At 38.8% G+C, this 202,592-nt stretch overlaps 4 protein-coding genes and 2 pseudogenes across 9 annotated transcripts; 3 read left to right on the top strand and 3 right to left on the bottom strand.

The window, feature by feature from the left end:
* Positions 1-686: 686 nt before the first annotated feature.
* Positions 687-1,726, bottom strand: LOC123801672 (2-acylglycerol O-acyltransferase 1 pseudogene; annotated as a pseudogene).
* Positions 1,727-10,880: 9,154 nt separating this feature from the next.
* Positions 10,881-39,014, bottom strand: INTS13 (integrator complex subunit 13). Its single transcript, XM_045811853.2, has 17 exons — positions 38,476-39,014; positions 37,276-37,510; positions 35,233-35,307; positions 31,136-31,338; positions 30,685-30,765; positions 29,504-29,594; positions 27,821-27,949; positions 26,214-26,298; positions 22,715-22,804; positions 22,395-22,484; positions 20,732-20,910; positions 19,282-19,452; positions 18,877-19,031; positions 18,339-18,569; positions 16,443-16,582; positions 11,990-12,125; positions 10,881-11,230 (listed from the first exon to the last, which is right to left on the bottom strand). Exons 2-17 carry the CDS (start codon positions 37,498-37,500, stop codon positions 11,191-11,193), a joined length of 2,121 nt encoding a protein of 706 aa, XP_045667809.1. The 5' UTR covers positions 37,501-37,510; positions 38,476-39,014; the 3' UTR covers positions 10,881-11,190.
* Positions 39,015-39,174: 160 nt separating this feature from the next.
* On the top strand, positions 39,175-70,644 carry FGFR1OP2 (FGFR1 oncogene partner 2). Of its 3 annotated transcripts, XM_045811818.2 has the most exons (8): positions 39,175-39,425; positions 56,067-56,215; positions 60,012-60,129; positions 61,482-61,624; positions 63,978-64,091; positions 66,791-66,904; positions 68,348-68,492; positions 70,510-70,644. In XM_045811818.2, exons 2-7 carry the CDS (start codon positions 56,081-56,083, stop codon positions 68,483-68,485), a joined length of 762 nt encoding a protein of 253 aa, XP_045667774.1. In that variant the 5' UTR covers positions 39,175-39,425; positions 56,067-56,080; the 3' UTR covers positions 68,486-68,492; positions 70,510-70,644. The 3 variants fall into 3 exon arrangements, with proteins under 3 accessions (XP_045667774.1, XP_045667773.1, XP_045667776.1); XM_045811817.2 differs by lacking the exon at positions 70,510-70,644 and having other exon boundaries at positions 68,348-70,384; XM_045811820.2 differs by lacking the exons at positions 63,978-64,091; positions 70,510-70,644 and having other exon boundaries at positions 39,177-39,425; positions 68,348-70,384.
* A 6,397-nt stretch (positions 70,645-77,041) lies between these two features.
* Positions 77,042-113,721, bottom strand: TM7SF3 (transmembrane 7 superfamily member 3). 2 transcript variants are annotated; one of them, XM_087855711.1, is made up of 12 exons: positions 113,459-113,721; positions 103,020-103,174; positions 100,001-100,092; positions 97,356-97,476; positions 96,443-96,614; positions 92,113-92,290; positions 87,168-87,254; positions 84,855-84,935; positions 84,080-84,232; positions 81,113-81,210; positions 80,383-80,545; positions 77,042-78,675 (listed from the first exon to the last, which is right to left on the bottom strand). In XM_087855711.1, exons 2-12 carry the CDS (start codon positions 103,082-103,084, stop codon positions 78,413-78,415), a joined length of 1,473 nt encoding a protein of 490 aa, XP_087711837.1. In that variant the 5' UTR covers positions 103,085-103,174; positions 113,459-113,721; the 3' UTR covers positions 77,042-78,412. The 2 variants fall into 2 exon arrangements, with proteins under 2 accessions (XP_087711837.1, XP_045667727.1); XM_045811771.2 differs by having other exon boundaries at positions 100,001-100,151.
* A 7,478-nt stretch (positions 113,722-121,199) lies between these two features.
* On the top strand, positions 121,200-127,156 carry MED21 (mediator complex subunit 21). 2 transcript variants are annotated; one of them, XM_045811885.2, is made up of 4 exons: positions 121,200-121,277; positions 125,085-125,199; positions 125,751-125,851; positions 126,676-127,156. In XM_045811885.2, the coding sequence occupies exons 1-4, from the start codon at positions 121,236-121,238 to the stop codon at positions 126,850-126,852; spliced, it is 435 nt and encodes a 144-aa protein (XP_045667841.1). In that variant the 5' UTR covers positions 121,200-121,235; the 3' UTR covers positions 126,853-127,156. The 2 variants fall into 2 exon arrangements, with proteins under 2 accessions (XP_045667841.1, XP_045667842.1); XM_045811886.2 differs by lacking the exon at positions 126,676-127,156 and having other exon boundaries at positions 125,735-125,849.
* Positions 127,157-130,429: 3,273 nt separating this feature from the next.
* LOC148107796 (small integral membrane protein 8 pseudogene) lies at positions 130,430-146,535 on the top strand (annotated as a pseudogene). Its single transcript, XR_015721660.1, has 2 exons — positions 130,430-138,475; positions 145,820-146,535. The product of XR_015721660.1 is annotated as a small integral membrane protein 8 pseudogene (transcript).
* Positions 146,536-202,592: the final 56,057 nt, after the last annotated feature.

The raw sequence follows: 202,592 nt of genomic DNA on the forward strand, positions 1-202,592 counted from the left end.
GATTTACAAGAGAGAGCATGTGCCGGGGGGTGCAAGGCAGAGAGGGAGAGAATCTCAAACAGACTCCCTGCTGAGTGCCCGACTTGGGGCACCACTCAGGGCTCAACATGGGAGGCTCCACACGAGCTCCACAAGGGCTGAATCCTAAGGCCCATGAGATCATGACCTGTGGTGAAACCATAAGCCTGGCACGTAACTGACTGAGCCACCCAGGCCCCCCTTTTTTACCCCTTTAAACATGACTCCCAATGACCATCCTTGAAGGTGTTAAGTACATAAATATAATGTGACATCAGTTTTGAAATAGAACAATATTTTCTCTCTCCCTTTAATATTCTAATCTAAATAGGTATGTTATTACCCTCATTTCTTACTAAGAACAAAATTACAGGGGCATTTTAACTCAATATCACTTTTTCTCCTTTAGAGCTTTTCATTTTCAATTGATTCAGAGCAACCATGGAATTAATTTAAAATGCTACAAATGGAACACTTTTTTTTTTTTTTACAAAAAACAAACCTGCTGTATTTTTATTTCCTATGCATACATATCAATGTCTGTCACCATAAATAATACTTTACAGTTGCAAATTTGATTCCAGAGTCAAAGAAAAAAAATCCTTATTTAAAATATGTATCCTCCAGTGGGATATTCTCTTATCCTCTCGTGTCTTCTAAGAGTATAGTTATTTAAAAATGAGAGTTTTGTGCTCGGGAATACCGTACTCCCTTTCGTGTGCCTCCAGTAATTTCCTTGGCTCTTTCATATAGGTCTGATGCTCCGGGCTTGGTGCAGAGTCTGATGGACAGGGATTGGGCAGCCAACAACAGTGTGGATAAGATTCCTATAGGGCATCAGGCCAAAATTGTATTGAAAAATTCCTCCGGCATGGAACAGCAGCAAAGCAAACCCCATGATTTTCTGTAGCTTCTCCTGCACAGTTCGAAGCCATGAGCCTTCAGGTTGTTAACTTGTTTAAACAGTTCATTTTCTCCAAAAGAAAACACTGGGACCAAGGAGGCACCATGAGTCAAAGCAATTTTAACAAATCCTTTCTGCTGGCAGATGAACAGAGTGAATTTTCCAGGATAGGCATCCAGTGATTCTTCTGCACTCCCAAGAATAATGATTGAAATGTTTCCACCTCCTTCCTTGCTCAGCACACGGGACACACTTTTCTTAGAAACTGAGACCGACTCACTAGTCATCAGATATTCTCGAAAGAGAGGACAGTGGATCCCAAAATGGGTGCACATGAAGATTTGTGGTGAAGCCAGGCAACAGCTCAAAGTCCGAATAATTTGTACAAAAATTTCCAAAGGCTCCAGCCACAAGCACTCCATGGGGGTGAAACCCAAATATATAGTTGTGACTTGGATCCAAGTTCCAAGTTTTGATGAGGTGAACTGGAAAATAGTCCTTAAAATACCTCCAAACGGCCCAGCTTCTGACCCAGTTGGATCTCCAGCCTCCTTGCTCCGGGGTATGCCAAAATAAAGCCATCTTATAGAGAGGAACCAATAGTTGTGTGTCACGGTGATTCCAATGCATATCTCTGCGAGCCCCGGGAAGGACCCTTTGCAGCACCGCGGCCATCAGCAGCCGCTCCGCCAGCGGGATGTTGAGAGGCGCAAACACGACCTTTAGGGTCCGGCCAGGGAGAAGACTGCGCCAACTGCCAGCGTCTGGAACCTGGTTGCTCCGCGGCGCCTGGGAGGAGCGCATGGCCGGATCCCGGCCCTGTGCTGGACGCCCTCGGTCAGCCACAAATGGAACACTTCTAAGCAGACACTAAATTAAGTTCGCACCTTTCACTAGGAAGAACTTGTTTCAGTATACACAACTTTCTACATTTATAGTTTCTACTGAATATTCAGACAGGATAGACATATATACTGAACCATATGAAATTGCCAATATTCAATTATGTTTTGCACATAAAAATGTCAATTTCATATGGTTCAGTCAAATGTGTTCATTTTAATTATGGAAATAGAGATCTCAATGAAATCAAATTTGACAAGTATAAATTCAGATCCCAGAGTTTCCAAATCTCTACAATAATATGGAAATTTCAAGATTTGCTCACATTAGCAGCATGTCCATAACAAAATTAGCATCTGGACACTTTTGTCCTTTACATAGGTGTAATTGTACTGCTGACTAATTGAAATATGCCCGTGTGAGGTGCATCGGGGTGGCTCAGATGGTTAAGCAGACGCTTAACGACTGAGCCACCCAGGTGCCCCTAAATTTATTTATTTTATTAACATATAATTATTATTTGTTTCAGGAGTACAGGTCTGTGGTTCATCAGTCTTACACAATTCACAGCACTCACCGTAGCACATACCCTCCCCAATGTCCATCATGCAGCTACCCCATCCATCTCTCCTACCCCTCTCCACAACCCTGTTTGTTTCCTGAGATTAGGAGTCTCTTATGGTTTGTGTCCCTCTCTAGTTTCATCTTGTTGCATTTTTTCCTCTCTTCCCCTATGATCCTCTGTCTTGTTTCTCAAATTCCACATATCAGTGAGATCACATGGTAATTTTCTTTCTCTGATGGACTTATTTTGCTTACCATAACACCCTCTAGTTCCAATCACGTCCATCATTGCAAATGGCAAGATTTCATTTTTGATGGCTGCATAATATTCCATTGTAAATATATACCACATCTTCTTTATCCATTTATCTGTCGATGGACATCTGGGCTCTTTCCATAGTTTGGCTATTGTGGACATTGCTGCTATAAACATGGGTACAGGTGCCCCTTTGGATTACTACATTTGTATCTTTGGGGTAAATACCCAGGGGTGCAATTGCTGGGTCATAGGGTAGCTCCATTTTCAACTTTTTGAGGAACCTCCATACTGTTTTTCCAGAGTGGCTGCACCAGCTTGCATTCCCACCCACAGTGTAGGAGGGTTCCCCTTTCTCACCATCCTCACCAACATCTGCTGTTTCCTGACTTGTTAATTTTAGCTATTCTGACTGGTGTCAGGTAGCATCTCATTGTGGTTTTGATTTGTATTTCCCTGATGCCGAGTGATGTTGAGCACATTTTCGTGTGTCTGTTGGCCATTTGGATGTCTTCTTTGCAGAAATGTCTGTTCACGTCTTCTGCCCATTTCTTGATTGGATTATTTGTTCTTTGGGTGTTGAGTTTGATAAGTTCTTTATAGATTTTGGATACTAGCCCTTTATGTGATATGTCACTTGCAGGTATCTTCTCCCATTCTGTAAGTTGTCTTTTGGTTTTGTTGACTGTTTCCTTTGCTGTGCAAAAGCTTTTTATCTTGATGAAGTCCCAATAGTTCATTTTTGCCCTTGCTCCCCTTGTTTTTGGCAATGTGTCTAGGAAAAAGTTTCTGTGGCCGAGGTCGAAGACGTTGCTGCCTGTGTTCTCCTCTAGGATTTCGACGGATTCCTGTCTCACATTTAGGTCTTTCGTCCAGTTTCATTCTTCTGCATGTGCTTGTCCAATTTTCCCAACACCATTTATTGGAGAGACTGTCTTTTTTCCATTGGATATTCTTTCCTGTTTTGTCTAAGATCAGTTGACTATATCGTTGAGGGTCCATTTCTGGGTTCTCTATTCTGTTCCATTGATCTATGTGTCTGTTGTTGTGCCAGTACCATACTGTCTGGATGATTACATCTTTGTAGTAGAGCTTGAAGTCTGGAATTGTGATGCACCAACTTTGCTTTTCTTTTTCAACATTCCTCTGGCTATTTGGGGTCTTTTCTGGTTCCATACAAATTTTAGGATTATCCGTTCCATTTCTGTGAAAAAAGTTGATGGTATTTTGATAGGGATTGCATTAAATATATAGATTGCTCCAGGTAGCATAGTCATTTTCATAATATTTGTTCTTCCAATCCATGAGTATGGAACATTTTTCCATTTCTTTGTGTCTTCCTCAATTTCTTTCATGAGTATTCTATAGTTTTCTAAGTACAGATTCTTTGCCTCTTTGGTTAGATTTATTACTAGGTATCTTCTGGTTTTGGGTGCAATTTAAATGGAATAGACTGCTTAATTTCTCTTTCTTCTGTCTTATTGTTGTATAGAAATACAACTGATTTCTGTGCATTGATTTTATATCCTGCCACTTTACTGAATTCCTGTATGTTCCATGTGCACTAGAGAAGAATGAGTGTTCTGTTGCTTTGGGATGGAATGTTCTGAAAATATTTGTGAAGTCCATCTGGTCCAGTGTGTCATTTAAAGCCCTTATTTCCTTGTTGATCTTTTGGTTAGATGATCTGTCCATTTCAGTGAGGGTTGTGTTAAAGTCGCCTACTATTACTGTATTATTGTCAATGTGTTTCTTTGATTTTGTTATTAATTGGCTTATATAACTGGCTGCTCCCACGTTAGGGGCATAAATATTTACAACTGTTAGATCTTCTTGTTAGAGCCTTTAAGTATGTTATAGTGTCCTTCCTCATCTCTAATCAGAGTCTTTGGTTTAAAATCTAATTTGCCTGATATAGTGATTGCCACCCAGCTTTCTTTTGATGTCCATTAGCATGGTAAATGGTTTTCCACCCCCTCACTCTCAATCTGGAGGTGTCTTTGGGTCTAAAATGAGTCTCTTACAGACAGCATGTAGATAGGCCTTGTTTTTTTTTTTAATTTTTTTTATCCAATCTGATACCCTGTGTCTTTTGATTGGGGCATTTAGCCCATTTACATTCAGGGTAACTATTGAAAGATATGAATTTAGTGCCACTGTATTGCCTGTAAGGTTACTGTTACTGTATATTTTCTCTGTTCCTTTCTGGTCTATGTTACTTTTAGGCTCTCTCTGCTTAGAGGACCCCTTTCAATATTTCTTGTAGGGCTGGTTTGGTGATCACAAATTCTTTTAGTTTTTGTTTGGCCTTGAAGCTTTTTATCTCTCCTTCTATATTCAATGACAGCCTAGCTGGATATAGTATTTTCAGCTGCATATTTTTCTCATTTAGTGCCCTGAATATATCATGCCAGTCCTTTCTGGCCCGCCAGGTCTCTGTGGATAGGTCTGCTGCCAATCTAATGTTTCTACCATTGTAGGTTACAGATCTCTTGTACCCCGCTGCTTTCAGGATTTTCTCTTTGTCTCTGAGATTTGTAAGTTTTACTATTAGATGTTGGAGTGTTGACCTATTTTATTGATTTTGAGGAGGGTTCTCTGTGCCTCCTGGATTTTGATGCCTATTTCCTTCCCCAAATTAGGGAAATTCTCCGCTATAATTTGGTCCAATATACCTTCTGCCCCTCTCTCTCCTTCTTCTGGGATCCCAATTATTCTAATATTGTTTCACCTTATGGCATCACTTATCTCTCAAATTCTCCCCTTGCGATCCAGTAGTTGTTTATCTCTCTTTTTCTCAGCTTCTTTATTCTCCATCATTTGGTCTTCTGTATCATCTGCTCTTCTGCCTCGTTTATCCTAGCAGTTAGGGTGGCCATTTTTTATTGCACCTCATTAATAGCCTTTTTGATTTTGACTTGGTTAGATTTTATTTCTCCGGAAAGGGATCCTCTAATATCTTCTATGCTTTTTTCAAGCCCAGCTAGTATCTTTATAATCATCATTCTGAACTCTAGTTCTGACATCTTACTAATGTCCGTGTTGATTAGGTCCCTGGCAGTTGGTACTGCCTCTTGCTCTTTTTTTTTTTTTTTTGAGGTGAGTTTTTCCGTTTTGTCATTTTGTCTAGAGAAGAATAGATGAATGAGAGAACAAAATGCTAAAAGGGTAACAACGACCCTAGAAAAATATACACTAAGGAAATTAGAATAGACCCAAAACCCGGGGTGGGGGAGAAAAAAAAAAAAAAAGAATATGGTCAGGCTGGTGAATAGAACAGAGCCACACACTAGATTTTCGGTGTATTTTGGTTTGTTATTAGAAACTGCCTCCCAAAATTTTAAAGAAAGAAGAGTTTATATATATATATATACACACACAAAAAAATATATATATATACACACACAAAAAAATATATATATATACACACACAAAAATAAGGGTAAATACAATGAAGGGATGGTATATGACTGTAAAAATGAAAATTAAAAAAGATTTTTAAAAAGTAATGATATATAAGAAGTTGGTTGAAAACAGAAAGAAGAAAATTAAAAAAAAAAGGAGGGAATGTGATCGATCAGGCGGGTGAATAAAACAAAGTCATACAAAATTTTAAAAATTAACTTTGAAAGACTAAAGAATCACGGGAAAATGCTATGTGCTGTATTCCCCTAATGCTGGAATTTTGCAGTTCTCATTGATTAGTAATCTTGTTCTTGGCTGGATGGTCTTGCTGATCTTCTGTAGGAGGAGCCTGTTGCAGTGTTCTCAAGCGTCTTTGCCCCAGGTGGAATTGCACTGCCCCTGCCAGGGACAGGCTAAATCAACGGCTTGGGTTTGCTCTCAGTAGCTTTTGTTCCCTGAAGGCTTTCCGTACAGCTTTAGAGGACGAGAATAAAAATGGCGGCCTCCCAATCTCTGGCCCCAAAGGAGGCAAGATCTCAGGACCCCACTCCTCAGTGCGTCCTCAGAGAAAAGCAGTCAATCACTCCTGTCTCCCTGGTCTCTGGCCGCACTCTGTGCTCACCTGGCCTGTGTCCGAGCATTTCTATCTCTGGCACACAACCCTGTTTAGAGTCTCCAAACCCAGTAGATTCCTGCAGCACGCTCAGTGCTGCTTCTCCCCCGGGGGAGGAAGAGGGTTCTCCCCAGATCTGCCGCTTTTTGGGCCCTAGCTCGAAGAGCAGGGGCCCAACTGTGCCACGGATCCCGGTTTATGACCATCCCGAGCTGAGAGCCCACTCCTCGGCTCACTCTTTGCAGCGGCTTCCCCGGTCCGATACCTGGGAGCTCTGCCACGCTCAGGCACCCCCAGTCTTTCTGTGACCCTGATGGTCGTAAGACCACACTGTCCCAGCGAGGGTCCCACCCCCTGGCTTATACTGGAGCAACATCCCTCACCAGAGCAGGTTTCTAAAAGGTTTGATTTTGTGCTCCGCATTTCTATCACTTTCCCGTAGTGGGCTAACGCAGCTCCCTCCCCACCGCGGTCTATCTTCCCATATATCACCTGATTGACTTCTCCGCACCTCCTACCTTCCAGAAAGTGGTAGCTTTTCTGTTCATAGAGTTGCTGCTATTCTTTTCTTCGATCTCCTGTTGAGTTCGTAGGTGTTCAGAATGCTTTGGTAGCTATCTAGCTGAATTCCTGGGACCAGACAAAATTTAGGTCTCCTACTCCTCCGCCATCTTGCTAGCCCCCTTCCTCAGCATTTCTCGTAAGGCAACTCTAGTGGTGATGAATTCCCTCAGCTTTTGTCTGAGAAAATTCTTTACCTCTCCTTCATTTCTGAAGGGCAGCTTAGCCACAAAGTGTTCCCATTTGTCAGGGTTTTTTTGGTTTTGTTTTGTTTTCTTTTCTTTTAGCACTCCTGCTAGATCTCACTCTCTTCTGGCCTGTAGGGTTTCTTCTGAGAAATCTGCTAATAGCTTTATGGGGATTAACTTGAAAATTAGAAGCTTTTTCTTCTCTTGCTGCTTTTAAGTTTCTTTCTTTCTTTCTTTTTTTTTTTTTTTAGAGTTTTAGTATAATGTATCTTGAAGAAGATCTCTTTAATTTTGCTTGGTCACTTATGAGCTTCATAAATTTAGATATCCAGATTTGGGAAGTTCTCATCCATTATTTCTTTAAATAAGCTTTCTGCTCCTTTCTGCTCCTTCTGCTCTTGTCTTTCTGAAATTCCAATAATTCACAAATTGGTTCTTTAGATGGCATTTCATAGAACACCTAGGCTTTCTTCACTCTTTCATTCTTTTTCTTTGCTCTCCTCTGACTGGATAATTTCAAATCCCGGTCTTCTATCTCACAGATTCTTTCGATTGATCTCCTATTGTTGATGCTCTCTATTGCATTTTCCTTTTCACTTCATCCATTTCTCCAGAATTTTTCATTCTTTATGGTTTTTCTGTTCTACTTTTCATTTTGTTCATGTATTGCTTTTCTGATATTGTTGAATTGTCTTCTTGTGTTATAGCTCATGGAGTTTTCTTATAACAGCTATTTTGAATTCTTCATTGGGTAAGTCATAGGTCTCCACGTCTTTGGGTTCAGTTACAGAAAGACTGGGATCCCTTGGTGAGGTCATTATTTTGATTTTTCTTGGCCTTGAAGTTTGCATAGTTGACTTCGCTCTTCAAGTAGCAGTCAACTCTTCCAATACTAACTGCCTTTGGGAGCGATAGATACTATCAGCTCTCCTAGGTTCTGAGACTATCTCAGACAATCTTTGGGTACATCTGTTCCACACTTCTTGCTCCCCCTTGTGGCAACATTTTTAGCTTTGTATGCCTTCTCTGGATCCTGCAATGCACCAGGCAGAGTGCTGTCAGCCTCTCTCATTTTCCCAAAGGTGGTACTGAAGTTTGTGATCTCACTTGGCCTGCAGATTTGAGCCAGCTTTCTGCATGTGTTCACTAGCTATCTATCTGATTTCTCACCACTGCCTTCAGGAATGTGCACAGCAAGGTGGCCAGAGTGGTGGGGGTGTGATTGAGTCATGTGGAGTGCTGGAGGTTGCCCATGGGCCAGGTGGAGAAAGCCATGGGTAAGACATTCCCAACAGGTTGTAAGTGTTTCTTCCAAGCATCTGAATGCAGTCAGTAGGATCCACATTCCTTCAATGCCTTCCAAGAGTCCTATCTGTTGTTCTCCCAGCCTTTTCCCGCCTCCCATTCATGTAGCTCAAGATTCAGTACTCTGGATGGGTAGAGAAAGGAGACCTGTTGGCAGTGTCCTGCACAGCTGGGGAAGCCAGGTACACACACATTCTCCCTTTCACCCATGGGACAAATAATGGGCTGAGGTCTCTCTTGGCCTTAGGCTGTGCTGCCTTGGAGGAAGTGTGATGCAGGTAAAGTCAAGCTGTTTCTTGTACCCACTTCAGTGTGTCCAGACTTGTATTTTTTGTTTTGTTTTTTGTTCCAGTGGTGTGTTGAAACTTCTCTAGAAATCTGGACTTCCACAAAGGCTCTTTTGTCCATGGGTAATTGTCTCAGGTAGTATATTCTAGGGGCTCCTGGAACATGGCTGAAGAGGGACTGGATCCAGTTCACAAACTAGTGCATGGTCCATAGATGGAACGAAGATTTGTCTCCCTATTACCTGACACACAGGTAGGTGAGACTCCTCCCAGGTTCTTTGGCATATGATAGATGCTGGATCCTGCAGTTCCCTCAAAGGCACTTTTGTCTTAGGTGAATGCCAAATTTTTGTTTTGGAGGGTGGGAAGAGACAAAAACATGGGACATCTTTTGCTACCATGATGCTTTGTCAGAATCTTTTAAAGTGCACCTGTTCTCTCTAGGGTAACTTTGATTCCTGCAATCATTATGTCTGGACTTAAGCTTAGATTCCAGTTTTGAATGGGTAACTTTTTAAAATTTAAATTCTACTTCTCTTGACTAGTAAGTCCTTAATATGGTTCCTGTTTCAAAAGAACCAACAACTAATAGTCATTCTTCTATGTTCATCCTAAAATGGTTGCTTTCATCAAAAGGCTGGAATGTATCTCAAGATAAGGCCAAGTAAAGCCTGATCCTCTGTGGGGGTGGTGAACTGGGAGATGCTCAAAAGACATCTAGTTAAGCAAGCTGAATGAGTCAGCTAGATGTTGACAACCAAAAGGGAATAATACAGAAGGCTACTGGCACAGTAGTTCTGAATGAAGCCATAAAAATATCTCCTCTCCCCCTTGGTAGAGCACAGTAACAACAGTTCATAAATAGTACCTAAAAGTACAGACTGTGATGTAGATAAGACAAGACTGTAAACAGGCAGCATGGTCCTAGCACACTGGAAAGGGAGAAGCATAAGTCAAGAGTACAAAGGGATCCCAGTCTTTGAAGATGCATTGTGCAAGAAACATTTTGGATGAAGAAATAAACCAGGAACCCCAAGTGGGCACAAGTTGAAAACTGGGTATCTAGAATAAGACACAAACATCAGAACCCAAACAGAATTATATATAATGCAATAATTCAGGACTGGATTATAGCTCCCTAAATCTTCAAGGCACTAACCAGGCCTGGTCATTCTTGTGCGTAGGTGAATATTTACACACGGTGGTAAGGAATAAAATGGCTCTAGCTTAGGGGAGAGGACAGATGCAAGGGCTGGGACCAAGATAGGAGTTGATAAAAGAGCAATATTAATTTCACTGGCTTGACAAGGGAGCCCAGCAAACCCTTGTTGAAACACCAGTTTTAATAGAAAATACTGACTCTATGTTTAAACAAAGCTTTTGTCCTCCTCTATGAACACTCAAGGAAAAATGACAAGCCTAGAATTCGCATTTAACACTGAAACAGCATGTTTCTTGTAGCATGTTATGAGCCTCCAGATGAAGAAGTCTCACCAAATACACGGCATACAACCATGACATTTCTGAGAGGTAAAGAGACCAAGATTCTGTTCTGGGCTAAAAACAAACCACCTAGTAACTTCCTTTCTTCTAAGTCTATGAAGTAAACTTCACGCTTCTTTTCAATATGAAAAGTGAATGGACAGTACAGTTTTAGCAGGAAAAAAAATGCAACATTATTCAAATGGGTAAATATAAATTCTGCTTTTAAATGGCCAACATGTACACAAAATAATTTAAAGTAAGATATAAAATAAACAAAACAACATTCTTATTTGGAAAAGCACTGTATATGATGTGGACTAATAGAAAAGATTTTATATTAAATATTACAAATCTCACCTAAATCCTGATAGTTTTTTTTAATGCTTAAAAATTGTTAGTCAACAAATGAATTATCTTTCTTCTAAAAGAACACTCTAATATTTTGCATTCAGAAATTTTAATAGTTTTATTTGGCAAAGAGAAGCCTAAGAATTTTTTAAAAAACATTTCCAGAGGGAACATCCTTTTACCATAAAATAAATTTGTGTGATTTGGAAGGACAAATTTCAAATGTATATTTTTTGATATATGTGCCAATTTTACAATTAATACAAAAAAGATAAAGTTAGTTGAAATATTTTAAAAATGTAAAAACCAGTCCAGGCAACATAACTGTACAATCTTGCTGTAAAAGTACTTATAACAAATTCTGCCCAAAATACGTATGCAATATAGTAAATTTTAGTTCCTCAAGTCATTGCTCACTGCCGGCTGGCTTTGCCATTTTCTGTTGTCTCCATTCTGAAAAACAGAAGGAAAAGATGAGTGGTAAAATAAATCATTCAGTAACTACCCAGATTTTTTCTTCAACTTTCACACGAAATTAAACTCTATATATTCATAAGACAAAAGAACATCAGTCCTTTAGAAAAGGACTACAGTTAGGGTCCCTCAGGTTACTCTACCTTCCTTTTTTCACAGATAAGAGTGAAAACTGAAGCGCAGAGAAATAGTCACTTTCCCAAGGTTTCATTTCAAAAGTCACTTTTTTCATGTTACCTGCTCAAGCTTGAAAACTAAGGAAAAAAATCTCTACCATTTAGTCAAAAATTTATTTCCTTTTCCACTAAAGAAACTCCTTTACCAATACATTTTCAAGAGGTCTTCCAAAAAGGATATTAAAATAACCAGACCTGAGACTTAATTCAATTAAAATCAACATTGCTAATACTGTATTGCTTAATAGAAAAGTATTTCTCCCCCATTTTTTATAAGATTCAGTATTGTATATTAAGTTGTTCCCCGATTTTTCCCTCTGTGATGTTTACTGAGCAATGACACCCTCTAAGGATTACTTTCAGGGTTATGATCAATATAATCAAATCTTTTATAAGTACCAAGAATCAAAGCAGTTAATTCTTTCTCTTTATAGGTAACATGTATCAGCTCATTATATTAGTAATAAAAAAATTGCTGAACACAACAAACAAGCAGTGTTTATTACTTTAACTTATAATAAAGCAATTAGGAAAACCAATTTCTACAATAAATAATACAGACCCATTTTCCTCTTTAAGATGTTGATATAATTCAGCTCTGTTATTAACAGAGTTCAAACGTCCAGCAAACTCCTGATGTTTTCTGGAATTGGCAGTATTGATTCTATTACTCCACAGGGATAATAAGGACACCGGCCCTGGTGTTACATGTGAAAGAAGAGGAAAAGGTAGAACAATTTATTACTTCAAATTTTTCAAATTTAAAAAATTCACCTTTAATTCCATTGTTAATTTTATATAATTAAAGAATATCATCTTTCCTTATTCCAAATGTTCAGGGGTCCCCAAGACCAGCTACTAGTTTGGTGATTTGTTGGATGGATTCAAGTAACTAAACATAAAGTTATAATCTGAGCTAAGAATCACTGCAGCAACAGAGTAAGGATACACAGCCAGATCAGTAAGAGCAAAAGATACACTAAGCAAAGGATGGAAGAATCCACCTGTAGGCTTTCCATGCTCTCTCCCTGCAGTGAGGGGGTCACACCAAGTGCATAGTCCCTCCAGCAGCAAAAATGTAGCCATGTGTGTACAAAATTTCTGCCAGGAAGCCTGTGTAAGACTCAGAATCCTGGATTATTAAGAGCTGGACACAAAGGCATTCTCTGCCAAACTACAATTACCAAAAGTCCAGACTCTAAGGTGGAAGGCAAGTGTTCAGTTCAGATGTAAGACAAAATAACTTCATCATATAGGGAATGTTTTAAAAGCCAAGTTCCCAGATGCCAACCATGGGCCAAACTTGTAAGGAGGCTTTCTTAATGATAATAGTTTCAAGCTTACTATGTTCTCTCTTTCCTGCACAATATAAAAAAAGGCAAAGCACTAGCACAGCCAAAACAATTCTGAAAAGTAGAAAAAAGAAGACTCACTACCTGATTTTAAAACTCTGCTTATAGTGATCATGACAGTATTGTACTGGCAAAAGGACAGATACGTGGACCAATGGAACAGAAGAGAAAATCCAGAAATAGACTCCCACATATAAAATCAACTGATATCTGATAAAGGTACAAAGGCAATTCAATGAAGAAAAAAATAGTCTTTTCAACAAATGCTGCTGGAACAATTAGGATATTACATTAAAAAAAAAAAAAAAGAACACTGACTCATATCTTACACCATATGGAAAAAATAAAAAAACCAAACTCAAAATGGATCATGGCCTGAATGTAAAATCTAAAACTACAGAACTCCTAAAAAAACATGTAGGTTAGAATAAACCTCTGTGACTTTGGGCAATGCAAAGATTTCTTATAGATAACACCAAAAGGATAACCATAAAAAATTTTCTGATATACTGGACTTCATCAAAATTAGAAATTTCAGCTCTGCAAAAGTCACCTAATGTTAGGAGAAAGACAAACCAGACTGGGAGAAAATATTTGCAAATCACATATCCAACAAAGCATGTGTATCCAGAATAAATAAAGAATTCTCAAAATCCAACAAAAAACTCTCAGACAACCCAATTTAAATATAACCACAATATCTGAATAAGCCCTTTATTAAAGAAATATATACGGATGGAAAATAAGCAAATGAAAAAAGGCTCACCATCATCAGTCATGAGGGAAATAGAAAATGAAAACCATCATGAAATACTACTACATACCTAGCAGAGGAGGAAAAAGAAAGAAATCTAACAAGTGCTCTTGAGGATGCAGAACCACCTGAACTCTCATTAACTGCTGGTGGGAATGCACAATGATACACCCAGTTTGGAAAAATGAGTTGGCGGATTCTAATAAAGCTAGTTATATACAATAGGTTAAAAAAAAAAACCTGACAAACACACAACACAGATGAATCTCAGATGCATTATGCTATATCAAGTCGGCCAACCTCAAAAGGCACTATACTTTAGGATTTCATTTATATAGTATTCTGAAAAAGGCACAATTATAGGAGAAGAAAACATATAAATGGTTATACACGACCGGGAGTAAGAACAGTGTAGGATGATTACAAAGGGGCAGTCCTAGAGAATCTTTTGGGTGATGGAACTGTTTAACTCACAGAATTGCACACCAAAACAAGTTAAAATTACTGCATATACCTTTTCCAAAACTAAATTAACAAAAGTCTTTTCTTTTTCTTATTATAAAACTAATACATGTTCATTAGATAAAATTTAGAAAACAACATACAAAGGAAGAAATGAAATCATCCATAATACCCCTGGCTCTAACAGCTATAAATATTCTGGTCTTTCTTCAATGCCAAGAAAATGACATTTTGGCTTTTCTGTTATTTCATCATACAAAGAGAGCTGAAGAGATTTTCACCAAATCTAGAGGGCCTATTTGGAATAGCCCAACCTCATAGGCAGAGTATATCTCAGGCACAAAATTCACTTTGGAGAGTCTTGGGAAGTCATTTCCCAAAACAGATGAAACTACAGTCTATAATAAAAGGTCCATATAAGTTGCTGATTAGAAGAGACATGTGACTTAGGTTGTAATGGAAGAAGAAACAAATTTCAAGTACTAGCCTTGAAAGGAAAGTTATAAGAGTTGAAGACAGCGATTTGCAACTAAGCTGCTTCTCATATGGGCCACTACATTTAGTGCTTCCAATGTGTGAAGCATCAGGGATCTATTTAATTTAAAGTGACAAAAAAAAAAAAAATAAAGTGACAAGCGGGTTTATGTGTGTATACAAACTTCTTTTTAAAAATAAAATGGAGATCATGGTGTATATGGTTTTGTAGCCTGCTTTTTTTCTCTTTACCTTATATATTCATTCATTCACTCATTCAACAAGTAATAGCTGAACTTCTACTATGGGCCAGGAAATTGAGTGGTAGTGATATAAGAGTAAATTTTATTTTATTATTTTTTCTTCTTATTAATACTTTCTAAAGATTTTATTTATTTAGCAGCAGGAGTGACCGGCTGAGGAAGAAGCAGGCAGAGGTAGATGCAGGCTCCCCACTGAGCAGGGAGCCTGATGTGGGACTTGACCCCAGAACCCTGGGATCACGACCTGAGCCAAAGGCAGACACTTAACTGACTGAGCCACTTAGGCGTCCCATAACAATAAATTCTTAAAAGTCCCAGCATTTTGGGTACCCGGCTGGCTCAGCAGGTAGAACATGAGACTCTTAGTCACCAGGCCGCGAGTTCAAGCCCCACATTGGGCATGGAGCCTACTTAAAAAAATAAAAAGCCCAATATTTTAAAATGTTTCAGATTAGTAGTAGAGTCATGAAGTCAATAAGCAGTATCAATGCAGGACTCTAAGTGCTACCCCAGTGTAATCCTGGGGTGTAATGGAAGCACCTAACTTAATTAGGAATGGAGGTCAGGAAGTCATTCCTGAAAAAGGACTTAAAGTTGAGATCTGAATGACACACATTAGCAAGAGGGAACAGTAATCATTATTCTTGGGCTTATTATATAAATTCCACCCTACCGACACACTGTTATTTAATTATTTTCTTACTAATAGGGTTTGGTTGCTTGTAATTCTGTCACTAACAAATAATTTTTGGAGTTCTATTTTCCAAGCAACATCGAAGCATTGTTTAGATTAAGCCTAAATTTCTCATCCTAATCAATCGGCATATTTTGGCCTGTAAGAACTAGAATAATTTATCAGACATTTATTTATTTTCCAGGCACTCTGGTTAATGCCTGAAAGGCAAATATTGTAAGATCACCTTTATCTCTGACTTCAAAGAAATCAGTGAATGGAGAATATTTACAGGTATCACATTATATATACACTAAGGAGAAGTATATAAGAACACAAACAAGGCTTCTCCCTAGGATGAGCTCCCAAAAATCATAATATGGCCAGCCCCCAGGTCTTATTACCTTGCCATTTATCCCAAAAGGACTAAATCTAATTTATCTTCAAGACAACTAAAGCCTACAATTTCAGGAGCCCCCAAACCCAACTCATATCTCTGATACCCAGAATTCCTTCAAGAAGGAATTAAGCATTTCAGTCTATAAATAAGAGATAAAATGAAATTAAAACATTGTGGCTTTTTTTTTTACAATGAAAACATTACTTATAATTCCTTTACTGAAACTCATTCACACCACACTGTAGATGGGTAATATTAGATCTATTCCTAAGTTCAGTAGGAGTTTAAGGAAAAGAGTTTGTCTTCAATAAACTTAGCATACTTAGTACAGAATCAGGAATGTAAAAGAAGTCAAGTTTACATAATTAAAATTTCTTAAAACACAGACTTTATAATAAAAGTGCTTATTTTCCAAAGGCTTCATTAATGAAGGTATGACACTACTTTTTCTTTAGTGCCAACAAATACATTTTCCACCTGTATTTTCCAAGGCTGTAAAAAGAATCTCCCAAAGGATATCCAGGAACAGTTAGTAGCTCTTCCTCATATATACAACAATATTAAATGACACTGCAGAAAACGAACTAAATTAGAAAACTTTTAACAAACATAGTTACCAACACAATTCTTACCCTACCTTTTGATTTTTCTACTGGTGGAGTTTCATCCATCTCAACAAGGGGCTTTTTGTTTGGAGGTTCTGGGGAATCAGGTGAATCTTTTATAATCTCAGCTTCAGCCAACTCCTCTTTTCCACGTTCTAAGATTCCTTTCAATCTTTTAGAGGGACAAACAATAAAATTTAAAGTTTAAATTTTGAAAAATCTAACTGGTTCAATAATTAAACTAAACTTTGCAAACTGGTTTTAATAAAAGCTGCTCTCACGGAGGAAACCCAGAAACTAATCAAAAGATAAACTTCAACCTAGAATCGGGTAAGAAAACTTAATGAATTAAACATATTTCCCTTTTCCTCCCACAATAATGTAATAATTCAGTAATATAGTTCGCTGTAAAATAAGAAAACATGGGAGGAAAATTTAAGAAGTTAAAAATGTCAGAAATGTAATCTTTAGAAGAAATGTCACAATTTTAATTTTTACAAATGTGGACAAAACACTATTTCAAATTACAAATAAGATTAAGAAATCTATCATCATTTGTGTCCTAGTTTATGTGCTGTAGAAATGTATTTACAGTCCGCAAATTAAGAACTAACCTCTAAGCTCATTTTGAGTTTCATCAGAGAACAGAAACACCTCAAAATATATAAAGATCAGTGTGTCTGAACGAGAATACGTTTCTTCCCCCTCTTCTTAAAGTGAGCTAATTCTGTTTCAGAAGTTCAATAGGCCTAAGAAAGAAATGAACTTCTATGGTCAAAGAGAATAAAATGTTATACTTATTTTTGGATGAAATGATATGATTTCTAGAATTAGTTTCAAAATATTCCCATGTGGGAGGAATAGTGGTGGTGGTGGTGGTGAGGTGAGTGACTGTGGATATATATGAAATGAGATCTGCCATGAATTGTTAAAAATAAATGAGTAACTATTTGTTCTATTGTTGTAGATGTTTGAAATTTTCCATAGTAGGTTCCGTTTTGTTTTTAAGGGCCTTAACTAACATCGCCATTATAGTATTTACCTGATTCTTTGCCTGATTTCTGGCAAGGAGGCAGAAGACAAAGCCAGCTGAAATGTTATGATACTTTTATTTAGAAGCCTTTATTACTTTCTATGTTTTTTTTTTAAATTTAACCTTGATGTTATCATATAAATCACAAACTAAGGAAAAAGAGTGCATTATTGCAGAAGGTTTTCAGAAATAAGACTGCTCTTCCTCTATGCTCCCAAGGACATCCTGTGCCTACTTTTATAACTGCATTTTCCATACTTTGCTATAATCAGTGACTTACATGCCTCTCTCTACCACAACACTGTATGTTCTTCCAGGGCAAGAAATCTGACACCAAATGCCTGACATATCCAAGGCATTTAGTATTTACCGAACAAAGAAATAAAACCACATCTTTGATATTCATAATGCATAAAGCAAAGACTGATACCAAACACGGTATATTATGATTTTCAGAAGTTCATTAGGAAAAAATTAAACACTACCTTTGCCCCAACAGTAAAAAAAAATTACATTTTTTTTTTTTTTTGGAGAGAGGAGAGAGAGAGAGAACATGCGCAAATGCTTATACACACAGGGGTAGCATGGTAGGGGCAGAGGGAGAGGGAGAGAATCTTAAGCAGGCTCCATGCCTAGCAAGGAGCCAGACTTGGGGCTCCATCTCACAACGCTGAGATCACATGACCTGAGCTGAAACCAAATCAGACGCTTAACCAACTGAGCCACCCAGGTGTCCCTACAACTCTTAACCCCAACAAGACATCCTAGATTTTAAAAATGATAAAATTATAGTTATAAAGTGAAATAAATACATATTGAATGAATGTACGAATGTGCTATACACAGAATGTGATACGCCAAAAGGCACCATGGCACTACATTATCAACAAGTCACCTCTCTGAATCTTGCCAAGATTTCTCCTGTTCATAATCTTTCACTGCTTTCTCTGATTTGTCCTCTTTGTCCTCCCTCTTTCTTCCTCGTTTCTTTCGTTCTTCTTCTTCTGGGGGTTTGCTCCTACATGCCATCAGACATTCCAAGACTCTCTGATGTTTCTCCGAGTTGTTGATATGAGCTCTGACAAGGGTTTCTAATTCATTCCACATGATACGGTATTGTTCATCTCTGAAGTAAAGATTTAAAATAAGGTTCTTAGAAATACTCTTTAAATAATATTGAAGTGTCACTTGCTACTGGTAAAATAAAATAAAAGGAATCATTAAACATGGACTTTTTCTTCCTAGCTAGTTCATGGTGTAATTCTAAGTTATAATATACATTTCTGCTATTCTGTATTTTATATCATTTCATCTCAATCATATATATGTACCTATATACACCTCCAACCATATAATTTACATATGAAATGCGTTAGCTTAAAAAACAGTATGTATCAAGTAATGTGATATAGAGAGAAAGTAAGAAAAACTACCTCTTAGGGCCTTTTCCTCTTGTACCAACTGTGGAAATAGGCAGAGGATCATTCTTCCTTTCCATATCAACTAAGTTGTATATTGTTTTTTGACAGTTTAACACATCTTCTTCTGTCAAAGATTCTTTCACAATAACACTGGCTAATGGAACTACCTGTTAGAATTTTTTTAAGAAATAAAAAGAAAATCTGTCTTGAAAAACAAATATCAAAGCATCTAGGGAGAACTTCAATTGATTTTAAACATCACCATGGTGAGATAACCCATAACCACCATTTCAATTTTCTATTAGTAATTCTTTATCTGTAGCAAACTCATATATTTGATTCTTTGCTCACGAAATGATATCTGTAAAGAACATATAACTAATCTAGAAGAAAGGTTGAAAACTATTTAATACTTACCGCTTGCATGTTAAAAATGGTGGTTTGTGAAATAATCATAGGCCAGTAACGGGTGTGTTTTTCTAACTGATCTTTTGCTCGCTCCAAAGGGATCTCAAGACTTCCATCGATTTTATATCTGGGGTCTAGAAAAGGAGTTAATCTGTTTTCCCTCATAAATTCACCAAAATCCTAATGATAACCAAATAAAATAAAATTAGAAACTATTTTCTAATGTTTCAGTATGGATTACATGTAATAGTCTGTTTCCCTGATGTCTTCTGTCCTGTGATATGCAACAAAGTATTTCCTCTAACAGTCCCCTTACTAATTTTTTCCCTTCTTTTTGAACATGAAGCCTATCAGCCTTTATTACAGTGGAGATGAAGAAAGGCTCAAACATAAATGCATTCATGGTTCTTTCTACTTTTTAAAAACCAAGGAACACTCATATTTCTTCACTTCTATAATTTAACTCTTTTATATCATACACAGATAAAGGAAGGGATTAATCATATTAGAATACCAATGCTTACTTAAAAATTCCTTGACATAACATCAAAAAAATGTTAACAGTGGTGATCTTTGAATGATGGAATTATAGGTGATTTAGTCCTTGTTTTTGATTTAAAAAGATATCTATATTCCCTAAATTTTCTACAACAAATATTTTGTTTTCTCCTTATTAAAAAAAAGATATAAAAATAAAAAAGAAAACTCTGATCAAAAAGATATCTATATTCCCTAAATTTTCTACAACAAATACTTTGTTTTCTCCTTATTAAAAAAAAGATATAAAAATAATAAAGAAAATTCTGATCAAAAAGATATCTATATTCCCTAAATTTTCTACAACAAATACTTTGTTTTCTCCTTATTAAAAAAAAGATATAAAAATAATAAAGAAAATTCTGATCAGTATGTAACATTTCATGATTTACAAAGTACATTCCTACACATTAATCACATTTAATTTTCACAACCACCTCAAAGTAAACAACCATGAAGTACCGAACATAAAAGAGGGGAGGGGGACTGAAAAATTAAAATCAGAACAGAATTTCTACCAAAAACAGACACAACTTCTTTGTATATACCTTTAAATAACAAAATTTAGTATCATTTCAAAGTAGCAGCAGCCAAATATTGAAATGTTTTTATTTGTCATTAAGTTACTAGAAAATAAACTTCCACTTGAAATACTAGTTTAAATCAATTTCCATTGTTTCCTTATAGGTGTCATTGCTATCCATATACTTCTAGATATACACTGAATACATAAGGAAGACTATATAGTGATAAATAGCTCTTGTAAGTATTATAGAAAAGTCACCTAATCAAAATAATAATATATCATCAACTTCTCCAAACCCCATTTTGTCACAGGTCTCAACATGTAATAGGCATTCAATAACTACTTGCTGAATGTGACATAGTCAAAACACACAATTTATAAATATTAGAATCTTACTGTGATCCGGTAGTCTGTAACTCTGCCTCCACATCCTTCACTAATTGAAGGCGGATCTTCTAGAATGGATCGAGAACTGCTAAGGACATGCAAAAAAATCTCTCCTCCGTGGCTACTAAGCATATGACTAATGACTTTGGAACCTGACTTTCGTGGTTGTTCCAACAAAACAGAACGACCTGTCAAAAGCAAGATTATGCTATCAGTGATAAAGTTAAAATAGCCTCTTATTTTTTCCCTTAAAATTTATGTCTAGATTTTTCATTTCATTAAACCTCATATTTTAATTTTTTTTTAAAGATTTTATTTATTTATTCGACATAGATAGAGACAGCCAGCGAGAGAGGGAACACAAGCAGGGGGAGTGGGAGAGGAAGAAGCAGGCTCATAGAGGAAGAGCCTGATGCGGGGCTCGATCCCATAATGCCGGGATCACACCGTGAGCCGAAGGCAGTCGCTTAACCGCTGTGCCACCCAGGCGCCCCTTAAACCTCATATTTTAAGCAGCATTGGCTAATTCAGTATATCTGCATTTCCAGTCCTAAAAGTCTGAATTCTAGTCTTAGCTTTCTCTTGGTCACTCCAAGCTTACATTTTCAAAATAAGGATAGTGGTTTCTGGTATAATGTTTGGTTACATTCTTCATACATTACAAGTACATAAAATTTTTCTCCTGGACATCAAAAAGAAAAGTGAGATAACTGTTAGCTAACTCTCTAGTTAACAAAGCTACACAATATTTGGGGGAGAAAGCCAAGTCTCTATTCACTTCCACAATACCTCCTATATATCAGCATGGCTATGATAACTACTTTCTATTTCACATGACCAAAGGTTATTTAATCTGGACTTTATACAGTCTGATAATCAAATTTTGCTTAATTTTGACCTGCCACATCAGTGGTTTCGAACCTAGTTGATCACAAGAATCACTGGAGAAGCTATTAAGAATTTAAATCTAGTAAACTGGGGCGCCTGAATGGCTCAGTCGTTAAGCATCTGCCTTGGGTTCAGGTCACGGTCCCAGGGTCCTGGGATCGAGCCCCGCATCGGGCTCCCTGCTTGGCGGGAAGCCTGCTTCTCCCTCTCCCACTCCCCCTACTTGTGTTCCCTCTCTCACTGCCTCTCTCTCTAATAAATAAATAAAATCTTTAAAATAAATAAATAAATCTAGTAAATGGACTCTAATTTTTTTTTTTAAATTTTCACACAAGGAAACCATGGATTTAAAGTCATATGTGTTAAGAATCATATGGCATAATATTGAAAATATGTTTACTTATGATTAAGGTAAACTGTGCAAAAAAGAAGTCAATGTATACTTTGCAATTTAAAATACAACAGGCCAAAATAAATGGTCTGTATTATTCTACCAAAAAAATCAACTTAGACTCTAACAACCAAATCTTTAAATTAAAAATACTTTAAAAATATATTACGCAACATTTTTAGATATAACAATCTGAAAAGCATAAAGTCATCTTATTTTTAAACATCAGTAAAACTGCTAAAAGGGTACTTACGATCACATAACTTTTGGGAGGTAAAATATGTTTAGACTATCTTAAAGAAAAGAGCTTTCTAGAGTTCAGATTTTCACATTTCTTACTAATAATTTCACTTGTAATATTCTCAGACAAAACAACTAAATGTTGAAAATTACCATTTAGAAGAAAATTAGTAAGGCAGGAGGAAGGTCTACTATTTACGTCTACAGGTGAAATTCGGTAAGCGCCAGTGCAATAGTGTAATTCTGAAATGGAAGAAAACACTGATTTGAAAGAATATAATGGAATATGTCCATAATTAAAAGAGGAAAAAAAGTGTTCACTGAGCCCCTAAAACAATGAAAAACAAAAATTCAAAAAGAAAGACTAATTATCCATATATATATATATATATATATATATATATATATATATATATATATATAAAGAACTTTTGATATATTCTCTTCTCTTCCAATTTCTTTAAAATACCTACCAATGTTATTTGTCCTGGGTGTGCACCACTTTAATGTTATCGTTTCTTTAAATGAGCCTTCTCTACTGCTGCCACCTATGTGGGTATCACCTTTAAGAATAAGCCAGAAAAACATTATTAAATAGGTCACAAACTTAAAATTGTTTACCCAAGTCTTCCAAAAACAGTTTAAACTCTAGAAGAGAAAATACCTCTGGGAGAACATCATTTTTATACAAGTCTCCTAGAAAAATACCAAGTGGATTTGGATATTAGCTCTGATTAAAATATTATCCTCCAAATTTCCCATTAATTAATCATTTCAGTCACTGCAATGAAAATCAAGAGCAAAAATTCTTTAAAAATTTAAGAATCTACAACTGCTCCCCTCTGACAACATTAAATAAGTATTAATATGGTTAAATACTGAAAGAAAGGTTCAGGAATCTAAAATTCACAACTGATCATACTGAATCCTAATGAATTTGTAAGAAACATAAAATGAGAGGTCTAGAAAATAAATATATAAAAAGATGGAACAGTGAACATGTTTTGCCTTAAGGGGGTCTACAGTAAAATAGAGTGCACAGATGCTAATAAAATAATAATGAACATATACATTACAAATATTGTTCAATTTCCTCTTTTCCTTTTAATTTTGTTTGTTCTATTTTTTAAATTCAGGAACTTAAAATTTCGTGGGGTCAAAATTGATCAGTATTTTATTCCGTTGTTTCTTTTCCTACATTTTATACCTAGAAAACCCTTTCCTATCTTCAGTGTGTTTAAACAGTCACCATTATATTCTTCTAGTTCCTGTTAATGCTTTCACTTTAAATTCTTTAATGCATTTGGGATTTATTTTGCTGTTTAAGAGGTAAGGAGGATTTCCCCCCAAATAATTAGTCATTTTTCTTAAACACTATTTGTCACACACTCCATCCCTTCCTCATTGATCTGTGATTTAAAAAACAAACGTAAAAAAATAAGAAGTAAATATGATACCCAAATGTCTTAAATATTCGAAGGCTCATTTTATAATCATTTTTTTCTATTCCATTGATCTGTTTATTTATTCTCATGTCAGTACCGTGTGTTTTAATTAACATGTCTTTAAATTGGTTTTGGTATCTGGTAAGGCAAATCCTCCTTAAATCATCTTTTCTGTCAAAATGTCCTAACTATTCTCAACTGTCTATTATTTCGGAGAAATGCTGAGATAATTTTGTCCAGCTTTAAAGGATGGTATTTTTAATTTCCTAAGCCAATATATTAATTGAAATAAAGTATTCCTCCATGAAAAAAAACAGTAATATTGAACAAACACAAACTATAAAGCTGACAAAGCTTTGAAGACGATGTATACAGTACCATGAGCATCTATACAGAGATCTGACCTAATCTAAGAGATTAGGAGAAGGTTTCTTTGAGAAGTGAAAACTAGTTTCAGTCTAAAAGGATAAGTAGAAATTAACTAAAGAAATAAAGTGAAGGAAATGAGGAATATTTGAGCAAGAAAGAAAAACAGCAGATGCCAAGATACTGTGAAAGGAAGGAGCATGAAAAGTTTAGGTCCGTGTGGCTGAAACAGAGGAGAGGAGTACATTGTGAGAAGAATGGAAAGGAGGACGGACCAGGCAATGCAAGGCCTGGTAAGACATTTAAACAGTTGAGTCTTTATCCTAAGGGTAACAGAAAAGCAATAAAGGATTGTAAACTAAGGGGAACATGGTCAGGATTAGCATTCTGAAAGCTATTCTAGCTAGCAGGTCAAGAGTAGACAAACCATTTAGCAGGCTACTATGGGATACTAGGTAAGAAAATAATGGGCTAGATCAGAGAGATGGTAATGGTAGTAGAGATGCAGTTGTATGGATGTATTTTAGAGATACTTAGTAGATAAAATCAAGAAAATATGATGATGGACTAGATATGAAGAATGTCAGAAAGCTGTCTCAAAGATGACTGAGGTTTCTGCCTTAAATAGCTGGACAGACAATAGGGTCATTCACTTAGAGAGGGAACATTGGAAGACCAAGGGGCACCTGGGTGGCTCAGTTGGTTAAGCATGTGCCTTCGACTCAGGACATGATCTCAGAGTCCCGGGACTGCTTCTCCCTCTTCGTTAGCCCCTCCCCCCACTCATGCTCATTCTCTCTCTTTCTCTCTCTAGTAAATAAATAAATCTTTAAAAATGATTTACCTAAAAAAGAAATCTTAAAAAAGAAGAAGAAGAAGACCTGAACAATTCAGGGAGCTCCTCAGTTGTTTTGGGAATGTTGAGTTTTAGGTGCCTGAGAGACATTTAATAGCTATTACTAGCCAGCAGAATCTTGTAGATCTGGAGTTCAGGTAAGGCATGTGGGCTAAAGTGTAAGCTTACTCATCAAAATCCAGCTCTGATATCATCTCTGTAAAGCTTGCCTAACTCATGGAGGCATAATCACACGCAACCCGTGTTCCCACAGCACCCTGTTTCTATGGCCACTCTAGCATTTACACATGGGCACCATGTGTCACGCATACAACCACAGGTCAAGCAATAACTCTTAGAGAAATATTTTGTATCACAAAGAACACTCTTAACATTTTTTGTTTTAAAAATAAATATTTTAAAAGTTGATATTACCTCACAGATTCTTAATAATTTCCACATACTATAAAAACAAGTTCTCTACATTCCTTTGTTAAACATTAATATATCCATTTATCTTAGGTTTTCTCATGTTAGAAATTTGTATTAGGTTAATTTCAAGATTCCTTATACACGTAACAACTGTTATGACTGGTTGAAGGTATTAACTTCAGAAAAGATGCATACAACGTGATCGAAGTCAACCATTTAATTTTCTGATAGCATCAAATTACACAGAAAACATTCTAAAGGGTTTAACCAAATGTCAAAACTTAAAGGCAATGTCACTGAATTTCAGGAATGGATGGAATACTACAGTTCATCTAATCAGCATCTTTAATTCAGTAAAGTGTGCAACATGAAGTCCAGAAACATGGGTCTTGCTAGCTGGTGGCAAAGATTTAGCTAAGACTTTTATCTATTATCTCCAGAGTCTTTCCCCCCAAAACCATGCTGATACAGTTACAGAAATCATGATTTTGGCAACGAGACCTACTGATTCAAATAATTTTTAGAGGAAAGAAAACAAATTTAAATTTCAAAACAACTGGTTTTTATGCAGGCAAGCTGGAAGTCTATCACTTTTTCAAGTCAGTTCTTGCTGTCTTTGCTTTCCCAAAGTAGTTTGCTTGCAAAAGAGAAACTATGACATGACTGTTATGGCTGTCTTTCTCAGTATTTATTCCAGTAGCCTAGTGTTTCCCAGAGGAAAATTTTACAGAACGCCAGTTCCATGGTCATTCATAGACAATACTGTGGAACAAGTCTGGAAAGAAATGAATTACTGTCCGTTAGGTTTGTTTACTGACAAACTTCTCAAAGTTGTTAGTATGCTTTCATATGTTAGATCTTAGAAAATGCTAGTTTCCAGCATCTCTTACTTACCACTTTTCAGGAAATCCACATGTGCATCTTTGTGATGAAGCAGCTCCACATCGTAATTGGCAGACGTGTTAGCATGCTGTTCTTCCTTAAAGCAAAATTTAAAATAACTTGGTTTTATTTTCAAAATAATTAAGTTATTATTCATTTTGCTTTTTGCTTAAATTGAGGTAAAATACACCCAACAATAATTAGCTGTAATGGGACAGTTTGCTCAGTAATTGATCTATTTAAAGATGCAATAGTTTTCCAAGGTAATATGAACTCTATTTAAAAACTACTAGCTATATGTAAGTAATAAAGTATTTAATGATTTTTCTTACATTATATCAGAATTAACATAAATGACTCCTCAAAAACTTTAGATTTTTTACTCCAAGTGCATTGTCTTGCCAATACATTTTATACATAAATATAATGTAATTGAAATAGTTCATACAAATTAAAAGTGAAACAGTTGTTAAAAGGAGGAAACAGCATCTTTAAATACCTATAGGAAATTAGCAAACACCAGTTATATAAAATAGCAAATACAGACTAATAAACAAGTTTAGTAACTTGTTTGCACTAAGTATTAAATAAGACCTTCAATACTATCTATTTATAAGAAAAAGACAAAGATTGAAGAGTCACACCAGTTGCACACAAATGTGGTCAAATTTAAAAAGCAAGGTATCTGTCACCTTCAGAGTATTTTTCTTGTACTTCATGAAATTACAAATATTAAAATATATTACACTAATTTACTTGATAATTGCTTCTGCATCCAAATCATTCTATTGGATAAGGCTACAATTTCTACTAAAGAGCCAGACATTGGTATAGGAGGAAATTAATAATGAACAGATCATATTTCTCATGAAATTTAGTGTTGATCATGTGGTGGCAAAACAATGAAACTGAATTTAAAGCCAATTTGAATTTTTAGAGATGGTGATCACTTTATATTTGCAAACATAACTGATAAAAAATTCAACGCCACTCAATAAAAATTCACGTGAAGCTTATTATAGGCCAGGCATTGTGCTGGTCCTAGGCAACTTAATGATAAAATAATGGAAATGAACAGATACCAATAGATTCCTAAGAAAATCCATTAGTAAAATCATATGGCTTATATCTTTGGTTTCTCAGCTAGGATATAATAAACTTTTTAAAACTAGGAGCTATTTTTCCTTGTCAGACCTATTAGTTACAAACACCTTCATACTAGATGAGCAAGAACAAAAATATAGGAAATAAAAGATCCACTAGGATGCACAAAGTAAAATCTAATAATTGTCAGAAAAAGAATCACAGAAAAAGTCATCATTTAAGATACAGATTATATTTTGATGAAAATAATGAGAATATAGTTAAAAACAAAAAAGTTGATATACAGTGCTCCTACTAAAAAAAAAAAAAAATACAGAATTTTGTTCTGTGATCCTTTCTTGTTGCTTTTCACTATGTACTGACCTGGTCAAAGACACTGAATGTGGGCTAGCAAAATAGAAAATATGATATGGGGAGAAAAAGTTAAGGTTCAATTAAAATAAATAATACATGTCAAACAAATATTTAAAAAGCAAAGCAGAGCTCTCAAAATAGCAAGAAAAAGAGCTGCCTACCTTCATTGGAATATTTGTAATAGTAGTTGAAGCCAAGTCAAAATGTTGCTGCACTAAAATATTTAATTTGGTAGCAAGATGCCGTCCTGCACGAACACTATGAACTTCACTGGTTAAAACAGGAGATAACTACAAAAAAGTATTAAAAAAAAAACCCATAAAACATTAATATAGTGTGACCTAGTGCCAAAATATTTATAGATTGAAGTAAAATATAAGTACTTTTACTTTTTAGAATTTAGAAAAATAAAAAGGCCCATAAATTAACTATGATTGTTATTTTATTTTATTTATTTATTTTTTAAAGATTTTATTTATTTATTTGACAGAGAGAGAGACAGCCAGCGAGAGAGGGAACACAAGCAGGGGGAGTGGGAGAGGAAGAAGCAGGCTCTCAGCGGAGGAGCCTGATGTGGGGCTCGATCCCAGGACTCTGGGACCATGCCCTGAGCCAAAGGCAGACACTTAACGACTGAGCCACCCAGGCGCCTTTATGATCGTTATTTTAGCAAAAAATTTTCATACACCCATTCATTCATATTATGTGCCAGAAACGTGAGCTATTAGAAGATATAGCAGTAAATAGGCAAAGTCTTTGTCCTCTTCAAACTCACAGTGGAATAGTCTTTGATTTAAATATTTTTTAATTTATAATTTTTACTTCTATTTATCTATATGCAAAGTGGATTTGAAATGGCCCACAGAAATACTGTAGAAAATAACTAATTTTGTGGAGAGGAAAAACCCCCGTAGATAAAACAATTTATTATAATAAAGAATGTGGAAATTGCCACAACACCATATTTCTTCACCAATAAATGAGACTAAGCAGCCAAAAGTTACTTACAACAAGATAACATAAACCTTCACTCAGTCCAAGGTATACTATTTAGTGTAAATAAATTTTTAGTTATCATAAAATAGAGCCAACATGCAGCCACATTATCAAAAGAGGCAGAAAAAAGTTAACAAAAAAAAAAGGCTTACACTGGAAACTACCTAAAAACACAGTGATAGAGCTAATGACCTAGAAATACCACTTAACTATAAAACACTCAGACTAAGACATGTTTATATGAACTAAGGCTAAATGAAAAACCAGAACATAACAACATACACATTTAATATAATTATATAAATACATACATCTGTATTTCTAAACACACTGATGGAGAATATTATGTGATGCAAATCCATTTAAAAATCAACAGACTCATCTTTTCCTTTAAATTGTTTGAATTTATATTTAAAAAGTAAAACCAAGATTAGAAATTAGGTTTAGCCTTTCGTCCTCTGGACAGGTAAAATTAATTGTTACTGGAGTCTATTTTTGTTATAAAGTGTGTTGTCCTTCTAATAATGAAAAAAAGATTTTTATACAATAAAAAGTCATTAAAGCAACTGAAACCATTACAGTAATTGAAATTTTAGGAACAATACAGACTATGTATGGTTTTGCAACACATTTAGTTAAACTTCACCCGGCAAGTAAAACAGAAAACATTTTAACATCTACAATTATAAAGAATCATCCTAGGTGTTTTGCCATAGAGATTGCTTTGAAAACTCTAAACACGTTCTTGTCAGAAAAATGTCAGCAATATGATCATTGTTATGCTAACCCTTCTCAGCACTTATTCTTTATATATAAGTGATCTTTCCTTCTATTACTTCTGCACTTACTTCCTTTTTAGGACGATCAGATACAAGGCTGTCTTCACCAACTGCATAAGTATGGATCAAGACCAGTTCACACTTCTGAATCTGCATGAGACTTAAAGAGAAACTTTTTACTTAGCATATAAGAATACATAGTTTGTAAAGAATCCAGATAGGTAAACTATTAAAAGTTTACTATACCAAAACAGTGTATCTCTATTATCAGATGTTACTGTTAACACAAAAGCTAAATATTCAGAAAAACTGTATAACTGCTATACTAGTATGAACATTTAATGAATATAAGAATTTAGTTCAAATGCAAAAATGATACTTTGTGTGTCTGAAAAATAAAGGAAAATGTCTTGTAATCAGGAATAATTTTCAATAGATAAATACCACAGAGAAAATAAATATATTGTATATTGGTTTCCCTTTTACTAATGATTTTTAAGGACAAAATCAGGAAATAATAATTGAAAATAATCCTACTCATTAACAGTAATACCAGTACTCCACTTAAGAAAATCAGTAATAGCTCAGTCTAGTACAAACTCCACATTGCAACTGCCCTAAACCTGTCTTTAATAGCTTTATTTATTTATTTATTTATTTATTTATTTATTTATTTATTTATGAGAGCAGATGGGGGGGTGGAGAAAGGGGCAGAGGGAGAGAGAGAACCCAGAATCCCAAGCAGGCTCCACGCTCAGCACCAAGCCCAACACGAGGCTTGATCTCATGACCCTGAGATTATGACCAGAGCCAAAATCCAGAATCGGACACTCAACCAACTGAGCTTGAGCCACCCAGGCACCCCAGCTTTATTCTTTTAAAAAAATTCATACAATGCAATTAGTTGTTGTGTTTTGATTTGGTACATATTAAATAACGCTAGCAACAATCTGTTCATTTTACAAATTTGTAACACAGAGTATGAGACCAAGCCATCAAAACAAATGTTTTATAAATGTATGTATTATTTTATCCTTCTGATCACCTTTCCTATCAAAAAAAAAGTAAAATTTTAAAGTGAAAGAGAAAATGGAAAAATTTTCTGATCAAGCATACATTTTCTGGTTAATCTGTAGAGTCAGTGGAGAATTCAAGGGAATGCCATCAATTACTATTACTATACTGGAATAATTATAATGAAATACATGACTATAAAATGGAATATTTATTTCACTTATGATTATACTCACTGATCTGAATTTGCAGCAAGCTTGTTATGCTCATGAATTGTTTCCTGGACACAGTCCTCAAGCATTCGCACATGGCTATCACTACGGCATTAAAAACAATGTGAATAAACGGTAAAAAAAACCAAACATGCTATTCAGCTGTAGTATCCTGTTATAGGCAGTTAAAATTACTTCAATAAGAACTGTCTTAAGCATGTTCACTCATAATATCAAAGAATCAGCTGAAAACCTAATGAGAAAAAAGTCAAATTAACCTATATGATGACAATCTAAACAGCTTTCACTGAAGTGAGTCTTTATTTTAGAATTGGATAAATACGGCTTCAATATTAAAAAGGCTACTTGAGATATACTTTAAATGCTAACATGCTGCCCCTGTTTTTTAAAATAAAAACTGTAATAAGACATTAAAATTCCCTCAGAGAAAGAATTACTGTGATTAATGTCTCACCTTTTTGCATTAGTAATGCAAATTATTCGGCCTCTATTACCAACACGTTCTGCATTTTCCATTAGGAGAGTTCGAGCCTCATGTTGGTATTCTGTAATTTTACACAGGGTTTCCACTGCTGCAACGAGACCATGCAAAATGCTGCAGCATTCTGGATCTGCTCGTGGATTAGGAGGCCCAACAGCAGCTAATGCTGCCATTAGCTAAAGTAAATGAGAAAATAATTATGTTGACAAGAGTATGTACAAGTCAGACAAAGACATCACAAGAAAACTACAGCCACTATACCTTACAAATATGGACACAAATATCCTCAACAAAATACTAGCAAACTGAATCCAGCAACATACAAAAAGAATTATACACCATGACAAATGGGACTTATATCCCAGGAACGTGAAGTTGATTTAACATCTGAAAATCAATTAACGTAAATACCAATAGAATATTTCAAAAATCACATGATCATCTTCATAAACACAGAAAAAGGATTTCATGAAATCCAGGACCTTTCATGATAAAAACACTCAACAAACTAGATGCAGAATGGAACTTCCTCAAGCAGAACATAGTACCTACGAAAAACCTACAGATGACATTATGCTTAATAGTGAAGACTGGACATGTTCCCACTAAAATCAGGAACAGAAGAAGGATGTCTTGTCTCATCACTTCTATTCCACACTGTACTGAAGGTCCTGGCCAGGGTAATTAAGAAAAAGAAATAAAAGGAATCCAGATTGGAAAGGAAGAAGTAAAATTACCTCTATGTTGGAGATGATGCGATTTTTTTTTTTTTAATTTTCTTGGAGCTTTTTTTTTTTTTAAGATTTTTATTTATTTGAAAAAGAGAGCACAAACGGGCAGCTGCAGAGGGAGATGGAGAAGCAGACTCCTTGTAGAGCAGGGAGCCCGATGCAGGGCTCAATCCCAGGACCCCAGGGTCATGACCCAAGATGAAGGCAGATGCTTAACCAACTGAGCTACCCAGGTGCCCCTACGTGATCTTGTATGTAGAAAATCATAAGGAATCCACTAAGTAACTATTAAAAATGATAAGCAAGTTCAGCAATTTGCCGGATACATAATCAATACCAAAAAAACCAAATTGTACTGCTACACACTTGCAATGAACAATCTGAAAATGGAGAAAACAATTCCATTTATAATAGCACCAAAAAGAATAAAATCTTTGGAATAAAATCAACAAAAGAAATGCAAATGTTATACTCTGAGAACTATGAAACATTGTTGAAAGAAATTAAAGATCTAAATGAATGTAAATCATCCCATATTCATGGGTTGGAAGACTTAATATTGTTAAAATGAACTACAGAGTAAACTTAATCCATGCAGAATTACAGCTGATTTCTTTGTAGAAACTGACAAAGTGATTCTAAAATTCATATTGAATTACAAGGGTCAGAGAATAGCTGAAACAATCTTGAAAGAGAACAAACTGGAAGGACTTTGCTTTGTATATGCATAAAGACACCCTGGAATGAGCCACAAAAAATTAACAGTGGTGGGGATAAACAGTGATTTGCTGGTAAATCAGCTCTCCAAAGTCGGAGGCTGGGGGGGGGGGGGCGGGGAGGGGAGCCCTAATTTGTGTTTGCCAATATCTATGGTTAAATAAAATACTCCCACCACGGCAGGTTTCAAGCTTCACTGAACACTAAGTTGGTAGGACTTGAACACACTCACCTCTCCGAAACTGGTATAAGCAGGGCCTAGCACACCACTAACTAGGTCAGGGGATGAACTGTAAAGTTCTTAAGGTTTACCTTTTACTACACATATGCATAAGTGTACATATGTACATGTGTATGTATATATGTAAATTTAATTTCTAAACTACATAGGTATTACCTATTAATAAAAAGTAATCAGAAAACAAAGAAAAAAAAGACTGTGCATAAATGATCATACGAAGTCCCTGGTACATAGGAGAAACTTAATAAAAAGTAGCTTTTTAGGGATGTTGTGGTCCTGGGGAAAGTAGCAGAAAGCAAGCTTAACTTTCGGAGTCAGAAAGAGATGGAATGAAATTCTGGCTAGGCCTTTTAATACTATGTAACCCTGGTCAATCTCTCCTAACCTGAAAGTGAAAATAATATAACCTGCCCCACATTAGTGCAATACTTTCAAACTTTACTTAATTAAGCCTACAAAAACCAGAACGAAACTTCTGAACTCCAACAATTTTTGGTGACAAAATTTAAGATGTATAGGATAGAGTTATGTGCTATAACAGAAAGAACCCAGGACCCAGGTATAAGTCAAACAACCTCTGGCCCCAGCAGGCCTCCATTCCTTCATCTGCACATTGAAGGAGTCAAAGGAAAGGATGTCTACAATCCTTCTAGCCCAAAAATTCGTCTTCAATCTACTTCACTTGTTACTCATGATTGTTCACAGTAACTAGGGAAAGGTGTGACATGGATAACCAAAGCTAAACATTAAATGTGTTAACCCAAACAAGATCACACATAATTTATACAAAATGCCAATTATTTTTTATAATCTTAAAAACCAGTGATCTGCTATATAGTTGCCTTCCAAATAGAGTTTCTCCTCTGTTCACAATTTAAAAGCAATAAGCCTGATAGGATGTGCCTTCACATTCAGAAAGCAGAGGGAAATAGCAATTCTCTTATCATTAGTGCATGTACCATTATCAAATGCACAACTTTTACTGCACTGCAGAGGTGAAGTAAGGACAATCTATATAAATTTGTACTGATTTTTATTTATACACAACTAGACAGGCTTCAAGCTTCCTTCACAGCACCTCATAAAAGACGTAGAGCAAAATACATGCCCTTTCAAAAAGACAATGCAGAGAGAATGTACAGAATCCTTAACATTATTTTTTAAAGTAAAGAAAGAATAAAGAACACTCTGGAGTAATATTAATGCAAAGCTAAACCAATAAAAGCCTACTGCTCAAGTTACCTCAAAAGAATAAAAGATTAGATATGTTTACACATTAAAACGCTAATCACAACATTTTAAGACCAAACACTATGATAAACACATTTTCTTTAAAAATGTTCCATTTAAAACACATTTAGATGAAATTATTTCCACTGAAGGATATCCACCAACAAAAAAAATTTTAACATGAAATCATTCAAAAAATGTATTCAAATACTTCACTAATGCCTGTCTCTCATATTCATATTCATCAGTAAATAACCCAGTGAATTGAAGTCTTCCATCCAACTCAACAGCAAAGAACATAATCTATCACAAATCTCAATATCCTTAGATAGATAATGTTTAAAAAGCACCAGACCTAGAAAGCAGCTAGTTCACTGAAAGCAACTAGTGCAGAAGACTCTGCTCCAAGAAGTTTCTCAAGGAAAAAAAAAAAAAAAACAAGCTGCTAAATTTCTCACACATTTATGATAAAATATTGGCAAGTTTTATGGAGACATGAGGAAAAGCAGCAACAGATACACACAAAATTAAGCAAATTAACAAAAAAAGTAATGATAAATTGCAGGAATGAACAAAAAGTTACACAAAAAAGGAAAGACTATGTAAGTCAAATCATTATGTTGTACACCTTAAACTTATACAGGGCTGTATGTCAATGATATCTCAATAAAACCTAAAAAAAAAGAGAAAGGAAATAACCACATATACTACTTAGCTTAGCAATGAACAACACTTTATATAGATATCATAATGCAAATATGCGATTTTAAATTAATAAAATTCTGATATAACAACACCGAGAAAATGAGGGAAGGTAAGAGGGTAGGCATAAGGGCATGGGTGACAGAAAGAAGTTAAATCTTCATTAATAAAGATAAAAAATAAAGATTAACTGAGAACTCTATCAATAGCAGTAAAAACTGTTACTTAGAAATATGGAAATACAGACTAGATGAGCTAGAGTTGAAAGTCTGCTTCTAAGAAGTGGGAAAAGACTGTAATGAAGATAGCCGTTTTTCATTTAGTATTAGTTGTTTTAAAACTATGTGCAAATACTATACTGATAAAAAATCTTTAAATCATTTTTCAAGAAAGTATTACCACATTCAGATAATTTTCAGAAAGGGCCACAGCTCAAAACCTAACCATACCTCCTGCAAATTTTGGTCTTCTTGAGTCCAAGAATTTAAAACATGTGCTCCAGAGTCACTCACAATGAAATTCACCTGATAGATTTCAAAGACATAATTAGTATTCACATCCAATTCCACTTAATCACATCATATTTAAAATAATATGCAGTCTCTAGCACTGGCTTGCTGATTCATTCATTCACTTTATAGTTAAAGAATGCTAGTATGTGCCAGGTGCTATCCTTGGCACTGGGGATTTGGAAATACAGCAATGAATAAAAGTTATATTACTCACAATGCGGGGAAAGTCAAGGGTTTGGGGGTAGTGGTAAGATAACGGGCAGTATAGGAAGAATACAAACAAATGCACAAGATAATTTCAGTGAGTGATAAATGCCATGAAAACGAAATTGGTTAGCTGCTTTAGGTTGGGTGGTCAGGGAAGGGCTCTCTATAGAACTGGCAACTGATTGGAATCCAAATGACCAAGAGACCAGCCATAAATGGAGCTGGGGATAGGGAATTCCTGGTACAACAAACAGCAAATGCGAAGGCCTCTAAATGTGTACCCTCAAAAGGGTGAAAAGGTCAAAGCAGGCAAAGGGGTGGGAGATAAGCTCAGAGAAATAGGTAGTAGCCATATCACAAAAAGCACTGAAAGTCAAAATAGTGCATTTGGACTTTATTCTAAAGTAATATGCAAACAAAAAAATACTATCGAGAAAGATGATAATGCTAGGAAAGATATATTAGAAAATACATAAAATGATGATCACTCCCTTTTGAAGGAGGGTGAGATTCTTTCTTTCCCCTGGACTATATGATCTAACCCATGATCTTTTTTCCTACTGTTCATGAAATATGAGTTTTGCATTCCTAAAAAATCTGATAAGTAGTTTTCTCTCCTAAGGCTTCTCTGACAGGGACATAGTCTACTAGACACTTCAGTTATATTATCTTATTGAAATCTTACATCATAGAAAGAGACGTTATGCTTACATGGGAGGAAACTGAGGCCTGAAGAAATTAAGCAATATGATCAAGGTCACACTGTGGTCCCTAATGATGCCAGAATTTGAACCAAAGCCTGCATCCCAAATTACTACTTATCCTCCCCTTCATGTTCTTTTACCCCACATAATGCACAATTCACGGAGGGACTAAAAACAACTTACATTTTAATTTGGAATATATCTAAATGTATTAGATTCTCTATGTTCAGCCTTACTATTACTGCCCTGCCTGTGCTAGTCTAAGAACTGGCTAGGTCCCAGCCTAGGCTGCTCCAAATGAGACAAAGCAAATCATCCACTTGTGGCTAACCAAATGACTCTCAAAATAAAACAGCTGAGATAATGAAACCTGAAGATAATTTTCATATTTGGAATCTATAAATCTTCAATCTCTCTTCTTGTGAAAAAAAAAAAATTCCACTTAGCATTCTTAAGAGCTTTTCTTTCTAATAAGGCCAAATCCTGCAGCAGTTTAGTGTGCATTCACTAAATCTATAAGCAGCCACGCTGCTTAGGTTCAAATGCTGGCTCTGCCTCTAACTAGCTGTGTGACTCAGGACAAGTTTCTTCTCTTTGCCTCAATTTCTAGATCTCCAACATGGCAATAATAAGCAAAGCTGATATTCAGAGGATACAGACCAACATAATCTGACATTGCTTACACCCAACATCTCTTCTGTTTAGGCCAGTAACAGTTCTCCATGGTCAGTGCCTATTCTATTCTGGTTATTATATACTTTGAATATTCTCCCAGTAATTACAGTAGCTACCTTATAGAATTGTTGTGAGAATTAAAGAAGTTAATATATATGAAGCACTTTGGAAATGACTGGCATGTGTAAATGCTCCATAACTGTTAGCTGTTATTATTGTTGTTGGCCCCAATTAAATATACACAGCATGTTAATTCTGAAAAAGAGTTCTACATACCACATTTTTAAAGTAGTAAACAGTTGTAAGTCAAATCTATAGTAAATTCTTATGTAAAAACTGTACCAGGCACTTAAGTTCATCCCCCAAAGTCATTTTGCTTGTACTTCACACTCACCAGCTTTTTGAAAGGAAATATATCATACATTATTCTACAATATTCCATGGAAGATTCTACTGAGCAAGTCCACAATGATTTAGATATGGGGGCCAAAGGGATGATTCCTTGGGTCCTATTCTTCACCAGCATATCAAATTCGACATGCTGTCTGCATGATTCTGCCATGTAAGGGCAGTGATCTACAACAAATACTGTTTTATGAGATTCAGAAAAAATCTTCATTTTTTTTAACCTGTAAGGGATAAAATATATTAGCCAAATGTCTCATACATGATATTTAATATCTTTAAATTGTCCCTAATTAATGTCTTTTCCTCAAAAAGATTTGGTAGGGAACATGAATAATCAGCATTCAAAGAAATTTATCCAACAAAGGATAAGATTTAATGAGATCATGACCAGAAAGTAACTATCAATTGGAGGGATAAGCCACACCATATTAAGCTGTCACTCTATCAGTCACAGGCAAAATTACAGTCCATATATATTTTTTGCTTTTTTAATGAACTTAAAATTGTCAGAAAAAAATGTTTACAAATAATTGTACTTGATTCCCTTACATAATACCAAACACAATAAATGACAAATATTCTTAAAATACACTTCTGATGATTCTTGCTAACTGACATTAATCACATATAAACCCCCACACTAACCCAAGTAAGCAATTTGGACTTCCCTCCAAAGTCTCAAGACTTCTGAGAAAGGTTAAGGTGGGCCAGAATTAACAGGAAAAGAGGAGTGACAGCAAAAGGAAAGCCCCAAATATAATAAACATCTCCTAACACATATCGGGTCTTCGCATTAGGATAACGACCCCAAATCCACACTCTCCCCCTTAGCTTTTGTAACGCCAAAGTAATTTATCATGTAGAATAGAAAAACTTAGTTGCTACCATTCACATTGCTGGGGAGGAGAAACTTTTAAACTTTTTCTTATAAAAACTCCCTGCTTCGCTAATAAAACCTATACTGAATAGACAATCCACATTCAAAAAGCACATGGTAAGCAGAGCAAAAGTGTTCATCAAAACGAACTGACTTTTTACGATCTAGCTATTTTCTTCTGCTTTCAAACGCATTTCCCCTTCATGCAAACTCTTCTTTGAGAAACCTAAACACACTCTGCTGGAGGGTGGGGGGTGGAAAGTACAAGGTGAGTGGATAGGGAAGACCTCAGGATCGAGGTTCGCTTACTTTCGTGCCTGGTCCTGCAGTGAAAACGAACAGAGGCTATGGACCACAGCCTCTCTGGAAAAGGCTGCTGGCTGGGTGGGGAGGGTCAGCACACAGTCAGGAGTGTCTGGTACCAAAGACAGGGAACTATGCTTTCCCCGCTCATCTCCTAGCACACCGGTCCTTCCCAGGCTTCCTAAATGCAGGAGCGCGCGCGCGTGCGCGTGAACACAAACACTCACACACTCTGACTCGCGCGTGCGCAAAGCCCTCTTCCTCAGCCCCGCCAAGCGGCCCTTCCCCCTCGGTGGGCCAGACGCCCAGCTCGCAGAACAGGAAGAGGGCGGAGCCAAGAAATAATGCCTCCGACCCTCAAGACTTTCTACCCGCTAATTTTCCCAATAACCCATTGGGAAGATTGATCCGGGCGACCTCAGAGCCTCCCCAACAGCGAAGTACCAACCACAGCACCAACTAAACCAGCCACGGCCCCTTAAGTGCAAGACCCTCCCACCCGGCCTCCCCTTCTTGGTCTCTCCACCCAGGTCGGCTTCCCCCGGCAAAACTCGCGACACTTTGCGAGAAGCCAAGCAAAAACCTGAGTAGATCGATGGGGAGGGACGTAGAATGGAACGCCCCCACCTCTCGCGCATGTCTGCGAGAAGCCGCCAATACCTCTCGGCTCTGCCCCCCACGGTAACGTGAGGCAGGAAATCTCGCGAGGTTTGAGCGTTCTGCGAGCTCTGGTCCGAGTCGACCAGTGGAGGTTTTCCTCGGGCCAGTGATGGGGCTGAGCTCCGCTGACCTCTGCAGCAGCCCCACCGCTGACTGTCTCTGCTGGGTTCTGCGTCTGCTAGCTGAAGAAGCTGAACAGGCGAGAGGAGTCTCTTCCCTTGGGTGTGTAGGTCCCTGTTAGCAGAGGCTTTGAGTCCTAACGCCACATCAGACGGCTGCGAGGGATTGAGACCAGAGTAAGTGGAAATAAATCGAGGGACAAGAGCGGGCGTAGGGAGTTGGAAGTTTCCTTTCCCTGGGCTGCTGTGGTGCTTTGCATCTCTCGAACTGGCACTAGCCGTTTCCCTGTGCTGCTTACCCGCTCCTTGGAGCGGTATCCTTTTCCACGGCCCCAGCTGTGTGCTCCTCTTTCCGGGTCTGAGGTGCGGAAAGTTTCTTGAAGCCTTGGCCGTAACCTTGTCTGGACGCATCTTCCGTTTCTCTTCTCTTCCTGCCTAAACCCACTTGGGAGCTTACCACTGAGAGGAGGAAAGAGGGACCCTTCAGTTTTCAGTTTTCAGCTTTGCAGCATATTACATGTATATAACTATTCCCTCTGTCTTGAAACTGCCCTCCAAGGAATACTACTCTTACTGGTTTTTTTCCTGCCTTTCTTCTGTATCCCATATCTGATAATGGTACCAGTATCCATCCTGTTGTCCAAGTGGAAACCTTTATCCTTGATTCTGCATTTCCACTTCCTCTGCTCTAAATTATTCCTTCTTCTTTAACCAGAATTATTGCAGTTGCCCAACCCGGCCCCACACACTAGTTTCTCCACCATCATCCTTCCATAGAGTTATCATCCTAAAATCTGTTTATATCACTCCTTTCCTTAAACTTTTTCAGTAACCCTATTCCTAATGGAATTAAGTCTTAATTGTTAAGCATATCATTCAGGACCTTTAACTATCTTGTTCCAGGCCATTTTATATTTTAGTCCCCTCTTGCTTTTCCTCCAGATACCTTAATATCCAGCCATACCAGAATTGGCTGCCCAAACATGTCGTTCACTTTCACAACTCTGTGCCTTTATATGTGCTTTACCCTCTGTCTAGAATACTTACTCTTTCTCTCTACCCCACTTCCCACCTATCAAGACCCAGTTCATAGAGCCTTGTCTTCTCAGACCCCCCCCCCCAGGTGATATTAATAACGTTGTGCTCCCAGAGCACTTATTTGTTCATGTATCTGTCTCTTATGTCAATTTGAGGTTAAGTCTGGAATTCTGGCTTGTTCATCTTTGTAACAAAAGCTAGTCCAGTGCTTGGGGGCATAGTAGGCATTATTTGTATAAACATAGTAGGCATCATTTGTATATACATTTGTAAATGTGTATACATATTTATAATGTAATAGTTCTAAAGATTCATAGTAAGAGTCCTTAGTGCTCTTAAAATCACAGAATTTTAGAGCCAAAAGGAACCTTGTATGTTAGCTAAAGGCCCTGACCTGTTTTGAATATGAGAAACTCTGTACCCCAACACACAAGTAATTGTATTTTTAGTATTCATTGATTGAGTTTATGCATAATGGAAAAAACTGCTGTGCTTTTAAATGATTTTATATTTTATTATACTAGTATCTGTATTTGAAAAGTAGAGAAATATTTAAATGTGTAAGAAAAATATTTTAGACTAAAGATCATACTTGGTGTGTGTACATCCATGTAACTCTTCCAATGACTCCTTGGCCCATAGGTTATAAATAACTGGTTTAGATTAGGTTAATTCCTTGACCTGTCATACCCGTTTGAATCTATATGTATATGCAACTTATATTTAGCTACAATTCTAAGGTAAAAAAAAAATTCTCCTGTGTCCTTTTAAATTCTGTTCCTTCCAACTTTAAAAATGTATCTTCTTCATAAAGCCTCTTCATAAAGCTCCAAACGTGTTGTTTCCATCATTTTCAAAGATCGTGAAAATTTTCTGTGCTTTCAAATACAGTAATATATTGTCTGTATAAGATGCTTATATATGTAATTTACATACATTCTTGATTTCTTTAGATTAAAAGTTTCTAAGAAAGCCATAACTATGCCTTTTTATTTTTCTGTTTCCATATGTATCTCTTTTTTTTTTTTTGAGATGTTATTTATTTATTTATTTATTAGAGTGAGAGAGGGAGAGTGAGAAGGAGAAGCGGACTCCCCACTGAGCAGAGAGCCCGATGCCAGGCTCCATTCCAGGACCTCAGGATCACAACCTGAGCTGAAGGCAGATGCTTAACTGACTGAGCTACCCAGGCGCCCCTCCATATATATCTGTTAATATTATCCACTAATTAATATTTGTGGCACCTGCCTGAACAATCCAATAAAAATTTTTAACTAAACTAGGTTGTTGATACTTAAAGACAGACTCATGGTGTATCAATAGTCACAGTGTTTCTGTGTATGTCCAGTTATGGGATAGTGGATTTGTGGATAAAAGAGAAAGAAGAGTGACTTGAATGTCTTTAAATTTTTCTTGACCAAAATGTAAAACTAAACAGCTGGCAGTTGCTATCTTGAGTGGGTAGTGGTTTCTCTTTTATGAGCAGCAGAATGTTCTGAATCCTCTGCCAGGAGTCTGCAGATATCTTTGGGTGGCAAAGTGGGCAGAATGTGGCTAATGCAGGCCGGGGAAAACCTTTAGAAAAATTTCACCTATAATTTGGGCCTACCTATAGAAAATAATGTAAGTGCACCGTGACCAGTTACGACAGGCACTGTAAAAATAGGCAGATAATGGAAAATACTCCCTTTTTTTACAGGAGTCTATTTTTAAATACTTAAAAATTGTTAGAGAGTTAGGAAAACAGTCTTCTTCCCACTCCACTTACTAGCCAAAAAAGGGGGAGAAAACAATGATTTTCAAAAAAGGTGGCAAAGTAAATGCATGTTATAAAATATTTTAAACTTTTCTGTTGTTTCACATATAGGAAATGAACATGCAGATTCTTAGAAACTGTGTCACTATCTTTCTGAAGTGTTAACAAAATTATGCTTTCAATTACCTGATGTTTATTCTTTTTTCTGAATAGGTATATTTTTATAGTTACAAAGCAAATTTTAAATATAGTTCATTTTGACAGTATTTCATTATGCCATCTAGAGAAGGTTTTTTAAAGTGGATGTTAATTGTAATTTCAAAAAACCTGTCAGTAAACATTAATAACATTAATTGGTTTTATAATTAACTGTGATGCCTAATTAAAGTGGATGGGTAGGTTTTTATTATAAGGGAAAATATTTGGAATTTGGGTTTTTTTAATTTTTTCTTCATTTACACCTCCATTCATGTTCTGTTGCTGGATTGATATACAGTTTTTCTAATATCTTGGAAATCCCATTGGTTCAGGGAATTTGCTTTGTTCTTTCACTCAAGGAGACAGACGGTTTTTACATTGCTAAAAGCAAATGGTCCTGAGGATCCACCTTGGCTTCTCAGTAGAGCACTAGACTCAGGATCAGAAATTCTATTTCTGGTACTAGCTTGGCTCCTTCCTTACTGCATGGTACTGTCATTCAGCTCCTTACATTTGGGAACCCTGAGTCTATTTCCTTATGGATAAAATGGGAATAACACTTGTCCTATTGACCAAGAGAATATAAGGTAGTATTCCTTGGGTTCAGAAGTCTACTAACATTTGAATTAATTAAAATTAATACCTAGCAGTTTGATCTAGAGTGCTTTGGAGGTCCATTTGTTTTTTTGTTGTTGTTTTTAAATTATTTTTTAGAGGAGGGGAGGGGCAGAGGATGAAGGAGAGAAAGACTCTTAAGCAGACTTCACTCCAAGCCTGACGCAGGGCTCAGTCTCAAAACCCTGAGATCATGATCTGAGCCAAAACTCCAGGTGCCCCTGGAGTTCCATTTGGATTGCATTAGGTTGAAGAGAAAACTAAGAATAAGTAAACAATTTTTAAAGAGAAAAGGGTTACTTGCCATACCAGATAGTAAGGGTGTATTTTACAACTATAACAGTTGAAGCAGCATAGTGTTGATGTAGATAAAAAGACCCAGAGGTAGAATAGAGAGCTCAAAAACATACCCATACATAAATTTATTGAAAAAACAGGTGTGGCATTAAAATGAGGGGGGTATTCCAACCATAAGAAAGAAATAATGTGACATGATAGAGATGCCAATTATCATTACAATGGCAGTCATATTACAGTATATAAATACTAAATCAGTATGCTGTCCACCTTAAACTTACATAATGTTATATGTCAAATATATTTCAATAGAAAAAAATTCAGTGCTGGAAAAATGTACTGTGCAATAAATGAGACTGGGGAAACTAGCTGTCCCCATAAGACAAGGGAAATACAAGTAGATAGCTTCCTTATACCATACGTGCAAATAACAAGCAGATGAATTAATGACAAAGGCAAAACCTTGGGGACAGGAAGTGCACTGTAGTTTTGTCTTTTTGGCAATGCCAAAAACTATCTTCTTTCACTTAGCATTAATGCCCTTGAGATTCATCTATATTGTTGTATCAGTACTTCATTCCATATTATTGCTGTACTACAGTTTGCTCATCCACTTGTTTCTCTACAGTAAATGCCCAGAAGTAGTATTGCGAGGTCATACGGTAGCTAGATGTTTAACTTGGTAAGAAGCTGCCAAACCATTTTCTGAAATAGCCATATCATTTTGCATTGTCACCAGCGTTGTATGACAGTTCCAGTCACACTGTATCCTTGCAGCACTTGGAATGTCAGTACTTTCTTTTTTTTAGCCATCTTGATAGGGCTATAGTGGATCTCATTGTTCTAACTGCATTTCTCTAATAGCTAATAGTTTTGAACATACTTTCGTGTGCTTATTTGCCATCTTTATATCTTTTTGGTTAAGTGTTAAAGTCTTTTGCTTATTTTAAAAATTGGATGATTTTCTTACTGTTATTTCTGAGAGTTTTTTATATATTCTAAATAAAGTTCTTTGTCAGATCTGCGTTTTGCATATTTTGCCTTCCAGTCTGTAGCTTTTCTTTTCAAATTGTCTTAAAGTACCTTTCCCAGAGCAAAAGTTTCTAGTTTTGATGAAGTCTAGTTTATTAATATTTTTTAGTGAATCAAGCTTCTGATATCATGTCTAAAAAATTTTTTGCCTAATCCCAAGTCACAAGGATTTTCTTCACTTTTCGTTTTACATTTAGATCTATGGTCTACTTTGAATTAATTTTTGTATAAAGTGTAAGAATTATGTTGGGGTTAATTTTTTGGCATGTAACCAATTGTTGACAAGACTGTCCTTGCTGGGGCGCCTGGGTTGGCTCAGATGGTTAAGCTTCTGCCTTGGGATCAGGTCATGATCTCTGGGTCCTAGGATGGAGCCCCGAGTCGAACTGGGCTCCTGGCTCAGCAAGGAGTCTGCTTCTCCCTTTCCCTCTGCCTCTCTCTCTCTCTCTCTGTCTCAAATGAATAAATAAAAAATCTTAAAAAAAAAAAAAAAGACTGCCTTTTCCGCTGTGAAGTGTCTGTGCACCTTTTTCAAAAAACAGTTGACCATGTTTCTGTGGGCTTATTTCTGACCTCTATTGTCTTCTGTCTCTGCCAATACCATGCTGTCTTGATTGCTGTAACTTTGTAGTAAGTCCTAAAATTTGGTGGTGTGATTTCTCCAACTTTGTTTTCAAAATTCTTTTGGCTATTCTAGTCTCTTTGCATTTTCATAGAAATCTTAGAATTGGCTGGTCAATTTCTATAACAAGGCCTGTGATTTTGATTGGAAGTTGCATTAAGTCTATAGATGAGTTGTAGATGTTTGACATCCCTACTATGTTGAGTCTTCCAATTTATGAACACGGTGTGTCTCCATTTATTTAAACCCTCTTTGGTTTCTTTCATTAGCACTTTGTAGTTATCAGTGTGCATATCCTACATATGTTTTGTTAGATTTATACCCCAAAATTTCATTTTTTTTTAATACAGTCTTTCACTTAAGTATGATATTGGCTATATTGAAGATGCCCTTTCTCGTTTTGAGGCAATTGCCTGCTATTTGCAGAGAATTGTTATTATGAAAGGATTTTTTTTTCAAATGCACCAATTAGTATGATGAGGTGTTTGTTGTTGTTGTTTTTATGGTGGGTTACATTGATTGATATTTAAAAATAGAAACAGCCTTGAGTTCTGGGATAAACCCTACTTGGTCATGGTGTATTATTCTTTCTATATGTTGCTGAATTTGAGTTGCTAATATTTTCTTGAGGATTTTTACATTTATGTTAATGAGGGATATTGGATTGTGGTTCTCTCTGTCTCTCTGGAATGTGTCTGGTTTTGGTTTTAGAGTAATGCTTGTATCATTTTATGAGTTTGGAAGTATTTTCTTCTATTTTCTTAAAGAGATTGTACAAGATTGGTATTCTGTATGTATTCGGTAGAATTTGCCATTGAAATCATCCAAATAGAGATTTTTTGTGGAAGATTTTTAACTACAAATTTAATTTCTTTAATAGTTAATAGGACTATTATGGAATAGTTATAGGATATTAGTAGTTATAACTATAATTACTATACCTAGTGATTATAGGTCTATTATTAATTATTTCCTCTTGTGTGACTATGTAGTTTATGATTTTTAGAGAATTAGTCCATTTCATCTAAATTATCCAATTACTGTGTATGAAATTTATTACTGTATTCACTTATTCTTTTAATGAATTAGGAGTCTGAAGTGATGTCCCATCTTTCATTCCTGACATTGGTAATTTATATCTTCTCTCTCTTTTTTTTCCCCCTTGATCAGTTTTGCTGGAGGTTTATCCACTTCTTTTGCTTTTTCAAAGAATTAGGTTTTGGTTTCACTTGTTTTCCTCTGTTGTTTTCCTGTTCTCAGTTTCATTGATTTCTGCTCTTTTATTATTTCCTTCTTTCTATTTACATTGGAGTTTGTTTGCTCTTTTCCTCATTTCATAAGTTTGAGGCTTAGGTAATTGATTTAAGATCTTTTTAATTTTCTAATAAAAGAATTTAATGCTACAAATTTTCTTCAAAGTACTGCTATATATGCATATCAAAATTTTGATATCTTGTATTTTCATGTTTGTTTAGATGAAAATATTTTCTGATTTCCAAAAAGACTTTTTTTTTTACTTCCGGATTACTTGTGTGTTTTTTACTTTCCAAATGTTTGGAGATTTTCTTATCTGTTACCTATTTTAGTTTAATATCATTACAGGACATAATTTGTATGATTGCAATTCTTTTAAATGTGTTAAGGTTTATTTTGTTGTCTAGGATAAGATCTATCCTAGTGAATGTCCTATCCACACTTAATGTGTATTCTGTTGTTGATATTCAGTCCATCTAGATGTTTGTTCATGCCACCTGTATCCTTGTTGATTTTCTGGGTACAAATTCTATCAATTCCTGAGAAAGAAATTCTCTGCATTCTAATCAGTTCTTATTATCTGTCTTCTCTGTTATAGCCATACTAGTGGGTGTGAAGCATCTCATTGTGGTTTTGATAGCTAATCATGTTGAGTATCTTTTCCCATGCTTATTAACACTCCGACTTTATTTTGATTAGTGTCTGTATACTATATCTTTTTCCATCCTTTTACTTTTAACCTACCTATGTCATATTTGAAGGGAGTTTCACATAGATTATTTATAGATGGATCTTGTTTTATTTTTTTAATTTTTATTTTTAAAGATTTTACTTATTTATTTGACAGAGAGAGAGGCAGCAAGAGAGGGAACACAAGCAGGGGGAGTGAGAGAGGGAGAAGCAGGCTTCCCGCTGAGCGGGGAGCCCGATGCGGGGCTCGATCCCAGAACGCTGAGATCATGACCTGAGCCAAAGGCAGATGCGTAACGACTGAGCCACCCAGGCGCCCCTATTTTTTAAATTTCTATTCTATGCTTTTTCTTTTCCCTTTTTCTTTTTATTGAATTATAATTAACTTACAATATTAGTAGTTTCAGGTATACAGCAGATTGGTTCAGCAATTCCAACATTACTTATTGCTTACCATGAAAAGTATAGTCACCATCTGTCACCATATATTATTACAGCATTATTGACTGTATTCCCTATTCTGTACTTTTCATCTTCATGACTTACTTATTTTATAACTGGGAGCTTGTACCTCATAATCCCCTTTATCTATTTACCCATCCCCCACCCAACCCACCATCCCTCTGGCACCGTACCAGTTTGTTCTCTGTATTTAAAATCTGGTTTTGGGTTTGTTTTGTTTTGCTTGTGTCTTTCTTTCTTTCTTTTTTTTTTTTTTTTTGGATTCCACATGTAAGTGAAATCATATGGTATTTGTCATTCTCTGTCTGACTTATTTCACTTAGCATAATATTCTGTATGTCCACCGATGTTGTTCACAAATGGCAAGATCTCATTCTTATGGCTGAGTAATATTCCATTCTATGTATATACCACATCTTTACCCATTCCTGTATTGATGGACACTTAGGTTCCTCCATATCCTGGCTATTAAAAACAATACTACTATAAACATAGGGGTGCATATATCTTTTTGAATTAGTGTTTTTGTTTTCTTTGGGTAAATACCCAGTAGTGAGATTAATGGATCATGTGGTAGTTCTATTTTTAATTTTTTGAGGAACCTCTAAACTATTTTCCACAGTGGCTACACCAATTTACAGTCCCACCAACAGTGCCTGATGGTTCCTTTTCCTCCATATTCTTGCCAACATTTGTTATTTCTTGTCTTTTTTTATTCTAGTCATTGTGGCACGTGGCACGTGATACCTCATTGTGGCTTTGATTTGCATTGTCCTGATGATTGGTGGTGTTGAGCACTTTTTCATGGGTCTGTTGGCCATCTGTATATGTTCTTTGGAGAAGTGTCTATTCGGATCCTCTGCCATTTTTTGGTGTTGAGTTGTGTTAGTTCTTTATATAGTGGATATATTAACCCCCTATCAGGTGTATCATTTACAGATATCTTCTCCCATTTAGTAGGTTGGGTTTTTGTTTCATTAATGGTTTCCTTCAGTGTGCAAAAGCTTTTTAGTTTGGTGTAATCCTAATAGCTTTTGCTTTTGTTTACCTTGTCTGAAGAGACCAATCTAGAAAAATGTTGCTGTGGCTGATGTGAAAGAGATTACTGCCTATGTTTTCTTCTAGGAGTTTTATGGTTTCAGGTCTCATGTTTAAGACACTAATCCATATTATTTTTATGTATGGTGTAAGAAAATGGTCCAGTTTCATTCTTTTGCATGTAGCTATCCAGTTTTCCCAGCACCATTTACAGAAGAGACTTTCTTTTCCGCATTCTGTATTCTTGCCTCCTTTGCCATAGATTAATTGATCATATAAATAATGGGTTTGTTTCTGGGCTCTCTATTTTGTTCTGTTGATCTCTGTGTCTTGTGTGTGTGTGTGTGCGTGCCATACCATACTGTTTTGGTTAGTACAGCTCTCTACTACATCTTGAAATCTGGGATTTTGATACCTCCTACTTTGTTCTTCTTTTTCACAATTGCTTTGGCTATTCAGTGTCTTTTGTGGTTCCATTCAAATTGTGGATTTATTCTAGTTCTGTGACAAATGCTGTTAGTATTTTGATAGGGATTGCATTGAATCTGTATATTGCTTTAGTAGTATGGACATTTTAATGATATTAATTCTTCCAATCCATAAGCATGGAATATCTTTTCATTTGTTTGTGTCATCTTAAATTTCTTTCACCATGTTTTATAGGTTAGAGAGTATATCTTTCACCTCCTTGGTTAACTTTATTCCTAGGTATTTTATTATTTTTAGTGCAATTGTAAATGTGATTATTTTAATTTCTCTTTCTGCTACCCCATTATCAATGTATAGTAATGCAACAGATTTCTACATATTAATTTTGTGTCCTGCAACTTTTACTGAATTCATTTATTCTAATGGTTTTTTGGTGGCATCATTAGGGTTTTCTATGTATAGTGTCATGTCATCTGTGCATAGTGATGGTTTTACTTCTTCCTTAGCAGTTTGGATGCCTTTTATTTTTCTCATCTAATTGTTGTATCTAGAGCTTCTTGTACTGTGTTGAATAAAAGTGGTGAGAGTGGATATCCTACTACTTTTATTATAGATTTGATTTTACCTGTGAATTTTTTTCCTTTCATAAGGGCCTTTTCTTTCTACTCAAAGAATTCCCTTTAGCATACCTTGTAAGGCTAGTTTAGTGGTGATGAATTCCTTGAACTTTTTTTGTCTGGGAAACTTTACCTTTCTTTTTATTCTCAATGATAACTTGCTAGTTTCTCCTTTCAGCACTTTGAATATATCATGTCACTCTCTTCTGGTCTGCAAAGTCTCTGCTGAAAAATCAGCTCATAGCCTTGTAGGGTTTCCCTTGTATGAATTGCTTTCTTTTCTTTTGCTCCTTTTAAAATTCTCTGTCATTACTTTTAGCTATTTTAATCATTATGTGTCTTCGTGTACACCTCCTTGAGCTAATCTTGTGGGGGCTCCTCAGTGCTTCCTGGATCCAGATGTCTGTTTCCTTCTCTAGATTAGAGAAGTGTTCAGCTATTAGTTCTTCAAACAGGTTTTCTGTCCTTTTTTTCCCCTCCTTTTGGGATCTCTGTATTGCAGAGGTTATTATGCTTGATGATATCACTGAGTTCCCTTAATCAATAATCTCATTTTTAATTCTTTTTTCTTTTTGATGTTCAGCTTGGTTGCTTTCCATTACCCTGGCTTCCAGACCGCTGACCAATTCTTCTGCTTCCCCTAATCCTCTGTTGATTCCCTCTAGTGTGTTTTTTGTTTCAGTTATTGAGTTCTTCATTTCTTGCTGGTTCTGTTTTATATTTTCTCTTTGTTGAAGTTCTCATGAGTTCATTCACTTTTTTCTCAAGTTCAGTGAGTATCTTCATGACTTTATGCAGAAGAGTTCTATGGTGCCCTATAGCACAGTGTTTCCTGGTCACCAGGCTCAGGTATTCAAGCAATATCCCCTGTGTGGGCTGTATGTGCCCTCCTGTTGTGGCTGAGCCATGTTTGCCTTCAGCCCACATGTGGCTGCATAACCTGCCTTGCCTCCTGTGGGTGCACTGGCAGGGTTTAGTCCCTGAGTTGTTGAGGAACCTATATGAGATCTCGGTTGGCTGAGAGGTGGGCAGGGTCAGCAGTCAGGCTAGCTGTCTGCAATTAGCCTCTCTCTTGGTACATCGAAAGGAAGGGCTTTCTCCCTGCAGAGCCCACAGAGGCTTTTGTTGAGGGCCAGTACTGGCAGTCAGACTACATATTTATAGTCCGCCTCTGGCTGCAGCTGCAGGCACACCCTATGGTAGAGCTTTCTTCCTGTACAGTCTGCTAAAAGACTTGACTCCTGGAACCGTGGGCAAGCTGGTGTGTAGAATTATCTGCCTCCTCCCCAAGGCAGGAGTTCCTTTGGAATAGCACCATTCCCTGCCAGGGCTGCTTGCAGGATGTGGAGGAGCAGGAGCCTCTTTAGAAGGATGCCTACCAAGGTGGGCAAGCAGGGTTGGAACAGGCATGTGGCAGGGGAATGTGGGGGCAGGGCATGCAGTGCTAAGTGTGGAGAATTTTAGTGCTAGTTCCTGCAGCTGTCCGGCTATCCAGGCTAGGGGAGGGGAAGAGAAATGGCCCCCACCATCACTTTTTTCTTAGAGAAATCTTCTGAAGATCCCTGCTCCTCCAGCATATGTTCTGAGACTAGGAAATAAATCTGCTTCACATACACCCCAGGCACTTTTCAAACTGCTGTTTCTGTGCCCGAATTATTTGTTATCCTGGCTCTTTAAGGTCAGGATCTCAGTTTCCTATTACCTCCCCCCTCTTTTGTTAAGTCCACTGATTTTTAAAGCTCCAGAAGTTAAGCCCCATTGGTTTCCATAGCCAATGTTACAAGGATTTGTCTTCATAGTGAAAGTCCCTAGGGCTTGAGGTACCTGGGGTGTCTGGGGTGGGGCCTGATACTCTTGATTCTCTGTGCTTATGGTATCCCTCCCCTTTGTGGTTTGTCTCACCAGGGGTTTGGTTCCCAAGGAGTCTCTACCTCTCCTTTTCTAATGTGGCCTCATCTCTGCCATTAACTGTGGAAGGTGTGTTCTGCCAGTCTTTGGGTCGTTTTTAGAGTTATTTGTACAGATGTAACTGTTGTCTTTTTGTGTGTCTGTGGGACAGGGTAAGCTGAAGATCCTCCTACTCCACCATCTTAGCCCCTCCCTGGGTCCTGTTTTTTAATTCATTCTGATAATATATCTTTTAATTAGTGTGTTTAGAACATTTACATTTAGTGTAATTATTAATCTATTTGGATTTAGGTCCAACATCTCGTAATTTGTTCCTTCAACATTTTGTTCCTTTATTTCCCCCTTTTCGTTCTTTTGGGTTATTGAACACTTTTCACTTTATTTTAATTCATCTATTGTGGTTTTGACTATTATCTCTGTACAGGCTCTTTAGGAGTTTCTTTAGGAATTTGTGTGTGTGTGTGTGTGTGTGTGTGTATACATATATATACACTTATATAAAACTTTTACTTACAGTTGACATTTAATAGTTTCAGGGGACATGTTGAAACCTTATCACTATATAGGTCCATTTATCCTCCCACCTTTATGTCATAGTTATATATTACATATACATAAACTGAAAATTCTGTCAGACGGAAGTTATAGTTCTTGTTTTCAAATGTCAGACATTTTAAAGCATTCAAGAATAGTTTATGGTATATGCCTACTTATTTATGTCATGCTTCCTTTATTCCTAATGCTCTAAGTTTCCTTCTGATACCTTTAGAAAACATCTGTTAGAAATGAATTCTTGGGGCGCCTGGGTGGCACAGCAGTTAAGCATCTGACTTCGGCTCAGGGTGTGATCCCGGCGTTCTGGGATCGAGCCCCACATCAGGCTCCTCCGCTATGAGCCTGCTTCTTCCTCTCCCACTCCCCCTGCTTGTGTTCCCTCTCTCTCTGGCTGTCTCTATCTCTGTCGAATAAATACATAAAATCTTTAAAAAAAAAATGAATTCTTTTTCTTCTGGGAGTGATTTTTATTTCACCTTCATATATAAAGAGTAATTTTGCTGGATATAGAATTCTGGTGTGACAGTTCTGTTCTTTCTGCATTTTAAGTGTTCTACTTTCTATTTCAATCAGTTTGGCTTCTGGCTGTCCTTCAAATTGTTGGTTCTTCATAAGTGTCATTTGTGTCTTTCTGTTTTTAAGAATTTTTCTCTGTGTTTAGTTTTCAGAAATTTGATTATGGTGTGTATGAGTTTAGACCTTCTTGGGTTTATTCTGTTTGAGTTTTGCTGAGGACTGAGAATGATGAAGACAGGAAGATTTCTGAGGAAGAGACAGTGTTTCATAATTTAAATTCATAAATAATTGTGCCAGTTAAGTATGTTTCCATATTACTTGATTGAGAAGTTAGAATGTCATTGGTAGGAAATACAAACTACAGTAGTATTTTAACTACTGCAATTATTATGGCTTTTCAACAGGGGACTTTTTCAGCCTGTCCATATTATAAACATACTAGTATATTAAGGAATGTTACCTATTGCTAGAGCATAGAGAGACAGCCCTATAAAATCCACTGGGAGATGTTAAAAACATCTTTAGGAATGGTTTTAGTCCTCACTTCATCTTTTAAATTTTTCCAGATTAATTTATATACAAATAAAGCTTGCACTGGGCCATCCAAAAAATTTTCCCATCAGTGTTTCTAATATTGTGGCCAATTTTTTTTTCCTACTGGAATGAGATGTTTCCTGGAGTTTCTAGTGTCCCATTTGAGGTTTCATCTGGTGCTGTGAAGACACCATTCTGATTGTGGCAGCTCTTATCCTTGTGGATTTTACAACTTGATCATCTCATGTTTCTTTTTGGAATTTGTCAGGCCAGATTTTGCGTGTCTATGATGGAATCTTTAACTTCTCCATAGATTTATGATTTTATTGTTTTATGTGAGGTCCTTGCATAAGGACTTTGAGTCAAAGAAATCTGTTTGTAGCAAGGGTAGTTCCTTAATTATACTATGTATGCTAGTACATACTTAGCATCCTAGCTTGTATGGTATTTTTTTTTTATTATTGTTTGTCTCTGTTATTTTAGGTAGTATCAAGCCATCAAATAGTTAATGTAGTCATTGTTTATTAAGGGATATCTGAGAAACTTTTTTTTTTTGCAGTATTTCAAAGAAGTGAATTATCCCAAAAATGATCCAGCTATTACTATATAAGTTTACTTTTTTTTTTTTTTTTTTTTTTTTTAAGCAAGTTGCTCTATCTTAAACAGCCACAGTTAAGTCATTTGATCAGTTTGGCTCCCAGTAAGAAAATTAATTTTATCAGAATAGGTATCAAATATACCTACTGTATATCATGCCTGGTATTGTCACTTTTTGTGCTTACTATAAAGCCCATTAACAAGCAGTAAAGTCAAGATTTGTTCCTAGAGAATTCAAAAGTTTTATTTGGGTCTTGGACACTTCTTGATTTATGGAATGGAGACACAATCATGAGATTTTCGTTCAGTTGGTTGGTTGTTGGGGTAAGAATGTCACTAGTGGATGGTAATATGAAAAGGAGAAAGTAACAATATTTCATAATTACTCAATTAGTAGAAAATGTAGAGTGATTTCCTTTAGCAATAGGGATTTGCGACATGGCAACATTAGGTTTAAAGACCTAGTTTAAGTCCGGAAGATGCTTTAACCAATTTAGTTAGGCCTGTGATTGCTCTGAGGGAAGAAGGATATCTTAGCTACTCAATTAAGGCATAGGATTTAATAATCAGTGGCTCTTTGGTGCCATGTTGTGAAGTTAATATCCCCAGAATATAGCATAACTTTTTCATATTTTAAAAAGAAAGACTCGTTTAGATTCAGGGCTGTCTTCCAGTTAATCTGTCAGTCTCTGTGGATTCTTTTGCCTAGAGGAACCTAAGAGCTTAGTTTGTTTTTTTTTTCTTCTCCCCCTTTTATTTGGGGTGGGGGGGGGAACTTACTGAATTATATACACAGTATAGTTTTTTTAATGTCTACATCACCTATCATCTAATCGTATGTAGGAGCCTTAGTGTATTCTGTTTGGAAACAGATCCCGTGTATTATATTTGTAGATGTTGTGTTACAGACCATACAGAAGTATTCTTCAAATAGTGGTCCCAATAATATTATTTACAGGTTGGGACCTGGGATTGTTAGAGGTTCTTAGTACTTGAGTTGTTCTATTAAGCCAAGATAAATTTCATGTCTCTAAAGTCTTTTACAATTTTCTCTAGACTTTCAAAAAAATTTTTTTTATTATTTTCTTTGACTATCTGGTACAACCAATTATCTAGTAAGACATATATGTCTTATTTTTAATTTTTTTTCTTTTTTACTCATTACAAGTCAGTTTGCCCCCTCTTCCCCCTCCCAGTTTTGTTTTTTTGTTTTTGTTTTTGTTTCCTTTTGGTGAGAGGGCTTTAAATAACTTTAAAATTTTACTCTGAAGGATCTGGTGTTTCATACTAGTGGGGTTAATGAGAGATACGGTGGCTATATTATTCATCTATCATTTTAGATAATTCTCCTTGGAAGTTTAGAAAAAGGACAGGGCATTGTTGGATGCCAATGTCTTCCTTGGAGCAGCATCTTGGACAGATATTAGATAATCGTCCTTTTGTGTTTTAGCCAGTACGGGACAGTTGTAACTTTAATGACCCCTTTGCTTATCGTTTTTTCAAGTACCTTTTTCTAAGTCTCTCAAATCTTGGAAGACAAATCTCTTTATTGTTTTATCTGGAGAGCCAGAAATTGTATTAATTTCCAGCTTGTTTAATTTTTAAAGCTCTCTGGAAATGTCGTATATTGAGTATTTTCTAAATTGGCAGTTTTAATTTATTCTGATTAAATCCTCTTATGCAGGTTTAAACTAGCACAGTAGAATCTGTCTTGCATTCTGTAGCAAATTTCTGTCTTCCTAAAGTTGATGAAATCCTTAATGATAGCCCTTAGCTTGAATCTATACCAGAGTTTTAATTTAACTTCTATAGAAGTTCTGGCCTCGTAATTTTACAGTGTGACTTTACTTTTTGAGAAAGCCCTGAAGAAAGGATGGCTCATATAGAAGGTAAAGTAAAACTTAGTATAAAGAGAAAAATTCAAAGATAGTAAATTTCAGAAGGTTAAAGTGTTTGAGAGAGATTATTTTAAAATTACGATTTTGTTTTGAGGTCTCTGCATACTAAGTGAAGAAAGAAGCTAACTTGTTTCATATTTTGTCTGCTAATTTTTTGAGCTCCTCTTAAACATATTATTTATTGATTTTAACATATCAAAAATTTCCCATAATGGCTGGTGTTCTAAGTCATATTTTTTTTAACCATTTACTAAGGAAGCACAGGCGTTAGGATTATAGTACTTCATATAAGAAGCAGTTCCTCCAAAAGAAGGACACTTTGACATAGCATGACACAGAGACCACTCTGGCTGGTCAATAAGTGTGTGTTGTGAATGGTGTCTCAGGTCACCTGACCAAGCAGAGGCTAGGAAGGATCTCATAGTTAGCAGCTCACAGTCATGGACCACAGAGTACAGACTTAGTAAAGTGACCTTTTTCACAAATAACAAGATAAGGGAATGCTCTCATGAAGAGTATAATTTCTATATAATATAAAATGTATTCACTTGATTTGTATTTTTTTTCCCATCATAAATTCAGGGTGTTTTAAATACACTCTGATTATGTCTGCAAATCATTTATATATGCTCTAATTTTTCTTTTAATATTATAAATTCACTCTCAAGCTTTTGCCATCCTAACAGAAGCAAAACCGCAAGTGTCTTACATGTTTTTCTGTGTAGTGAACAATCCTGTAACAAATGTACCTTAATTTTACAGGCATTCCTTTAGAAATGAGTTGCACAATTGAGAAGGCACTTGCTGATGCTAAAGCTCTTGTTGAAAGATTGAGAGATCATGACGATGCAGCAGAATCTCTGATTGAGCAAACCACAGCTCTCAATAAGCGAGTAGAAGCGATGAAGCAGGTTTGATTTTTCTTTCTTGTTGATTCCATTTTGAAAAAAGCAGTCAGACATTTATGTATTGCTTGAGTCATAAACTTCTTAATTAGTCATTTTTTAATGTTCTGTAAAACTTGAAAAGTAGTTTGATCTGTAGGTTTTAATTTTACTTTAGATTATCATATCATTTTGTCATGTCCAGGTGATATATATATGTATGTATATTCTGAAAACTGTTTATTTGATTACTTGTTTTTCTGACAAAGTTGTATATTGTTTAGAAATTATATGAATATATTATGTTCAGAGATATTTGACAAAGATCAAATAATATCTTTTACTAATAGTGACATATTTTGCTCTGTCTCAAATTTTATAATGTAGAAATGTTTATGTTTTTCTTTATAAAAGTACTTAGGTGATGTTATTTAACAACAAAGTAGTTTTCAAAAGCGATGTAAGGCGATATCTGGTTTATACATTATACAGTTGTTGAATTTGTACTTCCTACCTTAATTTTCATTTAATGCTACCAGTTAAAAAATGAAAAGGGCTTCACTTCTAATTATCCTTATAATATATATAAGAACTTTCTCATATAAGACCTTGTATTTAAGAACTTTCCAGTGGTCCATGGAGTTTAGCTACCATTTTAAAAACCTTCTTAGGATAAAAATTTTCAACTCAAAGAGAATTATACAATTTCTTATATTATGATGGAAATCAGTTGGGGGAAATGTATATTCATAGCCTACTCTTGTGAAATTCATCCATTTTGTAAAAGGAAGCAACCCTGGGATATCGCTTTTAACAAAGCTGCTGGAAATAATGGAGCAAGTTTACTTGTTTTGTTGCCCTAAACAGATTATATATCTCCCTAACTCTCCAGCTTGACTCATGCATTCCAAGGAACATATATATGGTATTGAGTTGTAAAACCAAAGGTGTTTGACAACTAAAGAACAAGAAATGTTATAATGAATACATTACTAAATGGCACATCAAAATGCCTTGAAAATGAAGGAGTACAATTTTAAAGTTAGATTCACATTTATTTATAGTTTTTTTTCCATTTCTCTTGCACATGTTCTTTTACTATTGTTATTGAGATATAATTCACAATACCGATAAAATTAGCCCTTTTGAAGGGCATAGTTCATTGGATTTTAGTACATTCACAGGTTGTGCAACCATACGCACTATCTAATTCCGGAACAGTCTTATCACTCCAAATGCTCACCTCCAATTAGCAGCTGTTCCCTAGCTCTCCCTTCCCTCAGCCCCTGGCAACTAATCTTTCTATCTCTGTGGATGTATCTCTTTGGAACATTTCATATGAATGGAATCATACAGTATGTGGCTTTTTGTAACTATTTTTTTAACGTAATGTTTTTGAGGTTCATCCATGTTGTAGCATGTTAATAGGTTTTTTATTCCTTTTTATTGCTGAATAATATTCCATCATAAGGATATAGTGCATTGTGTCTCTCCATCAGTTGATAGACATTTGGATTGTCTCTATTTGGGAGCGATTATAAATAATACTGCTATGAATATTTGTGTACAAGTTTCTGTGTAGACATATTTTCAGTTATCTTGGGTGTGTGTGTGTGTGTGTGTATATATATACATACATACATACATACACATACTTGGGAGTAGAATGAATGGGTCATCGGCTCTGTGTGTAACTTTTTGAGGATCTGCCAGACTGTTTTCCAAAGCAGCTACACCATTTTACATTCCAGTCAACAGTACAATTTCTCCACATTCTGTCCAACACTTACTATTTGACTTTTTGATTAAGGTCATCCTAGTGGGGCACAAAAAGAGACACATAGACCAATGGAACAGAATAGAGAACTCAGAAAATGGACTCTCAACTCCATGATCAGCTAATCTTCGACAAAGCAGAAAGGAATATCCAATGGAAAAAGACAGTCTCTTCAACAAATGGTGTTGGGAAAATTGGACAGCCACATGCAGAAGAATGAAACTGGACCATTTCCTTACACCACACACAAAAATAGACTCAAAATGGATGAAAGACCTAAATGTGAGACAGGAATCCATCAAAATCCTTGAGGAGAACACAGGCAGCAACCCCTTCGACCTTGGCCACAGCAACTTCTAGACATATCACCAAAGGCAAGGGAAGCAAGGGCAAAAACGAATTATTGGGAACTTCATCAGGATAAAAAGCTTTTGCACAGCAAAGGAAACAGTCAACAAAACCAAAAGACAACTGACAGAACGGGAGAAGATATTTGCAAATGTCTTATCAGTTAAAGGGCTAGTATCCAGAATCTATAAAGAACTTATCAAACTCAACACCCAAGGAACAAATAATGCATTCAAGAAATGGGCAGAAGACATGAACAGACATTTCTGCAAAGAAGACATCCAAATGGCCAACAGACACATGAAAAAGTGCTCTACATTGCTTGGCATCAGGGAAATACAAATCAAAACCACAATGAGATATCACCTCACACCAGTCAGAATGGCTAAAATTAACAAGTCAGGAAATGACAGATGTTGGCGAGGATACAGAGAAAGGGGAACCCGTTTACACTGCTGGTGGGAATGCAAGTCGGTGCAGCCACTCTGAAAAATAGTATGGAGGTTCCTCAAAAAGTTATAAACAGATCTACCCTACAATCCAGCAATTGCACTACTAGGGATTTACACCAAAGATACAAGTGTTGTGATCTGAAGGGGCACCTGCACCCCAATGTTCAAAGGAACAATGTCCACAATAGCCAAACTATGGAAAGAGCCCAGATGTCCATTGACAGATGAATGGATAAAGATGATGTGTGTATATATATACACACATATACAATGAAATTATTATGCAGCCATCAAAAATGAAATCTTGCCATTTGCAATGACGTGGGTATTATGCTAAGTGAAATAAGTCAATCAGAGAAAGACAGTTATCATATAATCTCGCTGAGTAATGTGGAATTTGAGAAACGAGGCAGAGGATCATAGGGGAAGGGAGGAAAAAAAATGAACAAGATGAAACTAGAGAGGGAGACAAACCATAAGAAACTCTCAATCTCAGGGTTGCTGGAGTGGAGGAAGGTAGGAGGGATGGGGTGGCTGGGTGATGGACACTGGGGAGGGTATGTGTTGTAGGGAGCGCTGTGTATTGTGCAAGAGTGATGAATCATAGACCTGTACACCTGAAACAATATATTATGTATTAATTTTTTAAAAAGCCAAAAAATAAATAAATAAAATAAAATACATTCTGGATTCTAGTGGTTGTGAAGTGGTATCTTACTACTGTATTGAATTGCATTTCCCTAATGACTAGTAATATTAAACATCTTTTTATGTGCTTACTGGCCATTTGTATACCTTCTCTAGAGAAGAAATGTCTCTTCAAAACCCTTGCCCACTTTTTTCCAGCTCTATTGAGATAGAATTGATATATAACATTGTGTAAGCTTAAGGTGTGCAAGATGATTTGATACATATATATATATTGCAAAGTGATTACCACAGTAGTTAACACCTGTATCACCTCACATAATTACTGTGATGAAAACATTTAAAATCTCTTACTAACTTATAAGCATATAATACAATCTTGTTAACTATAGTCACCATGCTGTACATTAGATTCCCCAGAACTTACCCATCGTGTGTACCCATTTTTTAATGTATTAAATGTATTATTATTAAGTTAGGATTATTATTATTAGAGTTGTAAGAATTCTTTATATATTCTGGATATTAGACCGTTATCAGATATATATCTGAGATATATACTTTCAAGTATTTTCTCCCCCCATGTTCTTTCTATTAGTATCAGGAAGAAATTCAAGAACTTAATGAAGTTGCAAGGCATCGACCACGGGCCACATTAGTTATGGGAATCCAGCAAGAAAACAGGCAAATCCGAGAACTGCAACAAGAGAACAAAGGTAAGACATATAATCTTAAGATTATATGTAAGAACATGTCATTGTAAAAAACAAAGGAGTTTGACAACTAAAATTAAGAACCAGAAATGTTATAATGAATTATGTTACTCAGTGGCTCAACAGAATGCCTTGGGAATAAAGGAGTGGGCTTTAAAGTTAGATTCGCATTTATTTAAAAACATTTTTCATTTCTTTTGCCCGTGATCTTTTATTACCGTTATTGAGATATAATTCACATACCATAAAGTATACCCTTTTGAAGGACATAGTTCATTGGATTTTAATTAAAATTGAATTTAGTTAAAATTAAAAGACCTGTAATACACAATTGGACTCTTAACTTAGGACCAATTAGTATTTTCAAAAATGGGGAAATGGCCAACTAAATTTCCTTTTTGGTATTCTCATTTCTGATCCATATGCCCAAATCATATGCACTAGTCGTTATCCTTTCCTACTTATGAATGTCTGCCTTGCTTGGAGTCATCTTAGATTCTTACCCTCAATATCCAGTTTGTGCCATTGTTGTTACCTGTGAAGTAACACTTTCCTTCTCTGCAGAACCAGGGCTTTGGTCCCTTGCTTTGGTTTTCATAGTCTCTTGCCTGATCTGTCCTAATTGGCTTCTGTGATTTTAGTCTCTTTTCCCCCTTCAGTCTGTCTCCAACACAGGCATCAGATTCCTTTTTCCTAGACATATCTGGCCGTGTTACTCTTTTGCTTTAGAACCTTCATTGTGTACTTAACTTCCTTATCCAGTCTTTCAAAATCAACTCGAGGCCTTTTACTCTGTCTTCTTCCCGTATCTCTCTTCATGAAACCTTTGTTCTTGCCCTCCTGAACCAGTTCCTGAACACAGCATCTGCTTTCATGCCTCCCTGTGTAGAATGCCCTTTCCTTTATTTTTCAGCTTGAGTGCAAGTTCATCTCAATAATGTGAAACTTGCACCAGTTTCTCCTCACAGACTTTGTTTATATATATATTTAGGTAGAGCTCTGTACTTTACATATTGTAATATAATTAGAGTGTATTTGCTTTCTCCACTAGACTCTGAGCTTCTTGGCCTTTTGGGTATTCCTAATATAGAGCATTATCTGGTACTTAATTATTCAGTAAATGTTTGTTGAAATGATTTTTTTTAAAATGAGCTTTAAATGGTCATTTAAAAAACTTAAAAAGACTCCATTTGGTGTGCTTTCTTTCTTTATGGCAAGAGATTTACACATTTTCTTTTCAAAACACCCTCTTTGTAAGTTGCTTTTTTGGTAAATACAATAGGGAAGAGAATATTTTGTACATCTTTAACTCAAGTTTGAGTAAAATATACTGTTATCCTTGTGATTCTTGATAGAATTGCGTACATCCCTGGAAGAACATCAGTCTGCCTTGGAACTTATCATGAGCAAGTATCGAGAGCAAATGTTTAGACTACTAATGGCTAGCAAAAAAGATGATCCGGGTATAATAACGAAGTTAAAAGAGCAGCACTCCAAGGTAATCCATTTTATAAATATAATTTAAAATGAAAAAGAAGCACAATTGGTTAACTTGTGTTGAGGGTTTTTTTTAAATCACAGGTATCTAACATGATACTGAATATTTCATCTTTCTGGCATTTTCTGCTTTTCCTTATTTTTGTCATTTCTTGTTACATATTTTGTTTGATTTACTCTCTTAACTCCTGTTGTTCCCTAGTAGCTTTAACATATTTTCAAAAATAAACTTTATTTGGGAAGTAAAGGTAAGTATATTCAATTCAAAATCATTTTATAAGGTTATCTGCTTTTAAGAAATATTTCTTCTAATAAATTTGTGTGTTGACATTTGTTGCAAAAACAAAAATTGAAATGCTGAAAAATGTTTTCAGAAATCTGAAACCAGCTAAAGGTAGATTTATTTTTCTTAAGACTGTTTTCTGAATGAGGCTAATTAATCCAGACTGTAAATAATACTGATTATGATGGAAAAACCATGAGGGGCGGGAAGGAAAAGAACCAACATATTAAGATTTGACCCCACCCCACTCTCCGATCACATATCACTTAACACCATTTTTAGAGACAGAGCTGAACTGGGTAGAAATTAGTGTTTTTTCCTCTGTTCATTTTACTTATTGCCATCGCTGTGTCTGTTTGCTTTTTGTTTGTCCCCGTGTTCGTTAGCAACTGCTATGAAGACAAGTAGAATAATCCTTTCCTATTTACATTTTAAGCTGAATTTTAACTGCTGGTGTGAAATAAAAATATTAGAATATTGTGATTTCTAGCTATTACTTGCATTGGATAATGGGGAGCTATTATTGGTTAAAACTAACATTATTTAAGAAATACTGTTTTAAGACAAGTTTTTATCATTCTCAATTACTGAAACACATCTTAGAGTCCTTAAAATAATTCTTCCATCTTGGTGCTTGTAAGTATTTTTAAGGTATTAATTATTCTATTAAAATTAAATATCTAGTAAATAGGTCTTTGTGTGACAAGTTTACATATTAAGAGAATTATTAATAGATACCTCTTGTGTCGGTTATATAATAAATTAATAAATATGGGTTTAATGTTATCTAATTATACTATTCATCTTCTAACCGAAAGGAATAACCTTGGATGTTTAAGTAGCGGCCTTTTGAATATAAATTTATCTATCATTAATGAGATATCATTATAAAAACATAAATTTAAATGTATAACTTGAGTGTTTCTTTTAAAGATACAAAGATGAATTGACTTAAATTATTGGTAAAATAAATATAATCTTGAGAAATTTCAAAAGGCCTTTATGTTTAAAACCTAAGAAATAAATTTGTTAAGATCTAAAGAGATTGCTCTACCAAAAAATGTTTAGTGTAAGATACTGTGGGTTGCTAGTTCCACTGGGTAGCAGCTATGCCAAAAGCAAGTATTTTCTAGAACACATCAGATTTTACCATTCACTAGAGCAGTTTCATTAATTAGCAAAGTTAAACGTTTCTTAAGGTAGCTGTAAACCATCCTTTATTATGTAGACTGAATTCATCTAAGTGCTGATCCTTCCATAAAATGACTGTTCAGTTACTTGTTGTTAATTCCAACTAATACATATTAATGTTTGTGATTTTGATTTTTCCCAAAAAGGAGACACTTCAACTCAGTTAAACAAACATTTATTAACACTTGCACTGGCTTAGTTTATTAATAATAAGATGAAGAAATAATAAGTTCCATTACTCTGCCATAAGAGCTTATAGTATAAAGGGAAATAGGAACATAATATATAGGGTAAAATGTAATGAATCCTTAAAATAGAGATATGATTTAATACGGGAATACTAGTGGAAGCAAGATGAGTTCTCATGAGGAGAATCTGGGCAAGTATCAGGAAAGAAAGACAAGGTCATCTAAATCTAGCCTTGAATTAATTATGGGGGGGGAGGGTCAATAAGCAGAAGTGGGTGAGCAGAGAAACTAGTATGCTAAAGGTGCAGAAATATGAGATTCCAGGACGTGTTTAGTATTGACACTCTGATGAGCCTGAACACAAAAAAATCTAATAACACATTTAAGGGTAACAAGCAGTTACACATAACAGCATTTTGGCATAAGAGATCATTTTGAGACCACTGTAGTACAGAATTTCACCCTCACTTAGAAGGTTTTGAGCACAGATTGAAAAATCAATAGAAAGTTTGAGAAGAACTCATTTTTGTCCAAGTACTCATTTTTACATTATTTTTGACCAGATGCCTTTTTGGAAATCTTAAAAAAACAAACATTTCAAACAGTTGGCTAACACGCATGAACTAACACTCATTCAGTTTTTAAATTACGGATAATATCCGTATTAACATTATAATGACTCTGTACTACAGATTGACTTGGTACATCGTAACAGCTCCGAAGGATTCTTCCTTGATGCATCTCGACACATCTTTGAAGCATCTCAACATGGACTGGAGAGGAGGCACTTGGAAGCAAATCAGAATGTACACTAAATAAGACAGTCAACTTTTGGGGTGTGGATGGAAGGGGGGGGAGGTCCATTTAAAACATTTTTTGACATTGAATTTTCCTGCCAGTTTAAATCAGCAAATAAATGAAATTGCTTTTAAAAAATATACTGTGCTTTTGATAGCCATGCAGAAATAATTCAGTGTAGAAACTTTAAATCTGTCATTAATTCTCTGTGTATTGTATCACACACAGCCTGTTAGATAATTGCAGGCTTTAAAGGTTGTTCAAGCCAGATTTTCATTTTGTTGCTGCAGAATTTTATGAACAGCTATCCTCTTTGTGGACATCAAAGTGTTCTCTTGGAAGCGATTTTAATCTGATTTCATAAAAACTTTGTTTGAACTATTAAAGGAACAGTTTTTGGTTTTGTTTTTGTTTTTTAAAGATTTTATGTATCTGTCAGAGAGCAGGGGAGACAGCACAAGCAGGGGGAACAGCAGGCAGAGGGAGAAACAGGCTCCCCACTGAGCAAGGAGCGCAATGCGGGACTCTATCCCAGGACCCTGGGATCCTGACCTGAGCCAAAGGCAGACGCTTCACCAACTGAACCATCCAGGCATCTCTAAAGGAACAATTTTAATTCAGATTTTTGATAGTTTGTAGTTCTTCAGTTTGAGTTCTCTATAACTTAAAATACCTTTGTTTAGGTTTTATACTATATGTATATGTTAGTAATATATGCTATATTTTCTTTTTTTTGTTATTATTATTGCAGCAGGTCTTTATCGAGCAAATTTGAAATAACCCTAAACAAAATTTACAAATGAAAGGCACTTAAAGAAAGTTCAAGGATTGTATTACTGACAGTTCAAGGATTATGTTACTGACACTTCTTGCCTTTCAAACAGTTTTTCTTGAAAGCACAGCTCTTGGCCTCTTGTGTTCATTAAAAGACCTAGGATACTTCCCTAAAGATTTTATTGTAATAAATGAACCATCCATGAACTGGGCCATAAAAATACTATTCTGTGTTGAAGTCTTGGGATATTTTTTTCTTATGATTTAATTAGAACAGACTCTGTCCTGAAAAAGTTAGTGGAATCTCGTTTTCTTCTGTTTTAAAGGCAAAGAATTATTTGCTTCTTGTACAGCCTTTTACCCTAAGAGGACACTAAATGATAAACTGAAGAAAATGTTGGTATTCAGAATTTTTACTCATCATCCTCAGTCTGTTGCTGCAGTTGTCTGTACTTGTTTTTAGACATTTGCTCCCTTTCCAGGGGGAGGAATTTTAATTATTTTTAAAGAACTATTTCAGAATATGACAGATGTTTGTCTTGATGTTATTCTTGCTACCATAATCTAATCCAGGACTGTCCAATAGCACTTCCTGAAATGATGGAAATGTTCTTTATCTGTGCTGTTCAACATAGAAGCCACCAGCCCCACGTGGCTACTGAGCGCTTGAAGTGTCACTAGTGCAACTCAGGGACTGAATTCACTTTTTAAGAAGTGTTTAATTTTATTTAGTTGACATTTATATAGCATCATATTGGATGGTGTAGATTAGTCCTTCTGTTTTGCCTTCTTTCTGCATACTGGCATTGTATAGGTGTCCCCATTAAAATAATATAGGGACCTGCATTTTTGTTGGTTAGAACGTACTAAATGTGTGGTTTGCTAAAGATACTATTTGTTCTACATATTTCTTCCACAGTTTACTAGTTTTGAAGGTTTTGGAGGTCCTCTGATTTTTACAAATCAGATAAATGCAATTACTTAAGAGACAAGTTTATTGGGGGAGTTTTTAGCTTTTGAGTTTTGACCTTAATAAAATCACCCTCAACTGCCAGTGAACAATGGTCTTAGAAGCTGTTTGTTGAAAAAATGATTATTCTCAAGTTTCTGTTGGTTTTTATACCTCCTATCTGTCTCTTTCACTTGACTCTAAGCTCCTTGAAATCAGGGAACATGTCTTGATAGGTTTCATATTCCCGTTTGCCTGGCATGGTGCCTGACATATCATAGGTGTGCAAAAAAGGATAATAGCATGAGATTGGAAGAAATGTATGCTACCTGCTGCACCAAATAAATATGGCTATTTTATACGTAAGTGATATTTTGAACAGTTTGCAAAGAAGGCCATTTAATATTTTAATACTCAAAAGCAGGCTTCTGTTCATTTTATTCAATATTTATTATCCATTATGTATCAGACACAGGCAAATATAAAGATACAGTTCCTGCTCTCAAGGAAGATTATAATCTGGAAAAGTTTCTAGGTTGGTTTGAGATCAATTTTTAGGCATGGATAATACAGAAAAGATTTGTAAATCATGAAGATGTTAGGGGTAAAAAGATCAAATGTGTCAATAATTTTTGTCCTCCCCATTACTTTGATTAGTATATGTAGGTATAAAAAAGGAAAAAGTGTTGATCATTTGTGGTGAGAAGAATGTGAAATATGAGTAATCTTCTTGCTAGTGGGTTTAGTTATACTGTGCTGCTTATCCTTACTTGTAATCCTAACAGAAATCTGACTTCAAAAGCACATTCATGGTCAGTCAACTTTCTTGTAAATATGTTTGACGTAGTAGTTTCATGTTAAATGGCAATGTGAGAATATTACATTCATGTTAAGTGGCAATGCAAATTTTTTTAAAAGGAGATGATCCAAAAATAAAAATAAAGTATTTCACTGATTTGCAACTCTCATCTCTTTTTTTTTCAGGAATTACAAGCACATGTTGATCAGATAACGGAAATGGCAGCAGTAATGAGGAAAGCCATTGAAATTGACGAGCAACAGGGTTGCAAGGAACAGGAGCGAATATTTCAACTTGAAGTAAGTTTTAAATTGCAAATGTGCGTGAAAACTGCCCATACAAAAAGATTTATGCCAGAAAATACATCCTACTGAAAAATATATGTATACACTTCTCTGAAAAACTGGCAATGTTCTCTTTCTTAACCTGGATACTGGTTATACAGGTATATAATGCAAGACCATTTCCATAGTAATAGAAGAGTCCAGGATCATTAGTAACTTACAGCAATATTTGAGAAAATTAATGTTTTGATCCTACGTTGCTTCCTGTTATTGGGTGAATATGCTTTTTAATTTAGTAATTTAAAAAATTTCTCCATTCTGTTGGAGATCATGATGATGCAGGAAAAACTTTTTTAATCTACAGATTTCTTGGGCACTCGTATTTTTCTAGGGGGTGTAAAAGCTTTTCCGTCCTTTATTTTGTGGTAGCAAAAGCATAAGTCATTGTTGAATAATTCAAATCAGTAGAATAGACTTTTATACTTTAAAAGCTCCATTTTGAAATCATGGTGGCGATATTATTGGTTATAGAGGGCCAGAAGTGATTTCTGTCTCTGAGCGTTCTTTACAACAGGGGTAAGTAAACTTTTTTCAGTAGAGGACCAGAGAGAAAATATTTTAGTCTTTGCAAACCGGACATTCTCTGTTGCAACTACACAACTCTGCCGTTGTAACACAAAGCAGCCAATTACACAAAAAAGATTGAGCTTACCTATAGTCCTGTAACGTGTAATTTACAAACAACAGACCTCAAGCCAGGTTGTATGTAGTTTGCTGATCCCTGCTTTGTACCAATGAAACTTAGAAAGTAAGACTAAAGACAAAGTGGTTGAGAATTACAAAAGTTATTTTTAAATGTCTAATTTCTTATAGTAACTAATTTAGAAAAAAAAAAAGTTGTTTATCAGTGCTAGATCTAGTCACTTCCCTTCTTGAAAAATACCACGATTCACTCAGCCAGCCCTGTTGCTTTCAAATTCCAGTGAAGACAACAAACCAAACCAGATGGCTTGTCCTGCATTCCATGCTCTTGTGGAAAGGAGTACAAGTACTAAAGTACTAAGACATTCTAGTCCCAGGGTACTATTCTCAGGCTTTGCTGAGTTTATAGAAACATAAATCTAGATGTTATCTTTTTCATCTGTACTGTGAGTGTAAAATAAGGCCGTTTCGGAGGTTCCATCGACAGTCACAGCTGCATAAATAAGAAGGCTTTGCACTGGTGCAAAACACTGAGCACAGTTCCCATCTCTTTAAAAAAAAGTATTCTCTGGATTCAAGTTGTCAACTTCAACTGCATATATGATTTAGTATATGTCTGCTAATGATAGAACTTTGTTGTTGTTGTTGTTGTTTTTGAATGCTAGAACCTTCTGACACACCTTCGTTTGGCTTAAGATATGTTTGTATTCTTGGGGCTATCTTGCTGACTACATCTTTGTTTTTGCCCTCTTTTAGCAAGAAAACAAAGGCTTGAGAGAGATCCTTCAAATAACTCGAGAATCATTTCTGAACCTTAGGAAGGATGATATGTCTGAAAGTTCATCTTTGTCAGCATTAGTGACCAATAGTGACCTGAGTCTGAGGAAGAGCTGAAGAGCCTGTAAGTCTGTGAGCTTCTTACAAGGCTCCAAATGGTCACTGGGACTGGCCTACTAAAGTGAATGAATTAACAGAATAATCTGTCTCAAGCTACCCTTTGCTTTATTTTTTTCTATAGTATGTACAGTGCACTGGCAATGACATTCTTGAGATAGCAACAAAAAAAATGCATAGTTAATGGTCATAGACTTTATTCCAAAATAAATTTAAAATAGAAACTTTGTTAATTGATGAACAAACTAAAGATTTTCTGAGTGACTGCTGAACTGTCAAGAGCTTTCAGCAGTGCAGTTGGCATTCTGGATGATACCTGGATAAGCATGAATATCCCCAGTAAATGTTTGGGGATTCATAAAATTATCCAAATTTTAAAATACACATTTTGCCACAGTTTTGTGAATGGAAGATTGTCATACTAAATTTTATTTCTCCTCACTGTATCGTGTCAGAGTTAACAACAGCTTTATGTACAATGAGACTTCAGCTTTAATGATTGCCTGTCTACTTTCCCATAAATATAAATTTTGTCAAAGAAAATTCAGTTAGCAAGGCTGTAAGGATGTTTTATATGCACCATAAACAAAAGAGGTAATTTAATTTTAGCTAATTTACCATAATTAAAATAGTCAGCGAACAATTGTCCATAAGTTGTTTAAGTATATGAAATAATCATTTCAGGAATGAAAGAGAAAGAATATTACTTTCTAAGAAAGAAGATCTTATAAGAGACATATTAGTAGGTTAAACTACTCCTTTGGAAGATTAAGTTTTGGTTCTAAATCAATAATGAAGATGAGATTTTTCTCTTCTCTGGTTGATCTTTAAGGATATTATGTAGCTCTTTTAGCTAACAGAGGTGAAACGTTTGATATAGCAAGCTAGGTATGGTCATTTCAAAGTAAATTGAGAATTGCTCTGCCTCATTGAACCCTTTTTTAAAAGTATTCTTAAGAGATACAGGAAGTAAGTTAAAATTTCAAAAAAAAATTGTTTTCTGGATCTATTCTTAAGCTCTATCTCACCCTCATAACCTGTAAGATTTTTCTTATAACCTCTCAGTCAAAAGGGGAATGGGGGGGGGAATCTATGGATTTATAAGTATTTGTTTTATTTTTTACAAAATAATATCCAGTATGTAAATTTTTAAAAGCCACTAGAAATAGAAATGTACTTTAACATCAATTGAAATCTAAATTTTTCTTATTTTGTGATTATAGAATAAAAGGATAAAAGAAAAATGTCACATATGATAAATATACTGATTTATATTAAAATTAGCACAGTAGCAAATTCCGCTTTTGGGTATGTAATTTGTTAAAGAAATAGTCACATGGTAATTTTTGTGTATAATTTCATATATTGGTAAAATTCAAAACTGCTTTTCACTTTGGAATTTTTCTATCTTAAGTTTGGGGTAAGTGGGGTCGATGGGGCTGACTGCAAAGGGCTACTGGCCCAAACACTGAATAGATTTCTTTCCTCAGAGGCCTTAATTGATATTTTATAAATGACAGTTTTTATTTTTAAACTTTTCTATTGGTTTTGGGGGAAGTATCTGTTAATTCATTCATATAGTTTTAATCCCAAGTCAGAATTAAAGAAAATAAGCTACACAGTTGAGATTAAGTCTGAGGCAATTCATTGAGGCAGCTCTATTTCAAAATGTTACTTGTTACTTGATAATTATTTTTATAAACCAAGTTAATTTATTCTTGGTCTTACTTGGATATAATTTTAAGATCTTGGTGTTTAAAGACATTTACTTTGTTATATAGCAACCGTTTTCCATCCATACTTTTTTTTTTTTTTTAAAGCAAAACCTTAAATTTATGTCAGAGAGTGTGTACTGCATGGGAGCCTATTTTATCAATAAAGATGAATGGCTGAAATTGATATGGTCTCCAAGTTAATTTGAGAACAACGCCTATATTTATTCTTACATATAGTTTATCTTTATGGCATTTTCTCTCTTACCATAGAACTAGTACTTAGCAACAACTTCTATCTGTATTTCTTAGGAATTGGCCAGCAACTTATTCCTGATCCTGCAAGCCTTTTTATTATATGTGGTGGGTTTGAGAGTGTCCCCGCAAAGGTATGTCCAGGTTCTAACCTCCTGCACCTATGAATGTGACCATATTTTAAGTTTTTGCAGATTTAAGGATCTTGGGATACGATTACCCTAAGTCCAGGATGGGCCCTATCTATCTCCAGTGACTGGTATCCTTAGAAGAGAGAAGGATATTTGAAACAGAGGCATGAGGAGAAAGCCATGTGAAGACAGAGGCAGAGAGTTATGCAAGCCTCAGGGCCCTGTGGTACCACCAGAAGTCAGGAGAAGGGTATGGAATGCATTGTCCCTCAGAGCCTGCAGAAGGGGCCAACCCTGCTTGATTTCAGACTTCTGGTCTTGATTTTTCAGAACTGTGAGAGAATAAATTTCTGCTAAGCCACCCAGCCTGTGGTGATTTGTTATGACAGCCCTGGAAAACGAGTATCTATCATCTATCCACTATACTTTTTATTTTATATCGGAAATACAATTCTAAAAAACCAATTACATACAACCTCACAGATAAAGTGTTATTGTTATCTGCTCAAATTGATATTCTTTAATATAAAGGTGACTTCCAAAATTTTTTATTTCTAAACTGTCTCAATGATTGGAAGATCATAGATCCATAACTCAATTTTTGGTGATCTCTACCGGTATTTTCTTATGGTCAGAGTAAAATAGGAGTGCATTTTTCAGTGAAACATCAATGAAGTATAACTTCTAATTGGAATTTGAAGGGGCTCTCTTTTTACCTCAGTGGCTGCTTTTGTTCTTTCTTCTGACTTAAAATTAGAGAGCCCCAGGGCTCAGTCCTTATTTCTATTCTGTATTCCTACTGACTTCCTTGGTGATCTCATCCAGTCGCATGACTTTAAATACCACCTGTAATGCTGATGACTCCCAAATTTACAGCTCTCATTAAACCTCTCATTGACTCCAGACTCCTTCAACTCTATCAAAGAGAGATCTCAGACTCAACATGCTCAAAGCAGTCTTACTCTCCAGCCATCTCAGCTGATGACAACTCCATCTTTTCAGCCGCTAAGGCCAAAAACCTTGGTGGCATCTTTGACTCTACTTCCTATCACACACCCAAATCATCAGCAAATCCTATTGACCCCCTCTTCTAAATAGATCAGAATCCTACCATTTCTCACCGTCTCCACTGCTTCCCCAGGTTAAAGCCACATTATGATAGGTGCTACAGTGAACAAATTAGATTCAACCTAAATATCATACAACAGGGAAATAGTTTATGTCCAGATCATTAATTTACTCTCAGTATCTACCCAGTACAGTTTATTATATACTACAGCTTAAAGATTTTAGCAACAGGAACAAAAATATGTACCTAAATTTACATAACAAAAACCTTAATACTAAATTGCACATATAATTACAACTATGTAAAAATCAAATGCATAGGGGGAAATGTCCAGAAGCAAATAACATCAGTATACTTCCAACTAAGTCTGTTGTTTTACATACACTAGCCAGTTACAAAAATCTTTGGTTTGCAGGCAACAGAAACTATCTTTGTATAGATGTCATAATTTATTCAACTATTTCTCCTACTGATATTCAGACTGTAATTTTTGCTAACATAAAACAATGCTTCCTTTAACATCTATGTACATATTTTATGTACTGTACCTATTTTTGGTGTATAAATTCTCAAAAGTTTGTTAGGTTATGTTCTTTTTTGTTACAATTCATCTTTTACATAAAGGAAAAAATAAATGTACATAGTTAAAAATCCAGCATACAGAAAATATTACAGTTCAAGGCCAGTATCTTCCTACAACCTATGTATTCCCGGAGGTAATTACAAGTTTCTTGTGAATCAGAAAAACTTAATCTATAAATGCTTTTAAACATGTGCGCGCACACACACACACACACACACACAAAATTGGAATCTCAAATACACCTTGGTTCATCAATTTTTTTTTCAGTTAATGATATCCCTTGCAAGTTTTTTTTTTCCATGTGAGGACAAAAGGAGTAAACCTACATAAAAGGAAAAGCATAAACGCACAGCTTTGGAATAACTAAAGCCTTCAGAAAATTCACTGTATTGAAATCAGTATCAGTAGGTAGAACTGGACCCAGAGTAAAAACATCCTAATCTTGAAGCAAAGGATATATACTTCTTGGGTATCAGACATTGCTAGGAAAGCTACATTTGGGCTTTCTATAAAACGAAGAAGAAAGCTGGTTAGAATCGGTGTTACAAGAGCTTGTCCCTGTCAAGTGGATAACCTCAAGCCTCAGCACATTGCTTCTGTGTGTATACACAGTTCAAGATGAATAGGGCTAGCCCTTGGCTACTTTAAAATGCCAAGGATTTATCAGCTTCATCCCAAATTTCAGCACCACTCAGTGGTCAAGTACTCAGTGCTATCAAATCACAGGTTGATGCAAGATGAGATCAAGTGAATGAATTTCTCAAATGTTAACTTCTGGAATATGTTCATTTTAAGACCTATCTCTAACTGAAATTTAAATAAAAACTCTATATAAGGATTTTTATTCCTGGTCATGCAGACTCTAGACCTATAGAATATAAGAGGTTTAAGAACATCATTCAGGAGAAAATTAAGTAGAGAATCACTGGTACAGGAATTCAGGAGGGAGAGCTGGTTTGGAAGAAGAGTAGCTCTACTTGTAAAATGGAAGACTGTCCTGTGTTGAAAAACTTTCAGGCATTTTTTAAAAGATTTTAATTATTTGAGAGAAAGAGAGCATGGACAAAGGGAGAAACAGACTCCCCGCTGAGCAGGGAGCCCGACGTGGGGCTCCATCCCAGGACCCTGGGATCATGACCTGAGCCGAAGGCAGACACTTCACCAACTGAGCCACTTAGGCACCCCAAAACTTTCAGGCATTAATAAGCAAGATGAGTTGGGTTTTGTTTTTGTTTTTGGGTTTTTGTTTGTTTTTTTTTTTTTCAGAGAAAAGCCTTTAATTCTGTCCATGAGAGTAGTCCTCTAGAACCCTAGGCCCAGCCCTCGAAATACATATATTTCAGTTTTAAGCAATTTGATAGATGGTCTCCTCCAAATGAGGCAGCTAGTTTATTTTAAAAAGGTGTTGGGGAGCCTGCGTGGCTCAGCTGGTTAAGTGTCTGACTCTTGGTTTCAGCTCAAGTCATGATCTCAGGGTCATGAAACTGAGTCCCGCGCCAGGCTCAGCACTCAGCGTGGAGTCTGCTTGGGATTCTTTCCTTCTCCCTCTGCCCTTCCCCCTGCTCATGCACTCATCGCCCAAAATAAATTTTAAAAAACCAAAAACATTGAGGTCCAGTTCAATTGCTGAAAACACTGGAGAATTGGAGAGCAAAGGCACACTTAATGTGTTTCAACTATTTCTTCCACCTGCATCATTCTCTGCTCTTCCACCCCCTTCCTTAAAGCTCCCAGACACAGGCATCCATGCCCTGCCCAGTGCACCCACCACAAGTTCAGGCAGGCCAGAGAACATGCAAACCAGTCCGGACAACAGAGATACCATTAGCAGGAGGAGCCATGCACCTCAGGTGAATAAGCCTTCTAGCTCCTAAGAACGTCAAAGTAAAAAGGTTATTGTGGCCATCCTTTTACCTCCTTCCAAGGGAAGGAATTCACCCTGGGGGCAACAGTCAGATATGTTATACTTGCATAGAGTATACTTGTTTACTTGTGTAGAATATACTTGTATATTATACTTGTATACTCTGGAACAGAAGGAAAGAATTTGAGGACCACAGCTTGTGGATCACTCAAGTGTTCTGACCCACCTGCCAGGGCACAATTGGTAAATTCTAGGAGCTTGGGAGGAAATGAAAAAGAAAGGTAAATAAAAAGACAAGGTATGCTCTGAGTAGTTTTACAGTACAGATTAAATTTAATGAGGAAGACAGACAATAAAACAGAACAACCATATGATCTATTAATCCCACTTCTGGGTATATAGCCAAAGGAAATGAAAAGCGAGACCTTGAAAAAAATGGCTAATTCCCATGTTTACTGCAGTATTACTCACAATAGCCAAGACAGGGAAACATCCTAAGTGTCCATCAATGGATGAATGGATAAAGATGTGGCATTCATTATATATATATAGTGAATATATATATATAATGAATATATATATAATGAATATATATATATAATGAATATATATATAATGAATATATATATATAATGAATATATATATAATGAATATATTATATATATACATAAATTATATTTGAATATTATTCAGCCGTGAGAAAGAAAGAAATCCTGCCATTTCCAACAACATGGATAGACCTTGAGGGCATTATGCCAAGTGAGAGAAGTCAAGAGAAAGACAAACACTGGATGATATCACGTCTATGTTGGAATCTAAAAAACCCAAATTCCTAGTAACAGAAAGTGGAATGGTGATTACCAGCAGCTGGAGGTGGGAGAATTGGGGAAATGTTATCTAAGGAAGGAATGAACTCACAATTAGTAGATAAAATCTGGAGCTCAAATGCACTAGGAATTATGGTCAACAATACTATGTTATAAACTTCAAGGTTGCCAAGAGACTAGATCCTGTTTTCACAAAAAGCATGATAATTATGTGACACGACAGAGGCATTAGCTCACTCTATGGTAATCATACTGTAATATATAAATATCAAATCAACATACTGTACACCTTAAACTTACATAGTGTTGCAGGTCAATATATCTCAATTTTTATTTATTTTTATTTATTTTTAAAGATTTTATTTATTTGACAGAGAGAGAGACAGCCAGCGAGAGAGGGAACACAAGCAGGGGGAGTGGGAGAGGAAGAAGCAGGGTCCCAGCAGAGCAGGGAGCCCGATGCGGGGCTCAATCCCAGGACCCTGGAATCATGACCTGAGCCGAAGGCAGATGCTTAACAACTGAGCCACCCAGACGCCCCAACATCTCAATTTTTAAAAAACAACAACATCCTTTCTGGATCAAAACGTGAAAAGCTGAGAATCAGTTCACTAACCCCATCAAGCACCGAAGTGAAGGGCTGCAAGGACTGGCAGGGCACACGGGGGAGACTCCACTGGGGGCTCTCCACAGAGAAGGGCAGGCCTCAAAGCTTCTCCGTAGGCTTTCAACCCCACTACATGGAACGCACTCAGCCTCCTTGTGGTTCGGTTACTCCTACTCATCTTCCAAGTCTCAGCTTAAGTGTCATTTCAGGGAATTCTTCCCTGGCATCCCGGCTTCCATGCCCTCATCCATTTTAAATTTCATCGCGTACAGCACCTCCTCTACCCTGTATCCGTCCCGTCGCACTCTAAACCCTGAAGCGGGGGCCTTGCCAGTATAGGTTACCATCTTCTTCCTAGTACCCAAGGCACAGCCTGGCACTTAGGAACTCAACACAGATTTATGTAATGAGTAAAGGTGAGATCCAAGTATGGGGGGGGGTTGTATGTGGGGGGGTTTTGTTGTTGTTTGCCTCTTCTGCTGATATAGCCTGATCCAGACCTGCTAACCTCCCCAGTGTAATGGTTATGTGGTAGTCCCTGGGTAAGTCCAAGTTTCCGCTAGCTTGAGCCCGTCTCTACCTCCCTTGCATAGAGTGGTCCTTGCAAACGCACTGGTCACATTGCCCAGAAGTCTTTCAATCAACAATCAGGGTAAAATGATTCCTAAAGTATGTTAGTTTCTAGCTAGGGCTGCCATAAAATACCGCACACGGGATGGCTTAAACAACAGAAATTTATTTTCTCACCATTCTGGAGGCTGGAAGTCCCAGATCGAGATGGGTTTCCACTGACGCCTCTCTGCCTGCAGAAGGCTGCCGTCTCACTGTGTTGTCACCAATTCACCAGCAGAAGAAAATTGAAAATAATGATTTACATTTCCATTATGATACAGCGTAAAGCACACTTGGATGCGAAGTCAGGTATCCCAAATTTTGATCTGGGCACCATTATTGATAATAGTGACTTCATATAATTGACTCTGTCATCAAGAATTTCCTCAGTTATAAAGTAAGGGGTCAGATCACATGATCTCTAAGGTCTACCTGGTCTAACAGTCTAGCAATTTCCTCGGTAGAATCAATTTTTCATCCCAACCTTCTACAGAACTCTACTGGTCCATAGCACTAGTTAGCTGCTGTGGTTTGGCAACCTGGTAGCTAACCCGTAACAGGTTAATCAGAACTAAAACACTTGAGGTAATACTACTACTTTTTACTTGTCTTCGGTTGGACAAACCTGAAGTGCTAAGGACACCGACACAAAGTAAGCCACCGAAGCCCTCAGCTCTCCTTCTAACAAGGGATATAAATTCGAACACACTGCCTCAGATTTCCTTCGTTTCCTATTATTTCATTTAGGCTTAAACTGAATTTTGAAAATAAAGATTTACTTCTCCAGATGAAGTAATGCTATACCTATGAAACTTCTATCTTGTCTTATTGCTGCGGTACACACAGTTGGTAACAAATTTTTATAAAAATTTAGTAATAATGAGACGTTTCAGCATTTTTTTCAAAATAGGTGGTATTTATTATTAAAAAATTATACAAACTGGCTTTTTATTACCCAAATTATGAAAAATTTTAAACAATTTGTCTCAAGCCTCCAAAAAAGTGTGCTCTGTGTTTACAGTCTTCAGTGGCAATACCTTTTGATGGTATAGAAAATAACTCACAAACATTCCATAGAACTTTGTTAGAATGCACGAAGATATGGCAGATGCCAGAATCCCTAAAGTGATTAAAAAAAAATTTCAAGTATTACTGAACTTATATAAACAGGATTACAGAATGGTAAACACCTGTGTAATTTTGCAAAGCAAAAATGATTAGTTTTGTATGTCTGCACTTTGTTTCGGCCTTTTCAAAACACTTTTAAATGCAAAAACTGAAAACTTTCCAGTTACCTGAAACTTCAAAAATCTACTGTACTTTGAAAAAACTCTTAAAAGCAGCATCGTTTAAATAGTGGTTAATCACAATGTGTATGCCACCAACCACAACTACCCTCGCTGTGACTCAGGCCTATGTCAGAATCACCAGCTTACAGTCCACAACAGAACCAGAGGCAGCATCTCTGACACTTAAGAGAAAAGGCCATGAGGAATCGGTGTGCAGCCCAGGGCATCCAGGTGCTTGCTTGTGGGCAAACAGGGTCAACACTGAAGGGACTTTGCTTACAGAATCCAAGGTCCTAATTCAAAGCAGCTCCTTTAAACACCTAATTCCTTTTTGACTCCCTCCTCATCACTAAAACACAGATGGTACGAAGTCTTTATACGAAAGAGAAAATTTTTGAAACCTGTGTTTTACATCAATGCTAATAAAAACCGATTTAGCAGAAAGAACTACAAAATGCAAATTTGAAAAGGTTTCCTTACTAATGAGACTATAGATTGGGGTAGGAGCCAACTGGTTTCCTGAGAAACAATTCTAATGCTTTAAATTGGAAATCAGATGTCAACGCTACTTTAAAAGGCCTTTAAAGAAAAAAAAACGAGGCCATTATATCCAGATCAAAGTTTTATTATCCATATAAGCTGACCTATTTTCAAATAACTGACATAATTTAGTATTCAAATTAGCATTTGGAGCAATAAAAGGCAAAAACAAAGTGCCTACTGAACTATATACACTTTATGACTGACACAGTAAATGTGCAATTTTACCATAATTAAAAATAAACAAAAGAAGGGTACCTTTTGATAATATATCAGTAAGGACACCACAATATTGTGCAAAGCACAGATAGATACAAAAGCCTGTTTTCTTCTCAGACGTGCACCGGAGATGGCCGAAGCAGGCTGGGCACACACACCAAAGCTGGGCCAACGCTCGAGTTGTACTTCGAGATCACACCGACCCAGCCCCTCGGCATCTACAGAAGCAGGGGTGTTCTCTCTCCAGCCGTCTGCTCCTTCCGGAAGAGTTCTTTGATCTGAGTTAGTCGGCCGTAGAGCCTCTCTCTCAATGGAGGGATGTGGTAGCTAGGGTCCAGAACGTTTGTTACTCTGCGCTCCCTCTCTCGCTTCCATAACTTGTACGGGTGGGGAGGAAAAAACGGTCGCCCTCTTTCTCTTCGAATCTGTAATGTAATTCCACTTACGGCAAGCATCCCCCATACTGCCAGGATGATAAAGTCTAAAAAACAGCAGAAAAGCAGTTTGAACTCTTGTATTTTAAACCCTAAATAGCTCTAACACTTAACCTTTCATAGTTTAATAAATCTGTGTCATTCTCTCTCAGCAATATTAGACTTTCTGGTGAGTTTGGCCAAACGTCTACCTCTTCACTTACAACCAAGGAATGAATAAGGAAGCTACACGTCTTCAGTTTTAAAACAGGAATTTTCTATTATAGGCATTTGAAAGTCCAGAAAGGCTGTAAGGAATCCGTTGTTTGCATCCTTGGAATTCCAGTATTCTACGACCAGTGCCCACAGGTGTGGTGGTTGTGTTTTTCTGGGGCTCGGGTGGGGAGAAAGCAGTCCTCTAGCTACACCTCGCAAACATATATCACGGAAACTAGATGCCACCCTGCTCTCTTTTTTCCCATTCCACTCAATATGGGGCCCCACGCCCTCACACAGAGTGGATACAGAAACGCCTGGAGAGATTCAACAAACTGTAACTGAGCTTCCAGTAAAAGGCTTGACAAAATAATGTTTTGCATGTAAAACCTGCAAGATACGTGGATTTCAAGGTCTCCACCACCAACCTCTTACCACTGAGGGCAGGCTCAGGATGGTAGAGGGAAAGACTTGTCCTTAAATATTCACAGCAATCATGACTGCTTATATATCTTCAATTCCAAGACATGCCTTTCTAGCTTCCATATTTTAACACTTCTGAAACCAATACATCCTACATTCGTTGTGAACATTTAATTTAGTCATTTTTTTTCTTCAAAAAGTTAATAGAGAACCTTCAATGGGTAGAATCTTACAATAGCAGATGGGGCGCCTGGGTAGCACAGTCGTTAAAGCGTCTGCCTTCGGCTCAGGGCGTGATCCTGGCGTACCGGGATCGAGTCCCACATCAGGCTCCTCCACTAGGAGCCTGCTTCTTCCTCTCCCACTCCCCCTGCTGTGTTCCCTCTCTCACTGGCTGTCTCTCTGTCACATAAATAAATAAAATCTTAAAAAAAAAAAAAAAAAAAAAAGAATCTTACAATAGCAGAAACAATAACACCTACTGATTGAAAATCACTTTTTCACTTTGAAGTAGCAAATTACATGTTTCTTTAACGGAGGGAAACAAGGGAATAACTTTAACAATCAGGCTGTCATTCTCATCCCTCATCCCACCCCAACCAAACAGCTTTTTCCCAGGATTTTTCTCACCACTGGGAATTGACCAGGTAACGTAAGTAATCCTGGTTGAGAAATTTCTTTTTTTTTTATTTTTTTTTTTTTTAAGATTTTGTTTATTTGACAGACAGGGAGAGAGGGAACACAAGCAGGGGGAGTGGAAGAGGAGGAAGCAGGCTTCCCACTGATCAGGGAGCCCGATGCGGGGCTCGATCCCAGGACCCCAGGATCATGACCTGAGCCAAAGGCAGATGCTTAACAACTGAGCCACCCAGGCACCCCCCGGTTGAGAAATTTCTTAACAAAGTTCATTTAGAAGATTTTTAGAAGTGTGAACTTCAACCACCTTACAAATTTAAATTCTTTGTTCCTATGATAAGTGCTCATTAACAGAAGGCTCTAATAGCATTTGTATCGTGTGAGTTTCCTCCTCCTGTCCAGTTAACCTTCTTTCAATCTAGTTACCGAGTGCTCTTATTAGCACAAGTGGGCCAGTATTCTTACTTGGCTGTCACTCTGGTTCTTGGATTTAGTCTTACCGTTAGTTTGAAAAGGCACATTTGTGAAAGCTCTGTGGAAATTCACGTTGAGTGCTCTCTTGAGTACATTCAAAGTGATGTGAGAAAGGCTTGTGTACGAGTAACTGTCAAAGGCCAAGACCACCGAGTAGGAGCCAATGAATCCACAAGTCAGTATGTTCAGCTGTGGAAGAATACAAGCGTTTAGGCATCGCCACTGGTAGAACAAGGAATAGTTTCTAACCCTGCTCACTCACAGGGAATCACTTCTCCCTCAGGGCACATGCAACAGGGTCAAGTCTCAGAGCTGAATAAAGTAAACTGAAAACCACCTTTGACACCCATAGTGAGTTCTTCAAACACAGTTTACCTTAATCATAGGAAATGCCTTCCCTGTGAAAGAACCTCAATAATAAAGTCTAATTAGATGAAGAACGCTTCCTCTGGAGAGACCGTTGAAACTAATGATCCACCGGCTTGTGCGTTTACAGTGAGCCCAACCTCTCTGCTCCCACCGTTCAAAGCACTGACAGCGGTGACCTACCCCACTTGATGAAAAAAACACTGTGCGCTAATTGTAATCAGAACTTCTCTTGCTTTCACAGTAACAAGGCTATTTAAAATTAATCATCTCCTACAGCGTCTCGTGTAGCTCTCCCAGGTAAATGAAACATGCAAAATGATGCAGTAAGGGAACAACTGAAGGTCCGGGACAACAGGATGAATAAATCTCACTTGATGAAACACTTACTATTCTTAGGCAGCCCATGAAAACTACTGGAATGATAACAGCTATACAAGAGAAGGTCACCCAGAACACACCATCGTCTTGAAAAATCTTCAGGTTTCCTGAAAAAGCAAAAAGAAAGCAGGAGTTAACAACAGGTTTACCAAGTTCAATTTCATTCTCTCAACATCTAAACACAGACATGCACTGAAGGTTTATTATAACCACCAGGGAAGAGGTTGGCAATTAGAAATGAATTCTGACTTTTTTCATTTAACTGCCAATACAATCCCCTTTGAAGGCTGTGTCTTAGAAGGTTGAGGGGTGGGAGGAAAATCAAGCAGGAAAATGCTCTGCATTTATTCCCAGGAAAACTTAGAAGAGGCTGGTCTAGTCCAAGCTCTTCCATTCACTAGCTGTGATGCTGGGCCTCAGTTTCCCAACCCATAAAATGAGAAGACTGAACTATTTCGTGTCCAAGCTCCAAATCATCCTCCCTTGCTCTATGTTTCTATCACACTATGATTTTGTACTGCAAAGTAAAAAGTGCAGGTAAATGGCATTCAGAGCTAACTATATGAACTCCTACCCAAGAGGAGCAGCAAAATCCACTTACTAGATTTTTACCATCAATGCATTTCCTGCCCAGCCACTGCATCCTGGAAGATGCGATTCTTCAAGCATCCGGAAAGAAAGGAGCTAACCGCTTACCTGCGCTTCTACTAAACCCTTCTCCAAAATGCGGCACGCCTGCGGTGACCCAGGAAGACTCTAGTAGAACTCCTATTTATAAATTAAATTTAAATAGCAAGAACATAAGCCTGACAACTATACTGATACTGGCACCATCATTCAGTTCAACTGGAGGTAGCCCTGTATCTTGAGACCCATAAATCCCAGAAGAGGGGGAGTTCTGTAGTAAGATGTGACCTTGGGACTCCACATTCTCAGAAAGTGAATTACAACATGTTGCAGTGAGATGAATTTATGGATCATATTCTGTAGGTTAGCTGTATTAACTTTCACAAAATACACATGTAGCTTTAAAAAAAAAAAAAAAAAGTCAAGGAATCCAGGGATTAAAAATAGTAGTTGTGGGGCGCCTGGGTGGCACAGCGGTTAAGCGGCTGCCTTCGGCTCAGGGCGTGATCCCGGCGATCTGGGATCGAGCCCCACATCAGGCTCCTCCGCTATGAGCCTGCTTCTTCCTCTCCCACTCCCCCTGCTTGTGTTCCCTCTCTCGCTGGCTGTCTCTATCTCTGTCGAATAAATAAATAAAATCTTAAAAAAAAAAAAATAGTAGTTGTGATGCAGGCATGTGAAGACTGACCCTTTCAGAGTATAAGCTCTTTGCCAGCAACATCATAAAGTGAATACAGTAGTAATTTAATTAGATCAGAGACGTTAGCCAATATTTTTCAAATTTTAATGCTTAAAAAATATGATTTTGCACCCACTGGAGACACTCACCCTAACTGTCCTTCATCAATGAGACAGTTCACAAATAAACACATTAACTATTAAAAGGTCCAACCAATCATCCCTCCATTCTCCAAGCATTAACAAAGAAAGGGAAGGGAGCTCATTAAGTAGTTGATTTAGCACTTTTGGAGTAGGGCCCTGAATCTGCATTTTCAACAAACATCCCTGTGAACCTGTCCTTGAGCCAAATCTAAACATTGCTACTTTGCCTCAGACTGTGTAGATAAAAAGCTACCTGCAAGAAGCCTGTGGGAATGAACCTGACTATAGGTTTGGCTAAAATCAGAATTAAGGGCCTTGGAGTGGTCAGTAAACAATGTCAATTCTTTCTGGTCTTGGAAAAAAAAGAAAAGTTTCAGCGAGCCAACCGCACTCTGTAAATTACACCCTGTGTTCTCAAGAGAGGACAGCCTCCAGAGACAGCTCTTCTTATATCTAACATTTCCATTAACTTTAATCTGATGTGGATATACATAACAGAAGAACTAAACATTATCACAAGAAGGAAATAGCCTAAAAGTGTACCTTAAAATATAAATACTTTTCTTTTTTTTGCATTTTTGGCAACAATCCCGAAGTGTAAGTTATTATTACAACTGCCAAGTGAAGGGGGGCAGAAGTTGCCACTCCAAAACGTGCCACTTTGGCATGTGGATTATTCTGAGTTGAAGGCAATCAAGATCCAGCAGAGTCAGAAAAACTTGAATCGCTTCGATAACTGCCTAAAAGAATTTACATAGGGAACCGGACCCAGAAAGAGCAACTACCAGTGGTAACAACATTATCTGAAATACTTAACTGCCTGGTAGGGCAAACTGCCTGATTACCAAACGTCTGCTCTTCTTTTCTTGCAAAATGCCCTCCCCACCTCTGAAACTCCCAGCGACTACCCCATTCCTTAGCTCAGGATGACAAAGAAGCCTCAAGGGCCTGACTGCCTTTTGGTCTATTTTTAAGGGGTTCCTGTACATACAAAGTTAAATTTGTTCTTCTCTTATTAATCTATCTTATGTCAATTTAATGATTAGACCAGCCAAAGAACCTTGGAAGGATAAAAGGGAAAATTTCCTCCCCTACAAAAGAAAGTTAACTTACAAGTTAACCACATTCTAAAAATTGATAGAAACTGAATTACTTAAAAAAAAAAAAAATCCCCTGAACTATCCCCTGTGCCACGGCCCTAGATGACAAGTAGGTACGTCGGAACGCCTGGGGTCTGGCAGATGGTGGGAGTGAAGGCTGGGGTATAAGACAACCAGGAACGAAGCACCAGGCTGCAACTCCGCTGCTGGCAGAGCAGTGCCAAGTTTATCTGTGGGATATACTGGGCTTCTGCTTAAGATTCACTTTGTACTGGCCTTCTCTAAAGTGCCACATCATCCATAGAGATTTCCAGAACTCTACAGGCAAGGCCCCAAGCCCCTGATGGGGCAGTGTTTGTACCTAGAGAACCCACACAAGGTTTTGCAAACAGTAAACTGAACACAGAAAACATTACACACGTCCTACCCAGCAGAGTGAAGAACATCACTGAGGAGATGAGGAAGCCCAGCACTGATCCGACACACAGCATGCAGAACAGGAGGATTCCAAATCGCCACCAAGCAGCTACCAAGAGAACCCCGCCAACGCTTCCAGCGACGGCTGTCAGAATCAGACGAACTGCACAGAAGGAGAAGATGAACTGTTTGATCAGAGGCAGCTTTTCCTACCACATGCATTAGACACACAGTACCATTACCAGACGCAACCTTAGCCTTTCAGGACGTCAGGCACTAAGGCGGTGCCATGAAACCAGCGTGGGGAGGCCTCTGAGGAGGGGCTGCTCTGAGCCGCAGAAACCAGCAGGTGAGCTAAACCTCCCAGGCAAGTGGTAGGTGTGGCTTGGCACAACCCACAAAACCGGACTAAGGAAGAAGGGGCGACACGCATTCTGTCAAATATGACAAGTAAGGATGGGTTGTGTTTAAGGTAAAGAAAATCTTAATATTTTGATTGTTGTAAATCTCGTATCTTCAATATACCACATAGCTGGAACACGGGTTTATAATCAACACAGCCCTTCACTTTCCTAAGTACCAACGAATTCACCATGCAAACTAAAAATCCAGAAGAGAAGATCTAAATGAGTTGCCTAGAAAAGATGTTTCGAGTATAGGTGGCCCGTTATTTACACACATAACAGGATATCTATCACACACAGTACTGGTCAAACTATAGAAAGAAAGGGGGAGTATGAACACAACCCCTTTCTTCCCAATCAAACTGTATTATTTTCACTTACCATCATATGTAATAAGTGTCAGTCTTGTAATCGGTATGTAGAAGAAGAAACCCATGAAGATAAAGCCTATGAAAAATAATTCTAGCAGCAAACCATCAGAAAAAGAAAAAAAAAATACAAGTATGGTTAGGTATTCTTTTCACAGCTCAATTTAAATTTCTAACCTACAGATACATGCTTAAACTTCCAGAATTTACACACATTAGGACATTCAGGGAAAGAAATAAATTTCTGTCTTTCAGGAAAAATTTAGAAGTCACTGGGAGTAAATATTATTAAGTGAATATAATATTAAAGTATTAACTATTAGATACACTGCACAGAGGTCAATCTTAATTGGTAAGTTGTTAACTGTTAATTTCATAGCTCATTTTAACATCCTCATACTTCCCACTGAAAACAAGAATAGTATACTTTTGTCACTGTGTCTGATCTGAAACAACACACTACATTTCAATTTGTTACATGAGCAAAAATAAAAGGTAAGGAAAAACAACAAAATATTCCAAAGTCAAAAGTGACTTTTGGGAAGTCTGGTGGCTCAGTCAGTTAAGCATCTGTGTTCAGCTTAGGTCATTATCCCAGGGTGCTGGGATCGAGTCCCGCATTGGGCTCCTTGTTCAGCAGGGAGCCCGCTTCTCCCTCTGCCTGCCGCTCCCCTTGCTTGTGCTCACTCTCTCTCTCTCTGACAAACAAATAAATAAATAAATCTTTTTTTAAAAAGTGACTTTTATAACTTTCTTTTATTCATCCTTTAGGATGAATAATTAATCACTGTCTTCATCCATAATAATGAAGGAGTTGCCTACTTCAATTCACAATTTTTTAAAAAGATTTTATTTATTTGAGAGAGAGAGAGAATGAGAGAGCATAAGAGGGGGGAGGGTCAGAGGGAGAAGCAGACTCCCTGCTGAGCAGAGAGCCTGATGCGGGACTCAATCCTGGGACTTCAGGATCACAACCTGGGCCAAAGGCAGTCGCTTAACCAACTGAGCCACCCAGACGCCCCATAAATTTTTTTTTTTTTAAAGTAGGCTCCAGGCTCAGCATGGAGCCCAACACGGGGCTTGAACTCACGACCCTGAGATCAAGACCTGAGCTGAGATCAAGAGTCAGACGCTTACCCAACTGAGGCACCCAGGCACCCCCATAATTCATAATTTATTAAAACAATTTTAAAAAGTTTGAGATCAGGATTATTTTCACTCTTCCCTTGATGCTCCATTATACTCCTTGTTAATGAATTAAATAAGGATTTTTTTTTTAGTTGCAAACACTGTTACATAAAAGACAGCCCAAAAATTCAAAGCAATTCAGCGAGCATAATTTATATAGTAGTCCCCCCATCCACTGTTTCTCTTTTCATGGCTTCAGTTACCCCATGGTCCAGAAGCAGATGATAATCCTTCTGAGGTTCCGTCAGAAGGTCAATAGTAGCCTAACATATGTCACAATTCCTACCTACATCATTCACCTCACTTCATCTCATCATATGGGCATTTTATTATCTCACATCAGCATAGGAAGGACAAGTGCAGCACAAAAAGATATTTTGAGAAAGAGGGATCACATTGACATAACTTTTATTACAGCATCTTGCCATAATTATTCTATTTTATTATTAGTTATTGTTACTCTCTTACTGTGCCTAATTTATAAATTAAATTTTATCATAGGTATGTATAGATAGGAAAAAAAAAAAAATATATATATATATATATATATATATATATATATATACGGTTCAAGTACTGTCCACAATTTCAGGCATCCACTAGAACACTTGGAAAGTATGCCCCACGGATAAGAGGGAACTACTGTATTCCGCTCCCCGAACAGGTTTCACGGAGAAGATTGTGGCCTTCCTATTTGCAGTCTGAACCTCCCGGAACTAAGCAGACTTTTCAATCTACATATACCACAGACCTGCAGCTTGATGTATCTGAAACTACGTCAATCACCATCTTCAAAATCCACACATTCTTACACAAATGTCCTGCTTTCCAACCCCAGTTATTTTTAGTCAGCTAGCTGACCTAGCAATTGAAGAAGTTTGGTGTGTAAATCCAGTTTTGCTTCCCTCTTAATAAGAGGAGGTTATACTCCCTTGCTAAGAGAAAAAATTAAAATGCACAGCAACTAAGTAAAATCTTTACTGAAAAGAACCCAGTCACAATCTATGAAGATAGCTGGAGATAAGCGGTTGCTTCATCTCCTTAAAGGTCATAAATTTTCCAGCAGAATTTAAGCAAAAAACCCACAAGCCATGTAAATAGCTTGTAAATACCATGTAAATAACTACATCGGTAATACCTGTTTTCCAGAATCTGTGTCCAAAAAAACAAATGAAGAGGCCAAGCAGGGCAAAAAGGGTGAAGAACACTTTGGTTGATATTCTTCCTAAAAATAACGAGAATTTAGTGGATAATATGTCCAATTTAATACCTTATATTTAATTACTAGAACAAAGCTTCATGAAAAAAGCAAAGTGAGCTGACAATATATATACTTTAATTCATGATATATACCTATACAAATACAAGCATATAAATTATAAACCTACTTGGGAAATACCCTTGCTACCCCTAACAAATGATTTTATGTGGGCAATGAATAGCAATGCTACTGCTGTAACAAAAAGAGGAAGCGACAATCTATGCTTCCTGACGAGGTATGCAGCACTACTTCTGACACATTCTTGGGGTGTTGTGTGTGCATAAAATAGTTTTGTTTCTTCACAAACTGCAAGAAAAAAGGAGGCAGCGGAAAGGAGAACTAGGGATTAAAAGATTTAAAAGACAAATCAACTAAATAAGATGTACAGACGTCATCTGAAACCTGATTCAAATAAAAAAAAACTGAAAAACAATTAGGATGATTGGGAAAATGTAAATACTGGCTGTTAATTTGATGCTATTAGGAAATTATCTTCAATATTTTTCACTGAAACTTGTGTTGGTGATAAAACAGAGCTTATCTTTAAGATGCACACACACACACGTGTGCACATACAAGTACACACTGAAATTTTGTGAGCAAAATGATGGCCACGGATTTGCTATTACAAAAAATCCAGGGGCGCCTGGGTAGCGCAGTCGTTGAGCATCTGCCTTCGGCTCAGGGCGTGATCCCGGCGTTATGGGATCGAGTCCCACATCGGGCTCCTCTGCTGGGAGCCTGCTTCTTCCTCTCCCACTCCCCCTGCTGTGTTCCCTCTCTTGCTGGCTGTCTCTCTGTCACATAAATAAATAAAATCTTAAAAAAAAAAAAAATCTTAAAAAAAAAAAAAATCCAGTAAGGAGGACTAGGAGGCAGAGACCCAGGTGGGTATATGGCTGAAATCAAATCGTGCCATGAATCGAAATCGTTAATGCTGAAAAATTAGTATATGAAGGTTCTCTGAAGCTCTCCATCATAAAAAGTTTTGACCGAAACTAAGATTAAAGTAAAAGAATATGTCGTACACCGTAAGTCACACATGAACAAATTACTGCCCGTCTTCAGTCCACATGTTGGACTGAAGCTTTATAACGGAAAAAATGTAGCTTTATAACGAACAATAAAGCACAATAGCTCATGATGCCCAAGAATCCCAATGCTCATGGTCCTTAATAGGCGCCAACTTAAATATAACTAACATGAACCAAAAGATGCAGTTTACCAAAGAGAAAACGACACTTACTAAATTCACCATCATGACCTTTGAGATCAACACAAGAAAGTAATCCCTGAACTCAAAACGGAAACAAAACACGCATATAATCTCATGTGGAAAATGTTGCAATGTTACCACAGATGAAAACGCATAAAACGCTTAAGAGTGCTCACATGGAGGTACCCGGAAGACCTACCGTTACACAAACACAAGCCAGAAGACCAGAATTTGCAGGGCGTGATACACACCCGCACAGCAGCTTTTCTGAGAACAAAGCGCCCAAAAGAAAGATGAAACAAAAGATAAAACGCCACATTCTGCTTCTTTCAGACCTGTGGTTGATTGCTGTTCTATGATTTAATCTTTACACCACAAGCGTGGAGTTTGCTGGGATAGTTTTTTTTTCAAATGCAAATCTAGTGGCAGTTTCCAGAGAACACAATCATCAAAGTTAGCAAGACCTTCCAACCCAATAAAAATGGACACACACAGTTAGCTTTCCTCCCCGATATCAGACAGCAGAGAGGAACTAAATGGAATCCCCTATCATGGTACCAGGAAAGGACCAAAAAAAAAATACAGGAAAAAACAGAGAGCAGAAGGTTTCATAAGAAGCAGACTCTAGAGACAACACTAGAGACAAATGGGCACTCTGGGGGGCAGTAAAGACAAAGGGGTGAATGGACTAGGAGGATAGAAGACAGTCCAGCAGAGCAGTGTTTAATCATCACGGTATCACTCTAGGTTATGACACATAGGCCGAGCTTTTAAATAAAAGGCAATATGGGTAACTCCTCCCTACTCCAAGCTCAGGAAAGATACACATCAAGCTTGAAAATGAAAGCAACACTAGGACCAGCATCACTAGGAGGGGTCAACTCCAGGCTGGAGGAACAGGATCAGAGCCCCCTTTCCCCTGGCCTAACACTTAGAGACAGAAACCCAGGGGAGGGGGGCTTTCGAATTAGGAGGGGCTCTGGTGAGGAAGGGCTCAAGGGAAGGGGACTAGGAACCTAGATTAAGTCTATCAGTGAAAAATACAGAACTTTTATCTGCCTGGGTCTCCTACATTGTATCTCTCCAGGATCCTGAGTGTGACAGTGGAAGACCGGATGGGATACAGCTATGCCAGAGGAGAAGGAACCCTAGGCCCTGAACACAATGGATAGACTTTACCCTTTAGAGCAAAACTCCTGGAAAGTGCCATTTGGACTTTTCTCCAATTTCTTTCCTATTTGTTTGTTTGTTTAAAGATTTTATTTATTTGACAGAGAGAGACAAAGTGAGAGAGGGAACACAAGCAGGCTTCCCACCAAGCAGGGAGCCCGATGCAGGGCGCAATCCCACTTCCCTGGGATCATGACCTGAGCCGAAGGCAGACGCTTGACGGCTGAGCCACCCAGGCACCCCTCCTCCTATTTGTTCTTGAACATACTCCAGTAAGGTTACCCCAGTGCTCCACCGAAACAGCTCTGACACCAACGGCCTCCACGTTGCTAAATCCGGTGGTCATTTTTCAGTTCCTAATTTCCTGACCTCTAAGCGCCAGAGTGCCCAGGGCTCTGTCCTTAGACCCATCTTTTCTACATTCTCACTCCACAGGAAGGCCATCTAGTCCATGGCCTTAAATGCTGTCTATTTCATTGGATGGCGTTCAAGGTAATCTCCAGCCCACACCCTTCCCCTGAATTCCAGCATACTTACAACCGTCAATTCAACATGTCCACTTGAATACTTCCTAAGGTTCTCAAACTGAACGTGTCCAAAACTAAATTCCTGATACGTCCTCCCAAACCCGCTCCTCCAACAATCTTTCCCAGAATGGCAGTTCTAGCTCTCACGTTGCCCCGGCCAAAATCGTAGTCATCTTTTACACCTTTCTTCAACCACTCCTCTGATCAGCAATATTCCCTGGCTCTCTTTCAAAATATATGCAGCCACTCATTGGCCAAATCTGGGACGATTTAACATGAAAATAATGATAGTAATGGATTATTATCCAGAGGATTACGAATCCATGGGTTCATGTATATAAATAAATAAATAGGGGAGAAAAGAAATCTCTTGCTTACAATAGAATGCCAACTAATATTAAAAAATGATGAAATTACAAAATTGCCATTGGCAACCACCTAGTAATAAATGCTGAAAGGGAAAAATATAATGGGGAAACCTGGCAGACACCACTAACCAAACAGTCAGGGTTATCACCACCAGTAATGGGACAAATAGATATCAAGTGCGTCCTAAGAAGGGCACAACATCGATTTTCTGTATTCCCACCAAAAATGCACAATGTGAATTTAATCATGAGGAAACATCGGACGAACCCAAACTGGGTTCTAAAAAGTTAGCCTGTACTCCTCAAAAAGGTCAAGGTCTTGAAAGTTAAAACCAGACTGAGGAATTGTTCCAGATTACAGAAGACCAAAGAGATGTGTCAGTTAAATGCAACATGTGATCAAATTGTTTTTTATAAAGGACATTAGTGGAATAACTAGTGAAACTTAATAACAACTGTAGATTAAATAACAGTGCTGTATCAAAGTTAACTGTGCATTTGGTCGTTTTTACTATGGTTACATAAAAAATACATAGAAATATTTAAGGGAAAAATATCTTTCTGTCTGCAACTTACTCTCAAGCGGCTCAAAGAGTCGTGTATGTGTACGTACATGTGGAGAGAGCGTGCACACAAACGCACCATAAAGAATAAAAAGCAAATAGCATCATACGTTCACATGTGAGGAATCCGAGTGAAGATGATGCAGAAACTCTTTGTGTTTTTGCATCTTTTCTGTGAAACTATTTCAGAAACACACACAGGATGATCTTGCAACGCCTCCACCGCCACCCTCCGATCTAAACCACTGTCCTCTATCACCTGAATTACCACGATCCGTCTCCGTGTCTCATCCTGCCCCCGACTTTTCTCCTAAAAGCAGCCGGAGTGATCCCACCAAAACAGGAGTCAGATCATGGCACTCCCTGCTCAAACCCACCAACGCCTTTCCATTTTGCTCTGAGTAGAAGCTTCTGCCTGCACTGTGACCTACCAGGCTGCACCTCTCCCCCTCCTCAGGCTCCTCCAGCCACGCTCTCGCTGCTGTTCTTAAACACACCAGGAAGGCCCCTGGCTGAGGGCCTTTGCTCCCTCCGCCCAGCAGTACTGCCCGGACACGCATGACTCCCCGCCTCGCCTCGGGTCTCCACTCAACAGTTAGCTTCAGCATGGGCCTCCCTGGCCATGGCTCTCGAACTTCTTCCCTCACTGTCACTTGTTATCATCCACCTTTCCTACTGAATGTAGCTTCTTAGCGCTCAGCAGTCTCACATGATGCATATTTTACAAATTAATCTCGTCTGTCTCATCTCCCCCGAGAAAACGCAAGCTCTGGGAGCACAGTATTCTGTCTGTTTTGTTCTCTGCTGTATCCCTGTGCCTGGAACAGAGAGCAGAACAATGGAGGGGCTCAAAAGGCATTTGCTGAATGAATGAAGACTAGACAAGAGCATTTTTTTAGTACTCTTAAGTTCTGGATTGGTTGACCTAGATCTGCAAAGTCAAAGAAGAAATTTCGAAGTTTAAATCCATATACTCACCAAGGGAAGAACAATTATCCTCCTTGGCCTCAAAGCTGCAAGCATAAGTGTGAGCAGGAACATAAGCAGCAGAGGTATTTAGAAGTGGGTCCCGAACAATGACGTTATAAATGACACCTTGTCCTCGGAGAGAGGAGAAGGAAACACTTGTCTTATCGTTAGCTGTTAGGGTAACCACCTGAAGCCAAAAATAACGTGTGATTTGCGTTCAGAGTTTTTTTTAAAAGGCTATCCTATTATAACCCCACCTGCATGTGATATTAAATTGTAATGTTAAATTATAATTCTTGTTTAAAATACACACCAACCCATTCAGCGCTCTCAAACAACTGTCCTACACAGGTTATATGTGCTAATATAAGCAGGTTCTTACACAAAGTGCTTCTCAAGTTTTTGTATAGCGTCAGACGTTAACAATGTAAGTAAAATATGATATAAAGTGTAAACATTAGTCAGGACAAAATAAAAAAAAACTTTGTCGTCTACTAGATTGTAAACAACACAATGGCAAGGACTAGATCTCGCTCACTGGTCCTTCTTCCCTCAGTACTTAGCACAATGCTTGGCACACAGTAAGTGTTCTACTACTACTGCCTATGGGACTGTCAACAGACAAGTGTTTATGAACATCTCACAGAGAGGACCCGTTTACCTGGGTCCTTATTTCTGCAATAAGAAAACATTCCATATAGTTACATTACGCAGTGGTCCTTCACTTCAAAACTTCCATTTTAAAAGTCGTCTCTTAGGTAATATATGTAACAGAAGAAACAAAAGCCCTTTTTAGCCATAATACACTAATACATTCCTGCAAATACAAGTGAGAACATTTAATATTAGAGTTTCAGGAATAATTATAAGCCTCTTAGAAAACTTCTACTGTTTAAAAATATTGCTTAGCCTTCAAAAATGTGTTTCTGGCAAAGGACTGGTCAAGTTCAACAAAACGTTAACATTACCTCCTACTCCATTTTTATGGTGAAACATTCAACCTTATAGAAATGCTGAAAGAATAATACAATGAATAAACTATATACCACAATTTCGATTTAACAATTGTTAATATTTAATCCTACTTCTTTTTTTTTATTCCTCCTTCTTCCCCTCTATTTTTTCCTGCTGAATCATCTTGCAATAAGTCGGATATCATGACATTTCACTTCCAGTGGGCACATCCTAAAACGCATTTCTCAAATTTAATGTGCCTATAGTCACTGGGGGGAGGGTATTAGAATTCAGATCCTGATTCTTTTGGTAGAGGAGGCACCTGAGAGTCCACTTTTCTAGCAATCTCTCAGGTGATGCCACTGCTACCCATTCATCTACCACACTCTGAGTAGCAAGATTAAGAATAAGGATATTCTCTTCTATACCCATATACCTTAGCTCACCTAAAAAAATCAATAATCTCTTCTCTAATACACAGTCCATATTCAGATTTTCCCACATCTTTTTTTTTTAAGATTTACCTATTTGAGAGAGAGAGAGAGAAAGCACCCACGCAAGTGGGGGGAGCGGCGGAGGGAGAGAGAGAGAATCTCAAGTGGCAGGGTGGGGGGTGTCCCCACGGCTCCATCTTACTACCCATCTGAGCCAAAACTGCAAGTCGAAATCACAAGTCGGACAGTTAACTGACTAAGCAACCCAGGTGCCTCCCTCCCCTGCCATGTCTTCCTAGCTTTTCTCCCCCTTAACCAAAATCCAACCATTTCATGCATGGCGTTTGTCTCTGATATCTAGGACAGTCCTTCCCATCACTCTCTCCCACCCACCCAATGATTTTTAAAGAGATTAAGAGCAGTTGTCTTTTGTTTGTTTGTTTGTTTGTTTGTTTTGGGGTGGGGGGAGAGGGAGAGAAAGAAACCTTAAGGAGGCGTCCTGCCCAGTGCAGAGCCCAATAAAGTGCTCAATCTCATGACCGTGAGATCATAACCTGAGCTGAAATCGAGTCAGTTGCTTAACCTACTGAGCCACCCCGGCACCCCCAGATCAGCTGTCTTATAGGGGTACCTGGCTGGCTCAGCTGATAAAGCTGTGACTCTTCATCTCATGGCTGTTAAGTTCAAGCCCCAGGTTGAATATAGAAATTAGTTAAAAATAAAATCTTAAGGGGTGCCTGGGTGGCACAGTTAAGCCTCCCACTCATGGTTTCGGCTCAGATTGTGATTTCAGGGTTGTGAGACTGAGCCCCTTGTCGGGCTCCACACTCAGTGCTAGAGTCTGCTTAAGATTCTCCTTTGCCTCTCCCTCTGCCCCTTACCCACCACCTGTTCATGCTCTCCCTTTAAAAAATAAAAATAAAATCTTAAAAAAAAAAAAAAAGCAGTTGTTTCGTAGAACATTCCACAATCTGGATTTGTCAGAGTATGCTCTAGGTGTCCAACCTGTTCTTCTACCCCACGTATTTCCTATAAACAGGAACTCCAATAGACTGAATTCAGGTTAAACATATTTTGCTAGAATACTTCACAAGTGATGGGGATGATGTCAGACTGAGTCACATGAGCACATAAGGCAAGCTACCTGCTATCAGTGAAGCTAACTGACCACATGGATAAGACCAAGACCATCAGATCATCCCACTCCAAAAGTAAGTTTTCCCTTTGCAATTAGAATTAATCTGAGCATGCTGGGAATACCCCGTTCTCAACAGTCTTTCACCTGCCGATTCTTCCCTGAATTATTTCAGTGAGGACGGAAAATGGTGATTTTCTAAACTTATTATTCCTTCTACATTGACTGGCCAGCATTCTTCCATGAGGAGCCTTCTTTCATCAGTGAGGATGAATTACAGTGCCTCTTCGAAAAGGCTTAATCATAAATTCCTTCCCTACATCGATTTCCAGAGTAATTTGGTATAGGAGTCTCTCCCGATGACTATCAGTATGGACTTGTTTTTATTTATTCAAAACCTATAATCAATCATTACTCTTTTTGATGACTGAATTGCCCCAAAGTTGGCCGGTGCAAGCCTCTTCAAACAGGCTCCGACTCTTTTCAACGTGCCCTCATGAGTCAACGAGGGTTTCCCTGAACTCTGGCATACGATATTCTAACTCTTCACTGAAAGTTAAAGAGTAACCTAAAACGGTCCTGTTACATAAATTCTTATATTCTTCATGAGAAGAAACATGATCTTTAAAATTTTTTATGTAAAAAGGCAACTGGTAAACTTATCCAAAGAGCTTCCAAATTTGTGAATAAGCATGATAAGTTCTCTTGTATAAGGCTCCTTCTTAGCATGTGACCATGACATCCTAGGGGACACAATGAAATGAAACGTTGCTCTGCAATAGACTGAGGGCCTGGGCTAATCACATAGGCCACTGCTTTCTATAAAATCCGGTAACCCATCAACCTTCTGGAAGTCAGAGCAGTCTAGAAAAACTCTACCCATAAACCATCAGACTGAAAGATAAACTTCTATATTAGACTGCTATCAGGTACCTTTTAAGACATAAATCCTGCCCTCCACAAAAATCATCTGTAACATGAATCTCAAATTTTAATATGCATAGGAATCACCTGGAGACCTCAAAATGCAAATTCTGATTCAGTAGGTCAGGGGTGGAGCCAAGGAGTCTTCAGTTCTAACAAACTCCCAGGTGGTGCCGATGCTGCTGGCCCATACCCCACACTGGGTATTCCAAGAGCTTGCAGGGGTTCCAAAGGTCAGAGAAAACTTTCGCTTCCAGTTAGAGACTTCTGAGATTGGGTTTAAATATTAATGACAGGGGCACCTGGGTGGCTCAGGGGGTTAAGCAGCTGACTCTGGTTTTGGCTCAGGTCGTGATCTCAGGGTCATGAGACTGAGCCCCATGTGGGGCTTTGTACTCAGTGCAGAGTCTGCTGGTCCCTCTCCCTCCCCCTCTCTCCACGTGCACATGGGTGCTCTCTCCCTAAAATAAATAAAAACAAAGTATTTTAAATAAATAAGTAAGTAAATATTAATGACAATGTGTATATCCTTAAACAGTTGCTGTTTTTAAAAAAAAAACAAAAAAAACACTCTACTTTTATATTTGCCAAAAGCTTCTATCTAATAGTTATGGGAGTACATAGAAAAATCACTTTCCTCCGTAGCTCAAGATTACCCAGTCATCTATGTGACAGCAACTAAAATGTAACGTAATTTACATGCACCTCCTCAAAAGCCAACATCACTTTGGGGTATCACTAGCAAGACAATGACAGAATGAAAGAGAATAGTGAGAACCCCAGAAAGATCAAGGAAACTATAAAGAAAAAAAGCTCCTGGTAGCTTCTCCCCTTCTCAACTCTTACAGAAGTGTCACAATCTGGCCACACAAATTGTAAGAACCAGACTTACCTTGATAGCATTGGCCTTCACCTGCGGCACCTCGGCCATCCTCTGCAGATGCTTTAGCAAGCCCTCCTGGGTGAGGTCATTCTCGGGCAGAAAATACTGATAGACATCGTACAGCAACCTCCACCTAGAGTCCCGTCCCGTCCCAGTGTCACACGGCAGAGGATTTGTGCCTCTAAAGTCAACCAACAAAACGGAACATCAATCTCTTGTGGTGCATGTCTCATCTATAAAAGGAACCAAAAGCTCAAATTTCAAACTTCTGCAGCAATTCCAGTTTTGGCATTACGAAGAAAAGTAACATACTGAGAGGCAGTATGGTTAAATAACCAGATGCTAACGTTAGTCAGGCGTGGAGTGACATGCCAGCTTTGCCACTTGTTAGCTATGTGTATATGGGCATGTCACTTAATCTCAGTGACCCTTAAGGAACCACCACCTCTTCTTAATAAAACTGGCAGGATTAAATGACCAAGAACAAAGAGCACTCAGCACTATGGATGATACACAGACAGCATTCACATGTTACTCAATGTTAGCTAGCATTGCTAGTAAAGTAGAAACTAAGGCAGAGTTTTCATTAAAATAACAAAATGCTTACAAAAATATAAGGGTGTTTCACGGCTTCAGAATGCTTTCCATATTCAAAACTCTACAGAAACTAAATGTACTTCTAAGCTCACAATAGAGAGTCAACATCTGGCTCTTGCTAAGAATGGAGGGCAGACAATATTAATTGTAAGTGACAGATCACATATGACTTACAATGTTTAAATTACCTCCATTCCAAAATAAAATTAAACATTAATTCAATTTTATGAAAGAGAACCGTGGATTTGCGGAGGTCACTGACTCTACACAACAGCTAGTCATGCTGTCCTAAAAGCAGTTTTAAGAGATAGAAAGACAGACATACCTTGCATAGCCTAGGTTTGCTGGGGCAAATTTAATAGTTGTCTCAAAGAAATTATATTCCAAGTAAATGTTGGGATCAATATCTAAATCAAACTCCAAATTACAGCCTCCAGGGACAGGATCTGGACGAAAAATAAGTTAGTTACTCAACACAGAATTCTCCTACATTCAAATTGTACTCAGAAAAACAGAACTCTACTCTTACAAGAACTTTCCATACAGAAGTTAAATATAATAGAGCTTCTGGTTTTGTACTACCTCATGAACTAAGGTTAAAGAGGGAAAAGTTAATTGAGATTGAGGGCTCTGGAATAGAGGTCAGCAAGTCTTTTCTGTAAAGGGTAAGATGGTGACTATTTCAGGCTTCACACGCCTGATGGTTTCTGTGGCAACTACCCAACCCTGCCCTTGAGGCACGAAAGCGGCCACAGACAATATGTCAGCAAGGGAACATGGCTGTTTCTAGTAAAACTTTATGTACAAAACAGGCAGAGGCTGGATGTGGCTCATGGTCTGTGTTTGCCAACCCCTGCTCTAGAGCTGAAAAGGTCTGGAGACAGATATTCTTAAGCTGGTATCCAAGAATGGGCTTTAGAGGTCCCATGAACACCTTGAAATTGTATGCCAAAGGTTGAATGCATGCATTTCTTAAGGAGAGATGTTTTTACTAGATTTGGGGGGTCCGTGATCCCATAAAAAGAGCTTAAGAACCCAGGGACAGAGGGGAAAAAACACTGCCAAAGAGAAAAGGCACTCCATGGGCAGTAAAGAAAGGGGTGTCCACTTTTCACATGCTCCTTTAAACTGGAAAAAAAGATGGTGTCATCCTCAGTGCTGGAAAAGTCTTTGTGCACATAAAAAAGTAAAAATAAAAAAGACCTCAAAGACTCCCAAGACCATGTATTGGAATAGCATTTGAATATTTAATTTTATACAAATTTTAGGTATTTCATTTACATTAATAATGTAGGTAAAACAGCTCTTCTTATTAGGAATCCTGTTCATGACGTTAAGCATGACAAAACTTAAGAGAAGTCACTTGATATGAGCTCAATTCTATGCAAACGACTGTCTATGGTAGACTCAAGTGGAAAGATCAAAATAAGACAGATAAAGATAAACCAATTTAAAGATCTACAAGATCTCAACTTCATACACTCATCCAATCATTCCCACAGCTGGGTACTGGTTTCCACCAACTGTTGGAATTCTGGTGGTTGACTTCCCCTGGACGCATCTGGAATGGAGAAACCCAATGTGCATATCTATTTCAACGCTGCTCTTCTCTCATACTCTCCTTTCCCTGCATTTACAAATCTCTACCACACCCGAGAAAATGATCTGGATTGTAATGGAAGCTCTACTCTAATTTTTCTTTGTATACTGTCCTTAATGAAAACCCAAAGTCTATGGTTTTCTATCAGGTCATGACCTTTTGCTACATAGAACACTGTGTAAGAGTAAATGAGTAGTCTAAATATCCTCACCTCACCTTTACTCCTCAATCACTGTAATCTACTTTTCATCCCCACTAAAGGCCACTCTTCGTTGCACTATCATATGGACACTTAGAGTCACCTCCTTGACCTCTCTGCAATGTACTATTTACCACTCCTGACTTAAAGCAGAACCTCCAGGCTCTTCTCTTACCTCCCTGACTCCTCCTTAGTCTTACACTTATTCCTCGGCAGTTAGCATCACCCAGAAACAGTGCCTGACATGTAGCAGGCACTATGAAAATATCCACTATTGTTTTTGCCCCTCAATCCCTAAGTACATGCCTAGACAATCTTACTCGCCTCCATGGCTTTTACTCAGAACCTTGCAGGTGGACATCTAACCTCAGGTCTCCACTCCACGCCCTTGAACTCCCTACTGTGCATTTCCATCCAGATGCCCTACAGCATCTCAGATCCATCGTGTCCTTGAAGTCACCATCTATCCCATCCCGACTGCCTAAACTGTCCACCACCACAACTCTCTTTCACCCCTATTTTGCATCGCTATCTCTTAGCAGCCCAAACGGGAAGCCTACGCTCCTCCCTTTTATAATCCATAACCACTGGTCATTGTGTCTCATCAATGCTACCTTCCAAACATCTCACTCTGAGCCCTTAAAGGTGTGCTGAGTCCTGACCCTGCTATGCCCTCTCCACACCACCCCCCATACTGCTTCTAGAGTTGGCTTTCTGACAGATGAAATGCATATCATTCCTCTGCTTAAAAATTCTCTATGCTCCTTCAGAATAGAATACAAACCTCAAATTACATACATGGCCCTTCACATTCGTGGTTCCAGCCACACCCACCATTCTGCCATTCTCCAAATACTCTCCATTCTTCTTCCATGCCTTCCTCTGCCTAGAATAACCAGCTAAAGTGTTCAGAACTGTGTCTTGCCTTCCTGTTACTGCTTCTCCAAGGGCTCCTTAAATTTTTTTTGAATTAATGACTGCATTCTTCTATGCCCTTACCTGGGCTTTCAATCATTATGCAATTCTTTGGCTCCCTTGCTGTTAAAATCTTTGATTCAATATACTCTACCTGCAATAAATACTTTTAAAAGGATTATAGTTTCCCTTGAATTTTCATGAATAAGTTCCACATTTTGGAGAGTCAATAGGAAGTCGAAGATAGAAAGGTTACCTCTTTCTGAGTAGGAGAGTGGGATGGCCATGTTTTGGACAGGCTCAGCATCTAAAGTCTCCAAGTGCCAAGTGCACATACTCTGTTCTGGTCTAAGAATGAAAACCAGTCCTTTGTCAGTGCCTGTTCCTGAGGTATTGCGAAGAGGAGTCTGCAATTAGGTAGAAAAGGGTCATCACGAATAGGGTATTGAGCAAAATATTTAAATTGTAGGCTGGACCTAGTCTGTATGTCCTATTCCAAACCTTCTCAAAACAAGAAGGAAGAAACAAAGACCTTCCTTATAAAGAATTCACCTCTATATGCAGGCACCCAAGCATATCATGGAAGAACTATTTAAATAGATGATCTCTGATAGGAATAGGAGACACACAGTGACATTTCCAAGTTTTTCAATTCCCCAAATTAAGATTTACTATGTCAAGTACTAAGACTACTGTCAAATGACAAAACTGAAACAATTCAGTAAAGAGTTTGGTGTCCTTTATTCAAGGAAAAACAACCCACAGATTAGGGGAGTACAGTGCCTTATAAGCTGTGAAGAAGCACCTGAGGGATTTGGGACAAAAGTGAGTTCTACAGTGTTAGAAAAAGCAAAACAGAAACATGGTTTTCCTAGCATGATTGGCTAGGAGGTCAGGGATTTCCTTATAAGGACGGTGAGCAGGTCCTATTCTCTAAGGTAAGGTAAACGGGCTAGAGCAGAGCTGGAGAACAGTGACTGTCATGGTAGGTTTCCTGGACAGGTGTTTCCCGTAAGTGCAAGTTGACTCAGGTTTAGATTTGGGACATGGACCAGGCCACTGAGGCAGCCTCCATCTTGTAGGTCCAATACACAAAATAACTGTATCACCACAAACATGAGCCCCACCCCTGAAGAATTCAAGTTCCGGAAAGTTTCTTTAAAAAAATGAGCTATAATCATCGTATTATAAACTACACATAAAGAATACCATTTGATAAGTTTTGATATACATAGACACTTGTAAGCCATCACCGCATCAGAACAGTAAAAAAAGTTATCCACTCCGTGCTCCTTTCAAATCCTCCCTCACACTCCTCCACTCAACCATCCATTTGGAAAGCTTTTAGAATAACAAAATACTAAGTTAAGAGGTAGTAGATTCAGAGTGTTTTCTTAAAGCTAAGAAAATGGGAAGAAAAAAGTGCCAGATGGGTTTCAATTTGACAAGTATAAAGGAAAACGATTCAAATACTAATCGAGCTGCAGAGTCAACAGTTTCAAAGAACCAACTTCTATGATGACCCAAAAAAATCCAAAGTGCCACACTTCTTCCAGAAGCGTAGAGGAAACAGGAACTACTCTCTTCACACAGACCACTCATTTCTAGAGCGACGTGCAGTTCTGGTCATCATCTTCTCAGTAGTATAAATACAGTGAGAACTAAGGGCAGCCCAAGAAAGGAACATTCAGGATAACTAAGATCCACTCTGCGTGAAAACTGAGGCCCAGCGTGCTGCCCATTCAGGCCACTTCAGTCACATTAGTTAGGTCAACACTCCTTTATCCAAGCTCTGTTTCCTCACATGTAAAAACCTGCGTTGTAAGTACTTTGTTGAACTGTTGTGAGAATTAAATTAATTATATGGAAAACCACAGGGGTTCCTAACTAGGAGCCCCAGAGCCCCAATCAGTTTCCAGAGGTCCCCATGAAATTATACAAATGTATCCCTGCATTTTGATGGGCAGAGTCCAGAGACTTTAGCAGATTCAAAGTCTGTGGCCCCAGGAGAGCTTAAGAACCACTGACCTAGCCCCTAGTAGGCATGCAAAAAATATAAATGCCTTTTTTTCAGTCCTTTCTCCTCCTTCAAATGCTGTCTTTGCTGTGATGTTATGAAGAAGGAGATCATCTTTGTAGCATTTTACTTTGTCTCCTATGTAAGGGCCTGAATAGGAAGCTTCCTTCTGAATTTAGTGTCAGAAAAACAGGTTGGCTCCCCTGAGGAACTGGAATGATCTCGCCTTCTAAGAAAGTTATGACATTTAACATGCTTTGATTTCGGCTCTGGCTGCAGAGAACGCAGACAATATCTGAGTGGGGGTCATAAACACTGTTAACTCTTTTGCAATTAACATAATTTATTCCTTCCTCTTTTCCTTGATCATACTCTTCCATTTCTTATCTATTAAACTACCAAACACACAATTTCAAAACCTTCATGGTAGGGGCAGGAAGGCTAGAATAACACATGTAAAATATTTAGTTTGAAAGGTAACATGACCAATGCCTATAGAATATATATGAACTGGACTCAGACCACTTTGTTTAGCAAATTCCAGAATATTAAAAGACAGGCTTATAACAATAGATAGGCTGAGAACAAATGAAAAGCAGCACGACTTCATACTGAGTGAAATTCATTTATTAGTCGATGAGGCTCATGTAGGCTGAACATAAATAGATGTATAAAAAGTTAATATAAATGGCAGATCCTTCATGGGTTAAGCTAATCCAGGGCATCTGAAAAACTTCCCAACGGTGAGGCTGTGGTTGAAGGGGTTAGTGATGTTCTCTGAAATAGCGTCTTAAATGCAGGAAGCTGAGCACAGGGCTAGAGGACCTGAATATTGGGCTTCTTTTGTTTCCATGAGACTCCAAAGAATAAAGGTGATCCTACAAGGGTCTTAGTAAACTTAGTATACTAACACTATATGGCTGTACAATGATGAAACCCATTAAACCCATTAAAACATGTGAGAAATCATGAGGAGAGCTTAACTGCAGCCAGGAGACATCTGGTAAAGGCCACCTTCTCCAAAACTTGGCAGTTGCTCACCCCCTCTTTAAGTCAGAGATCACCACACTCAAGAAAGGCCTGATACACACACCTCTTAGCCAGTCTAAACCACTAACTTGACAGACTCCAATCTTGACTTTTCTCTTCTAAGGCCATAAAGTTAAACATAAAGAGGCATCAAATTCTAATGTTTCTACTAAATACAAGACCCCAAAATATGGAAATGGTGTTTACAGAAATAACTCTCTGTACTTACCTTAGAAAAAGAAATTGTTGTATTCTGATACTGTGAGTGTATTTGGAAAATAAGGAAAGACGCATTGCTCGAAATATGACGCAAAATGGCGTCCTCTGGAGAGGGCCTCTTGAGCTTGAAGTATCTAAACTTCCCTATGGAAAATTCAAGAAGACCTGCAATGGGAGAAGCATTTCATTGTAACATTTGTACCTGTAATATCGACGTGCAGAAATCACAGACATAAGCATACATGCACTCCTAATTTAATCCTCAGAAAAACCGGGGGAGATAAATATTATTATTACTGCCCCTATTTTACTGATGAGGACAGTTAAGCTTAAGAAGGGGAAGCAGCTAGTAAATGGTGGAACTGAGCACTAAAATATAAGAAAGGTGTTTCAAAAGACGCAAACAAAAGAATCCTCAGGATGCCTAAGATGCCCAGCGCCTAGAGCGAGAACATTCCCCATTGTAAGCAGCCATAACAATTCCATTCAAAACAGGGCTCCAGGTGGTGCCTGGCTGGCTCAGTCAGTAAAGCATGTGACGCCTGGTCTCAAGGTCATGAGTTCAAGCCCCGCGTGTGTTGTACAGTTGACTTAAAAAATAATTCGTTTTATTAAAAAAAAAAGGGGGGGTGCCTTGGTGGCTCAGTGGGGTAAGCATCTGCCTTCAGCTCGGGTCACAATCTCGGAGTCCTAGGATAGAGGCCTGCAGCTGACGCCCCACTTGGAGGAGAGCCTGCTTCTCCCTCTCCCGCTGCCCCTCCTCCCCCATGCGCGTGCACGTGCTTTCTTGCTCTCTCTCAAATAAACAAAATCTTTAAAAACAAACAAAAACGGAGCCCCTGAATTTAAGGATTTAACTACCCTAAAGAAGCACTAACAATTGTGAATACACTAATACTAAAAACAGAACCTGATCTAGTGAATTCTGAAGTCAGCCCAGGCCAGAGGGATACAGGTGGCTTCAATTTTATCCCACCAAGTACGAGCTGTGTGATCTTAGGCAGGTTACTTAATTTCCTTAAAGCTCAATTTCTTCATCTGTCAAATGGGACTGTTAGCACCTAGCTTGCAAAGGAAGGTACCATCAACACTGACAAAAATGTCTGAGTGCTTACATGAGGCACTTCACAGACAGTCATACAGTCGTGAACCACAGGCATTCTGGAAAAAGAAGCTTTTGTTTAAGGATCAAGCTCAGAGTCCACACCAGTTTTGCAACACCTCATCTAGGCCTTTCTCGTCTGTCTGCTTGCCTCCGCTTCTGTTTCACTCATCCACTCACTATGTCTTTCTCCCAGCTGCACCCAGTTCTTTCTTTGATCAACCTAATTCTCAAACAATCCACCGAATAGGTTGCTTTTACTTGTGTGGTCCTGGATGCCCATCCCATCCTCTACCCTGCAGTTAGCATCTCTCTGCAGAAATTGCAGACAAGCTCCCACACATTACATAAGCAGGCTTGGGGGGGTTCGAGTCTAAAAATAGAAAAAAAAAGATTTAAATTTAAGAAAGATGAAAAAGAGTTGACAAAAGATTTTAAGTCACCAGAGTCCCACTATGGAACCATCGTTTTATTTTAGAAGGAAATCAGAGTCAGTGGGTGGTAAAGGAAAATACTCCAGACATTAAACAACTTCAAACTCATTCTTATGTATTATCTCCCAAACAGGTTAATTTTCAACACTTTTTTTTTTTAAACACATGTACTCCATCTGGATGATTTAAAAAAGACTACCAACAATGGCTAACCAAGAAAGCCAAACAGAATATATGAATAATGCTAGGCTGAGATCAAAGGTTACTCTGCGTAAGTTCCCCAAACCTCGCGATGCCATTAATTACCTTCATAACTTTTTTATAATTAATGATAGAAAAAAAAGTCAGTGGTGGCTACGATTTAATTTCTGAAACTCCAGGGAAAATTTTAATTAGTGGCAACAATGACAAATGAAGATGGCATATTTCCTATTTATGTAAGCAGACACATGTTTTACCTTTTATGTAGAACTAAACTCCAGCCAGAACAGAGGTAAAAATATTAGGAAGAATTTAATAGAATCTGGATAGGGAAGTCTAGAAAATGCGAGGGAGTTTTTGTTTTCCTTTTTATAAAGGGAAACAAGAAAAACAGTTTTTACATTTTCCAGGTTTTCCCATCATCGTGATTATTTTATTAGGAAACCAAATTATACATAAAATTAAGCGGGTCTCAGTAAGTGGCATTAAAAACATTGCACGTATCATACTTTAATTTTGGTCCCATCTACCCTCTGTCTTCCAAGTCTTCAAAATATCCACAAATTCTTGTCTGTTAAACTAAAAGCACTATGTTTGTTTTCCTAGGAACTAGCTGGATCTCCATCCTTTAACTGTTCAAAGCACTCAGCTCATTTTTTATTTTGCTTTTTTTAAAAAAATCCCAGTGTAGTTAACAGTTTAATATTAGCTTCAGGTGTAGCAGTCAGCTCATTTACCATCTGCCTTTTCTAGTTACACTTCGTCTTTAAGTGTTTTTTTTTTTTAGTTCTTCCCCTTTCTCCCCCATTTTCTCTATTTGAACAAACATTTATGAAGTTCTTATGGACCACCTGTTCTGCCTATTGGGTACTGTGATCAAAACTGGTTCAAATGAATCTGTGAAGGTTGTCCAAGATTTCCATAGTTCTCACTAAATTTGTCTTTAAGTGTATCTTAGAAACTGTTCAGAAATCTGTATGTTTATCCCCCATTACACAGGCCTTGAATCAAAACTCTACCCAGAACGTTTAAAAGCCCTGGAAGAGATTAAAGCTATCCACTAGGGATGCCTGGGTGGCTCAGTCAGTTAAGCTTGACCAAGCCTTTGGCTCAGGTCATGATTCAGGCATCCTGGGATCCAGTCCCGGATCAGGCTCCCTGCTCAGCAGGGACTCTGCTTCTCCCTCTACCTGCTGCTCCCCCTGCTTGTGCTTTCTCTCTCTCTCTGTCGCTCTAATAAATATAAAATCTACAAATAAATAAACAAAGCTATCAACTAGTTAAGTCTTGGTGTCAAGCTTTTCTTAACCTTCCCTTAACCTATCACACAGGGATGAAAATAAATCACAACTCAGAAATACTTGGAGAACCAAAAATTTCAGTGTTTTAAAAGACAGTAAGGAAAGAGAACCATAGAAATTAAAACACATTATTAAACAACTGATAACTTAAGGTAAATAGGGGTATTAAAAATAGGTATCACTGCAAGTGTATTTTAAGGGATTTTTTCTTTTCTTTACACTTTTCACTGTTTATCAAATTTCTATAATAGCGAGATGTTCTTATCAGAAACTGCACAATTTGGAAAAAACCTCCATTCTTGATAGCACTCAAAACACAGATTCTACCTCAAGTCTTCATCTCAAATTTATAAAAATAGGAACACACCCTGGACAAAATGATGACACTCTCTCAACACTTTCATCACTTGTTTTGTTTTTCCCTTAAAATGGTAATATTTTTTCCAGATAATATATAACCTTTATTATAAAAAAGGCAAGAAATGTCGATAAAATCAATACCTACAGCAAATATACTGTGCAGAAATAATCACTATTAACAGTTTGGTATACATCTTTTAGGACCTAGGCAGACATAATGAGTATTTCTACATACAGGGAAAAATATAAATATGTTTGGTATAGCCCATTTAATAGATCTTAGACATCTCTGCGTATCAACATAGATAATTCTAGCTTTACCATTTTAAAAGTTACGTAATATTCCACTCTGTATGTAACCATAATTATTCAACAAATCCCCAACTGATGAACATATAGGCTGTTACCATTCCAGCATAAAAAATAAGAAATAGTTGTTTTTGTGAAAGAGTCTTCTAGAAAGCATACATACACATCAGGCAACCTATTTGAGAAGGTTTTTGCTGTGACAGCGTAACAGATCACCTTTGATCCTAAATGGTTAAACTACCTAGTAAGTCTTGTTCGCATTAAGAAAATCAGAAATAAAAACAAGCAGTCCGTGTGAAAATATATAATGATCAGGACCAAAACATGAAGTTACAGTCTCTGCTTCTGACTTCAAGAAAACACCCGGCTACAAGTTTCATTGATTACTTCCTGGATTTCCAGAAGCCATGGGAAAGACGACACCTCACTAACCCTCTTTCCCCAAATACCTGTGGCAGGAACTTGGCAGATGCAAGGTAATAAAAGAGATGCGGTATTCATGACTTAAAACCTGATCACTTGACAAAATAAGTAGTGGTTTTAAAAGAAGGTGCCTCTGCAGCCCACGGAATGGGAGAAGATATTTGCAAATGACACTACAGATAAAGGACTGGTATCCAAGATCTACAAAGAACTTCTCAAACTCAATACACGAGAAACAAATAAACAAATCAAAAAATGGGCAGAAGATATGAACAGACACTTTTCCAATGAAGACATACAAATGGCTGACAGACACATGAAAAAATGTTCAAAATCATTAGCCATCAAGGAAATTCAAATCAAAACCACACTGAGATACCACCTTACGCCAGTCAGAATGGCAAAAATAGACAAGGCAAGAAACAACAATTGTTGGAGAGGATGTGGAGAAAGGGGATCCCTCCTACATTGTTGGTGGGAATGCAAGTTGGTACAGCCACTCTGGAAAACAGTGTGGAGGTCCCTTAAAAAGTTAAAAATTGAGCTACCCTATGATCCAGCCATTGCACTACTGGGTATTTACCCCAAAGATACAGACGTAGTGAAGAGAAGGGCCATATGCACCCCAATGTTCATAGCAGCAATGTCCACAATAGCTAAATCGTGGAAGGAGCCGAGATGCCCTTCAACAGATGACTGGATTAAGAAGTTGTGGTCCATATATACAATGGAATATTACTCAGCTATCAGAAGGAACGAGTTCTCAACATTTGCTACAACATGGACGGCACTGGAGGAGATAATGCTAAGTGAAATAAGTCAAGCAGAGAAAGACAACTATCATATGATTTCTCTCATCTATGGAACATAAGAACTAGGATGATCGGTAGGGGAAGAAAGGGATAAAGAAAGGGGGGTAATCAGAAGGGGGAATGAAACATGAGAGACTATGGACTATGAGAAACAAACTGAGGACTTCAGAGGGGAGGGGGGTGGGGGAATGGGATAGACCGGTGATGGGTAGTAAGGAGGGCACGTATTGCATGGTGCACTGGATGTTATACACAACTAATGAATCATCGAGCCTTACATCGGAAACCGGGGATGTACTGTATGGTGACTAACATAATATAATAAAAAATCATTAAAAAAAATAAATAAAAAATAAAAAAATAAAAGAAGGTGCCTCTGGTGTTGTATTTTTAAATGATTTTTTTTCCTTTTCTTTGCTCATTTCTTTATTTTTCAAATTTTCTATAGAACTCATAAGGTGTCCTTATTAGAAAGAAATTCTTATACAGTGGTTATCCTTCCTGGCTGTATATTATAATCATCTGGAGGTGCTTTTTAAAAACTATTGCTGCCTGGGCCCCTTTCCAGACTGCTTAAATAAAAATCCAAGGGGTTAGGGTACAAGTGTCAGTTAAAAAACATTTATTGAAATAACATACACACAGAGAAGTGCACAAAGTTTACACTGTAGGTAAAGGAAGAGCATTCTACCATCTTAGAGGTCTTGTGGTCCTTTCCAATCACTAAGCCTTCCCTCCCACCCAGAAATACCACGATCCTAACTTCAAACACCATAGATGGGCTTTGCCTCTTTCTGAAATTTAATTAGAATCATACAGGATGAATTCTTTTGTACCTAGCTTTTTAAAAAATCAATACTATACCTGTGAAATACATCCAAGCTACTATAGTAACCATGACTTACTCATTTTCATTGTTGTATACTTCATAAAAGGAATATATCACAATTTACTTATCTATTCTTCTTTAATCAACATTTGGATTACTTCTAATTTGAAGTTATTATGAATAAGTCCAAACATTTTTTGTATCTGTCTTCTGGTGCACATATGTACACATTTCTACCAGGTAGAACCCAAGAGTAGAATTATCAGTAACAGGGTATACTTATGTTCTGCTGTAGTAGATACTGCCAAACAGTTTTCCCCCATCATTCTGCCAATTTACACCCCTATCAACTTGTGGAAAAGTATTCTGGCTGCCCAACTGTCTTACCAACACTTGGTATCATCAGTGTCTCTGTTGGGTGCATAGTAGTATCTCACTGTGACTTCAATGTGCATTTCCCTAATCATTAAAGATGTTAAGAATATCTTGTTTTGTTTACTGGTCATTTGGACACTTCCTTTGTAAAAGGGTCTGTGTTCGCGACTTTTGCTCACTTTAAAAATAGACTATCCTTACTGAATTTTAGTTCTTTATACATCATTGATATGAGCATTCTGTCAGTGTATCTTCTCTGATTCTTGTAGCTCATCTTTTCACTCTTGTTACCTTTAGATTAACAGAAGTTTTCATTTTAATGTAGTCCAATTTCTTGATTTTTTCTTTTATGCTTAGTCCTTTTTGTGTGATTCTAACCCAATCTTTGCCAACATCTTCTAAAATCATGAAGACATATTCCCATGTTAACTTCTAGACCTTTTACCTTTGACATTTAAGTCTAAAATCAATCTAAAGTTGATTTTTTTTAAAGATTTTATTTATTTATTTGACACAGAGAGAGACAGCCAGCAAGAGAGGGAACACAGCAGGGGAGAGGGAGAGGAAGAAGCAGGCTCCCAGTGGAGGAGCCTGATGTGTGGCTCGATCCCAGAACTCTGGGATCACGCCCTGAGCCGAAGGCAGATGCTTAACGACTGTGCCACCCAGGCGCCCCTAAAGTTGATTTTTACACATGGTGTGAGGCATGGGGTCAAGGTTCATGTTTCCATATGCATATCGAGTTGACATAGCAGCCTTTATTGAAAATATCACCATTTCCCTACCACTCTGCAATTCCAGTTTTCACATATGTGACCACAAGTGTTGGTCTGTTTCTGGACTCTTAATTGTATTCCAGTGGTCTCTTTGTCTATCCTAACACCAGTATTATATCATCTTCATTTCTGCCTCAAATTTGTTCCTTCCTTTCAAGACCGTCTTGACTATTTTGGCCATTTTTCAACTCCATATATATTTTCAAAAGCAGCTTATCAATTTCCACAAAAAAGCTGCTGGGGATCTGACTAGGATGACAATGAATGTATTAATTTTCTAATTTATGAATCTGAGATATCCCTCTGCTTATTTAGCTTCTCAATTTATCTCAAGAATGTCGTACGGTTTTTTTCCGTAGACATCTTTACATATTCCATTATAATTACCCCTAAATATTCTATGTTCCTTGATGCTAATGGGAATTCATTTTTTCTTTTAAATTTCAATTTCTAGTTGTCTCTTCACCAATCTGCCTTTTTAAAACGTTCTCCAGGTGATTCTAATGTTCAGCCAGGTCTGAGAACTCCTAACATAATGTTTAATGAATTAGGAAAGGATAAATATATTTTTCCTATTTTTAGTCATCTTTAACCTAACTTCTGTGTGAAAATCCTTCGGCAGTATTACCTTGGCAGTCTATTAGCCATTTCACAATTTTTATAGAAGATTGCAAATTCACCAAACCAGTTGTGGTCTGACTCTTGGCTATGCAGGGCCTTGTTATATTTGACATCCTGGTGTCTAGTACAGTACCAGTCACATAGTTGGCACACAGTAAATGTTTGGTGAATGACGGTTGAATGTTATGACCTCAGGAAAGTAATTTACTTCCTGTGGGCCTCAGTTTCCCCATGATGAAATGGAAGTCATGTAATGCATACATCATTTGGCTGCTGAAAATATAAAACAAATAGGAAAAACAAATTTTAAACTGTCCAATGCTACACAATAAAGTATCGTTACTAACTTCCCTTAGCTTTCCAGCATTACAGAGGCCCATCTCCTTATTAAAAAAAAAAGAAGTCAGGCATTCAATAAGGCCCTACAAATAAACTAGTAGAAAGACGGGGACTATACACACCCAGCATGTCCATCATAAACATCAAAATGAGAAAGAGACTTCCATGGAGCGACAGGGGAAAATACTAAAAATCAAGACTTAACAGTATAGTCTGGCAGAAAATGCATTTAATTTCTACTCAAAGAATAGACACAGCAAAAGAAGACATGTATCCAAAATATATCCTGAAGAAATTAACAGGAACTTCTCCTCTAAGACATCTGGAAAAGGATTCACTTTATGAGGCATAATTAGATCTTATGACTTTGTGAGTGGGAAGGAAAAAGCACATCAAATGATATTGCAGACAAATGGCTAACGTGGAGACAGAGCACTTAGGCTGTGGCTCTCCTCTAAAAAAGCAATGGCTCTGCTTTTTCTGCCAAAGATATTTTTTGCCTTCTGACCCATAGCCAGGCACTCTCTTCTATTTTTCATACCCTTCCTCCATTTCTACCCAGAGTCATTTTTCTTTCCAATAATTTCTTTCTAAAAAGAGCTGCCCGATTCTAATCTTTTCCTTTTCTTTCCCAATCAGATCCTAAACTCGAACCTTAAAATGATCCAACTCTATTTTTTGTTTTACTAAAATTTACCTGTTTGTGCTTTGACACAACCAAATTCTAGATCTCGGAAAGCTAAGTCTTCATAATTCTTTTCAGTGAACTATTAAAAAAAAAAAACGGTTCAGATACTTAAATTGGTTGGCATTCAACTGCCCCTCCCCAAGTCTCATTTATCTTATGAATTTTCACTAGCCCTAAAAGCTGAAAGGAAACACAGAAATGTACACACTACCTTTCACATACTTTTAAAAGAGATCACTTACAACGAAGTACACAAATGGCCTACTACCTTAAATTCAGCACCAGCAATAACACAAATACTAGTAGGCCCACACGACATTCTGCTCAACTCCAATTACTATGTAATTCCATGTAAATTTCTGGATATGAATCCAAAACAAGAACGAAAGATATTAAATACAAAAATACAGAACCAGAAAAGATCTGGATCACAGCCCTCCTGACTCAGGAGCCTACAACAGAACGACAAACTCAATCTCTCCAATTCTTCACCTGTTAAAATGGAGATAGTTGGGGCACCTGGGTGGCTCAGTCAGTTGAGTGCCTAACTCTTGGTTTCCGCTCGGGTCATGATCTCAGGGTCGTCAGGAGGATCCAGCCCCACAATCAGGCTCTATGATCAGCAGGGAGTTTGCTTGGGATTCTCTCCCCTTCTCCCTCTGCCCCCGCCCTCACACTCGCTCACTCGCTACCTCTAAAATAAATAAATCTTTAAAAAATAAAATGGAGATAGCACCACCACTACCTCCCTCATAAGGCTATTTTGAGGAATGAAAATTCACAGAATTAAGTGTAAAGCACCAAACTAAGTAAAATATTCTTATAGGAGGGCAGCTTTGTTGAAGTGGAAGGACTGTGAAAATTAAAATTGCAGCAAACCACACTTGGGTTCAAATACCGCCTGTGCCCCTATTAACTGTTCTCCTGTGTAATGAACATCCTCTAGGGCCTCAGCTTCATCCCCTGCTGAGTGAAGAAGGTAATTGATCTCATAGGTTGTGAGGATTAAATAAGAATGCTATGGAAAGCAGCTGGCACTTACTGCACACAATGAAATGTCAGTGCCCTTATTATTAACAAGGCTATTTTTTCTGCAAAAATATAACTGCCCTTTTCAGCTTTGGCCTTAACTCCTGTGCAATGATTCTATGATTCAGTTTGCACAAGAGCTTTTCTAAGATGAGCAATTAGAACACAACCACATTATTCAGAAAACACATTGGTTCAGAACTGCAACTGGTCTCTTAAGCTCGAAATAAAACTAAGAATGTGATTAACGTCACGGAAAAGCACATGATTATCATCAGCCTAGGACAATTAGTGCTTTTTTATGGTTTACATTAAGAAACCAGGAGCTACCACTAAAAGGCATTCACCCAGCACGTGACCTATACTATTCAAAGTCCCATTCTGGGCTCGCTTTTCCTTTCAAACTCCGTAGAGCATAACCAATTTGAAAAGCATCGAGATTTTGGAGTGTAAAAAACCGCAGCAGCTTGGAGGAACATTATTAATAAAGCCCTTAGTTCTGCACCAAGCCCTCCTGTCGAGTCTCAGATACACCACTGGAGAGCAAAAGAGGTGTACTAATGCGTTAAATTAAACCTACAAACAGAGGGCTGCTCCCTAAGGGAGATAAAAACGTGTCTGAACAGGTTACTTAACCCTTCCCATTTCCTCGGCCTAAATTGGAAGGTTGACGGTGAGTCCTCCTTGGCAATGCGCGTTTCCTTCAGCAGGAAAGGACCCTGATGCACTCCTGACGGTTCTGAACTCACCACCTGCCCTACGAGATGCACAGATCCCAAGGTGGACTGCAACCTTGCAAGAAATGCAAAACCAACTTGAGGTTGCAGAAGTGAGGCGCCCCTGACCTTACCCTCGCTGAAATTCCCGACGGTCTCGGCTCCACCGGCCACGCTGGGTTCGGACACCAGCACCGCCAGAACCAGGAGCCGAAGGAGCCCCATGACTGCCCAGGCCGGGCCCCGCCGCCTCGCCCGCACTACCCCGGGGCGCTCGCGCCGGGTTCCATCACCAGTGAGGCGCACACGCCGCACACCTGCCAGCCCCACAGGGCGGGCATCCAAGGCCAGCCACACGCCTGCGCCCCACCGAGAGGTTTCCTGTTCCGGCAAAAACCCCGCAACCCCACACCGCGCCTCTCCCCGCCCCCTTTACGTCACCGCCGCGGGTCCCCCTCCGCCAAGGGCGAAAGAGGAGGGGCGGTCCCAGCCGGCGCGCGCCTCCTCCCCGCGCGCGACGGGTTTGCCCTGCGCCGCGCTCCCCAGAGTCCCCGCGGCGCTCCCCAGAGTCCCCGCGGCACTCCGCGCGTGGGTGGGGGTAGGGGAGACCCCGGAAAGTTCTGTGATGTAACCCGTACTTCTCACTTTTGTATCTTTCCCACTTACGAAAACCGCCGTTAGAGTAAAAAATAACTTTCTGTTGCGGCCTAACGTCTCCAGGCTCCTGCTCCCGGGCTTAACTGCCCTTTGCAAAAAGGAAAAATACGAATCCGGTACTCAAAACCCATGAGCAATAGGTCATTTCCCTTAGCTGCTCAGGCCGATGTTAGTACGAAAATGCGGGGCGAATTGTATTTCTGTAGTGGTGAGCTCCACAGTTAAAAATTAAGTTTCATTTTCTCAAAGCGAAATATCCTCGAAGACTCCAAACCTTAACCCAACTTCCTCTCACATTTTATACCTGAGGGCTGTTTAAAGGACAGCGGTCCATGTGACAGATGGCTCGTGAGCTAATTGTGGAATTAGTTATAGGGGAAAATTGCTCTGTTCTCTTTTGCCTGCTCGTTAAACTTTTCATGTAGATGTTTTAATGAGTAACTATCTTGAAAAATACATATTCGGTTATTCCACTACTAAACACCTATAGCAATCACCATAATCTGAACAGGCACAACTCGTCCTGTTTTCCTTCTGTCCCACATGTCCTCATTCCTGTAACTCTCAACAGATGAAATCCCAGGATGATGATACGAGTGGTTATAAGGGTAGCATTTTAATCAATGGATAAATTTAATAAACTGTATGATAACTGATTAACTACACCCTATTGGGGAGGCAGGATTAGAACTCTATCTCACCCTAGCAAAATGAAATCCCAAAGTATTCATTAAAACCATGAGAGAGAAAAAATACATGCTTATTTTTTTAAGACTTTATTTGTTTGAGAGAGAGAGAGAGCAGGCACGAGTGGGGGAGGGGCAGAGGGAGAGGAAGAGGTAGACTCCCCGCTGAGCTGGGAGCCAGAGGTGGGGCTGATCCCAGGATGGCAAGATAGAACCTGAGCCAAAGTCAGATGCTTAATAACTAACTGACTGAGCCACCCAGGTGACCTGAAATAAATGATTAAAAAAAAAAATTGATCTCAAAATGGAAGGAACCTCCTTTTAAAAGAGTTCATTTAAGCAAAAATCTATTTGAATCTGGAAGCGCCAAGCAGGAAGTGGTTAGAAGCATTCAGGGGAGGAACTTTCTAAGCAAAAAAAAAACAAAGGAGGAAACCATAAAGGAAAAGATTGATAGATTTGGCTACTTAAAAATTTAAATTGTATGAAAGTCAAAAAAACACCAACAGCACTATGAAAAGTTACGGGGCACCTGGGTGGCCCAGTTCCATGGGTGAATGACTATCGGTTTCAGCTCCAGTTGTGATCTCAGGGTGGTGACATCCACCCTGCAGTCTGCTTGAGATTCTCTCTCCCTCTCCCTCTGCCCTTCGTGCTTGTACTCTTTCTCTCTAAAATAAACAAATAAATCTTTAAGAAGAAGAGCCAAGTTAATGACCAAAAAGAAGAAAAAGAAATACAAATGGCCAATAAATGAAAAACATTTAAACTCACTAGTAACAAAAATCAAATTAAGACACTGAGGGGGTGCCTGTGTGCCTCAGTCGGTTAAGCTTCTAGCTCTTGATTTCAGCTCAGGTCATGATCTTGGGGTCGTTAGATCAAGCCCTGCCTCAGGCTCGGCACTCAGCATGGACTCTGCTTGAGATTCTCTCTCCCTTGTCTCTGCCCCTCCCCCCACTAGTGCACGTCTGCACTCTCTCTCTCTCAAAATAAATAAATTAATTAAAAACAAAAATCTTTATTTTTTTTAAGATTTTATTTATTTATTTGACAAAGAGAGAGTGAGAAAGAGCACAAGCACGGGGAGCGGCAGGCAATGGGAGAGGGAGAAGCTGGCTCCCCGCTTAGCAGAGAGCCTGATTCAGGGCTCCATCCCAGGCCCCTGGAATCATGACCTGAGCCGAAGGCAGATGCTTAACCAACTGAACCGCCCAGGCACCCCAAAACAAAAATCTTTAAAAAAAAAAAATTAAGACGTAAGACGTAAATATTTTAAAAGAATATCCAGTGTGGGTGCAAGAGCTGAGAAGTAGACATTCTAAGGACCAGTGGGAGAGTAAATTGACACAACTTTTTATAGCATAATCTGCACCCAAAATCTTAAAAATATTTATACCTTTGTTATGATAATTCCACTTTGAGATTTAAGTATGTATATAAGTACAAACAATAAATATCTGAATAAAATTAGTGCACAAAACTATCAAGGTATTCAAGATTTTATTTATTATTTATTTGAGAGAGAGCACAAGTGATGTGAGGAGCAGAGGAAAAGGGACAAGTAGACTCCACACTGAGCACAGAGCCCCACGTGGGGCCTGATCCTACAATCCTGAGGTCACAACCTGAGCCAAAATCAAGAGTAGGACACTTAACTGACTAAGCCACCCAGTTGCCCCTTCATCAGGGTGTTAGAGCAACAAAACCCAATCTAAATGCCCAACAATAAGGAATTGATTAAATAACCTGTGATACATCTATAATAGCATACTGTGTAGCCCTTCAAAAATCGTGTTTTAGAAAGCAACTGATTATGAAGTGTTTATGAAAAGGTGAGTTACAAAGCAATAAATATATGTAGTATGAGCTTTATCTTGTTTTCATTTTAATCATGTTTATATGCATAGAAAAGTTGAAAAATATCAAAATGTTTAATATAGTTATCTCTGGGTGATTAGATTAAGAATGATTATTTTTTAATTTTTTAATTTTTTTAATAATTAATTTCAGTGCAGGGCTTGAACTCATGACCCAGAGATCAAGTCCTGAGCTGAGATCAAGAGTCAGAGGCTTAACCAACTGAGCCACCCAAGTGCCCCAAGAATGGTTTTCATTCCACATTTCTGCACTTTGTAAAAATTCAACACTGAATATGTATTGTTTTGAATAAAACATTAATTTTTAAAAGGTATGTATAATTTTAAAGATTTTCTTATAAAAGCATTCAGGATAACAGTCCACTTTCCTGAGTATGACACACTGGTTTTCATGATGTAGCCCCTGTCCACCTCTCCAGGCTCATGCTGCAACGAAACTCAATTCCTCTATGCCAGCCACACTGAATTAATTTCAGTTTCTTGGACTCACCCCACTGTCTCCCCTCCATACCTTTGTATTGCAGTTCCCTTTGCTTGCAGAGGACAGCTGGTGACAGATGTGTCAGCAGTCAGAAGAGGGCTTTAGTACCTTGGCTCTGAAATACTGCAACAGCATGGGAAGAATATTGGCTGAGGTTTCCTTGCTCATGTCAGAGGTCCACTGGCAACCCGTGAAGCAAATGGACTCAGCAGCTTTGCCGATGAGTTTGTCATTCCTTTGAAAGGAAAGGCAAGGGCACATGGGTGGCTCAGTTGATTCAGTGTCTGCCTTCAGCTCAGGTCATGATCCCAGGGTCCTGAGACTGAGCCCCCACTTTGGGCTACCTGCTCAGCAGGGAGCCTGCTTCTCCCTCTCCGGCTCCCCCTGCTTCTGCTTACTCATGATCTCTCTCTCAAATAAATAAATAAATAAATAAATAAATAAATAAATAAATTTCTTAAAAAAAAAAAAAAGGAAATGCAAAAACTGAGACGATTCCTAAACCCAAGATACAGATAGCTAGAGTCCTAAAGCCTGCTTAAAATTTAGAAAAAGAAGGAAGGAAGACCAGCAATCTATCCTAGATACTTTATAAAACCCAAGACCTTGGATAGAGATGGGAACAGGGCTCTAAGGGAAAGGCAGGAAAGGCGCTCTGTGAAACTTGTCCATTTATCCTACCCCACTCTAATCTCACCTTTCTCTGTATTTTTTTAAACTCTTTTGTTCCTGTGGGTTGCATTTTTTTGACTGTGTTTACTAAATTAAATCCAATAAATGTTTACTTAGTAATTACTATATGGAAATCCTTACGTTAGAAAATGTATTCATTTGGTCCACAAGCATGCATTCATTGGCTTCTATGTGCCAGGCTAAATGCTAGGTACTAGGTTTGGAAACATGGAGAAAATTAAAATGTTTCCTGCCCACAAGAAGCTCATGGTAGTGAGTGAATTCGTCATATATGAATAATTACATCTCAATATGCTAAGTGCAATAACAGAAGTATAAGAAACAATTGTAATGAATATTGGGAGTAACTTACTGTAGGGTTTCAGGAAGGGTTTTGTTAAAAAAAGAAATGTTTAAAATAAGGTGAGTGGATGGTCAGGAAGGGAACAAAGGGAGTCTAGAATAGCAAATGTTTATTTATAATATTTCAGCCCAGTGCTTGGAATGTTTTAGAAGTTTAATAAATTGTGACTGAGTAGGTAATAAAGGTAGTTAAGAATCTAGAATACTAAGCTGAAGTATTGTTAACAATTTTTTTTCCTGAAAAAATAAGGAGTCACTGCAGATTTAAAAAAAATCAAAGTAATTAACACAAGACTAGCTATGAGTTGATCATTGAAGCTGGTGGTGAATACATGAGTGTCCACCTTATTATTCTATTTTTGTATATGTTTGAAACTTTTAATAATATGAAGCTTAGGGGTGCCTGGCTTGTTCAGTCGGAAGAGCATGTGACTCGGGGTTGTGAGTTCAAGCCCCACATTGGGTGTAGGAATTACTACGAAAATAAGTAAATAAACTTTAAAAAATAATATGACGTTTAAAAGAACATACTTACCAAAATTATGTGTTTAAGAGATATGTAACACTGGGTTTCTGCTCTTCAAACCATATAATCCAGTTGGGGTTGCAAGAACAGCAAGTGAAAAATCATATGAAAAAGTGTCAAAATCATAAAAGGGAAAAAGGAGAGGTCCATGTGGACTCCAGTAATTCATTAAATTTACATGAAAAAGGTAAAACTGTAAAAGAGTAAAGAAATAGCAGCAAAGAAATTATTTGGAAAAAGGTAAAGAATGAGGAAAGAGCTAGACAAGTGGTTCCCAGCTGTGAGCAATTTTGCCCTGCAAGAGACATTTGGGACTATCTGGAGATATTTTGTATTGTCACAACTGGAAGGGGAGTTTGCCATTGTCACTTCATGGGTAGAGGGCCGTGATGATCCTAAACATTCTACAAAGCACAGGACAGCACTCCAGAAAAAAAGAATAATCCAGCCTAAAATGTCAGTAGAGACTGTTTTTGGCAGTGGGTTTTTCCCCGAAGTCCACAGCTTCAAGAGATTCATAAACCCCTTAAAAATGTGTGCAACATTTTGAGCCTGGTCTGGGGAAAGGGTCCATAGATTTCATCTGATTCTTAAAGGTGTCCATAGCCAGAAGGGTCCTGAGAAGCCCAGGAAAACCAAGGGTTCAGGGACCATGGATGAATAATCTGATTTCACTCAAAATATTATTGGGAGAGACTGCTGGATCTGTTCTCTGAAGACAGATTATAGTGACCCTTGAAAACCAGGCAGAGATGGCTGTCCATCAACCTGAGGTTTCGGTGGAGCTCCTGAAAACCTGTAAGAAGATAACGACAGGACAAAAGCTGTGTCAGAACATGAGTTGTCTTCAAGTGGCTCCTCTCTGCCTGGTGCCCAAGTTCTCTTCAATTAGGCCACAAAACAGTATTCTCCTTTATGGGTTCTCTCATTCATCCCTCCATATCTTACTGGGCACCAATCCATACTCACATTTCCTTCAAATAAAGCCTTTCTTCTCTTATCATAGTCAACACCCTCGTCTAGGCCCAACCCATTTCATTCTTGAAACTGCAAAGCCCTCCTCCCAATGAGCCCCTGGCTTATTCATCTTTGCAAGCCCAGAACCTAACATACCTCTTGGTACGTGGCAAGCATTCAATAAGGTATACTCTCAACTGAGGGTGGGAAGAGACAGTCACAAGATTACCCCATATTACGGTTAAAACACATTAGAGTTATCTCTCATAAATCCCATTATGGGAGGGGGGACTCACCTGGAGAGGTTCCTAATTAGGTCCCAGCAGGTCTGTAGATTGGGGTTTGAGGGGAAGGAGTGGTGAAGCGGAAGTAGAGCTTCCCAGCTAGCGTTGGGGTAAATCCGACAAGCTGAGTTTTCAATGGATAATTGTCCCCACCTTCCCCCAACCCCAGCAGGGTAATCAGGGATAATCAGTCGGAGAAGGAGGGGTATATGAGATGAGTTTGTGCCAAGTCCACAAACCAGTCATTTGCTGATTCCAGACTCATTTCTTGCCACACTACCTAACACTATCTAACTTTCCTTAGATACCAAGTTTCTTTCTTTCTTTCTTTCTTTTTTTTTTAAAGTAATCTCTACATCCAACCTGGGGCTTGAACTCACGACCAGGAGATCAGGAGTCACATGCTCCACTCACTGAAACAGCCAGACACCCAAGTTTCTATTATGTTCCTTCACACCTAAACCCTCAACAGATCTCAAGGCTAAGTCTAAATTGCACATCTTATCTGTTTAAAAATTATTCCTGCCCTACCTACACATAAGGCTCATTTTCCAGGAATCTTCTCCAATCTCCTTTCCACGAACCCTCTTGTTTTTCTCAATAAGTTCCTCGCTGTCAAAGGAAAGAAATCCTTATTAGTTACCCACACTCACACCTTACCTCTGAACTCCAAATTGCTCTTCTTCCGTCACTCACCTTTGCCCACAGAAACCTTGCTCTTCTGACCATTCTCTTCTTACACAGTCAATACTGCTCGATTTAGTACTTAATTTTTCGGATGCTTTCCATCCCATGTGTGTCACCTTCCCCAGCACACCCACACTCAGAATTAAAGCACGCACCCATTCTCCGCTTGGGAGACCCCAACCCCAAAAGCAACAGAGGAGGCACCCTAACGCAGCCAAGATTGCCTGGTGAATTTTAATTTGGATTTGTTGAAGTTAAAATCGGTATCGCGACCCCAAGTATTCTTGAGTTGCCTGCCGTGTATATGCTTTGTGGGTCCACCTGGAAATCCAATGGAACACAAGTATTCAAGGCAATGTTTAGACATGAATACAAGGGAGGGTAGGGAACATTATTTTTAAAACCGCAGAATCTAACAATCTCCGTAAAATGTTTAACACCCAAAAACCTCGAGAACAGTATGTTGGACCCAAAAAACGAACGGAGTCGGAAGAACCCCCAAGTTACTCAAAATACGGCCAGCAGCGCTCTTTCGCGGGTGGAGCTAGCCTAAATGAAGCTTCGGGAAAGTCCCACCCTCCCTCTTCTCGCCAGGCATGGAGTTCCTCTGACTCCACCCCTTCCAAGAACGCTGCCCTGTGATTGGCCACGACGCGTCCCGAGGCTGCCCAGTCGTGTGCGAGCAGCTGCTTTAGCCTCCTCAGCTTGCGGAAGGAACATGGCGGACCGGCTCACACAGCTGCAGGACGCGGTGAACTCGGTGAGCAATTTCGCTCTATTAGTCTCTGTCTTCCCCTTTCCTGAGATAAAACAAGAAAAGAAAAGGGATCCGAGAGAAACACCCCCAAGTGGGGAGCGGACCGAGGCAGGTCTTCAGCAAAAAGCACTGGAGGCGGCGGGCGGCGGCGCGGCGTCCTGGGAGGTTTGAGGCCGGCTGCCGGCTTTGCGGAGAGCTGAGGGAGGGAAGCAGCCTCTTTCGCCTGAAAAGTAGAGGATCTTTCAATCAGGACACTTAGGCGTCGCGGTCCTGTCCTGTTCCCTGGGAACAGTTTTATTTTATTGTCAGTAGTGCTTATGGGATCACTTTTCTTTCTTTTGGGGTAAGGGGAGAAGCAGCAGAAGCTTCTTTTTCCCTTATGAGTGTTAAGCCGCGGAGGAGAAAATAGGCTGTTGATGATTGGAGCTTTTTCGTTAAATGTCAGCCGAGAGTATTCCTTCCCCTGGACTTTCAGGTTGAGGCGGGAGTGATGGTGAGGTGAGAAGTTTTGTTTAATTTTAGTTGGTTCCTGTAGACAAAGGGTCTTATGCCATCTCTTGGCGCTCCCTAGCATAAATCAGTTTGGGGAAAACTGACATCTTTATGGGAGTGAATCTTCTAATCCCTGTGTATGTTCCCATTTAAGTCGTCTTTAATGTGTCTCAAAAAGTATTTCCTGTTAAGGGCCCCCTTACTTTGAGCTTTCTTAATATTTTTCCTTTTATGCCTAACTGGAAGGTCTATGCAAACCGAAGGATTCATAAACTCATTACCATTAACAGTTAAAAGAGTTTCCCATTAGTAGTTATACTTCTCATTGTCATTCTGTTTATAACTCCATGTCCCAGGTAAAATGACTGCATAGAGAATATGTTGACTGGAAAATCTTAAGTATCTGGTCCCTCGCCAATTTTTTCACAGTGGAGGCTGAGAAGTTAGGATTCTTATTGTTGCATCAATCTTTGTTCACTTCAAGGGCGTGAATCTCTTTGTGAAAAACTGATCTATCTGTAAACAAAATAAGACTTTTCAGGACTGAGAGGGCTAGCCTCTAAATGTTGATGAATTCAGTAAGATAAATTCTACTTTATGGTGACTTGCCTGGACTGCCAGCCAACTTCCCTCTGGGAGATATTCCTTTGAGGTTTTTCAAAATCAAATTGTAATGATGCTGCTGGGTAGAAATGTTATTTTAGGAGAAATGTTGCATATTCATACATGTCTTGTAATCAGAAAGATAGTAGGAGAAAGTAAATATGGCCTTAACTCCAGGGTAAGCATGCTGATAATTGGATTTTGGAGAAACCTCTAGGTTAACTAGTATGAATGCCTACTGTGTATGTAAGCACTATCATGTTTACAGAGAAATACTCCTTGAGGAGTTCACAGTCTAATTAGAAAGATGTCATATACTCAAGAGACATTTAAATAATACAAAAATAGTATTTGATTAGGTAGTTATAATGAATCAAGTGTTTTCAACTGTAAGTGCTGAGGTAAATTAGAATATAGAGTGATATGAATTAAAATAGAGGAAATTTTCTTAGTGTTGATCTGAATTATAATTATTTGTAAAAGTGTTAAAATAACATTTGATTTACCCACTTGAGAACTCCATGAGGGCAGAAACTATGTCTTGTTCACGGTATCACTGTAATTTTATATATAATGCTTATCATAGAGTTTTATTTTTAGAAATATTTGTTGAATAAATGGATTTTGAGAGCTTTTGAAGAACACAATAGATATACACTGTGTTGAATATTTGTGTGTGTGTTTTCTCTATTCCTCAAAACAATGGTGTAATGTGAAAATGTTCCCTATTTAAAAATGAAAAACCCTGCTCAGGTTACTAGAACCAGAATTGGAATCCACATTTGTACAGCTTCTGAGCACTTACTACTGCTCCATTACAAGTAGCAAAATGTGAACAACACAGTATAGTCAGGAATGAATTTGTCACTAGTTAGGTATATATGAAAGATTAGTAGAAAATGAATAAGTAGAGTTGAGTTAGATTATTGAAAGGTTTGAAATAGCCTGAAGAATTGGTGATTAATCTTAAAGGCCGTGTTGGAGTGAGCTCAAATTTTTTAAGGTTTATTTATTTGAGAGAGAGAGCGCACAGAAGCCGGAGGGGCTAAGGCAGAGGGAGAGAATCTTGAGCCGAATCGGCATGGAGCCCAAGTCAGGGCTGGATCTCACAGCCCCGAGATACCTACCTGAGCCGAAACCAAGAGTCGGACGCTTGACTAACTATGCCATCTAGGCGCCCCTGAGCTCAGAATTTTTAAGCAGGGTAAAATAACATAGTGAACTGGAAAACAATAAGAAGACTGTTGCAACATTTCTGTTGTGAGGTAATTGATTGAACTAACACAGCGGCAATGATGATAGAAGGAAAAGGAAATAGAAGGATGTGAAGATGAAAGGAAAGTGAGAGTCTGAAGGTAGACTGGCTGGTAACTAGGAGATTCTCAATACATCTTAGATACTAAACAAAGGAAACAGTTGATTTTTGAGTTCTGTCATTTAAATAATGGCAGAGAAGCTTAGTGGAAATGGTCATTCACTGATTGGAAATAAGGAGGTGAGGTTCAAGAGGTCAGGACTATTGAGGGAAGCTGGTGGGTAGGATAGGAGTCTTAAGTTTGCTGATGGTAAGGAATTGATATCCTCAGTCTTCAGAACTGCTTAAGGACACTTTTAGAGCAGTGGGAATTTACAACTTGAGTCATGGAGAAAAACATTCCCAAATACTTAAGGTGGAGTCCTTTTTTTTTTTTTTTTAATTGAGGTATAATTGACAGAATATTTGTTTCAGGTGTACAACATGATTCAATATTTGTGTATATTGTGAAATCACAATAAATCTAGTTAACATGTCACCATACTGTAGTTACAAAGTTAAAATTTTTTTCTTTTGATGAGAACTTCTAAGATTTACTCTCTTAGCAACTTTCAAAAATATAACACAGTATTAACTGTAGTCACCATACTGTACATTATATCCCCATGACTTATTTATTTTATAACTGAAAGGTTGTACTTTTTGCCCACCTTAACCCCCACGTCACCTCTGATAACCACTGGTTTGTCCTCTGTGTGTGAGCTCAGTTTTTATTTTGTTCAGATTCCACATATAAGTAACATCATGTAGTATTTGTCTTTCTCTTACTTATTTCATTTAGTATAATGCCCACAAGGTCCATTCATGTGACAAATGGCAAGATTCCCCTCCCTTTTTTTAAATGGCTGAGTAATGTTCCTATGTGTGTGTATACCACAGTTTCTTTATTCGTTCATCCATCAATGGCGTTAAGACTTCTTAAGGTGGAGTCTTTCCCACACAATTTCTTTATAGTTGTAACTACTTTAATCTCAAAAAAAAGGGACTATGTACGTTGTATATGAGTTACACATTTTAAAATTGTCCTAGGGCCATACTTTTATTTGCCAGTCAAATTTGCTCTTTCCCACCACCACCCCCCAAAAAATCTTTACTTATGCTTGTAACAAATATTGGCATACAATTCTCTTATCATCCTTTTAGGTGGGGAAGAAAACAAAGATTATCTTGTAGTTCCTTTTAACTTTCAAATATGTTGATACCAAATCTTGTTTCTCTGCATGATTAAAACATTTAACCATTGTTAATAATAACTGGCTAATTTTATCCAAAATTATTCCTGTTCTATTCCCTTGCTCAGAGGTCATTATTATAGAAACTTATTTTTGTTGCTATTACTGATAAAATCCTGAAAGCTGATAAATCCTTTCTAATTCTGACACATTTTCTTTGGCCTCAAGCTTGCAGATCAGTTTTGTAATGCCATTGGAGTGTTGCAGCAGTGTGGTCCTCCTGCTTCATTTAGTAATATTCAGACTGCAATTAACAAAGATCAGCCAGCTAATCCTACAGAAGGTAAATAGATTTTCTTGGCTTCTCTTAGTTTGACCATCATATATATTACTTGTAATCCTTTAAAATTAAATTTATTGAGAAATGTAGCTTACTTATGGCTTTCTTACAGTCTTGTTTGAGAATATTACTGCAAGTTTTGTTACAAAAGAAATGAATTTGTTACAGTCAATTTATATAACATCTCATAATTTTATTCATGTCAAATAACAGATTGTTACTCCTTTAGAGATGAGTTTGTATGAATTTAGCTGAATTTCACTTGAGGGACCTTAATAAGGAAGGCATCCCATTTACAGATTCCTTTATTCAATTGACTGGCATATTGTCCTAAAAAAGGAAATAATTATGTTTAATTCCCAATTTGACTTAACAGTAAGGCTAATTCTCAAACTTGTAATAGGATTAGTGTGTTAAAATTACATTTTAATCATTCAAAGCCTAGTACAGAAAAAGTTTGTGAACTTTTCTGGTTTCATTAGCTTCAAATTTAATTTCTTTTTCTGAAAACTTGACATTCCCTAGTACTCTGAATGAGTAATATCTTTCTTTAGAATATGCCCAGCTTTTTGCAGCACTGATTGCACGAACAGCAAAAGACATTGATGTTTTGATAGATTCATTACCCAGTGAAGAATCTACAGCTGCTTTACAGGTAAAAATCCTTTTTCCTTTGAGAAATTTGCTAGTAGAGAATTGTGATGGAAGGAGATAGATTTTTTTTTAAAGATTTATTTATTTATTTTAAAAAAGTGGTTTCTACACCCAACATGGGACTTGAATTTATGATCCCAAGATTAAGAGTCACATACTCCTCTGACTGAGCCAGCCAGGTGCCCCAAAGGAGATTCAATATCTTTTATTATAGTATTCAGAGTTTCCTTAAGATTAAGTCGTATGTATGTATGTATGTATGTATGTATTTTTAAATTTTATTTTTAAGTAATCTATACACCCAACATGGGGCTTGAACTCACATCCCCGAGATCAAGAGTTGCATGCTGCACAGACTGAGCCCTCCAGGTGCCCCAAGATTAAATTTTAAAATTGAAGTTTTGTTAATTGTAAAGTACTGTGGTCTATTAAAGACCATGCTGAATACATATGGTTGTCCAATTTTGAGCTTTAAGGAAACGTATTTTTCTCAGTTTGACTCTTTCTGTAGCAAAGAATGAGAGGAGGGTGGTATTCTGGGATGTGGAGTAGAATTGTAGTGTCTAAAGGAGAGTGGAAGAGAGTCACATATAAACATCCAGAGATCTCTAATTGAAAATTCATTATTTTAAATAATTCATACAGGGAAAACTCTTAAAAGTTATCTGATTTTAGAATTTCTGACACTGAGAAATCTATCATAATGGTTTCAGAGGCATCCAGATTTAAAAGTAAATACTTCTGTAGTTTTTTTCCCTTCTCAACTCTTACTAATCTCCAAGTTTTTCATTTCTCAAAAGATTTTTTAATTTCTTTCTTACAAAGGCTGCTAGTTTGTATAAGCTCGAAGAAGAAAACCACGAAGCTGCTACATGTCTGGAGGATGTTGTTTATCGAGGGGACATGCTTCTGGAAAAGATACAAAGTGCACTTGCTGATATTGCGCAGTCACAACTGAAGACAAGGAGTGGTACCCATAGCCAGTCTCTTCCAGACTCATAGTACCGGTATATACCACATGGCTGAGAAAAGAACTATTTCAGTGCCATTAAGAATTCTGCATCAAATTTAGATGTAAGCCTTACCAACAGTTACAGAAACATTAAGCACTATGACACATGTTACCTTTTTAGCTATTTTTTAATAGTCTTCTATTTTCACTCTTGATATTTAAGCCTCTAAAATTGCAATTGAACCAACTTTAAACCATCATTATACCATCATTTTTTATTATTGAAATGAAATTATTGAGGCAGGTATAGCATTAATGGTTATAATGTAATTAAACAGATGTACTTTAAAATTCTATTGTGACATTTCTATCTTTATTTTTATCAAATTTCTACAGTCTTTTTTGCAAATCAAAACATTCCTCAAGCCAGAGGAGGGATGATAAGTTTAGAGATACGGGACATTTCAATTTAGGGTGGTGTTCTTCTGCCTCTTCAGAGATGACGTTATATAAATTTGGAGTTTGAGCAAGGAAAGTTTCAGAAATCATGTTGTTTTTAAGAAACAAGAGGGTTATGGGGTGCCTGGGTGACTCACTTGGTTAGGTGTCTGCCTTTGGCTCTGGTCATGATCCTAGGGTCCTGGGATCAAGCCCTGAATCAGGTTCTCTGGTCGGCTGGAAGCCTGCTTCTCTCTCTCTCTCTGCCTGTCGCTGCCCCTGGTTGTGTTTTCTTTCTCTCTCTCTGTGTCAAATAGATAAAATCTTCAAAAAAAGAAAGAAACAGAGGGCTAGTGTGGATGGATGAGAGATTAGATCACTTTTCTGGAAACATTCCTCTTTTTCCAGAACCTCATACCCATTCTACTTCATCTCCACATGTGTTTCTACTAAGAAATCATCTTCTCTATCTCTAGCATTCCCGTGCTATTGTGAGAGGATTTTTCTTCATCCTGAACTATCCTTTCCTGTATCTTTTGACCTGCTTTTTTCATTCTTCTTAATTTGCATAGTGAAGTATGTTCCCAGAGTCATCGATTCCTTCTCATCCTTTTTATCTGAACGTTCTGTCTTCTGATCTTGTTAACTGTTCAGTCTTTATTCCTGCATTCTAATTTGACCAGAACATAATTCTGCTACATTGGTTACTTTATTTTCTGCATTCCACCTTATTTTGTTATTGCTAACATTTGTGTCAATATTATCAAGTATGATTGTGCACCCAACTCTTCCTTCTCCTTGAAGCCTCTGATTATTTCCACAAGAATGCTGGAGTTGAAATATATTCTACATTGTAACTGGTTCTGTCTCCTGAGGCTACATTTTTCACGATATCCTGAGCTACTTTTCCTGCAGTCTGTTACTATCCAGAGTTTAAGAAAAGTGCAAGAACAATAGTCTGAGATTCTGCCTGTTATTCCCATCATAATCAAGCTCTTCCACAGTTCTTGAAAAATACTACTTGGAGGCACATTTTAACTCCAAAATACAATTTATAGCGTCATTAATTTTTAAAGTTATCTTAAGTGTTATCTATACTAATAACTATTTAAAATGTTGGCTTATTCTTTCTGGCATCACTTAAAATGCATTTTATTTATTTATGTAAGATTTTTTTATTTTTTAAGTAATCTTTTGGGCTTGATCTCACAACCCTGAAATCAAGAGTCACATGCTCTACCGACTGAGCCAGCCAGGGGCCCCATGAGTAATCATGCTTTCTTTCTTTCTTTTTTAAGTTTCATTTAAGTAACCCCTATACCTAACATGCTTGAACTCAAAACCCCAAAATCAAGAGGCACACACTCCTCTGACTGAGACAGCCAGGCACCCATTTAAAATGAATTTTTATTTTTTTGAAAAAGATTTTATTTATTTGAGAGAGAGAGAGAGAGAGAGAGAGAGAGAGAAGGTGAGAGAGAGCACAAGCCGGGGGTGGGGAGCGGGGAGAGGCAGAGGGAGAAGCAGACTCCCCACTGAGCAAGGAGCCTGACGCAGGGCCTCATCCCAGGACCCTGGGATCGTGACCTGAGCCTAAGGCAGACGCTTAACCGGCTGGGCCACCCAGGCACCCCGTAAATTGAATTTTATTTTTAAATACTAGCATGAGATAGAAGATAAAGAACTCACAAAAGAAAGTAATATTCAACGTACTGAACAATACAGTTAGCCTCAAGAGAGAAGTACAAAAAGTTACAGCCTTAAGCTGGTAGACTACTTCATCCTTACCTGAGATTTTTTTATATTTGAAATTGTCTGTTTTTTCTGGTTTAAGGTGTTACAGAAGAAAGACAGTAAACATTCTGAAATATTCATAAAGATTGTATAACATAAAAAGACTATACAACAGCTTCTCTTAGCCATCATTTTGTGGATATGGCTATTGGATGAGAAAGTCCCAAAAGCTGAAATGGTTGTATGGGCAGTGATGGTTTTGCTGCCTGGTACACAGCTTTGGGAGGACAGAAAACAATGAATATCTCTGTCTTTCATCTCCCGATTCCTCCCACCCTTCCCTTCTACCCATATCTAAGTTGTTTTAAGAGAAAAATCCTTGAAGATGGGGCTATGGTCTCTCTCTTCCCAAAGGACCATAGACCCCATATCCCTTTTGGAGTTTTCTGGAGAATAAGGAAAGGAGGGACACAACCCTTCATGGCTTTGTTGGATATGGGTGCCCAAGTTACTATCATACTTGGTCCAGTGGGGAGAAGGGATGTGCAAATTCAACTTTGGGTCTAGGCAAAGTAACCAGTGAGAAAGTTAAATATAACTTTATTGCTAAATATAACTTTGAGGCCAATCTGGTAACACTGTAGTCATGGCTTCTGTGAATGTATTATTGGACTAGACATCCTGTACACTTGTAATTCCTCACACAAATGCCAGAGAAGATACTCCCATTCAGGACACGCTAAAGGTAGAGAGGTAGTCATGTGACCTGTAAAACAATCCCCAACCCATCTCCCTGTCCTTTGTCTATGAAGTGCCTGGCCACTGACAATTGAACACTGTGCTCCTGGAAAACAGTTAAGTTCCTCCATCCTTTTGTATTCCTGGCAATGGCTTACTGCAAAGAACCTTTTCCTGGTATGACTTTGTTCACGTGTGATGAAGCTAGACCCAGACCTCCAAATTTCCATTCTTTGTCTCATAAATGGTTAGTTGAACTCTTTGTCTCCACAGACGAATCTGGACAAAATGCCCTAAAATGACTTGATCAAACTTTAGGCTTCTCCCCTCACAAACTCCTGAGCTTTAATCCACCCTCTGTCTGCACCTGCACTGGAATGTGGAATAGTATCTCCACAGTGACACCTCCTGAAAATTGACCACTAAAAAAGGCTTTCACCCATCAACCATTCCATTGTATCACCTGCTCGTCTCACTCCTTCACACTGAAATTTTTCTATCATTGTTTACATACTTCTTTCTATTAAAGTTCTTTTCCACCTGGTCTTTGAGACAGTTGGAGATCTTATGGTCAGAGCATTCTCATTGCCACAATATTTTCCAATAAATTTTTCTGTACCTAAGCCTGGATTTGTTTTTACTTGGTACCACTTGTGTAGGAAAAAAACCTGATCTATCATCACATACCCCCAGGGGTTAAGGCTGGGGCAAAGTGGGCTGAGACACTCATTCGCTGTGAAGTAATAAATCTATCTCTCAGAGCATCTTATATATACATTTAGGATAAAATTCATGAAGAAGATATTAACAGTAAACATTAAAAAGCCAACCCTGTGAGATGTAAATAACTCCGGGATGAAAGAACAAATTATAATGGAGATTAAGACATAATTCTGAACTTAATGAAAATATTATGCATAGAAATGAGGAATGTAGTAGGTGTTCAAGGGAGGTGACCTTGCAGCAGGTAATAAATTATTAATCAAGATGTCTTCAGCGACTGAGCCTCCCAGCTTTAAAAAGGAACCGCCTGAAGAGACAGACTTTTGAAACCCAGGGCTCAGAGGTCTGTACAACAACGTTATTTCAAGTTGTGAGTTCAGAGCTCTTCATTAAACCTAACAAACCTGTAATGGCTTTTGGATTCCCGTGGCTTACATTGGTTATCTACATGCAACACAAGAAAATACAAAGAACCTCTCTGAAGCTATTGATAGTGAGGGACACAGTTCTGTGAGGAGGAAAACATCTAAATGGGATTAATAGTGCTGGATACAGCAGATGGAGCTTTATTGAGGGCTCTGGAATCTTCAGATGAAAGACTGTAGTGTCATGCCTCTTGTTCTAGAATGTTGATGAGGAAAAGCCAGTTGCAACCAGGCCACCAGAGCAAATTTCATCCTTGCAGAACTGCAGCCCTTACTTCAGTCTCCACAAAGAGAGCTTCTCAATATTTTTCTTTTATTAAGCCCTCGCATGAGGCCTCCATGAGAATGGAAGTCATTTTTGTTTATTAAGTTCCATATAATAAAAGTACCCAGTACTGTTAAAACAAAAAATGAAACAAAAACTTGTGACATTCTTCTAAGCATTTAGGAGAAAATGCAAGTATTACCTTGCTTGTATTAGGAAAAAAAGAGACTGTTAATTCACGAGCTAAGGTTCCAATTGAAAAAAAAAGAAAGAAGGAAATAAAGGCAACAGAAGAAATAAGAAAACCATACTATGAGAAAATAAGGAAAGCTCAAAGTTGGGCTTGAAAAGTAATAAAATTGACAACTTAGGCAAGTTTGGTCAAGGAAAAAAAATGATGTAAATAGCTAAGAAGTCATGCACTGATTTTAAAATATTTTTTAAAAAAGATTTTATTTATTTGAGAGAGAGAGTTCACAAGCAGTGGGGAGGGGCAGAGGGGAAGGGAGAAGCAGACTCCCCACTGAGCAGGGAGCCCAATATGGGACTCGATTCCCACTCAGGACCCTGAGATTGTGACCTGAGCCAAAGGCATATGCTAACTGACTGAGCCACCCAAGCACCCACATTGATTTTAAAATATTGTGAAAATTTGAGGAATGTTATACCAATAAATTTGAAAATTTTTGATAAAAAGGATGTATCCGTAGAAAAAAATAACGTAGCAAATAGGCTCAAAGAGATATATAAATCATGGTCATATAGCCTTTAAAAAAATTCAGTCAAAAGTCTTCTCCATGAATAAAGCACTAAGTCTAGAGAGTTTTATTAGTTTTGTTAAACATTCAGAGAGAAAAATTCTAATTTCACACAAAACAAAGCTTATCAAAATTTCATGGACAGTACAGAAATTAAAACCAATCTTGCTCATGAACATGCAAAAATATTAGTAAATTAAAAGCCATTAGGTATTAAAAATTGAATATATCACAAATTTATGTTTAATTCCAGGGATACTTGAGAGTTTTATCTTTCTAAGTTCTTTGTATTTTTATGAGTACGGAGATGCTGACCATTTTTTTTCTTAATTGTATCTTAATTGGAATATTCAATGGGTGGTTGTTTTTTCCTTCCTTATTGTAACATAATGGTACGATTTACAATTGCTAGAATCTTTGATTTGATTAAAAATAGTAATTTGTCACAGTAGGTTAAAATCAGAACCATATGATCCTGTAACTTGATAAAATTCAACATCTATTTATGAAAAAAACTTTTGGCCAAGGAGAAACAAATTTTTTTAAAATATGAAGGGTATCTTACAAAATACAGTGAACATCATATTGAAAGGTCAAATGTATTTCCTTTCAGTTTGAGAACAAGACAAGGATGACTGCTTTAAACATATCCACTTATTTTTGTGTTGATAGTCCTAACCAATACCAAAGGAAACAAAAATTATAAGATTTAAAAAAAAGAAGGAAACAAAATTCTTATTATTTAAGGATGAAATAATAACCTGAAGAGAAAATCAAGAGGATTCCATAGATATATTTTGGAATGATTGTTGAATGTAAAAACAATGTGCAACACACCAGCCACAAAGGGTAGGAAAATATACTTTTTATTTTTTAAAAGATTTTATTTATTTGAGAGACAGCATGAAAGAGCACGAGTAGGGGAGGGGCAGAGGGAGAAGCAGTCTCCCCGACAAGCAGGGAGGCTCTATGTGGGACTTGATCCCAGGACCCTGGGATCATGACCTGAGCCAAAGGCAGACACTTAACCAACTGAGCCACCCAGGTGCCCCAGAAAAAATACTTTCAAAAAATATTTTCCAGAGCCGTCTGTGTGGTGCAGTCAGTTAAGTGTCCAGTTCTTGGTTTGGGCTCAGGTCATGATCTCAGGGTCATGGGATGGAGCCCCTGTCGGACTCCAGGCTCAGCACAGAGTCTACTTGAGATTCTCTCTTCCTCTCCCTCTGCCCCTCCCACTCATTCTCTCTCTCTCAATAAGTAAAATCTTTAAAAAAATTTTTTTCCATAGCATCAAAAATGATGTTGCCAGGAATAAGTACAACTCAAATGTAAGACAAAAATTAAGGAAAAAATTCTAAAATTTAATTTTTAAACATTTTTAAAAACCTAAGAAACAGTAATACTATCTTTATGGAACGGAAGAGTCAATATTGTAAATATGACAATTTTCCTTAACAACTAACTCATAGATTTAATACAATTTTAACTAGGTTTCCAACTGAGATGTCTGTGGAAATCGACAAGTTATTTCTAAAATTTGTTGAAAGTACAAAGTGTCAATAGATATCAAGACACTCATGAGGAAAGATAACATAATGACAGAGCTTGCTTTAATAGTAACTAACACAGGGGCGCCTGGGTGGCTTAGCTGGTTAAGCGTCTGCCTTAGTCTCAGTTCATGATCCCAGGGCCCTGGGATCCAGCCCCATATGGAGCCCCACATTGGGATGGGGGGCGTCCCATTCAGCGGGGAGTCTGCTCTCCCTCCCTCTGCTGCTTTCTTGCTCTATCTCAAATAAATAAATAAAATCTTTTAAAAATAGTAATAACACATATTAGTACAGGGATAGACAGACCAATGGAAGAGAACAGAGATATCTGAAAGAAATCCACACAGATAGGAAATTTTGATTTTGACAGAGATGATGCTACAAACCACTGGGGAAAGAATAGAAATGGTGCTGGAACATTGGTTATATATATGCCATATATCAAAGTCAATGACTACAGGGTTTCTTTTTGGGGTGATGAAAATGTTCTAGAATTAGTCATGCAGCTCTGTGAATATACTAAAAACACTGAATTGTGTACTGTAAAAAGATTAATTTTATAGTATGTGAATTATATCTTAAACCATTATTTTAAAAAAACATGCCAGGGGCGCCTGGGTGGCATAACGGTTGGGCGTCTGCCTTCGGCTCAGGGCGTGATCCCGGTGTTATGGGATCAAGCCCCACATCAGGCTCCTCCGCTATGAGCCTGCTTCTTCCTCTCCCACTCCCCCTGCTTGTGTTCCCTCTCTCGCTGGCTGTCTCTATCTCTGTCGAATAAATAAATAAAATCTTTAAAAATAAATAAATAAAATAAAAAACCATGCCAGGTGGATTAAAAACACGTGAAGGACAAATACCTAAAATGTTTTAGAATACATTATTAGGAAAATATTTTCATGACTTCAGGATAGGAAAGCGTTTTTAAAAATAGATATAAAAAAGTTCACATCATAAAGGAAAATAACACAAAAATTACAATAAGCAATATGTGTCAGACACTGTTTCAAACTTACATATATTAACCATTCTAGAAAAGGTTAAATTGAACTGCATTAAAATTGAGACCTTCTGTTCATCAGAAGACTCCATAAAGAGAGTGAAAATGCAAGCTCGACTTGGAAGCAGTTATTTGCAACACTTGTAACTGCACAAAGAGTTAGTATCCAGGATAGATAAAACCCTCCTATGAAATAAGAATCAATAGGAAAAAGATGAACTACCCATTAGAAAAATTGCAAAATTTCATAGTAGAGAAATGGCCACTAAAGAAGCAAAAATGCACCACCTCCTTGGTAATCAGAGAAATTTGAATCTGGCTTTCTAGGTCTTTAGGAAGGTTTGTTTTTCAAAGTAGGAAGATAAGCATACTTATTTTTTAATTTAATGCTTTGCTAGCTTGATTTATAAATTTTATACATTTGGATATGTGGTCCATAGGTTTCCATGTATTCTTGAACACGGCTACATATGTTCAGGGCAGGCCTGTAAATGTAGGTTTATATAACTTAAAGAAAAGCAAGGCGATTCCAAAGACAAAATTTAGGGCAGTGATTAACCTCTTGTGGGGGGAAAGGGATGCCATTAGGGAAGAGCACAGAGGAACTTTTTAAGGTAATGTAATAATATTCTTGAACTGGGAGGTATGTATTTAATAAAACAATATTTAATGCAAACTCTATTTATTTTCTTTCTTTTTTTAGAGAGAGAGAGAGAGAGAGAGAGCGAAAGAACAGGTGCAAGCAGGTGGGGAGGGGCAGGGGGAGAGAGGGAATCTTAAGCAGTCTCCATGCCCAGCACGAGCTCACGTGGCGCTCGATCTCATAACCCTGAGATCATGACCTGAGCTGAAATCAAGAGTTGGATGCTTAACCAACTGAGCCATCCAGGCGCCCCTAATGCAAGCTATATCTAAGGGTCATGTTTTCAATAATAAGGCATAAAGCAGCACAGTTTTAAGCAGCATGATTATATTGTTTCATCTGTGTTTGAATTTAGGCAAAACTGGCTTGCTCTTAACTATTATAGATGCTGCTGGAAGAGGCTGTTCAATCTTCTTCCACATGATTGACCCACATTCTGTCCGCCATACTCCTTCTCAAAAGTTCAACAGTAGGTAGAATTTAGCAAGATAAACTTCTTGTCACCATGCTTCTGCTCCTCATCCTGTCTCTGCCTATTTAGGGTTCTCATTTTTTTTCCTTTCTGGTTGCCCAAGGAAGGCCTCAGATAGTAGGAGAACTCCGTTAAGGCCCTGGTGCTGCAGATCGGAGCTTCTGAGACCAAACAGCAATATTTCACCACAAGAGGGCAGTTTGACCCTGACTTTTGGTTCTATTCACGAACTGGTTGGATAGGGTATTTTGTGACCCAGAGGGATGCCTGGGGATTAGCTACTTTGGTGGCAGTAGCCACATGTGCATGTTCGTGTGTGTGTGTGTGGGGGGGGGGGCACAAATTAGAAATCTGCTACATCCTAGCTGAAGGGCAGCCCTATATGGAAAAGCAATGTAAAAACTGCTTAAGCACTGCCCCTTACTAGCGGTGTGACCTTGGGCAAGTTACCTGTGTCTCAGCACAACTGCAAAGCAGGGATAGTATTACTAATTACCTCATGGAGTTGTTATCAAGATTAAATGAATTCATCTATGTGCAGTAGTGCAGCATCATTCTCTAGGATATACATGGCTTTTGTAGGAGCCAAACTAGTGAATTATATAAGGATGTGGTGGATCACAGTCCCTGTACCTTTCATGTCTTTAAGGGTGGCTTTAATTTCTGCCACAGTTCCAGGCAATATTGTTTTTTTATTTGCAATGTTTCTAATGACATTTTATAATATTTTTTCAAATTTTTACAATATTTGTTTTTATTTATAATATCGCATTGTTTTTAGTTTACTATGTTGGCCAAGGTAGAGTGGGAGGGACGGTTTCAGAGCTTCTACTTGGCTTTTTCCACTTCTATAGCTCTTATGCTATTGGCTGAAAAACTGACGTGGGGAGTCCTGCTTACTATAAAGATTAGTGATGGGGAAAATGATGACTGGATGAGTCATGGAACCGATGGACCTACTATGTGTGAGATCTTGGCCAGGACACCATTTATTATTTATTATTAATTTCCCCAACAGAGGAGCCATCATAGTGCTTTGGATTCTTAGGTATTAATGTCAAATCAGATCCTAGAGCCAACACTCCTCAAGATGCCTTGGTATTTCTCCTTCCCTTGTATACAGTGACCTGAATAAATGTCCATAGGTCCCTTTGGTACAGGTCTGGGAGAATTATCATAAACATTTGCTATATTGTATGGTTTTCTCATGGGAGCTCCACATAAAATCAATGGGTTCTGAACCTGAAAGGGGGTTTAGGTTTGGAAATAGGGAAGAGACCATGACTTTCTATTGAGACAGGTGCTCTCAGGAGTTTAATCATCCATCATTGGTGTCTTTTGATTGTATTGATTGAGGATTGCAGACTCTCTCTCTTGCCCTTAAGGACCTGTGCTCTCTTAACAATCTCCATTGCTCTCTGAGTCAGGGTCCCCATTACTAGCCACCCTGACTTTGCAGCTCATTATGATAATTGAGCCCACCTTGCTTCTGATAGTTAAGCACTTCCATGTGGTCCCTGCTTTTTAGGGATCATCTCATTCCCATTCTGTTAAGTAGCCCAGTGTGGTACCAGTGTCTCCTTGGCCACTGGTGTGCTAGCTCTGGTGTGGTAGCTCTTCCCAGCTCTCACAAGAGCTGTTACATTTTTTAGGAATATTATGAGCCAGTTGTTAAACAGAAGATGTTAAATGTTATAGGATAGGAGAATGATTCTATGTTGATAAACTCTTCTTTGTCCAACTTTATGTTCTATCTTCTTGATTCTGTACCCTCCTGTCATGTCCCAGTCCCATAACATATATTCTCGGCTCCTGCCAATACACCTTTGTCGGGTCCTACAGCACCTTTTCCTCCTCAGCAGGTCTTGCACCTCCTCAGCTGTATCAGATTGTGATTGACGCTGGGTTATTATCTGGCAGCTGGGATATAAGGTATGGTCATATCCTGGACAAGGGTGGATGGGGATGGCATTCATCACGCAAAGCAGAGATTTTGCATCACCTTCCAGGGAGTAGACAGAGCTAGTTTTCAATGGGGAGGAGTTTGAGGATTTAAGATTTTTGCGTGCTTTAATCACAGAGTCCGCATTCTAAGTCTTAGGATCACTCCTTTCTAATCAATGCCCTGACCTTGGTAAAGCTGACTTGCCTGGGTTGAAAATCAAATATTTCTGGAGCTTCACTTATCTTATAATTGAAGGCTGAATCTGATTTTCACCTTTTTCTGCCTTTAGACTACAAGAGCTTAGTGTCTACTACCAAGGAAGACTTCTGGCTTTTAGGCTTTGCCTTAAATTGGTGATTAGTACCTTTAGCATTTTATTCCCCGCCCCCCCCACCTTGCATTGATTGATAGCACTTAGCAACAACCATCGTATTCCAACCCCTCTTTCTTTTACAAATTTATTCAGGTACAATCGATATATGTGGGTGGGAGATGATAAATTTTGACATACACATACTCTCACAAAACCATTATCAAAGTCAAGATAACATTTCCATCAACCCCAAAAGTTTCCTCCTGAATCTTTTTAATTTACCCCTTTTATTCCTCTTTCCACCCCCATTCTCAGGTAACTTTTGATCCATTTTTTGTCACTGTAGATTATATTTTCTAGAATTTTATATAAATGGAATCATACAGTATGTAGTCTTTTTGTCTGGTTTCTTCCATTAAGAATAATGATTTTGAGATTTGCACGAGTTGCTGAGTTTATCAGTAATCCATTCTTTTTTTTACTGTTGAATAGCGTTCCATTTAATGGATATACCAAATGTGTTTATCCTTCCACCTGCTGATGAATTTTTGGTCTGTTTCTAGGTTTGGTTTTTATGAATATAGCTGCTATATACAACTCTTTGTATGGACATGTTTTAATTGTTCTTGAATAACTATCTAGGAGTGGAATGCCTGGAGTATTTTTTAGGTATGTATCTAACTTCTTAAGAAACTGCCAAACTATTTTACAAATATGTACCATTTTACTTTCTTATCAGCAACGTATGAGAATTTCAGTTGTTCCACACCCTCACCAACACTTAGTGAAGTCTTTGAACTTTAGCCGTTCTAGTAGATGTGTAGTAGTAACTCCCAAAAGTTTCGTCAAGCCCCTTCAAAATTCCTTCTTTTATCCCCCCCTCACCCCCGTAACCATTTCCTGTCCCGGGGCAACCACTAATCTGTTTTCTGTCACTATAGATTAGTTTGTATTTTCTAGAGTTTTATATAAATGGAATCATACAGTAGTATTTTGTATGGTTTCTTTCACTTAGCATAATTATGTTGAGATACACCCATGTTGCAGCATGTATCAATAGTTCATTCACTTTACTGCTGTGTATTATTCCATTGTATGGATATACCACAGTTTACCAATTCATCTGTTAATGAACATTTAGATTTTTAAAAATTTTTGTCCAACACAAACAGTGCTATGAACACTTATGTACAAGTGTTTGTATGGATGTATGTTTTCATTTCTCTTGTGTAAATACCTAGGAGTAGCATGACTGGATTATATAATAGGGGTATATTAAACTTTTTAAAAGAATCTACAAAACTGCTTTCAACGTGGTTGCATGGAAATAAGAATGAGAAACAAAATAAACATACAAAAAACCACATTTAATCTCTCATTTCAATGAAAAGGGAACATATAACAATAAGTAAGAATATGCATCTGCATTTTGAAAGAAACTCCTCGGTATAAGACATTTGTATACATTAAGACATTGTACAAACATATAAGACATTTTGATAACAGATGTTTGAAAATATTTCCATCATTATGGGATTTTTTTTTTTTTTGCCAAACATGATTTATGTCATCTATAAAATTTTATTATCTAAACACTTAAAATATATCTAAAATAAAACTAATCTATGTTTAACTATTCCAAAAGGTTAATTTTGAACCCATTTGTTTAAAATATGAAAATGCAAAAACTTTTAGTGTTTGCAAGAACAACTTATTGATATCTGGGAGGATAGAAATTTACCACATAAATGTCAAAAAATATTTTTAAAATAGGTAGATGGATTGATTTAGTAAATGCAGCTAACTCTTCAACTTGAATTCATAATTATTTGCAAGATCTTTTTTAGCTGTGAGAGCCATTAATGCCAAATATTGAAATAAACTAAATTTGTAACTAGAACTTCGTATCACTTTATCCCATGGTACCAAACCAAATTTTATAGAAACAAACTATTCGATTACATTTCTCTCATTAAAATTACTTTGGTGAAGGCAAAGAAATGTTTTATTTATAAAAAAATAATCTATTTTATTATAAATTATTATTATATATAATATATAATTAATATAAGTTATATTATATATAAATTATTAGGAATAGTATTTATTTCTATCTCATCCTTTCAAAATTTCTATCTTTGGAGGTGTGACTTATAATGTATAAAATATATTACTACAGCACTACCAATGTAGTTTATAAAGAAATAAATATGCATGTATCAGTAATATCAGCTCAACATTGCTTAGATGGGGTGTCCAGTTAAAAAATTTGGGGATCATAGGCCTATGTGATGACAAAACAATCCATATACTTAAGTAAATATCAGGTCATCTCAATGGCAACATTTAGTCAAAATATTTTTCTAGGGCAGTCCTCCTCTCAAAAAAACCTGGAAAGTGGTACTTTTAATTTGGGTATTAATGTACTAAGTTATTATTAGTGAACAGTTTTTAAAGTGTGGCCCACGGACCCCTGGGTCTGCAAAGTCAAAACTATTTTCATAATAATGCTGACATTACTTGCCTTTTTCACTCTTGGCATGTGTACTGATGGGGCAAAAGAAATGGTGGATAAAACTGCTGGCGCCTTAGCATGAATCAAGACCCTGGGTCCCAGCTAGTCATGATACTCTTCACTGTCATGCACTCACAGAAACAAAAAACTGAATTAATTTTATTAAATCCTGACCCTCGAGTAAACAGCTTTTTATTATACTGTATGACAAAAAATATGAAGCATACGTACAGCACTTCTGCATATCCAAGTACTATGGTTGTATCAAGGAGAAAGAACTTACACAATTTTTTTGACTTGTGAGTTCTACTAGCTGCTTTTTGCAGTGAATATCACTCACTAATGACTAAGAGACAAATTATGGTTATTCAGACTTAGTAACTTGAGAGACAGTATCTCAAAAATTAATCAAGTAATCCTGTCACTTCAAGGAACACAACTGACAGTATTTGATACCAATGATAAAATTTGAGTTTTCAAGTGAAAATCACAATTCTGGGGGCGCCTGGGTGGCTCAGTCGGTTAAGTGCCTGCCTTCTGCTCAGGTCATGATCCTACAGTCCTGGGATCAATGGAGCAGAGTCAGGCTCCCTGCTGAGCAGGGAGCCTGTTTCTCCCTCTCCCTCTGCCTGCTGTTCCCCTGTTTGTACTCTCTCTGTCTAATAAATAAAAAAAATATTTTTAAAAACCTCATTGCTTATAAAAAACAATTAGAATTCTGGAAACCTTTTATCTTCTGCATGACCTTGACAGCTTCCTTAAACACTTTTCTGATATCTTTCTGATGAGATTAGTGGTGATATTAACAACTGTGATTTTTAAAATATAGTTTAATGAAATGTGTTAATGTATGAAGATCTGAGTAGCTCAGCAAACCAAATTTCCCCAATGGGCTGATATTTGATGTTACAAAATAATCTGCGAGTAAAATATCCATTCAAATGCAATGGATTTTAATGTAACGCAGTTCAGAAAGTTCATTGATAAGGATTTTGGATTCCACATGGAAACTGACTTTTAATAAACTGCCGCTTGTTGATTCTTAGGGCAGTATCAAAAAGGAATATCCATAATGATCTGAAAAGGCAATTAAAATATTCTTCCCTGTTCAAATTGCATATCCAGATTTTCTCCACATACTTCAACCAAAACGGCATATTAGAATAGTTTGAATGCAGAAGCAGATATGACAATCCAGAATTTGCAAAATCTTTCTGTTCCCACTAATTGTTTTTTTAAATACAGTTAATTTCCATAAAATCTATATTATTCATATTTACATATAATAGGTTTATTATTTATATGGTAAAATAAATCAATACCTTACCAACTTCTCAGTTTTAATGGATATAATCCACATGACCAAGAGTTCTTTGGAATCCTCGATAATTTTTAAGAACATAAAGGGCTCTTGAGACCAGAAAGTTTGAGAACTGCTGTCTTCAAAAGAAAGATAAGACAGCATGATCCCTTTACTTTGCTAAGATTGGTTAAGGGTAGAGGTGAAAGAAGATGCTTACATCAAACAGTGATGGGATAGATACAACAATTAGTGGTTACATTTTTCTTTTTACTCTCTTCTTTTGTAGGTGAGGTCTGTTATGGCTTGGTATTTTATCTTAATTGTTTTATCATGGCAGGAAGCATTCTGACAATACCGTGAGCCTCCCTAAGTCACATGGCCCCGCTGGGCGTGCAAGTGGAGTATTTCCTTGCAGTTACACAGACTATTTACATTCATCATGTTTATGTTTCAGACCAAGAATTGGCTAAAATTGGAAAATTCTTTTTAAATGACAATTTTCTCTTTCCACAGCTAAAAATTTAAGAAAATCCTTAGGTACCGTGGTCATATCTGTGATCTTGAAATTATTGTTCTCAACCCACAGTGAAGAAATGGCTTAAGGAAGACAAGTCTTTTCCAAAGAAAAAAGTCCAATAAGAGATTGAATATGCACTTTAATTTTGGAAGAGAGTTAAGTTTCACCCCGACATAGTAAGCCCTTTCAGACAGTGGCTTATTCTCAGTGCTTCAGCAAATAATGCAGAATCGTACAGTAAATTCCTATCCTTCCTGAGAGCCCTGCTGGGAGAGATTTCTCCCTAACCCTGGCTGAGGCTCTCTTTATTTATTAGAGGGATTAAACTTAATTCCCTTGATTTGTACTTATTCTTTCTAACAATGGTTGATACACAGGAATTCAGAAAGACTTTTTCAGATTTGAGATGCAAGTTCAATGTCAGCCTTTTTTTCAGTTTGGCTAAATCAAAACAAAGAAATAGTTGCCCGCTAAAGCATACCTTGCAGAACGCAGGACTTACATGGTGACTGAGCATTGAATCTCACTCCCATGATTGTGCTGGAAATTAGATGGAGCCACTGCGAAATATCAGAAGCGTTGGCTTTAAGTTCAGTGGGCATAAGGTGAGCGTAGGAGAGGTAGAATCTTACTAGGCAGTCTCCTGATTATTGCTGCAAGAACTTCTTGGTTGAAAGATTATTGATACATCACCTTTGAATAACTCTTTACTATTTGGGAGACATAAGACATAATGATTTAGAGCATAGGCTCTAGGTTTGAACTCTGACCATACCACTTACAAGCCATATGACGTTGGTCAAGGTACATCACTACTCTGTGTCTCAGATACAGTATGTATAAAATAAGAATAATCATGACCTAGCATACGGAATTATGTGGTTGATATGAATAATAAATGTAACATGATGAACCTCAAAATTCTTAAGAAGTCTTTTTTGTTCATTGAAGAAAAATACAGGCTTTGGATCACCAACTGCATTAGTCATTTTTATTTACCTTCTAGAAAAAGGGCAGGAGTGGCTGAGGTACACCTTTCCTTTGAAGTACTTTGAAGGGAAAAACTGGTTTCAGCTTGTTGACTCTTATTATAGTGCTAAAATATGTACAGTCTTCCATCAGCAGATATTTGAGAACCCAAATTTTGCACTTAGGAGTACTGGCTCATCTGTGAAATGTTAGTTTCTCTTAGCGGACTTCACCAAGGATGTGAAATTCAGTATCCTTATTTATACATCTGTTTGTCCATGCTCAAAAAATATAAAATCTTACTCTATCCTCACTTTTAATTCCTTCCCATTTTCTCCTCACTCAATGTGTTATTCACAACTTCTCCTTTTTCCTTCTCAGTCTCTTACACATACATACAAACACACATACAGACACACACACTTATGCACACACTAGAAAATACCACATTGATAACCACTGAGTGAATGTTCCCATTTCTATGAAATGTCTGGAATAGGCAACTCTATAGAGACAGAAAGTAGATTAGTGGCTGCCTAGGGCTGAGGGGATATGGAGGATTGGAAGATGATGGCTCAGGGTTATGAGATTTCTTTTTGGGGTAATGAAAATGTTTTAAGATTGATTGTAGTGATAGATGCACACCTTTTTGAATACACTAAAAGCCATTGAATTGTATACTTTCAGTAGGTGGATTGCATAGTATGTAAATTGTATCTCAATGAAGCTGTTTAAAAAGCTAACAGAGGGGAAAATGGAGTAATAATTGTGTGATACAAGACAAGGCAAGAAAGGAGAAATAAAGGAATAAAAACCGATGGACAAATAAAAAACCAGTAGAAATGCTACAGTTAAACCCAAGTATTTCAATCATTACATTAATTTGGACTAAAGACTCTCTTTGAAAAAATATATATGGAATTGCAAGGGCAGAGAATGAAGGAGGCAATCATGGAGGTAAAAAATTGAAACTTTAAACTATAATATATCGAGAATAACTTTAAAGCTACAATAAGACAGTGTAATATTGGGGCAAGAATAGGCAAATAGAATGCTGAATTTAGAATAGATCTATGTATATATAGTCACACGGTTTACAATCAAGAGCCCATTGGAATTCGGGAGGGGAAAGAGTGGTCATTTCAATAAATGGTGCCAGATCAACTGGATATCTATACGGAAAAAATTCACCCTCATCTCTACCTAAAAAATTACCTTGAGATGATCAAAGACCTGAACGTGTCCCAAGTAAAGCTTTTCAAGAAAACAAAGGAAAATATCCTCAAGACCTTGGTGTAGATAAAAATACCTTACACTGTCCATAATAAGGAAGATTGACGAGTTATACTTCATTAAAGTTAAGAACTGCTATTTAACAAAAGATGGAATCAGTTGAGTGGAAATATAGACAATAGACTGGGAGAAGATATTTTCAATACATATATCTGACAGAGGACTTGTCCTAGATCATAAAAACTCCCACAATAATAAAAAAAAAAAAACCCACACAACCCAATATTTAAAAATGAGCAGAAATTTATACCTCACAGAAAGAAGATGTCCACATAGCCAGTAAGAGTAAAGGGCTCTCCTCATGCTTAGATATCAAGAAAGCAAATATAAACCATAATGAAATACCAAGGTCGAAATACCAGAATGTCAACACCGAGGTTTGGTGAGAAGGTGAAGCAAATGGAACTCACACATTTCTCATGGGAATGCAAATTTGTACAACACTTTGAAAAATTCTCTTGGCAGTATTTACTAAAGCCAAACATGCATATACCTTGTGAGCCAGCAGTTTCACTTTTGAGTATGACACCAACAGACACGAGTGCTTATAACCATCAAAAGATACATAGAGTAAGAATGCTCATAGCGGCATTATTTGTCATAGCTCCAACCTGGTAAAAACTCAAATGTCCATCATGAGTTGAGTAGATAAATAAGTTGTGAATGAATGATAAAGTGGTACTACAATAATAATATGCCAATAAAAATGAGCAAACCACTACTCTATAGCCTGGATGAAACTGGCATACAAAATACTGAAAGAAGCCAGACATAAAGGGATATATACTATATAATACCATTTGTATGAAGTTCAAAACAAGCAGAACTAATCTGTGATAGAGTTCAGAATACTCATTATGTTTAATGCAGTATTGACTGAGTGGCATGAGGAAGGCTTCTGCGATGCTGGAAATGTCCTATATCTTTAGTGGATGCTTATACATTGGGTGTGTAGGGGTATCATGTATACTACACGTATATTACATATATACGTAAACATTCATCAAGCTGCACATTTAGGATGTGTGCACTTAGCTGCATGTAAGTTATCTCAAAAGTAAACAAATAGTTGGTTGGGAGTTGTATCTGTCTCTGTATCAGCGCAGAGAAGGATGGTGAACAAAATAAACTTGATATTGTATCTTACAGGTATCAGTGAGAATTCTTAGGTGGAACGTGTGAATGGAACATGGAATTGAAGTAATACTTGGGTCAAAAATACGTAATAAAATGTAAGGAATAATAGCATTAACAAAGTACTTATTTGCAGAAAAAGCAACAACTGGAAAATAGAAGAAAGGTAGAGAGGATTTGGGCTGTTGGCATTTCCTAAACTACGTCAGGCAGAATATATAGTCATAACGGTGGTTATGTTTCTGGGAGGAAAATACCATGTTTGTTTCTTTCTGTGTGCAGTCAGAACAACAGCAACAACTCCAGGGATTTCCAACCTTTAGCCTTGAATACAGAGAATTGTTGGCCAAAGTGTTAGGAAGGTCGAAGGGGCAGAGGTGAAAGGATGCTACCTGGATTGCAATAACCACGGGAAGATGTCAACCCCTGAGGCTAGAGGAGCAGAAGGGAGAGGGGTGTTGCCCACATCCCAGGAGCACCACTGCGGCCACGGCTGTGGTGGAGGCTAACGCCAGGAGTCCCACTGATGGTTCAGGATGCTGGATGCCGCAGTCCCATCTGTGCTGACAGACCTGCCGCTGCTGCCGGAGCTGCTCACCGTCCTCTGCCGGAATGGGCTGCCACTGCTACTGCCCAAGCCAGAGCAGAAGAAGGAAAACAAAGGCTCCTCGCTCTTCCTGCTTCCTAATGAGGGAGTCTGTGCTCAGGAGCATTCAGGCTTCCAGCCCCTGCGGTACAGAAAGGAGGATGGTGTGGAGTGGAGACAACAAATAGCTAGAACAGTACTCTGGTAATGAACGGTCGAAGCTGAATTAAAACTAAATCCATTTCTCTACTTCAGAATTTCCCAGGGGCGCCTGGGTGGCTTAGTCGGTTGAGCGGCTGCCTTCAGCTCAGGTCATGATCGGAGGGTCCTGGGATCGAGCCCCCCTCAGGCTCCCTGCTCAGCTGGGGGAGTCTGCTTCTCCCTCTCCCTCTGCCCTGCTCATGCTTGCTCTCTCTCTCTCTCTCTCTTTCAAATAAATAAATAAATAAATAAAATCTTAAAAAAAAGAGAATTTCCCCAAACCTTGAATATGCCACTGTGCTTTGAGATTTTTCAAAAGGGAGTTATTTTTTTAATGCTTCTCCATTTTACCTGACTAAAGACCTGTTTTTCCCCCAACAGAACACATTTTTCACATCTCAAACTAGGACCTCAGACAAGGATAAAAAACAGGGACAAGCAAAAATGCTATTGTTGCTGGAGTGTAATGAGGACATAGGAAGGTCGATTCCATAAAAGTTGCTTTCCTCATATAAATTATAAACACTGCAGAGGGACAAGTTAGAGAGATAAGGTAAGAATTCAAATATACCGATATTCTGAAAAGTAATTGTCCTCAAGGAATAACACGGACAAATCCTTACATTTCTTGGGTATTTTCCTATAGGTCATTTATTGTTTGGTAACCCAGCACGTGAACATCTTTTTTTTTTTTCCCAAGGAAAAAATAAGGAATGGAGGGCTCTGATTTGCAGCATGGAAGCTGAAAAGGAATGACAGTCTTTCTGGTTAGTAGTGAATTCTGGTAACGTCAGTATAGTTACTGTGTCTACAGAGGGGCCATGAGTTCCAGGGAGGAGGGTGAGTGTCCAGAGGCAGCCGATGCCAGAGGCACAGCCGTGACTCTCCAGCAGGGGCAGTTCCCGGAAAGCGTCCTGTGCCCGCGACTCTCTTAGCAACACATGGGCTGGGCTTTGTCCCTTCCATTCCTGCCCAAGTCTGTCTTTTCAGCCTTCTTGCCTAATGTGTGACCTTTAACCCTTCCAAGAATTCTTTTTCTCTTTCACTGGATTAGATTTATTTTCTCTGTTTGCAGCCAAGAGCTCTGAAATATTCTTTGAAAGTAGAGAAAGTCAGAGGGCAAACTAATATTCTAACTTGTTTCTATCCAATGAGGAAGGAAAGATTGGTTCTGTGGGAGAAAACTGTATGAAATAATGGCATTCTATCAGAATGGATGGTTTAGAAAAGCAGGCTTACAAAGATTCAAACACCATATGTACAAGGGAAAAAATGAAAATTTGACAATAATAATTGCATAAATGTGAGTAATTAAAAAAACAGGGGAGACACATAAAGAGATGGCGGCGATAAGTTGCTCTCTGATGTAGAAGAACGAGTAGGAGAATGAAAAGAAGGGAATCTCTCCCAATATAAATGTGTCTGTAAGAAGAATGTAGGTATTACGCTCCCCACGAGGACCCCATCTTCAGGGCCAATGTACTTGCTGGCTCACAGGTGCATCCCACTTTTGAAATTGCCCTTGGCTGCAGGCGACTGACCTGACCCAAGCTTAGAGCTTTCCCAGGTGTGGCTGATGCAGGAATAAAAAAAGCCTTGCCCCAATTTGGAATAATTCTAGAGAAGCCTGTAGAGGCCCGAGGCCTCAGTTATGACCACTTCCCCCACCGCCCAATCCTGCCTTCCTTACTTCCTTACAGGTGTATCTCCCGAGATCACTCTTTAGCAACTTCCTGTGTAAAACTCCTCAGAAACTGTCTGCAGGGAACCCATCTAATGCAGAGATAAAGTCCAGAATAAGCAGTTGTGAAAACCCTTAACAAAAATAGACTTTTCAGTCATGATCTGAATAAGAACAAATGAAGGGCAGGCTCACATCCTGGGAAGGACACTTTAATGTTAGATGAAGGCAGAACTCATGGCCCACCATGGTCCCTACCATAAGTAGACCTCCATGATATCAGTTTACTCAATTTCTACTTTCCCCCGGGATTCTCTAGCAAGAAGGATTGTCTTCAATCTGTAAATGGAAGAACAATCAGCCTAAAAAGAAAGCTCAGTCCAATTAAGACAAGTAAGATAATAAGAGCACCCTATCGCATTTTTAAATGAAATCCTTAATGAAATGAAGATAGATGTTCACTGTAAGAATGTGAGCCACAGCTGTTATCAGCTCTGTCAGGTGAAAAAATCCTTCCTGGAGTAGCCTGCAATGAAGCCAAGAAGCTGAAAAAATTAGGGGCACCTGGGTGGCTCACCACCCAGTTGGTTGGTTGGGCACCTGCCTTCCGCTCAGGCCATGATCCCAGGATCCTGGGGTGCAGACCTGAGTCAGGCCCCCTGCTTTGCTCCTTGCTTCCTGCTCCCGCTGCAGCTCCCCCTGCTTGTGCTTTCTTGCTCTGTCAAATAAATGAATATATCTTAAAAAAAAAAAAAAGCTGAAATAATTAGAGATAGGAACTGAGAGAGTGCTGGAGACTCAAGTCCACTCGATTATAGCTCCATCCCTGCCCTTTGCAATTACATGAATAAGTCCACTTTTTTTTAAACTGATTTCCAGTTGGGTTTTTTCTTTTCAGTAAAAAGGCCTGAAAAATAATGCATTCATAGATGAGATTCTGGTGCTAAGTTATAAGAAGTAAACAGCAGATTCGAGCATCTGAGCCACACACGTCTTTCTGTTTACGTCTGTTGATGAGTAGTTCTCCATCAGTCCATCATCTGTGGAAAGGCAGTGGAGCCCTGTAGAATCCCCTGTGTCGATTTTATTATTGTTTCTGGTCATCTGCTCCTCTCCCCGTAAGAACACACATCCGTCTAGTGCTTCACTGTGTGTGAATACGCACTTCTGTCTAGGAAGCTCACCGTGGGGGTATTCTTAGGTTCTACTCAGCATTTAGAGGCACAAAACTACCGTCGGCCACTTTGGCACCTGATTCACTCAGAAAAAAACACAGGACAGGAACCACAGTTTGTCAGCAGAGCAGCGTCAGATGTCCCTCTTTCGTGGGACGGCAAATCGCAGGGCTGCCCAGGAACGGCTCAAATGCAGGAAGACGAGATCCATCTGGGGCAGGTGCAGGAATCACACTGACTTAGAGTCTCATTCCCCATAGGAGTCAGTATCTCTTCAACAACTTCAGAAACAGAGCTTCTAAATCCGCACAAGGATGTACCCAGTGAAACAGTCACCACACTCAGGGAAGCTAGAAGCTACACAGCCTCCAGCAGGTGTCTGTAGGGCATTTGTAGTTCATCATGGGCCAGATGCAATTTCCAGTCAGAGATCATTTTAATCATAAGCAGTGTGGCCAAGGAATATTGCTAATACAGAGCTCTAACCTGGGGCTCCAGGGGGAACAGAGCTAGTGAGATCAATAACGGTCAAATTCTTTTTTTTTTTTAAGATTTTACTTATTTATTTGATAGAGAGAGAGTACAAGCAGAGGGGCAGCAGAGGCAGAGGGAGAAGCAGGCTCCCCACTGAGCAGGGAGCCCGATGTGGGACTTGATCCCAGGACCCTGGGATCATGACCCGAGCGGAAGGCAGCAGACACTTAACCAAATGAGCCACCCAGGTGCCCCATAAAGGTCAAATCTTAAGCAGCAGAGAAAACATTTTGTTAACCCTTTATCGAAACTGCCACACCTGAGAGCGGGTTTGATCCTATGACCTGCTCCGACCTATAGGATATAAGAGGGGCAACTCTCCCTCTTTCCAAGCAGAAGGCTTCTGAGCCATTGCATTGTTTCACTTTACCCTCTTCCCTCTGCCAAGAGAGGGGTAGGGGCAACACTTTTGATCTACGAACCCAAATGAAGAAGGCATTTGGAGCAGAGCCATAACACAGAGCTGCAGCAGAATCGGGCAGATTTTGCAGTTGCCAGAAAACCTCCAAAATAGGTAAAGATTTATCATTGTAAGCCCTTGTTAATGGAAGAGTTGTTCGTTATTCCAGAATAACCTATTTCTGATTAATATAATCCCCTTTATTTCTTATTTTTTAAATTTTATTTTAAAATTTTAACTCCAGTATAGTTAACGGTGTTTATTAGTTTCAGGTGTACAATACCGTGATTCAACAATTTTATATACTACTCGGTGCTCATCAAGATAAACGTACTCTTAATCCTCTTTGCCTGGTTCACCCATCCCCCCATCTACCTCCCGTGTGGTAATCATCTGTTTATTCTCTATTTGTTGTTGTTCTCTATATTTAAGAGTGTGTTTTTGGCTTGTCTCTTTTTTTCCCTTTGCTTTCTTTCTTCAATTCCACATATGCGTGAAATCATATGGCATTTGTCTTTCTCTGACTGACTTATTTTGCTTAGCACCAGACTCTCTAGCTCCAGCCATGTTGCAAATGGCAAGATTTCATTCTTTTTTATGGCTGAATATTATTCCATTACACACACACCCACACACCCACATCTTCTTTATCCATTCATTTGTTGATGGACATTTGGGCTGCTTCCATAATATGGCTGTTGTAAATAATGTTTCATAAACATACAAGTGCATGTATCTTCAAATGAGTGTTTTTGTATTCTTTGGGTAAAAGCGCAGGGGAATGTATCCCCTTTAAAAAGATGTAGGGTGGGTTTTATCACTCTCCAACCAGGAGCCCCTGAGAAGAGCCTGTCAACGAAGCTAGCTAGCTCTTTGTTGTGTTATTGCTTTAATTATGGCAATCATTCCTAATTTAGGAGGCTTATGTAAAGTTTTCCCCCTTTTTGAGCACTTTGGCTGTTAGGACAGTTCATGCAATGCCTAAAACCCCGTGCACACTGCTTTCGATATGCAGTGTAGCTTGGCTTCCCTCCTTTCTCTCATGCTGGACTCCGGCTGTGCACCCAGAAAGAGGCTTTTCTGCAGCCGCGGGCTCCTTCCTATATTTTTTCTCCTGTTGTCTTTTCACTGGAGTTGGGGTGGGGAGCCACTTTGCCGTTGTCCTTTCTCTTTTAGCCAGTCTTACCATATCCTCTCAATGGTTTGACATTTTTATTAATGATTTAAATGAGGGCTTAGATGAAATTATTTTCAAGCTCTCTGATGACACAAAAGTGGGGGGTGATTAGCTAAAATGACAGATAATAAAATAAGGATTCATAGTGATTTCTGTAGATTGAAATGCTGTGTTGATAGCAAAAAGACGATATAAAAAGAATACACTGGAACTCTATAATAGCAATATTTATGGAATAGATCGCAAATAAGATTCTGTGAAACATCTTTGTTTTTATAGAAAATATTTCAAAAGGGTAATTCATTTGACAGAGAAGCAAAATGGTGAAAAAACGCTGGTTTTTTTTTTTTCTACTCTTTTCTCTCACTTAGATAATTTACGGAAATACCCAGCAGGTTGTGGGGGGACCTCTAAAATGCATAATGCTTAGATGAGTGATGGTAAGTATTTCCTATCAGATGAGAAGAATACTTTTGGTGGGGAAAGGGTCAGGTCAAGATGAAATTTTGTTTTGTTCACCCTAGAACTACTAAATAGACTGTGTGACTTACCAAATGTTTTTACGAAGAGATTAAATCTTGGGTTATAGATCTATTCAGTTTTGGTTCCTGATGTGTTGTTTCCTCAGAAGCTTTACCTGTTCCTTCAGTCTAGGTGAGTATCCTATTGTTTGCACTCTCTAGGATTGTGCTTTTTTTTTTTTTCCAGAACATGAACCTCAGTTCATAATTATACCTCCGTCATTGTGATTATTTGATTGATACCTGAATGTCCCATTTCACAGTCAGCTCCGTGTGTCTGTTTGTACTCACCATGGCATCCGAGAGCCTAAGGGACTGGAACATAGTAAGCACTCAAATATTTATTGAATAAATGAATAAATGAAAGATCTTAAATGTAAGTAATTAGAATGGATTTCTGGAAGTGGCAGGCAAGAGGAGGCAGTAGGAAAAATTGGAGTTAACTTTTTAAGCACTATAAAAGATAGTTAAAAAATATTCCTTGTAGATTTAGCAGCAGGAGATAAATAGCCAATAAATTTAAGGAAAATAGCATATAAGAATGAATATGAAAAACTCAGCTTTTCAGAAAAATTTGATAAATTTCTTATATAGATTGAAGAAGTTTAATACTTTCTATTTTGAGCTTTAGTTGAGTGTTTTTCTGAAATATTATTCTCTTTTTATATGGCATAAAAGGGCTGTTTTCTTGAGTAAAATATTTTCCTAACCTAGTATCACTGGTTAACAAACTGTCTTTATACTGTAAGGTTTGGAATAGAAAGGCTCATTGAAACTTTCAGTAAATAGAGAAATTAGATAACAAGAGAAGGAAGCTTTGCCTTAATTTTTTAAAAAAAACTCTTGGTAGTTTTTTGTGTTTTCTTTATTGATTCTTGGTAGGTTTTCTAAGTAAGATTTTTGACATTGTTTATACCTTTATTCAATATTTCTAAATAAAAAATACTCCTTGTCCCACCATCTTACAGCTTTGGGGAAAAATACTATAAGATTTCCATTGCAGGTGAACATTTTTATTCACTCTGGAAAACTGGGTCATCTTTTCAGAACTTTTTTTTTTCTTAATCTGAGAACCTATTCAAGGGAAGCAAGGTGGAAAGTTTTCAACAGGCCACATGAGAATTCCCCAGAGGGACAAAAGAAGTAAGATGGCTAGAGAGGATAGTTGCAGAGTTAGCAAGGTCGAAATAACTTTCTAGGGGTTATAAAAGGCATGTGAATTAATGAGTTAATAGCTGATTCAGTGACAGAAATTGGTTTCTTAGTTTTGTGGGAGAACAAAAGTCAACTTCTATTCCTCAAGTCTGACTTCCCTCAAATTAAAATATATTGATTTATCAGTTCCCCAAGGTATGGATTTACTGTGGCTTTTAGGTTTTAGGTTCTCAGTATGAGAGAGAAAGTAATTCCCATCTTGGGTAAAAACAAAGAGACAGTAGCATCTGGTATTTTCACAAGGATTTTACTTAATCTGTTGAACCCTTTAAAGGGAGATTGAAGGAAAAACCACAAGGATCACAGATGAGTCTGGAAGAAACAATTGAGCTTGAAGAGAAACAAAGTCACCCTTGAAGAAGGGCAAATCAAAAGTGATCTAGTAAAATCTCCCTAATGATAGTACTGGTGAGGTGGTATATTTAACTTTTCTCTCTGGCTCTTGGAAAATGTACTCAATTAAGTAGTCATTGATCTTGCCTCAAATAATGCCTAAAAACTTTTCATTTCTGTTATTTGCTACATTGTAGAAACTTTGTTAAAATGATATTATTCATAGAATTTCTACTTCAGTTCTCAAATTTAGTGTAATGAGTTGTTTTAAAGGTTTGGTTATACAACAAAACTAAAAGGCAGCCTACAGAATGGGAGAAGATATTTGCAAACGAGATATCTGATATAGGGCTAGTATCCAAAATCTACAAAGATCTTTATCAAACTCAACACCCAAAAAACAATCCAGTTAAGAAACGGTAGAAGACATGAATAGACATTTTTCCAAAGAAGACTTCCAGATGGCCAACAGACACATGAAAAGATGCTCAACAGTACTTATCATCAAGGAAGTGCAAATCAAAACCTCAATGAGATACCCCCTTACACCAGTCAGCATTAACAACACAAGAAAAAACAGGTGTTGGAGAGGATTCGGAGAAAGGGGAACCCTCTTGCACTGTTGGTGGGAATGCAAACTGGTGCAGCCGCTGTTGAAAACCACACGGAGATTCCGCAAAAAGTAAAAATAGAGCTACACTATGTGGCAGCAATTGCACTTCTAGGTATCTACCGAAAGGATACAAAAATACAAATTCAAAAATGTACACGCAACCCAATGTTTATAGCAGCATTATCAACAATAGCCAAACTATGGAGAGAGCCTAAATGTCCATAGAGTGATGAATGGATAAAGAAGACATGATACACACACACACACACACACACAATGGAATGTTACTAAGCCATCAAAAAATGAAATCTTGCCATTTGCAATGAGTGGATGGGGCTAGAGTATATTATGCTAAGCAAAATAAGTTAGTCAAAGACAAATACCATATGATTTCATTCATATGTGGAATTTAAGAAAGAAAACAGATGAACATTTTGGAAGGGTGAAAAGAAAAAAAAGAGAGGGAAACAAACCGTAAGAGACTCTTAATGATAGAGAACACACAGAGGGCTGAGGTGGGGGGATGGGCTAGATGGGTGATGGGCATTAAGGAAGGCATCTGTTGTGTTGAGTACTGAGTATTGTAGGTAAGTGATGAATCACTAAATTATACTCAAGAAACCAATATTGCACTGTATGTCCGATAACTAAAATTTAAATTAAAATAAATAAAATAAAGGTTTGGTTATACTAAATCAACATAAAACTATTTATCTATAACTAATGAAGATAAGTGAGAATAAATGATTAAAATATCCAAGGTAATGAAAGCAAGATTATTTAAAATACCTTTCAGTGCTTTAAGATATCTAAGGCAATGGGATAAAAAAAAATCTCCTTACTAAATTTGCAGTTTATGGAAATTGTGATTACATTGAATTAGAGGAATTTAATGTATTTCATTTTCTTTTTTTTTTTTTTAAAGATTTTATTTATTTGAAAGAGAGCAAGAGAGCATGAGGGGGAAGAGGGGCAGAGGGAGAGGGAAAAGCAGACTTCCCACTTAGCAGGGAGCCCCACATAGGGCTCGATTCCAGGACCCCGAGATCATGACCTGAACCGAAGGCAGATGCTTAACTGACTGAGCCACCCAGGTGCCCCTATATTTCATTTTCCTTAGAGATTCCCACAGAGAAAAAATATATTTCCACAATCATAAAACTATATTTTTTATTTTTAGTTTCCATTTACTCATAAGTAATGAATATTCTTGGAGATAATTTAGAAGGTACAGATTGTAAAAAAGAAGAAAATAAAAACCATCCATCATTTCATCACCCCAAAATAACCACTATGAACATTTTGGTGTCTATCTGTTCAGACTTTTTTTTTTTTTCATTCTTACATAATACATATTGTTTCTATTAAAAAGTGGAATCATAATACATATTATTAATTTTTTTTTAGAGAGCAAGCAAGAGAGCGTGCACACAGGTGGGAATGGAGAGGGACAGAGGGAGAGGGAAAGAGAGACTCTTAAGCAGACTCCATGCCCAGCACAGAGCCCAACGCAGGGCTGGATCTCATGACCCTGAGATCATGACCTAAACCAAATCAAGAGCCTGACGCTTAACCAACTGAGCCACCCAGGCGCCCCCATAATACATATTATTATTATTGTTTTTTAAAGATTTTATTTATTCATTCTACAGAGATAGAGACAGCCAGCGAGAGAGGGAACACAAGCAGGGGGAGTGGGAGAGGAAGAAGCAGGATCATAGCAGAAGAGCCTGATGTGGGGCTCAATCCCATAACGCCGGGATCACGCCCTGAGCCGGAGGCAGACGCTTAACCGCTGTGCCACCCAGGTGCCCCAATACATATTATTTTTATGTAACCTTTTATATATGTAAGCACATATTGAAAATAAATTTGTATTTCATTAAAATTAAGTATCTTGGTATTCTAATAATTTGTTGTTGTTAGACATCTAGCCTGTTTATAATCTGTGATGCAGATATTTTTAGATATGTTATTTATTTAAAAGACATTAAAATTTACCAACAATTTCTTCCACTGGATTTATGGGTAAAAATACTTCTGATCTTAGAAAACATAAGTCAGAATTAGACTTTGTTAGATGAAATTTTATTTAACAACACTCATATAGTGCTACAGGCATTATCCTAAACATTTTAGGAAAATGAACTCATTTAATCCCTGCAATAATTCCATGCGGTACATACTGTTACTATCCCCATTTTACAGGTGGGAAAATGAGGCCCAGAGAGCTAAAACAACTTGTCCAACGTTATACAGGTAGCAAATGGTAGAGCTAGTCTGGCACCAGGGTCCATGCTGTTAACCATCCCCTTACAAGGCCTCTCTCTTGTTGTTTTCTGGGTTATCTGAGAAATGGGGTTAATTAGCTCAGGAATATCCCAGAAAAAGAATTTGGTGGGCAGAAATAAAGGAAGAATCTGGGAATGAGGTGAGTCTTGCTCAATCCTTTTGAAATTGAAGGACCCTAGAAGTTCCTAGATCAGGACCAGAATGACAGGCCTCACTTATTTTGTTAGGACCAGAAGTAGAAAAGCTTATCAGAAGAAATCTATATCACCCTCTCTTCAGATCTTTTGTGATTTTATAATGCAGCCTTCCAAAACAACAATTATGCAGAATGTTATTTTTTCCTCCTTTCTTTCACCATTTTGCTGTGAAGTAAATTGAGTTAATATAATTTAATGAGAAAAGATTTTTAAACTGCATTTATAGAGATGTGCTCTTTTAAATGCCCCCTAAGTTTGCTATCTGGGCTTTAGTATAATTAATTCTAAGAAATCCTCTCCTCCTAGAGAAATGACAGCATCATCCTGCTCGTTTTCCATCAAAGTTAGAGAATATAAGAATGAATTTAAAAGCTTCATTTTAAATGAAGCTTTAGGATAGATATCCTAAAAGCACCTCAAAACAGGCAGCGAAAAACCGGTCAAAGGCTTGGCCCACTGTGACGAAGAAACATGTTAGAAGCAACGGAAGAAGAGCTCAAAGAACAGAACTCTTCAGAAGTCTCTGGGATTGGATGCAAGGCAAATTCAGCAGGAGAGATGAGTTGTTCTTTTTTTTTCTTTTAAAGATTTTATTTATTTATTTGACAGAGATAGAGACAGAGATAATCGCTGTGCCACCCAGGTGCCCCATGGAAGGCAGTAGTTGTTCTGAGGAGAGCAAAGGCTGCTTCTGATCCTCACCGAGGCTGCCCTTCTATGGGGAAGTTTGTGGCAGCTCCTTTTTGCTATTATCGCTACAGGGCCCAGGGTTCTCCATGATGTTTAAAACTGTCAGCACGATGTGTAAAATTTAATTCCAACAAGTTAACAAGCCTAGCCGGCGGTGCACTAGGAGGAAGAGAGGCATTCAGCAGGCTCTGAGCAGCGGAGGGAGCACACACACAACAGACGCCCGACGGGAGGGACGCATATCGGATTTGACGCCATCATGTCATGTTTTAGAGCTCGTTCAGATCACTTGCACTAAATCAGAGGCAACTGCGGGAACATTGACTCTGCTGACCTGAAAACATTGTTGTGCTGGATTCGACTGAAAGGTTTGTTTGGGGGAAGACTTGGTTTCCATACTATCTCCCTTCATCCCCCCTCGGCCCCCAAGGGGGGGATGTTTTGGAAACTCACTGTGCTGCTACCTGTGCCACAGTGAGGCTGGATCCTCCTTCGCACCACTGAGAAGGGGGAGGAGTCTGGAAAGGTCCAGAAGAGGGTTCACAGAAACATTCCCACAGGCACTTTCTCCCTATTCTACCAGCAGCCTTCACCAACCAAACAGTTGAGCAAGCTTAACATAGACAACCAGACTCACTTTGTCTAAAAGAAAGGGAAGTGACAGCAAGAATCAGCTGGAAACCTCTAAATAAACAGACTTAAGCTTGATCTACATAACGTAATTGGGTGGTTTAGTCTCACTTCCCCCAGCCGGAAGCCGGGTGGATTACCTGGTAACCAGGACAGAGTCGAGCTTGGAGAATTTGTGGGGCTGTCGCTTGCTTGGTTTCAGTACTTCAGGATTGTCTCTCTAAATTTAACACAGTTGAAGCCACATACTCAATGTCAACCTAGATTTATTCCGTATGTGGCCTCAAAACTGATGGAAAACACAGTTTGAGAACTCGCACACTGAAATCAGCGTACTGGAAGATACTCAAGAAGGGTTCCAAGCATTTATTTTCAAAGATGCTTTGGTTGCTCTTACTTTGTTTAAAAAAAAGAAAAAAAGGTAAAATTGTCCTCTCATTCATTCAATCAGTCAATTGTTCATTCAAATATTTGTTACCTGGTACTAAGTGCCAGGAACACCCAGAGGTACGACAGGTCCATGCCCTTATGGCTTATAAAGTCTATTGGAGGAGGCAGGTTCTGTCAGAGAGGTGCCGTTCCTTTTTATTGTTGTTTGTTGTTTTGTTTTTATTTTCTTTTTAATTTAAATTCAATTAATTAACATCTAGTATATTATTAGTTTCAGAAATACAGTTCAGTGATTCATTAGACTTATATAACACCCAGTGCTCATTCATTATATCAGTGCCCTCCTTAATGTCCATCCCCCCCACCCCTCTCTTCCAGCAACCCTCAGTTTGTTTCTTATGGTTAAGAGTTTCTTATGATTTGTCTCCCTCTCTGACTTCGTCTTGTTTTATTTTTCCCTCCCTTCCCCTATGATCCCGTTTTGTTTCTTAAATTCCACATACGAGTGAGATCATATGATAATTGTCTTTCTCGGACTTATTTCACTTAGCATAATACCCTCTAGTTCCATCCACATCATTGCAAATGGCAAGATTTCATTTTTTGGTGGCTGAGTAGTATTCCACTGTGTGTGTGTGTGTGTGTGTGTGTGTGTGCGCGCGCGCGTACGTGCATGTATAAATACACACATCATCTTTATCCATTCATCTGTCAGTGGACATCTGGGCTCTTTCCACAGTTTGGCTGTTGTGGACGTTGCTGTTTTGAACATTGGGGTGCAGGTGCCCCTTCAGATCACAACATTTGTATCTTTGGTGTAAATCCCTAGTAGTGCAATTGCTGGATTGTAGGGTAGACCTGTTTATAACTTTTTGAGGAACCTCCATATTATTTTTCAGAGGTGCTGCCGACTTGCATTCCTATCAACAGTGTAAGAGTGTTCCCCTTTCTCTGTATCCTCGCCAACATCTGTCATTTCCTGACTTGTTAATTTTAGCCATTCTGACTGGTGTGAGGTGGTATCTCATTGTGGTTTTGATTTGTCTTCCCCTGATGCTGAGTGATGTTGAGCATTTTTTTCATGTGTCTGTTGGCCATTTGTATGTCTTCTTTCGAGAAATGTCTGTTCGTGTCTTCTGCCCATTTCTTGATTGGATTACTTGTTCTTTGGGTGTTGAGTTTGGTAAGTTCTTTATAGATTTTGGAGACTAGCCTTTTATCTGATATGTCATTTGCAAATATCTTCTCCCATTCTGTCAGTTGTCTTATGGTTTTGTTGACTGTTTTCTTTGCTGTGCAAAAGCTTTTTATCCTGATGAAGTCCCAATAGTTCATTTTTGCTTTCAGAGCAAGTCTAGCAAGAAGTTGCTGTGGCCAAGGTCATGTCTAGCAAGATGTGTCCAGTAAGAAGTTGCTGCAGCTGGGGTCGAAGAGGTGGCTGCCTGTGTTCTCCTCAAGGATTTTGATGGATTCCTGTCTCACATTTAGGTCTTTCATCCATTTTGAGTCTATTTTTGTGTATGGTGTAAGAAAGTGGTTCAATTTCCTTCTTCTGCATTTGGCTGTGCAATTTTCCCAACACCATTTGTTGGAGAGACTTTTTCCATTGGATATTCTTTTTTTTTTTAATTTTTTAAATTATATTATGTTAGTCACCATACAGTACATCCCCGGTTTCCGATGTAAAGTTCGATGATTCATTAGTTGCGTATAACACCCAGTGCACCATGCAATACGTGCCCTCCTTACTACCCATCACCAGCCTATCCCATTCCCCCACCCCCTCCCCTCTGAAGCCCTCAGTTTGTTTCCCAGAGTCCATAGTCTCTCATGCTTCATTCCGCCTTCTGCTTACCCCCCCTTTCTTTATCCCTTTCTTCCCCTACCGACCTTCCTAGTTCTTATGTTCCATAGATGAGAGAAATCATATGATAATTGTCTTTCTCTGCTTGACTTATTTCACTTAGCATTATCTCCTCCAGTGCCGTCCATGTTGCAGCAAATGTTGAGAACTCGTTCTTTCTGATAGCTGAGTAATATTCCATTGTATATATGGACCACAACTTCTTTTTTTTTAATGTTTTTTTTATTATATTATGTTAGTCACCATTCAGTACATCCCCGGTTTCCGATGTAAGGCTCGATGATTCATTAGTTGCGTATAACACCCAGTGCACCATGCAATACGTACCCTCCTTACTACCCATCACCAGTCTATCCCATTCCCCCACCCCCTCCCCTCTGAAGCCCTCAGTTTGTTTCTCAGATGGACCACAACTTCTTATTCCATTCATCTGTTGAAGGGCATCTTGGCTCCTTCCACGATTTAGCTATTGTGGACAATGCTGCTATGAACATTGGGGTGCATATGGCCCTTCTCTTCACTACGTCTGTATCTTTGGGGTAAATACCCAGTAGTGCAATGGCTGGGTCATAGGGTAGCTCAATTTTTAACTTTTTAAGGGACCTCCACACTGTTTTCCAGAGTGGCTGTACCAACTTGCATTCCCACCAACAGTGTAAGAGGGATCCCCTTTCTCCACATCCTCTCCAGCAATTGTTGTTTCTTGCCTTGTCAATTTTTGCCATTCTAACTGGCGTAAGGTGGTATCTTAGTGTGGTTTTGATTTGAATTTCCCTGATGGCTAATGATTTTGAACATTTTAAACAAAACTCCAGGCCCGGATGGTTTTCCTGGGGAATTCTATCAAACATTCAAAGAAGAAATAATACCTATTCTCCTAAAGCTATTTCAAAAAACAGAAACAGAAGGAAAGCTACCAAACTCATTCTATGAGGCCAATATTACCTTGATCCCCAAACCAGGCAAAGACCCCATCAAAAAGGAGAATTACAGACCGATTTCCCTAATGAATATGGGCACCAAAATCCTCAACAAGATCCTGGCTGATAGAATCCAACAGTACATTAAAAGGATTATCCATCATGACCAAGTGGGATTCATCCCTGGGATGCAAGGGTGGTTCAACATTCACAAATCAATCAGTGTCATAGATTTTATCCACAAGGAAAAATTCAAAAATCATATGATTCTCTCAATAGATGCAGATAAAGCATTTGACAAAATACAGCATCCTTTCCTGATTAAAACCCTTCAGAGTGTAGGGAGAGAGGGTACATTCCTCAATCTCATAAAAACCATCTATGAAAAGCCTACAGCAAATATCATTCTCAATGGGGAAAAGCTGGAAGCCTTTCCCTTAAGATCAGGAACTCGACAAGGATGCCCAGTCTCGCCACTATTATTCAACATAGTACTAGAAGTCCTTGCAACAGCAATCAGACAACAAAAAGGGATAAAAGGTATCCAAATCGGCAAAGAAGAAGTCAAACTGTCTCTCTTCGCAGATGACATGATACTCTATATGGAAAACCCAAAAGAATCCACTCCCAAATTATTAGAAGTTATAGAGCAATTCAGTAATGTGGCGGGATACAAAATCAATGCTCAGAAATCAGTTGCATTTCTATACACGAATAATGAGACTGAAGAAAGAGAAATTAGGGAATCCATCCCATTTACAATAGCATCAAAAACCATAAGTTACCTTGGAATTAACCAGAGATGTAAAGGACCTATATTCTAGAAACTATAAATCACTCTTGAAAGACATTGAGGAAGACACAAAAAGATGGAAAAATATTCCATGCTCATGGATCGGAAGAATTAACATAGTTAAAATGTCCATGCTACCCAGAGCAATCTACACTTTCAATGCTATCCCGATCAAAATACCGAGGACATTTTTCAAAGAACTGGAACAAATAGTCCTTAAATTTGTATGGAAACAGAAAAGACCCCGAATCGCCAAGGAACTGTTGAAAAGGAAAAACAAAGCTGGGGGCATCACAATGCCGGATTTCGAGCTGTACTACAAAGCTGTGATCACAGAGACAGCATGGTACTGGCACAAAAACAGAAACATAGACCAGTGGAACAGAATAGAGAACCCAGAAATGGACCCTCGGCTCTTTGGGCAACTAATCTTTGATAAAGCAGGAAAAAACATCCGGTGGAAAAAAGACAGTCTCTTCAATAAATGGTGCTGGGAAATTGGACAGCTACATGCAAAAGAATGAAACTTGACCACTCTCTCACACCATACACAAAGATAAACTCCATTGGATATTCTTGCCTGCTTTGTTGAGGATTAGTTGGCCATAGAGTGGAGGGTTCATTTCTGGGTTCTGTTCCATTGATCTATGTGTCTGTTTTTGTGCCTTTCCTTTTGTGATCATCTTTATTATGCAGGGCTTAGGCTTTCGGTAAGTGATGGACTTGGAGACAAGAGAGTACAATAGCAGCTATCGGTTATTACTACTGACTACGTATTTTACATGTGTTACCTCATTTAAATCCTGACAACAGGCAGAAACGAAGTAGCCTAGAGGGGGCCATGTGCGAATTAGAACTGCAAATATCTGTGCAGGTAGAGTGCCCCTAACGATCAGAGCCTGAGTGCAATGTCAGCCCCTTTCTACCTCTGTCCTGGGTACTTTTGTGCACTTCACAGGTTGCATGACTATACTTGGCAGAAACGTAGTTAAAAATTAGTTAAAGTATCAGGCAACCCTCTCAGGTCCCCTCCCTCTTTGGGAGCTTTGTACCATCACTCAATAAACCTGCTTTGCTACCCACAAAAAACAAAAAAACTCCAACAAAACAAAACAAAACCCCCAAACTCACAACTAGTTTAAGCATCATTAACCTTGATTCACAAAAAACAAAACTGAGGTTCGGAGAGATTAAATAACCTATCCAGAATCATTCATTTCATAATTGGCAGACCCTTGACTCAAAGCCACATTTGCGTGGTTCTGAGGTCCTATTATCCTTCTGCTATTTCAATTTCCCTCCTTGTTCTTTTGCTCACCAAATCTCCCACTGCCGAGGCAATACTGATAGAATTCTCCAAGAGCCTCTTACTTTCTATACGTGCTCTCTGCATGGTCTTGGAAGTCTTCCCCTTCTATTCTCTATTATCAACACTGTTCATATAGGTATCACTTGCTTTTTGAAAGTTCGCATTCCATCACTTCCCTTTTTTGAAAGACCTACACAGTTGTTTTTGCCAACTGAAAGAAAGCCGAAGATGGTTTTTGCTCTTACAAGAAAAGGCAAAAAGCAAAAATAGCGTTTAGCATTTGTTTTGCGGCCAGCTGTTTGAAAGGCAGCGAGAGAGACACCGCCAAACCCCTTCCCCAGGAGCTTAGCGTCTCAGCATCAAGCTGCCATAGCTTTGACCTGTGTCTGTATGAGCTGTATCTCGATTTGTTTGGTGTATCTATTAGCAAGATGTGTCTTAAGGTATCAGAAAAGTGTAAGGGGGGTGATTTTTTGGGTCTGGGGCTGCTCCAAAAATGTTCCATGTACGTTAATGGTAAGTGCGTCTTTGTTTTCTGCCTTTTCAGCTTATGAAAGGTCTCATAGGAATGCTCTACTTTGGGATAGTGGGGGCACCCTGTAATGTAAATACTTCATTTTCACTATTAGTGATGCAATTTAAATCCAGGTAATTTAAACAAACAATACAAATGTTATTTTTAAGTCCTACCTATATAAGTCTTGTCAGTAGAAGGAACAGATTTATGAGTTAATATGTGAATGTGTACAAAGACAATGTAATCATTTTTTAAAAAGCGGTCTGCCCATTTGGAGGGTTTGCCTTCACCACAGTGTTTCCAGGCCATCCCTGAATGGCAATGTTCTGAGCAGCAGTCCATTGTCAACCTGTACCAACTTCACCAAGCTGATCCATCTGTGAACCAAGCGTGGGTTTTCCTTCCTTTGTTTGGTGGTCATAGGGAAACCGTTATGAGGAAGAGAGGCCAGTCAGTACACAGCATGGGGACGTCTTGGGTCATCTCTCATGCAGCTTCTTTGTGCTTTCTGCACGTTCACAAGCACAGTCTCCAGCTCTCTTACAATATATTGTTACTAGGCCCACCTCACCTTCTCACCTGGGGAGAATTGACAGCCTCCAGCTCACGATGAGGACGTCTGGCCACATGGTCACTTGATGTCCTACAGTGAGGTACTCAAGCTATCTTGGGCCTGGGAGGCTTCCAGGAGCTGCGCTTTCCATAATATATAGTTCTCTGCAGCAAATGGCACAGCGTTGCTTTGAGAAGCCTACATGTCCGTACTGCGGTCCTGCCATGGGGACTTGACAAAGAGCTCATGTGACATCTCTTCCTCGCAGGTACCCTTGCTCCCTTAGGATCTGCTGGCTCGTAGGACCCAAGCTGCTTGGACTGCAAGTTGGACCTGCTGCAGAGCCCTCTCTTGTTCTGGGCTCTACTAAAGCTAGAAACCTTCCAGGTCACCTCATAAATGGCTTCAAGCTGTGAACCTCAGTGTGGAATATTCTGTAAGCAAAACCTAAAGAGGCCTAAAAAGTGGTATGCTTCATTCTTACAGGTGGGAAGTAAACAATGCAGTAACCTACCCTTTACTTTGGAGGGAATATCTCTCGCGTCCTGCACTCATCTGGCAGGCCTCTAGATCCTCACAGGGTTTATTTCTCACCCTCTGGATTAGATATGTCATATCAAGGCATCTAGAGTGCATGCTTCTTGCTTATTAATGTGTATCCTCAAAATAGTGGACCAATGTAATTTTTGTAGAATGTACATCAAGTACAGCTCCCTATGCCAGGAAATGGGAGAATTTACACAGTTCAGGGCAAGCCTGTGAATATATACTATTGTATATACTGCTTTTCTTTTCTTTTTTTTTTTTTTTAAAGATTTTATTTATTTATTCGACAGAGATAGAGACAGCCAGCGAGAGAGGGAACACAAGCAAGGGGAGTGGGAGAGGAAGAAGCAGGCTCATAGCGGAGGAGCCTGATGTGGGGCTCGATCCCAGAACGCCGGGATCACGCCCTGAGCCAAAGGCAGACGCTTAACCGCTGTGCCACCCAGGCGCCCCTGTATATACTGCTTTTCATCCTTCTTTTTGATCGATATGGAAAGGCATATACTCACCAGACCAATTACCACACGCTGCATGCTTGAGGCTGGGTGAAGATGGCCATCCAGCCTCGTAGCCGCGACTGAGACTTCTCCCTCACCAAATTCAAGTGCTACACAGTCATCCACAGTCTGGTTTTTGTAGATGCCGGGAAGGTGTTTAATGGGAACCACACCTCTGCATCCTTTAAACCTTAGAGGTTCATTCTAATCTCTGCCATGTCCCTCTGAGACGTGATGTGGTTTTTTATTTACTATCTTGACTAGATGGGGACATGGATAGTTTCAGCGCCTTCCACTTAGCCTTTCCTACCGCGATAGCTCTTATTCTAAAAGAAAAAGAAAATAAAACTTGGGTTTTACCACATTCTTTTATTTTAAAGGTTTTATTTATTTGTTTGAGAGAGAGAAAGAGCAGGAGCAGGGGGGAAGGGCAGAGGGAGAGGGAGCAGCAGACTCCCTGCTGAGCAGAGAACCCGATGTGAGACTCGATCCCAGGACCCTGAGATCATGACCTGAGCTGAAGGCAGACACTTAACCCACTGAACCACCCAGGTGCCCCATTTCACCACATTCTAATTCAGAAGAGAGTCATGACTTGAAGCTGGTACTTCAATCTCTATACAAAGCTGCATAAGGTCCCCGTCTTTTTTGCCCCAGCGTTCATCCTCTCAATTCACCTTTTTTCACTTCAGTGTTGTTCCAGCACCTCCCTCAGCATTTCAGCTTAACACTGGCTCTCCGCCCCAGGCTTCTCTGCTGTGGCCAGTGGGATGCCTGCAGCAACCTTCTTAGCCCTTCTGGCAAATGTGCAGACCGGAAATAGGAGGGACTTAGTGCCCTTGACCAATGGGGAAGGGAGTTGTGGATAAATCCTCCTACCTTATGTCTCTCAGGCAGAAATGGTGAGGTCCATTCTTTAGAGAGATTTCTAGAGAAAATGGCTCTTTAGAGAGATTTCTAGAGAAAATGCCTTAGTTTCCCACACTGGTGATCACCTTTATGACACATCAACATCTTTGATTTGGCTTTCCCTCCATGCCATTTCACTCTTCCACATCCCCACTCTTATTCCCTGGGGTGGCTTACTAACTAGGGTAACTACACGAAAGCGCTTGTTTCAGGATCTACTGTGTGAGCTCAGTGTGGCATTTTTAATGTCAGGATTTATCTCTCATGTTGGTATGGAAAATCAGACAGTACATGTAGGCACTTAGAGAAACTCATGTAAGATCTACTATCCAGATCTATTACTAAGCTTTCTAGGCTGTTATCTATGCATATACTTATTAAAAAATGGAACAAAATTTTTAAAACTTATTCTCATTTTTTATATTGCAGACATCTTTTCATGTTCTTCATGATTTTTATTTTTTATTTTATTTTTTAAAGATTTTATTTATTTATTTGAGACAGAGAGCATGAGAGAGAGTGCACAAGCAGGGAGGAGGGGCAGAGGGAGAGGGAGAAGCAGGCTTCTCACTGAGCAGGGAGCCTGATGTGGGGCTCAATCCCAGGACCATGGGGTCATGACTTAAGTCAAACGCTTAACTGACTGAGCCACCTAGGTGTCCCTTATTTATGATTTTTAAAAAAATGAATGGGCATGGTATTCTTTTTTTATTATTCTTTTAAAATTTATTATTTTTTATTTCAATAATAGCAGAAAACCATTTATTAAAATTTAGCAGAATGATTCATTTTTGAATGGGCATGGTATCCTATTACAGTTGATTCAATACTCTCTCACATTTGGACATTACACTTGTTTCCGTATTTTGTTATTCTAAAGCTGCTATAATTTACATCCTTAGAGCTATTTAAGAAGTAGCAATAAGTATGGTATCACTTATATGTGGACTCTAAAGAAAAAACCTGATTTTATAGAAACAGGTTGCCGGGGGAGGGGCAGGGGAAAATGGGGAGATGTAGGTCAAAGGAGACAAACTTTCAGTAATAAGGTGAACTTCTGAGGGTCTAGTGTACAGCATGGTGACTATAGTTAATAATACGGTATTGTATACAGATGATCCCCAATTTACAAGAGTTTAGACTTATGATTTTTTGACTCCATGATGGTGTGAAAGCAATGCGCGGTCAGTAGAAATCATACTTCAGATTTTGAATTTGGATCTTTCTCCTTTTCCCAGGCAGGATGCAGTATGGTCCTCTCTCATGATGCTGGGCGGTGGCAGCCAAGAGACTTACAACCATCGCACATCAGTACGACCATTTAGTTTTTCACTCTCAGTACAGTGTTCAGTACATTGCATGAGATATTCAGCACCTTATTATAAAAGAGGCTTTGTGTTAGAGGAGTAGCCCAACTGCAGGCTGGTGTTAAATGTCCTGAGCACGTTGAAGGTAGGTGAGGCTGCGCTGTGATGTTCAGTAGGTCAGGTGTATTAAATGCAGTTTTGAATTGTTATATTTTCAACTCACAATAGGTTTGTCAGGACATAACCCCATTATAAGTTGACAATGATCTGGACTTGAAAGTTGCCGAGAGTAGATCTTAAGCCTTCTCACCATGTTAAAAAAAAGCGCTGGCTAGGTGAGGTGATGGAAGTGTGCGGTGATTATCTCGATCTTGCAGTCATTCTGTGAGGCGTGTGCATGTGTCCGATCATCGCATTGTGCACTTTAAGTACAAGTACGTTTATCAGTTATTCCTCAATAGCGTTGGAAAAAAGATTACGAGAAAAAGACATACATTTGGAAATTAAGAAACATGTAAGTCAAAGAAGAAATAAAGGGGGAAATTAAATTTAAAATAAGGAAGAAGGGGCAGTATATCGTAATAGTTGAAAGCACAGGCTCTGGAGTCAGGCTGATGGATTTAAATCCTGGATACTCTACCTATTAGTTATATAATTTCTAACAAGTTGTTCAGCTTCTCCAAGCCTCAGTCTCCTTGTGTGAAAGTGTAGTAATAATAATAGGTCAGGGGCCCCTGAGGGGCTCAGTCGGTTAAGCGTCTGCCTTTGCCTCAGGTCATGATCCCGGGGTCCTGGGATGGACTGAGCCCTGCCATGGGCTCCCTGCTCAGTGGGGAGCCTGCTTCTCCCTCTCCCTCTGTTCCCCCCACCCCCTCATGCTCTTTCTCTTGCTTGCTCTCTTAAATAAAATCTTTAAAAGAAAAATAATAACAGCTCATACATCATAGGATTGCCGTGAGCATTCTAAAGTAATTTATGTGAAGTACTAGAATAGTGCCTGGTGCATAATAGCTGTTCAATAAAATTTAGCCATTATTACTATTATTATTCCATTAGCATTCATTCATAGAAGTACAATTGTTTGGCCTAAGGGTATGCACTTTTGGAGTTTTGATGTATAAATTGCCAAATGTAAGCTTAGTATTAATATTCACACATCAATATACATTCTGTCATTGAAGACAGCGGTATTTCCATGGGTGTAAACTTGTGTGTTGTTTTAAATACGAGAGGCTAAATGTATCTATTTTTAAAATCACATATTTTTGATTTGGAAATAATTCCAGGAGCCGTCTGGTTCCATCTTGTGTCAGTGAGGATAGACTAGTTTACGCTGTGGCAACAAACAACCCCATAATCTTGGTATTTTAAAGCAACAAAGGTTATTTCTCACTCATGCTGCACGTCCAATGTTGGTGTAGTGATGGTGGAAGGGAACGTGTCCACTGGTTATAAATCACGGGCTCTGGCTAACAGCAGTTCCCTCTCAGTAGATGCTTCCATGATCTACGAGGTAGGAAAAAGAGAGGTGGCAATACATACGTGATCTCGTAAAGCTTCTGCCCGAGGTGACACCCATTAGTTGTGCTCATATTCCGTTCCTCAAATAAGGCCTGTAGCTACACCCGACTCCAGCAGGGATAGGGAACTACAGTTCTCGCCTGTGTTCGGAAGCACAGAAGAATCAAGTGACCAGTGATCTGCTGTGATGATTACCACAGATTTACTTGTTTTTTGGTTGATTTTCATTTTTTAAAAATTTAAATGTTATTTCTCTTTCAAAATAGGTAACATATTCACATGGTTCAAAATTCAAAAGCTACAAATGTTACAGAGTGAAAAGTCTGTGTCTTTCTATATTTCTCCTTCCCTGAAGCCAACCGATATTAATTTTCTTGCATTTCTTCCAGAAATATGTTATACATATACTTGATTAGGAGATACGTGTGTGTGTGTGTGTGTGTGTGTGTGTGTGTGTGTGTCCGTTCTCTGTCCTCAGATCCATTATCTAACCTTTATGGATCTGTTTTGGGCCCAAGGGAGTTGACCCCTATGAATTCATCAGCCATCATCCCTAGCCCTCTGACTTATAGTTGAGTTTGGCCAATGTGAAGCACCAGTAAGAGGCTGAAGGACAGGAGAGTGGAAAGTTGGTGCTATTCTCCCCACCCCTAATTTCCTCTATTTTCGAGCTACAGTTGAGGGGGTGGATGAGTCCCTCTGTAACTATAGCTCTTGCTGGAAGTCCCTCTGGGTCCTTACTTCTCACAGCGCTCTGGTAAAACTGTTCCCTTCTCTTGCCCCATAAAACATAGGGATGCTAATGGCTCCTTGCCACCTCTAGTCCCTGGGAGTCTCAATATCTTTCTTTTTAAAAAACAGCTTTATTGAGATATAATTTATATACCATGCACTTCACCCACATGAACAGTAAAATTCAACATCTTTTGTTATGTTCACAGATTGCTCAGCATCTCTTTGTGTTTCCTTAACCTCGTTTTTTTAAAGGACCCTACCTTGAATTTTCTTCAGATTTTCATCCAAATGTGTTTTTTTTGTTTCCTGGTGAGACAGTCTAATTGTATACATTTATACACAAAATTGGTATGGTGCCATCTCATAAGTAAACAAGAGCCAGTTACAATTTTCAGGAATTTTGTGAGCTGGTTACTAAATACGACCACTATTAAAAAACAAGTAAACTTGCAATTAAGTTATAAAAAAGGTAACAAATACTAAAAATCACTCCCTAATTATTTTATTGCGTTACACTATTATATGTGTGTCATGAGATTATTTGCATCTACTATGTCTATATGGTAGAAATACTATATAATGTTGTTCTGTAGGTATGTTCATCGTTTTCCACTGTGCATTCAGTGATGTCACATTGCTAGCTTGAAGTTGGCCATTAGGGGAGTATTTCCCACAGAGAAATTAGCTAATGATACAAATCAGGACTTAATTTTTTGTTTCATTGATTGTCTAGAATTAAGAAAACGATAGTAAAATGTTAATGCAAATTAAACCTAAAAGTTTGTCCTTGTGAATGTAACAAAAAATTGAGGAAATATTCTTCTAGCATTTGGAATTATGATCCCATTTGGCAAAGAAGTCACTCATTTCATCGATGAACCAACGAAGCTCCAGAATACATTTTTAAAAGATTTTATTTATTTGTGAGAGAGAGAGTGAAAGAGAGCATGAGCAGGGGGAGAGGGAGAAGCCAAGCAGGGAGCCCGGTGTGGGACTTGATCCCAGGACCCTAGGATCTTGACCTGAGCTGAAGGCAGATGCTTACTGACCGAGCCACCCAGGCACCCCACCAGAACACATTTTCATTGTTTGATTTTCATCTTACTTGTCAACCAACATTCACGGAACCATACTTAGGGAACTGGTAAGGTTAAAGATCAACCAGCACACCACCATACACACACATGCATACTCACACACACACACTCACGCATGTGGTTTAGATACCATTCCATAGCACTGATGGGGCTTTCTCAATCTTTTTTAAGTTTGCATTATATGTACTTTACTGATGGGTAGACTATAATCTTTTGCTGTTACAAAACAATGCTGCAGTGAATCACCTATGAATCATCTGTAAGTGCATTTGTCGTTTCAATAGATATTGCCAAATTGCTGTCTGTGAGAAGTTTCAATTGATACTTCTACCAGCAACTACTGAGAATGTCTGTTTTCCCACACCTTCCAGATATAGTGTTTCGTGTTTTGCCATATCATCACTGTTAATGATTGTTAGTAATTCATCTAAGATTTTAAAAAATTCAGTCTTGATAGAACACATTAATTTTTGCATTGAGAAATTATTAAATTCTATTTTTTTATTTTTAAGTTTTTAAAAGATTTTATTTATTTATTTGTCAGAGAGAGAGAGAGAGAACACAAGCAGGGGGAGCGGCACGCAGAGAAAGAAGCAGGCTCCCTGCTGCGCAAAGAGCCTGATGTGGGACTCAATCCTAGGACCCTGGGATCATGACCTGAGACGAAGGCAGACGCTTAACCAACTGAGCCACCCAGGTATCCCTAAATTCTATTTTAAATGATAGCCTCAAAGTGATTTGTTTGAGAGAAGGTAGCATTTATTCTTGGAGATACAATGTAGGAAGCCATCTTCTTCAGGAACAAACTGACCATGCCAGGAACATAAGAGCTGGTGATTAAAAAGAAATATTTGCAGGTAGCCTATCTTGGAAGTAGAAAGGCACAGCCCTGTTTTCAAGAATTCTGCTGAAAAGGGAGTAGGTTAGATAAATATTACTATGTTGGCTCTTCTACTTCAACGGCAATAAGGGAGCTATTTCTAGTAGACACTGAAAAGAGTGACAGAGAAGTGTCAGTTTACAAAAGAAATGTACATATGAATGAAGTGATTGCTTGGCAGTGCTTGACAATCCTGTCCCAGGGTCCCATGGGCTCCATGCTACAGAGCTCCTCCGGGAGGTGGAGGACAGATCCAGGCAAAGGCAGGAGTGTTTCTACTAAGGTGCGCTTAGACCCACTGTACAGGACCTAAGGGATTTGAACACAGCCTCCACTTACCCACACATACTTGCAAGCTGAGGTTTGAGCAGGAAATTGTGCATACATACAATTTAACTCCCCCAGCATCTCTACCTTCAGAAAGATATAAAGTCTTCTGTACCTAGAAATGACGGAGGCTCAGTCCTTGAGACGGGGCTTGGAGAAAGTGCATAAAGATTCAGACCTGACCAGCCACATTTCCTTATCCCTATCGCTTATGGGCTTTATCATCCCTTCATGAGCAGGTGCGAGCAACTGACATAAAAAATATCTGTATGTCGGGGCGCCTGGGTAGCGCAGTCGTTAAGCGTCTGCCTTCGGCTCAGGGCGTGATTCCGGCGTTCCACGATCGAGTCCCACATCGAGTCCCACATCGGGCTCCTCAGCTGGGAGCCTGCTTCTTCCTCTCCCTCTCCCCTGCTATGTTCCCTCTCTCGTTGGCTGTCTCTCTGTCATATAAATAAACAAAATCTTAAAAAAAAAATATCTGTATGTCCCTAAGTTCACTGGACTCAGACTCAGTCTCTGACTCCCAGGTCACTGCTCAGTGGCTCTGCGACATAAGGAAGTGACCCGACTTTTTGACCTTTGGTTTCCTCATCTATAAAATAGAGATAATAATGGTTTCAACCTCAGAGGGTTATTTTGAGGAAATGAGATAATCCGCATGAGATATAGAGGCGATGCTTGACATGTACATGTCATTGCTCAATATAGATTGTTCATTTTTATGGAGATACATGTTGTAAATTGTGTGTGTCCTTAAACAGTGGAAATTCAGTCGCTCACAAGAGATTTGGCTATTGCTCTTATGAAATCCTGAGCTGAAGAGCTCCACTGGCTATTCCTATACAGAGATCATTGCTGAAGTGGATCTTGACTGAATAGAGCAGGTGAAAGAAAACTGGCGCTCTTCACAATCACTATAGTGAGCTTTATTTCTGTCTGGGTTGGCTAGGAGATATATTTGAGTTGATCCAAGCTTAGTTTTAAGTAACCATTTATTTTGCAAAACAAAATTAGAGCTTATGTGCATCTGTTATGATACACATCCAGGCCCTATTTAATCTCCTTGGGGAAGAAATATACTAAATGATACCCTGGTGTCTTAGAAGAGTTTACTCAATTGAGTAGGCCCTTTATTCACAAAGGGTAGATTAGACATTCTGGTTCTTTCTCGTGATTATGCATTGGAATCTAGCTGACCTGGAAGTTGGGCATGCATAAAAAACCATGAACGCCTTTCTTTTGCCCACAGTTTAATTATAGAGAGAGAGTGAAAAAGAGTTCTGCCATGAAAGCCTAAATATGGCCTAAAATACATTTAATTCATGGCCGAGATATTCTCTATCTCTGTCTCTGTCTCTCCCTCCCATTTTAAGTAGCAGAGTAACTGGACCTGATTAGAAGACTGATCTTCAAAAAACAGGTTCCATTGAAATGGAGAACTATTTTTATTGAGGATGTCATTGTCTGCAAGGCACAGTGCTGGTGGTGTGAATACTCAGACACAGAAGGGATGTCACTGTTCTCCAGAAGTCACCGTCTAAGGGAACAGACAGATAACTGTAGAGTGGACAGTGAGAAAATGGGGTTAAGTGCTACACGAGCAGTCTGCAAAAACTGTCCTGGGAACTGTGGAGAAGCCACTAATGCCACCAGGGTGGCAGGGAGGAAGGGGTTAAGGAAATGACATTTGAATTGAATCTCAGAGGGTCTGCAAGATTTTTGGAGGCGGAGAGTAGAGAGATAAAGAAATGGCTGAAGTAAGGGCAGAGGAGCTCCGTGGGGGGAGGTGAAGCTCAGGATATCCCTGAGACCAGGATATGAGCGGCTTGACAGTCTCCTCGGGTGTGCAGGCTTTATCCTGAAGGCAATGGCAAAAATCGAAAATTCTTAGTTGGGGCAGTGACCCGAACAGGTTTGGTTTGGTGAAGGTCATTGCAGAAGAAGTGCTCACTGAGAATGGGGAAGTGGGGAGATATGCATATCAGGGGTGCTCATAGGCAGAGAAGAGGCCAGAATGATCACTCGGGAGAGCATCCCAGGGGAGATACGGAAGAGAGACAAGTGAAGTAGGTTCATAAGAAGTGATCTTCAGAAGGAAGAGACTCCCAAGACAGGTGTAAGGAAGCAAAGAAAGAGTAGGGCAGGGAAGAGGAGTTGACCACACTGGAACACAGTTCTAGTGGGGAGGAAACAAAAAAGAATCTAGTGGATTGGGCAACTAACCTATTTTTAGTAGCCCTTTTGAGACCAGTTTCAATAGAATGAATGGAGGGGAAACCAGATACCATGTCAGACATGGAAAAATATTTATAACGTACAGGAAATTTAAAGATAGGAGATGATGTTGCCTCTCTTAAGGAGGGTAGTCTTTAAGAGCAACTGATGGAAATCATGAGAAATGGGAGCCAAAACCGTCTAATGCCAAAAACCAGACAGACGAAAAACATTTGCAGAATGATGTCATCCTGCCTCCTCGGATGATATCACTTTGTTCCTCAGCTGTCTCACCCAGACTGTGTGAGTCAACATCTATATTTGGGCATAAGGAGAACTACCTTTTGTGCTATGTGCCAATTCAGAAGTCTGTTTGTGCTAGTCTGGTTTAGCTCTGCCAAATTATTTTAGGCTTGTGACCTCACCAGCAGCCCGTGGTAGTTAGTCTGTTTTATATCTCCCAGCTTGAGTTCGAGCACCCTCATTTTGTGCCATGCCATCTCAACTGGGTGTTTTTCCCCTTTGCATTTGGAAGACGCTAGTTTATATTTACAAATCCATTCATAGCTGATATCAAAAAGGTAAAAGTGGAAATGTCAGAAGTAACCATAAATAGATCTGGGAGATTATATAGATTACTGGGCATGCTGGAATAATCACAATAAAAGCGTCAGTGAATTAAGTGCCAGACAATTTTTGTAGGTTGTCTCTAATTCTCACCGTAGCCCCCAAATGTAGCCGTGGTTTCCAGCCAAAAAAAGACTTATGTAAATTGCCTAGGTTCACTCAGGCAACAAACGGAAGAGTAGGGACTCAGAGCCAGACCTGACCCCAAGCTCGTGGACTCTCGCCACACTATGCTCTCTTCAAAATATCATGGTGTCCATAACTGCAAAAGAAAAGTGAACCAAGCCCTATCAGGTATGTTCACGAGTGATGGCTTAGATATTCATTTCTAGAAGCTCTTATAAGATAGATGCAAATTACTCGCCTAGCTTTTATTCGGAGATAATATTGCAAATGATGCATGTTGACCAAACTTAAGAGTGGCTGTCTTCAATGGGAGATCTGAGGAGAAGGCAAAAAGGAAAGAAGACAAGACTATGTCTGCAGGGAAATTCAAAATTAAAGAAAAGCTGGAGATGAGTTCTTATAAGATGTCAAAAAAGCATAAATTCTCTGAGCTACAGTGATTCTTTCTTTGGCTAAATTATAATGAGATCACCTTTCAGAATTTTATCTCTTTTATATGAAACTCATTCCTATGACCAGCAAACAAATGTGGAATCCTTATTTAGGAAAGAAAAGGAAAGTAACATTTAGTTAGTGTCTATCCCACTGCCTGGTACATGGTAGTTGCTCAGTAAATGTGAATTAATGAATGAATGGATGAATGAATGAATGTCTACATTGTCCGACACACTGTGCTATGTGTTTCTATGCAGTGGTATAGCGTTTTCAATAGGAGTAAAGGAGAAAGACATTGAGGCATTGATCTGGGGTTTTTCAGGTTGAAATGAGTAATCAAACATAAGATATGTGATACTATGATGGGGCTATTTCCAAATGGAGTACACCAATCAAAGAAATTATTTTGGGGAGGTCGTCAGCAGACATCAATGTCTTGTAGACTTGTTGTGTCTAATGATTCCATGGAACAGTGAAGGGGAAACTATGGGAGGGGAGCAAGAAGAATGCTTCTTCTGAATGCTAGCACTTGACACAGGGCCTGGCATGTGGGAGGCAGTCAACAAATATGTGTTGACTATCAATCACTTTATAATCAATGCAAGTCATGTGTCCTCAACTCAGCATTATGGGGTCAGAGTTTCCTTTATATCCAAATGACATTCTTCAAATTCTCATCCACCTCGATACCAATGAAATTCTCAAGAGCAGAGGCCAGTCTCCTGTTGCTCAGCATTTTATCACTAATACTAACAAGGTACTTGGCATATGGCCGGTGTTGGATGAATGTTGTTGGGTGAGTGAATGAAGGCTGCATCATTAAAGATTCTGTCTCCAAGTATTTCTGGCGACAGCCAGCTGGTCCTGGTTTTCATTGTCATCTCAGAAGGAGGCTGCCGATCAATCTTGGTCGTGTAGCAATGGCTTCGCTGGGCTGCTGCGATCTCTTCACACGCTTTGCTTAATCAGGGATCCAGCTGCTCTCTCCATTTCCGGAAGCCCTTCCTAGGAGCTTTGCGGCTTAACAAATTTAACTTAACTCTTAAGGATAACATAATGTCAACATTGATGACATTGGGAGCGAACTAAAAATTGTATGGCAATTAATACTGCTCCTAGACTCCACAGGCCATGCCTCTCAAGAGATCCCCACGCTTTGTCTTCCTCTTTAGCCCCATCAAGTTGCTGGGGTGTATTTCCTCCCACTAATGAGAGTTCTAGTTGATTCTGTCTGTTGTGGGTTGAATAATATCCCTCCCCCCCAAATACATGTCTACCCAGAATGTGAATGTGACATTATCTGGAATGGGGTTTTGCAGATATAATCACGTTACAATGAGGTCATACTGGATTAGGGTAGGTCCTAAATCCAATGACTAATGTCTTTATATAAAGAGGGTAATTTGGACACAGAGCAGAGGAGATACAGGAAAGAAAGCCTTCTGAGGAGATAAAAGTTATGTTGTCACAAAGCAAGCAATACCAAGGATTGCTGGCAACCCCCCAGAAGCTGTGAAGAGGCAAAGAAGTCTGCTTCCCTAGAGCCTTCAGGGTGAACGTGGCCCAGCTAACGACTTGATTTTGGACTTGGAGCCTCCAAAACTGTGACCGAATACGTTTCTGTTGTTTCAAGCCACCTGGTTTGTAGTGATTTGTTATGGTCACCAGGGGAACTAAGCCACTGGGCCTGCTTCCTGAAACCCAGGGCTCCCACATCTCTGCTGGCTCCAACCCGAAGCAATGGGAAAAAAAAAGAAAAAAAACGAAACCCAGTTCACATCAAAAGAAACCCCCTCAGATGATTTCCTATTCCTACTGCCACTGAAGAAGGCTTCTAGCATATCACATAGCTTGTCAGACCAAGCCAGGAGCGAGAGGGGTGGCTCGCCTTCGTAGGCTCCCTGCTCAGAGAGGCTTCTCTTGGCCTCAGATCTGATGTAGCTGCCCAGCGTCTCTCTAGCATATTACTGGGTTATGTGTTCTTCACAGCAATACCTGAAGTTATCTTGTTCACTCATTTTTTTAGTGATTGGATCACCCCCCACCCCTAAAATTTAAGGTCCATGAGAGCAAACCTAATCTCTCTGGTTCATGGCTAAATCTAAAGTTCTCAGAACAATGCCTGAAATATAGCAAACATTCCAAAAGAAGTACTGACCGACTGAATGAGTAACGTAGCCAAACACATAACTTAGCATGGAGATGTTCACTCAAGAGAGAGACTCTGCTTCTCTCCTAGCAGGAAGGAATGATAATCGGAGGGAGGGCGTGTTTACGGCAATGGGGCTGGAAAAGGAAGACCGGGAAAGATTGCTCCCTACAGACATATGAATAGAGCTGATTGTAAAGAATCTCATTCCTCCTAAAAGTGAAGAGTAGACCTGCAGACATCCAAGCTCGTCTTGGCTTTAAGGCAAAAGGAGGTTTAGTTCGAAGTCCATTGTTCTCTAACATAGCAGGCATGGGAAAGTTGTCGAATGATGTGCTAAATATAGGAAAATAATTACAATCAATTCTTGACATTCAGACCTGATGTGATATTGAATTTACTAACTTTTGTCTAGAATTTCTTTTTTTGTAGGTCGGAATTTTAAAAGCAATTCTGAATAGAGGAAAGTTTTTATCTTACTCAGATCCTACAGCATGTTAGAGTTCTGTATGTCGGAGTGCTTGAAAAAGACATAAGTGGGATGGTTGGCACTCCTAGTTGACATGGCTGGGTGCATTAGGCACATTGCTTTTCGTAAAGTCCATTCACTCAGAAAACACTCAGGTCTCCACCTGTCCTGAATAAGATACACTGGTCCTCTGACATATAAGCTCTCACAAGCCTTTATATTTCTCTCTAATAAATTCCTACTTATTGCACCAAAAGGCATCATGATATGTTTTTGGACAAGTCTTTGAAAAAGTATATCTTCTAATGAAAAATTATTGTGTTGCTGAAAAGTTTGACACCACATACGTCAAATATATGTATTTTTCCACAGCATTTGATAATGTTGAGAAATTATTCTAACAAATCACCAGGCATATTATAAAAATCTGAACAAGGGAAATTCGAAATATAAGAAGTTAAGTGACAGGAATCAATATGATTGACAAAGAAGGAAAAGTTACGAAGACTCTGGTTTTAGTCAACGGAACCACACCGTTTGCTATCTAATGCGGAGTAACAAACCATCCTAAAGCTTTGTGGCTTAGAGCAATTACTTTCATTTACTTGTTTATGATTTTGTGATTTGGTCAGAACTCGCTAAGCACAGCTCATCTCTGTTTCATCTGATGTCATCTGGGTGGCTCAGCTGCTACTGGAGGATGGAGGACCCACTTTCAAGATCGTTCATTCCCATGGCTGGCGAGTTGGTAGCCAGATGGTGTGTGTGTGTGTGTGTGTGTGTGTGTGTGTGTGTGTGTGTTGGAGTGGCGGAGCACAAAGTGAGGTTGTTGAACTAGAGCCTGAGAAGCTAATGGAGGATGGATTTGAAGGGAATGATACTAGAGTACTAGGGTCAGGGAGGAAGAGCTGGGGGCTCGTGGAATGGTCCTGATGAGAAATAGTGAGAAACGGAGCCTGGACAAAGGATCATTGTTTGAAGAGGTTAGGACAGATTAAAGAGATATTTAGGATACATACTGTCATGATATGTAGAGTGTTTGATTATGTGAAATGCACAAAAGGAAAGGACACTGGTTTATAAGTTAAATTATCTTCCCCCTCTAGTCTTCTTCCTGGGTCAGACCTAGGACTTCTGTGTATGTAGAATCTAGGTAAGGGACAAAGCAGAAATAAGGCCATGACAGCCAGAGCAGTGAGGTGAATCTGCACAACACCAAAAAATGAGAAAGAGAGAAGGGGAGGATGAGTTTCTAAGGGGAATTGGTGTGAGGGAAACATGGATGACTTTAGAGAGAGTAAAAAGAGTAGTTAGGGTGGACGGCAGCTGTCAGGCGTCAGGCACTATCTGTTATGTGAATCCATAGAGACGGACTGGGAAAACAGGAAGTTTGGCAAGGTATTGATTCCCCTGAATTGGTGTTCTTTGAGAGAACGCTAAAGGGAATTGAGTTGCTTTTTCATTATTTGAAATGAAATAATGAAACATAACAGTACTAACTGTATTAACATAACGAACTAACAATAATTAGTCTTGTCAGACTAATGTTTCTTGGACTATGATTGTATGTTTGAAATCAACCACGGATGGCTTGACATTTTGCAGCTTGTAATTCACTGAGGGGTGTGCAAGGCAATCAAGGAAGTATCTTTGCTGTTCAGCTTGGATCCTTAGGTAGTGTCACCAACAGAGAATGGTAGAGATGCATGTAGTGGGGGTAGTTTGGGATGTGTTAACTTGCAGTGAGAGAGTCCCGTGGATATGATGAACAGACAGATTTGTGAGTCTGAGGTCTTGGATGGAGGTATAGGTTTGAGGGACTTAGCATTCAGGTAGCTGCTACAACCGGGAAAGTGTGCCAGGGAGGACACAGAGAGCAAAAAGAGAAGAGAGCTGGTGAGAAAATGGGAGAACATCAAGACTATGGAGTGGGCAGTGCAAGAGTTGCTTAGGAAGGTGGCCAAGATGAAAGAGCTAGAAAGGTTTAAGGAGCATCAGGAAAGTATGTTGTCACCTAAGCCAAGGGTTGAGAATTTCAGGAAGGAAGAAGTAATCCATGGCATTACATCCAGCAGAAAGATTCACTAAAATAAGGACAAAAAGTCATCCCTGATTTCTCGATAGAAGGTCACTGATTGATCTGGCAAACCATGTTTTAGTGGAATGGCTGGGACATAGATTTGCTGCAACTGCGAACTGAATGGGAGGTGCAGAAACGAGGAATTCAGCGGGTGTGGATGACTTTCAAAAGTCATCCCCTCTGGATGGAGGGGCGCCTGGGTGGCTCAGTCGTTAAGCGTCTGCCTTTGGCCCGGGTGGTGATCCCAGGGTCCTGGGATTGAGCCCTGCATTGGGCTCCATGCTCAGCGGGAAGCCTGCTTCTCCCTCTCCCAGTCTCCCTGCTTGTGTTCCCTCTCTCGCTGTGTCTCTCTCTGTCACATAAATAAAATCTTAAAAAAAAAAAAAAGTCTGGATGGGAAGAGGAGGAGAGAGATGGCAGAAGAAATAGGGAGACTGCCTCTTAGACTATTCTGGTGCACTGTTTTCTTTTTTCTGTTAAAAATCTTTTTGGTAAACTAAACCAACAGCAACAAACACACAAAATGGAGTCTTTCATTGGAGCCCATTGAACACATAAAAAAGCAAATATTCTGATTGTGTTCCATTATATTTTATTTTGAATGATGCACGTAGATGGGAATCCTAATTTAGCAAGACTTTATCTGTAGAACGATTGAATTAGAAGCCTATCTTCATGTTTCTAACTAAGAATTTGTTTTCTTGGTTATAAAATTGGTGATGCATATTGGAAACATACATACACACACATACACCAGAAAAGAAGTAAGAAGGAAAAAACTTTTTTTAAGAACTGCCTGTAAATGTGAAACTCTACCAGAAAGTCCATAGGAGAAGTTCCAGTGGTCTATTCAGGAAAGGATGATTGCTCATGGTCTGATGTGTGTTATAACTATTGGAGTCTTTCTGTTTGTTCCTGAGTCTTAGTTTTTAATTTAAACAAGATAATACTCAGAATGGGCATACGTTTGGTGGGAATGTAAACTGCTATAAGCTTTCTGTATTAGAAGCCTTATTTATTTACTTTTTAAGTAAACTCTACCCCCAACATGGGGCTCGAACTCAGGCCCCCGAGATCAAGAGTCACGTGCTCTACTGACTGAGCCGATCCAGTACCCCTGATTCAGAACTTTTAAAATTCCTATCTTCTAACCCAGTAATTCTGGTTCTATGAATTTAGTGAAATTCCTAAGTTTTACAGACATTTAAGTACAAGACTATTGAATCTTGGAAAAACAATCTAAATACCCAATAATGTAAGATCCTTGATGAGTATGGTAAACCCATATGATACGGCCAGCGAACTCAGATTTTTCAAGAGTATTCTAATGGCTTGCAAGAGTGTTTGTAACATAATAAAAATTCAGGCTGTAGTTTTTCAGAATGATCTGAATTTAAAAAAAGAAAAACACATGTATTTGTGTGTGTATGTGTGTGTGTGTATGAATAAATTGTCTGGAAATAAAATACATTTAAAAAGGTAGTAAGATGCTAATGGTTCTATCTATATCCAGGTAGTTCTATTATGGGTAATTTATATTTTCTTCTTGTTCATTTTTCCACATTATTTAATTTTCTAAGATGACAATGCACTGTTTTTAATAATCAGAAAAAGTTAATAATAAAAATGACACTGTATCTGGTGTTTGATTTGTAAATTCTGTTGACTATGAGCCAAAACCCATTACGTTCTGACTCGGTATCTCTGAAACCAAGGGTATTTGACACTCTAAAACCCTTCAGAGATCTGAAATGATATAATGTTTGAGGAATAATGCTTTTCTTGGGAAGAAATCAAACAATAGTCCCAGTTTTTGTTTTGTTGGGGTTTTTTGTGTGTGTTTGTTTTTTGGTTTTTGACAAGCAGCCTTTATAAGGGACAACTAGGACATTTAGATTGTCCTGTTAAAAAATGGTAGTGGTTAATGGTTAATATGGTAAACCTGGGTGGTGCAGTTGGTTAAGCGGGGAGTTCTTAGTTCAGCTCCAGTCATGATCTCAGGGTCATAAGATCCAGCCCAGCATCAGGCTCTGTGCTCAGTCCAGAGTCTGCTTGAGATTCTCTCTCCCTCTCCCTGCCCCTCCCTCTTGTTCTCTCTCTTTCTAAAAGAAGTAAATATATCTTTTTAAAGAAATGGTAGGGTACTGGTATTTCAACTAGTTATGCAATGGTTGATTAAAACGGAATTATTATGGCATATGTTTGCATTTGCCCCAGAGCTGGTGATAAATCAGGTACAGTGGTAACTTGTTATTGCTAACGCTGACCTTTTTTCCTTTTGCGGGTGGACTGCTCATGAGTCTGGATATCTGTAAAAATGGTGTGACTTTCCTTAGAATCAGGGCCTCTCCCTATGTCTGATTCCTTTCTTTAATCTTTTAAGTTCGGGTAGAATTTTTTTCCCACAGCTTTATTTTATTTAGAAATCTTGAATGAGAAAGTATTTGTCTCAATTCTGAGATACGACTCTGTGTGGGTGGATGCGTGGGTGTTTCTTGTTTCCGAGTCACGCCGTCCAGGAGGAAACGAGATGCACTTTCCGGAGTGCCGTTATGTACCGGGCACTGTGCTGGCTGCCATTTCCTTCACCCCCAATGTGCCTGGGACTCCGTCTCCCCTGGTGGAAAAGGGGCCGTCCTCACCCTTGAAGAAAGCCTGCTCAGAGCAGCAGAAGTCGCTTTGATTCGACATGCCTTGGAATAGTGAGGGCTCAGGGCCTGACCTTCGGGAAGCACGGCCTTCTCTGAACCGTGTTAGGAATTACAGCCCTCCCCAGCCTGTGGCCACGTCTGAGCTTTTTCTCACGGACGATCCTACCCCTGAGCATGTCCGGGCCTTTCACCACCTCACCGTTTCTAGATGTCCCCAGATCCTTGCCCCGTCGTGGCCATGCCTGTCGCACCACCCTGTTTGCATCCACGTCCTACTGCTGCTGTAACAGATGACCCCAAATTTGAAGGCTTAAAAGTGAGACGGGGCGCCTGGGTGGCGCAGTTGGTTAGGCGTTCAACTCTGAGTTTAGGCTCTGGTTGTGATCTCAGGGTCTTGAGATCAAGCCCCAGGTCAGGTCCCACCCTCGATGTGGAGCCTGCTTGTGACTCTCCCTCTCCCTCTGTCCCTTCCCCCCATGCTCTCTCTCTGTCTCTCTAAAATAAATAAATAAATCTTTAAAAAAGGAGGGGCAGATTTTTTCTCTTAGAGTTTGGAAGGTGAGAACTTCCAAAATTGCCTTTATTGGGCTAAGTCAAGGTGTCTGCAGGGGCTGCTTCCTTCCGAAGGCTGTAGGAAACAATCTACTTCCTTGCTTTCTCTGGTTTCTAACACTATGTTTCTCTCTTTTCTTGGCTCATGGGCCTTTCCTTCATTTTCAAAGCCAGCAGCATAGCATCTTCAAATCTTTCTCTCTGCTTCCATCTTATTACTTTCTCTCTTAGAAGAACCCTTGTCATCACCTTGGGCCCAGTTGGATAATCCAGGACAGGCTTCCCATCTCAAGACACCCAACTTAATCATATCTGCAAAATCCCTTTTGCCGTGTAATGCAACAGTCACAGGTTCCAGAGATTAGGTCATGGCCATCCTAAGGTCCATGGAGAGAGGGGAGGGGAGAGCTGGAGGGCGGGGGGGCGGGGGCAGCATCCAGCCAGCCTACCATATCATTGGATGCTGGCGAGCTTCTATTATCAGACGCCTTGAATTCAACACACTGATGCTTCTCGGGAGTGCTTTGTAGTATGTTAACACATATATGAGGTGGCATTTTTATCTTACAGTAATAGGGCATGAGAGCTGGAAGTAGAACAGTCTAGCAGGCTCTAGAGTCACGGTGTCTGGATTTTAATCCTGGTGTCTGTCCCTCAACTGCTCACAAGCTATGTGACCTCTGGAAAGTTCCTTGACCTCTCTAAATCTCAGTTACGTCATCTGTAAAATGACATCAGTCTGCCAGTTATTGTGAAGGGTAAATGAGACGATGCTTGTCAAGTGATTCTTGTGGTGCCTAGCATACAGAAAAATATTCAACAATGATTAGTTCTTATCAGTATTATTAGTCTATCTTCCTTACTTTGCAGATAAAAACAAGAGGCTTAGAAATATTAGATCATTTCTCTTTGCCTCACACTCTTGACCTGAGACTCTATAGACAAGGAAAAAACAAGTGAGATGCAGGAATTATTTGGACCCACTGAGAAATCCACTTCCTCTACCTGCCCAAACGCTGCCACTGTTACCTCGCTGGTGCCATCCTCTACCCCATTCCAGAACATTCCACACATTCCACACATGGTGCCACCATTTTTCTTTCAGTGTTTCCCTCCTGCAGAATGGCTCCCATTGTTCTGTCCTGCTCCTCTCCCCGTACAGGCCCTCAAACCTGTTTCGGAAACACTTGCTGCAGTTTTGATTAAAATTCTATAAAATCTCATTGCCACTCCCTACTGAATTGGGGTGTCTAATTTGTATTTTAAAATTAACATGTTCAAGACCATGTGAACCCTCTCCCCTTACCCCAGTAGCTCCTTCCTGAATGATGCTCATCTCAATGAATGGCGACAACCTTTCTTCCAAGTTGCTCAAACCCAATGCTTGAGTGATTCCTCTCTCTCACACCTTGTGCCAACGCTGTCAACAAGACTTAGACCATATAACTCCTCCCTTCAAATCTGACTTCTTGCTACTTCTACTGACACCAGCAGTCAGTCCTAGGCACTGTCCTCTCACATCTGGAGTATCGCCATTGAACAAATTTCCCTGCTCCCTTTCTTACACTCACAAACCTACAACATAAGTCAGATAATGTCACTTCACGGTTCAACCTTCTTCAGTGGCTTACCACTATTCTTAAACAAAATCCAAGGCCTTTGTCATGCCCTGCATGGTCCTGTGTGATCTGCCTACTTTTCTTATCTCATTTCCCACCATTTCCCCCTTCCACCTCTTGAGGCACATCAGTCTTGCTGTCTTGGAAATGCTCCAAACGTGTTCCCACCTCAGGACCTTTGTATGTGCTGTTTCTTTTGTGAATACCCTTTCCTTCCAGATGTCCTCATGAGTTGTATCCTCACTCCATGCAGATCTTCATCAAATGTCATGCTACCCTATGTGAAAAAGCACTTTCATAACTTTATTTTCTTTAGAGTACTTACTTGTTATTGCATGCCACTGTATTTTATACTGTGTTGTTTATTGGTTTATTATCTGCCACACCCACTAGAATAGAGGCTCCAAGATCACCACTGTGTTTTCAGCACCTAAAACAGCATTTGATTTATCGTTGGCACTTGATGCATGCTTTTTAATAAAAAAAAAATGTTAAGAAATGCTTCCTTTGTGTTAAACAGCATTCTACATGCTTTATATGTATTGATTATCTTAATCTTCCTAATAGCTTTATGAGATAGGTATTGTTATTATCTTTCCGTTAGACATAAGGGACAGCTCTCCTCCCGAACAACTTGATTTGGAAGCTTCCATCATTACACACTTACCTTTCTCTGTAACTATGCAGAGCATTTATAGCAGTTCTTGTGAATAGATCTGTTTCGACTCAGCCTAAGAATGCTTTCCTGGGGGGAAATAACTCAGGGCATTGAATGAACTCTGCTCTCAGCTACCTCTATGCTTGTAAGGTTCCCCCAGTAAACTGTATTTTGCGTTTATATTGTATAGCATTCTGGGGTGTGTGTTCTTATCCCCTTCGCACAGTAGTTAGATATTTCTGTATTGGGTTATCTTTGTCATTCAAAAAGAAAGCATGGTCCCAAACCAATAAAGTATGCCACGAGGGCAATTGTCATATGTATGAGGTTCTTAAAATGTATTTCACCCCACTGCTACCTTGCCTATCCTGTCCTGTGCCCAAGCCTCTAACTAGCATTCTACTTCCTGGAAAAATAGCCTAGTAACAGATCCCTGGGCTTGACTCCAAGACCACCTGTATCTCTGAGTAGAACTTGCCAGAAGCTCTGCTTTAATTCCCATTTTGGCTCCAGTGAACACGAACTTAACCAGGAAAAGGCATTATGAGGAAAAGTCAAAATCCCTTCCTTTCTTTTTTTAAATTTTTCATTTCATTTTATTTTTAAAATTTAAAAAAAAAATTTGAGTTAGAGGAGCCTGGGTGGCTGTCATTAAGTGTCTGCCTTTGGCTCAGGGCGTGATCCCGGTGTTCTGGGATCAAGTCCCGCATCAGGCTCCTCCTCTGGGAGCCTGCTTCTTCCTCTTCCACTCCCCATGCTTGTGTTCCCTCTCTTGTTGGCTGTCTCTCTCTCTCTGTCAAATAAATACGTAAAATCTTTAAAAAATTTTTTTGAGTTAGTTAGCATATAGTGTAGTATTGGTTTCAGGGGTAGAGTTTAGTGATTCCTCACTTACATATAACATCCAGTGCTCATCCCAACAAGTGCCTTCCTTAATGCCCATCACCGCTTTAGCCCATCCCCCACCCACCTCCCATCCAGCAGTCCTCAGTTTGTTCTCTGTATTTAAGAGTCTCTTATGGTTTGCCTCCCTCTCTGTATTATCTTATTTTATTTTTCCTTCCCTTCCCCTATGTTCATCTGTTTTATTTCTTACATTTCACATATGAGTGACATCAAATGACATTTGTCTTTCTCTGACTGACTTATTTCACTTAGTATATACTCTCTAGCTCCAACCATGTTATTGTAAATGGTAAGATTTTATTCTTTTTGATCGCCGAATAATATTCCATTGTATGCTATGGCTTTTTTAACCATTCATCAGTTGATGGACATTTGGGCTCTTTCCATAATTTGCTTATTGTGGACATTGCTACTATAAACATCGGGGTTTGTGTGCCTCTTCGAATCACTATGTTTATATCCTTTGGGTAAATACCTAGAAGTGCATTTGCTGGGTCATAGGGTAGCTCTATTTTTAACTTTTTGAGGAACCTCCATACTCTTTTCCAGAGTGGCTGCACCAGCTTGCATTCCCACCAACAGTTTCTCACCAACACCTATTGTTTCCTGAGTTGGTAATTTTAGCCATTCTGACAGGTGTGAGGTGGTATCTCATTGTGGTTTTGAAAATTCCTTCCTTTCTATGTCTGAATGAGGTACTGATTTTTTTTTTTTAATTTTGGGTAATCTCTACACCCAACATGGAGCTGAAACTCACAAGCCTGGGATGGAGAGTTACCTGCTCCAGCAACTGAGCCAGCGGGTGCTCCTGAATGAAACTAGATCCTTCCCTTGTACACTAGAGCCTCTTTTCTGGAAATTACTTCTGCTAGTTCCAAACCATTGGTTTATTTTTTTGTCCCCCCCCCTCCTTAGAATTATGCTTGAAACGCTTTACTCTTATTTGCTGCACAAATATGGGGCAAAGAATCACACATTCCAGATATGTTCCCATCATCTGTTTGCCTCATGGGCCAGTTTATTTTTCTTCAGACACCAAGTCCTTGTAAAGGCAATGATATCATCTATTGGCCTTTCTGCAAACAGTTTACATTCTTTGGTATTCCTTAGAAGCATTTACAATTCCCTATTGGGTAGGATTTTGTCCTGTTGGAATTATATTTACAATATTTTTCTTATTCGTTTAATAATAACCACATACACACAGAGTCTGTCTTTCTCTCCCACCATCTGCCCTTCTTGCAGCTATTAGCTTGGGCCTCCCAGGTGCTCGCAAGTGCAAGACCTTCCAGCTCTGGGCCACTGATTGGGACGATCGTGTTACAAGGACAAAAGCGCTAAGAGGTCAGCAACCGCAACACAGCTGAACTGTAACATTCCTTTCGATCTGAAGCGGAGGGCAGCACAAGGGGGCTGCTCTGCTGGGCGGGGGCGGGGGGTGCGCCGGGCACCCTCTGTCTCCAGGATGGCTCTCAGGATGCTGTGTTTGCTGCCGCACTGGGGAGAGTGGAAGGCAGGAGGGGGCAGGATGGGGACTGTGACCATGCAGTGGGGGCACTTAGCAACCCACATCCAGTCCTGGTGCAAGTGGTAATGGGATGTGGTACTTTTCTTTCTTTCCTTTCCTTCTTTGCTCTCTCTACTACCTCCCTTCCCTCTCCTCGAACCTCATATCATCTTACTCTCTTCTTTATCAGAGAAGAAAACACCAGCATGAAAATAAGCTGTTGAAATAATGACATGAATAATTGCAACAGAAAACCTGGGACTGCTCAGGAAAAAAGTGGCAGTGGGGCAGAGCTGCATGGGTGAGCTTTGCTCTGTGGGGCGGGTCCTGACTGATTTTCCCTCGGTGCCAGTCCCGGCTGATGCAGGGAAATACGAGGCAGATGGGGGGAGGGGTATTTCTGGGATGGAAGTCTGGTCAGCTGCAGAGTCCATCTCTGCTTTCCTAAGCCTCTTCCACAGGGAGGCCCTGGTTCTTTCTTTTTTCCTAGGATGTGCCTACTATGTGCCAACATTGGTACTGGGGATGAAGTGGTAATCAACGTGAGAACAATCCCTGGCGCCGGCAATGATCCAAAGTCTAGAAGCAGTTGCAGGTGTGTTTCCCCTGAAGCATATTAAGAATATACCGTGGAGCACCTGGCATCAGTGAGGCATTTAGTCTGATTCCCTTTCCCTGTAGGCTCAGCCTTACCTGTGATAGGAGCCTTTGCCATCAGTTGGTGAACTCTTAGCATTAGACCTGCCAGTGATGACCTAGAAAGCTGGATACGCTGGGCATCAGTGCAGACCCACGAGATCACAGCCTTCCCCAGCCATGTTAGCGCCATAAGCCTGTGCTTTGATTTCAGGTCCGTTGTCCTGTACTCTAGTTCTTTGTTTGTATTTAGACCCTGTCACCCTGCTCAGTTCTTGCCAGGTCCCTCCCCTATAAGACCAGATCTTTCTCTTGAATATTCAGCCACTCACTGGGCTCTGCTTGGGCTGGATGGCTCTCTGTCCACCCGACTTTCAGTCTAGCCTGTCACTCGGACTCCTACTGCCATGCCTCACCCCTAAGACCGACCTGCCCAAACCCAACCTAAGCTGGCCCTGGACCATGGTTAGTTTCCAGATCTGGTCTGGTTGTTCTGTCTGTCCTTACTCTTCTGACTCCTGGTTTCTCCCTTTCCTCTGTTTCATTTTGCTATGATCCAGCAGGCTTTGTGGCAAAGTCTGAGTTGTAACATTGTTACCCAATGTGCCCTGGGTTTGTTGGCAATTTAATACCTACTGATTTATTCTTTCTCCCTTGCACACAGTATATATATTGACTATTCATTCATCAAAAACTTTCTGAGAGCCCACTGTGCACCAGGCATTATTTGGAGCACCGAGGAAATACCTGTGAAAAAACAAAGATCCCTGTCCTTTTAACCACGTCCATTCTGTGTGTGCTCTCTGTGATGCAGATCTTTAACAGCAAACACACTCTGATGTGAGATCAAGTGTGTTCTCCACACAGTGTAAAGGCACGCTGGTGGGGCTTCCAAACCCCCAAATTTCCCCAGACGTGGAGCCCAGGTATTGCCTTGATTCCACGCCTCTCACTTCCACCGCTGAAAATGAATCCCATACGGACCATTTCCAAACCACCCGGCTGGAAGCATGACATCAGCTCACAAATTGCCGCACCAAGTTTATAAACTACAACTGATAAATGAGCTTAAAGCTTGGAAATCAAATAATTGCCCCTCGAGACTTTCAGACTAGACAACACAAATTGCTCATTGCTGACACAAAGATTCCAGGCTAGGGCTTTTCATTTCGGAGACTTTAACCATGCTATTTAAGGGAACACACGTTTTACTTTTGCTCTGATTAAAACCTATTATAATAAGACGAATCTTTGTTGGATAAATACTCTTTTATCTCTCCTTCTAATAGGAATAGCAATTTGGTGGTACACACACACACACACACACACACACACACACACATACACACACATTCTCTGTGTGTGGGGGGGTGTAGCTATGAGTACATGTGGAATCGTGCAGTTTCTTTAGCTGTTTTCTTCTACGCTTTGCCTCTCTTCCCAGCTTCAGAGCTCTATGGACTATCATACTTACTGAGCAAAGAGAACTATTACTGGTCTGTCAAGAGCAATTACAATTCATCAGAATTTTGAAATGATGTCCTGGGACTGACCACTTTCCTTGAGCCTGGAGACAAACGTGCCCCACCCAGTAGCTGAGTAGCGGGCAAGCTGAGGTCAGGACCGTCTCCCTGGTTCTTCCAGGAAGCACAGCGGTGTGCTGATGGTGTGATAGGTGGAATGGGGAACTGGCCATGTGGTGTGATGTGAGAGATTCCTAAAAAAGGTACTGGATTGAGAAAGTCCTTCCTCCCTGCTCCAGACAGTCTGTGATGATTGGAATTACTGGGAGGCAAGCCTCACCACTCTGACTCTTCTCGCCAACGTCTCATTCAACAGGAGGTAAATCCAGGAAGGAGACCTCTGTCCTCAGGGCATGGCCACTGATGTGGAGCTGGGCAGAACCATGGTCTGTGCTGGATACGAGGCTGAGGTCTCTGGCCTCCATGGATGGAATGCCCTTCCTTTTTTTCCATCCTTGCTTTCGTAAACATTTAGCAGTGACTTCTAAGAGCAAGGCACTCCGTGAGACTCTGAGAACACAAAACCAAATAACACATACATCCCTTCTCTCAAGGATCTGATGAGAATAGAAATTGAAAAAAAGAAGTATGTACAAAGAGATGCAGATGCAGGAGCTCTTTGTGGTGATGGATTAGGTCTGTGTCTTGACTGCAATGGTGGGTCCACAAATCTGCACGGGTGATAAAAGGGCATGGAACTACACATGTTATGACACCAGTTTCCTGGCTTTAATATAGTACTCCGCCTAGGTAAAATGCAACCACCAGGGGAAAGTGGGTGAAGGGTACCAGGCACCTCTCTGTACTCTCTTTGCAACTTTCCTGTGAATCCATAATTATTTCAAAATTTAAAAAATTTTGTGAGGCGCTCGGTGGCTCAGTTGGTTAAGCATCTGCCTTCAGCTCAGGTCATGCTCCCAGGGTCCTGAGATTGAGCTCCACGTCGGGCCCCCTACCCTGCTGGGAACCTGATTCTCCCTCTCCTTCTGCCACTCCCCCCTGCTTACACTCTCTTGCTCATTCTCTCTTTCTCTCTCTCAAATAAATAAAATGTTCTTAAAAAATTTAAAAATTTTGAAAGGATGTAGGAGGTACCTATTTCATTTCCATTTTATTTATTTTTTTAAAAGATTTTTAATTTATTTATTTGACAGAGATAGAGACAGCGAGAGAGGGAACACAAGCAGGGGGAGTGGGAGAGGAAGAAGCAGGCTCCTAGCGGAGGAGCCTGACGTGGGGCTCGATCCCATAACGCCGGGATCACGCCCTGAGCCGAAGGCAGATGCTTAACGACTGCGCCACCCAGGCGCCCCTGATTTCCATTTTATACCCAGGAAGAAGGGTCAAGGGAGGTTTAATGATTTGGCCAAAGTGACAGAATTGAGTATGAGCATTAAGCAGATATATTTAAATCTGGAGCAGAGAAACCTGGGCTGTTTCTGTGGATCTAGGAGACCTCCACGTTAGCATGGTAATTACAGGAGTTGACACCGATGAGACCACTGGTGGAGAATGTTGGAGAGCTGAAGGCAGCATCACTTAAGAGAGAAATATAGACACTGAAGGGATATGGCCAGAGAGAAAGGAAGAAAACCAAAAGAGTTAGATGCCGTGAAAGCTCAGGAGAGAAACTACTCTGTGCAATTAAATGTTGCTGAGCATGCAAGAGAGAGAAGGACTGGTGTCCTTTGACTTTTGCCACAAGAAGGTCATTTGTGATGCTAGTGAGAGTTGTTATTGTTGAGCAATAAGAAGTCAAATGGGAAGAGGGGTGCCTGGGTACCTCAGTTGGTTAAATGTCTGACTCTCAGGTCATGATCTCAGGGTGGTGAGATCGAGCCCCATGTCAGGTTCCATGCTGGGTGTGGAGTCTGCTTAAGACTCTCTCTCTCCCTCTGCCTCTGCCTCTACCCTCCCTGACCCCTCTCCCCCACCACTCTCTCTTTCTTTCTCTCTAAAAAAAAAAAAGAAGAAGAAGAAGTAAGAGGTATTGGAAGAGAGATATTGGAGGCCACATACATAAGATGTTCTTTCAATAAATCTGGTGTGAAGAGGAAGAGAGACAGGACAGTAGATGGAAGGGGAGGTGAATTCCAGGAAAGGTTGTTTGTCTGTTTTAAAATGGGAAAGAGAAGGCAAGGGAGACAGAGAAATTGAAGATGCAGGAGAGAGAGAGGAAACAATCAAGGAAGACAGTCACCAAGAAGACAGAAGGGACAAAGTCAAGAATAGGCAAAGATGTTGGCCTTAGATAGGGGGAGGGAAGCCCTTCTACTGAAGAGGGGAGAAGGAAGAAGTGATGGGTGTTGATATAGATGGGGTGCTAGAATTGTCGGAGGAAGCTCGATGAGTTCCTTTCTGAGCACTTCACTGTTTCTCTGTGAACTCGGAGGCACAGTCATCTGCTGAGAGTGAAGGCACAACCAGAAGCATCAGAGGTTTGAAACGACTGGGGGATTTTTGAAATGGTTGTAGGGAGGGGAGATGAAGGTGACTAGGGTAACATGGTAAGGATGCTGGGCCACACCGAGGCTGCAGCATATGCTGTTGGTAGCTCACCAATAGCGCCTGGGTACTTACAGTTCCGGGGCAAACATGCCTGTGGCTTTCTGGTGGAAGCCCGAGGGGATTCCCAGGCTAGGAGTTTGTAGGACCTGTGCATGAGGCAGCTTGGAATGAGGGGGACTTACTGCTCCTGAAAGCAGCCCTCAACCAACCACAGAGAGGAATGGGGTAGGACGACTCGAAGGTGGGTTCTATGCAGTCTCTCTGATGTCCCAGTGGAACTGAGCCCACAATGGCAATCTGCTCATTAACATACCCTGTGTTGGTTCCTCTCCCCCCACCCCCATTTTTCTTACCCCTTCTTTCCTCTTCTCTCTCCCCTCTTTATTCCTCTATTTGGGATTCTCTCCAAATAAACCATTTATATTCAAATCTCCCTCTCAGGCCCTGCCTCTGTGGGATCTGAACCCAAGATAAGGACCCAGATGAAATTAGTGAATATTAATTTATAGTGGTACCTATCTGCCAGGATGTGATACTCTAACATTGTTTGGTAGCCAAGGTATGTAAAAAAAATGCAGATCATCCCAATGAACCATGAAGGGTGGGAGATTTTACAACAGGTACAATGAGGATAATGAGGCAAAGGAGTTTAAAATATTGGCAAGAGAATGTGTGAAATGGTCATTAAGTCTAAGATGAATAGAAGGGTGGATTAGAGGACCCGAAGCAAAAGAAGAAGAAATGTATTATGAGAGTTGAACAGGCTAGTTGAGAGGATAAGAAAATGTGATCAGAGAGAGAGTGACACCTGATTTAGTAAATTTAGAGATAAGGCTTTGTGCCTACTGTAGCTGTGAAGATAGGTGAGTATAGAGGGTTAATCGACTGTATTTTATTATAGATGAGGCATTTGAGAATTCCTAAGACTGGAAATGGGATATGTCTACACGGACATTTAAGACACCTCGGACGGCAGTTGTTTGGAAGACTATAATCCAGGTGCCAAAGCCTTTGATTAATAAGGGAAGAATTAGAATTATGGAAACTCTGCTGATGAGGACAGGTAGTGGTTGGTCCAGATGAATGGTGGGGCCTCAAAGAATCAATAACCAAAGCCATCTTCCTGCATTGATATAGATTTATATCATTTTTCAGGGCTGTATAGTACTCCATGGATAGCGTACCATCATTACTTAACCAGCTCTTACTGAGGGACGCTAAGGTTGTTTCCTATTTTTCAAAACTATAAACAAAGTGTGACTACATCTTTTCAAATTTGTGTAATTATCTGCTTGGAGTAAAGTTTTACAAGTACCACTGTTACCAAAAAGTATATACATCTTATATGTTATAATTTCTCATCAGATTGCCCTCTGAAAACATGTACATTTTGCATGTCCACAGAAAAAAAGGAAGTCCATGTTTCTCCCAACTTTGTCAATGTGTGAGTTTGAGACATTTTAAAAAAATCTTTGCCAAGCTGATATGTAAAAGTCATCTCAATATTGTTTAAATTTGCCTCTTTCAGTATTAGTGAAATTGAACATTTTCCCATATATTTACTGACCATTTGCATTTTAATTACCCGTTTGTGATTTTTGCCCATTTTTTTCTATTGGAGTTTAAATTTTTCTTAATTTGTATTAATTCTTTTAATATTATAGATAGTAACCCTTTGCCTCACATTATTGTTACTATTTTCCTTAGTTTGTCATTTGTCTTTCAACCTTATATGTGATTTTTTTTTTTTGCCATACAAGTTTTCAATTGTTGGTACTCAACATTATTTGTCAGTTTTTCCTATTTTCTACTACTTTTATGTTTGAAAATATTTATATTTAAATCTTTGGCCTAAATATAATTTATTAAGATGTATTGAGGTAACAATCTAATATTTTCCCCCTAACTACGGGTCTATTTTCCCAACATTTTTTATTGATCCCTTATTTTCTTCAGTAATTTGAATGTCGATTCCTGTCCCATATTTAACTAGCATGCAATTCTTTCCCATTTCCCTGCCCCCGGCAGCCTGGGGCTCCGTCATATTGTCAGGGTCTGACACCCAGCCTAGCCCCAGCTCATGCACAGCCAGGGGACTGGTGAGCACTGCCTCAGTCTGAGTCCAGGAAAGAGGGGGAGAGGGGAGAACGGAGGCTGTATTGCAGCAGTTCTTGGGGCATAAGACTCTGACTCATGCAGTGACTGGAACATTCACGGGCAGCTCCTTCGAAGCAAAAAAGTAAACGGAGCTCTACCAGCAGAGTGGCGGACTGCCTGCACCTTCTTCCCTGGACCGGGGCGCTGGCATGACGGCTTCTCTATTCTGGCCATTGCTTTAGGGGCTGGCAGGTAGCCCACTCTCAGTAGAACTGTGCCCTGATCTCCCAGGGTTCAGGGTGACTAAGGATAGCTTCCTTAAATCCTTATACAACCATCCCCTTCAAAAGGGAGTTATTTTTAGAGTTTCAGAGGTAAAAAGAAAGGAGAAAAAAAGTTTCATCTCTATCAAGGCATTCTGCTTAACATAAATTCTTTATTTAAAAAACTCCGAACAACCTGTTTTTCACTGGGAGAGACAAGCATGCATGGACCCTCCCCATTGCTGCGTCTTGCCTCCTTCCAGGACCCTCAGAAGCTTGCTCAGTCAGCGCTGGTCTCTCTACTCCCAGAGATGCCCCTTCTGCTCCAGTCCCAGAAGTGGGCTGCCATCCCTAGAGCCCTTCGAATTCAGTTGTTGTTGCCATTCCTGCTACTGTCTTCTATCACCAAGCCCAAGCTACCACCTGAGTCTCCCTTTTGCAGATGTTGGAAGTCCTTGCCTTGGGAAGGGATAGTCTGCCTACCCTACCTCCCTCTGGGCAGGCCAGGGCTGCCATGGACACTTTGTTTGGGCCCTGTGCCAGGGTGCCTGGCAGGGGGGTAGATGGAGGCTGAAATTCAGCACACAACACTGGAGTCCTGACATGCTGCTAGAGTTGGGCAGGGGCTGGGTCTGCCTCAAGGAAGGTGTGCCTTTCAAATTTGCACAAAGCCACTGCACGGGCTGGCAGCCGTCCTGGGCCGGGGAGCTTTTGAGAAACTATACAGTAGCCTGGAGCTATGGCCTTTTGCATTAAGAAGATAAGACCCCTTATGGTATCTACTGGGAGGGTCCATTTCAGGTGCTACACACTTAGGTGCCTCTTACCAGTTTCGCTGCCTGCCCTCTGACGGGAAGCCTATTGTTGCTGACTGTACTTCCACACTTTGAATGAATGCGAACATTTCACCTGTCCTCGCCTTTAGCTGAGGGATACCCGTACTGCTATGATGAAAGTCTGTTCTCTGAGATGAAGTATCCGTGTGTGGTTCTTTATTAATAAAGCTCTCCTTTTTTTCTCTTTAGCTTAAGGATTTATATCATTATATCATACCATGCCAAAAGGGCAAAGAATATCTCTGGAATTGTCAACCCTATACCCGTCTCCTAGGAACTGCCTCTCCTCCAACCTCCCTCCCTTCCCCCTTATCCCCATGGCTACGTCGGGAATGTCATTTCCATATATAACACATCTGTTAGGTTTGACCCAACCTGGGCACAAAGGTTTTCCCTATTAAAATGGAGAGGGACTATTCACTTCTAAGAATAAAACTATAAGATTTTTAAAAAGAAAAGAAAAGGACTTGTGCATGGCTAGCTTTCCTCCTGGTAGGGATAGCTGACCTACATGGAGAATGACGGTAGCCTAGAGAGAGAAGCGGAGATTCCAAATAGAGAAGGACACAGTCCTGGAAGCTTTCCACTCTCTGGTTCTCATTGTTCCAGGCTCAGCTGCCTCCCAGTTTTCCCCATCATTTGGTTATTCACCTCCCTCTAGGGTTTGGTGAGCTAGCAGCCCCTGCTCCCCATCTCCTTCGCTTAGGCTAATTCAAGTTGTGTTTCTGTCCCCCTACCACCAAGAGCTTTACTTATACAAAGGCAAATAAAGGACCCTCGGGATTCTTTGTTTTTATAGTTAGACTCCACGCAGCCTAGACTATCAATATTACTTCACACAGATGAAAACCAGAGGTCGATTGGGTCATCTGCCATTTGGATTGCTAAGTAGGATTCATTATTGGGCTGCAGCTTAACAGTGAAGTGAATAGTGAAGGAAATAAGGTCCAGAGGGTTTTCCGGTTCACAATAAGGCTGATTTCCTGAGAAAACTGCTTGACCCCAGACAAGGCATTTACTTTTTCAAGAGAATTGTTTTGTCTTGCTTTTTTTCTTTTAAACAACAGAGAGCTATTGTATAGTAGGCATTCTTGAGATGATTTTCTTTCTATACACATATATGAGAAAAGTAAACAGGGGTATGCGTGGACTGAGCAGGATCGAACATGCGTACGTGTGAAGCACAGAAGGAAGAATCTCTGCTGAAATTTTACTCGTGGTTTCATGGGATCAGTGTTATTGTAAACCTATTTTTCATGTTTGCGTTAATGACACCCATTCAATCACCATTTGCCTTGGGAAAATTCTATGGGGGCTACAAGGCTGGACAAAAGAGTTCCTTCCCACAGGGATTTAATAACCTTAATCTGTAAGCATGCTCCTGCAAAGAAATGAAGGCAAGGCCAATTGAAATAGACACTGTAACAAAGAGAATGAAGTATTCTGGAAGCACTGAGGGAAGAGAGAATGATTCCAGCTTGGTTGGAACACAAATGAAGACTTACATCACCCAGTCAGAGGAAACTATCTACAAATCTAAAATGTCAGTTTATTATTTTTCAATGATAATTATGTTTGCCAAGTTTCTAGATGCTTCTTTGGTTGTATATGAGCTTACTACAGGGCCCTTGAGTAACCCCTTTCACTTCCTTAACTAAGATTCTATTTTATGATGAATATTTCTCAAAATAGTTCACAATTCTAATGCTTACAGATTTTATTATTATTTTTTAAAGATTTGATTGATTTATTTGACAGAGAGAGAGAGAGAGGACGTGCATGCACACAAGCAGGGGGAAGGGGCAGAGGGAGAGGGAGAAGCAAACTCCCTGCCGAGCGGGGAGCCTGATGCAGGGCTCGGTCCCAGGACCCTGAGATCATGACTTGAGCTGAAGGCAGAGGCTTAACTGACCGAGCTGCCCAGGTGCCCCAAGCTTGCAGATTTTATAAGGTGAGAGGGAGCACAGTGAGTGGTTTGTTGGATTAAGTTCAAAGGGCAGATCTCTCTCTTACTAAAAATAAGCAAAGGTTAGCAAGTTTTATTTTGTTTTTTGTAAAGGGCCAGCCAATAAGTATTTTTGGCTTTGCAGGCTGTGAGCGTTCTGTCACAACTACGCAACAGCGCTGTGTTAGAGCAAAAGTAGCCATAGGCAATACGTAAATGATGAACATGGCTGTGTCCCAATAAAACTTTATTTACAAAAACAGGTAGAGGGCTGAATTTAGTGTGCAGGCTGTCGTTCGCCCACACCTAAACGAAGAGAGGGAAAGGAGCAAGGGTATGAGCATTTAATAAAGAACCTGCTGGTACTATGTCATGCATGTGGAGAGATAAGGATGCAAAGCACATGGGCCAGTACAGTGGAGGAAACCTGTAAACAAATAACCAGAACACGACATGATACGGGATGTCTTAAGTGAGGACCAAATGTTCCTGGTTTAGAAAAGGCAGAAGACAGGATCTGCTCACCTGGAGAAAGGGAAAGGGACTGCAGGCAGGAGGAGCCATGTAAGAAAATGAACAGGGACAAAAGAACCCTAGGAGGGAACAAGGGACATTTAGAAGGAAAGTCTGAAGCATGATTACGTGCTCACACCTTGTTTTCTGTTTTTGCCTTTCCCAGAGACTCATGGCTGGACATCCACTCTAGCTAGAATTAGTCCGGCCCTCAGCAAGGACCTATCTCAGCAGCTGTACCCTCACCAGAGTGGCTTGAAAGAAAGTCAGACTTCTGGGGCCCAGACTCTGGTGGCACCAGTGCTGGTCATGCTGGTCACCTACAGGTGTGCCCCTGAGATTCCTTTGCCACAGCATTTCCCAAGACTGGTGTTTGCTCTTGTTTTTGACAGACCTTCAGCTTTGCCTTAATTTCTCCCCCTAAGTTAACCTGACTAGTACCCAAATGCCCCTTTAGGACTATGACTTTGGTTCTCCCACGGGCACCTCCCAACCCGTCCTTCCTGGAGCTGGATCCTGTTCCCCAAAGTCTCTGCTTGCAGGTGTAAGTCTGCTATATCAGGGCAAATATCCAGATAACTGATCAATGTCCCTCCTGACTTCCTAATGATCCTGGCCCGGGATCTGGCTAAAAGGCATATGGCTTACTCTTTTTCCCTGCTGGCTGTCTTTTGCAGGAACTTCACGTACCCCATGCCCACCTGAGTTACTGCAGTGTCACAGCCTCATGCCCACTCAGCCTGAAATGGGCCAGGCTGAAATAAGCTTCCAAGACATCCTCTGACTCCCTTGTTGCCAGTTCGCAGTCAAGATCCCCATTTGTCAAGTTAAAAAAAAAAAAAAAAAGCCAACATTGATGGGATGCAAGCAGCTTTTACCTATAACTATTGGCAGAGGCCATCTGGAGTTGTTTTGAGAGGGATAGTGGGGCCACATTCAGCCTTGATGAAAAGTAATGTGATTAATTAGCAATAAGTCCAGTTTACCTCCCTGATGTACAGCCCCCATCTAAAAACAACCTGGCTAGGGGCACCTGAGTGGCTCAGTCAGTTGAACGTCCAGCTCTGATCTCAGTTCAGGTCTTGATCTCAGGGTCGTGAGTTCAAGCCCCATACTGGGATCCACACTGGGTGTGGAGTCTACCAAAAAAAAAAAAAAAAAAAAGAGAGAGAGAGAGAAAGAAAGAAAAAAGAGAAAGAAAGAAAAAGAAAAGAGAATAACCTGGTTAGAAACCTCAGAGTTACCAGCCTCTGCTTTGAGACCCTTGTCACCAGATCTCATGATGACAACAGGTATGGATACTTGAGTAGTTGCTCCTAGATGAAGAGGAAAATATCCATCTCTACTCATTTAGATCCCATCCATGGTCATTCTCTTGTCAATTCTGTCTAGTATTCTATTCTATTCTACCATCTATCTACTCCGCAAGATATTTGATAGGTGGTGGATATTTGGAGTACTGTTTTAGAACATTTGGAGGCCACATTTGGACTTTTCAGGAAAGGCCACCATGATAGATTAGCAATGTCCACCTATGTTGGGAGGAAGGATGCAAGAATACTGGCATGCAAACCACATATTTTCCATCCCCACCCCAGACCAAGAGGGCAGTATCCTGAGTTATGTGTTTTGGGAGAGGGGTAAGATGTGGCAGCAGGGCCTCAGGGAGCAGTAGCAACATCTCCTGTATGGACTCAGGACGTTTGTGTGAATCGTGAGCACACCAACAGGTACCATAAGGACATTTCCTTCCTGAGAGCCTACAGGTCACTGGAATGATCAGTTGAGATCATCTTAAAATATAGTCTAGCAAGATCAGTTCAAATAACAAGATTGATCTTTCCTTCTGAGCACATTTATTCCCACTGGACCTAAATTCCTTGTGTCGCCTAGCATAAGCAGAGTGCAAAGACTGCATTGACAGTCTCCCGATGTCACCTAGATCTCATGAGTACCCTTGCCTCAAATAAGTACCCCAAAATGTCAAATATATTAAAGCTAAGGGATGGTAAGGCTGTAGTCCATATGATGGCCCCGGGGACAGTTAATCCCTGAATTCCCTCGGCAGGATTCCCTGTGCGACTGAGAGTTTTTACTTCAGTAATCTTGGAGGACATTATGAAGGAAAACTGAGGTCGGCTCTCTCTTACACTATATAATAATGAAAGAAATGTAAATTAAAACACAAGTGAAACAATTTTAACCACTGAAATTAGCAAAGATAAAATTTTTTTTAAATGATCAGAGTTAGTAAAGTTATAGGAAAGTATATACTCTCATTTCCTGTTGTTGGGAGCGTTAATTAGAGCAACCTTTTCCTGCATTTTGCAGGTTGTATAAAATCTTACATGTTCATACCTTTTGGTCCAGCATTTTTATTTTTAGAAATTTATTCTAAGGAGATAATTGGGCAAGTGTATACAAATGAATGTGATGGTGTTTTATATCGGGAATACCAGTGTTTTAAATGAGGAATAACATAAATGTCCAGCAATAGACTTATTTAAATAAACTATGGTACATTCAGATGATATATATTATTCTAGGAATAATGTTAATATTTTAAAGAATATCATAAGAAGTACAATGTCAAATGTAAAAATGGTTCACAAAATAGTGTGGCAGTATGATTATAGTTTTGTTATAAAATTGTATTGAGTTAAATATTTATTTCAGAAAGACTGGAAATATATATATATAGCACTGAGGGATGAGAATAGAAATCATGGGACATCCATGCAGCAAAGTATTATATGCACATTAAAGAATGAGCTTGATTTATATGCTGATGGGCAAAGATGTCCATGATATATTTCAAAGTTTTCATTTGAATTCGTTAGTTAACATACAGTGTACCAGTAATTTCAGATGTACAATATAGTGATTCAACACTTCCATACATCAGCTGGTGCTCCTCACAGGTATGTGTCTTAATCCCCATAATATATATATAATATGAGCTCATTTGTATTTTTTAATTTTTAAAATTAATTATTTTTTTAAAATTTTTATTTATTTATTTGACAGAGAGGGGAGAGAGAGAGAGAACACACATAAGCAGGGGAGCAGCAGAGGGAGGGGGAGCAGCAGAGGGAGAGGGAGAAGCAGACTCTCTGCTGGGCAGGGAGCCTGATGTGGGTCTCGATCCCAGGACCCTGGGATCATGACCTGAGTCAAAGGCAGACACTTAACTGACTGAGCCACCCAGGTGTCCCTAACATTTATTTATATTTTTAGAGATTTATTTATTTATTTGAGAGAAAGAGAGAGAGAGAGCGTCGGGAGGAGGGTCAGAGGGAGAGAGAATCCCAGGCAGGCTCTTTGATGAGCATGGAGCCTAACGCAGGGCTCAATTCGACGACCCTGAGATCGTGAGCCGAGTGGAAACCAAGAGTCAATCACTTAACTGACTGAGCCACCCAGGCACCCCTCCTTCGTATTTTTTTAAAAAGTTTTTAAAAATTTCACAAAATAATCTCTAAGGATACACCTTCAACTAGTAACTGCTGTACATCTTGGGTGAGAAGCAAAGGGGCTGTTCTGTTTATCTCTTTTTTTTTTAGACTTTACTTATTTATTGGACAGAGAGAGAAAGCACAAGCAGGGGGGATGGTGGCAGAGGGAGAGGGAGAAGCAGGCTCCCTGCTGAGCTCAGAGACCGACACGGGGCTTGATCCCGGGATCCTGGGATCATGACCTGAGCTGAAGGCAGACGTTTAACCGACTGAGCCACCCAGGTGCCCCAAATGCTATTTAACAACTCACCTTAAAATATGGTGGCTTGAAGCAATATATTCATGTATTCGTTTTGCCTGTTTATGTGGATCAGGAATTTGGGAGCTGCAGCTGGTGATTCTCTCATATTCAGAATATAGCCAGACTGTGGCTGGGGTTAGGTCATCTTGAATGTTTGTTCATTTATATTTCTGGTGCTTGAACTGAAAAGGCTTGAACAGCTGGGGCTTCTAGAAATCTCTGGGTTTTCCATGTGGTCTCTCCAGTGTGGCAGCTTTGAGGTAGCTAGACTTCTGATATGGCTTCTCGGGGCTCCGGAGATACATGTCCAGAGAGAGTGAGAGCCACACAGCAGCCTGTTGCCATTTATGACCAACCCTGAAAGTCACTTCTGACACATTCTTCTAGTCAAAGGCAGTTACAAAGGTCTGTTAAGTCCAAGGGGAGGAATCTAGAACCCCATCTCTTTTTTTTTTTCTTCCAGTTTTAATGAGATATAACTGACATATAACATTAGTTTAAGGTGTATAATGTAGTGATTTTATATGTGTATATATTGCAAAATGGTTGCCATAATTAAGGTTAGTCAACAC

This window comes from Ursus americanus, chromosome 25 (genome assembly GCF_024610735.1).
Source record: "Ursus americanus isolate L20-20 chromosome 25, mUrsAme1.1.p, whole genome shotgun sequence".
Taxonomy (NCBI): Eukaryota; Metazoa; Chordata; class Mammalia; order Carnivora; family Ursidae; genus Ursus; species Ursus americanus.

Excerpts from the sequence above, each read along its gene's own strand:
- INTS13 (XM_045811853.2), bottom strand. The coding sequence starts at position 37,500 with ATGAAGATTTTTTCTGAATCTCATAAAACAGTATTTGTTGTAGATCAC. Across the intron at positions 30,766-31,135 it reads TGCATTACTAATGCAAAAAG|TGATAGCCATGTGCGAATGC; the intron begins GTGAGACATTAA and ends TTAATGCCGTAG. Across the intron at positions 19,032-19,281 it reads CCATTTTTAACATGCAAGCG|GTAGTTCCATTAGCCAGTGT; the intron begins GTAAGTATTAAA and ends AAATTCTAACAG.
- FGFR1OP2 (XM_045811818.2), top strand. The coding sequence starts at position 56,081 with ATGAGTTGCACAATTGAGAAGGCACTTGCTGATGCTAAAGCTCTTGTT. Across the intron at positions 56,216-60,011 it reads GAGTAGAAGCGATGAAGCAG|TATCAGGAAGAAATTCAAGA; the intron begins GTTTGATTTTTC and ends TCTTTCTATTAG. Across the intron at positions 64,092-66,790 it reads ACTTGGAAGCAAATCAGAAT|GAATTACAAGCACATGTTGA; the intron begins GTACACTAAATA and ends TTTTTTTTTCAG.
- TM7SF3 (XM_045811771.2), bottom strand. The coding sequence starts at position 113,549 with ATGGGGCTCCTTCGGCTCCTGGTTCTGGCGGTGCTGGTGTCCGAACCC. Across the intron at positions 87,255-92,112 it reads GGATAATTGTTCTTCCCTTG|GAAGAATATCAACCAAAGTG; the intron begins GTGAGTATATGG and ends CGTTATTTTTAG. Across the intron at positions 78,676-80,382 it reads TGTGCCTTTTCAAACTAACG|ACTTTATCATCCTGGCAGTA; the intron begins GTAAGACTAAAT and ends GCTGTTTTTTAG.
- MED21 (XM_045811885.2), top strand. The coding sequence starts at position 121,236 with ATGGCGGACCGGCTCACACAGCTGCAGGACGCGGTGAACTCG. Across the intron at positions 125,200-125,750 it reads GCCAGCTAATCCTACAGAAG|AATATGCCCAGCTTTTTGCA; the intron begins GTAAATAGATTT and ends ATCTTTCTTTAG. Across the intron at positions 125,852-126,675 it reads AATCTACAGCTGCTTTACAG|GCTGCTAGTTTGTATAAGCT; the intron begins GTAAAAATCCTT and ends TTTCTTACAAAG.